Source organism: Rhyacophila brunnea, unplaced genomic scaffold (assembly GCF_057557595.1).
Source record: "Rhyacophila brunnea isolate RB1 unplaced genomic scaffold, BYU_Rbru_1.0 scaffold_19, whole genome shotgun sequence".
Lineage (NCBI taxonomy): Eukaryota > Metazoa > Arthropoda > Insecta > Trichoptera > Rhyacophilidae > Rhyacophila > Rhyacophila brunnea.
In genome coordinates, this window is record NW_028232848.1 from 21,417,051 (window position 1) to 21,705,408 (window position 288,358).

The 288,358-nt window shown below is 33.6% G+C and overlaps 3 protein-coding genes and 1 pseudogene across 5 annotated transcripts; 2 read left to right on the forward strand and 2 right to left on the reverse strand.

Moving 5' to 3' along the window:
* Window positions 1-1,753: 1,753 nt before the first annotated feature.
* Window positions 1,754-199,892, reverse strand: LOC147072842 (fibrillin-3-like). Of its 2 annotated transcripts, XM_085945757.1 has the most exons (54): window positions 199,568-199,892; window positions 172,492-172,681; window positions 64,716-64,801; window positions 63,406-63,519; window positions 62,265-62,369; window positions 60,302-60,397; window positions 51,561-51,755; window positions 50,537-50,697; window positions 49,125-49,212; window positions 48,866-49,021; window positions 47,882-48,176; window positions 46,777-47,234; window positions 46,440-46,658; window positions 45,587-45,957; window positions 44,021-44,249; window positions 42,544-42,713; window positions 41,479-41,614; window positions 40,792-40,953; window positions 40,276-40,458; window positions 39,278-39,403; window positions 38,911-39,162; window positions 37,447-37,528; window positions 36,568-36,734; window positions 36,220-36,413; window positions 35,494-35,660; window positions 33,673-33,818; window positions 33,442-33,546; window positions 31,773-31,916; window positions 30,614-30,834; window positions 26,965-27,217; window positions 25,401-25,559; window positions 23,077-23,236; window positions 21,504-21,650; window positions 20,615-20,880; window positions 20,094-20,239; window positions 18,501-18,772; window positions 17,888-17,997; window positions 17,029-17,196; window positions 15,187-15,314; window positions 14,619-14,751; window positions 14,336-14,433; window positions 13,514-13,664; window positions 12,910-13,122; window positions 12,511-12,741; window positions 11,954-12,088; window positions 10,786-10,899; window positions 9,317-9,415; window positions 8,467-8,627; window positions 7,957-8,056; window positions 6,928-7,073; window positions 4,913-5,165; window positions 3,393-3,532; window positions 2,896-3,156; window positions 1,823-2,442 (listed from the first exon to the last, which is right to left on the reverse strand). In XM_085945757.1, the coding sequence occupies exons 2-53, from the start codon at window positions 172,629-172,631 to the stop codon at window positions 2,923-2,925; spliced, it is 8,985 nt and encodes a 2,994-aa protein (XP_085801883.1). In that variant the 5' UTR covers window positions 172,632-172,681; window positions 199,568-199,892; the 3' UTR covers window positions 1,823-2,442; window positions 2,896-2,922. The 2 variants fall into 2 exon arrangements, with proteins under 2 accessions (XP_085801882.1, XP_085801883.1); XM_085945756.1 differs by having other exon boundaries at window positions 1,754-3,156.
* A 26,611-nt stretch (window positions 199,893-226,503) lies between these two features.
* Pbp49 (proximal sequence element A Pbp49) lies at window positions 226,504-239,952 on the reverse strand. The gene is made up of 6 exons (XM_085945753.1): window positions 239,616-239,952; window positions 235,581-235,797; window positions 234,470-234,556; window positions 233,587-233,751; window positions 232,421-232,612; window positions 226,504-228,630 (listed from the first exon to the last, which is right to left on the reverse strand). Exons 1-6 carry the CDS (start codon window positions 239,822-239,824, stop codon window positions 228,325-228,327), a joined length of 1,176 nt encoding a protein of 391 aa, XP_085801879.1. The 5' UTR covers window positions 239,825-239,952; the 3' UTR covers window positions 226,504-228,324.
* A 3,213-nt stretch (window positions 239,953-243,165) lies between these two features.
* On the forward strand, window positions 243,166-243,649 carry LOC147072844 (uncharacterized; annotated as a pseudogene).
* A 3,528-nt stretch (window positions 243,650-247,177) lies between these two features.
* Window positions 247,178-268,795, forward strand: Cog1 (conserved oligomeric Golgi complex subunit 1). 2 transcript variants are annotated; one of them, XM_085945911.1, is made up of 13 exons: window positions 247,178-247,402; window positions 247,504-247,671; window positions 250,053-250,198; window positions 251,500-251,654; window positions 255,663-255,897; window positions 256,869-257,001; window positions 257,089-257,261; window positions 257,426-257,731; window positions 259,184-259,463; window positions 260,779-261,145; window positions 261,766-262,206; window positions 263,995-264,195; window positions 268,571-268,795. In XM_085945911.1, the coding sequence occupies exons 1-13, from the start codon at window positions 247,266-247,268 to the stop codon at window positions 268,724-268,726; spliced, it is 2,898 nt and encodes a 965-aa protein (XP_085802037.1). In that variant the 5' UTR covers window positions 247,178-247,265; the 3' UTR covers window positions 268,727-268,795. The 2 variants fall into 2 exon arrangements, with proteins under 2 accessions (XP_085802037.1, XP_085802038.1); XM_085945912.1 differs by lacking the exon at window positions 268,571-268,795 and adding an exon at window positions 265,618-265,771.
* Window positions 268,796-288,358: the final 19,563 nt, after the last annotated feature.

The following is a 288,358-nucleotide window of genomic DNA, read 5'->3' on the forward strand; positions in this document are numbered from 1 at the left end:
TGCATAACACAACTCATATACTATTTAAACTAACAATTTTTATAAAAAGTAGCCTACCATTCATTTAAAAATGGCACAATACATATATAGGTATATATTTCACTAACTGTTTATTTCAATGTTTGACTGAGAATTGCAAACATTTTTGGCAGTGTTTACACTGTTTACAGTAAGTATGTTTTTATTATAAATCTAATATGGAAAATCAATAAATTATAGTGAAAAAATAAAAGAAATCATGAAATCTTATGTTTAGCTTTAAGCTATTTAAATACAGTACAATCTCGATTATTCAGGCTAATTAATGATGGGGCACGAAACAAAAGATATAAGTAGGTATATTTTCAAGTTAATAATTTTTATTATTATTATATTATATAAATTATATTATATATTAGTGTATTATTTAATAAAAAAATCTGTCATTTTTTATTGTTCTACTATGTTCAATCCTAAGAAGATCATATGGGCCTCCATATTTACAGAGTTTTGTTTTTACGATAAATGGATGTTAACCACTTGTCGAATCTATTAGGTCCATACTCCAAACTCTCCAGACTCCAAACACAAATTGTAAAACAACATGCGTATTTGCCAGATCCTACATAGGACCAACGACATTATAAGCAGACGCGATAATTTGCAAACCTGATAATCGAGAATTTACTGTATATGCAAATAAACTAATAATAGGTCTGCAATAAAACAATGTATTATATTACATGTGTGTAAAAATATAGTATTATAAAGGCAGTTTTGTGAATTACATCAAAATATTGTCTATTCTTAGTATGAAAATAATAATTTAATGGTATTTTAATAGATTCTGAATGGCAAGGAACTGAAAGTAATTAAAAAAAACATTTACAACTAAAGATAGAGTCCTTATATAGGTCAACCTAACTATTTTGAAATGTTTTGTGTGGCGGTGAGGAAAGAGATTGTTTACAATAATAATCCATTTTAAATAGCAACCTAATTGAAAAATACGACATGTTATCATAATAATAATAATTGAAACTTACTGTAAGTATGTTAAAGATTAATAAAACAAACTCTTAGTTACACTATCCTAGCAATACATAGGTATTATGATATATTATATTACAATCATATATATATATATATAGTTGCCATTATTCTAATAGATCTATCGAAGTGCCATAATATCAAGGCATTATCTAATTCATACAACAATATGTGAAGGATTATATACCATTGCCATACCTAACAGAAGAATTTGATTCACAGCAAAACGGTTATAAATATCATTATTATTATATGTTGCTTTTAACTTTCTAAAAAAACGTTGTACATTGGTAATCAAGCATTTAATATTTATATTTAATGACAATACAGGTAAATTATTACATCAATATCATGGTAAAATTCCAACATATTAGGTTTATGTGATTGTGATGGCGCCACAATCTATCTGAACTGTCAAAATTTGTATGCTAATTAATCCATAGTTCCAAATATTGCCACGGCTCAATAAATTATTATCATAACAATGGCACTTTTCTATGGCTGGAATATCGCACATCTACTTTATATCTCATTATTTATTATGGTTGTTGTTATTAGAATAATAATGTAAAAAATACGATCATTAAAAGTAGCATTAAAACATAGTTTATAATAGATATACATAATAATATAACTCTCCCGTCGAAACAATCTGACAACTAAATTAAATGACTTTCAATAAATGAATAAAATAAAAGATGGCGGTTACGATCAGTTACCATTCACACTAATATGCACCGTCATATTAAATAGGTATATATAAATAGTCTATTGAAATTTTATTTTTATCTTTGTACAGCGAGCACTGTTTATTTTGAATATATCATATTGAATGTATATGGCTGACTTCGGACGGTGCGCTTGATCCCTATGGATATCAAAATAATGGAAACTCAATAAGCATGAGTCTTCTGCATATTGCCACAGATCAGTCCATCAAAATGCAAAAATATTAACACATCATACAGTGCGGGGATCGCTAAACAAATATTCAATATGTTGCAGAATATAAGGCTTAATTTTGTTTGTGCGTTCTATATTATAATAATTATGCGAATGTGAACACACAACCAAAATTAGAACTTTACTGTTAGTCATAATAAGAATACAGCAATACTTTATTTCTTTACACATTATATTCAATAATTGATCTTTTCTTATACATTCAACATTACAATATAATATATCATAGAAAAATACAGTAAAAACATTCTGTCCTAAATGTTTGAAATAAAATAGAAAGATAAAAAATATATATTGACTGATGGTATTTTTTTGTTCATAAAAATTAAAATAATGTTACTTATATTCTTGGGTATGGAAGGAAACAAAATGTTCTGTATATTTTGTTATTTTTTTAATTTGTGATTTTTCCACAACAATGATGCAATTCCGTAGTTAGGTTCCGCAGTACTGTGAAGAAACAATAATTATTATTTTATTAAAAAAAATAACACGGCTCAACACAGTAAAGCAGCTCTGCCGTAGGTGGTTTGTTACTACTGAATTGAACAACATATTTTGTGTAAGCCCACATATAATTAGTAGGTAACAAAATTGAGAAACATCAGGCTGTATCCCTTGTGAAATACAAACTGTGTTACTTTGCAGGTTTTAATTAACATAGTGATGACATCGAAACTAAAGGAAAGAATTTTGAAGAAAATACTGATCGATAGATTTTTGACAGTTGTCGGCTGTTTAATTGTCGCCATTTTAAATTCCATTTTAGCCATAGTCCGGTGGTTCTCAATAAGTTAATCTACAATTTATTAACACTCATCACACTCCATCAAGCCTATCACATTTATACGCATTATTGCTCTATAATTTCAAAACACTAGACTGGTGAAAATAATTTATTACCTTAAATATAAAAGGCTCGCTCGTTCCCTATGAAGGGGTGGGCATTTGGGAGACTTCGATGTTGACAAACAGCTTGAGAGGTTTCTCGTAGGTGGCGTTTATCTGGTGACCCTTGGGCACTTTGCCTTCCACCTCCAGCTGGAAAGATCCGGGGGCTTTTAGTCTTCTGCGGAAGTGCAGCGCCCACACTCCGTGTTTCTTGATGAGACCAAACTTCTTGGTTTCGTTACCTTTGGTGATGCGGTACACGATTTCATTATTCTGAAAACACAAAGAAATTCCATTGCAGTGTTTCTATTTGTTAGCAGATTTCTATTTATTTAAACTGGCTATTTAACATTTTTCAAGTAGGTGTAGGTACACGTTTTGATATATTCCAGTAGGAAATTTAGTTGTAATACCGGACAAAAGCGGACCAAAAATATGTTAAAACCAACAATTATGGTTTTTTAAATTAATTTTATTTCCAATCACTTGAGTGACAGTGTTTTATTTACCTTCACTGATGGTCTTATTTTGATAATCTCACTTCTGTGTTTGGTTTGTGAGACATCGACGGTAACGTTCACATTTTCCGAATTCACATTTCGGGTCTTCTTCTTACCACCATTCTTCCGTCCCGCTTTTCCATTTTGGGCTGAAAATAACAAAAACAAAATAATGTTTATGCAGTAATTGAACAAAAAAAAATGTTTCAAAAGAGTTTTTTAATTGATGACAACTCCTTTTAATTTTTTGTCCATGTCCACTCATTAGTTGGAGCATATGGACATCATGAGGCGCCACGAAAATCCCTGTTTGTCTTACATAATGATTACAGAATCAAATTAATTAAAATGGTACAAATTAATGTCTATAATATGTCCATTTTTTATTTATTGCAAAATAATTTATCGGCTAATTAAATGGCCATATCGTCTCTGTTCTGGCAGAACACACTAACTAGAGAATACTAGTTTTGAGTAATTTGACTTTCAAGTTGTTAAAATGTTTGAAATGGTCTATCATGTGAGTTTATTAAGTAATCGTAAGGAGGATGACTTTAAAATAAAGACTGTTTATTTATTAAGAGGGTTTCCAGACGGTAAAGTTTGAAATAAGGAACATTTTGGTATAACTAACTCAATATGTCATTTTTTCGAATTAGTGTCTTCTGCCAGAACAGTGACGATATTATTCCACTTTTAAAATACCTACACTACGATGGAAAAAAAATTAACGTAAAACCACTCAATTATGCTTGAAACACAAAAATATTGAATTATGAATACCTATATCAAAATTTTCCAAAACATGTCAACATTCAAACATGGCGATATGCTAGTACTGCATTATAAGCATCTGCCAAACTATTATGGGAGTATCTTATCATTAATTGTTTTATTTCACGACCCAATAAACGATTCCTTTATTTGTGTCAGTTTATCTTTCAAATTTAGAATTTGCATTTACTTCTATGTTTTTTTCTTACCCTTTTTATTAATTAAACTGGTGTTTGCGTAGTAGAACACGATTATAATGGTTTTGAAACTAAGTTATTGTTGTTATTTCTACTTTAACTGAGTGTTTGTTGAGTTAAATGAACGTTGCTGTTTCAGGGTATAAATCCATCTTCAAAACGTTCAACTATAACTGACTGACCAAAGATGGGCTCAAAACAGCTGTCGATTTAAATGACTCAATTAAAGTAGAATTAACAAAAACAACTTTATTTTCAAACTATTTTTAATACGTCTTCTCCCTGTCTCGTTCTCTCCTACACATTTACATATATTTTCTCTCATGTGTTACAGACAGTCAGTTAGATAAATTAAGACAAATACATATTGTACATGCAGTTTTTGTCATTTTTTTTTATAATAATTCTTTCAAGATGCGAATCCGAATACCATAATATCGAGGTTTTTCAAAACTATGTATTTTTATTAATAGAGAATCTTGTGTATATTATATTCAGCATTCAATAGAAAATAAATTAATATATTTATTAGTATTTATCTATTATGTAAGTAGGTACCTTTCTTTCCTCCTCGTTTTCTTCCTTTTCCTTCCACATGCTCTCCTTCTTTGGCTTCATGCTCTTTAGCAATTCCTCGCTTCCTCAGCGCCCTCTCAATATAAGGAGGATATTTTTGGCTGGTCTCCGTATCATTTAATGACGTCCTCTTGTCGTCTTCTAACAATGACATTATATCATCAGACACCTCGGCTGGGCTTGTTACATTCTTGTGATGAATATGTTTGGAGTCTCTTCTGTGCCGACCATTTATCTAAAAAATAATAATATACATGGATATTGAAGAAAAACTTTCTTATATGCAGATGGAACTTTTATATATTAAAATTTAAAAAAAACGGTGTGTGTACTTATATACGCGCGTTAGAAGTTAAACTTCTTTGGTGTAACAAAACAAAACTTGTGATTCGACTAGCTCTTAATTATCTTGTTAAATTACATAATCAAGAAAAAGGACCTCTTATTGGAACGCCGCTGGTTTATTTCTAGACACTTTAACTTATATTAACTAAATTATATAATTATTTTTTTTTTTTTTTTTTTTTCGACCATGTCCGATCCTGATAGGATCATATGGGCCTCCACAGAGTGGAGGTTTGTATTGACAGATTTTGTTTTTTACGGTGGCCGCGCGGCATAAGCGTTGGACTACAAAGCCGTGGGTCCCAGGTTCGAATCCTGGGTCTGGCAAGTACAAAAATTGTTTTTCAATTTGTGTGTGTCAGGGTATGGACCTAATAGGTTGAGCAAGTGGCTGACATAATTATTTATCGTTGTTTTTATTTTTAAAGTAACAACAGCCACTATGACATTTAATAGTTTGTTTACGTAAGGAATTGCAAATGGTCGACAATATAATCGTCACGATTGCAGTATCATTCTGTGGCGTAATGGTTGTGCGTTTGGCTGATAATCGAACAATCGTTGATTCGAATCAAATCGAGTGTGTTTTTTTGTGTGAAAAAATAAATCATGTGTTACATGTCACACGCCAAAAATACACTCTGATTTGATTTCCCAAACGCGCCTAAAGAAGTATAACTTCAAAAATCTGATAAAACGTTCACTAAAGCTATCAATTTAATTATATAGATGCAAGCAATGATATAGAAAACTTTCTTTTATAGAGATGCCTAAAAACTGACCACTGGTCGACTGACTAAGTTAGCTACAAATGACTTCACATTGCAGGTTCATTTGAAAAGAACTTCACACTACTGCTATGACATTTATTTTCCAATTTGCAAGGTGTATAAAAAGACGATCCGTCACTATGATTAGATAAGCAGCCAGTAATAATAAATACACCTCGGCATTATTATTTAGTTGAAAAATCCTGTAAGATTTGTGTAAAACCATTATAACTGCACTCGAGTAAGTGATGATGAACATAAAAAATGGCCGTCATGTTAGTATTGTAGTGAAACAGTAATACAGTAGTAAAAGCGAAACGATCACATGTTAAACACCCAGGCTTTGAGAAAATACATAAATATATTGTGACCTCACCAGGCATCAAACACGGAGCACCCTGGTGAGAGCCCAGTAACTAATGCGCTGGACCACAAGGACAATTGTAGCAATCTTCATATTTTTATGCTATGCAGTTTACTTGCCAAAAATAACGCCTCGCATTAGTTACTAGCTTAAAAAACTTTCTAATATGATTAACCATCATTATTTAGATGAACAAACATATAAAAACGAAAATAAATATATTATGTAAGAAATTAACCAAAACAAAAGACGTTAATAGTAGGCTGAAATTTTTCAAATTTATTCCATTTATTATTATTAAAACCTATTCGATGCTACCAATACAAAGAATATTTACTTCTCTATAGTCTCCAGTGAAACTAAAATCTAAAAACTATTAAGAGTTCAATGGGCTCCCTCCTTATTAATCCAAACAAAGAGAGTTAATAGGTGAGTCGAAGAATTTGCCATTTTTATAAACTTTCTAGACTTAAGCTTGGCTTTTCAATCAATGCTTTCAATTTCTATTCTTACTGTACCTTGCAAGAGAAGCATCCTTCTGTTGATATAATCTTGGAATCACCTCGTCTATTCTGGTTCTCTATAATCGGGTAAGTCGGAACATTTCCAATGTCGTCATTTCCATATCCTCCGTCTATGGTGGAGAGGCAATGATATCCTTGACCTTAAATCAAAATAAACAATCGTCAATGATATTAACCATCAAGTGAGGGTAATTCTTCAGTCAATGCATCTATTTTCAAAAACTGGTAAGTCCATATTATAATATGATCAAAATCTAAGAGAAATTTACACATTCTATGTTATGGAATTTCGCATAATGTTACACCATGATGACACACTTCTAAAATTTACCAAAAATAATATACATAAAATATTGAAAAAAAAAAATATCTTAGATCTAACTGCAGCCTTCTGTGGTTTCCCTATAAAAAATCACTGAAATAAGTTCTAGTTTAATTGTTCGCAAAACAAAATGTAAGGTAATTGCTCATTTCAAAGTTTATATGAAAATTAGTGGTCCTCTTTTGCCTCATTTTTATATGTCATTTAGACTCCATCGCTATAGAAGAAGGTTTTTTTCAATATCTTTGTGTTGATATGTCCAATTTTATTTTGCTTATGTTTATTGCAAAAGACGGTTTATTTAATAAGTAAAAAGAATAGGCAAATTTTTACGATTTGATAATACAATATGATGGAAAAAATGAAACCAATGTTAAAACCCACCAGTTACCCTAGCTAGAGTCTAGAGTCTAAACACACACAAAGGTGATTTACCACAAATATTAAATTGCGGATTTATCGGCATTTGAAATTATATGCCTCAGTAACCAATTGAACCAAACCAAAAACATTCTGGAATCGTTGTCAAATGGTACATCAAAGAGTCCAACAGACTCTCCGTAATTCTTTGCTCAGAAGATATTTGTTTTTATTTGAATGCAGTCAACAAACAATCTAGTTTAGCAAATACACAACATAATTCTGAATTTTAATTTTAAAAATTAATTTTAATTTTGTTATTAAGGAAATTATCAACTCACCAACAGCATGATAGCCTTGTGGGCAGCCACAGCTGAATCCTCCGCTTCCCATTGCAGTGCATCCGAAGAAACAAGGACTTCCAGTACATCCAGACATGGCCTATACAAGAAAAAAATGTTATCAAAATATGAATAAATCATCACTTCCCCTCTAAGTTGATACCGGACATCCAACCAGGCATCTTGATAGATTTTTTTTGACGATTTCATGTAAATAATTATTGGTCCACACCTTGCATACAAATTCATATAATTATTTCAATGTACAGCATTTATGAATTAGTCACAAAATGTAATCTACGAACCACAGACCAAAATCATTCACAAACTGCCACTATAAATTTGAGTCAATTTTCATGATAATTTCTTCTCTCTCTGAAACTTCATGCGATTCATTTTCATTGAAACTGAGCCTTCAACAGCTCTGGTCATATTATGAATTGATGAACTTTTTCGAAGTAAAATGCTTTCTTACAACAGCATCCACCAGATGAAGATTAAAATACTTACAGGCATGCAGACTTGGTTGGCAGTATCAAATTGATATCTGTCAGGGCATCCACAGCGGTACGTTCCTTGTACGTTGAAGCAGTGGCCTAATCCTTCGCAAGGGTTCGATGCACACTCATTGTCATCGATGCATATCTTCTGGGTTGGATGTGGTACATAACCTACACAGATAATGTTATATTCGTTATGACATGTCCAGAAATTTCCATCCCTTATACTGCTGCCAGAACCTTCCTTAAATAGACTTTGACAACAAAATATTATGTCTAGTTATCTTTTATATTATAGAACCACTAGCACCCTTTTTGATGGTATAAAATCTTCCCTCAAACCACTCATAGGTCAAAACTGTGGCTACCATCCCTTTCACATAATACAACTTCATTTGCATTGCTACAGAACGAGACCACAAATCGCTGCCTGCCTACCAATTCTAATCACAGTTTTAAGACTGTTTACTAGTCGCGGAATGATAATACACCACCGAAACAAAATATGTAAGAATTTAGGAAATCATTACATCTCTAATGCTTCAAATACATTATGATGCACGTCACGTACTATCACGGTGACAAATTTAGTCATTCCGCAGAATATTTTGAACGATCACTATCTCAATAAATTCAATTATGGAGAGTACCAACTCTAATGTATTAATAGATTGAATTATTATTCATCATTCATGCTAATTTCAATTAATTATAGCAGTTTCTATGTGTGCGTATGTTAAAATTACTTCTTATACCGCATCCATAGATAATATTTTGAACAAAACCCAACCTGCAGCCCATAGATAATAAACAAAAACCCAAATAACATAATTACTGTAATACATAACTTAAAAAATTACCTTCTTGGCATCCACAGCGATATCCGCCAACAAGATTTAGGCAATTGGAATCACACTTAGTATCATCCAAACATTCGTCATGGTCTGTACAGAACGTTCCTGCAAAAGATCATCATTGTAACAATAAATTAATGAGATATATTCGTAACAAAAATAATATTATATTTATTCTTGCAAAGAATATTAATACTTCCACTCAACCGCTCCCGCCACTGTGGCGTCCTGTGTCAGTCAAACAAACATGGTATAGCATTGAGATAAAAATATGACCCATTTTTCGTGGAGTATTTCACAAGCACCCACTTGCTAACCTAATTTTGAATCATTCAGAATTCTGTATAAATTTTGATACAATACGATATTATTGTATTTCTAATTTACTTATGTACCTACCTACTGACACATACCTGTTGTCAACAGGCTTTTGTTGGTTTCCGTAAATATTAAATAAAAAAAACGGGCCGAACCGCAACCCTGATCTCTAAAAACAATTGAATAAAACACCTGATCTGGTTCCCTGCTCAACTACGTTAATATTTTATTTATGAGTAAAGGCCTTCGTCCGGTGCGTGAAAATCACTTACTGGGCGGAGGTGTAATTAAGATAGATTTTAAAGTATAAATGATGACGGATGAAAGAGATAATTTTAAGACTAAATATAATGTATAAAATATAAGTATTTAAATCTAATAAATTTTGCCGCGCATTGCGCAACGTAAAATCTCCGCCCGCCTGCGCCGAGGTGGTCCTCGTGATTCGTCAAATCAAAAAGGATCATGCGATCAGATTTGGCCAATCACGAGAGTCCTTTTTACTGGTCCGCGTGGGTACGAGGAATTGGAAAAGAAGAAAAAAAGTCAGTAAGCATCCCTTGTAAACTATGTACCTACGGACCTGCGAAACTTATTATAAAAACAAAATGTATGAAAGACTACAAAATAACGTTGTCTAACTAAATATTAAAATATATAACGCTAAGACCCGCACAAGAAAGACTTAGTGTTTTATTGAATTTAACAAACATAAATATCTCCTTTCTTTTTTTTTTTTTTTTGTGAATCCGGGGTTCGATGGACACCTGAGCTAGCCGCTGGAACCCTGGATATCTCACTACCATTGTATTCTGATGGTGTTTATTACGTAAACATGAATTTAATCTCAATGCTATACGGCCATCTATTTTTGATACAATGTGAACTGTGATACAGCAAACTGGCATTCCTACGTACAATTTTCCGGACCCCATATTGGACGATTACAATAATGTGATTGAAATATATACTAGGTTCAAAAGTTATGTAATTTTAAATTTTGCGATCGAAATTTGCAGATTTTTATGAAACATTGTCGGTATTTGGCGTACCTACCTACATGTGTGTAATTGTCGCAATAGGTTAAGTGTTAACATCTGAAAGTTCCCAAGTTAAATTTAATATTTTTGAGCATATTATGTGAAAAATTAACAAACCCGTTGAATCGACTTTATATCCTCGAGGGCAGACACACTTGAAGCTTCCCAAAGTATTAACGCACTTCCCTGGGTTAGTGCACAGTCCTGTTTCAGCAGCACATTCATTGACATCTGCAAGAGAAACAAAATAAACACTGAATATTGTAAAGCAATAATCCTTTGAGATTTTATTATTCCTGTGAGGCTGCTTAAGGCTATACTTCAGCTGGGGCACGGTCTAAAACGATCATGACTATGCGATGCGAAGATTGTGCAAATGGCGCGTGCAGAACAAAACATAATTTGTCATAAAAATTCAACATGCGTCCATTTAATGTTATGTTTATTGTTCTATTAGTAATAATAATAATAATATATTCATTGACATGTTTTCTTTTTCAAGTAAATGGGTAACGTTTTTTAGTCATCTTTACACGATTTAAGAATTAATTCCCCCGACGCCATCACAAAACAAATTGATGTGTTCACAGCTCGACTATCGCTCTCCGATTGGCAGCGATTCCGAAATTTCGTCGCACCTATAGTTGAAAATTATTTGCCGTTTCACTAAGTATGCTCTTAAAAATGACTTTAACATTGACTTTAATAATTCTTAATCGTCAGTTAGCATCCATCCTTCTTTTGTATGCCATATTATTAATAATTGTAAATAGAAGAAGCGTTTTCTTCAAGATAGAAACAAATTAATATCTACATAAGTATTGAATTTCTCAAATCTTGAATTATTCATTGAATATAAGAAATTTATTATTAATATGTATCTACATCTCTGGACACAAGATATAAAAATAATCAATGTATGTACTAATCGTATCTAAATTCCCACTAAAAAATCCCAAACCATGCCCATATATATTTCTCCCGGGCAATCTGACTGCGAAACCAACATTCAATAATGGAATTTAATCACAAACCAATAAACACCAATACTACGAGGCGATTCGCGTGCAAGTGAACCGTAACAAATATATAACCGTAGCAGTGTGTACGTGAATGACTTGGGAGTCAAAAATGCGGGAATTTCTGCTCACCTTCAACTCATTGTTAGTGTCCGGAGTTTCCCTCTCCACCCTACCCATCTGAACTACCAAATTACAGTCTATTATGTAGACTATAATGAACTGTAGATGGGTATTGAAAGAACTTATTAAATGAATTTACAAACCTATACAAGTATCGCCATGTTGTTTATATCCAATTTTGCAGCTGCATTCGTAAGATCCCTCGGTATTGATACACTCCTGGTGGCAAGTGTGGGTATTCAAAGCACACTCGTCAATATCCGTACAGGAAATTCCATCTAAAACAAATAAAATGTTTTACACTACTTCAATATTAGTTTCCACTGAAACGAAATTCTGGATAAATGCTGTCATAAAATGGTGTCCAAGAGTCACGAAGTGGTCACTCAAAAAAAAGGTGAACATGTTTCCTTAAGTCACCTGTCTGCGCCTTGTGTTGCGCCCAACTTTAAACTGGCTTACTCATTTGTGTGAAACAGCATAAAACAAAAAAGTCATAGTCAATTGAACAAAAAACAAATTATATATAATTCCAGACTTCAATTTGTAGTGGTATATATTTTCTAAAATCAAAAACAATGCCTAATAGATTGTCTATTAAAAAATTAAGTATCTTTTCAATGCACTCCCAACGAAAGAAGCGTTGGAAATCACCAGTCACCATTGATATTAATAAAGTTAATAAAATCCAATTTCTTACCAGCATTGAGACTGTAGCCAGTGGGGCATGAACATAGATAGGAACCTTCAGTGTTCTGACAGGAGAATTTGCAAGGAGAGGGTCTCTGAGCGCACTCGTTAATGTCCAGACAGTGAGTCCCACTCGAGTCCACCTTGAAGCCTCGGTTGCATGAGCATCTGTACGAGCCCATCTGGTTGATGCAGCGACCGTTCATGCACAGTTCCGACATCATATGGCACTCGTCAATATCTGAGGAAGGGAATATTACAATGTGAGTTTTAAAATTTTGCTATTATTGGTAACTTACAAAGATGACGCACTTATGTCTCTAAGCTGTATTTACAATCGTCAAGCTTTACCAGATTATTTCTGAACCATCATCATCAATAAATTCGCATCGTAATTAGTCAATCTCACCTGATCCATCGATGGTGAGTCCTTGGGACAGGCACATCTGTCGATATTGAGTGGAGTCAGGTTGAGGGCAACGCTCGCAGTGCTGGCCCCAAGCCTCTCCCATAGAGCAGCAACATGCAGCGCGAGTCGTCGGTGCTTGCGTGTGGTGGCTAAGTGATGGAACAACACACCGTCCTGCAGACAAATGGCGGAAGCAGATGCCGAGCCGTCTGTCTGTTGGTCAAGAAAACGATACATAAATTAATGAGTTTCTAATATGAGAAACAACAAAAGATGTCGAAGAAAAAGGAAAGACTCACCCGAATCTGTCGAATGTTTAGTTGCGTCGATCGGATATTACGACCTGGTTTCTACTGGAGGAAATTATTTATAGAGAGAGAAGGTCTTTTCTTATCTCAACTTGACTGAAGTAAGTAATAATAATAGAAATCATACTAGGTATCATACACAGTTTAGTGCATGGTATTCCCAACTAAAGGGTACACGTTGATTAAAAAACTTTTACAAATCACAAGAATAATTATTAAACTAAAAAACTTAAAAAAAAAACTAAACTTAAAAAAAAAAAAAATAATTAAAAATAAGTATTAAACGGGTATTTTACCAATGCAAGATTTCCCATCATAGCTTGGCTCGAATCCTGGACCACATTTGCAAATGAAGCTTCCTTCAGTGTTGACACAAGTTCCATCGGGGCACAATTCTGCATCCATAAGACACTCATCTACGTCCCTACATTCATCAGTTATGCCAACCTGAAAATATTTATTTTCAGATAAGTTTTATATTATCTATGACAGTAATTTTATTATTATATTCATTTATACATAAGGGAAACCGGAAAGAAATCCATTATTTATAACACTTCAGTTTGTGACCATATACAATGGAGTAAACATGTCCCAAAGATGTTTTTTGAGTCATGTTTACTCCATAAAGACGAAATGAAATCGCTATTATCACAAAAAGTACAAGAAGAAGGTAAAATAAATAAATCTAAATGGAACTGGAACTAAATTAAACTGGAATGGAGTATATCTTCATCACGACAATATATGCATTTTTGCAGTTATCAGTGAAAAAATTCAGTTGGGAAATTCTATCACACCGTCCACGTTCCTCGGATATCTCTCATTCGGATAAATTATCTATTCAGGTCTATTGAACACACATTAAGAGATAAGCTATTTAATAATGTGGACGATGTAAAGAAACACTTAATTTGGTATTTTTATTCGAAACACTGAAAATATTTTATAAAAATGAATTAAAAAGTTGAAAGAGACATGGGAAATAATTGTCAATAATGGTTATTTCATTTTAGATAGATTTTAAAAATATAGCTTTTATGCTGTTTTTCGAAATAATGGATCATTTTTCGTTCCCTCTATTATTATCAATTCAATTTATCAAGTCAACTACATACCTGCGTGAATCCTTCAGGACAGATGCACATAAACGATCCTACAAGGTTCTTGCATTGATATTTACAATTATTGGCGGGTGTCTGACATTCGTTGACATCTGTCAAAAACAAAAAGAACATTATAAATTAACAATATCCTCTGATAAAGATAATAAAACATATTCGGAATTGTGTTTTTATCGTCATCGAAGGAAAGAAGAAAATTGAATTACTGTTTTATAGATTATATTTACAGAAATTGTAGAACATAAATTAATTAAGTATAGATGTACAGTTCACGTACCTTGGCAATGAATGCCATCCGGAGCCAAAGCGTAGCCATATGGACAGGTGCATCTGAATGAGCCCGGAACATTGTGACAGCGGAAAGCGCAATGGTTTCCTAACTCTCGACACTCATTCACATCTTCACAGGTCTGAAACAAAATCAAAACAGAACATACAGTAAAGAGTATTATAAATGCTTCTTTAGACTTTCACGGTTCTGTGTATTAGTAAACAGTGATGCTTGGAGTATTTATAACCTTGTTTACTAGTGAGAATTGATTTTCACCAAGAGATATTTCAATAAGAGTTTCAACTTGTTACCATACTATGAATTAGTGAATCATAAATCAATAATTAATATAAGACAGTGGTGTCAGACAGGGATGCATACTTGCACCATTTCTCGATATTAATCTCTTTGACTTCAATCACAATCACAGGGTAATTCTGAAGTTGCCTAAGTTTGAATTTTACTACTTAAATTACAAGTCTACTACATTAATTAGGAAAATAGTAATTGTCAAATATGTTCACTTTATGTTTGGATTTGTTATTTATTGGATAAATTGGATCGATTTGCTTACCTGAAGAGGTCCAGGAGCATATCCGGTGCTGCATTGGCACTCAAATGAGCCTTCAACATTGCTGCAAGTTCCATTCCCGCAGACATTTCGATTCGATATACATTCGTTGTCATCTATGCAATTAGTGCCTGTAAAATATAATAATTCTTAATACCTCTTCCAAATGTAATGAAACATGTAATATTATAATGTCTTCTTCTTTTCTTGGCCACCTCAAAAAGACGTGTCACTTTTGCTCGGTGTTCTTCGTTCAGTTATCAAATCCCAGCGCTCGCAGGTTTTTCTGGAAGCCACCAAAATTGTAGTCTTCCCACACTTTGGGTTCACGAGTATGCATGCGTATTAGTGGTTTGGCTATTGCCTGGGTTTTGATGTCAAACTCACATAAATAGCATCATTGGTTACAAGAAAAATGCTGGATGTTACAAAAGTTTTGAACTTATCTAACATTAACACAATGCTTACGGGCCCTTTCAATTAATTTTGTAATTAACGTTGATACCAGATGAAAGTCTCCCACAAGAGACCACCTCAAAGGACGGACCGAACCATCAACTTTCCCATACACCACAGCCTAGGTCCACTCTTCGCGGTTATCGCAACCCTCGGCCGAGCGGAACCCGTCTCCTAGAAATTCGAATTCGTCAGAATCCCGCCAAACACAGACGCGGCCTGTCACAAACGGTCGCTCGCACCGCCACTAGTCAATTCAAAGTAAAACAGAGAGCGCGTTAATGCCGGCAATCTGACAGTGGGACGCGCGCGAAAAGCTCTCTCTCTCGTATCAGATGTCGACCAGCCAGGATCTCTTCTCTCTCGCCTCGGACGCGGAGCCACAAGCGTCGGCAGCCCAGCCAACATCCCCCGCCAAAAAAAGACTGCATCGCCACGCCACAAGCACTGACTCGCCTCGGATGCCAAGCATCAATCAGCCAGCCCAGCCGCGACACCACGTTTGCAGCCCGCCAAAGCGCCAATTACCAACCGACCGCCAATGACAATACCCTGTATCTGCGACAATATAAAATATACCAGCCTCGATACCCTACACCGTGCGTTTCTGTCTCCCACCCCCGCTTTGGCCTTGACGTTATCACGGCCTGCTATCTCTGCTTTACACGCAGAAGGCCGGTAGTAACGTGTTAATTTGCATTTGAAAAGTAATTAGCAAAAACACAATTTTGTGCGGCCCGTAAGCTATGGGTTAAAATATAACATCAATGAATGGATAATATAGAGTGGCATTCATAAAATAAAGAATTTGTTTATCAGCTACAACATTTTTTCACCAAATGGTCCACAAATCCATGGCTACAATGAATATTTTAAGGAATCGTTTAAGTTACAAAAAAACAAAAACCAATCATACTGATATATTAAGGCTAAACTTCAGCTGAGGCATGGACTAAAAAGATCGTGACAAAGATTGTGCAAACAACGCGTGCAGAAAAAAAAACATAATTTGTCATAAAAATTTAACATGCGTCCATTTAATATTATGTTTATTGTTATATTAGTGATAATAATAATATATTCATTGACATGTTTTCTTTTTCGAGTAAACGCGTAACGTTTTTAGTCATCTTTACACAATTTAAGAATATATTTCTCCGACGTCATCACAAAACAAATTGACATGCTTATAGCTCGACTATCGCTATCCGATTGGCAACGAGTCCGAAATGTCATCCCACCTATTATTGAAAATGATTTGCCGTTTCACTGAAGTATGCTCTTAAGCCAAACAGGCCAAGATAACATTATTGAGAACAAAATAGTTGGATAATGTCTATATTCTACATAGTAATTGTGTGTAGGTATATACTGTTCATTCTTACTGACCTGTGGAATCCAAGACAAATCCTTGTGGACACTCACAGCGGAAAGATCCATCAGTGTTAACACAAGATCCGCCGCCTCGACAGACTTCAGGATTAACGGCACACTCGTTGAGGTCCTCTCCCACGTTCACATGGCCAATTCCACCAGGGCAAAGTTTCTCGAATTCCTCTGCAAATTATTAGTATTATTGTAACATAAATAATATGCAAACCAAAGTTTTATAATAAATTTCATTCCATAGGTAGAGAAAACCATCTATATATTCTCTGTGAAAACTATTCATTTCCTTGCAAACCATCGTTTTCAAAGTGCCATGGAATAGAATAAAAATATTTCCTGATGTAGAATACGTCTTTGACATTGTTCCTATATCGGATGCCATCCTGGAGTTGGAATGTTACAAAATTAGTAGCAATTTTTAATAGCAATAACTCATCAACTAACCAGCAGATGGTAACGAGTACATTATATCCTGTTGAAGAGTCAAAGATCAAAAATTATCATCAGGATATAGCAGGCATGCACACAAAGTATTGGGTGCGCGGGGAGAGGGGGTAAGATACGCCCGAAACGTGTCAAGACGTATTCTACATTCAAACATGTCTGCCTCTGTGATACAGGCAATCGCCGATTTTTTGTAAAAGTGTCAATATTTTTTCCCCTTCGGAAATCGTGTTTTCGCCTGGATTGATCCAGTCAAGAATGAAAACTTGTCCAAGCTCCATCCATTCAGTTCGGTCCTGAGCATTTGACTTGATCAACTCATGAATCCAGTTGGATTTTATTGTGTAAATACTGTCAGTGAAGTAGGTAAATACACTAGTAGATATATAAAGAAATAAAGAAAAAGATAACTTACTGGACTCTTGTCTGGGACACTGTTGGCAATAGCGACCCCAGGCGACACCCTTCGAGCAACAACATTCCCGGGCTGTCAAACTCTTTGTGCGGGGATTTTTACAATGTCTCCTGAAAAATGCCAAGTAAATCATCATCACTTTTAAAGGCAAAGAATATATTATTATTATCTAAAAGGCTGTTTCAACCATCCATCGAATTCTGACCAATCTGTTTACCAATTTAGCCAACTGCACCAAACTTAATTACCATAAAATTAACTAACAGTCATGCAACGTGTGTTCAATAGAAAATATGACATTCTTAACCCTTGCAAATTTGAATAAAATAAAAAAATAGTCTGCTGATTTAATATATTTGGCTCATTCTATAATCATATGGCCTGGCGTATTCTGCCCTGAGAAAAGCGGAAAATCGAGAGGGATGGAAAGTCTCAGCCGAACGACAAAATTCAAAGGTGGTCACAATCCTCAGCCATAAGGGTACGACCAAGAAGAAGATAATCATATTATTATATATCTGAAGTTCACAAGTTTTAGTCGAAGCAACAAGTTATGCATGCTCGATTTCAAGAAAAAATATAACAAAAATAGAAAAAGTATAACTTTACATACCTGTCCAATTCGTCGTAGCAGTAATCCCGCCTCTGGTCGATGCAGTTCATGCCGTCGCGGCTGGTTATCCATCCGTCAGGACACGTGCAAGTGAAGCCTCCATCCACATTAGTGCACACTCCGTCTTCGCAGACGCCAGTTCTTTCGGAGCACTCATCGATGTCAATGCACTGCTTGAGAATGGGATCCAGAACGAATCCAGGAGGGCAGGAGCATGAGAAGCTTCCCATCGTGTTTTGGCACCTTCCAGGGCTCGGGCAAACTCCAGGAATCTATTTTAATCATAAAATTAAAGAACATTTAAAAAAAATGTATCAAAAGCCACGGGTTTGAATCGAACGGCTGGGTAAAATTCACAACCTGGTTTTTTCAATCAATATATCGCACACTGAGATCTATAGGGTCATAACTGCAAATAACATGATCCTGAGTGATTTGCAATTTAATTAATTGCAGTAGACTACTGAAATTTGTACCATGTTAAAATAATTTTGTGTACTTTATCCTACTATAGTTTAATATATAAATATATATTTTTCAATTTATATTGTAGACTTTTGCAGTTGCGGCCATATACTTTGAAAATTAACGCACAAACTTCCAACAAACTTGCAGATGCGACTTCATGGTTTTAATAAAAAAAAAAAGCAATTTTTTCATATAAAATTTTATTTTTATTTATTAAAATGTCGGACAATTAAAAAAAAAAATATGTGTGTATGTACTTACTCGACCAGAATGCAAATCATCTGCAAATACGGCGGTCTAGCACAATTAAATATCGTATCAGGGCCTCATGTAAGATAATGCTATATAGCTCTAAATTAAAATTTTAAATATGAAACAACCATATGGACACAATTGTGTAGGAGGTCACTGCTTCCAAGTATGTAGCAGTTAATGCCATATAGCATTAAAAATAGATTTTTTTTTTCTATCGAACTGCATTCATAAGTCATTTTTGGGTTTTTTTGCAGTTATGACCCTATAGAGACCTCAGCATGGCCCCCACATCCTGAAGCGGGCCCCTAGGCCAGGATCATTATCGGGCCCCCCTACCAATCGCTAGGCTCTACAGAAACGTTTCCCAAATGGTATTCCAGGTAAAATTAAGGATACTCTGTGTAACTTTAACGATTTTTTGTATTCTTCAATAAATTCATTTGTGTTATGAAGTTTTTGAATATCGACACACAGTATTCAAAATCTGCATCACACTATCACATATTTTAAAATGGTAATATTCTTAAAGTAAAATAGCGCCGCAGGCAATTTTTTTGCCATTAGAGCAAATTTGTGATGTGTGTTTATCTCACTTATAATGTAGACACGCCATGCGGGGCCCCCCAGAACCCGGGTCCTCAGGCTAGAGCCCTGTCAGCCCCCCCCCTTGTGGGGGCCATGGATCTCAGTGTGCGATATGTGTTTGAATCCAGCGCATGCATCTAGTAGAGAGTTATTACCTCCGTGCAGAAAATTGTTTTGTGCATTCTTGGACCTCAGGAAAGTTTATTTCCTTCTTGATGACCGATAGATTATTCACTGTTTCGGTGATATCACTGTAGCTATATCAGTGGGTTAAATGATATTTACCTCTTTGCATTCATCAATATCCCTGCAATGTTGGCCATCTTCAGCGATAACATAACCTGTAGCACATTCGCAGTAGAAAGCGCCAACTGTGTTACGACATCTTCCATTACGGCACAAGAACGGCATGACACGGCACTCATCCACGTCTGAAAGGTTTGTATATTGTTTATTCACATAACATTAGAACATAATATGTGGTGAAATGCCTACAACAAATTGTAGGGTAGTAAAAAGACCTAAGTTAGTCAGTTGGTCTATTAGTCGAATCATTTATTATTATCTATGGATTTTGCTGTGTAAAAATTGGCTAAGCTTTACGTCCGTGCTTTTAAAAAATTTAAAAGCACAAATTTACTATGAATCTAAAATAGGTCATTATATAAAAACACATCGCCCTTATAAAATCATACTGTTTTAGACACATTTTTTTTAATTAAGGGGAAAAACTACTTTTCCTGAAGCTGAATTTTTCTTTTAATGATCAGTTAGAAAAAATGGAAAAAAAAATATTAAGATCTCACCGCTGCAATCGTTATTAGGGCTGAGCTTAAATCCATCGTGACAGTTGCACTTGTAGCTACCGGGAGTGTTGACGCAGGTGCCGTTCTTGCAAACGTTCTGGTGTCTCTGACACTCGTTCAAATCCAAGCAGTTGTCTTTTTGAGGTGTGAGGAAGTAGCCCGGTTTGCAGATACACTGGAAGGAGCCTTGCAAGTTCCTACAGTCGCCGTTTAAGCAGACACCCGGCTGATCGGCACACTCATCCATATCAACGCAGTCGGTAAAACTAAAATCAAAACAGAAAGAGTGACTAATTATATGGACTGTATTATACATTAAAATAATATATATAAGCAGGACGGACATAATTAGCATAGACGCAAAGGCTTATTGTCACGGTATGTCGATCAACTTTCAATATTCATTAAATTTTATTCAATGAATGCCACCAGTAATGGAACTGAAGATACACAAATCAAGCAATTTCGCCAGAATTATTGCACCAAAAATTGACAATGTATACAATAACAACCGCAACATTACTGCAAGAGACATTATGCATGTAAATTGATGTCTGTAATTTTGTTTCTGTGCTTGTTTTTATTATGTATATTGCACCCAGCCACCATACGAAAAGAAAATGAATAAAAAGACTGCAATACAAACTTACAATATCCCAGTACTCCTTTGGTGAGACAGATTTTTCTGGTGTCCAACACTATTGGTGATGAATTAGGAGTCTTTTCTTATTATATTCTGAGCAGCAATTGAAAATTTTCCTTTCAAAGTTAAACTCGAAACACTTTATTAAGCTTTTCTAACCTGCCGTTCGAAAATTTTCTTTCCAAATTTAACGCTTTTTATATGGCAGTGGCGTATTGCTAATATAATTGAATATATATAGCTTACCTGGATCCAAGTGTATATCCATCTGGACATCTACATTCAAAGTATCCTGGCAGATTAATGCACTGAGCATTTCCTCGGCAAGGATTGGGGATTCGAAGGCACTCGTTGTCATCTCGGCACTGATGGGACTCGATATCATAAATGTACCTGTAATACAACAAAAACTAATTAAGTATAATCTACATTTTCTTAATAATATAATATCATTAAAAAAAATTGTATTATAATATTATGTTCATTTATATTGAATTGAAAAATAATATTGTTCCAACAACATAATGTGATAAAATTAAAATTTTACAGTAGAGACAAAAACACGCTTTAAGAGAACAAAAATGAATATAGGCTAAAGTAAGAGGGTTTGCTAAACTTCCTTGTCGAATATAAGCAAACAGAAAAATTACTTAATAGGTATATGAAGTGCCTAGTTTCAAAAGCCCCTAAAACGATTTTAGGTAGTTCTGAGAAAAATGAGAAAAACGATTTTAGGTAGTTTTGAGAAAAATGAAAAAAAATCATATCTAATAAATCTGTGAACTTTATGTATTTATTTTTTAATTCCTTACATTCTAAACAGTATTTTGGCTTTCCATTTTAGCGGTATTTGAAAATCACACCCAACCATTTTGGCGGGTTTTGAAATTTACCCTAATTTTTGATCATACGTATTGACGAATTTTGGATCTTTTTAAAGATCAATCTTATGCTATCATATAGGTCACAAAAATATCCATCTAACCACATATCTAACTCAAAAATTTTCAAAAACTGTTTTAGGGGCTTTTGAAACTAGGCGCTTTATATAGAAAAACATTTTGATAAAATTATCATTTCAGAGGTTTTAACAGCTCAATGACGATTTGTAGTTTGGTCTACTTTTATATTATAACTCTAAACAAAAATATTAAATATTATAAGTAATTTACACTATTCCCACATTTCCATATTTCAAATGGAACTAGAATATTACAATCTTGAAACAAATAGGTACGCATTACAAAAAGTATGTAAGCTGAACACCTCTTAGAAATTTTTTTGATAACTTTTTCTGTGCCATAAAAGCGTTAACTTCCTCTATATGACCCTGACTACAATGCCGAGAATATAAAATAAGCGCGTGTTCACGCTCAACTTTAAACTCAGTTTACTAGCCATGATCGAATGTTTTGGATTATATAGAATATTGAACACACAGACACATCTTTTGGAATGACGATGAAATACTAAGTCATGAAAATGAAAGATCACAAAAAATGTCAACATTACGGCAATTTGAATTGTAAGAGCTTTGTGAGGGATTGGAAATTTAAGGGATTCACAGACTGCGGCCATAGTAATAATTAGTAACCTTGTGACATAGAAAAGGTTTATAACTACTAAAATTTAATATCTACATGTAGGCACCTCCTAAAAATATTCAGCATGTGAATATTAATAATTACTAGTTTGTAACTTTTTTTATTAGAAAATTCGATTTTGAAATTAACACAATATTGGCTAAACTTTAAAATTACCAATGGCCTAATATCACCCCATTTTACAGTTCCTATTTAATTAAATCCATTAATAGTACCCTCTATTGCAGTGACACTCAAAACTACCGGGAGTGTCCACACAGGTTCCGTGTTTGCACATGGATCCCATCAAGGCGCATTCGTCGATCTCTTCAGTTTGATTGGTCATCGGGTTGATAATCTGACCTGGCTTGTTGCCGCACAGTATTGTGTACTCATCTGAAATTGATTGCATTTTAATAATTTGTAAAATACATTAAATATCCACTCTTATAAAACTACAAAGAATGTCTAGTTTTAAAAATTCATCTAGGTTCAAGAAAAATTTGGTAGGTATTGCCGTATAAAGTTTAGTAATGCTACAAGTATTATTTTCGACGATTTATGTAGAACATCTGTGAAAAGAGATATGATTTATTTTTCTTATCAATGTCTGGAGCGGCCACCATCTTGGATCCAGGCCATCTGCCATGATTTCAAGTAAAATACCCAGTAAGACATGATTCTAGAGTTTACAAGGAATGTATTTCAGGTGGTCATTCAATTTCTTCATTAAAAATCCAACGGGATAACATATTATTATATTCCCGACTATTAAGCATATATGTAGTATGTTAGATTCATTCATCTTACTTTAAAAAACAATAATTATCACATTTTCCAATATTTAAATAACTGTTCTAGGCATACAATAATATGTCAAAAAAACAATATTTTGACAGCACTAAAAGTGAAACAAAAGAAAACCGAATTGAATTTGAATCCAAAATGTTTTTTTCTATGGCACAAATTCAAATTTGGAAGGAACAACCAAACAAAAATATATGTTTATATTCTGTAGATAGAAAATGTCTGTGGAAGGTATTAACTAGTTCAACATATTCTCTCCACAGCGAAAACTTCATGCCTCTATGCTTGTAAAACATTTTCTGAGAAAATAAATGAAGCAAAATGGTATTGATTAAGGGGGGACATGCTCGTCGAAGGTCAAAATTGAGTTTTTATTGTATTTTCAAACCATGATCCTGGACACTCCTTAAACGTTGTAGATAATCTATTTATATAATTTTGAAGCCTTATTATCCTTTATAGTTATTTTAAACATTTGATGACTGCATAAAGTATTTTTGTTACATAAAATAGTATTCTTTTAAACCTCTCGCTCTAATGTTTTAGAATATAGTCATATTTCGGTACATAACTGTGCAGTGGTGTTAAGTTTTTTTAACATTTATTAATTTTTAAACGCATTTATAAAACTATTAGTATAATTTATTACGAGATAATTTTTGTAAAATATTCACGATAAAAAATTATATTGATAATCTCTGTGATCCCAAATTTGACAAGAATTAGGCATTTTATTATTCAAAAAATCGGCAAGATTAACGCATTTGAAGATGATTCTAAAGATACTTATTATAAGCTATGTCTTTGACCATTCAAATGTGATAAACATCTTATGAATAATGATTGCTTTATAATAATTATTGACCTAAAAATAAGGTAGTGTTTTTTTGAAATACGCCATTTCTTTTGTCATTCCCCAGTGGTTACGCTACAACATACGGCCGTAGCCATAAATTGACAAACTATAATTGAAGTAGGGAGTAAAATGATATTAACGCGCGTGTTTGAACATGTACCGTTTAAAAAAAAATAAAAAAAAAATCGGTTAAGTACATGTTCAAACACGCGCGTTAACATATATTTACTCCCTATTTTAATTATAGTTTGTCAATTTATGGCTACGGCCGTATGTTGTAGCTTAACCACTAGGGAATGACAAAAGAAATTACGTATTTCAAAAAAACACTACCTTATTCTTAGGTCAATAATTATTATAAAGCAATCATTATTCATAAAATGTTTATCACACTTGAATGGTCAAAGACATAGCTTATAATAAGTGTCTTTAGAATCATCTTCAAATGTGGTAATCTTGTCGATTTTTTGAATAATAAAATGCCTAATTCTTGTCAAATTTGGGATCACAGAGATTATCAATATAATTTTTATCGTGAATATTTTACAAAAATTATCTCGTAATAAATTATGCTAATAGTTTTATAAATGCTTTTAAAAATTAATAAACGTAAAAAATCTTAACACCACTGCACAGTTATGTACCGAAATATGACTATATTCTAAAACATTAGAGCGAGAGGTTTAAACGAATACTATTTTATGTAACAAAAATACTTTATGCAGTCATCAAATGTTTAAAATAACTATAAAGGATAATAAAGCTTCAAAATTATATAAATAGATTATCTACAACGTTTAAGGAGTGTCCAGGATCATGGTTTGAAAATACAATAAAAACTCAATTTTGACCTTCGACGAGCATGTCCCCCCTTAAACTGATAAATTTTGGACTCACGGGATGCGGAGTGTGGGCAAGGAGTGCAGGGGTTTCCCCAGGCTTTGCCCATGGAGCAGCAGCACAGCATTTGAGTCTGTTCGTGAGACATCGGAGCCGTGCACAGTCCTTGGGCATAGTTCAGATAGCATTGCTCCTTCCTCATGTCGATACATTCCTCTGCAAACAAAAGTATGGCACTATTACATTTAATACTGCAACTGGCTCCTATGAATTTGGTACAAACAAAGACGTTGAAGAGAAACCTCCCTATATGGAGATGTAGTTTTTATATTATTTGACAGTGAAACTGGTTACTATTGCTAATGATTGTTAATGTGCTACAAGCCGTTTTGCTTTGTGGATTTATTTATTTATTTATGAAAGCAGAACATTGTGGACATAACAAATCAAAATTCAGGACGTATACAACATGAGATTTACATTATAACAAAATTTGTTAGAGTAATATTTAATATTACTCTCACAAGAGAGAAGAAGAAAAAATAATAATAAAAAAAAAACAATTTTATACAATAAAATAAAGTTTCAAAACCAAAATGCAAAGTACATCATTGAAAATGTCTATGTATTTGGGGAGCACATTTACTAGTCTTGCACCCCTTGCTAATGGTGCCTGATAGGCTTGACTCGAGGAAACAGTTCTGATCCAGAAGAGGTCATGGCTGCGACCACGTAGGTAATCGACAGGCGTATATAAATTTTAATTCTTTAGGACGCCAGGATTGGAAACCATCAGAGAGTAGCAGAAGTGACCTACATGATTCAAGAGAGTGAAAAGTGAGCATGCCTTGTAGAAAAGCAGTCGAAATGTAATCATTTGATGAATAATTAAAAGGAAAATAGTTATATGTCTTAAAATAAAGACATCGAAGAAATTTCTTCTGGACGCGCTCTAGAATAAGCTTGTAGGAAACTTCATAAGGACTCCATATAACAGACCCATATTCAAGAATACTATGCACTAACGAGACGTAGAGTATACATATTATGACATTTGGATTCTTGAATGGTTTGGCTTGTCTCATGATGAATCCTAGAAGCTTACTTGCACATAGAGCTGTAGAAGTTATATACGAGTGAAAAGATAATGAAGAGTCAAAAATTATTCCAAGATCTTTCGCTTCAAATTGGCGCTTTGATGAACGTTTTGACATTATATAATCATATTTAATTGGGGATCTTGACACTTGTCAGTTTATTCTTTATTGACCAATTTTCCAATTGAACACATTTATTTATAGGAAACTTCACACTTATAAATATTTATTTGCCATGGCCGCACTGAGATAAAAACTTTGCACTAGTGTTTGCTACAACTCAAAAAGAAGATTAATTGAGCCATCATTTTTTTGGATGAATATTGAATAATGAAACCTCTAATAATAGTACCTAAATAGGTTAGTAACCACAGCAAAAATGTATTAAAAGCAATCTGCAATTTCATTTTATTGACACACAATGTACTCAGTGTTGCTAAGACAGAAAATATAAATTTTTCTGATGTTACCAATTTAACAATGTAAAAATGTCGAAACAGAAAGAATTAAACTATTTGACTCACTTCCGCTAGGCAGAGCCATGTATCCAGTGGGACAGATACAGACGTATTTCCCTTCTTCGTTGTGGCACACACCGGCCCCACAGAGATCATAATTCTCCTCACACTCGTTAATGTCGAGGCACTGAGTTCCTGAATCGTCAAGGCGGTAGCCCTCGTTGCAAGAGCACATGAAGGAGCCGAACGTGTTGGTGCAGTGGCCGTTCAAACACATGTTCGGGTGCTCTTCGCATTCGTTAATATCTTCCAGAACCACCTGGGGCAGACAAAAAAAAACACTTTCATCAAAGATGTCGAAGGAAAGCTTTCTTCTAAGTACATAATAATAAATTACCATACCTAAGCAGAGCATATGGACCACCACAGAATGTCTATCTAAGTCAATTCAGTTAAATTATGTAATAGACATTGAAAATCAACATGTATTTCTAGACCAGCCGCGGATCTTAATCTACTATCCATAGTTTGTATTTATACAAAGATGGCTACTTTATGAACTAGGCCATAATGATCATAATAGGTGATTACCTACATCTTCTAATATATAAAAATTAATATTTGTGTGTTTGTTTGTTCGTATTTAATGCGCAGCCATACCGTTCATCCGATTGCGATAAAACTTTGTAAACTTATTGCTTGCACTTGCGGGAAGAGTATAGGCTATACTAATATATAAAAATGAATGTCTGTCTGTCTGTATGTCTGTGTGTCTGTCCCTTATGCGTTCCTATACCATTCATCCGATTGCAATGAAATTTTGGTAAGTGGTTGTATGCACACCCATGAAGGTTTCTGAATTAGAAAAATCATCATCTTCTTCTTCTTCTTCATTATATTTTCTTTTATTCGTATGGTTCCTATACCATTCATCCGATTGCAATGAAATTTTGGTAAGTGGTTGTATGCACACCCATGAAGGTTTCTGAATTAGAAAAATCATCATCCTCTTCTTCTTCTTCATTCTATCGTCTTTAATTCGTATGGTCCCTATACCATTCATCCGATTGCAATGAAACCTTCGTCAGTTGTTGTGGTAACACCCGCAATGGTTTTTGAATTAATACAACCATCTTCTTCTTCTTCTTTTATTCTATATTCTTCTATTCGTATGCGTTCCTATTCCATTCATCCGATTGCAATAAAATTTTCGTCAGTAATTGTGCCAACACCCGCGAAGGTTTCTGAATTAGCACAACCATCTTCTTCTTCTTCTTCTTCTTCTTCATTTTATCTTCTTTTATTCGTATGGTCCCTATACCATTCATCCGATTGCGATGAAACCTTCGTCAGTTGTTGTGGTAACACCCGCAATGGTTTTTGAATTAGTACAACTATCTTCTTCTTCTTCTATTCTATATTCTTCTATTCGTATTCGTTTCTATTCTATTCATCCGATTGCAATAAAATTTTCATCAGTAATTGTGCCAACACCCGCGAAGGTTTCTGAATTAGTACAACCATCTTCTTCTTCTATTCTATCTTCTATTCGTATGCGTTCCTATACCATTCATCCGATTGCAATGAAATTTTGATCAAGTGTTGTGCTCACGCCGCAAAGGTTTCTGAATTGTTACAACTATTTTCTTTTTCTTCTATTCTATCTTCTTCTATTTGTATGCGTTCTTATACCATTCATCCGATTGCGATGAAACCTTCGTCAGTTGTTGTGGTAACACCCGCAATGGTTTTTGAATTAGTACAACTATCTTCTTCTTCTTCTATTCTATATTCTTCTATTCGTATTCGTTTCTATTCTATTCATCCGATTGCAATAACATTTTCATCAGTAATTGTGCCAACACCCGCGAAGGTTTCTGAATTAGTACAACCATCTTCTTCTTCTATTCTATCTTCTATTCGTATGCGTTCCTATACCATTCATCCGATTGCAATGAAATTTTGATCAAGTGTTGTGCTCACGCCGCAAAGGTTTCTGAATTGTTACAACTATTTTCTTTTTCTTCTATTCTATCTTCTTCTATTTGTATGCGTTCTTATACCATTCATCCGATTGCGATGAAATTTTGACCAGTTGTTGTGAGCACGCCCGCAAAGAGTTCTGAATTGATACAACCATTTTCTTCTTCTTTTTCTTCTATTCTATCTTCTTCTATTCGTATGAGTTCTTATACCATTCATCCAATTGCGATGAAATTTTGACCAGTTGTTGTGCGCAAGCCCGCGAAGGTTTCTAAATTAGTACAAACATCTTCTTCTTCTTCTATTCATATGCGTTCCTATACCATTCATCCAATTGCAATGAAACTTTGGTGAGTTGTTGTGCGCACGCCTGCGAAGGTTTCTGAATTAGTACAACCATCATCTTATTCTTCTATTCGAATGCGTTCTTATGCCATTCATCCGATTGTGATGAAATTTTGACCAGTTGTTGTGCGCACGCCCGCAAAGGTTTCTGAATTAGTACAACCATCTTTTTCTTCTTCTATTTGTATGCGTTCTTATGCCATTCATCCGATTGTGATGAAATTTTGACCAGTTGTTGTGCGCACGCCCGCAAAGGTTTTTGAATTAGTACAACCATCTTCTTCTTCTTCTATTCGTATGCGTTCCTATACCATTCATCCGATTGCAATGAAACTTTGGTGAGTTGTCATGCGCATGCCCACGAAGATTTCAGAATTAGAAAATCATCTTCTTCTACTATTCGTATGCGTTCCTATACCATTCATCCGATTGCGATGAAACTTTTGTCAGTTGTGTGCGCACACCTGCGAAGGTTTCTAAATTATTATTATATAACATACAAAGTTTGTTGTTTGTTTGTTCCATCCAATTTTGATTTTTTTTTTACTACATATTAATAACATTAATAACGTTTTCATATTTTGGATTCGATTTTAATTTAGTGTTCCTATGTTTGACCTTTACTCCTATTAGAATTATTTTCATATTGCCATATTGTATTACACAGATATTTTAATATTAAAAAAATAATTTCCTCTTATTATTTTTCAAATATCTAAGATAAATATAACCACGAAGCGACCCTGTGCGAAGCCGGGTACTTCAGCTAGTAATATATAAATATTGCACAAATATTGTATGTAAAGTTTTTACCGAAATTAAGTTATTGGAGCTTAATGCTGTAAAAATAATAAAAAAAAAGTCCAAATAGGGTATTTAAAAATATTATATTACTCCATGTAAATAGATTATATTATTATGTTCATTTCATATACAACGAGCTTTTTTTACTCACCATGGGGTTATTTGAATCTCTATCGTATACTAACGCTAATGCATTCGCATCCTTAGTGGAACGAGATTTGTACGGTGGTGACCGAGTCATCCCCTGATCAGCGGACAATAGACGCCACATCTTTCTTAATTTGTTCATAGGTATCACCGTAAAATAGAGTAATCATGTAATGTAAGTATATTATGTCCAATAATAAAAATATCTGATGTGTATTTTTGACTTGATATGAATGTGGGGATAATCCCTATGAAGCCTTAAAGTAGAGCCGCCCCTGGTATTATATATTGTGAAACACCAATGCTTTAACATCAAACCAATGTATTTCACATAATTACATGAAAAATACCAAACTATCCAAAACCAGTTTGCAAATTTGCAATGGAAGTTTGATGTAGTAATATTTAAGCAATCGAACGACTTTGCTGAACTCACCGTGTTAACGTTGGGTTTATATCCTGGTCCTCCGGGGCAGAGCACACGATATTCATCTGTATCCGGTTGAGGGCACTCCTGGCAGCGGGGTCCCCACGCTTTACCTATAGAGCAGCAGCATGAAGCGCGCGTCACATCATCAGACAGAGGATGTTGACAGCGAATTCTTCCCGTGCGGCGATCAAACACGTGATCCAGATAACAGAGGGAGTTACGCCGATCTAAGAAACAAAATGGGATAATATTAACCACAATTTCACTACATAAATTCAATTCAATATCTCTTTAAATTTTTAGCACTCTTATGAAAAAGTCGGTCGGAAAATGAAGGAGACTCAAAAATTCTTTTGAACCCTCTATGTTATAACACTCCTTAGCTAGAAGCAGACTTGAGAATGAGTTGCATCAGCTGAAGTACAGGCTTATGGTGGAGGGATCAGAAGAAATTTTTGAGACTGCTTTACTTTCAGCTGAATGGATATTATCCGTGGCTCTATCCGACTGACTTTCTCTTAGGTATGCTTATATACTGTAGTTTAACATTTAGAAAGAATCTTTATTTAGCTACATATTTTTTCTGACTTATACACGGCGTAAATGGAAACTCCGCCATTCTTGGTAGTATTGACTTGTGTGTATCTGATAATTATCTTAGAAATCGGAAGCAACCATTGTTTGTTCTCCCAAGGTGCATAACTAACCTGCCAATTGGGAGTGCAATAATATCACTTCAGATATTGATATATTCCACTTACGTAAGAGTGAGTTTAGGTGGACGTTGTTTTATAGGTTTTTAAGGTAGTGTCTACTTAGTTCATTCAGTGCGCTTTTTATTTTTATATTTTTATTATTTGCTCATATTACCCTGTATTTTTTTTTCAATATTGTACACTTTTTTTATGTCATGTTGTGAATGTTTCAATTTATAATTTGTCATGTTTGTTATATTATGTAAATTAAATAATTTGAATCTGAATTTGAATAAGACTGTACTTCAACTAATGCGGGGCTCAAACAATAGACCAAGGAATAATAAATGTAAGTTTTTATTCATATTGATGCGTTTAGTATCACAAAGGAATCGAGTACTCTCATGTATTTTAAAAATATGTATGATTTTATGGGTCGTATTTTGACAAAAAATGAGTTATATACTGACCGACACATGCGTTGCCCTCTGATACGAGTTCATAGTCGAGGGGACATTCACATTTGTAGCCTCCTTGGGTGTTGACACAAGTTCCATATAGGCAAGACTGTGGACTTTGACACTCGTCTATGTCTGTGCAGTTGCCACCACTTTCTGTAAATTAATAATTAATTAACAAGCTGATAATATAATGCCTGATTTGAAAATACATCATTCTGTCTCACGGTGGAAATTTTTCCGAGGAATTCAACCCTCATTATAAACCAAATTGGGAACCTCTGATTAGTGTTTTCACCACCACATACTTCAATAAAAAAATACTGTATACGACTATATCGATAGTTGCTGATATATCTATGTGTGAAAGGTGGTAGGAAAAGACAGAAGTCATTAAAATTTTAAAATGGAAAAATGAGTTTTATATGCCAAATTAATCACACTGCTTATTTGTGTAAATGGGGTAAACGACTAGTCGAAACATCACCTCTGATTAGTAAATTTCACATACAAGGTTGTCAAAAACTAATCAATCTTCAGTTTAATCGAATTTTATGAGTTTTGATTGATAGATTTGAATAAAAATAGAATATCGAAGTTACGTTAAATTTTAGCATTGAAAGTAATGCAAAAATATCAAAATTGAATGACAAATACAAAAATCTTAATTATTAGCAAGACAACACCTGCAATCCACAATTAAAACTGTGAACATTTTTCAAAATTTCAATTGCGCGTATTTTTATTTAATCGTGAATTAATTAATAGTTAACATAAACTTTAAATGATTTAATCCATATAAGTGATTAATTGAATAAACGGACGCATTGCGGATACAGTATACCTACAGTGTCTTCTTATGCATATATTTATTCACATTGGCGCCATCAGAATTTTGTGTAAGGTGGTGCATGTAAGAAAACTCAAATTCTTATTCCACCAATTGTTGGATATATGCAGCCACCCTATTGTCCCCTGTCCCTTCGACATTCATTTACTTAAACCTTACTATAACGGTACCGCTTAAGCGGCTAGTAATTCATATCTAAACTATAACAACCAAGAATATTTCGTTCATAATCATCACAGTCAGTACCTTTTACATTGACATGTAATACCTCCTGAAATAATTTGATTTTTTAACAAAATTATGCGCATTATTTTTCTACGTAGGTACGCATAGGCATCAGCAGCGTTGTTTACATACGGAGTATATGATGTAGGTATGTGTGTAAGTAATTATCAATGAAATGCTAAACTAAAATTAATATAATTATCTAAAAAAATTTGTACTAAAGGTGGTGCACTTGCACCACCTTGCACCATGCTGCCGGCACCCATGTTTATTCATTCACATGACAATCAAATTAGTATATTAATAAGCAAATCTTTTGTGTTTGCATAATACCTATATAATATTATCTACAGGTAAACAACATTAAAGACTATTTATTTAATTTCTGATTAAAATATGACAGCAGATATCCAGGTTATCCATTGTGTGCACATACCGCCATATACAATTTACGTGCGCACATCCATTTTCCATTAAACACTAAATACTAATTACCTGAAAAACGGCTAATAGGTATTTAATGATCAGTGACAGATCTCGGCCTAAGAATATGTAGACTAACACTTTTATTCTGCGCAATTCATTTAATGGAAGAGTAATATTTACCATCAATTTTGTAGCCATCATTGCACTGACACTTGAACATTCCAAAAACATTTTCACACCTTCCGTAGACGCACAAGTTGTTGAACATTTGACATTCATTGATATCTGAAAAGAAAAATTGTATATCACAATACAAAGTATAATTTCATACATCATATTATTATATTATTTTGATTGTGTAACATTGTATGCATTCTTACTATTGCAAATAAATTATAGGTATAATCTTACCAACGCAGGATTGATAGTTTTTCTCGTTGGGGTGCATGAAACCCATTTCGCAATCGCAGCTGAACGCTCCTGGGGAGTTTAAACAATGGCCGTTCTCGCATAAATTTGGGTCATTCGAACACTCATCAATATCTACGCAAGAATATCTGAAAAAATAAATATGAATTATTACTTTCGATTATTAAAACAACGCCATCTTACAGTTGGCCACCAAACCTAAGTACAGAGAATCGACCCAATCTCAACTCCAATAAAACTGGTTACACCATCTTGTACAGATGCGATTTTTTAAATGGTTAAATCAAACTGGATTGACCATATCCTGGTCATTAGATCATCTACCATACCTAGTTAATGTTAGGTTAGATTTTTAGTTTAATACTACCATATTTCTTCTTCTATTTCTTACACTTGTAGATTATTAGGTCTCTTTTATACAAATTTTCAAAGGGGAGCCAACAATGACGACAAGGGTCTTCCGTGCAGTGCATCATGTGTAGGATCCTAGTTTCATCCGTCGGTTCCACATGTGCATTCCATAATTTTCTTCATTTTCTTCCCTATCTTACCATATTCTCAACATTGCAAATTTCTCATGTCAGTTAATTTATTATGGGTTTAATTTACTATCAATAAATTTATATTCCTATAAATACTTCTTTGATTATTGTATTTTATTCTGTAATATTTTATTACTTCTTAATTATGTAGCGTAGGTAACCTTAAGACTTCTGTTTACCTTCACAGGGACGACAGAGGATCAAACGAGATTTCAATATGGGAAATTGGTGTATTTAAAAACGAAAGTTCCAACATGGTCACAATTTTTTTTATTCAATGAATTTACATTAGACATTAAATATTATGAATACAATTTCACACAGTTATTATAATACGTTGATACAAAATGAGTAAGGAGTTTGGATAATGCATCGAAGTCCCCGATGAAAAAATGTCATGGTTACATTGCCATAATAATTGTCAATTCTAGTTTAGTTACAGGCAGATAATAATATTACGGGTATGATGTGTGCCATCAGCATTTGACTCTGACTCTAGAAAAAACGGTTCTCCGATACTTGAGGAGAATCGCTACTCTGCAACTACGTAGGAATTTGTTGGTGATTTTTTTGAATCTTGTTTTTTCAAAATGGTGCAGCTTTTAACAAATAAAAGCAAAGCAAATGGAGTGGCGTTAGAGAGGACACATTCCATTATTATACTAAGGTTGTACTCCGAATGATACGAATGGTAAGATGCTTTATGAGTTTTATGAGCATAATATATGGAGTGGAGGCATATACACTCACCGAAATAAGACTCGAAGAATGTGAAGCTTTCGAAATGTGGCTGTACAGATACATGCTACATAGTCGTTGAGGCAACATGTTGAGGATGTAAAAGGCCAAAGAAGTAGAAACTAGTATGTTGGCAAACTTTCGCCGTATCATGTGGCATCACAAGAGATGTCAACTTCTGGTAACTTCGTCAAAGGTAAGTGAGGCTCTGGCAGAAGAAAAATATTCTGGCTTAAGAATCTTAGAGACCGGTTTGAGGTCAGTACTTCATTCTGTTTAGATCAGCATCCGATGGGGAAAAGATAGCTAACGTTCAATAACGTATATGGTACAAAAATAAAAAAAATAACTAAGCTATATTTTAAAACATAGACGAATATAGACTTATGTTTCTATTTTATCTACCACCTGCCAAGCTATATTTATCATGGCTCGAGAATCCAAATGTCTTACCGATGTAGCTTCCAGTAAAGAAGTCCCTATGAGGTTATTATGGGAACATTTGTGATGGATAGTTTCTTACCCGTTTCCTTTAAAACCCGTGTCACAAGCACATTTGAACGAGCCATCATTGTTGATACACTGTGCATCCGGATGACAACCGGCATTGTTAGTGAGGCACTCGTTAATGTCTAAGCAGTTGACGCCATTCCCTGTGAATCCGTCCTTACATCGGCACTGGAACGAACCCTGCAATAAACACATAATAAAATAGTCTTCATGACATTGTGTAAAATGTGTTTTTTTCTATTTTTGACAATAAAATAGACAAATAATATGCAAATGAAAATTTGCATTAATAATATTTTATTCAATACTGAATAGAATATATGTGTCGCTGAGTTTCAGAACCCGCTATAACACTTTTTTGAAATAATTAAAATATATATCGAGGGATTTGTTATTAAAATCTCTACATGAAAATTTTATCGCTTCTTTCAAAATCCGCTATGGTTAACTGTCATTTGTGAAACAAAATCAATGCGTCTATCAATACCCGCTATAACACTACTGAAACGTTCAAAAACCTTTTTAGTTCAAAAAGTTTTTATTGATTTTCTCAACATAATGAAAAAGTGTTATAGCGGGTTTTGAAACTCAGCGACACATATACAAGATTTAAGAATGTTATATTCTTTATTATAGAAAATACATAATTTTTAAAGATTTCTATTAGAAAAACAGTTGAACTGAGTGGGATTCAAGCACATGTCAATCATAAAATAATGAAGACATGATAATTACTCACTGGTAGATTGATGCAGTCAGCAAATTGGTCGCAATTGTGAGTTCCGAGGAAGCATTCGTCATCGTCACTGCATTCGGGACCTTCTTCAGGCTTGACAGAGTAGCCATCTTCACACCGGCAAACAAAACTTCCAACAGTGTTCGAGCAATCGCCATTACCGCAGATATCCACTTTCGTAGAACATTCATCCACATCTAGAAAGAGAGAGAGAAAAAGGCAAATATTAACATAATAAATTATTTTAAAACTCAGATACACATAAAATTGCTTTTATTTGCAGCTCACCCTAAATTTTACAATGCGTCAAAGATTACAATTCTAACTGAAGAAGAATAAAGGTTATTTTACCCAAGCAAGTGGTAGAGTCAACATTGGAAATCAGTCCTTCTCCGCACTGACAGGCGTGTCCTCCTTGCCTGTTAATGCAGCGGCCTCCTCCGCAGATACGTGGGCTATCTATGCACTCGTTAATGTCTACGCACGTGCGACCGTCCAGTTGAAGAGCGAAACCAGGGCTAGAAATTGAATGCATTATAAAATATTATTTAATCAATTGTTTGGTGATAGAATCAAATGATAAAATTATGACTCAGATGTGACAAGGTTGATTATTTTGTTTCTGCCTTGATCCAGAGATCATAGATGATCTTTAGCCTACTTGCCAGTGGTTGAAGTGTGTTGAGTTATTACAGCAAGGACATTATTTCGGTGTTTATGCATTAACTGCTAATCAAATTTAATAGTGTTCTTGACTATCAATAATTTCTTGTGGAAGGATATTATATTAATTTAAATAAAATTCAAAATAATTATGGTATGCACTTATTCCACATAATTTAATAACGGTTAGGACCGGTTTCGTCGACTTCAATAGGACATTCTCAACTGATACAAAATATACATTCCACGTTACATAAATCGTATCAATGGGAAAGCTGCTGCCATATTTACTTAAAAAGTGCTGTGAAATGAGAATTTTTTTTCTTTAGCAGTTATTTTTTCAGTTAAAAACGTGATGATGAGGAGGCATTTTTTTGGACATACTCTGCATCCTTCCACGCAATCGTGTGAATGCCCTATGCTCTGGACTATTACATTTTCAGTGATCAAACAATCTCATATTGTATACATATCTGTATCTAACGTATAATACATTTTATTGTGACGTGTCTTGGTCAATCAATTTTCTTCTGAAAAGTGTTTAAAAATTTATAAAATTATACCTACAGGCATGCACAAGAGTAACTTCCAGGAGTATTGATGCATTCGCCGTCACAATTGGTGTGGCTTTCTTCACATTCGTCAATATCTAAAAAATAGAGATATTATAAAATAGCACATGTATTTATAACCAAAATTAATAGATCGACCGTGTTTAGGAAAAAGGGCGTAACCCACACAGAACAAATTTTACAGGTGAGGCAAAAAACGTTTTTTGAATGATTTTGGTTTAATATTAATAAAAAAAAAAAGCACAGACATTGGGTGCATGATGATTGATGATTTGGTGTAATATCTTTTCGATCTACTAATAATTAAAGAAGTTATTACAGAAAATCATTAAAATTGAGGGTAAATGCTTTTTTCCTTAAATTAAAATTTAATTAAAGCTCAATTAAAACCTGAATTTAGATAATAAATCGGCATTTGCGGCTTACTTCCTTTTTACAGAACGTGTATTTAGTTGTATACATTGTTAATATCTAATAAAAGCACTTTTCGAAAAATCGAGGGTTACGCCCTTTTTCCTAAACACAGTCGAATATTATTAAGGATATTAGCCTCATTAAGTGTAATCATTAAAGCAATAATTACATGTTCAATGATTCAAATCTATTTTTATGCATAAAATATTATTATGTACACATCGTCGATGATACTTATGTAATCATAATAATTATAAAATGAAGGTAGACTACGGCAAGTTTAACGTGAAGCGAGGCCATTTCGAGAACTACAATACTGACGATCCTTTCATATATATCGGCCATGACACTTTAACATATAATTTTTGCACTATGGGGAAAATAGAATGATGTAAGTATCCACAATATATCTGTTGGTAAAAAACATTGGCATTTTGCCAGATGACAGTTCTAGATTTGGCAACACTGCTTTACAAGATGTGATGCTCTTTTGTTTCATTATTCAAAATCTTACTTTCATTTTTTTCATAATAATATTAGGTATATTGATTGTCTCTTGTCTTGTCACTGTTTCACAAATATACAGGAAACAAATTGTAATCTTGTGACCTCTAAAGCCTAATAAAGGCATATTGATCAGTAATAAACCTCAATAATATCATAGTCACCATATGTCCACAAATAATGTGAACAAAGCTAAACATTATTATGAAATACTTATATCATTTTTCCAACTGGCCACAGTTTAAATTAACAAGTTAGTATCCAATGTTGACTTTTAGTTGATGATTCAATTGTGATTCAATGATTCAATTAATAATTAGAAAGTGATTAAAAAATATATCGATATGCATATTGGAACCTCAATTTTATTCAACTCCTGCTAGATATTTGTAATGAAATTTGAAACATTCAAGTTACGAATTCAAATGAATTTTATTTGAACATGACATTTCTTAAATGAATCCCTGATGCATGTTGTATTCTTTTTATAGACTTTTTATATATAATACTTAATTAAATTACTTAGAATTAGTAATATTACCTTTGCAATGTGATTTGAAATCGGTTTGAGTATAGCCATCATCGCAAACGCATTGATAAGTCCCCATCATGTTCTCGCAGACTCCATTGGAACAGATGCCGCTAGTTCTGGAGCACTCATCGATGTCCTTGCAGGACTTCTGGTCGGGGGCCAGCTCGTGACCGGCAGGGCAGTTGCACTTGAAGGAGCCTTGTGTGTTCACACAGCGGCCCCCGTGGCACAGTCCGGGTGTATCCGTGCATTCATTTATATCTGGGAATGAAATGTAATTTTATGATTTTAAGAGGTAATGTTTATAAGACACATTAACATATGGCTCGGTTAAATCGTGATACCAATCTAAAAATATTTTTTTTTTATTACTTACCCATGCAAACTTTCATCATATTGTTGCTGGTGTAGCCGTCATGACAATCGCATTGGAAACTTCCTTCCGTGTTACGACAAGTTCCATTTCCACAAACTTCGTGCACGATTTCGCATTCATTTATGTCTGTGAATCATAAAATTGACATATACAAAATTATTATATTGATTGTAGAACCCCATCAAATATGACAAAGACTAAAACAAAAATAACCAGACACTGTCAATTCAAAGTCTTGAATAATATTATAATCTGCAATCAAATATGAATGACCTTCTAATAATCTCAAATTTGATTTAATTTTTCTATAGATGAATTGAATATGCATGTCTTTTTCAATTTTTTGTTAAATTAACTTCAAAAAATCTAGTAGGTACTCTTAAATAGGTACCTATAGCTGCAAAATACGCATCTGGAGTGTGGACATTGGATCTTAACACTTTTTTACATTGCCAACAGCTTAAAATTTCTCATAAAAACGCTAATACAACCAGATTTGCTTGAAAATCAACATACTAGCACTTTTGCATATTACATTCCCATAATAAAATAAATTTAATAGGTACCTACCCAAAAATGTAGTGTTATATTACGTGTGAGGTTGGTGGTGTGGCGTGGTGCGCGTGAGGTAACCGTAGTGTGGTTCTAATGCATTTTATTTGACACTATTTATTTCCAGCTCAAAATGTGACTACTAAATGCGACATGATGGGAGCATCTGTCTGATAACATTTTGAATATCAAGTAAAACAACATTGCACACTTTTTGCCGGTAGAGTGAATTATTTACCGTGAGCTCATGTGCATTCACATGACATGATTCTAATGTGTTTCTAGCATTAGCGTATTTTCTTCGGTTAATGACAGTAAAACTATAACTACTGTTTACAGAAGCAATAATACCTAAGTAAATATGAATTTCTTCATTTCACAATGATCTATTCATTGACTAAATTAATTACCATAAATCAACATTTCAACATGTAGTAGGTACTCACCAATGCATTTGAGTTTGTTTTCATCGAGTTCGTATCCTTTGTTACAGCGGCAGCTATAGCTTCCAACCGAGTTCTTGCAGCGGCCATTTTGACAGATTCCAGGGAATTCCGTGCACTCATTGATGTCTATCCTCTCAATGAAACCTTCGCCTTTCGGACACAGCTCCGCAAAAGATGTCGAGCCTATTGTAAACCAAATGGGTTGATTATGATATTAAAAAACGTACTTATTTAATTTTTTTTTAGTTCGTAATTTAAAATAATTTAATGTAATTGTTTGACTTAATCAGATAATTTCTGATGGATGATTACGATATCCATTTACATACATAGGAGCTAAGAGTAAACTAAACTAAAATTTTTGCTAGGTTTTTTCTAATAGGTATGTTTTTGAGGTCTTTCCTAGTTATGCATATTCCACTTTAATAAGAAAAGCACCAATTTGCTACGGGATAGCCCTTTCAAGAAAGCAGAAGTAATGTCAGATATCTTTATAATTTTTGATAAATGGCTTACCTGGTCTAGGGCATGCTTCACACTTATCTCCGCCCCACGCCTTGCCGACAGGTGAACAGCAACAGATGCCTTTACTGAAGACTCCTTCCACGGAATGTGTGCATTGTCCGTGCTTGTGGTCGGTGTAGCAAGCTTCACGTCGCATGTCCTGGCAGCGAGAACCTTTTAACAACGAATGTAGCAATTCAAGTTTACTTAACTTCACACTTTTTTTAAAAATTGATATCTTGCATAGTTTCAGTTCAAAGGTTCATAAAATCCCTATAGGTGTCAATACAGACGCATTTTGGCTGTCCCAAAAAAAACATTAGACCCTTCTCAGATCCGCTCTTGCAAAAACAAGATGTGTCTTGCCGATGTGTGTAATCTATATTATGTAAAATTACCACACCATTCTTTTTTTGCAAAGAAAAACGAAGTTGGTCAGAAGTTAGCCATGCGGTCAGGGAATCGATGTAAGAGGCACCCCCTCAAATGAAAACAGCTATAAATTATTCAATTATGACGTATTCAAGGAAACACTAGTCAATTTCATTAAATTCTATATAATTGGTTTTGTGTGCAAAATGTTTGAAAATGTTTTAGATCACATTCCGCTGAAGAAAAAAATCACAGAGCGTCGACTACATGCACTCGTACCCCACTATACCACTGTCTATTAGGCAATTAATGATTTGAAAAGTATACCAGTGGAATCCAGAGTCAATCCAGGCGGACAGGAGCAAGTGTAGCTGCCTTCAGTGTTAATGCAGGTGCCTCCTCCACGACAAATGTCAGGGTTCAGAGAGCATTCATTAATATCGGAGCATGCTTTCCCATCCAACTGTAACCAAAACAAAGAGTAATTAGTAATACTGATAATAAAATATCTTAACTAATAAAACGAAATTATATATGGGCTTCCACTATCTTATGTCTGCAGTGGAGTAGTGGCAGGACGCCTGCTGCCAAAGCCATGGATCATGGGCTCAAACCCAGTAGCTCAAAATCATATATTTTATTTTTCAATGTGTGTTTTGTACAAAGCAAGGACACAATGGGTTGAGTGAATGTCTAATAACAATTCCTCATAAAAATATTCTGTTAAGATACATTTCATAAGAATATGATCTGAACAACATCATCATCATCATCAGCCGGAGACGATCCACTACCGAATGAAGGTCCCCACACAACTTTTTCCACACTTCATGGTCCCTAATTCTTTGCTACCACAATCTGTTGTACTTGATGAGATTTAGTGGATTTTAAAGCAGCCCTGTGGTCGTTCAGTGCCCTTCCGGTAACACGGTACTTGTCCAGCCGTTGTTTACCCACGAAGCAGCATGTCCGGCCTATTGCCACTTCATCAGCTTGATGACTATAAACATGTATCTAATTATTAGTAATATTCACTCCGTGTAAATAAATAAATTTAAATTTGTTTCCTTTAGATTTGCCAATAATGCTGATAAACTTACCGATTACTTTTCAGTCTTTTAGTATGTCTGTCCATATGGTAAAAAACATTAATTTATCATATAGGAAAGGCTTTTAGCTAAATTTGAAGCACACACAATTTCTGACAGTTCATTAGACAATCGAAGTCGTTCATTGGTCGGCCTATCGGTATTATGTAGGATGCAACCATTTAGGTGTTGGTTGATTATAATAGTCGATTGTAAAGGTGTCTCCATGACGCCAGGACAAAAAATCAAATCTCATTGGTACACAACAATATTATTATAATGTAATATGCATGTGATAAAATACCTTGGCAAATCCCTTAGGACAGTCGCAGATTGATAGGTCGCAGGCTTTGCAGGGGGATCCCCAGGCCAGGCCAACCGTGCAGCAGCACTCTTGGCGAAGAACTAGTCTCGGGAGACTCGATTCACATTTGCCGTGTATGAGGCGTGTCCAGCATGAGCTTTTGCGATTATCTGCAAACAAAGATATCAACAAAGACCATTTATTATAAAACAAATTAATAATTGTTACATGGATTTTAGCTGGTCTTTCACTATGGACTCTTTATAGTAACCTGATGTTTCAGAATTACCCAAAGTTCCATGATTATCTGTTTATATGTTGGAATTTATGTGTTCTTTCTTCTCCTTTTATGAATGTGAATGGTGCTCAAAGAAATTTATTTCTCAGTCAAAAAATAAGTTGAGAACTGTTTTACCAGACTGCACATTGAATTTTACTAAATTTGCTAGATTTTACAAGACTACTAGAGAATGCTAATACTGAAACCGTGTGATGAAAAATTCTATCTAAGAAAGCAATCTCTGGTCCTGAATTCCTGAAACAATTGGTGGCCCTCGTAGTCCAATCGATTTCTCATAGCTGGGGTTCCGGGATCAATTCCCGGCTTAGTCATAATAAATCTGTGTAATTTTAACAACTCTGTATGTTTCCAGCATGTGTTTGACTACCTACTGTAATTGGTACCTCGTGGGCATGGACTATGGGTTGAAATGTTACAAATACAATGAATGTGTGTGGACAGAAGTGCAACTTTTTGTTTTGCTCTCCGTTTTCATAATCTTCAACATCGTCCTTGTCAATGTATGGCAATTGTGCACACGGAATTCTCATCATCACTATAATTCATCACATCTTCACTTCCACAGAGGTTCAGAGGGCATGCTTACTACCAAAAGAAATACTCATTAGTTTCATAATCTTCGTAACATGATATTTGTACATAAATTATTTTTTTCAGTATACTTGTAATTTGTATAATGTAAAAAACCAAACATCTAAAGGCTTGCCTTTGAGGCTTTACATAATGTATTAAATTTAAGTATCCATTGACGATGAGCCACACGAGTATCGAGCAATTTATATAGTTGGCCAGGCAATTAAGAATCAAAGCAATATACTGTATCCTACTAAACTTGTCAAGTAGTTTTGTGTACCTACCGAGTGTAAATATTATCATATTTATCATGGCCACAGTGATGGAATTGGTAGCATACTTGGCTATGAATCAAAAGATTGATGGTGGAGGTGATAATTTTTTATTACACATCAGCCGGATTCACCCTCCCGGCTAACTTACTGTAATGCATGCATTAGTTCCTTTTGGTAATCACCAATAGAAAATTAACAGTCTGATTTTTGGTCTGCTTCTTCACTCACCTACTATATTGCTGGACAGTCTCCGAATGGGCCATGAATACCTACATGGTAGAAGCACAGCAGCTGTTTATTCAGCATATTAATAAGATAAGATATTCACCTAAACAAACCCTTCCAGTGTTATCGAGTACGAAGCCGGGTTCGCAGTCGCATTCATACGAGCCGTGTGTATTGACGCACTGTCCGTTGATGCACGCGGCATCGAGGGTGTCGTCTTCACACTCGTCTACATCTTCGCAGGTCTGCAGGTCGGTATCGTGGATGGTGCCCGATGGGCAGATGCACTGGAAGCTCCCTGGTGTATTGCGGCATTGACCGCCAGCGCACAACTGAAATACCACAAAGCTGTTTGTAATCGACCAGTGCAATTGCGGCAGGCAAACCATTGCACAATGATCTCTACGGTTCTTTGATAATAGCAACATTGAAAAAGAATCAAAGATGTCGGTGATCAGCAATTGAAAATAATTTCAAAGCAGACAGAAAATTATCTAATATTGAAGTTATACTTCTTTAGGCGCGTTTGGGAAAACAGACCAGAGTGTATTTTTGGCGTGGGACGAAGTTGTGCGCGCAAATGTAACGCATTAATTTTGCGTGGGATGGAAGTTTTGCCCGCCGATGCAATAAAATTTACTTTGTGCGGCGACGTGCAGGTGTTCTAAATGCTGGAGGTTTGTAATTATTTTCAGCTGTGATATTGAGGGCTGTGGCTTGGGCCGGTTGGGTAAAGACTGAATGTTGCAACTTTTATTTATGAGTAAAATTATATATCAATAAATAAATAAATTTTGTGAATGTTGAGTTGGTAAATAATTGAAACAATGGTATGGTTGTAAATTTACAATATTTAGACACTTCATACACAAAAATACATATTTTTACAGCTTAGGATAATATTTGTCGTATATCCCATGTCAATTTATTTTTTAGCGGTTTATGATAATTGAAGACAATAATAATTTATTATGTTTCATCACAAAAGCCAATATGACGTTTCAGTTAAACCATTAAATTAATAGGCTATGTTTTACATACTTTTGATTTGCAATAAATTATTATTGTTAACGAAAATAGTTGTACAGTCATCTGTTTAAGCAAAGAAATAGCGTTTTGCTAAATTTTTCAAACACAGGTTTTGACATTTTTTTCTTCCAAAATAGGTACATTCTGCAATAATATTTTGTTTTGTTATTTTTTGTTTTGTGTGTACATAAGTACAGACACCGATTTTTTTATAAAATCCTACTTTACTAGGTAGAAAGCCAATCCAAGGACTCGTGAAAATAATCTATAATAATAATAAAATTGGGATGTATGTCCGTTTCTTCGGTTATAACTTTCTTAAAAACCATTTTAGTAAACTTTCATCTCGATTCATCTGGATATTTCAAATGAAACTTCTCAAAAATAACACAATTTCAACAACAAAATGAGATAAGACACTGATAAAGAAATAATAATATGAATCAGTACCTACCTATTTATAGCTAATAGTATTTAAATTTTAGCTGCCATCTTGGTATTTTATGGGGTTCCAATTAGAAAATATTAAGTTTCATTCACCACTATAAAATACATGTCTAATCTTGTCAATAGACATGAAAATGAAAAAAATATACCTAGTTTAACTAAAAATAAAAAATATGTGAATATATTGGCTAACCGATTCCTCCATTTCACACTCATTAATATCGGTGCAGATCTTTCCGGTGGCATCCACTTGGTATCCGGGATTACAAATGCACCGATGAGCCCCGATCAAGTTTTCACAAGCACCGTTTTTGCAAGCGTCCGGATTCTGGGTGCATTCATTGATATCGTTCCCGTTGTAGGTGAGGCCGGGCCCGTGAGGGCAGAGCTGGTTGAATTCATGCGTCCCGGGTGTGGGGCAGGCCTGGCAAGACGTGCCCCATCCCATAGGTTGGCCCGTGATCACCGTGCAACAACAGCAACTGGACTTGGTCACGGCCGTCTCCGTGGGGTTTAGGCACTGCCCGTCTTTGTATTGGGAGTAGCAGAGATCTCGTCTGTTATCTGGATAATAGGAATCCGGGTTATTCTTAACTGTTGTCAGTAATAATTAGACAGTATTTAAATTAGTGCTAATTAAAACATTTTATGGCAGTTCTGCAATATTTTAGTGTGGTTGAATTGGTAACAACAGAAAAATTAATATTCTGTGTGTTGGCACATTATAACACGGTGTCGATAAACTATCATTTATAACTGCCATCTTCGGGAAGCTGTTTTGACAATTTAGTATTACGTACATATGCACTACTGTGTCTCAGTGTTCTTGTACTCTTTTTAGTCTGGCTTTGAGAATGGTGCGAAATTCAAATTTATAAAATTAACCAAACATGTTTAGATCAAATTAAATCTCAATCACAATAATGCATCTATTTACAAGTTTTGCTGATGCATTTTAATAATGGTGACACCATCTATACGTTAAATGAGGATTGTCAGAACAAAACTCAATGCTCAAGTATATGATAATATGATGAAAATCTTACCCAAGCAAGATCTTCCATCAGGTCCGAGATTGAATCCCTGTGTACATTCGCACTTAAAGCTTCCTTGGGAGTTGACGCATTTTCCACTCTGGCAGGGACTGCTGAGACACTCGTCATTGTCGATGCAGTGTTTCCGATCAGGTCCAATCCTGTAGCCCGAGTCACATACGCACTGGAAGGAGCCTTCGATGTTTACGCATTTTCCATGATCGCACATTCCTGATTGCAAATACTTCAATGTTAGTAAGATTTAAATATAACACAGTGACTATTATTTCATCCATCGATTTCTGTTGATGAAAATATGTTATTCTACTATGAAGGATAGACTTCTCACCTGAATTCAAGCACTCATCAATATCAACGCAGAAAGCACCGTCTTCGGATTCGATGAAGCCGTTAATGCAGTGGCACTTGTAGTTGCCGGGAGTGTTCTCGCAGCGACCGTTCAGGCAGATCCTGGGATTCTCGTAGCATTCGTCTATGTCGATGCACGCTCGCCCCGTGGAGCTCAGCTTGAATCCGTTCTTGCACTGGCATTTGAAGCTGCCGTTCATGTTGATGCATTTCCCATTGGCGCACATTCCCGACAGGGCACACTCGTCCATGTCCGTGCAGCGTTTGCCATCGTTGGATACGTCGAAACCTGAAGGACAGATGCACTCGAAACTGTCAGGGAGATTCTTGCACTGACCGCCTTGGCAGTAGCCCTTGGCGCACTCATCAATGTCCAGGCACACCGGTCGCCCATCAATGTCGTCCAATTCGGCGCCCTTCGAACATTCACAGTCGTATCTGAAATATAATATTTGAGTTGCGATTACAAAAAATCAGACGATCGGCAGACAACAAACAGACAATAAGCACAGCAATCCGACAGGATTATACTAGTGGCGAAGACTCCTATATAACAATATAAAAGACTAGCAGAGACATCTATCAGGTTTTTATATACTAGAACACCACGTGCCAACTAGCGGAAATTATGAAAGCAGATCGGCAAACTGTTTAAAACAAAAGACTTTTGTATTTCAAGCCTTCAAACTAATTAAATTTTTTTTCTTACACCATTTTGTATAATTTTGTATAATTCTAAAAATTTTAATGTTTTTTATACCTTTTATATTTTTTTATGCAGGATTTAAGTGAATTTAAAAACTAACTAAATAATATGATCTTTTGGTTCAATTCTACGTCAAATAATCAAGACCAGTGGATATCACTGACTCTTGTCAATCAACTAGTCCGAAGACGAATAGCGATCCATAAGTATTGTTATCATTTTTTTTTTACTTAATTACATACAAGGACAAGATGTTTATGAGAAAAGTGTATAAAAATAATACTTTCAATGAATCACTGGTTTATATGTTTCTTTATACATTTTTTTAAATTATCACATTTTTTCATGTCGGTTCTGTGATCAGAAAAAAAAAACTTACCCGTCTTCAGCATCAATACACCTTCCAAAACCGCAAATATCCTTTCTGAAGAGACATTCGTTGACTTTGTAGGCTTCTATTGGTGGCTCTGTAGGGTTGTATGTGTTAGTGTCCGTGTCAAACCCGTTTCCGTTGCTGTGCCAGATATTCCCCCCACCCCCTATTGTCCCGCCGCCGTTGTGATGGATCCCTGGCCGATTCCCCTCGGGTCCACTTTTGGTATTGGTACCTCCTCCGACAACCTTTTTTCCTCCGCTGCCCATACTACTCCATATGCAGAGGATGCTGTGATCAGCTGGAACGATACAAAAAGTATAGTATAAGTTTTGCAACATCTCTTGCATTCTTCAAATATTTAAGAAGTATCCTCAAAATTTTTTGGACTGTCATGATGACTGTATGTTGACGTCCTCCAAGGAATACATAAATAAGAGAAGTGTGTTATGTTTTGGGTGTGGGTGTAAGAAGGTACAATTCTTGTGTGTGGAAAAATATTTACATCTATTATAATACTATGTAGGTATTAAAATTTGTCACGTAAATGAAACGCACATTCTACGTTGGTAATATTTGAGGACACTCAGACCTGACCATCATTAAGTCATAAACCAAATCTGATGTGAAACTCTTAGTCTATGGCAGCTGAATTTTGCATTTCTATTTCATTACTCCGTTCTGTGACGTCTTCAAACAAACAGGATAGAACTAGGAAGTTCTGCATACCATCAAAACTAGAAAACTACAGTACCTTATGCTACATTATGAGATAACAAGGATACTATTTTCGAGCTAATTTTGCAAGAAAAGATCAATGGTATACATAGCAGTGGAAGACACCACATTTTGGGGCTTAATAACATCCATGATTAGTACGAGTGCTGCTTCACCCAACTGTTCCAGGCAGCAGTTTTTTCTACATTTTCTTCAACATGTTAAATTTGTAATGTTCTCTCATGTTAGTATAAAGTAATAAATTTGAATTACGGTCTCCTGGCAGCGGGCAGGCGTCGCAGTAGTCTCCCCAGCCACGGCCCATGTTCTTTCCGCAGCAGCAGTCTCGGTTGGAGAGACGCATCGGCAGACTGTCCGAGCACTCGCCATCTTTCGATCGGTGGGTGAAACACGTTCCCAATCTGCCGTCTGGAATTTAAAAAAATACAAGTCTCGAAGAACATCTGTCTTCTACGGAGTACATTGAATATTCTCTGGATAAATTTAAAAATGAGTATGAGAAAATACCAACCGACACAAAACTTCTTATCAGGACTCTGTATAAAGTGTGGATTACAGAGGCAGTAATATGATCCTTCGGTGTTGACGCATTTCCCGTTCTGAAAATACAATAATCAAATTAAATAAAACAATACTTATTATCTGCGATTCTGTTTTAAGTGTATCCAAATAAGGCTTGGCTGGATTTAATATCTGAAGGCGACATTTCGGCGCCTTCACACTAGCCCGCAAATATTTACATATTTGTTTCCAGCTCAAACTTGTTATTGTTATTATTTAAAAATCAATTACAATTTATTATAATAATATATCCATTTTAGCAGACTTTTTTATTAAAGTAGCTTTGCTCCATATTTTTACTTCCATGATTTATTAAGACTATTGATGAAAAAGAAGCATTGCAGTAAAAATTTGTTATGTTTGATATATTTCTTTATTGTACGACAACATCTTCTTGGCTAAGTTTCTAGGCGCTACTGTCTACTAAATGGGAGGAGCTTCTTAAGTTTATAATGGGATTCCGGGTAAAAATGGGTGGAGCATGTTAGTTCACAGTATTAACACGTAGCCAAAAAGATGTTGTCATACAATACAGTAGATAATGGCAGATGCACAATTCAGTTGTGTATATATTTTGAATAATGGTAATCCTAAATTTTGAAAAACTGTCAAATAACATTTTTTTAAATAAAATATTAGAAATAATGCTTATATTCTATAATATATTACATATTGATCAGTAATGTTTTCATTCTGAATAGTTACGTAAAATAAATTTAGACAGTACTCATTAACTTGAAAAAAAGACACCAGAAGCCTACTTCTTCAAATAGTCTCTCAAAGTGCATACAGACCAGAATGGCAGAGAGTCATCAATAAAATCATCTTTTTGGACATTGAAGATTATTATGATAATGAAACAGTTGTCATGATCATTATGTTTCATTTTCTTCATTTGTGTTTGCAGAAAAATTCTAAATAATCACTGTGATAAATTTAAAAATTACAGTACCAATGATAACCGTGTTACTTGCATGTAATATCAAAAAACCACATTCTACCTATTATTGCTTCTTCTTTGTGTACCGTCTTCTAAAAAAATATTATAAATTTATTATCATCTCGTAGTGGATCATCGTGCCATTTAATTTGAAGATATTGCCCAAAAACAGCATTAGTGAGATATTGCTTTTTGTCCGTTCGGCTACCCAAAATTAATTGAATAATGGCATCAAAGAGATACAAAGTTATAAACAATACACAATTTTTCTTTACCGCACTTGCATGGAAGACGAGCCGGTTGATATTTTCCCGCCAGACTTCCAAAAAAGATGGAAACACAGTTGGAACTCGACTTATCAATAATCTGAAGAATACGAATAAAAGCAGACCGTAAAAGAAGATAACAATTTCACTTTTTACCTTGCAGATATTTTCATCTTCACATTCATTTTTGTCCTCGCAGTTATTCGTGTTGAGATTCCTCGTCTGACCGGGAGGACACTCACATGCGAATGATCCAATACTGTTGATGCACTTGCCTCCGAAACATAGACCAGGAATGGCCGCGCACTCGTCAATATCTGTTTATCAAAAGGTGCGAAGAATGTAAATGAATTCCCATCCATGTAATAAAGCTAAAGTCGATAGATTCAAAGAGTCATTATCAAACAGTACGTTATTTCTTGAGAATAGCCGAACAACCTCTCCAGCGCGCTTGTATTGCATTGCAGTAATAGAATCAGATTTTGAAGTGAATCAAAAAAACAAAAACGCTAAATCAATAATTAAATATTATCACAATCTAGCAGAACTAAACAAATAGACGATTCTCTCTTTTATTTCTTTGATTTTTCAACGTAAACTTTGGATATTTTGTTTTCCATGGCTTTGTAAGTCTCTGAAGATTTGATAAATAAAGATATACAAAAAAATATTGTACGTACATAACATTCACAAAAATAGTTAATTATGTCCCTCCTTTGATAGAATCATATTTTTTTAATTCATAAGATGCTTGTAATGAAAAATAATGTCTCGATACTATAATTTTTTGTGTTTCACTCACGTTTCCTTTTAAGCACATATTATGCTCCTTTTCCAAGCAGGTCCTCATTTGCAATGATTATTTATAAATTATTTATTATAATATTAGCATTAGCAGTAAAAAATAAAATGGTTTCCAATGATATCAAAATGAGTAACTCACCGTCTATCGGACATGTAGACACAACCATTAAAAACAACACATGTCTATTGCCTATCATTGTTCTCAGAATCAAACAAACAGATGTGTTCTCATGGAAAGCTATCGACGTACTGATCTTAAAATATTTCAACGGCAAAATATTACCAGTTTTCGCATGCATTAACTTTTATATTTATGAGAATAATACTACATCACTTGTGAGTCATGGGAGATAAGAAAACAAGTTGTCTATCTTACCTAGGCATTCTCCGGAGCTCAGGTTTCGCAGGAATCCGATTTCGCAGTCGAGATGGTCGGCACACTGCTCGCATGGGTGGCCCCAAGCCTTGCCGACTGTGGCGCAGCACAGGTTCTTGGTGCAGACCACTCCGTCCAGCTGGTTGGTGCACAAGCTGCCTCTGATGTCTGTGTAGCAGGGGCCCGTGCGTCTGTCTACCCATTAAAATGACAACTTGCTAACTTGGAAGAATTACAAAGCAATCCTTTTCTTTTCTTTTGACCCTGTCCGACCCTAATAGGATCATATTATGGGCCTCCTTTGAGTAGAGATTTGTATTAACAGATAATTGTGTTTACAAGAAATGTATATTAGCCACTGCCTGCGTACTATTCCGCGATGGCCGAGTAGCTTATGCGTCGGCTTATAATATTGTGGGTCACAGGTTCAAATCCCGGGTCTGGCAAATACACATTTTGTTTTTTAATTTGTGTTGAATCAGAGTATGGACCTACCAAAGCAATAGTAATTTTATTGAATAATGATTTCTGTCATCCCTGTCTTACTACGCCAGACTACTTTGACTTCTTTGAAACCGCTGCAAACCGTAGTTTGATAATAAAAAATAGGTCACATGTCGCAAAACATCAATTGAAACTATTGATTTCAGAGTCGGTTACAACTAGGGAATCCAATCCCGAGCCAAAATTCTGATCCCGGGATTTCGGGATTACAATTTGACAATCCCGGGATCCCGGGACTGGTCCCGGGATTGGCATTTTTTCCATTAATATAAAATTTTTATATTTACACATAACATTGATAAAATCGGTCAAAGATAAATCTAGTATAATTTATACTATTTAAGACATTTATTGTTAATATTGTATACATTCAATCTTGGAAATACATAAGTTTAATGGAGTAAATAATATTGTAATATAAATAATAATGTGAATTTAATATGACATTGCTGTTTCTGATAGTAAAGACTTAATGAATGGGTTAGCGAGATTTAAAATAATAAAGCAAATCACGGTGTACTTATGGCCTTTCCGCTTCATAAATCTAATTAGTCAGCCAAATATGAAACTGCCGTAAAACGTATGAGATCATGGTGGAATTACAATTTTAATAGTGCGAAGCATTGTTTTTTTCCAATCTTTCTCATTTTTAATAATTTATGTGAAAAAATAAAATGAATCGGCAACTTACACATGGATATAAATATAAATGAAACTTCATTCAAACTCAGTTTATTTCTAATGTAGTTATTTTTTATTAAAAGTATTTTTTCTGTTATATTTTCGCTTTTATTTTATGTTCCATGAAAATTGATAAAAAAAATCAATCCCGAAATCCCGGGATTATATTTATCAATCCCGGGATTCATAGGTAACGAAAATAGCTCGAGATCCCGGGATTGGAATCCCTAGTTACAACTTTATTAATAGCTCCTAATATTTTTCTCGATTATTTGTCCTGAATCTACTTTTTTATCGTACTTATGTGTCAGTGGCGAAGGGTGGAGGTAGGCTGGATCCAACATAAATAGTGTGCACTATTTTTGTCGGATCGCTCTTTTGATCGATCGATTTTGAAGGATTGCAATACCAGTATTTAAAAACCGGTATCCCAGTATTTTTCGATACCGAAATACCGGTTTTAAAAATCATACAATACCGTTATATTCGGTTACCTATTAAAAGTGGAAAGAAAATGTAATAATTTACATGGAATGTTTAAGAAGACTATTATTTTTGTCTAGTTACGTCGTTCGTTTGTATTATCAGCCCTAGTGGCGAATATTTCATGATTGAATAATAATTATACTCTATAATGGACTTGTCTGTGCCTAATTTTTGTATGTTTATCTACTAAAGAGTAGCTTATACAATAATGAAAAAATATAATTTTGTAAAAACAGTGAGCAACATTGTATTTAGTTTTACTTATTACGGGATAAAAGTAAAGAAATTGCAAGTTATCAGTGGTACACAATATACACGTCGAAGAACAGCTTTACACTTGGTATAGAGTTATTAAAAGATCATTCGAAGAAGAAAGTACCGATAGTTCAACTACTAGGTATTTGTAAACATCGGTATCTCTACCATATCTTACATTTACATAATTTTAACGGTTTAAATAATTATACGTATAATTTTGCTATACGATATTAAAATTTTAAAGAAATTTTTACAAGTACTTTATTTTTTTCATATATTTTACGAATACCGGTATTCAATAGGAAATACCGAAATACCGGGGAAAGGGAGGCGGTTTCAGCATATGTTCGCATTCAGCCATGCATGTTATTTCCTATCCCTGTAGAATATTAATTAGGAAAAAAATATATTATTACTGACAATACTTCCGTTTGTCATCTAAGGTTGTCGCTGGAGTTTTTTCTACATTGGAAAAAATATAATAAAATAAAGTGTGTTTTTCATACTCAAAGGTAAGATTTTCACTGCAGCTAATATTGTGATTTATGTTTTGTACTTGAGTTTCATATTTTGTTTTATTTATTCGATTAAGGTGACGCATCAGTGAAACGGCAAATAATTTTCAACTGTAGGCGCAACGAAATTTTGGACTCGCTCGCATTCAGTGAGAGAATGTCGAGCTAGAAACACGTCACTTTGCTTCGTGATGGCGACGGGTCAATTAATTCTTAAATCGTGTAAAGATGACTAAAAACGTTACCCATTTACTTTAAAAAGAAAACATGTCAATGAATATATTATTATTGTTACTGATAGAACAATAAACAGAACATAAAATGGACGTATGTTGGATTTATATGACAAATAATATTTCGTTTGACAGGCGTCATTTGCACCCGCGACCCACAATCCGCCCATCGCCTAGCAACGATCTTTTTAGACCGTGCCTCAACTGATTTACGGCCTTAAACAGAGTGTTAAAAACAAATACTTTTATATCATAAATTTAACTTCACCCTTTCACTGTTGGTATATAGACAACTTTAAAAAAAAATACAGTACGCGGGGCACATTCAGCCATAACACCCGGGGTACATTCAGCATGGGTGAATCTGCCCCTAAAAGGTGTTAACATTACTTTAATGTTGCTTCAGATGGTTAGAATGGGAAGAAAAGGAAATGCATCATGAAAAACATCTTTTCAAATACTTCTTCAAAGAATAAAAGACCTAAATATTCATCCTCCTCTAGTGATTCTGAATCTGACTTGATGCTTGAGTCAGATGATTCATTATGTCTAGCTAGTGCTGAAGAGGACGATATACTCTTGTGTGATAGGGGAATATTGGACGATGAATTGATCGAAAAAGAGGATAATTTGATAATCAAATTTTTGACGAAGTCTACGAGTGTTTACTATGTGGGAAAAGTGATTGAGAAAATGGATCCTGATTATGTGATCAAATTTTTACGCTGTAAGAGTGTAAGGGATCAACTGCGTACAAATTCTTATATCCATTAATAGAAGATATTGCATCTATAAATCGCAATGACGTTGTCGCGAAATTGCTGCAACCTGTACAGACAAATGGAACAGCACAAAAAATGCAATCATGCACATTTTTATGTATGATTTTTCTAATTTTAATATAAAATAATATCATACATATTATGTCCTATTTTATATTTTTCTATATTCCACAAATCATTTAAAATAAAGATTGACATTAATTTTATCTATTTTTTCAATTAACCTTACAATTTTACAGTGGCTGAATCTACCCCTCCCTGAAACATGAAATGGCTGAAAGTGCCCCGGCTATGGGGCACTTTCAGCAAGTTTCTCTTTTTTTTTCCAGAGCATATATTTTTATATTGAACTTAAATTTAAACTTTTTTCTTAGTTAGGTAAATGTATAAACTACTAGAGAAACTTATTTTTATGTGAAAATATTATATTCCCAGGCTGTGAAAAATAGTCTTGTGAAAAGTGGCTGAAGGCGCCCCCCTCTCCCCGGTATTTCAGTATTTCCTATTGAATACCGGTATTCGTGAAATATATGAATAGTATAGTATTTTCATTCGGTATTTCAATCCCTAATCGCTCATAGTATACCTAAGCTATTATTGTTTGGTTTAAGCAGGGTTTAATTGAATTTTGAAAACTAACCAGTACCATCTGCAAATTGTAGGTACATATTCTTTGTTCAATGAAAACAGATAAGTATGACTGACCAAGCTTAGTGTGTACTATTTATGTTGAATCAACAGCCTACCTCCACCTCTCATCACTGCTATGTGTAGTAAAATGGTATTAAACCAGAGGTTGATTGCATAAACATGGTTGTTTATTAATTTGAATGACTTTTAGGTTAGGTATTTAATTTTGCTTTTCGCTTTTTCTAATTATTTGCTAGGTACTAATATGTTTTTGCTTGACAATTTTTTGGCAATTATCTCATAGTCGTAGAATATGGAGATAATCTCTTTGAAACCAATAGCCTCAAGTGTCAGGAAGGAAAATTATATTGTAATTTCGTTTCTATTAAACATGCATTAAGGCGAATTCTTTGCCTCAATTTACGATCAAATGTGACTTCAACGCCATCTAAAGGCATATACAGGCATCTACCATGAATTTCTAAAAATGTGTTACTAAAAACTTTCGTTGATCGCAACCAGATGGCAATAAAATATAAAATAAAATATTGTGTGTCGCCACATATTAAAAATCATAAGCTTGATAAAAATGCATTTAAATTTATTATATATTTACTTACCTATGTAAAAATATTTACAATTAATATTCACCCCATAAAATATTTACAATTCTAACATGTATATTTGATTTGATTTAAAGTGTTTATGATTTTTACATTTTGTTTACCGTAGTTTTTTTTACAGTGGCAATAAAAGGGTATCCTGTCCAGTTAATGAACCAGATTTTTTTACGTTGTCAATACGAATTAATATAAATATTTTTCTACAGTAAAATTCATTTATAGTAGTAAATGAACATTTAAGTACAAATGTTTATGAGATTGAGTTTAATCTTGTACAATTGATAATTACATCGAATTTCTACTAGAGGTGGAATAAAAGAATGATATTAAATGAATAGCAAAACAAATGCCATTCGAATTATTATTAAACAAAATAAGGAATATACAGTTGTACTTGGTTATTACTAGGAAGGTTGGACCGGCTGAATTTGCTCGTTATAAGCGGTACTCGTTATATCAGAGAATAGGTATTTTTATTGTCGGCGAAAACAACAATTAGACACTTAACTAGTGTCATAAACGTAATCTGTCCCCGGCGGCATCCTGTCCGATCGGATTTTATTGCTTAGGGTCGAAATGTCTTTAAACGATCAACACATTACCAGTATTTTAGCTCGGTATATCCGATAAGTATCTCGTTATAACAGTGAATAAAAATGTATGGAGAAAATCATATACCAAATGTCAACGATTGTTTACAATCAACACATTACCAGTATTTTAGCTCGGTATATCCGATAAGTATCTCGTTATAACAGTGAATAAAAATGTTTTGAGAAAATCATATACCAAATGTCAACGATTGTTTCCTCATTACATCCGAGATCTCGCTATGTCCGAGATTGTAATAACCGAGTTCGACTGTAGTTATAATTATGACAATATAGTCGATATTATATAGACATCCCAATTCATTTCGTTTCAACCATGTACGATCCTAATGGGTTCATATGGGCCTCCACAGAGTGGACGGTTTGTATTAACTAACTAACTATATCTGAGATAAGAATAAAGTAAGACACGCAACGAATTGAATAAAAAAGAAGTTGGAGGTAAGAAAAAACGTAAATAAACATGCGAACAAATCTTGATAAGCAAACCCAAGGACAAAATAAGTGACAAATTAAAAAAAAAAATGTAAAACGTAAGAAAAAAATTTAGAATTTGAAGTAAGTGCACCACTGATTACATAATATTCTAAGAAAAAGACAGAACGTTATTTCTTTGAAAAAATCTAATGTCGATTTTAAAGAACAGTGCAAGATAAAATAAAAGATAGTTTTATTTATTTTACTTATAAATGTGTAAGTGAAATGGATTTGGAGATAGAAAAAGAAACCTTATTGGCCCAGTGGTTTCTAGGTGTGGACTTTTGTAATTCCCTGAAGATCTCGAATAAATAATTAAAAATTATCAACACCTATACCATATTCCTAGGCATCTACTATGATTGAAAAGTAGATCTTAATTTTTTGTATTTATGATTGCTTCATAAAAAAAACAATATTTACGACTTTATGATGTAGCAGATAAATGAGCAACTAAATAGTGATTCAAATATTATGAAAAGTTCAACTATCAAAGCATCACGGCATAAAATTAGTAATACCACGGTTATACACAATTTATTGTACCTACCTATTGTTATAATTTTCTTAGTTCATTTAATCGTTTTTAATTCAATTTATTTTCAAATTCACCTCTTATGTGTTCATTCACTGAATTGTTTAACCTATATTTTACGGAGACTAATAATAACTTCTATTTTCTACATACTAAATTATCAACCTCCACTTTTTGACAGGACGGCATACAGTTATATAGGCACGTAGATAATAATTTTAAGGCCGTAGACAGGAATGAACGTTTGATGGCCCAAATATAGTACAATAGTATGTATGTAATTAAAGTTAGGGTACAAGTCGGTTATCCTGGATACAGCGGCAAACACATTTTGAAAATAGCCTATATACTGGATTATTTGTTAGAATTACCTAATCTAACTTAAACTAACCCACACTAACAAATAATCCAGTATATCGGCTATTTTCAAAATGTGTTTGCCGCTGTATCCAGGATAAACATATAGAACAAAAGTTGTGAAAGAAAGAAGTGGAAGTTTGTCGAGGCTGTTTTGATCGGGTTAATTTGTCTTTGATTAATATTGTGACTAGAAATTTTAACAATTCTTATTATTTTTAACATTGTATATTGTTCATAATTTTCGCGACTACCACGTGAATAGACGAATTTTATTTACTTATAACATTTTAAACACTTAACATAAATAGGGAGAAATTGTACAGTCACTAGACAAAAATTAAATTTGATGTGTGTCATAAGTATGCTTTCTTTATATTATTATGAAACTATATTTATTTTAAAATCGCTTTATAAAAGGTAGGTACGTCAAAACAGTAATAAATATTTGAAATAATTTCACAACACTATTTCAAAAAGTGGAGGTTGATATATGATCGTCCATTGTGACATATTATGCTCCAATATCGCAAACCGAAAATGTTATTATGGACAGAGCAAAATTAACGGAGTGCTTGTCTTCATACCTGGCGACCCTTTATTTTCAATGTATGTGTGTGTGTGTATTTTTTAATCTATGCGAGTATTGTTTCAAAAATGGTACGATTTATTTCCGCTTTAGCAGCACATGTCGATAAAAGTCTTGTCATATATTAATTTTATTTACTATCGATTAGTTAATATACAAAAATACAAGATTAAATTTAAATAACTACCCTAAAAATTAATAAATGATATTTTTAATAGAAACGCTAACCGTTTTTTCTCAGTTATTGCGTACAAACCGAGTTTTTTCGATTTTAATTACATGCTTTCTAACCTCAAAATCGATGTTTTTTAAATTTGAAAAAAAAGATATAAGGATATAATAAATTCCAATTTCCGTTTAGCGTTTTCCTAGGTAATATATTTACGTATATTTTTATCGTAATTTTGATAATTAAACTTATGTCATTCATTCTTGCCACCCGATACAAATGTACCGAATTTGACACGTATTTTTGGAATATGGAACTCCATGATGACTTTAAATTTTTTTTTTTATTTTTCTCATTACTTTTGAATATATATTTACCGATTAATAAACTTTTCTAGCTATTTTTCGATAACAACTTTACATAGAGACATCACCTTAAGATTAAAATACTGTTTAGTCGGTGGTCCTTATATCCCTATGCATTAATTAAATAATAATATAATTACTCTAATTATTGACATTTCTTTATGTTAACATTAGGTATGATAGTGGAACAATTTAACATTAAACATGCGCAGATACTATTTCTTCTAGTGTGCAGCAATTAGGCTGGGCGAATGTATTATTGTTACGGTTGCTATTCTAAACTGGCGCTTACATCAAGCTCCGAATATGTATTATTTTCTGTTCATATAAAATTATGCAGTGTATGACCAGGTTGACAAAATTTAGCATGTTTGATAATAATGTCTAGGTTCATACTACTTGCTGAAATTTATGACCTTTGATATGTTGTGGATACATGAATTTTTTCCTTCTTTATGTTATATCAATGTTTATGTTTTCAACATACAATCTATTTCAGTATCACCTGAGTATTTAACAGGCATGTTTCTCTGCAAATTTACTACCTGGACACTGACGATAATTATAAGCAGTCAGTTCCAAGTATGGTTTCAATGAAAAAAAATATTCTATCCCAAAATTCGGTTCTATAAAAAAAAATGTTATAGGTTTTGATTCCAGTTTATAAAAAAAAATAACCCTATTTCAGCAGAAGAACTTACGAATGCAAAGATGCTGAATCTTCTTCCGGATGGAGCCTTCTGTTATTTCCCTATAAAATTGCTGAAGCAAGTTCCAAAACCAGCAATCCATGGCAACTTTTTATTAATTAGATTGTAAATTCTGGTAAAACTTTTGCAAACAGTCGTTGACCATAGTGGTTGGGAATAGAAAATATTGGTTTTAGTATGGACGATTAATAAAAGGTTAATATAATAAAGATTCACCTATTTCACATCGTTTTCCGCTGAGTCCATTGTAGCAAACACATCTATCCGGTGCAATACATCTGCCTCCGTGCAAACATGGTTCTGTGCAAATGGCTGAAAACAAAAAAAAAAAGATAAATACATGACTATGCTCAGGAAATACCTATAATTATATGTAGGGATCTCAGAAAAGTATCAATACTTTTAAAGATATGAAAATAATATTGGTCGAATATAATATATGAGGCGCCGAGTCGCTAAACTGGCTCCTGGCGATTTTTCGATAAAATGAGTTTTGAATGTACTAAGATGCTCTGTCGATAGATCTATCGACTTTTCCAGTTGAGAGTTTCAAATTCCTCCCAATTTCATCAAAAAATCAAAATGAATATTGACGTGAGTCGCCAAGCGCGCTCTTTGAAAAAATATGGAGTCGCTAAATTGTCTCTTCTTAACCGACCAATCAGACGCCGCCATTCAAATACTGATTTCAAACGTACGGTAAAATCTCTATACAACCGCGTCAAACCGTTCGCGTCTGTGCAGTGAGAAAGCCTTGATTTTGCTTCGTCTATTTGATTGTTTTTACTAATTAATAATGGATGTTTCATTAGTAAGTGTAACGGAATCTCTACCAGGAGAATCAAGGAAGCGTTTAAGAAATCCAGCTGGCTGGAAATGTAACGTGTTACGCCAAGAAAGGTATTTAAAAATTGACATTCCTAACATTAATTTTTGCTATAGATGTTTCAATAATCCAGTGGTGTTTCATAATATTATTTTTTGTTTCGTACGCTTTTTTTAAATTATGCCGTAGATACATAATATTGTATATTTAGCGTGATGTAATTATTATGAGATCTCTAAGTACAGATTTTTAACATATTTTGCTTGTTTCAAAAAATAATATTGGGACCTTTAATAATTGGACATTATTTTTTAATCACTTGATGACTTATAATAAATTGATTTAAGATAACCGCCATAAATCTCATTATATATATTTACATAATATCTAAGTATAGTCATTATTTTATACTTTTGTATATATATTTTATTAACCTCTATCTTTACTTTTTATTTTCAAAGTTATTAATTATTGTATTTTTCATAATTTGTTGCAGATATTCATCTAAAAAATTGCCCGAGTATCCTCAGTGTAATCATGACACTAAGAACTTCAAGGGCAGTTCATTAAATGGAACTGATATTAGACATTTCCATACTGCATTTTATGAAAAGGCAGTGAAACTTGCTCAAGATACATTTATAGTGAAGTATTGTAAAGGAGTTTCAGTGATGTCACACAGTGGGGCTGAAAGAAAAAAATCTTTTTAATTTTATAGTGACCTACCTACTTTTAATTCCTCTCTCCACCTTGGAACAACTAGATCATCAATGATTATGCTTTATATGTATGTGTTATTGTGACCATCACTTATTCACATATTTGGTATACTTGTGTAATTTCTTGCTCGCTTCTCATAAATAAACACGATTCTTTATTCTGAAAAAATGCTTTTTTTACATACATACATACCTACCGCTTTAAATGCTAAAAAGATGCAATGTAAAAAAGGAAACACTGCCCATAACAGTTTTTCGTGATATACTCAAAACTCAAAAAACCCCCAGGAGCCAGTTTAGCGACTCGGCGCCTCATATCTGATATTTTCTTTCATATTTTAAAAGTAATTTAAACAATCTGCGTTAAAAATACATAGATTGCCTGTACAATTCCAATATATCCATATTGACATCCAGCATTGACATACGACTATGACATGCAGTTTGCAATATTAACACCATGAAATATGTACCTATGAGGAAAATTTTGATCTTTACCATGTTAAAAAAATTTAAGCCAAAATTTCAAATCGAGTCCTGTACAAATAAAAAATTTGAAGGGCCTACGGAGGCCTTAAGTACGAGACATAAAAAACGTGTTTTCTATCATAATAAAATTCTAAATTGTACTTACGATCAGTGCAAAACTCTCCAGTCCACCCCGGAGGACATGTGCATGTGGCATTGACGCAGGATCCACCGTTCATGCATATTCTCTTGCAACCACCACGGTTTCTGTCTGAAAGATATTTCAACTTTTATTAATTTCAGTCAACTTAAAGTCAATCTGCATAAATACCTTCACATTCTAAAAATATTGTACATCCAAATGGGGTAGGAATTTGAAAAGATATTGTCTTATTCAAATAGGTACAATTTTGTCCAATTCGCTGTCAATTTTCTAACTGAACATACAACTGTGCAATAACCTGTCGATTGAGCAGTGGCGAAGACTGCCTGTTGGAAGAAGGTAATCGATAAGTAAACAAAATTAATAATGCACACATGGACAGTCATGTCTCAAATAAAAGTTTTTAATAATTTACTACTACTTCAGACTCCCATAATTTTGGCAAACAGATATACTGGAATAATAATATTCACTGTAAACCCTTCTTTTTCAAGTATAAGCATAAAGTTTTTTGGTCATGTTTTTGTTATTTTATTTGCTATCAAATATGTGAAAAAAATCAACACAGAATTTATTCATTGAAAATCATTGCCAATTTATAGGCCATTCATGGACTGGAACCACATGTGGTTTTTAATCGTGCACCATATTAAACTAACGATATCTGTTCATGGAAATATATTTTCACTAAGTATATAAGCGTCTAACCGTATCCGTTTATATACCGAATACATACCATATATTATGTCATATGGGTAGTGAAAATATGTGTATCTATGAATAGAAAGCATAAGTTTAGTTCAAAACGTGGTTCAAAACTACATGCAGTGTCATTTTATCGATGACTTCATAGACATCACAAAATTTAACCAGAGGAATATTCTCATCGTACATCACAGTAAATAGCCCGGACACAATTGTGATCATTAATACGTCAGCCATTTAATTTCTACGTAAGTCAAGAAACAAATTAGTTTCACTGATAATTCAATATGATTATGATATTAGGGTATACAAAATCTACAGAAAAACCACTTTCATTCGTTTCATGATTCAATGCAAATTTTGATATTTATTTTGTTGTATGCCACTGATTGCTGATGAAATGCTGAGACCCAGCGGTTTAAAATATTGGAATACTGACTCTGCATGTTGATATTGTGCTGGTTGCAGGAAGGTCCCTCATGGCCACCCTCACACCGACAAACGTTAGGACGAATACACTGACCGGGACCACCACAATTCCTCGAACATAGAGCTGAAAAGAAACAGAGCGTTAGACTTGTGATTACGTCTAACCTAAGTTCAAATCTATATCATTGTTCCCACTGCAAATGAAATATCTGCCAAACCTGTTCTTTTCAAAATCTTTTAATTCAACTTCAAATCTTCATGGAGGTTACCGACTTTGAAACTATTAGCCTCATATCGTCGGTGTTTTGTAAAAAGGGCGAATCAACCAAAATGCTGTTTTACAGGAGGAGGATTTTTAACTTTTGACATTTATTTGTTTATTACCTGTAGATGATTATAAATATCTAACAAGTTTATAATAAAGCTTAGAAAGAATACTGTCATTATAATAGGTATTATTATAAAATATTTTAAAAGGCCTAATATGTCACATTTACTTTTTATTTCATAATTTTAATTAATTTAATTTTTGTCGATTATCGTTCATCGAGTATCGAGATACAACAAAGCTAGTGGGGTACATATTGTATTTTCATTAAAATCTCGATTTCACCAAAATGGTTGATTCGCCCTTTTTACAAAACACTTACGATATGTACGCGGTATTCTTATGTCTTCCTCCTATTCACATCCCCCAGAGTGGAGTGAATGCACATACAACTAATTTAAATGATAATTATTGACTATAACCTGTATCCAATCACTTACTACAATGAATAGTATAATAAAATAAATTATTATTCAGTAAAAACTTTTAAACATTTTTAATGGATGTAGTAATATGCCTTCTAATAAATCAAAATACATTTAATATAAAAAAATGCTTTCATAAAACAAATAATTAAGTACATAAATAGATTTTCGTTTCGTTCCTAAAGTATAAATTTAATTAAAATTATAATATATACTTAATTTCTCTTTTAACTGGAAATACATTAGTGAGTTTCAGCAAATACTTAACAAATATCCTGAAAACATTATAGGTACTTATATAAATAAAATTTATAATGCCTCTAAATTGTTACATTTTATCGAAATTATTTTGGTTGACGATGATTTCAATAGTTTATGTAAAACACTGCCATCTATTATATCATAGCATTAACGTTATTGATGGTAACACCACAGACTCAAACCAATTTTCAATGTTACTGAAAAGATAATTTTATTATTATTAGTAACAATTAGAATCACAGTGCTAAGGGCACGGTGCAGAATTTTAGTTTTTTTGGCAGTATGGTCTTCAAGTAATTCACTTACGCACTACGCATAGTGATGTCCGTGGCTTCGTAGTCCACCCAGCACAGCATTGTGTTCGATTTGTTCGTGACATGCATATGTTTGGTCTGAAACAAACAAAAAAATACAATTACAATATTGCATAAAATATACTATAACATATCATTAGAGAGCAAAACAACTGTAAGATAGGCATGCAAATAAAAACAGGGCCTGGACCGCTCCCCAGAATTTTATAAATATACCCAAATATTTAATTACATGATAGTAAACAACACCAAAATCTCAACATCTATAATATTACAAGATTCTGTTTGGAAAAAAAAAATTATCAATGTCTGATAATGTCCCTACTGTTGGAGCGTATTGATTAACTACACGTTCACTTCACGAAGCGCTAATACAAAACAGCATTATGCATAAAATTATATTATATGCAATAAAATAAGACAAAAAATATTTTCATCGGTCACATTCTTAAGGCGAAGTGCATTGGTAGTGTTGATTCACTGGAGGCATCTAGCGGTAGAAAACAACAGATGCAGTTCAATAGATTGATAATACTCATAATTTACACATTTATAGAATTATAAGCAATATCTTGTAGGTAATCCATATCGTTGAACACTAATAATTCATCTTATTATTATCTTAATAATTATTTTACAGCTATATTATTTTGGATGTGTATGAGAGGTTGGTAATATAATTTGTAACCATACCAAAGTTTGATTCGTTATAAAACTTATAAGTAAATAAAAAGAATTTAAAAATTAACATAGGTAGTATTATTTTCTAGAAAAATTGATGTCATTTAAATTAAAAATATAATTCGTCCAAGAGAACTTATTAAACTACATTCCATAATATGGATATATTATATTATGATGAAAGTGTTGGACGCACATTTTATTGTAAAATATTAAATTATATCTTCAGTATTCAGCCACTAGATGCCATTAGTATAAGATTGGCGACATTTTCAATGAAATCATTTTCATAACTTACGTATCTCTGTTGAAAACTAACAAAAAAAGCGTTTTTTTTCTATTCATTTCATATTTTATTTTACAAAATGGATTAGTGGGTTGCAATCATGGAACCTGGAAATATATTATTTTTTAATATTTTGTTATTGCCATCTTTCCATACCGAAATAATGTAATGATTTCGAAGCTCAATATTGTGACCATTCCGAAATTAGATTCGATATAATATCTAAGTAAACAATAAAGATTTTTAAAATAAATATAAAATCCATTAATTTAAGCTATGAACTATTCTAAAATATTTTGTATTCATATGGAGAGAAATGTATTTTTTTTGCACGCCATCTTGCTATTTTGAGGGTTCCAACAGAAAAATGTCAAGCTTAATTTCGAATAAGTATTTAGTACCTATAACGTTATAATGTTGGACTATAACGCCGTGGGTCCCAGGTTCGAATCCTGGGTCTGGCAAGTACACAATATATTGTTTTTCAATTTGTATGTGAGTCAAGGATGGACCTAATAGGTTGAGTAAGTGGCTGACATCCATTTCTCGTAAAAAACAAAATCTGTTAATACAAACCTCTACTCTGTGGAGGCCCATATGATCCTATTAGGATCGGACATGGTCGAAACCTATATCTACCATACAATATTATGCCTAAACTGAAAATCAATCAAATCTTTACAAAAACTTTTGGCCGCAATCTGTATATCTGTATATGGGCTTCCAATTATATTGTAAAAAGTCGAGTTTAACTTCAAAATAGTATTTGGTCCCGTCCCATCAAATGCATATTTAAATAATTGAAAATAAATTTTGAAGCACCTCAATATCTTTAATACCTTTATGATATGCCTATTCATCATGCCAAAATTCATGCTTTTATACAAAAGTGCATAATAATTTTGCTATATTGGCGAATGGTGGAAGTAGGCTGCTAAGATCCGGCATAAATAGTGCATACTAAACTGTGTCGGTCAAACGTATTTGTTTTCATCAGCACTCGAAATGGAGAATTTTACGAACCGGAGCGCTCGGTAATTTTATGAAAATATTAACATAGTTAAGTATAAGTTAATAAAAAAATAAGTGTACGATTTTTTATTACAGTATGGCCATTCTAGCTCAAATGGTAAAATTATTTTTTCCATGAGACGGAACGACAATGTTGCCGATTTTACGACCCGGAACAGCGCTCTGGTGCGTTCCGGTCCATTTCGAGCCCTTGTTTTCATTGAACTAAGACTACAATGTATAGATAATGTTTGTCAGTTTTTTTTTAAATTCAATTAAACCCTGCCTAATCCAAGCCATAGTAGATAATCAAAAAATATTCGTTTATCTATAAAGTATCTAAAGTTAACATCGTTTTATATATTTATAGATACAAGAATATTTTTTATCGATTATGTTTTGATTAGGCAGGGTTTTATGAATTTAAAAAAAATATCCAACGCCGTCTGTTATAATATGTGTTCTTAATTCAATAAAAATAAATATGTATGACTGAAAAAATGTGCACTATTTTTGTCGGATCGCCCATAATATACTTAAATTAAATTATGGTTTGATTTAGGCAGGGTTTAATTGAATTTTAAAAACTAACCAGTACTCTGCAAATTGTATTCTTCGCTCAAAGAAAACTAATAAATATGACTGACAAAATTTAGTGTGTACTATTTATGTCGGATCTCCATAGCCTACCTCCACTCTTCGTCACTGCTACCTATATCTGGACAAACGTATTTTAATGAGATATACATACGCGTAAATTTTTTGAACACATTTTGTGCACACTCTGTACATAAACCTATTCATTTGTATTAATTTATTAGTGTTTACATGATGTTTACTTTTTGTAGATAACAAATTTGTAAAATGTAAACTCCTGTTCACACGGTGCAGTTAATTCTGACCTAGTTATGTGTAGTTACAAATTTTCTTTACCAATTTTGTTATCTTATTATGTTACACTGTTCTCTCATTTCCCTTATCTCTGTGTAATAATTACCTTGTTTGCAGATTCTTCCTAATACAACACCACTACTAACAGGTAAGAATGTGAAATACTAATAACAGACGTCTTATATCTATTAAGGGGGCAAAGTTCGCTATTTTTACGATATATTTATGTATTAAATTAAAAAAAATTAGACTCAAATAATAATATCTGTATATATATATTATTGATTGATATGCTCTTGAAGAAATTCAATTAGGTGCCCTTCTCAGATAATCGGAGCCAGGATTTTTTCTTCGAAGACAACAATATACAACGAAATACAGACAGATTCGATTCGAATATAATTTATTCGTCTATTATTTTTCAAATCTACGAGATGGACAACGGTTGGATGTATGCGCGCGACCCTCTACTAGACGTAAGTGGAACCTACTAGTTTAAATTATCGTAATTAAGTAGGAGGCCTGTAGCTTAGTTGGTTAAAGCATATTAGCGTGATACTAGTGGATATACGGCCCTATACGGGTAGGTAGTATTATATCTGAGATGTTTTCAAGTTATGTATACAGATCATAGGCGTACAAACTGTGACATCGTACCAACTGATTGAATTGATTAACACAGATATTATGTCTCAGTATAAAGGTATACAATATTAATTATTTTAGATTATTTTTATAACTTGAAAATTTAAAACCAAAGTCGCCAGAAACTATATATTATATTGAAAAACATATTACGACATCAGCGCTCAACCCACATCAGTTGTCCCATTGAAAATTGTATAATAACACGGATTTCCAATAGTAATAAAATAATTCCGACCAATTGGAAACTGGCGGAAAATTCGAAAACCGATCCGTTTTCCACATCCACGCAATCCCGAAAATAACGGTCAATTCCGGAAAACTACAAGACTTCATTTTATGACTTTGGATTAATTCGGAAGAGATTTTACTTCAGGTTCAATAGACTTCTTGGAGAGGTCTCACGCGCCATAATGATATTCATTGTGGGTCAAATGGAATTTCGGGAATTTGCCTTAAACATTGAATCGGCGTGACCTCTCCGTACCTTTTTTGGTACTAACAACGGCCTTATTGTAATATAAGTTCAGATAACTGACATTCAATGTAGCTTCTATGAATTTAGAGTCAGAAGGTTCGGTGTATTGGCCAGTGTATATTATTTTTCTTTCAGTTTATTACGTAATAGTTTCTTCTTCGGAATGTCTGCGACTTTGGCTGACTCCCAGTTGCTGTACTCGGTCAGAACTAAATGCCGTCTGTTCAACGATTGCATTGTGACGGTGCTACTTTACGGTAGCGAGTCTTGACACCTTGCGTAGCCTCAGCGTCAGTGACGTACTGTGTTTGCAACATATTTGAATGGGCCGCAAGGGTTACATGTAAATTGTAAGTAAAACAATTCACATTTACTCGAATAACAGATGGCAGAATAGCATCAAATCCACAACCTTCGATGTCTTCTCCAGCAGACCCGTGAGCCGAACAGTCCGTTGGCCTGCTACTTTGTGAATTATGAGAAGGATTTACTACATACTACGGAAGTAAATACCACGTGACTGAGGAATATCTGTTACCACCACAGTGAAGCTATGCGACCTGGAATACGCCGATGACGCTGTCCTATTCGACAACCCAATCAAGGACATTGAAAACTGCTAAATACTATCTATAGAGTGTATACGGCGGAGGTTGGGTTGACCTGGAACGAAGCAAGAAGACTGTGGAGCGACAGGGATTCTTGGAGTCGCCGCATGGTGTCCATATGCTCCAACTAAGGGGAGGATATGGCCGAAGAAGAAGAATAGCATTAAGTTTATTTATATAATTAAGTATTACTTTTATTCAACGAATAATTCAGAAGATTTAAGAATGTAACATTCATAATTTGAAAACACGTCAGAAAAATATATAACCACAATGAAAAACCTTTTTGAAAAAAAATCGATATCCAGCAGAATTCGAACTTGCGCCACCCAGAATTCGCGCCAATACACTTTGGCCACTAAGCTATAAATGCCCTATCTAATTGCGATAAAATTTACTAGTGGTACATATAATATTTCTTTGACGTGTTTTCAAATATTAAATAAATGTATGTAATACATTTCCATATATATTTTCGATATTAATTTAATTTACTTAAGTTATTATTGAAACTTTAAAATTATATAAGATATACAGATAAAGATGTTTTCAAAATACGCACAAATTGCGATAAAATTCTGACGAAGAATGTGTCATTCGGTCCCAGTGTTATTCTGCCATCTGTTATTTGAATAACATATCCACGGCCATAATGTAGGTATACTATACATACAAATGTTTACCTACAATTAACCAGACAACGGCTGTCGGCCAACGATGATTCTTGTAGCCACCGCGAGAAGACAAGAGGTGTCTTCTTCTTTCAGTGCCGTATTCTAGCGAAGTTTGGCGAACAGATAGCAGACATGTGCAGGTCGTATTAATTTCTCCAGCATCCTGAAGGTAGAAGGGAATGAGCGAATCTCTCTTTCATACACGCGCTGTGTAATACAGGCTATTGTTTTCGGTTTTAGATTAAACTATTGTGGAATTTCTACAGCAAACTGAAATGTCTCAAATGATTACGAGGGTCATAAATATTATGCCATATTATATTATATGCAGATATGTTTCTTAGCGCGCGAAGATAAGAGATCGTTCACACTGTTATTACAGGGTCGAAGTATGCGGGAACTAAATTGAATTAATTTTTTATCTTCAGATTTCATTAAAAAAATATATTTGGTTATTTTAGATAAACATGTAAATAGGCTAACAGCGGTATCTCTTAGGCAGACAGTCAAGTAGCGGAGGTGTGAAATTCGCCAGGGGTTTAGGAGACATTGCTCAACGTAGACAAAAAGCAGACGCTCGTCGCACTGTCTAGGGCAGTGATAGCGAACCTATGGCACGCGAGATGAATTTGCATGACACGCATTTGAAGAGAGAAAAAAAACCTTTAACAAACCTATACAAATGACAGAGTACAAAAAATAGCAGGCAAATAGGTACTCTTCAAGAATAAGCATTACGTCTAATGGAAATATATAATTACATAGGTCGGTCCTTAGACTTTATGCGTCATAATATATAATGTTATCGCTATTAACCTCATCAGGCGGCGGGGAATGCCGCGCCGCGAACATCTAATTTTGATCGATTTACAATGCTTGAGACCACTGTAGCGAGAGAATGCCTCATCTAATCGGAACAATTTGTGGGTAAACTAATTAATACATAAATAAACAATTACATTTATTTACAATAAAATGACTGCACTAAATACGAAACAAAAACTTGGTGAATTTAGTAGTAGTAATTTTATTCTGGTATACAGTTTCAAAATTGGTAGACCGAAATGTATGGCGTAACTGAAAAAAGTGATAAACCTTGTATACTATGTTCTGTGAGTGGTATCTAGAATATCATAATTTTTTAATAGAATTTTTAAAAACTATTTTCCCCCATAACTGCTCGACACGTCAGACAGTTGAAAAATAATATTTGAGAAATTTTAGCACGCGTACGTAAAAAGGTTCGCCAACCCTGGTCTAGTGATTGAAATACCGAATGATAATACCAATACCGATATTTGGGTATTTCCAATTGAATACCGGTATTGATACCCGGTATTCGTGAAATATATGAAAAACAGAAACCAATAAATTTAGATATAAAAATCTCTTTAAAATATTAATATTTTAAAGCAAAAATATCTACCTAAGTACCTACATATTATGTAACTTTTAAAATAGATGAAGGTTAGGTAACTAACTACTTACACTAAAAATAATTAATATCAATATTAATTAATGATTAACATAGGTGATAAATAAATTGTAAAATATAGCAACTACCGACAAAACTAAATAAATAAGATTAATTTTTACTCCAAAAACTACTACCAGCAGTGTACTAGTGGCAAAAAAGCACGTGCTTGGGTCCGATTTAAAATGCTGCGTCGGACTTAAAAATGCTCAATATAGTGTGTTCGCTGTAAGTAAGAATACAAATTTAATTGGCATCCACTCAATGCGGATCTGATGATATTATATTAGATACCTACGTAATCGTTGGGGCAATCTTACCTGTAAAGATAAGAATGAAAGTTTACTTTTATTATTAAGTATAATATTTACAAATTTACCAAAATTAGACTTGCTGTTACAATAATTAAGTACCTATTGTTTTAACCATATTTATTTTTATAATATAATATTATATTTGTATACTTTCTGGACGGTGTTGGAATTTTCACTATAGGGCGAATCCAATCGAATTATATCGAATCTTGGGTAGGAACTTATATTTACGAAACATGGCAGATTAATAAAAAATTCTATTAAGGGCGGTATAACCTACACCCTGGGTTCTGATTCTAGGTGAGTTAACCGGTAGGACATATAGGTACATACAGTGGTGGATTTAGGGACCTGGAGGGCCGAGGCGCTGGCTGATGTTAAAACCTCAGTGATAGCCAATAATTAAAAAAAAAATCAACTATCAACGTAGGTACATATCTCTTCCCTATCAAATTATGATTGTAGAAGACAGTGATACTGTTGATACATAATAATATTAGAGATATTTTGTTATACAAGTACGTATCTGTTTGAGTAGATATATTGTAGGCCCTTCCTCTGTTGAATGCGGGGATTTTGTTATGCTTTAGGTAATAATATGTTATACCCAATTTATGAGAAATACACATCATTTTAAGATTTTAGTAAACTTAATCTAACACATAATTGTATGACTGGTTTGGACTGTTTCGAGGTCCCCCTTTAAATCATGTAATAAATTACTCAAGTGAAATTTGATACTAAGAGGAAATACGTTGAATTCTCTATATACTTATATTATAATAAGGAGAAAAAAGTTAATTATAAGATTAAGCTTGCTTGTTATCGCCTGCATCTGTCAAAACCTATAAATATTTCGACATAATTTCAGATTCAATCAATTCCAATAAACTTTGTAACTTGAATTTGATTTAGTTAATAATTTAGAATTTAGATGAACGATCTGGTAAAATCTCAAAAAATATTATACTTACATAGATAATTTAGAACCAAACGTCGAAACAGGCAGCCATTGTATATTTTTTAGATTATATTTTGAGTTAAATAGTGTTGTTCAGTGTGTAGTGAAAATCTTGTAATTGTATAACGGTTGGGAATCACTGTCTTCGATAACTATTGCACCTTAAAATCTTTAAGTAAGAAAGCATTTCAAATAATTTTTAGTTATCCAAAGTATATTCGTGTGGTTTTAACTCAAGTCTAGATTCCAAGCTTACGTTTATGCTAAAATTTCATAAGCCCAATGCGAAAGGCGTTCCGTAATATAATTAAGGCTTTAATTACTTTCACTCTCTATAAAACATTTTCAATTGTACATTGGAGTACCGTTAAAAAGTTTCCGTGATACAATAGCCCGAAATTAAATCGCAATTTTCTCATTCTTCTAGTTAAAATCAAGCACTTCTAAGTATTTCTAAATATTTTATAAAGAGTCTCTTGAATAATTATAATAATATCAAAAAGCCCTTGAGATAAAGTTCGGAGCATTGTTTCGTAAAATATTTTCATGTGCTTGATTTTAAAGAACATTAGATTACTATTGATTCATCAAGTAAATTGTAGGAATCTGAAGGACTAATTTTAATCTAGAGTCTGAAAAGGGAAATTGTTTTATATTACTTCGCATATTGCGTTTTTATAGCGAGTTGGAATTTATCCAATACTTATTTCCAGTCAATAAGGCTGTAATCTGGTGTTTTTAAATTATTATTACAATGGGAAAATATTGATATTCTTTTGTTTTTATTATAATTAATGTCTCTAATTCAATAAATATTTTACCCGTAAATAATCACCATAAAAAGGAGGCTTTACATAGCATTAGTATACATTAAGTGCTATTCCGCCATCTTTGAAAACAGTGGCCGATTTAAAATAAATAAATAAAATAAATAAATTAATAAAAAAATTAAAAATGTGCAATATTTGCTCGGTAAATTAAAAAATGTCTTAACACAATCAATACTTCAATAAAATATTTTTTTTCATTTCTTCCTACTCTAAGAGCCTAGACAGGCCTAGAGAATAAGTAAGCCTGGCCACGAGGGTTAGACACCAATTGGACGATCTCCTTTACAATTTTGAATATTTCATATTTTCCTTTTTATCCATCCATTTAATAAAAATCCTGGAAGTAGAACACACGTAGTCTTTTGTCTATGATCGATAATATTATGTGACATACAACCGGCGCCCTGTGCCTGTCCTGTGGACTCCGTCATCACGATTGAACGTAGTGAATTATTTTAACATGTATATTAACATGAATATGTTTTACCGCTCATCGTGACTATTAAAATAAAATTCTGTGCACAAATTTCAAATGTAACGCAGAATGTTACCAACCAAGCGCCTGACGTTACTCGTCCGATCACTAAAGTTAAGCAACATTGCGCGTGGATACTTGTTGGATGGGTGGCCGCTTGTTTACGGTATAAACATTGACTGAGAACGTTCGAATCCCACAGCTGACAAATATTTTTATATTATATTTTATTGTTAATTAAATTATTAATTTATATTTTTAACCTTAGTATTACAACCATACTTAAGTGAATACGTATTGTAATATGCAAAATAACATTTTGACATTTTATTATTAATATTATGTTAATGATATAATTCGTCAAGACCTGCTTAGACTAAACAATTGACGATAAAAAATATTCTTCTATCTATAAAATATTTTAAATTGTGTATGGTTAATTGGCATTGCCATTAATGGCATAATTTTAGATATTTACCTAAAAGGTCGGCCACACGCTCATGCTTCACTACGGTGTTGCCTGCGCAAACCGGTTTGCGCAGGCAACACCAAGCGTGTGGACGGCAAAACTGTACACCGCGCAAACCAAAAAGTGCGGCCTGCGTAAAATTCAACTTGCTTGAAATTTTAACTGCGCAAACCGAGTTTTACAAGCCGCGCTCAGTTCGTCGAAGGTTATGGTCTTTTTTCATTCATACTTATTTGTTTTCGTTGGATTAAGAATACATAATATTAAACATATTATTGTTGGCACATTTTTTAAATTCATTAAACTCTGCCTAAACAAAATCAAAATAGATAAAAAAAATATTATATCTATAAAATATTCATATTTATGTATGATTTAATTGCATAATTTTAGATATTTTATAGATAGACTAGTATTTTTTGACTATTATCTATTATGGCTTGGTTTTCGCAGGGTTTAATTGAATTTTAAAAACTAACCAACACCATCTATAAATTGTAGTCTTATTTCAATGAAAACAAATACGTATGACTGACAAAGTTTAATGTGCACCATTTATGGCGGATCTTAACCGCGTACATCCACCCTTCGCCACTAGTATATATTATATTTAAGAAAAAAATGCTGATTTATATGCGAGTGTATGTTTCTTCTCAATAGCCATTGTTTGGTCCACTTGGATCTGGAGGATTTATTACTCTTTTATACTACCAATAAACAATAGAAAAACGCTTGTGACAAAAACAAATCGTCACTTGACACGACATTGCTGCGATTCCGAAAAACAGTGTATTCACGACGACGACTTCTGTTGTAACGTAATGAGGTTTGCGCAGTTTTACTTGTGCCGTGTGGCCATGCGAGAGTGTTCCGTCTTTTTTGCACAGGCAAAACCGCGCAGGCAAGTCTCTGCCGTGTAGCCGGCGCATAATAAATAAATGAATATTTTTTGACTATTATCTAATATGACTAGGATTTAGGGCTAAATTTAATTTTAAAAAGTAGCAAACACTATCTACATCAGTGGTCGGTAACCTTTTGAGAGACTGAGTAAAAAATATTGAATATTGAAAAAAATATTTGGTTAGTGGTTAAATGCTGAGTACCTCCGCTACATGGAAGTACATTGGAATGTATATGTGTCTTCAATCGCTCTCACACATATACTTGTACATCCGCATAGCGGACGTACTCAGCATCAGGCTACTGATGCATTTTTTTATATAAAATATTGTATTAAAAAATATTATATAATTTTAAGCATACATTATTTAGTATGTACCTACCTAATGATAATTACTGAATATCTCTAACCTAGTTCAAGAAAAGTGTAAGCGTTATTTGACCCACTTATTAATTGATAATACCATACAGACTTTCCTTATACACGACTACTTCTCAGAACATACAATATTATAGAGTTAAAAATTTCACAATTTGCGGTGAAATGCAGTTCTTCGTATTTTGAGAATAACGTAAACTTAGTGTAATCCTTTTAACCCTTGAAACATAAAAATGATTTTATCGTAAAAATGCCTTTGCATTACGTGGTTTCTGCTTCTTATACCCATCTCTAAATGTGTTGCAAGAGAGATGTACAATACACACAAATAATTACGTTGGTTACAACAAGTAGTCTGACATATTTTGGAGACACGACCCTTTCATAGAGATAAAGATTCTATTATGTTATTATTGTATCGACATGTTAAATCAATTACTTATACACGTATTATTTAAAAATTAACTTATACCTATATAAGAATTGCTAGAACATAAGTCCTTCAGATTAAAAATAATAAAAAAAATCAAAAGTCCAAAAATTTGAGGTAAGAATTTTTGACATAAGTCCTATTAATATTGCAACCGGTACATAGGTTATAACGGAGTATGAACAATGAAGTATTTTTTCGAATAAAAATACGAAAGCCTAATAGCGCCTGTACACGTGCATGAATTTACTTGCACCAATAGTTTGTATTTTAAACTATCGCGTTAATAAATGTTTATTCGTAAAAATTCTGACTGTCTCTCCAATCTCATATTTCAAGAGTAAGCGAGACGCGATGTTGTTATTGTATGGTACTATTTGACAGATCGAGAAAATCGGTTAACCTCAAAATGAGTCTTGTTAGTTCGTTTTTTACCGGCAGGTTCGCAACTATCGTTCTACTGCGCAGCCGCATATATCGCACATTCCAATTGTCGCGTGAAAACTCAGAAGCTTCTGAACTTTTTTGATCCACGCATGCAATCTTGCAATTTGCACGATAATATGTGTTTACACGTGCAATTTTATGTTATGGCCGCGATAATACGTACTCTCAGCAGTAAATCCATGCACGCGTAAACGGGGTACACCTCTACTAAGTATTTATTATAATTACGAAAGTACAATAAATGGATACACCTTTATTGCAGATTGCAGTGAGTGTACATGACGGAGATAGTAATGTTGTTAGTTATAGCTGTGGTATATTGTAATAAATATGACACATTATGACATTGCAAAGTTTAAAAATATATATATATATTACAGAAAGTAGGTACACAAATCTGACATTCAGTAAGTTTTTTCGAATGTCTACATTACAATATTATGACCTACGTCTATATTATTTATGTATACACTGTGATGTGTAAAAAACAGATATTTGCAAAAAAGAGCAGACACTTGAACTTTTAATTTTGGATTATAAAAAAACAACTAGACCGTTTCCAGACAGTCGTAACACCTAGCATAAGGAAACATATTTGATGCTTATTTTTGAATTGATATAATAATTCACGCAAGATGTAGGGTTGTCACTAGGTGAAGTTTTTTTTACAAAGTTTACCAAAGATCTATTCCAATCCATAAACATTGTGACAATCAATACGCTATGATATACGCTTATGACTATTCTAAACCTAGAGTAGTAATATAAAGAGAGTGGGTATTGTTTAGCAAAATGAAGCCCTGTTTCTTGCGTATAACGCACAGTAGAACCTCAATTTTATTATTATTAACTTAACTATGAAACGTTATACCATCATGTTGCTTCTCAGTACGGCTACCAAATTTAAACAACCATAATATTATGTTCTACTAAATTAACTAAAAATAATTACCTACCACTAACTTTATATTTAATATAAAAACAATACATTTCAGCAACGCGTGCTCGCGGTTTTTAAATGAGTACAGTCGTTCAAATTAATATTTACCGGCGACGTATAAAAAAAATATTTAATTCAGCCGTAAGAACTCTTAGAATCTTAATCTAACTTCTTTATAAGTAAGAATTCTATCTTAATCTAATATATTGCGGAGATATAAGCGTGCCGAATACTTTCTCACTCGCACTCGTGGTTCGTTTTTGTTCGGACCTTAATTCCAAGCGTTAAATATCTCGGGGTTATAATTTTCCTAAAACGTTTTCTTGTCGTAGTGCATAATTTCGTTATATGAGTTGTTTTGGGGAAAACATGTACTATCTATCATTAAATTTTAAATACTATCTATTTTTGAGTAGCTTTTAAATTTGCTGAAAAAAATGCACTTAATAATAAATATTATCGACGATTGCTAATCCAAAAGGGCGTAAGGCCATTATGATGAAAATTAGTTACTTATAGGATTAGAGTTTATAAAGTTCATCTTGAAAGTGCATCAGCAAGATTTATTGAGATGATGAAGATACGACTATATAGTTATATTGAGAATTGCCATCCGAAAAGAGCGTAAGGGACATTATGACGTAAATCAGTTAATTATGGGATTAGAATCAGCGTAACTTAAGTTACAACTATTTTTGGGAGTGTGATTTGTGAAAAACAAACGGATTGTCTTATGGATAGGTACTAATTAAAATATACCTATGGTATATTCATAAAATAATTAAGAAAAAAATTAAATACCTAATTACTTACCTAAGTATTTAATGTAATACGCATAATCAGGAACATAAGTTTATCTATAAACTATTGATTAACCAATCTCGTTAATAATGCATTAATAGATTCTATATTAATAATAATTTTGATATTGACACCATAAAAAGGGCAGAGTTTGTGTTTAGTTACAAATCGGGTTACACATAATAAAGTGTGCGCACTGGTATTCTTTATTTTTAATAAGAGTTGTGTGTAAGTAAATTTTGCTTTAACTGAAAATGTGTATTTTGTCTCTTGAATAGAGACTTGTCTTGTCTATAACAATTTATTGTAACTCAAGAAAAAATCTTTGTCAACCCTGGCGGGATGATATTATTGTCAAATGAAATAAACGATCCTAGGTTGTCTGTCGGTTGCTATATCGGGCGATGCTCAAATGTCCGCTCTAATTTTTAGCTAAAATTGGTTTTGCTAGAAACAATTTTCCGGTCTAACAAGATAATCATCTCTTCTAATTAGGTCAAATTGTTCTATAGATAGGTATTAGGTAGGTACCTAGTACCTACATTGCAGATTGGGGTATTTCGAAATTGTTACTATGTATTTTAAATTGTGTCATACATAGCGTGTATCGTAATGCCAAATGCAAACATGTAAAATAAACTAAATATTATAAATCATATGCTTAGTTGCTAGTTCATCAAAACAATAAATAACATGGCAACATGGCTTTTGGTGATCAAAAGGGCCGAAATTTTCAAAAGTACTAAAAATTTCTCGTTATTTAATAAGTACTTATAGATAAATTAATTATACATATTTTAGGGATTAAAATAAACATATGATATTATAATGGTTTATTTTTATGAGTGGTTTATTTCAGAGCGTTGCAGCGGAGCTCGTAGCAGGAGTACGGAGCAGTGGAGCAATGGGGTTTTACCCGGAGCACCGAAAATTTGTAGTGCTCCACTGCTCCGGATGTTCTTTTTATTATTTAATTTTCACCCTAAAATCAAATGAAAATATTATATTTGACACTTTGAAACACTGGAATTATTTGAAATACGACAACACTGCCGGAAGATGCAAATAATGAAAGACGATTTGCGGTTAGCGGATTTTGTTTAATAGAATTAATAATGAAAATAACGATTTTAAAACTATTTTTTTTAACATTTATATACATATAATACCATTTTTACCCGGAGCGGAGCAGATCCTGGAGCGGAGCTGGAGCGAGTATTAGGTCCCGGAGTGGAACTGGAGCGGAGCAACTCAAAAAAGCGTCCGCTCTAACGCTCTAGTTTATTTGAATAAAATACACGCAATGCGGATAGGTGCACAGTGTCCCTAGAATTTTGACGATACTACTTGAATTGCATGTATTGCCGCATTACGTCAGTGTACGCATACCAATCAAACTGGTTTCAATAGTTTGAATAATACAATAAGACATATTTTTTTAAATACTGGTAGTATTTCGTATATGGGTAGATAATCGGTACTCAATACAATTTTGCTTTTTTTGGAAACAACTGAACGACACTAACTTAATTTCTATTTACGGTGAAAATTTATTTGATAACTACTGTCACTTGATATTATACGTTATGTGTTTTATCCATAAAAAAACGGTGACGAAATGCATAAGTTCACTTAATTACAAGTATACCAGTATGACGAAGTAGAGGGTCTTTAAACTAGTTTTCTCACCTAATATGCATCAAGCTAAAATACATAGATAAAACGCGGAGAAATACCTACAATATAGGTATTCAATGTTTATACAATAAAATAAATATTTTTTGCTTAAGTCTTAGATATTTTTTTTAAACCATGTCCGGTCCTAATAGGATCATATGGGCCTCCACAGAGTAGAGGTTTGTAATAACAGATTTTGTTTTTACGAGAACTGGATGTCAGCCACTTGCTCAACCTATTGGGTCCATACCCTGACTCACACACAAATTTAAAAACAATATGTGCACTTGCCAGACCCAGGATTCGAACCTGGGACCCACGGCGTGATAGTCCAACGCTTAAGCCGCGCGGCCACCGTGGGTAAATTAGCATTTACAAACTACTACCGCCAGTGACTATTAGGTAAATTCTTCGTTTTTGGGATCAGTACATTATAAGGCTGCGGCAATTAAGGAAGGAATGCGAATAATACTTTTTACTACTTCAGTGGAAATGACAAAATGTCGCCTACGTTGATTGTTCATCTCTGGATAATAATATGTACTAGTATATCATAATTATAATGAATTTGTATGCATGCATTCATTGCAGAAATAATAACATCAAAAAAGGAAATGAAATAACATAAAACTTGATTCTGCACGTCAAAGTATGCGTAGCATCAAAGCTCTCAAAGATGGAACTTTGCATAGGTATGATTTGAGTTGTGAGTTGCCACATCTCCACCCGCCATGTATATGCAGCCGCGGTTTATGCACGGCCGCCTTCCATTACGCTGTAAACGTGTCAGAATGAAAAGATTTAGTGCCACACTTCCTTGTCCCGAAGTGATGCTGCACGGGACTGATGTAGCAACCATGCAATTTCATGCTTAAAGAAAAAGTTTTAGAAAATGAAAAGAATCTCGACTTGCTCTGCCGTCATTTATCTTTAAGGGTATACCTCAGTTGAGGCATGGTCTAAAGAGATCGTGGCTAGGCGATGCGCGGATTGCGGGTGTAAATGGCGCATGCCGAACGAAATATAATTTGTCATATAAATCCAACATGCGTCCATTTAATGTTCTGTTTATTGTTCTATTAGTAACAATAATAATATATTCATTGACATGTTTTCTTTTTAAAGTAAATGGGTAACGTTTTTAGTCATCTTTACACGATTTAAGAATTAATACCCCCGTCGCCATCACGAAACAAATTGACGTATTCACACCTCGACGTTCGCTCTCAGACTGCCAGCGAGTCCAAAATTTCGTCACGCCTATAGTTGAAAATTATTTGCCGTTTCACTGAAGTATCGCCTTAATGACATGAAGTGCCCTCTATTCCCGTGTACTGAAAGGATCGGAGGGATCGGAATTATTCCGTCCTTCATATTATGACGCAGCATTTTTTTCAAATGCCTCAAAGTTAGCCTTGGTTGATATAAAGTCGACGTGACCAGTCAGGTCCGTGTGTGGATGGACCCTGGCAAACAGCTCCGCTCGGTTGGATCCCATGAACGGGCAGTCCCATAGGACGTGTTCAGCGTCTTGATGGTCGTGCCCGCATGTGCATTCCGACCCATTTTATCCATGCAGGTACCCTGTACTGAGATTTTACAAAAGCATGGGTTCCGCCACCCAAAAAATCACGAGGTTATAGCAAAGTGAAGCCTTCATCCAGCGATAGGTTAAAACTGGTCGCGGTTTTAAAAAAAATGAAGTCTCTGGAACAAGTATAACAATATTGATGATGAATTTTTATCAATGTCACGTCAACACGAGCATCATTCGATCTAACAAAATACATAGCAGATAGGCATGAGGGTTACGGCGATTGTCCACGGGTAGTTTACTCTAAATGGCGGATAATTTTCTAGTTAAGGACGGCGGGCGCCACATGGCTTTTGCTAAATGACAAGAAATCGCGCTGACGGACAGTAGTGGCGAAGATACAGGGGTAAACTGGATTTATAATATCAACAACGTTTTTATTATTAAGTCTTATTTGAGATATAGCATATTAAAAAAAATGCGGGATATTGTACGCTTGCTACGAGGAATCAGATTTATAATGCCATCGGTGTAATTAACATGATATTTTATTAATCAATATAGCCCGGCTTTGCATAAAATATAGTCTCTGGACATGGTCATAAATCAAAACCAATGGCAGTGACGTCACGTGGCTAGCAGATATGAATGAAAAACCATCATAATCTACTCGGACATGCGGCCCATGTCGAGTGAAATTTGTTATGTCACACCGACGATATGTGCGCCAGTAGATTATGTTACATCCTTAGACTATAGACACACTGAATTAACTAAAAATATTTACCACTAACTTTATAGTTAATACAAAAATATGAATTTTAGCAACACACGCTCGCCGTTTATCGACACAAGCTATCAGCCAAACTAAAATTTCGTGGCTACGCCGACAACAAAATCTTATACACATCTCTTAACCTTTTATCTTACTCTAGCGCATGTCGCGGAGATTATAAGGGTGCCGAATACTTTCTCACTCGCACTTATGGTTCATTCTGTTCAGATCATTCAGATAACAAAATCACATCGATAAATTCGACGTGTTGCAGTAGTACGAGATTGAATGTGCAATCAGACTGATATTATAATATCTAGATGCATGAATGCTTGTAATATTCTCTCTTAGTTCTAAAAATTACTACCATACCTTACCCAATCACGATTTTTTTAATAAACACCTATTAAATTAGAAACATTGCAACAATTTCGCTGTCGTGGTACCTACATATATATTCTTGTAAGTAAATAACACTATAAGATCTGACAGCAGAATATCATGTCAATTACGTTATCTTATGAGTATTCTGACACCAGTAGGGACGACTGCCTGTTGGACGGAGGTAAACGATTATAGTAAACGGAAAGAATAACAATACACACCTAGACAGTAAATGAGTTATAATACTCTTATATCTACATATAGACATTCCAAGCAATGTTCGACAATGTGTTCTAGCCAATTAATAATGTCATTGGTTCTAGCATATTATATCATTCATGAATTTAAGAAATTTAATAGTTCAGTTCATTTTACAACGTTTTTATTAGCTCGTATTCTTATTTGTCCGGTACAAATCTTGCAATCGATTTTTAAGTAACTTCCCGACTAGCTAGACACTTGAAAGTTTTAGAATATATCAGAAAACGATGCCAATGCATTTTTAATATGTTTAGCCATTTTTAAGTAGAATTGAATTCATTTTCAGTTAATTCTGTTTTGTATGAAAAGTTATTTCGACACAATTATTGGTTGCTAGGGGCCTGGGGTCCCAGCAACTAAATTATTAATATATACGTGCTATGGAAATCAATATGACATTTCAGTATTATTTCTACAAGTACAAATTTTTTTGATCGTTTAAGCTAGTCAAGTCAAGTATAAATGTGTCACTACATTTCAAAATCAGCCAAGTCCACCTTTAGGTATTTTTGACTTTTTTATGAATTGCTGAAGAACTACTGCTTTCTAACATTTCTGCATTATTAAAATGTGGAATTTATTAATTTTAAATATTCTATACTCGAAGTAATATAAACTTTCACCCTTGTGACTGTGTATTTGAGAAAACAAAAAGCTGTTTTTCTCCTATTCATCTTTTATGGACTTAGCTGATTTTGAAATCTATCGACACAAATGATTCAACAGAAAATTTAAAAACGTTGTATATAAAAAGTTCTTTTTATCTTGCAATTATTTAATATTATTTTTGCAATTTTCGAATGTCCCAAAGTTCGACATCATTTATTTTTATACAAAAATATTACTATCAATTATTTATACACAATTGCTAGTTTCTGGCATTGTATTTTCGTAATATTTTTTTTTATCAATTATTGTAATAATACATCATTTTGGACTACTTGTGGATATTGTTTTAACTATATTTTTACACATGTACGTATAACTTATCTAAACCATGTTAAGTAATAATAAGTACTAAAAACAATTGAACGCTCTTGGAAATATTTGGAAGATACAAATTATTTTTCCTTATATTTGCGACCATTTAGGTTCGGCCCTGTGTACGCCCGCGTCTCACAAAGTGCGAATTATGTAAATATGGAAATTACCTCCGGAATGTCAATTTTTTTATTTTATTTCACGGTCACGGATTTATTCAGAATTTGACGTCAAAACAGGAACAACGGCTCCAAAAGGTTAAATAACCGTGGCTAACTTGACAATCTGTTTTATTAGTCCTAATATTTTTTTCAAACGGCTTATAATACCGATAAAATGCTTCTTCTTTCAATGAAATTACAGTACACGCCGAGCCTAGGTCTCTTCAATTTTCCTACAATACCGTACACAATTATTAAAATAGAATGTGAATGTACGTAGGTATAAGAAATACAATTTTAAATTGTCGTATCTCAAATAAATACTACCTTCTTATGGTCTCGGTCAATTTGTTTTTAGTACAAATGACGTAGGTAGCGAAGAATTCGAAAAAAGTATTAGGCATTTATAACACTAAAGAAATGTTGCAGGTATTGAACATGTCAATAGACAAATTATTCAGGAAAGAGGATTTTCGAAAAAAATAATTTTAGATTTTAAAATGAAAACGTAGTACCTAGGTGTCGTTAAAATGAATAAACAAGAACCATTCATAAACTTACTGCAGTCGACTATATTTTGTAGACATGATTGTATTTTATTTGCAATATATATTATCTCTAAGTAGTATAAGGATCAAACGAGGCTGCTCGCATTACATAAACTTAAATAATATAAATCCACATCTAAGTTAGAGTAGTAAGCCGAATATTTTATTGCTAAATGTCAGGCTTACCAGGCACCAATAGCGAAGGCTTTGCGGCTGGTCAATGCACTCCCTGGAGATGTAGATATTTTTAGCGATGCATTATATATTCTGTTTTTTAAATTCTTTTTTATTGTTTAATTTGTATTTTTTTTTTTTTTTGAATTACTGTTTTTTTATTTTATTTCTTTTCAATAAAATTATTTTTTGCTTTGTTTTTTTACTTGTAGATACTTTTTATTCTAAATGTCATGTTGTGATCGTCCTGAATTAATAATTTGTTATGTACTCAACGTGTATTTTTAAATAAATAAATATATATATAAAAATGTAGATACTTACCGCGTCTATTGTGTCAAGTCTGAAATGTGTATAATACTTTTTTATTTGACACCGTTTACCTCACAGTATGAATCAAACAAGGCTTTTTCCATCTGATATATTTTTGGTGACGTCAAATTTAGAGTTTCTTTTATGTTATAATAATATTTAAGGTAACTGTATTTTACATAGATTTTATATGTAATTAATATATATATATATAAGATACAAAAATAATACTTACTGAGGACGTGGGAGAGGAAAAATAAATTTCAATTAGTACATACTGGTTAAATACGTGTCCTAAATATCATTATAATATTATTAGTATGCGTGTCTTAAATGGACGGTATTTCAAAGGTAAAGGACCGCAAAATGCAGCCTCATCTGCATTTTACAACGTTTTTCTTAGCTCGTATTCTTATTTGTCCGGTGGTTCTTTGTCCGGTACAAATCTTGCAATCGATTTTTAACTAACTTCTCGACTAGCTAGACATTTGAAACTTTTAGAATACATCAGAACACGATGCCAATGCCTTTTACCATCTTTAAGTAGAATTGAATTCATTTTCAGTTAATTCTGTTTTGTATGAAAAGTTATTTCGACACCATTATTGGTTGCTAGGGGTCTGGGGTCCTAGCAACTAAATTATTAAATATATACGTGCGTTACTATGGAAATCAATATGACATTTCAGTATTATTTCTATCAAGCACAATTTTTTTTGATAGTTTAAGCTAGTTAAGTCAAGTTTATATGATTCAACAGAAAATTAAAAAACGTTGTATATAAAAAGCTCTTTTTATCTTGTAATTATTTATAGTAACTACAATAGTAGGTAATGCTAATAGTAGTCTGAATCAATCTCTCATGAAGACTATTGAAAAAATGAAACAGGGGTTTTTTGAGCGGCATGACATTCTTAATTTATATAATGTAATAATAATAATAGGTAATTGCGATATATTGCTAGAAAAATATTGTTTGTTATATACGTGGACGAAAGAGTTCGTTATCTTTATTAACATTGTTGGTACAAGTCTGTTTACTGGAAGCCAGGTGGGAACAGCGGCAATTTTCATAGTCGATTTTGGCAAAATTGATGATTTCAAGAATGATAACCTAACCTAAATTAACCTAACCTAAAGGGGCCCGTAAACGAGCATCAAAAATTGCAGATTGCCGATACAATTGTCAAAAAATGATGCAACTATTGCCCAGTTGCTGGGCAATGTACCTATGACCCGTCATCAGTGTCGGGCAAGTGAGGCTGATGTATTTTGTGCGTACACGTGACAATAACGGCCGGCAATGAAGTTTCTGCACCATATAAAATATAATCACATACCTAAACAAATTAATCCAAAATGAAAGAAGGATTTGGATCGGGTCCTACTTTTAAACAAACGTGAAACAATAAGTACCTAATATAAACCAGGAATTAGTTATTGATAATTATGTATTTATAAACTTTAAAAGAATGTCAAAATTTAACATTTAGTGAAATTTGACGTCTGTGCAGCTTTGTAGTTGGTCTTTTCATATTAGGATCATTATAGTTTGGATTCGATGTTCCATAGCTCCGGACGTAAATAAACTATATTAATAAGCTCCAATACCCTGTCGTTTGTCCATTTATTCATTTTCCATAGTGTGAATTGACGATTAGTAATAACACCATAATAATATTAATAACGACACAGCGAAAAATTATAATAATGTGTTGTCGAATCGGCTGTCACAAATGTTTTTATTGTTGCTAGGGGTGAGGTCTAACAGAGACGCACATATGGAGTAGAGCGAGAATGAAATAGATTTAACTAGGAATTATTGCCGTATTTTCGATATATCGACCAACTATGCTGCCAGAAAGCGAAGGCAATGGACGGAAAGTTTCGGCAACGTAGACTACTATTTTCGTATTTTGGGGAACTTTTAACAGCAACACAATTGCCGTATCAAATTGCCGTCAAAAGTTGCTCGTTTACGAGCCCCTTACAGATAATCCAGTATATCGGCTATTTTCAAAATTTGTTTGCCGCTGGCTTTACTAAATAGGCAAGAACCACATTGTTTATTTATTTTGCTTTATTTTAATTGATTCAAGTAAGTGGGTAGTTTGTTTCGACGAGTATTGATATTTAATAAAAATTGAATTGAATATGTACAGTTAACAATGTTATACGCCACATGTATTCTATTATGACTGTAGAGCGTTTGAAATAGACAATTTAACGAACCAGAACGCTCAATAATTTTTCGAAAATATTAACACACTTATCTAATTTTATATATATTTTATAAAAATAAGGTGTTGGATTATTTTGAAATGGCCCACCTAGCTCCGACGGTAAAATTATTTTTTCCACCACACGCAGTGATCATCTCGGAGTTCTCATGCGTTTTCGTACATTTCGAGACCTGATTCTCTGTACCTACATCGTACAATATATTATTCTTCTATCTATATTTTAATTTCATCGTAAAACTTCCAAATAACTTTAAATTTTGACATAATTATTGTATTCAGATGACATTTATTTCTCGTTTTATTTTTATTACGTAATTTAGGGTTGCATCATAAAAGGCCTCTTTAATCATATTATGTAACATGAAAAAACGGTTAAAAACAATTTACGACTCAAAAGTCTAATAAAATATGATTTGGTCCAACATCTCAATTTTAATTATCTTAAAACACTTTTTGACAAGTCAAGTTTATACCTCCACCACCAATCCACAGTCCACACCGATTACAAAAGCGCCCCTGAAAACTTGTGCTTGGACCGCAAACTAAAAATACTAGTTGGAAACGTCGGGTGTAGCAGATAGAGCTTCCGGTTCCCTTATACTAGTCTGCAGGACCGTAAATGAACTAGGTAGATACATTTATATCAATAATTATCTACCACCCACATCCTTGAATCGAAATAATGTCGAGTTTTCCAATGTTCGCCGTTAAGTAGGTATCCTATACCAGTGTTCTTCAACCCGTGGTCTGCAAGAATTTATTACCGGTCCGCGAAAGCTTTCACCATGCTATCAACCGACTATATCGCTACACCATTCGGGGAAATTAAGATCTACATAAAGGCGGATCCTCTAACTCTAACTTCTGGAATAATAATCCCTTTTTGGAAGATATTAAATCATTCGCACTTGATCCTCGTAAGAAATAAAAACTGATCGAGCTATCTTCTGATGTCACTCTGGTGTCCAGACATAAAATGCAATCATTGTTTCAATTTTCCGTGGAATATTTCTTCTATATTCACCGGGCCGCGGGTGTTAAAAGGTTGAATAACACTGCTCTATACGACGTTCTAGCGTGACAAGTCATAAAGTAAAAGGTACCGCATTTATTGAGGAATGATTGTCTAATATGTCATAACAATTAAGTGGTAACTGCAATTGGTTGGTTAGTATCTTTTCTCAGTAAACATTTTGTAAATAAGAAAACTAATTATTACGATATTGTATTAGCTTTAGATAAAAATGTATGCAAGTTTATGTACATAATCGTTTTGTCATCTTGTGAGTCAGATGAATTAAAATGTTCAACGCGTATAACTTTTTAGTTCACTATCCTTTTCAAACGTAAACCACAGCGCTTTTTAAACGATTCTGGTTATTCTGTATGTTATCGGCAGCCAGTGGCGTTCATAATACGGGAGGGATTAGTGTCAAAAGGGTGAATCACAACAAACGAGAGCCGCTTTGATACGAATATCGTCACAGCAATAACTTTTCTAGTCAAATAAATTTGGTAGGGTAAACTGTGGTTATTCCATGATACCTACTAAGGTTGTTTTTATAGGTTTTAAATGGAAACCATCTCACTTTTTGTAGGTACTTACACCTTTACGTGATAATCTTGATTCTATTATATACACAGATTAAAATAAAGATTAAATGTATATCATTACAGAGACTCGTGTTAAAAAATGAGCCTAGTCGTGATATGAGGTAACTCTGATAGTACGGCTAGGGTCGTCATATCGAGAGAAAAACACATTGAAAATTAGTATCGGTATCCGAGCATTGCAATTGCAGTTATCCGAGAGATGTTCTTTGATGTGAAGCTCTTCCAGTACAAAGACATCTGTATACCTGTGGGTTTATTCTATACATAAGGCGGCTTTCGGCGGCTGTCGACGGTAGTTTACCATATTTATGTATTTTTTTTAAATAACCATGCCCTTGCTTTTTTGTACAAGGTGTTTTTTTGGTAGAAGTCGGTTATGTGGAAGCCAGACGAGAACCGCGCTAATTGTCATAGCCGATTTTGGTAAAATTCATGAATTCATGAATTCAAGAATGAAAATCTAACCTAACTTAACCTAACCTAAGCTAACCCAACCTAACAAATAATTCAGTATATCAGCTATTTTCAAAATGTAAAAAATGCCCATAACCGACTTGTACCTACCGTTTTTTTAACAACAATTTACAATTTATGTATTGAGGTAAGTATTATAATTGTTATAATAATTTAGCCGTCAAAACTTTACTATCAAAACTGTCTATCTCGCTCTAAAAGTTAACACCGCCAAAAATGTTAAAACTGTTAAAACATAGCACTTTTTGAGAGTTAAGAGTTTAGACGGTTAACTAATTATAATAATTAACCGCCTCAATACACAAATATCATAAACTAATGTCGATAGCCGCCGATAGCCGCCTTGTGTATAGAATAGCTTGGCAGATAAGTATTTTTGATGAGAATTAATACATAAATTGTTGTTAAAAAAAACACCTTGTACGAAAAAGCAATGGCATGGTTATTTAAAAAAAATACATAAATATGATAAACTACCGTCGACAGCCGCCGATAGTCGCTTTGTGTATAAAATAAACCCACAAGTCGTCCATGGAAAACGTAACATACTCCGATAGTACCACATCGGATTCTCTGAAAGTTCAGGTTTTAAGACCGTACCTATAGGAAAATTAAAAAATATTAGCGTTTTAACCAGTATTTTTTACCCAGGTTTTTAGGACATTACAATTATAATTCCATATCTTGATGAGACGACTCATAACGTTCTTTGACATTTAATACCTAATCATAAAAAATATAACCTAGATAACAATGTGTCAAGAACCAGGCAAAGTAGTTAAGATAGAATTGATATAACACAATTAGCCTTCTAAAAGTTCTAACTAGTCATTCCATATTATGCCAGACACACCCCAATGGTTATTATTCTCTGATATGATAAACTTCTACGCCACTGCGACTAATCATCACGATTCTACAATTAGTAGACTTTATGGGTAATGAGATGAACGTAAACACGCTGTATGCTTCATACACTTTCTAATACTTACCACTTTTTAACGAGCCTTCTTTCATATCGGAATAAAAAAAGCTTGATAATTGATTTTTTATTATCTATCGGTAATGCAAGGTGCGCCCTGTTCATTCAATTAATATTTGATAACCCATCTCTCTTTCTTTCACCGCGTATATAACATTATGTGTGTTTATCCATGTATCATGGTTATGTACCTAAATTGAATTATTGTATGCGTTTTAAGAAATGTTTTTGATAAACTAAAATTCATCATTCTGTCCTCTTAAAATATATCGATGACCCAGTATTGAACGGTAAGAAGTCAAAAATTCGACATTTCGCGATATTGGTATCAAAATACTCGTAAAAATGAGCTCTTGTCGGTTTTATACAGAAATATTTTTTAAAAAAATAGATAAGTACCTTGAAAGCCAAAAAACCCAGATGAAATTTTGCAAACTTTTAAACAAAACCAGTTCTGCACAGATCCATTTCGAATTGCTTCCATTCAAAATTTAGAATAGATAAATTCTGACATGTATCCTTTTAAAACTTGTCAAATCTTGTGTATTGTAAAATATTTAAAATATTAAAACATGATTATCTCAAAACTACATTTTTGAGTTGTCACTGTGTGTGTTACTGGGTCATCGATATAACCTATACAAGGTCCCCACACCCTGAAGCATGCTCTTTGGATCCGATATTTGGCTGCCCCTCCAATCTGTCGCTAATGTTAAGGGCATGGCCCCCCACATCCTGAAGCGGGCTCCCAGGCCAGTATCGTTTTCGGACCCCTTACCTATTGCTATGGTTAAATGCAGTGTGACACTCTACAAAGGCGTTTTGCAAATGGTGTTCCAGGTAAAATTAAGGATATGCAGTGTATATTTGGCCTTTTTTGTATTTTTAAATAACTCCACTTGAATTATGCAGCTTTCGAATATCAACACACAATAAACAAAATTTGTATCACATATTTTAAAATTTTAATATTCTTTAAGTGTAATAGCGCCGCAGGCGACTTTCTACCAATGGCGCAAATTTGTGATTTATTTATCTTATCTATCTACCGACCCGTCACGCTGGACCCCCCAGACCCCGGGCCCCCAGGCTAGAGCCCTGTCAGTCCCCCCCCTTGTGAGGGCCATGGTTAAGAGCAGCGATACTCAACCTGCGGCCCTTTAAGCTTTTATGTGCGGCCCGAAACACATTTATTATCAGTAATTTCGTATATCTTGAGATTCGTTTCGACTTTGACGCACAGATAGTGACACCCGAAGAGGATTGTCATTATGGTCCACATCATATCTGGTATAAGAGCTTTGCTATCGCACACGATTAATTTAAAAAACACGCATAATTTTTAAAAACTCAAAAATGTTTTGTAAAAAAGGGGGGGGTTTCATGATTTTTTTCGTCACACCAGTAGTGATGCGGCCCGCGTTACTTTACAAATATATATATTTGGCCCGAAGAAAAAAAAGGTTGAGTATCATTACTATCATTGGTTAAGAGTATTATGATGGTTTACTCAGCATTTCCCAACTGATTCTCCGCAGACCGTCAAGGTTCTACGAGGTAATATTAAATGCATTCTATCTATTTTTAGCGATGTTATGTGTTTTTGAATAAATCGACTCGATTGAGTTGTCGTCACTAGGCGTTATATTATGAAACACTGGTTCCTAACCGTTTTCGTCTCGCGACCGTATATTGAAAAATCCAAGTAACCTATAACCCCCGCCACATTAGCATAACAATGCATTTCGACTTGATTGAGAAAACGCATTAAAAATTGAATTAGAATTAATTAGAATAAAAAATCCCATATAAAGACCTACAATTTCCCTTTTAGATCAAAACTACAGTAGTTTACAATTGTCGTGTTTTTCAGCATACAAGATTAACTAAAATAAAAGTTTAGATAAATATTATAATTTTAACCAATACAAAATTTAAATCAATTAGAATTTAAATTAAAATTCCATAAAGTGCCCTCGGTCGATAGTATGTATTAATAATATTCAAAATAAAAGTGGTTTATATATTATTATACACACCATAATCAAAAATACATAGTACCTACACTTCGCCTAACCAAATAATTTTAAATGTTAATCTACGCGAAATAAAATAGCTACCTGGCGTTCATGGCTAGCCATTCATGGAAAACATTCAATGTGTAGGTATAATAAATAAACCTACCATCTATTTGTATATTTAGTATTATCAGGTAAAACTCTAGTATTATCATAATGCATCGATTATAAGAGACATGTTTTCTACTATTTAATTGTGTCTGAATTTGTGTGTCTTACAATTGCTGTTAAAAATAATATTTTTAGGAGAAAACACAGACATCAACTTTACTATCTGAGTCAAAATGTGATTAATAAATAACGGAAATGGAAACTGAATAAGTTGCAGACTTTGATGATGATATTAATCGGGTAATTTTATAATATTTTTACAACGTTTTTCTTAGCTCGTATTCTTATTTGTCCGGTACAAATCTTGCAATCGGTTTTTAACTAACTTCCCGACTAGCTATACATTTGAAACTTTTAGAATATATCAGAACACGATGCCAATGCATTTTTTAATACTTTTAGCCATCTTTAAGTAGAATTAAATTCATTTTCAGTTAATTCTGTTTTGTATGAAAAGTTATTTCGACACTATTATCGGTTGCTAGGGGTCTGGGGTCCTAGCAACTAACTTATTAATATATACGTGCGTTACTATGGAAATCAATATGACATGCCAAGTACAAATTTTTTGATCGTTTAAGCTAGTCAAGTCAAGTTTATATGGTTCAACAGAATTTAAAAAAGTTGTATATTATAAAAAGTTCTTTTTATCTTGTAATTATTTTTATATGCGTTTAAATATAGCAGTGTATAATAATAGTAAAAAATAATCGCAGGTGAATTATTACGAATAAGTTACCTACAAATAAATTGGAAATTAAAGTTAGTGACATTTTAAATTGTATATATTGTTCCAAATTCTCACTAAATATCACTATTTTAGTTATGTATAATTATTATCATGTATGATTCGAAGAGAAAATTCAGAGAAAAAAAACAGTTTTTATGAAAGAACAAATTCAAGCATTTCATTCACTGCATGCGTAGATACATAGATTCAATATTTCAAGCCGTTATATTATTAGAAGTTTGTAATAATATATTCCGGCTTTATGCAACCTTTTAAATCATTCTTCCTTAGCTGGAGCATTATGGAGTCTAAACCGCAAGAATCGCTGAAGGTCTAAATATGTCATTTGAAATTATTTTGAACAAATAATGAAAATTCTGCGTTCCAATTTTAAATCGGATACTTTTTAGCATGTTCGTAGATGTCTCACAAAGATTTGGAATTCCGAAAACCTCTTATTCTATTAGCGAGTGAGTCTTTGACTTATCTGTCTAAACGTGATTGTGAACACGCGAGACAATAAAATTGTCGTTGCATTCCTTGTAACAATAATTGCATCCTCCGAGTTAATCTCTGAATACGGAGCCAACGCCTTTTACTTCTGTGAAATTAAACACTTAATTTATTTGGAGCAAGGCTAATAGAATTTATATGTCGTATTCAATGCGTGCACGCTTTATATCCTCGTGGGATGTTGAATAATGAAATTTCCAAAAATATCTAAACAAATATATCGATGGACATTAGATAGAGCATTTAGACCACAACAATCTTAGCAGTATGCATAGAATAACAAGGCATGAAATAATAATGAGATAGTTATAAATGACAGCCACTGGTAAAAAATAATAAAGGTCTAGTAAAGGGGAAGAATAAGGTCATTGTCGTGCTACGAGCGAAATCTAGAAACGAAGTTACGAAACAAGCAAAAACATACATTAATTTATTTAAAATGCACTGAAAAGGTGGTTTAATTAATCCATTCAAATACGTTTTGTATAACTCAATCACTGAATTGGGAATTACGATGGTAGTGCCAGTCATTGAGTATCTTAGAATGCAACGCGATGACAATCGCACCATGAGTGTAAAACCAAGGCATGTGCAAAATTTTCAATTTCGAGATTAAATGCGAAACAACTTGATAATGTAAAAGTAAAAGTAACTGAAAGAACATGCAATATAATGTATATAGGTATAAACGAAATATTATGTATTTTTTTTAGAATTTCTATTTGTCCTAACAAAACGAAGACTTCAAACCCTAATATCTCTAAAATATGTCTTTTGCAGATGTGTTGGTTTTACACTCACGGTGCGAATGTTCATAGTAGATGACAATTGTCAATATTTCGTTCAAATCAATTAATATAGGTATTACCATTTTACATCATCAACAAAGAACAGTTTACCACATTGCATTAAAAAAATAAGCAACAACGAACACCACGATCGAATTTCATAGCGTCATGCCCCAGCCTGAATATAGTCAGACTTGGGTACAGTTCAAAAAATTTAGGCCGCCTTAGTTGGCTGGACATAGGATGGACGAGTCAACCATGAAAAAAAACTGTCGTTCTAGAAGGTGGAAGGTTAACAAAGGCCTGGTCAACCTCGTATAGGATGGAATGGTAGTGTTAAGTTGAATTTAAAAACATTTGGGTTCCAAAAGTTTGAATATAAGTACCTGAATGGAGGTATATGCTGAAGGAGGTCAAAAGACCCACATAGGGTTGTAACGCCAGGAATAAGAGGACAGTTTTTCTTTAAATCTATGCCATTAAATCATACATAACAAGTTTTAAGTAAATGAATTTAAAAAAAACTAAAAAACACTATCTGCAGATTGAATGCTTTATGTTCAATGAAAACAATTAAGTGTGACTGACGAAGTTTGCACTAATTATGAGATCCCCATAACGTATTATCGCCTTCTAAAAGCCACTCTTCGTTGTGCCATGTGACATGTTTGCTTCACGAAAAGTAGGTAGCTACCATATTTAGTCTGGTGTCTGAGTTTCGAGACCTCTGCGAAAAGTCGTCCGCATCCTAACTTTCCATCGTCCAGACTGAACCTCACGTAAACTAACCAACTAAAATTATTGCACTATTTTCCTAAACGTAATTTTCTAAAACGTTCAGTTTAATCTTGTTTGACAATACATTTAAATGGGTCAGATTGTGAAATATTTTGTAATGCATTGTATTTTTTTTTTTTTGATAATATAATTAAAAAATTCAACATCAATTTTATAAAGTCCTAACTCGAAAATAATGCGCACCACTGGTTTAGTAAGTAACCTATTAGGTATACCAAAGCTTTTATCGCCAAAGCTCTTGGTCTGACAGAGTAGGTTTATCTAACAAACGGTTTTATTTGTCTTTTATTGTCTTAATAATAATTGCAATTGTTGTGGGATGTTATTGAGTGCAAACTCATTGTAAACTTCACATAAATTCAAATAAACACAGATTCGTTGATTGAAACAACATTTTTCTCGCGTATTTTGTGAAGCTAGTCTATAAGTTATGTAATTTCTTTATATTTATGTTATTCTTAATCTCTATCTTGTTAGGCTTAACTATAATATAGTTAATAATATTATTATAATGTATATATGGAAACTTTGCTGGTTGCAATAACTTTCCATTATTATATTTTAATTTTTTGTAATCAATATGTAACTGTTTGTTTCCTTAATAAATAAAAAAAAAAAAAAAAAAAAAAGTTATTTCAAATTGAATACGATTAACACCACCAAAAATATTATGTTTAGTTCCAAAACTTGTTATACGTAGTACTTAGGTACTATGGAATATATTTTTACAGAAGTATCTACAGTGTAGACTGTAGATTGATCTAATCACTCTGGTAATATATTATGTAGGTAGTGATTTTTACTAGATAAACGTAATTTTTCGTTTTTAATATTTTATTAAAACATAAAAACTTCTAACACTTCTAAAAATTAAGAGACTTAAATTAGACTTAAGAGAATTAACTAAAGACACTAGCTAGTTGCTAGTTTTCAAAACTTTTCCTGCGATGGAACACTTCGCAAATCCTGAAATTTTAACGGAACACCGTGTTTATTTAGTGAGGTAGGTAAATAATACATTGTTAATGAATTTAAAAATAAGAAAAAAACAATAATTATGTATTTAGTAATAGTTTTTAAAACATAACTCATAAAAATATAAGCGAATGAAAAATGCTTTGAATGATTTTGGGTCCTTTAACCTTTAATTGCAGATATTCTTGATAACAGGTATTAGAAATTACTATATACTTAACTAAGTATTAGAAAGTTGAATTCTTGTAGTGAAGATAGTGCACTATAAAAAAACGTGTACGGATTTTTTTACGTTTACTTTTGGCCGTATCACAGTATACATATAGCATATAGATGGCCGTATAGTATTGAGATCAAATTTCCTGTATGCTCATCTCTCCTACACAATTTAAAGATTGTTCAGATATAGCTTCCAAGATACATCAAATTAATAATATTCAACCTTTATACAACACACAGGCCCAAGGAATCACAACTTATAATAAATAAATAACTTTTTTGGTCGGTGAAACGATTCTATAGTGAAATTGTAATGTCTTTTAATGTTGATTTTATAAGCACCTATTTAAATTATCGAAGACTTTAATCTATGGAAATATATCAAATGAAGGATGCATATTGGTAGCGTGTTAAATGCGCAGGGCTAAATGTGTTTCTTTTTAATTAGAAGTCGCAAGTCATTTAAATATAGTTGATTTGAAACTGTCAAAATAAAAATGCTCGTAAATCTTCGGCTATATTTGGCATCGATGTGCAGAGTGGCTAGAAATAATATACCTACATACAAAACGAACCAAGTTAAATTCACTTATACCTACTTTTGTATGATACAACTACTAACTTATACATACACTTAACAAGGTACATATCTTTTTATACAGTACCTTATAATTATTTGAAGGCTTAGTCGATATGAAAAAAAAATGTAGACACTCCAAATATGCAATACAATCAAGTAGGAAATATAAATTTAGGTAAATTTATAAATGAAAAGTCTTTACGATTCTAACGGGGGTCGGCAAATAGTGACTCGTATCTCTTTCGTACGGTGCGTGCGGTTCTTCAGAAACATTGAATATAACAAAATATCGCTTAGAAAACAATGCCTCAATGGACGTTTAGAAGTTTGATGATAGCTATTTTAAGTATGAGGGAATCTGTTCTGTAAAGGTTTTTGGAATTCATGATTAGTGAACCGGTACTAGTTTTCGCTGCAAACTCCAATAATAAGCAATATTTTTTTTCACCAATTGATATTGACACGGGCACTATTTGCGGTACGAAGAATTAGTTATGTGGGCAACGATTTTCAACATGCCAATTCTTTCTCTTCTTATTTACGAGGTAAGCGAGTACCTACTCTCACTACACAGATACAGGGGCCCTATGTTAGAACTTGCGAGTGCAAGCCGCCCGGTCGACATGACGTCATATGACATCATCGTGACGTACTACCGGAGTGATAATAGCATTCGAGAAAATAACGCTGGTCAGACAGTGGCGTTATTCATTGTCACCATACACATATAGGTGTTTCATCATAATAATATCTATGGTGAGCACTGTGGGCTGGGCGGCATGCCTCGAGCGTGTATTGGCTGACGTCACAATTACGTCATGTCGTCGGCTGACACACGAGTCGATAGTTAGGAAATCGCGGTGCTGAAGCAGTGGTAAATGCTCAATACTAAGCGAGTACTGAACGTTTAGCTTAGCTCGTAAAAATAATTGACGTACGAGATTTTTTTAAACTCAATAAATACGAGCATCAGACAATTTCCATTAATCGAAAATATAGATTTTTTCATATCATCATTAACCAATGAAATTAAAACATGAGAGACTAAAAATAGACGTTTATATACTATGGAACTATTGGGTTGTTATCTAATATTTGTATGCATATTATAGAATATAGCTAATATTAGAATCGCACTTTGGAGAAGAAAAAAAGTTCCAGTATCTCTTAAATTTAAATCACAACCTTCGATGTCTTCTCCAGCAGAGCCATGAGCTGAACAGTCCGATGGCTTACTGCTTTCTGGATTATGAGAAGGCTATCGACAGTCCGCAAGTCTGCCATAATCAAAAGCCTGCACGAGAATAGCGAATGCTGTGTCAGAATTGGAGACACTGTCACGAAGTGGTTCGGGGTCACGACCGGAGTCAGACAAGGTTGTGTTATTGCACCGTTTCTCTTCATCATTCTCTTTGACTTCATACTACGGAAGTCATACCACCCGACCGAGGCATACCTGTTAACCCTACGGTGAAGCTATGCGACCTGGAATACGCCGATGATGCTGTCTTATTCGACAACTCAATCGAGGGCATTCAAGAGACAATCGACAAGTTGCATAACAACTTCTCTCGCGTTGGTTTGAAAATCAACACGAAGAAAACCAACGTCTTGTGTAATAGCACCTGTCCTGATCCAGATTGCCCTCTGATTAGAGATTACAAAACATCGAGAGCGTCGACAGCTTCAAGTACCTGGGGGTACACATCACGGAAGATGGCATTTTGCAGAAAGAGCTCGCTATCCGAATGGGAATGGCTGAAGCAACATTCAACTCGATGCGGAATGTCTGGGACTCACGATTGTACTCGGTCAAAACCAAATGCCGCCTATTCGACGCTTGCATTCTGACGGTGCTGCTTTACGGTAACGAATCATGGCACCTTACGAAAGCTCAGAGCAACCGTATACTGAGCTTCGAAAACAGATGTTTGCGACGAATACTGGATATGCGGTGGTATGACTTTAGGAGCTACAAGGAGATAAGAGAACGCACCAAGCAGCCTCTTATCACGCTGAAAGTGAAGATGCGACGTTGAACCTGGCTCAGCCACGTGCTGCGGATACCAGAAGAGAACCTCAACCTGGCTTGCCTGTTCTTCAAGCCGACCGGATTCCGGCGTCCTGGAAGGCCGCTAAATACTATATACAGAGTGTATATGGCGAAGCTACGGGATGCTGGTTTGACCTGGAACAAAGCAAGAAGACTGGCGAGCGACAGGGATACTTGGAGGCGCCGCGTGGCGTCCATATGCCCCAATTAAGGCCAAAGAAGAAAGACAAAGAAAGGATAAATAATTGTTTCCCTCCGTCCATCAGACAGTCTCCAAAACTGAACAGTATTCATCCCTCGGATGAACATGAAAGGAAGAACAATACTTTCAAAATAACAATCATAAGACACGCATTTCAGATGCAACATAACTCTTCTAAAATAGATTAATTTCTTATAGTTCAATGAATACGGTGCCAAGAATAATTAGATCATGTACATTATAGACTGCATCGAAAACATACCTAGCACGAATTATCGTAATACCAACAATGGTTATTTTGAAGACCCATTCTTTGAGTACAACAATCTTAATTAAAGACTAATTGACAACAATGTCATGTTAATGCACCCTCCGTTTTAAATGAATCATGCTTTTGAGTGAATTACTCAATTCTCTTACACAATTTTAATTGAGACATCTGTCGGTGGCTTAGTAAAACTTATGAACAGTAGGGGTCCTGAAACCCGTTGGGAGAATGTCAAAAGGTCACAAGGAGCTTTTAATATACTTTATCCTTATGTATAATAAATATGTTCTTAGAAATGATATTGTTTCTAATTAGGTTTGATTGATTGATATCATATTATAATATTTAGATTCAATTACCAACATATTTACTTAGCTTTCAATGAAGCTATATAAACTAAACCGAAATAAATTTGAATACAGAAATTAGATTTAACGTCTTGATAAATGCATTTGTTTTAATATTTGTATAAGTAGCAGTTAAAATATTTGGAATTTCTAAACGAATGAAAGGGGGACATGCTCAGCGTAGGTCAAAATGGAGCTTTTATTCTATTTTCAAAGCATGATCCTGGAAATTCCTTCAACGTTGTAGCTGATAATGTATTATATAATTTTCAATCCTTATTATCCTTTATATTTATTTTAAACATTTTATGACTTGTACTGAGTATCTTTAGAATTATCTTCAAATGTGTTAATCTTGCCCAAATAGAATAAAAGCTCCATTTTGACCCACGCTGAGCATGTCCGCCCTTAAATGTTATTATATTCTGTGGATTAATGTGGTGTTTTATTTTAATTTTTCTAATTGATTTCTACTAATAATTAACAAATATCTCCATTAAAGAAGAGAAAGTAATGTATGTGATACCCAGAGACGACGAAGCTGTCTATCAACGATGTTTGTAATGTACGTATGAATGTATGAATTTGAACAAGGATTCTACACAATTCCTTGACGCCATGTTGGTAAAGCAACTGAAATACACCTTATCAAACGCATGATGATAAAACAAGACCGCCTGGGCTACGACCAGCTAATCCCAGAAACTCCCAGGTAAAAACAAAACATCATTCTCTATTATGAAACTATGATAGGTACAAACAATATCACGACAGCTCTGGGTTGGGATGCGCTATTCTACGTTTATCTGGCACATCCCCAAGGATTGTATCGTCGTGACGAATCATATCAGTCTGTCACCCTGCAGCGATGTTAAAAAGAGCGATCTTTATGCTACAGATCTGACAAGAATGTCACGTGATCCTGGACTTTATGACCTTATGATACAATTGCTGGGTTGTGACAAAGAGAAATAAGTAAAAGTAAATACGTTATGATAGGGAAGAAGAAATAATATGTCGAAAAAAGTTCTTTACCGTTTATGTCTTACTAAATATATATATACTAATATATGTTTATATTATACTAAATTTCGTTCAAGAAAATCATTATGGCATCTGTAAGTATTAATAGGTTGTACCTACTTGATATGAAATGACATAACATTGTGGTTAATTTATAGTATTATTATTTACATTATTAAACTCTTTGTACATTCTAGAATCTAGTCCAATCCATGAAGTATTAACGCGTTAACATCGTATGATGATCTTACATGCGGTTGTAACGAATTATCAACACTTTAACATTTAACGATCTATAAATTTGATATCGCCTTCCATTTAAAATTACTGTCTTAAAGCAATCTCAACATAAATACATCTCAGCACTAGTCATCAAAGTGAGTATGTGTGAATATAATCGGTTACGCTTTCAATTTCACTTTTGTACACAGAAGCTTAATAAAAAGACACTGTAACTGTCACAAAAGTATACATAGTTTAATAATAATAATACAGCAGTTATCATTTTCGGTTAGCGTAAATATTATTATACTTAACTACCTTTAATAAACACAAACTTGGGTTTTTGACACTACCCTCGAATTGTTTTCATATTTATTAAAAAGCTTTTTATGGATCAATAGCATTTGCACGGCAAGTAGGTATATGTCATACACCGTGACTAGAGTTGGGTATTTCTCGAGAAAATCTCAAGATTCGGGATTTCCAGAAAAGAATTCTCCAGATATCAGGAAAATTTTCAAAAATCATGTAAAAATCCGAACATCAGTGTACAAACAGACAAATTCCAAAAATATATGATTTTTTTTTTGTTTATGTAAGAAGACAAACAGAATAGAAGTAGGGAAACAAAAATAATTCAAAGCATTACTTATTAATATAGAATTAAAAAAAAACAAATACTGTCAATCGCTGCGTCTGACAATCGCGTACGCTTTTGAAACACAAAATTCCCTGATGTTGCAAAAATTGCGCTCATTTTGAGTCGACGTTGGCTTAATTATTGTGTTAAATGCCTCGATCAGTATTTGAACGTTTTGTGTTTCTGTCCACTTTTTTCATATAGAATATCGTTTTTTCAATCAATATTTGATAATAAAGAAATCCCGAATCCCAAGAAAAGATTCTCGAGATCCGGGATTTCCCAAACTGTTAAAAATTTCAATTCTCGAGATTCGGGATGGAAAATCTTGAAAATTTCTCGAGAATTCCCGTCGGGAAATTCCCGAAACCCAACTTTAACCGTGACTAGAAGTAACGTCGAAGGACCAGCGAAGGGCAATGCCATCGATTCAAAGGCTTCGGCCACTTGGCCAACAGCTGTTTTACCAGGCCAATCTGCGGTAGGTGTAGAAATGACTACTCACAGTAGACTGTAAAAAATAAAACAAGGCAGACCCAAGTAAAAGCACTACACCAGGCTATATCGGGCTAACTGCAGAAGCTGCAAACTTGTACGATCGGCCTTCTCGAATATAGATAAGGCTCCAGCAGCAAAAACCAACTTAGCCTATCCCCACGAAAATTGGGTACAGTATAATACAATTAATACGTCTACGCCCATATCGACGAAATAAAAAAAAACACAGACAGGAATCGATCAAAATTGATACAACGATTCAAGATAAGAAACAAGCCTCAGAGATATAGCGAGGATATTTAAGGAAATAATTTCTCAATCAAATTAACTGCATATTTCTTAAGTCAAAAGTGAAAAGTCACATCCTAAAATCGCACATGTATTCATACTCAAAGACACAACTAGTGGATACCAAACAAAAGAAAGAAGAAATATTTTTAACCAACGCAGACCCCAGGAAGAGGAGGTTTGCTTTATACTACAAGTACAAGTAAGAGATACAGACAAATCAACCCCAAAACACCCTCTAATACACTAATACCATGAAATATATTGAGAATGGTACGGAATTTTAAGCATATATATAATTAATTATTGTAAATTTACCTATTTTAAAATGAAGTGCAAATGACCACGTAAATAACATTGATTAACCAATACTTTAAAGTATTTTGTGGAAGGAATCCAAGTTTTCACAGAAATCAACAATAACCAAATAAAATAATGCAGTAAATGACATCGAATTATTTTTAAGTATTACAAAGGTTGTAATACAATGCGTAATTCACTAGCATCTCATATCAGTGGTTCCTGAATTGATTCTCGGTAAGGTCGCAATAAATCTGTACGATTTTCTCAAGACTGTGACTTTGCAACACTGAAATTATTTAAAATACGGCAACACTGCCGAGTGATAAATAACCTTACCTTTTTATAGGAAAGGCAGATAATGAAAGACGATTTGCTGTCGGTTTTCCTTAACCTTATTTCGAAACTACTTATTTTTTGAATTTGAACATTTTTTGTATACATATAATACCTATTAAAACCTTTTACCCGGAGCGAAGTAAACCCTGGAGCGGAGCTGGAGCAAGTATTAGGTCCCGGAGCGGAACAACTCAAAAAAGGTTTCGCTCCAACCTCTGGTAAAAATTATTTGATTCCAACGATTTAACTTAAACTTGGTTAGAAAACTCTGCTTATTATTATTGTATTTTAAACATACATGCAATGATATTATATATTCCTTTAGAATAATATGCCTTCGATGTAAATTTTATTATTCGACAGGGGGTGCAGAAAACTAGACTGGACCAACGAGAGGACAGCCAAGACTAGATCTAGACATGAGGTGTATCTAACACAGCGCTAATTAGAATTTAAATATATATTTCGTAAATTCTTAGAGAACATAAGTTACAATATTTCTGAGATAGTCTGTACTATATTGTTGTGTACAATTTGAGGTTCTAAAAATGATTTACAGCTCGCGAAATAAGCGGATGAGTTTTTAGTGTCTATTGTTCGACCCATAGCCTGGATTCAAAACGTCTTGGGATGCAATAAAATAGTAACAAATTTTCACATTTCGCAGTCGGATATCGATGAACATTCGCAAACGCGGTAGAAATGTCGACTCAATACACGATAAATCAACAAAAGACTCTTTAGAAAAGCGATACTCATGTGATTGTTTCAACGTGATTGTCATAATAAAATAAATACTAAATTTGTCATTGTTCGGTAAAGGTATAGAAAATATTATATCTATCTACCTATATATACTATCTAAAATCCCAGTATTGATTTCAAGTCTATCTCTTCATTTAGATAATATCTGCAAAGTAACCCTACATTACCTCTGAAACGTAGTTTTAAAGTTAAACCAATCGACTGCTTAATCTCCTTTTGGGAAAATTGTTCAGAAAGGAAAAAAATAACTATAGAGCGGAATTTAGCAATTCCAAAAACAGTTGGATTTTTTTTTTACAAATAAGTTGCACTATGAATTAATACACTATTTTAGCTTACCTTTTATATGTATATAAAGGAAATATGTATAAAGAGTAGAGTTGTTTCATTTACGATATTGGAAATTTGGTACCTGCAGTTGGGTGTTTTGTGTGAAGAACGATAACGCATTTATTTATTGGTTTAGAAGTTTGAAATTTTGTGTGAGTATAAAAAACATGCTTTATAACAAAATGCAATCAAAATCTCATGTTTGGTGAAAAGTGCAGTTAGCTGGTTTACAGATTAAGTAGTCGCAATGTGTTCTTTCAGTAGAACTAGTTCTCCAGTAGTAGTCTACTAACGTATGAGAGTACACAGAGACAGATATGAAGAGATGCATGTTGGGCATAATAACTAGAGATCGAAAAAATAAATAAATGGGAGAGGGAAAAAAACAAAAGTGTTAATGGGCAGACACATTACTCGAAGAATAGCTTATGGTGGTTTTGAAACAAATGTCAATTTTACTGTAATTGAGTTATTTACGTTGACAGCTGTTTCGGGCTATAATAAAGTAGAATTAACAAAAATAACTTAGTTTCAAAAACATTATGATGGAGTTTTACCACATAAATACCAGTGCAATTAACAACTGATGGTAGCTACCCAAAAGGTATTGAAAGATCTAAAGGGTGGCAATGAGCAGGTTGGGTTGATTAAATAATTAAGTTAGAAGAAGCGAAAGTAGAGGAAGGAAAAATTCTTCTTACATTGTGGCCACGACGAAATCACTTTGTAATAGTGTTAGTGTCATTTAAAAGTAACGATACCAACACCTAAATGAGTCACCTGCACTGCCATAAGAATCTGACACTATTCTACCCGGCAACGAACGAGTAATAACCGAGAAGAGTGGAAACCGCACAAAGAGGTCTTCATTCAGCAGTGGATCGAGAACAGTAAATATAATATTTTGACTAACAAAAAATGTACAAAATATCGTTAATATGCCAGATCGATTCCAGTTCACAGGCCTGAATTTTCTATTTACGGAGGGACATGGTCAGCGTATGTCAAAATGGAGCTTTTATGCTATTTTCAAAGCATGGTCCTGGACATTCCTTAAACGTTGTAGATAATCTAAAAAATGATATTGATAATCTCTATGATCCCAAATTTGACAAGAATTAGGCATTTTTTTATTCTAAAAATGAGTAAGATTTACACATTTAAAGATAATTTTAAAGATACTGATTATAAGCTATATCTTTAACCATTCAAATGTGATAATCATTCTACGAATAATGTTTGCTTTATAATAATTATTGACCTAAGAATAAGGTAGTATTTTTTTGAAATACGCCATTTCTATTAGCATTTCCCAATGGCTAAGCTACAACATACGGCCGTAGCCATAAATTGACAAACGATAAATGAAGTAAGGAGTAAGATCATAGTAACGCGCGTGTTTGAACATGTACCTAACCGATATTTTTTTTAAACGGTACGCTGAGCATGTTAAATGGGACTAATTTGGTTAGACCCTGGGTCCGACATTCAGCAGTACCTTCTACTTAACTTGCCTACCTCAATGGCATGCCACTAATTACATAAATCTTTTATATTTTTGATGGTGCTACCTGATGCTACCTGCCAGGATGTCGACTTGTTTGATAGAATCCTGAAGCGAAAATTTTGCAATATTATCTTTAGCCGTATTATACCGTAAATTTACCAAATTAACAATAGGATCCCTAATCAGATACCACGACACAATGGCCGATTGATGGAAATTGAAACATAGTAATTCTGTAGAAAAACAGTAAATAATTGAGATATCAGAAGTCCTTGGTTTTCAGATTAACCGAGTGGGAGTCACTTGCAACCGTGGGATGCAGTCACTCTCCTAAATGCATGCGTTTATTTTTGATTAAATTCATGTAGGTATGCGTATGTGGATTTCATGTATCTTTAAAATCTAACAAGAATGTCACGCTAACTGCTTAATGCAATGATAATGCAAAATGGGTATATTATAAGTACGGTAACCATATTTTCTTAGTTAAAATATGGACATAATTAACCCTGTTCTCGTGTAACGAATAAGGTGACTAACAAATTAAAAATAGAGGAAAAACTATTCAAAGAATAAAAGATATGGATTCAGCTAGAAATACGACGAAAGATAGAATATCAAGAACTCAATTGCAATTTTTAAACTTTTTTTTCGCCATGAAAAACTGCTTGTCACGTCAGACAGCCGAAAAATATTATTTGGGAAATTTTGGTACGCGTACGTAAAAAGGTTCGCCAACTATGCAATGGATGGTATCTAATATTAAAAATACAATTGTAGTGTTTATTCATGGTTTTGAAATATTTGAAATTTGATCAGCGTTTGGAGCAAATAGTACTGTTCCAATTAGATTAACCCTAACCTAACCTAGTAAAGATATCTAATAAAATTCGCCACATGTTGTAGCATACGTACAAAATAAATATAGTCCACGGTGAAATATTCAACGAATAACTCGTCATTTGATTAAATGTTACACGAACTTATGTTTCACGTACTGCGGCGCACGAATAAGTGTCCTGCGGTGAACTGTTTACGTACAAATTTCCGGATACGAGATAAATTATATTCAAATTGAATCATAATATTACTTTATTCTGTATATTTATTTGTCTACTTTTTCTTTCTGTAATACAAGCGTAATACAAACGATGTATGTATTTCCAAATTATAGAACAAACATATTTTTAAACTGTCGTTAAAAATAAAGAACGAATGGGCACCGCAATAAAATTACAAGTGACTTTTATATTAATTGAAGATTAGTTGAAAAATAATTGTCATCATAGTAGATAGGGGCAATAAGAAAGTGTCACTAAACGAAATGTATCCTTTCTTTACAGAATAAAAATGTCAAGTCATCGACACCTGGCAATGTATTGGCTCTAAATCGTTCATTATTCATGGTCAATTAGGGATTAATTAATAGAGATCTGGATCTAATTATTAGAATTGTGTTTTACTATAATAGTCTACCAAATTGTTTTCTAGTTGATACTATTTCGGTGGCTAAACTATTACAAATAATTAGGACATTGGAGTATTGGAAGGCGCCCTCCTAGATGAAGGGTGGTATCAGAAAACTCGCTGTAGGATACTGAGTTGGATATAAGGCAGGACTGGATGGAATTAAATGAGATGGGATATGTTTATATCCAGCTAAACTAAATTAATAGCTAAAATTTCCTTGCTAAACTGTCAAAATTACTCACTTTATATTCACGTGTATTCTGTTTTTATCGTCATTAAAGTGATAATTTCTCACGACAGCTATAAAATATCACTATTCAAACACGACCAAGGAATGGTCTAATAAATCCATGTCATTTAATTATTATGATATTCAACTAAGTAGTCTCAACAAAAAACATAAATACATTGGTACCTACTTAAAACATTTATGGCTCATAAATCTGAAACGACTTTGATATTTTAGTAGTGAGCTTTTACAATGAATTCGATTTTACAAATCATAATCGTATCACTTACGTCTTATGATATATCTATGATTATATAGAGGAGATGGAGAGTGTCCAATTATTTATGCTAAGACTTTTTTAAAGATAATTAAAGACGCAGTTTATAAGATAAGCCTACCTACAGAATGATGTTACAGTCAAACGATTATATCTAACGGCGATGTCGATTAAAAATAATTCATCGATGAAAATAGTTGTTCGTAGTTATTATAATGTTTGTTTAAAGATGATCAAAATTTAATTTGTTATTTTTTTCATTGAATTAGACGTATCGGGCAATGAGTTTCATTATTTTAAAAGTACTATATCAGTAATAATATTAATTAAAAAATATATGAAATACATTTTCAAAAATCAGTAAATTTTGGATAAATTAAGTATAAAAACTACTAAAAACTTTTGCATACAAAAAAATAAAAAAGCTTAGTTCTGAGGGGGTTATTTTTTTGAGGGGGGGGACCATTTTCAAAACAAAAACTAGGAAAATGCTTAAAAGGCAACAAACAAAGTTTGAGAAGAAATTCGCACTTATTTTTGTATTAATCCGTTATATATGACGTAAGCGATGATTTTGCCTATTTTTTCTCACGAAGTTCAGAAAAAATAACTCAAAAAAGTCTCGACTTGAATTCTGAATAGGTACCTACGAAATATTTTTTAAACAAAAAGCATTTGGGCGAAGCTAAAAGCTTAAATTTAAAAAAAACTTGCACGCCACTCTACGTATTATTACAATAATTATTAATAAGTACTCTTTTAGTTATTTTTTGGCATAAACTACGCATAAATAGGTTCGCTACCCCTGCTATATACTATATAGTATATACTGTGAAGTATTCACGGGTTAGAATTCTAATACTTCCATAAAGAAATTCTGATATTGTTTTTTAAATATATACCATGTGATATAGGCAGGTATGAATTATTTATCCAATTGGTGGGCCTAATTCTAATCCCTATACGACGTTTTGTACCAAAATCAGTGGTCTTACTTGGTAGCTCTCAAATCAAAATGTACATAATTTTGATTGAAAATACTTATTTTCGTCAGATAGTTTGCCTATTTATCAGATACCTAGTACCTACGCATAAATAAATACCTACAATGAGACTATCTAAAAAAATATTTGATGCTCAAAACAAAAAATTAAAATTTTTGTGGAAGTTTTGAATAAAATTATTTTTTAAGACTTTCCGCGTTATGTCCAACATTAACCTTTTCATGGCATGTAACGGAAGTACATGCGAGCGAAAAACTAGGTTACGAGAAGGTTTTGTGGAGCTAAACAAAGCTTTCATCGAACAGTGGATCAACCTCGGCTGAGGAACATGATACCTACTAATTTTATAAATATTCAGAACTTACATAATATACGGATCTACTAGAAACGTAATAAGTGAAAAATAAGACATTTCAAGCGTTAAAGCGTAGGTAACGTAGGCACATTATCATTTAACATTAGAGGCGAAAAAAGCTTTAAAAGCTTTCGAGAACCTTCTTTACATTTATATAATTTATATTTATCTGACTAGTACCTACAATGTATTGTTTAATTAATTAATATTTACAAAGATTGTGTAGTACGGTTAGTCATTGTCCCTTTGTTATTTTTCTCATATTTAATTCGAAGCAAACATTTGCAGTAGTACCTAACTATAAAAAATACCTTTTAAGTTCTATAAGCTAACGAATGTATACAGGTTTATTATTCAACTTTGCACCTCTCCGCTTTTGATGGTCGGCAAATTTATTTGCTGATAAATACCATATTTTATGATATTTCTTGTTGCATAAATACTTTTTTCAATGTATGAAAGCTCAAAGCTCAATATTTGCATGGTATAAATATTGACTTTAATTAAAAGGTTCTACCTATACTTATGTATGAAAATGCGACTAAAACCTTATTTCATGGTTGTTTGCACGAATATTTCAATGAACTCATTGTTGATTTTATTATTATTTTTTCATCCACAGTTTAAATTTATAATTAATAATTTTATGAAATATATTAGGCTTAATTTTGAGACGATTAATAATATTTATGTTTGTTTAATTATCATCATCACCGTCAGCCTCGATATATCCGCGGCTGGACGAAGGCCTCCCCTAGCTCATTACACTATTCTCGGTCTCTATTTTGTTCCATGTTCTATTTTTTTTAGAAGGTATATATCTGAGGTGTTTTCAAGTATGTATGTTCAATATATGGAATGTTACATTCTCAAATTCATTGAATAAAAGAAATGGTTTATTAATATATTATTATTCTCACTGATTATCGATACCTATGTCTCATTACCCATTTCATATAAAGTTTCCAATACTTGTATGAATAGGGCAAAACTTGAATCAATTATTAGAATATTTGTTTTGAAAAAACGATTTCGAAATCACAGTAGGTAGTTTAGTATTTTTTAAAGGCAACCGGGAGGTGTTCGAGTGAAATTTATTGCCCACTTACTTCATAATCATATCAATAATAATATACACGTCATAAAATCAATTCATAAATCTGTTTACATTTCTTTTAGGGCTGGTTCGTAAACGAATTGAACACGTAAACGAGGTTCCTGTAATAAATTACTTTTACGAGCTTGTATGCACTTTATAAATCATCACAACTCGTGCGCCCCTAATAATCATAGGCACAGTGTAGTGCGTGGAGAGATAAAAAAGCAATTAGAAATAAGAATTTTATTAATTTCGTAATATTATTATATCTTTCACCAAATAACTTAGGTACCTATATATACCAAAAGTTACGTCACTATAATAAAGCGCTGCGCAATTTAAACCCATAAATAATCCATTTTATCCAAAATGTAACTTAACTTAGCATACCAAACGCGATATATTTTATTTAATTTAAAAGACAGTAATAAAAAAATACTGTATATCTGTAAAATACTATCTGTTATCTGTTAATATCTAAGTCTTCATTTATTACTGTTTAACAAGCTCTCTGCTCTATATATTATTATGTATCTGAAGTCTCTGTTTCACTATCAATTAGTGTTTATTCTAATGTTCACTATGTCATTAGTTTTATATATTTGTTATTGGTTAATAATTAATTCGTTTTCAATTAAGTTTTATTTAAAAAAAAAATACAAATCGGTTTCCATGTCTAGGCTAGATGATGTTTTGTTAAACTGTTTATAATGGTGCCAACCAAAAACATTAATATGGATGAAACATCTGGAAAAAAATGACACTCACTTTTTTGTCGGGTCTGCCGAATGGCATAATCTGTTCTAACGCCATTACAATAAAGGTGATATTGCTGTAAATTCTCGATGCTTTTTGTCGGGTCTGCCGAATGGTTCGGTTCGAACGGGTTCTCTCAAATGAAGATTGACACTAGAAACACTGTTCTAACGCCATTACAATAAAGGTAATACTGCTATAAATTCCCGATACGTTATATCACATAATGGAAATTGCGTGACGTCTACCTATACTTGTACAAATGTCGCTATGCGCGAATTTACTTGCTAGGTACTGTATTGAGTGCGTTGTCCATTAATAATGTCATTGGTGCCAACCAATGAAAACCAGTACCAAAATAGAAATATTGTGTTTTTCTACTTAATTTAAAACTGATATTCTCCTTAGGTATCTATGGTAAAAAATATAATGCATGCAATATTTTTAATGTCTCAATATTCTTGAATATGTGTATTTGACTTTCTGGTTTGCGAATACGCGTAAAACATATGTTTTCCAAAATAAGAATGGTACCGATTCGTAAGTTATTATAGTATTATTTATAAACGCAGCCCTAGTATGTTGGTAGTTTTCTACACCACTGTTATCATCTTTAACCGAATGCGTTTGAGGCGATAAAAAATAATGTAACGCATTATCAGATGCATCTCAATTTCAAGACATACTCCGACAGATTTTTAAATGTTTTAAAAATCCTATTTTCATAGCTGGAATTGGTTGTTATAGAATAACAACTGACAAAGGGACACAGAGAAAAGCATTCGGATGTTTAACTGAATGACATAGACTATAGATACATCCTGAATGATAATAATATTATTATAACATGGCACCCGTAATGGACGAGTGTCAGAATGTTCGTGTTTGAAGCCGTGGGCAGGATGGATTGGAACTCCGCACCTTGAAAAAATATATATTTTTCAATATGTGTTTGAATCCAGAGCATAGTTCCAATATATTGAGCCAGTGGTTATCAACCATTTCTCCTAAAACGCATCCTAAGAAATCTACTTGTGAGCTGGTTAAGATTACTCAATATTGGGGCCGATTAAAAAATATTTTAAAATATATAAGTTTTAAGGATGTAGGTACGTGGCAGCACGGAACTAAGGACCGAAAAGAGTATAGAAAATCTTTCTGGATATCATCAACCCGTACTGAACATTTTTTCCGGTCTACATATCGTGCTTGGTCATCTATGTGTCAAATATTGGTATCAGGTGACTGGCCAATCGCAGGCGTTTGATTTGATAAGTTTTAAATAAATGACGTCGGTTAAACTTAAAGCTCTATAACTGAGACCGTGCCAGGATATTTGTACGTATGCAGTTCGCCGTATCACACTTCATCGTGAAATGTTGTATCGGAAATATAAATGGTCGTATACCGTCCAACCTCTTTGGATTGTAGAGTACTGAGATAAAATTCATGTTTAAATAAAACACGGTTCTTGTCTGTTTACAGGAAGCACGCGGCAAACGAATTTTGAAAATAACTGATATACTGGATTATTTATTAGTTAAGGTTTTCATTCTTGAAATCATGAATTTTGCCAAAATCGACTATTAAAATTGCATTACGTTCATATTGAATCTAATAAAATTGGAAACCGTAACTTTCTGATAAGAAAGCTCATGGCGAACTGTGCTACGGTGTCATGCAATACGTACAATTTACATGTAACCAACTGAGACACGATTTGATTTCACACAAAGCCTACTATTATAATAGTCAGGCTGTGGCACGAAACTTCTTCGAAAAAATCTTCGTTTACTGCGAATAGATGACCAATTTGCAGTCGAAGATAATCAATAACTAGCACTACCTTCGTAATACGCAAATCAGTGTCGCGGCCTGACTATATATATGGACATGGCTTTCACGATGGGGTATTATCGTCGATGTTTATATCTTATGCAGAACGAGATTCTCCAACTCTGCATCCCAGCAATCTTTCATTGTATGGTATGGTTTAATTGTGATATCTGATATCGTATCAATCATCTCGCAGTTAAAAAACATGAAAAGCGTAATATGTAGTTAAGTGTAACAGTTAAAAAAATGATGCAAAAAGTATAGAAAATAAATACATAAGTACACATAACTTGAGAATTATTTTAGAAGTGTAAAATGCCAGTTCATTATGTAGGTAACTGCGTATAGAATCCAATGAGCAAAGAAAGTCTTCATTGATGATGATAAAAAATAACAACAATAGGTTTAATATTGGTTTAAAATGTATATATGGTGGTTAATGCAATCGTTCTCGTACATTATAATATATTCGATAAGAATAATCTTGTTTTAGAAACTTTTCACTTTGAAATTTCGTATCTCATGTAATTTTATTAATATGGAAACTTTTTGAATAATACTGTTATGAAATCGTGAACACATAATAATACATAGGTAGTAAATAGCATGTTCTCTCCTAAGTGGTGCATAATCCTCCATATGGTGGGGGTTGTATTAACAGAGTTGTTACAAGGAATTGTTCTTACCCATTCGTCCAACCCATCGGGACCTTGCACTGGATCATTTGATCCAGTGTATTTACACATAAAAAATACCACGCATTTTTCGGACTATGGCTTCGTATTTTTTTATAGAAATATGGCCGCTCTTCGCACTATGCCAAAGTGTGTACATAACTTAACAACAATGTTTAATAAAATAAAGTTTGCGTGTTGCCAGAATAGCAGGACTAGTCAAATATAGTACTTATCTACAAAATCAATAAAAAAGGTGATAAATATTATGTTATGTCGTATTCCAATAGTTATCTCGAGGTATGAACTGTAAGGCGTAACGTTTTTAATGCGTATTTTATTTAAGGCGAAGTCTTCACTGAGCCTTTTTTAAAGAGGCACCTAGCGGATAAATACGAAGCTTGCAATTTGAGACATTTTTTTGATAATTTACAATTTCAACTGTATTAATGAATAAATATGTATCTGAAAACATTAAAAATAAAAATATTTTTTATTTTAAGTCAAGACAAACTTACAATTGTAAAAAATGTAATAAAATGTGAATTTGTTCTATCGGTCCGCACCCTATTATTACATATATTTTATGGTCATATTTATTATTAAAATTTAGTTTAAGTTTTCTAAGCATCACCTAAGCGATTTTTGACAAATTCATAGTTTTAATATTTTTTATATCTATTTTAAAAAACATCGATTTTTATAAAAAATATAAATGTGTATAACTTGAAATCCTTTTTATTTATATCAAATCAATTATTTTTATAAATATTAATAAATTTTTATATTAATATAAATGAAAAGGATTTCAAGTTATACACATTTATATTTTTTATAAAAATCGATGTTTTTTAAAATAGATATAAAAAATATTAAAACTATGAATTTGTCAAAAATCGCTTAGGTGATGCTTAGAAAACTTAATAAACTAAATTTTAATAATAAATATGACCATAAAATATATGTAATAATAGGGTGCGGACCGATAGAACAAATTCACATTTTATTACATTTTTTACAATTGTAAGTTTGTCTTTGACTTAAAATAAAAAATATTTTTATTTTTAATGTTTTCAGATACATTTTTATTCATTAATACAGTTGAAATTGTAAATTATCAAAAAAATGTCTCAAATTGCAAGCTTCGTATTTATCCGCTAGGTGCCTCTTTAAAAAAGGCTCAGTGAAGACTTCGCCTTAATACCTCTATGGGGGACCCTAAGCGATGGTGCCCACAGAACGCGTCGGGCGCGCGAAGTCCGCGTATGCAGTGTTTCTTCATAACCATAATCACACGTCTCTCGCCGCGCATTACCCTTCACCTATGTAGTAAGCGGCCCAAGCAGCACAAAATAAATATTATTACAGCGCCTCTCATAACAAAGCAATAAAAATATTATATTATTTCGGGGCTTGTAATTAAAATTTACGACGACATTATTCAACCAGCGATAAACTGAACACGCAATAAAATAAAACAATGACTTCTCTGTAATTAAATAATTGCTTTCCGCCCGTCGATCGACGATGCCTCGCGCAGCGTGTTTTTGCTCGCTGTGTTCAATGAATGGACTCCATTGTATTTTCTTTCATTCGTATCGCCGAGAAGCGGTGATTCGCGAAAAAACGATGATTCATGCGGCGCGCGCGTATAATGCGTCGCCATATCCAGTGGGCGCTGGCGTATTTGATTACGTTGTATTTTCAATGATTTATGCGCCACTTGTAGAAATTTTGCGCGAGTGCGGCGCCCGACGCGTTCTGTGGGCACCATCGCTAACAGCCATGATAGCGCAGGATAAAGAGATGTAGTAGGTATAAGAACAATTTTTTATATTTCTAGTTGCGGCAATTTGTAAATAATTAAAAAAATATCGCTACACTGGCGCTACCGCACCGTGCGGCAAGTCATAGTTGTTGTATTACACGCCCGTAAGGTGTCAAAATGTCATTAATGACACGAAATATTTTCAACATATTATTACAAACGCGATATATAATACAATAATAAGTATGTAGGTACCTATACTATAACGCATAGGTACATCAGTCCAGTTGTTTTTTTAACCAAACGTCAATGTGAGATAATAAAATATGCCAGTGGCATGGCGCATAAGCAGTAAGTTCTAAGTGTTTATATAACTGCCTTATATACAGAATTGATTCAAGAGTTACCTGTATAATTTAGAATCAATAAAATAATAATGGAAATGTGTTATCGTGGTAGTTGGAATAGCGCTGCTGGGTTTAGAACGGAAAAATATATTTACACCGAATTTGTTTTATTTTTTTCGTAAATTTTGTAAATTTATTTATTATGAATACAATGGCGTTTGAAATAGCTAACTATGTTTGTATGAGTAAGTCCTACCTAGCTATATGATACATACATAGCGGCGTGGCGTTAGCGTTAATCGTTGGCATTTACACAGCGATAGTGATAAAGACGGTCTGTGTGCATTGCGCCTAATAAAACTATTGTCATTTATTTTTATATTTTTTATGGCTACCAGATTTCCACACACAAATGTCAACATAAACTCCTGATAGTGATTCGCACGAGGAGAGACTAATAAGGTCTACAAAATAAAACGCTTTTAGTCAAATTTAAGAATACTACACGTAAAAATCACTACACTTATACGTCATTTAATCTACTCCATATAAAAACATGTGACTGAGTACATTTTAGTATTTGATGAATTTCTGACTTTTCATTCGAATTATTAACGTTACAAAATCTCTATTAAATAAGGCTATTGGGTTCAAAGTCGGTAATCATTATTTTTACAACGTTTTTATTAGGTCGTATTCTTATTTGTCCGGTGGTTGTTTATCCAGTACAAATCTTGCAATCGATTTTTAACTAACTTCCCGACTAGCTAGGCATTTGAAACTTTTAGAATACATCAAAACACGATGCCAATGCATTCTTTTAATACTTTTAGCCATCTTTAAGTCGAATTGAATTCATTTTCAGTTAATTCTGTTTTGTATGAAAAGTTATTTCGGAAGAAATCCGTAATCCAATCCACTATTATTGGTTGCTAGGGGTCTGGGGTCCCAGTAACTAAATTATTAATATATACGTGCGTTACTATGGAAATGAATATGAAATGTCAAAATGACATTTCAGTATTATTTCTAAGTACAAAAGCTAGTCAACAGTCAAGTCAAGTTTATATGATTCAACAGAAAATTTAAAAACGTTGTATATAAAAAGTTCTTTTTGTCTTGTAATTATTATTAAATACTTTTTATGATAATTCATAAATTATCCAGCTAAATTTGTTGGTAAAATGGTATTATAATTTATTAGTTTATTACTCACCTTACATACGTAATTACTTGCTTTTCGCACAATGTGGGACAGTAAAACGGTATTACACCGGAGTTTTACAAAGTCGGTTATATTCATCAGCTGCCATTGTTTATATATATTTTTATACAACCTTTAATAACTTTTCTATTATTTTATTATTACTTAAGTACGCTATAACTAAAATTTGGAGTGATCCGGGTGTCGATTAGTAATTAGGGCACTTAATTGGTACCTTGAATTAAAACACAAAAACCGATAGCTAATATTAACTCAATTAAATAAGCATTTTATGTAAAAACTGCTGGTTAATTTCGTCGTAATTAAGTAGGACGTCCGTAGCTTAAATGGTAAAATACAGTGATTACAATTACAAGTGCAATTCCTATCGGCCATCGTATTTTTCTAGTATGGATGTATATATTGTAGGTATTTTCAAATTATGTATATTATTGCGATATCGTGAAAATTGTATTATTCAATTTCTCGGCATTGTAAAACATTAGATTATATCCAACGATTACGTTTTTTCATTGTCGAGCAATTCAGTAATGCTTTTTTCACGATCTTTTAATACATAAGCTGTAAATAACTGCAGTTTATCTTAATTGTATATTTACCACAGCTGAATGTACATACTAAGTGCCTGAAAATTCCTGGTTGGTCCATTTATGTTCCCATTCCACTCCTTATCTCCTCACCCACCTCCTAATCCAAAGTGTTATTGTCACCAGACAATCAATAAGCAATTACGGGTGATGAGAGACGGTGTTACAAAGAACATTCAGTTGCATCTCGACAGCGGACGTGTGCGGGCTTTTAATAGCTTTCCGTCGTTTAAGTGATTGACTCAATAGATACAGACTCATTCATAATCTATCATCATGATTCATACACCCTCACATATAATCCATAAAACTGTGTCACAAAGTACGGGAGTGTACGAACCGGGTGACCCAAAACAACAATACCGCTACTCGAGTGAAAGTTGAAACCAGACTACGGAGTCATTATACATCATCACAAAGGTCAGTGTCGCCCCCACCCCTAGATCCGACCTCCTCAGCTTCCCTTAAAATAATTACAGTCCACTTAAAAAGCTCAACCAATTCCGAAAGGTGAAACTGAAATAGTTCAATACCTAAATCAATTAGAATGTAGGCATACTTAGGTACTTTTGGCTAACGTCATAATATTCTCCTAACTATATTAAAAACTATTTCGTTTTTAGGCAGTTTTAGTCTGTTAACAAAATATAGCAAATAATATTAATGTTGTATCAATCGAATTCATATATTAAATATTAATTATTATAATACTACGGTAAAATATAATTCTGCACAGGGATTAATATTAATTACTTCACAAAAACATTGCTCAACCTATAAATGCATCATCGAATCTAAAATCGAAACTGGTTTTAGTACCCACTTATATGTAATCAGCAGAAAACATATTGAGAATAATTAGGCCTTTGAAAAAACATCTTCACAACTAAAACATACGTATATTAAATAATTCTAAGGGATTCAAGCTCTGTACTATTCCATTTACCTATCAAGTCAAGGGTTACAAAAATACAATAAACAAATTATGAATAGTTTGAATGTTTAAATTATGAATGATTGTCAGTGTGTGTTTACCTTTGGTGAGCGTATACGGCGCCTGGAGATGCCGAAAGGCGAAACCCGGATCGCAAAAAACGACTTAAATGGAATAGTACAGAGCTTGAATCCATTAGAATTTAAATTCAAATTCCATCAAGTACCTTCAGTCGATAGTATTAATATTATACGTATATTAGCCGATTCTCAAATTCTAACGAATAAGGCAGTGGGTTTTTCCCATCTGGGGTTCCGGATTCGGTTACCAGTGAGGTCATAATACATCGATGTGACTCTCTCACTACTGTAATTGGGCTCTCTTGCCTGTCGTGGTGTTAAAAAATTGATTCGTGATATTTTAATCAAACAATAATATTACACGTTAAAACTACTATGGTAATGTAAAATAGTGTGCTGTTTAAGAATTCTAAACGAAGGTTTGAAACTTAATACGCAAAGTTATAATAATAAGTTGGTCCGGTTACAGAGGAGTGTGAAAATGTTCTTCGAAATTCTGCCAAGACGCTTGGTTAACCAAGCACACTGTTTCTATTGAATCATTTTCGGTGTGAGTAACTTGAAAATATTTTTAGCAATTCCTGTTTGCAAAATGTATTTAAATCAGGTTCCACACTGAAAAATAAAAACATACTTTATTAGCACGGCGATGTGATGAACTATTTTTTATAATGATCTAGTCTTCGCCATAGCGATGGGTGGTTTAGTCGTATATTACAACATTTTTATTAGCTCGTATTCCTGTTTGTCCGGTGGTTGTTTGTCCAGTACAAATCTTGCAATCGATTTTTAACTAACTTCCCGACTAGCTAGACATTTGAAACTTTTAGAATATAATATATAAGGAAGCAGACAAGGGTTTGCGATGTAATAGAGTTCATTAAAAGCCTCAAATGGAGATGGGCTGGACACATAGCTCGAAGAAGAGATAATCGTTGGACAAATTTAGTCATCCAGTGGTATCCAAGAGGTAAAAATCGTCCGCAAGGTAGACCTAGAGGCCGCTGAATCGATGAAATGATAAAGTTCTGCGGAGTACGTGGCAACGCAACGCACAGGGCCGAGAGAAGTGGAAGCAGCTTGAAGAGGCCTTCATCCAGCAGTGGATAGATTCAGGCTGATGATGATAATTATGAGTATAGGTACTTCTGTTTAATCCCTTACTTATATAGGTATTTATGTTCCCTGTGCGTTATGCCTTACGCCCTACATGCATCGATGCATCTCTCCACACCGAGTTATGCACTCGCACCCATATGTTAGTACTGGAAAATTATATTAGGTGAACACATAAAAACGAATAGCTGAAAGTATATAAGTACTATTAATTGACCTATTTTTAAATAAAAGAACATTTAATTACATAACTAATTTCGACTATCCTGATTTCTAATCGTTCAACATCCTTATCCCGTTACGATCGTCGTGAGAGATAATCATGGCACCCCCGTTGTGTAAATGATTATATCGAATTAATAAAATGGAAATTTGAACGAAAACTAAAAATTACTTCACCTCCGAATGAAGATTTCTCCGCGTGATTTATTGAAACCTTGCACGAAATAAGCAAACAAAATAATATTATATAATAAGATGTTTACGTGTGAAATGCATTTCATACCAAAGATTATGTTAGGTTATAGGATAATATTATGAAGAAGAATTTAATTTGTACACGGCATGACAAGTGGTAGTAATATTTAATTAACCAAGCGAAAAATGTATTTGATTATTTCCGTGTGAAAATATTTGAAAGGTTCCAATTGACTGTTTTATAATATGGTAGGTAACTACTATTCACATAGTTAAGTTAATATTTATTTTTTAATTTACTTACTATATACGTCCTTGTGTATCATGTCCTATTTATTAACCTTTTGAGTATATTCATAACACCCGAATTTCTTAAACATATAAACCGCACGAAAACGATAGTATTAATGGTGTAACTTTTTTTATGCAACGATCGTAGGGATTGCAATATCGAATGAAAACATCAATGCATACCGGTATTTCCCATGGAAAACCGGTATTCGTAAATAAATATAATATATATCGACTGTGCTTAGGAAAAAAGGCGTAACCCTCGATTTTTCGAAAAGTGCTTTTATTAGATAATATTAACAATGTATACAACTAAATACACATTTTATAAAAAGGAAGTAAGCCGCAAATGCCGAATTATTATCTAAATTCAGGTTTTAATTGAGATTAATTAAGTTTTAATTTAAAGAAAAAAGCATTTACACTCAATTTTAATGATTTTTCTGTAATAACTTCTTTAATTATATTGGATTGAAAATATATTACACCAAATCATCAATCTGCACCCAATGTATGTGCCTATTTAAAAAAAATATTAAACTTAAGTCATTCAAAAAACGTTTTTCGCCCCTCCTGTAAAATTTGTTCTGTAGGGGTTACGCCCTTTTTTCTAAACACGGTTGATATGTAAAAATCTCTTTAAAATATTAATATTTATACCATGTGTTATTGGTAATCACCAAGGGCCACTGTTCAGACGGTTAACTTATTATAACAATTAACCGCCTCAATACATACATTTATTATAAACTACCCTCGATAGCCGCCGATTGCAGCCTTGTGTATAGAATAGATACGCAGGGGTTGAATGTTTTATACACATTGACTTTAAACAACTACCTACCTACTGTCAACTTATTAACTTCAAAATAGTCAATCGATGTATAATTGACGCTATATAATTATATTTATCTTTGAACAACCAGCAGGAAAATATTAAAACCAAAATGCTTTTTACAAACCTAATATTTCACTGAAAATAATGGCTAAAATATTGCAAATATGTTAATGCATTGTCATCGTCAATCAGCATTTAAATATTAAAACTATGGAAATGTATCGAATGGTTCTCTACCTACTGACAAAAAAGTAACTAAACCAAAGTATCAATATCTATTATATGCCGGCGCTCCATTGGCACGCAAGTCAGACGATTTACAGTCTTCGGACTTTTTTTTCGCGTGGAGCACCTCAGATCTGCGGACTTTTTAATCCGCAGACCAGGCTCGTTGGATTTCAAACATGTTTACTCTCCGAGTTGCCAGAATTCGTCCGTCAATCACTACGTAAATTCGATTTGTCATTAATACGCAATCATTCTGAACGAACAAAAAATGTTATTGTTTTAAATATTTTTATTGATTAATTTGTTAATTCACACATTAGAAAATGAGAGATTTATCAATTATTATTCTATTTATTTGTATTTATGAATTTCATAAAATAAAACATAAAATTTGTGTTGTTTTTACTGTTATAGTATTTTATGCAAGTCTACATATAAATAACACAAACTTTTAGGATTATCGGAAGACATTCCGATAATCGCAACTTTCAACTTTTGACAGCTCGACTTTTTTATTCGTTCGTTGATCAGTATCAGAGCATAGACAAATCGGACGACTTATTGTCCTCGGACTTTTGGCTCGCCAATGAAGCGCTGGCAATACGCCTCTCAAGTTCTTTCTCAATTCAAAAATGTCTGTCTGACTTGTACCTATCCTTTTGATAGTGTCCAGCTGTTCACTTTATATGTTGATCTGAGCCTGAAGAAATCTTATCAATGAAACACAACGTGTTTATTTAAATAATATACAAAATGTAGTATGTATAATAATATACCTAGGTGAATCGTACAGAGCTCTATGTTAGGTATTTTGTTTCACTTCGACCGCACACAAAGTTCACAATATGTTCGAGGCCGAACCGGGTTATCTGCTAATGTCAAAATTACTAAATTTGAATGGGAAGAAATCCCGCAATAATAAAATACACGAAGTCAGCGGCAGATAGATATACCATCCACGGAAGTCTCTCGGGCCTTGAATGATAACGAGCTATCAAAACTGTGTCAAACATAGCGAGAAACACCGCTCAGTTTGTGTCACGTACATGCTGGACATTGTTGGTACAAATAATTGAATTACTCTAAAACAAAATCAAATTCTTCGGGAATTTATTGATAACATATTCGTTAGTTTATTAGGTTTTAATTTGCAATATTTAGGCTTTAGAATTTAGATGATGGAATATCAAGCGTGTGAGGGTCCATTTCGAAAAAAAGATAATATTATCATTGCTTGTTAACGCGACGGAAGTGGGCGGGGTTAACAAAATCTAGCAGGTGCCAGTTACTTCCGTATTTACCCTGCATACTACTTATAGTATCTCGTCAATTAAATCTTGAACACCCCCCCCCCGTACTTTCCGGGTACATTCACCATTCCCAAACACACCGCATTTTGATTTTTAGCTATGAACACCAAGCCTGTAGCTATAACTACGCGTGTTCGTCTACGAGTTATTGCAAACTGTCGCATTCACATATTGACTAGAATAGGCTATGAGTAGAGTGAAACTAAAACTAAAAAAAATATTTAGTAATAACAGAAAAATAATCACAAACAACCAGGCTTTGATAAAATCACATAAATATTTTGTGATCTCACCGAGGTCGAAGTCGGCCTCCCCGGATGAAAGGCCAGCGCCTTATGCACTGGAGTACGAGGGCCTATTAGGATTGTTAATGTCCGTTTGTGTCGATCGCGCAGTCGTATATTTTAGACATGCCGCTTCAGAATATTAAAGCACAGGCCTTGTGTGTCGTAGAATGGCGAGATGAGCGTGGTCAACCTGTCATGAAGGTTTTTCGATAGCTAAATCATCCGGGCCGCGATCCACAGGCATGAGGTTTTGGGGAAGAAAAAGTAATATCATATTTACCTAAATAATTCGTATTTCGTACGGGGGCGGGGGACCCGAGCCGAAATTTAAATTAATTAAATCATTATTCTTGTATAAGACATTACATAAGATTTTAAGAATGTATTATTGAAAAATACATCATTTTGAAAACCTCACCGATTAACGATAAACTATGTGACAACTACATGCACATTTTTATTTGTTTTTTTAGAGATAGATAGAATAGATAGAAGTTGTCAACTCGAGTCAGGATAATTATTTGCTAATTAAAAAGGTTTAGGATGCCATTGTAAGTTTCTTGCACATTGTAAATACCTACCTTAACCCCACGGATTCCGTTGTCCGTGTCTATACTCCCTCATCATTCAGCTATAATACTACGATAACGATCTACATGGTGCACGATTAACATAGTAAGATGCTCTGGAAGTCAAGCTGAAGCTAGGGAAATGATGTTGGTTTACGGTTACCCTAAGCTTTGAAGGTCGTGTTAGGGTTACGTAAATAATTATGTATCTGCTTAAATCGAAAAGGACATTATTGTAACAGATAACGGTTGAATTTTTACGTATTACGTGCGTCGATTTAGCATTATCGTAATATTAACAATGATATGAATTACATATGATCAGAAATGTATTTTGTACTATTAATTGTAATTGACTGATAAATAACTTTTTATGTAAATTCGCATATGTTTTAATAAATCACGTAATGTGATGCATGTATACTATCATTTCTTCAAGAAAAGATAACGGTAATAATTGTATTGATAAAAAAAATGTTAATTTTTCAACATAAACAGTACGGCAATTTTGAATTAGCAACCATTTTGATAGTGATTTAAAAGTCAAGGTCATTTAATTTCACTCATGAATAAATAAATGCACTTCTGACCTAAAAATAAATTAAAAATATTTTTTAATTATCATTAGGTACATACATATTATAACTTGCAAATACGTTCTGTACCTAATATGATAAATAGGTACAACACAAACATAGACCTCACCTAACAAAATCGCCCCGCTCCACACCCGGGCTTAATCAGGCGTACCACGTGTAGTGCTTGTGTTTTTCCGGCATATTTAATTTCTTGGGATTTTGATTTCCCGAGAATTCGAAATTGGTTTCTTTGATTTCTCGAGAATTCCGAAATTCTCGAGAAATCAACATTATTACGAAATTATCTCTTCTCTTAGATTTTACGGACAATTTTTTTACCGGGAAATTTGAGACACCCAAGTTCGGAATGAAGTTAAGACCTTTTTTATTCGCTCTTCCGGTCAAAAAAAATATTGACAAATTTAAGAGATTCCGTTTAGAATGAAAAAAAATTAGCTCTTCCAGTGGAGGCCATTTTTTTTACCGATAAATCTATTTTTCTTGTGAAATTCGATTCGGTTGTTTGTTAATTTCGGGCACTTATCCTAGTGATAATTTCCCGATTTTTCGAGAAACAAGAATTCTCTAAATTTCGGAAATTTGATTTCTCTTACTTTTCTGATTATTTCTGGAGAAACATCAACAAATGTTTTCCTGGCAAAGTTTCAGGAACATATTATTATACCTAAGACTAGGGTCAGTACGCATTCAAGTGGGCTTTGACTAAGTTTACATGACAGGTACAGATAATAAACGAGACGAGTAGATATTTCCATGCCCTGGTAGTATTACTGCCAAACAAAAAAGGTTGGGAATCACCGGTTTATACAAACATTTTCATATAAAGTACCTAGAAATAATTTTAGAAAGCTATTTGACCTATATGCATAGTTCAATTATTGACTTACAATTTCGCTATATAAGTTGGATATACGAGTACCTAGTATACGATCTGCACAAGAGGTTACGTTTTGCAATTAATGAAATAGGTAGTACCTACATGTTTTATCATTTTCTTGAGGACACTCTACTTATATTTTATTTATTCATCCTTCAGGCACTACTTCAGCAGGATAACATTACGCGTGTACTGGGTGGTCTATCGCAACGTTTCCTCAACATTTCCGTGCTTATTTCTACAACATATAAAAGGCATAACCAAACCAACATTTAAATGGACTCATGAATCAATACTATAAAGTATCCATAATGATTCATAAACCAAAACAATGAAAGCAATAACATAGTTACCTAGAGTATTATTTTATAGGTGGAAAAATAGCATGGTCGTGCGGTCCATAGGTGCTGAAACATCCCCATAAATAAGCGACAAAGTACTAAGTATGTAGGTAAGTAATAAATTATTATGTATTTCTTTCTTTCGATCATGTCCGATCCTAATAGGATCATATGGGCCTCCACAGAGTAGAGATTTGTATTGACAGATTTTGTTTTTTACAAGAAATGGATGTCAGCCACTTCCTCAACCTATTAGGTCCATACCCTGACACCCACAAATTGAAAAACAATATGAGTACTTGCCAGACCCAGGATTCGAACCTGGGACCCACGGCGTTATAGTCCAACGCTTAAGCCGCGCGGCCACCTTGGGCCATATGTATTATTGTACAATATTAAATGTGTAAGAAATTTTGCCTAGTTACACGTCTTATTCTAAAGGTTCTATATAATTATTCTTCTTTTTGGTAGTTTCCACATCGCTGAGGATCGTCACCTTGAAATTACGTGATCTTCTGAGAGACAATTTCCACCCCATTGCTTATTTCAAGGCAGAGTGAAGACTGCCACCAGCAAGTTTCTTCACTTGATCGCTCTAGTGCGCCGACGCTTTTCATTTGCTTATCCTTCCCTTGAGGCAACCCAAAACCACCAGTATCTCCAAGTTATCCAGTCCGCACCGAACAATATATCAATAAAAATGCAGAATGCGTCTCAGAAATTAATATTGTCGAGATCCGTTCCTTTATATCTGTTGCATTCTGTTGCTGATTGCATTCGGGGCAAACAACACATTTTGATGGCATCAATTGCCTTCCGCCCCCTTGCCCTATATATAATTATTAATATTACGTAAATAGCATTAGAATATTGTAGAGCTACTACTTCGTTATACCATTATATCTTTTCAACTCCATCGATAAGATAAAAATAAAATAGTTACACAGGCAAATAGTAGGTAGATATTTCCATTTTTTTAAAAACAGCATCCCTACATGCAAAAGTCTTCTACTATGACCAATTAATTAATAGTTTTATATTTTATTAAACTACAAACGAAACAATAGGTGCTACTATTTCCATGTTTTAAAAACTGTAGGTAACTGCCGGACGGAGCACTACGGCAAGGATTTTGGTTAAAACTTCCTTTCCTTCTTCTAGAATTGTCACCTTGCCATGAATTGATGTTTTATTATGAGTATAAACGTATTAACGTAATAAATAAAGAGTTTCAATTTATGAATCAGGGAACTTTTTGACCCCCAAAAGTCAGGGCTTTCACCGCCATCAAATCAACCATTCATCACTTGCTGCTTACCATAAAATTAAGCATTTGTTTTAATTTTATAGTAACTTAAAAATGCAAGAAAATAATTACTATTCACTACAGTACCTAGTTTGAGAAAGAGTGTACTCTGCTTGAAATAAATACTGGCATATAATGTACCTATGATGGCACTTAAACGCTTGTTGGTCTCAATAAAATGGCACCATGATTACAAACTTATCAAGGATAATGTATTACAAGTGAGCTCTATTATTAAAAACTTTGTGCAATAGGCAATTAGGTAGTCTCCATAATCTTGGATAGTACATCTTCATAATATCGCTGTTATCCTTAATAGCAGTACGGACTAGCAGGCCCGCCTCGTTCATACGTGCGAAATGTGCATTGCACGAGTGCGGCTGTATTTAGGGGGTGGCCACAAAACCGTTTTTATATATATATTACAATTTTGTTTTGACACATAAACATATAAATTCAGTGATTTTCGGAAAAAATATACTTAGTGTAGTAATGATTAGAAATAAGAGAAATCATCAAAAGAATTAATAACAACCGAAAAAATAGGTAAAGCGCAGAATTGCTACAGATGAAAGGAGATTGTTGGTAACGTATGTATTTCTAACGACCACCATCCTCAGTAACGAAGAGATTAAATTTTAGCAACGGACAGACGCCCTTCACAAAGATATCCTCCCGAGAAAAGACTAATATAAAGCTACTATATAAAGGAATTCACCAAAAAATGTAAAAAATCAGCGCTGTGACGTAGAACGTAGAATGTTTGATATATAAGTTGGTCTATCTATAGGGAATATTATTTTCTGTTCTAGAATTTTTTATGTGTTTTCTTGAATGGCGGCGGAGGGGAGTGGCTTTTTTGATTTCGCACAGGGGCGACCGAGTCCCTCGGGGTGGTTCTGCGGACTAACTAACTGCTGAATTAATCATTATAAACAAGTTATTTCTATATTATTTCTAGTAGGTATCTGCTTGGTGCATGAATACTAACGAATACGTGACAATTTTATAGGTAATAGGTATTTCCAGAGTTGTGATACTACGCCTCAGTGCGGATAGGCATCGTCATTGGTGAGGCTCGGTTTCATTGTAACATATTCAATAAGTTATGGTATATTTGAAGACATGCTTACGCATCGATCGCGATCGCGGGATGGTTTTTGGCCGATTGCACCATAGACAATACCTACCTACAACGTTATAATTCGCTGTGCCAGGAGCTCCCAGTTGGGAATCAGTGCATTATAGAATACGGTTTGCAAATGAAACTATTTTAAAATACTAGAAAATTTCGTTGGTAACAAAGCATCAATCAGAATCCGCGTGTAATTAATAAATTTGCTTATATGAAAAAAAACACTTAAAACAATATATTTCAGATAAAAAAATGTTTGTTTAATGTGACGCAAATATTACTAGTTCAAGTTTTAGGTCAAATTTATGACTTTGTCTATTCGAGGAAAAGATAAAAGGCTATTATAATGTTTTGCCGAGTTGTGGAATACTATAATATTAGCAATAAATTTGTAATTGTCAGTTATTTTTCAAACAGTCCACGCTAGACGATAGGGTATATCGAATACGTATATTTTTAGACCAACTAGACTAGTCAACGTAATATGTAGTGTCAAAATAATATATCACTGTCAATATATAGCCATTAATTCGATTAAGTGTAGTAAAGTTTAACATAATGATAATATTATGGGAATTCAGTTTTGTAAGCAGATCCCAGTCTTGGTCTTAGGGCGATTGGACCGATTGGACCGATTGGCCCAATAGACCTCGCGCCCTAAGTGACGTAGGGCGTCGTAATAAAAAATGATATCTAAAGCTCATTTTTAATAAAATTGCTGTCAGATATTTGAGTAAATATAAAACATTTTGAATGCTAGGCCCCTGTGCCTCAGAAATATAGAATTCTCAGGAAAAATCGAAAACGACGTGTCTGTAATTAAGTTAACGAAGAACTCAATTGAAAAAATATATACAGTACCTAGGTCAGTGACGTCCCGTGGGGGTAGGCAGGTTGATCGTCGCTTGGGGGGCGGCAATTACTCGAAGGGCGGCAAATCGAGAAAAATCATTTGGAATATATAGAAATAGCTACCTAAACTTAGTAATAACGAAAATATGTTTCCATTAAAAAAATCAGCTCACTGCTTTTGTCGGGTTCGCGATATCTAGTTTACTTTCATTGCCCCTCGACGTCCTTGGTGACCAGAAACGACACGTGCAGAATTGCGAATATTTAGTCTGATATTTTGTTAGTAATGTATCCATACAACATATTTCTTAGATATTGGACTCATGAAAGGATGATAAAAATAATGTATAAACAAATAAGGGGGCATTTTGGCGCTGCCTATGGGCGGCATTTTATCTAGGGACCTCACTCACCTAGGTACAGAGCATTTTATTGTTAAGATGAATAAAAACGGTCAGTTAAGTAGGTATATGTCTTATAGTTTTATCTGTTAATATTACAAATTAAATTTTAAATCATTATGACTATTTTTCTGATAATAGTGATAATTATGGAAGATAAAATATATCACCTCGATTGTGTAATTAGTTTTGATAAACTATTTAATTTTTAGTAAATTATGTTAATATCAAGTAAAGTAGACTATTCTATTCATATTGATAAGAAACCCCCTCCGAACCGATTTTGGAGTGGAAAATAATAATATTCCAATCCCATACCTCTGCACCTCGCACTAGTTGGACCGGCCATACTAATTCACTAATCGATTATATGAAACTAACATATTAGTACGGGAGAATAATATTTATTTAAAAACCAGATTTAATTTAATTCTATGGCCTTGATTGAGGCCTTGATGCCTTACAAAGTTAGCGGGTAGGTAATAGGTATGTGACTCTTTTATGACAATTTTACAATTATATTGATATAATGATCATTCAATATGCCCATACTGTGTTCATAATTCAAATTAACTATAAAAATAGAACGTAAATAATATATCCTGACATTACTTTTGAAAAGACTACTGTGGAATGTATTATATTATGATATTATAATCTAGTGGCCAGTGGGGATTAGGGGACAATATCTATATTCTATACCAATTCGATTGTTTTTTAATGTATCCAGTTATAAACTAGCTCAAATTGACTATACATTGACAATATATTGATAAATTTGTCGTGTGGAAAGGAGCGGATATTCTGCAATGTTCTGCAAATTACAAATATAATAAGAAATTTTATCAACGGGAATCAAGCGTAAGCCGCTCTCAATATAATATTATGTAGGCACCGTACTATATTATAGTATATAAGTAAAAAAAAAAAAAAGTAGGTAAGTATACAAAATATATTGGAAATTCCAATACCAATACCAAAATAACCAGAAAAAATATCAAAGAACTTCTTTCCTAGCATCACATCATGTAACCAAAAATGATTATCATTTAAGATGTCAGCGATGACATTATAATGATATTAATGATTTTTTGTGCACATAAAGGATATCTGTTTGAGTGAGGTTGTTATGCTTTGTTTAAGTTTTAAACGTGATTTGTGAAAAATACCCATCGATTTAAAATCTTGATCATCATCATCAAGGGCGCGACAACCCGGTGTGGGTCCTGGCCACCTCCAACAGCTCCCTCCACCTGTCCCTATCCAGTATGGCCGCTTTCCAATTTGGTACCCCCAGAATACGGCAGAATCAGAGAAAATCTTGATAATATAGTTTAATAATTGTAGTTGGTTTGAAATGTTTTGATGACCCCTTTTAAATCTTTCGACGAATTGATCATCTCATCTGCGTCAAAGAACACAGGTGATTATCCAATTAACATATAATATTACTATAATACTAGTTATACGTCTTATAGTTAGTTGATGCTGTCCAAATTAAATAATTAAATCTATCAAAATATGTTAAAATTACTAGGAGATCTGGAATATCGATATATTATTATAGTCATATCTAATCTAGACTCTATATTTCGATTTTGGAACTACCGAACGTCAATTTTTTTTACATAATTTACGAATGAGGATATACGAGTAGATGCGTCTTGCACTATACCTACACATTTCGAGTTGATGGCGTATATATATAGTATAATTAATAATTATTATCGATAATACATAATACCTGGAAAAGTCCGCAGATTTTAATGTCAAACGCACCGTTACGGCCATTCTTTGTTTGGAGTGCAATCAATGCACACGCCAGAGGCTCATTGTTTTAGCCGCCATTAAAATTGTCCTCATCTAATCGACGAAATTAGCATATTGTAGACAACAAAGAGAACTAATATTGTTTTATCGATATAGAAGAGAATTGAAGGGAATGTGGGACAAGGCGAAGGAATTTGCTGGAAAAGGCGCGTATGGAAGAAGACGATATTATGCAAGTAGAGTCCGGATCATAGCGTGATTCGAGTGATAATAAAAAAATTGTAGATATTATTATTTACTTTTCAACAATCAAAATATATTTTTTTTTGTTTTAAATACAATAATATAATATTATTATTCTTTGTGTGTTGGTAGTATAACCAACTAACATCGATTATGAATGTTTACACTTTTTGGATTTGTTAGCTAATTTTCATTGCCATTTTAATAATATTAGTTTCATTTTTTTTGCGATTAGGGTTGCTCGAACAATAATTTATTACTTATATTATATTACCTATGTATCTTGTAATAGGTAAGAGTTATGTGCTATTCCTTAGAGATCAGTTGGTTAGAAATGGAATTGTGCAAAGTTTTATCAATTAGAATTTGAGAAAAAGATACATCTGGTCGATTGCATTATTGAAACAGTTTGGTTTATTTTTAACTCACGTGTACGTGGTGGAATTCTATTATAATGGTTTTGAAGAAAACTTTTTTGTTAATTATAAATTTTTATTTTGTAATGTTAATAGCAGTGGTTAACTTTCAAAACTTGACATGTCCCATAATATAACCTCATACACACTTTGTTGACTTTCAAAAATAGCCACAAAACACCAATTTCATATTGAAAAGAGGTTTCAAAAACTATGTTGACATTCAAATAGGGACACGTCCAACGTTGTTGACATTCAAAACGAGACATGTCACTTTCAGCTAATGGCGGGACTGTATTGAGTCACGTGACCAAGTATGTTGTCATACAATGTAACAGTTTGGTTTTTGTCGCGTGTTTTTATTTGAAAAGTTCATTTATTTCTGAGGAGTGAATAGTGGACATGTCCAGTTTTGAAAAATAACCACTGAGATGTATCAGGCTGCACAAGATTCTTTATAACACACGGATATATTTTTAATCTCTGATCACGTTTGCGTGTTGTCTGTGATAAGTAAGAGACGATTTTTCAGTGTGTACTAAGGCAATGCCGTAGTTATATGTCTTCTCAAAATTCTCTCATATAGCATGGATCGATATAATATATTATTATTGTTTAAATTTCTCTTATTTAAATTGAAGGTTTTACAGGCAGTCGCATAGGGAGGAAGATATAATTTTCGTCTGCGGTAACGCCTTCGAATGCAAAGAAAATATCGAGTCGAGTCGGACAAGAATAACAACTATTATATTTACATCTGTCCATATTATGAATGTCTCATATAATTTTATTATTGTGCATATTACGTAATCTTAAGACGAAAATTAATACTTTCGGATATAAAAAGCACACTATCTCAGCTTTCCTTAGAAAGTCACTTGCTTATAGTGACGAAGGTTGGAGGTAGGCTGATAAGATCTGACATAAATAATATGCACTAAACTTTATCAGTCGAACGTATTTGTTTTCATTGAACTAAGACTACAATTTGTAGATAGTGTTTGTTAGTTTTTATAATTCAATAAAACTCTGTATAATTCAAACATCTTAAATAAAAGTCCAAAAATATTCGTTTATCTATAAAATATCTAAAATTATGCCATTAAACAATAACATAATTTTAGACATTTTATTGATAGAAGAATACTTTCTTTCGAGTATGGTTCGGTTTAGGGAGAGCTTAATGAATTTAAAAAATAACCATTATATGTAATATGTATTATTAATTCACCGAAAACAAATAAGTAAGACAGAGAAAGTGCGCACAATTTTTATCGGATCGCCAATAACATACATAAACTACTATGGTTTGGTTTAGGCAGAGTTGAATTTAATTTTAAAAACTAATCAGCACCATCTGCAAATAATTGTATTCTTAGCTCAATGAAAAGAAATAAATAATGACTGACAAAGTTTAGGGTACACTATTTAAATCAAATCTTAACAGCCTACCTCCACCCCTCGCCACTGCTTGATTATGATGTATTTAACTGAACACCCGAAATAGATGAAACATTTAATGTGTGGGCGATAGGAATCAATAGGTGGAATGGATTCGATGGATTGTACTAAGATTGATTCCAATCGATAGATAGTAATGATACTAATTATTGGAGCGTGCAGTCCTCCAGGATAGCGCAGTCATACTTATAGCCAAGGTTAGTAGAAAACTGAGTATGGATAAACAGCAAACACTAGTTAAATAGTTTTTTTGGAACATGTTGTCATGTCATATTATATTGGGTACAACGCTTACATCAATAATTAGAATTTCAACACAAGTGTAGGTGTGTAGGTACTTAGGTACTATCACATTTTGCTTTGGCAAGATTACTATAATTTATCCTATCTTGTTATAAGTAAATATGCAAAGGCAGCCAATAACAAAAGTGGCAGATTGTAGATATTGGCTCGTTGAGACAAAATCGACATTGCCTCAGAGGCAGGATTTTTTTTTAAAGAAAGAATTATCTCCCATCGGCATTACTCGAGAATTCTGATACGAGAAAGTCTTGCTTAAGAATAATGTAGTTAGATTTTATTTCGGCAAATTATGGCTTGATCTGATTACTGTCATCGTACAATAAAAATAATTGCACATGGTCGTTAGTTGACATTTATCAGTATTAGAATATTATAGGATATTATTATTATTTTATAGGTCACATATGTTTGGCATTTAAAGTGTTTATGAAAAATGCAACTTTCCGCAATCATTGACCCTTCTATGTAAGCTTCTCAACTAGTGTCACACTAGATATTATTGTCTACGGTAAAATTTACGGATCCATACTCAACGTCATGTGATTCATTGCATTTAAGTTGATAATTTTAACCTTTTTTAGCATTAATTTTCATATACAATGCACGGTAGCTGTTTCAAGCATCGACCAAAACATATATAGCAGAGCGTTGGAGCGGAGCTCGGAGCAGGAGCACGGAGCAGGAGCACGGAGCACTGGAGCAATGGGATTTTACCCGGAGTAGGAGAAATATTATCTAGATATATTTTGACACTTAGCAACACTGGAATTATTTGAAATATGGCAACACTGTCGAGTGATAAATAACCTCACTGTTTTGACAAAGGGGGCAAATAATGAGAGACGATTTGCTGTCGGATTATGTTTAATAGAATTAATTATGAAAATGACGATTATTTTAAAGCTACTTATTTTCTTAACATAAGTACATAATATAATACTTATTAAGACTTTTTACCCGGAGCAGAGCAGACCCTGGAGCGGAGCCGGAGTAAATATTAGGTCCCGGAGCTGAGCTGGAACAGAGCAACTCAAAAAAGGGTCCGCTCCAACGCTCTCATATGTAGTATTTCATTTGAATAATTGATTACCAATCATTTCATTTAATAATGACGTTTAATGGCAGTCAAATAAAAAATATCTTCTCAAAATAAATAATGAATTTTCTTTAATTTTAAAATATAGGTATGTACTAATAATAAGCATTAGTATCCATCACAATACTCCACTAATTGTTATGTGCCCACGGTAACTAAGGTGGTAAAGCGGCCGTCTGTGAAGCCGTAGGTCACGGGTTCATTCCGACGACAGAACAAAAATTAAAAAAATCATGTTTTTTTTCAATCTGTTTGATACAGTGCAATTACGTAATGGGTTCAGCGAATGGCTAACAACGATACCTCATAAAAAAGGAAATCTATTAATATAGTTTTAATTATTTGGAGAGCCATGTGTTCCGCTAAGGAAGGTAAATTGTAATTTAAGTTTTTTTATGAGGATGTTAGTTTCAAAGTCAGTAGCCTCTATATTCCGCACTTTTTGAGACGATTGCAAAAAACTGTCAAGCATATTTAGGACAGAAAATCATGTATAAGTTAACTGGTAAAAAAGTGAAAATTGGGGTTACCTACATTGAAACTAATAACCTCTTATATATAATATACCTGCTGACATACATTTTTCATAGTGATATATAATTATATTGATTATATAGAATTTTTCAATTTCAATTTATTTCAATTTATATATTTTTTTAACATATTGTGGACATTACAAATTACAGTGGCGAAGGGTGGAGGTAGGCTGTTAAGATTCGCTATAAATAGTGCACACTAAACTTTGTTAGTCATATGTATTTGTTTTTATTGAACTAAGGCTACAATTTACAGATGGTGTTAGTTAGTTTTTGAAAATCAATTAAACCCTGCCCAAACGAAACCATAATAGTTTTGGCCTAATTTGGGCGATACGACAAAATTGTGCACACTTTTTCATTCATAGTTATTTGTTTTCGTTGGATTAAAAATACATATTACACATATTGTTGGTTCATTTTTTTATTTCATTAAGCCCTGCCTAAACCAAACTATAATAAATAAAAAATATTATTCTATCTATAAAATATTCAAAGTTATGTATGATTTAATTGCATAATTTTAGATATTTTATAGATAGACATGTATTTTTTGACTATTATCTAATATCGCTTGGTTTCTCAGGGTTTAATTTAATTTTAAAAACTAACCAACACTTTCTGTGAATTGTAGTCTTATTTCAATGAAAAAAAATATGTATGTCTGAAAAAGTTTAATGTGCACTATTTATGGCGGATTTTAACAGCCTACCTCCACCCTTCACCACTGACAAATTATAAGTTTAAGACGTTCACAACATGACATTTAGAAACAAAGATATATAAATATAACAGTATTACGTTAAAAAAAGAGATAGATGAGTAGATAAATTAGATAGGTACATGGAAGTACACCGGATAAGTTAAGCAGACCCTATTTTAAGAATTTATAAAACAACGTCCACCTAAACTCATTCTCGCGTAGGTGGAATATATCAACACCCGAAGCAATTTCGTTGAACATAGTTATCGCCCTCCCAATTGGCATTACCAGTAGCAGGTTGGCTTTGCACCTTGGGAGAATAAACAACTGAGCTGTTTATGGCAAAAACGTTTCTTACAAAGAATTACCTACATTCGGTTATTTTTTCTGGGTAATACGCAAAATAACTATGTTCACTTTCTATTTTGGGAAGAATGATAGATACTTACGTGGTATGTACGTATTATTCAGTGTGGCGCAAAAAAAATGTGTACCTATTTTGACCCATTGACTTCAATAAACAGTGTGCCATGACGCGAAATGGTTTAGGAATACTGCTGTACGCAACCATCTATGTACGCAACGGAATAAACTTGCATATTATGAATGATTCGTATTATTATAATGGGCACTTACAATGAATTGCCACAAAGCCACGAAGTGACGGAAAGAATTAATAAGGTACAAGAAATGCTACTACGGTTTACGTTTACAGAGATACTATATGAAAGCTTGCATAATGAGCTTTTTCAAAAAACATACAGAGATCTTGACGCGAAAGAGGCGCTCGCTTCGTCAGCATGTTCGCAGTTTCCACAAGCTGAAGTTTGTGTGTGTAAAAATCTAATGTAATTTAACACTCAATATCTTATAACTTATAACAAAAGGGATTCTTATCATGTCAGAATATTTGTGAAGAAATAAAAAAAAACAGATAAGTGCATTCGGCGACCTAAAAATAGAAGTTATCGTCGGTAAAACTCGAGAAATAATGAGAAATCAGTGCCCAAACTTATTTCTTTATTTTGGTTTTAGTCCAGAAAATCCAAAAGAAATCATGAAGAGGTTTTTGAAATTATGGTTCTAATATTAACCGTACAATAAAAAAAATCCAAAAAATAAAGAAAAGCTCTCTGATCTAATAATAAACAAAAAAACACATTCTTGAATTCTCGAGAATTCCTTATTTTGGCAGGTATATCAGCGCATCTATTCTATACACAAGACTGCTATCGGCGACTATCGAGGGTAGTTTTTCATATTTTTATATTGAAGTACTTATAATATTTATTACAATAAGTGCTATTATTTAACAGCACCAGCTCTCTTGGCTATGCTAAATTTTAGATCGAGATAGTTTTCACTGTTAAGATGGCAAACTTATTATAACAATTATAATACCTCAATACAAACATATGATAAACTACCCTCAATAGCCGCCGATAGCGGCCGATAGCAGTCTTGTTTATAGAATAGATGCGCTGATGTCCGTTGTTTTATTACAATATAGCACCATATATAAACATATTATTTTGTTAATGCGTACACCATACCTTTAATTGTATTAATATTTGACATTATATAGTAAAATATATTCTGTGAACTTTCTAGTGGTGATTGGAATTTGCAATTGAAATTAATTTTTGAAAAAAATTAACATTTTACGTTTTTTATTTATTATGATACGTGTATTTTTTAATACTTTGGTATCTATAATGTTTATTATCTCAATGTCCATTGTTCCTCATTCGATAAATACTAAATGATACTATATAATAATATACGTATACCTAATGCTATTATTACAGGCTAACGCCCACGGTGGCCGCGCGGCATAAGCGTTGGACTATAAAGCCGTGGGTCCCAGGTTCGAATCCTGGGTCTGGCAAGTACACATATTGTTTTTCAATTTGTGTGTGTCAGGGTATGGACCTAATAGGTTGAGCAAGTGGCTGACATCCATTTCTCGTAAAAAACAAAATCTGTCAATACAAATCTCCACTCTGTGGAGGCCCATATTACAGGCTAATTTACAGACATCAATATAAATTTAAATTGAATGATTTTGATATTTTTCTTATGTACATAAGTAATTAAAACCATTGGCGTATTTCTCTGCTTTGTGATACGCATGTTAGTTTCAACCATAGAGGTATTAAATAAAAGAGAGGCAAGTAATCGGCTTTCTCATACAACTGAATGAAGCAGGCCAGCAAAAGCCGACAATTTACGAGAAATAGCGACGCGATAAAAAAAAATGCATGGTATCATGGAGGATTTACTTTGGCCTTTTGACCGTCATTATAACGTACCTGTATAATATAATAATATTAACGTGGAAGTTTTGCCGCAACTTGATTACCAGCCTGCCTCACCATACTTTCATATAACCTGCCGCCCTTAGGTTTCAACATTCAAAAAGGAAGTCAGCAAATTTTTACCCTCACAACTTTAATATTTTATTTGACATACAAACTGCACAATATTAACACGCTGTTAACTAGGACGTATATGCAAGATTATGTAGCTTGCAAATTATATTCTAACATGTCTAGATTACATGCAGTTCTGACTTGCATAATATAAAATTGCTATTCAGTTGTCAATTACAATTAGGCCATTACATTCCGACGTAATTGTCATAGGACACCTCTCCAGGCGTTCGGAAGATTAGTCAACTTTATGCACTATGGTTATTAGAAAATTATACAAAGACAATAAATCTTAAGAAAGATTAATTTTATAACAAAGCCACTACTTTGTAACAAATCTGGTATCAAATTATTTCACAAAAATAAACAAAATATGCTTATATTATTATTATAACATACCATACACAGCTACATAATTACATGTATCTTACCGTTTAATGTTTAATCTGTAATCATTGATTATCAAATACTTTAATAATATATCAAGTGCCTATATAATATATTATTCAAATAATTTAAAACAATATAGAAAATCAAAAATATTTCTTTTCTCAGCTGAGACAATTTTTACTATCGTACGATTATGTCACTAAGTAAACGTAAGGGACATTACCATGTTTGATCCTAATCGGAGCATATGGGCCTCCACAGAGTGGAGGTTGTATTAAATGCTTTATGACAATAGTTGTTAGCCATTCCCTCAGCCCAGTAGATCCATGATGTGGATTAAATGCACATTGAAAAAACAACATGCATTTTTTACCAGGGTTTGAATTTGTATAACTCTACGCGGTAGGCTAACGTCGGTAAACCCATCTTCGTAAATGACTATTATTTCTTTCTTTAATGAATTAGTAACGACTAAATACGACATAAGATTTTCCGTTTAGATTTGACGTCCATTATCTCAGAAATTAAATCAAAAACACCTATTTTTTTACACTATTATATAGAAACTGACATTAAGTTGATGTAAGGTTGTGACATGTTTAATGAATTCAGAATGTATCATTATATACCAAATAACAGTTGGAAGCGGCCGCGCGGCTTAAGCGTCGGCCTATAGAGTCGTGGGCCTAGGGTCGAATCCTGTGTCTGGCAAGACACATATTTTTTTTCAATTTGTGTATGAGCCAGGGTATGGATCTAATGGGTTGAGCAAGTGGTTGATATCCATTTCTCGTAAAAACAAAATCAGTTAATACAAACCTCTACTCTGCGGAGGCCCATATGATCCTAGGATCAGACATGGTCGAAAGAGTTTGAGAAGAAATATATACGTGTTATATACATATTTTTAACTAATATAAAACTGGAGTTTACCTATATAATATTAAGTTTGGCAAGTAAATAAAATGTACCATTGTATGACTGCTCCTTATTATTATACGTGGATTATCAAACGTTAACTTCACAAATGTGTATAACCAAACAAATTCTTAAGAACATAGCAATCTAACCACTTCCTATCAAGACATCTAAAAAAATTTTTTTTGAGCGTGTAACGTTCGTCATTCATTCAACCGATCACAGGAGATAAAATCAGACAAACGGTGACAATGAAACACAACAATTTCTTGGGAAGTTAATACATGATACACTTTGGACCAAACAGAAACATCATTAACATTGCAACTAAAATTGCAAATAGTAACAACCCGAGACAATTGAAACTAATGCATATTTTGTGTGACAAGATTGTTAAATTAAATCTTTTGAATAATTCATTTTGATTTCACTATCGTCACTCCGCCCGAGGATGCAGCGAGGTAGGTACGCCCTCACGCAAATTAAATAATTTAATGGCGCACGCATGTGTTTCTACTCAACAATCTCAATTCGGATTACAGAAATACTTTGCAAAATATCTTCAATAAGATAGATTTTATGAGTTTTAACGTAATCACTAATCAGTTTTGATATCACAGATATGCGAGACGTAAAGCAGAATGTTCACGTTATCTATTTAATAAATTCCTATTATATTACTCGGCGACGAAACAAGGGATGTGCGATAGACCAGTTTGCCCCGAGCGTAAAACTAGAGCATCGTTGAATGTGCGACAAATGAAGTTGGATGGATTCTTGACTGGACTTCGCTGGCAGGCTCTTTGAGCATGGTCTTGTTACCCGTTTAATATGTCCATGTGGCGAAGAAATACAGGATGCTCTGGAAATGTCCTAAAATGTGTTCGGAAAAGGAAGAGCTGCTCAAGTCGGTTCAACCATCTGTTGGGTCTGTAGGACCGTCCGACCTGGTCGCGACAAAGGCCAATTTTACTGCATTTAGAAAATTTGCGGTGTCATACTACCAACGTGAAGATCTCTTCGCTTAGAATGTTCGGCAGTCTTGTGTTAGCTTTAATTTGTTACTTACTACAATTTTTAATATTGCATCTACGTTCTAATCTCTCTCATGGATACCTTAACTTAAAGTCATGAAATTTCATTCAAAGCACATTTGAGTGAATAGCGACCTTAGTCTTGGGAACTGCTCCTAAGACATTCCCAGTCATAAAAAAAATGATGCTTCACATCCAAACGTAGGGTTCCGTGATACGCCCAATTAAGACCAGGTGTGGTCTGGTCTGGTGGGGCTTCAATGGATCTAGTTTTCAAAACCACTGGTTTACGAAGCTGTTTCAGTAGATCGGATGAACGCTGCTTTAAGAAACGCTAGTTGTCTATCCAGTTGGGATTAATAAAAATTATATAACTAAGTTCAATTAGCATGATTAGTAGGATCTATATTCTATTAGTAACACACTTAAATTAAGAATATGTTCAAAATTAGACCAGGTCTTCCAAGTAAATACAACTAGCCTAATGGTTTCTGAACCTAGCCAACATATAGCAAAATATATAGTTATTTTATACCGGGTCTATAGTTGATAATAGTAAAACTAATTTACCTGACGAATGGTTCAAATTCCTTGAATAGAAAAAAAACATACCAATCAATCATCCAGAGAACCAAAATCAAGGAAGCACTGTCAACAACTTACTGTTGATTGCATTTTTTTATATCGTTCAATCAACAGAATACGCAGCATATACTCCAGCTCTCATAATATGACAGCTAGTGTTGTCAAAAAAGGTTAAAAATAACAATGAACTTAACTACAGATAAACAAAAATCTCGATTTTAATATGTAATTACTACTATCACAACAGCATTTTTTTAAATTGTAACGAACGCCAAAGAAAATTGCGCCACAGGCGCGTGTGATTTTTTCACTTTACAGTTAGTCGCAGTAATAGAACAATTTTATGAAAAGGTGTGATTTATGAATGATTTTTAATCAAATCCCGTGGCACACATGCTAATCGCACATCGCAGTGCACGGATTAAAAATTAAATCTGTAATTATTATTTTATTACTGAACAGATGGTTAAATTTATTGTTAATTATTGGTTATAACGACATAATGTATCGTATATATCGCAGCCTTCATTATTAAATGTAATTTATTAACTTGCAAAGTGTCAAAATCCATTAAATTGTAAATTGGTTAGTGAGCAATAGTTTTTTTTTATTATGGTTTGTAGTAATGTTTTTTTACAGATAAGATCGATTATTCTTCATTAATAATTTATTCAACTTGTACAATCTAGCTTAACAATTCCGTTCGATCTATATTTAAAATCCCACGTATATTATAAAACCGTAAATTAGATCTCCCAAAAATGGACCATTGTGTCGTTGACTCTATACTGCAGGTATTAATAAAAAACTAAATAACTTGTTGTTTATTGATCATGGCTATCTTAATAAATGTGTTCCGATAAGTAAATCAATATTAAACAGTATTTGCTACGACATTTGAAAGGAAAGAGCTACTTAAGTCGGCCCGACACTTAAATGGACCGGTCGGTCAATGCGAATTGGTGTCTAAGACGGAAAATTTCTCAGCTTACGGCGTATTCCGCGGGAGAATCTCTTGTCATCGAGGCTTCACCATAATATTATAATTATTATGTAATCAGTAATCACTAATCAGTAATCACTAATCAGAATAAGAATCACGCACACTCTTGTACAAATGCCAACCAATATCCAAGTAGATTTATCATAGAATACTTTGAGTTTTAGCACAACTTTGGAAGGCACCTAGCGTTCGTTACGTCACGCATATCATAATATCATGTAGCATTTTTATATGTGTGCCCTGAGATTCATTTTTCAATACATTTTGACACGTTTGTTAAAATTCCATTGCGGTACGAAAAAAAATATCGTCATATTAATTAAGGTACATTCCCCACATTGTTATGGTCTTTTTTTCTATCTACTGAATAATATAAAGACAACAATTATCTGACCATAAAATACTTAAATACTATTTTGGTGGGACCCTTTCATATTTTTAAATAATTCGAATTATAGCCAACTAAATCTTTGAAAGGAAGGGGATTTTTAACAATTTTACGATAAGTTCGAAAAGTCAAAACAAACATAAGACTGCGGTAGTATTACCATATTATACTCCTGTAGAATGACCAAAATATAGATAATTATTTTCTTCTTCGTATTTTATTAGCTTTACAACCCAATTTGGATCATGACCGACTCTTAAAGTTAATAAAGTTTTTTTACGAGAAATGGATACGTAGACGTTACCACTCGCCCATCACAGATGATCTTCAGAAGAATAGTATATTTTATAAAAATATCTTCACAATTAATTCAGTTTATATTCTCCGTTAAAATTGACTTTTTGAATTAATTTCCCATCAGAGAAATCATTTACATAATTTTTAATTTACAATTAATTTAAAAATGCAGCAACCCTGAAGTAAACAAGGAAATGGTTTAAATAACGTCGAAGTGCAAGCTATAACTAAACGGAAAACTCTATGTAAAACGTCACACTGGCAAGTTTAGTTGAATGATGGTGTTATTTTTCTGCTGGTATTAAAATGTTTTACCTATTTCCTAAGGAAAGGGCGAAAGAAAGAACGTTTTTGATAGTTTCTCGCTTTTGTGCCGTAGTTAGTACGTAAGATAAAATCTGTCGAATTTTCTAGTGTCTATTCGTAAACGCATTGTGAGTGGTTAAAAAGATTTTAATTGTTTTAAATTGTACGTATTACATTTCACCATATCATAGTTCAACGTGAGCTGTCGTACCGGAAAGAGATGGCCATATATAATTGAGATAATTGAGACAATAATGTTTCATTACAACGTTTTATTAGGTCGAATTCTTATTTGTCCGGTGGTTGTTTATCCAGTACAAATCTTGCAATCGATTTTTAACTAACTTTCCGACTAGCTAGACATTTTAAACTTTTAGAATATATCAGAACACGATGCCAATGCATTTTTTTAATACTTTTAGCCATCTTTAAGTAGAATTGAAATCATTTTCAGTTAATTCTGTTTTGTATGAAAAGTTATTTCGGAAGAAATCCGTAATTCTATCCACTATTATTGGTTGCTATGGGTCTGGGTTTCTAGCAACTAAATTATTAACATATACGTGCGTTGCTATGGAAATCAATATGAAATGTCAAAATGTCATTTCACTATTATTTCTATCAGTACAAATTTTTTTGATCGTTTAAGATAGTCAAGTCAAGTTTATATGATTCAACAGAAAATTTAAAAAGGTTGTACCTATATAAAAAGTTCTTTTTATCTTGTACTTATTTTTATTATATTCAATAAGAACACTAATTTGATACTGATTGTTATCAAATAGAAGATAATAAGGCTGTCATTATTATCATATATTTGATAGGTACGACTGGATAATTACGAGCACCTACCAGAGTATTATATAAATTATACGATATGATTTACTTAACTACACAATTTCTTCTCTTTCCCTTGTATTTCAGTAGTTAACTATTTATTACGTATTTTAAGTGTTTTATTTAAACTCATTTATTGTGTTTACTGTCAATTCATGGTGGAAATGCATTGTATTATTAATTTAATTTATTAAAATGCTAATTTTTATAGTACTTTCTTCCAGAGCGTTGGAGCGGAGCTTGGAGCAGGAGCGGAGCCGGAGCACTGAAAATTTGTAGTGCTCCACTGATCCGGATGTTTTTTTTTATTATTAAAGTTTCGTCCTAAAATCCAATGAAAATAGTATATGTTGACATTTTGCAACACTGGAATTATTTGAAATATGGCAACACTGCCTAATGATAAATAACCTCACGTTTTTGACAGAAGAGGCAAATAATGAGAATGTTGAATGTTGTTTAATAGAATTAATAATGAAAATGACGATTATACATATAATACTTATTAAAACTTTTTATCCGGAGCGGAGCAGACCCTGGAGAGAGTCGGAGTAAGTATTAGGTCCCGGAGCGCAACTGGAGCGGAGCAACTCATAAGAGGGTCCGCTCCAACGCTCTGCTTTCTTCCACTTTTATTAATTATAGCTGGATCGGTTTCGTCCACCTCAGAGGGATATTTGAGGGGTTGAAAAGGCGAACGAAACCAGTCAAGAAAAAGTACTATAAAAATTTGCGTTTTATTAAATTTTATTTAACATGGATTTGATATCGATACTATACAACCAGCTATTCCGATACTGTTGTGAACTGCAAATTACGATACGGAGAAATTTCCTGGCACGGTGATCAGTATATATTTGTGCGATCAATTTACCATGAACTGAATTCTTCGCACCGAGAGATATTATTGGGAATGTGTGTAAGATGAACCTGTCGTATATGCATGCATTCTGCTGACCCAATTGCGAAGACGTAATTGTTGTCATTTCGCGTCGCGCTTTTTCCACTTGTAACAATAATAATTGTGCTCATCATCAATTCACATCTCGCGAATACACGTTCCGTCGAACATTCGGAGAATAGTGGGCGGAATTCTCTCGTGCGGCGGTCACATATGATAATTATTATGAGTGTACTGGGCTAATTCCAGTTTCCGCATTACTGCTGTATTAATACAACGTGAACTCGAAAGGAAGGATGGGTTGACCAATCAGAGAAAAGCCAGTCCTGGGAAGGCCTTCATGTTTTACCTTTACATTCTTTACAGTATTAACTTTTAAATACATAGCTCAGTAGGTACATAATATAAAATAAACTAAAATTGTGTTCACACAGATTCAAATCTAGATCAATTATGGATGATACGAGGCTTTTATGTATTTTCAATAGAGGGTGCTAGATTGTGCAGAACGCGTAAACTGTATAGACGGACACATATTTCGAAAAAAATTATACATAATAATTTATTTTTGATTTTTTTATGCGGCTGCAGCGGCCGGGTTTAATAAAATCTACCCTGCTTTTTGATTCTAACAATGAACACCTGACCTACGGCTATAACTACGGATGCTCACCAACAAAATTCTATCGTAGTGCCGCATCCACACGTGGTTATATAATACGCGTGGCTTAACAGTCATAATTATTACGATCATCAGTGTCCGTTTGTGTCGTCGGCGCCATTTTGTCATTTAGTTTGTTGTGTTAATGAAATATTAAAGCAAGCATTGGATGCCTCAGATGGTTGCACCAATTTATGAGTGCCACGTACTATTTTAACTTCGTATATATTACATATATGTAAATTAATTAGAATCATTTATTTTTGTTGATTCTCCATGTTTCTCTCTCCCATTTTGATTAAATTATGTCTTCGTAAACTCAGTCAAAGCACACTTGAGTTCATGGCTACTTGAAGACTTGGGCATCTGCTCCTGAGATATTCCCGGGCGTAGTTGCTTCACACCAAACGTAGGGCCTCGTGATGCGCCGTGTGTGGTGCGGGTGGGTTGGTTTAGACTTTAGAGGGAACTATCAGGTAGTGTCTTTCACAGACACAAGACTTGTATATCGTTGAATGCCAAGTGGAGAGGGGTCAACCCGTTGAGAAAGCTGTTCGACAGCCAAATCCTCAGTCACGATCATCGTTCATCACGAAGGAGAAGAAGAAGTAACGCGCCTGTTCTATTGTGTTACGAAAACTTATCTATTACGTCTTATTCAATAAGGAATACTACGTTTTAAAATCATGTTTATTATTCATTTAACTACAAAAATTTCAATTTCAATTTATTTTTTAACATATTGTGGACATTAGAAATTATAAGTTTAAGACGTTCACAACATGACATGAAACATTATTATAAAAAAAGTAACGAACGCGATAAAAATTAAAATATAAAAAGAGAATATAATATTATAAACATACAAAAGCAGTGAAAATACAATTATAGGATCTATAGAAGTTCAAAGATGTACACCGAAGGAGACCCTATTTTAAGAATTTATAAAATAGCGCCCACCTAAACTCACCCTCACGTAAGTGGAATATATCAACACCCGAAGCAATTTGGTTGAACATAGTTATCGCTCTCCCAATTGGCATTACCAGTGGCAGGTTGGTTCTGCACCTTGGAAGAATAAACAACCGATGCTCTCTATTTCTACGATAGTTATCATGCCCGGTCCACACCGAAAACAAGTCGCGCGACAAATCGTTAAATTTTACGATAAGCATGATAATTATCGTAAAATTTCTTAAGCAATTATGATAATTATCGTAAAATTTAACGAGTTGTCGCGCGACTTGTTGCCGGTGTGGCCGCACTTTCAGGGACACACAGGTCAACACTGCCCAGAATGGCAGAGTTCTCATTTATACCTTGCATAAGTCGAAAAAAATACGTAGCTAAATAAAGATCTCTTCTAAATTGCAAACTGAAGTATGTGAGCATACCTAAGCGAAAGTCAGTTAAATTAATAGCAATGAACTTAGCGTGGATATTTAATACAATAAATAAAACAAAATGAACGCATTATTACACTTAATGATTATAATAATATCTACTACTTGTAATAGAATCGCATTTCATTAACTCGTTGCTCATGACAAGATACTCGTTCAATTCATTGTAACCACAAGCATATAATTAAATTTACTTCAATAAGTGAGTACAGAGTGGCCTGTGAAGTGAGTTTTTTAATGCCAGAGAGATGAAAGGCGGAGCGAGAGAGGCGCCAGAGCGGTACACTTTGAGCCTATCTACAATGGACCTCACTGTGCTAAAATGCACCTAGGAAATTTCACATTTTAACTCAACAGTAGTTATGTAGATGGTAAATAATATTATATTTAATTTGCTAAGAGTAGTTTCCTCTTGGATATGAATTGAACGAATGCCTGGCAACCACTCCTCAAGAATAATCTGTTATATTAGTATGTCAATCATAGCCCACACATCTGGAAGCGGGCCCCCAGACCAGAATGTTTGGTGGGCCCCTTACCTATCGCTAAGGTGAAGGGCAGTGTGATTTTTTAAGTTAGTGTTCCCTAAATGGTATTCCACGTAACCCAATGTTCTTTGAGGTCAAATTAAGGGTGTTTCGTGTATATTTAGCGATTTTCGTAATTTTAAATAAATAAGTTGTATGCACTCAGAATCATAAATTATAATACACTAATTGCTACCTCCTGTGTGATGGTTAAGTAACCCTTCGACATATTGGATAAACAGCCATTTTTATAGTCAGGAAACACTAAAAATAATTATAAAATAAAATTCTACACATGAATTATCATTTAACTTTATCAATCTTCATAATATCATATCAAATTTTATTTCATATTATGTAAATATTCTTTATATAATAGCGCCGCACGCGACTTTTTTACTATTAAAGCAAATTTTATATGTATGTATATCTCACTTAACTGGCCACGCCGGGCCCCCAGGCTAGAGCCCTGGCAGTCCCCCCTTTGTGGGGGCCATGATGTCAATTACTGGCAACAACTGGCAATTACAACTAGAGGTGCGGCGCTTTGGAGAACAAATACCTCGGAATACACTGTTAAAACTCATATCACGAGACTATCGTAAAGGCTGGTCAAGTTATGGTTAGAAATCGAATATTTTTCTAAAAATAAATATGCTACAATAGTAAGCAAATTTATGTCGTAAAAACACCACCATTCCGCATACCTCTTACCCTGTAGCAATGTTACAAGAGCGATTTACACTCTTCTGGATTGATGCGTTCTCATAATGCCTTTTTATGATCTTAATATGTTACTTAAGTTAGGTATAGGTATACTGTGTCGGTTGTCTATTTACCATACGTATTTATTTATGCCCACGAAGGCCGCGTAGCTTAACCGCTAGCCTATACCGTTGTGGGTCCCAGGTTCGAATCCTAGGTCTGGCAAGTACACATATTGTTTTTTCAATTTGTATATGAATCAGACTATGGACCTAATAGGTTGACCAAGTGGCTAACATCCATTTCTCTCATTTATCTCAACCTCAACTTTGTGGAGGCCCATATTATGACCCTCTCAGAATCGAACATGGTGAAGTAGTAGTAGTATTTATTAATATTTATAATGGTAGACAACGCCAAGATTGCAGAGTAAAACTGGCATGGAGAGCAACTGTGCGTCTGAAAGGTATCTTCAAAACTGACCTCCCATTGTGTCTTAAGTGTGAAGTGGTCTAACAATGTATGACACAGGGACTCACATATTATATGCAGGCGAAAGATGGACCCTTAATGTAAGAGAAATCTAAAAATTACGAGTAGCGCAACGTGGTATGTGAAGGTTGAGCATAACACGGAAATAATCCAATGGATAAAGCTGCAGACACGATGTGATAGAGGAGAGCAAGCAGGTGAAATGACCATGGGTTGGACACGTTTCTCGACGAGTGGACAAATGCTGTCATACAGTGGTATCCAAGGGGCACTAACCGAGTAAACAGACACACTAAGCTCGCTGGATTGACGAACTCATAAAGTTCGATGAATGTAGGTACGTGGCAGCAAAGAACTATAAGACCATACGAGTGGAAGGAGCTGGGAGAGCCTTCATCCAGCAGTGGATAGACCCCGCTTGATGATGATTATGATGTTAAATTTATACATATTTGAAACTTAACATTCTAAATGATATAATACCAGTAGCTCGAATACAATGAACTTTAGTAGAATGAAGTGAAAACACTATATGGAATGTAAATTATTTCGTGATGGTGATTCATATAAATAATCATAAATAACAGTAGAGTGGATGAATAAACTGTAGGAAAATTAATAGCGTTTGGGCATTAAATCTATCCATTTGTTTATTTATTTATTTGTACTATATCAGCTAGAATGCAGTATGCAGATTTTTTATTTGGTTATGTTATATTGAAACGGTGATGCATCTCGTTCAAGCGAGGTTGGCAACCGTTGGTTGATTTCTTTCAGTATCTTTAAATTAATTATGATCATTATCAGAACTTAGATAATGGTTAATTATTTAATACTAGAAAAATAATTGTTAACATTATTGGCAACATCTCAGTAGTCCAGTGCGTAGGTGCTAGCCTTTCATCAGGGGGCCCTGATTTCAACTCGGTGAGGTCACAATTTATTTATGTGATATTCTCAAAGCCTGGGTGTTTGTAATTGTTTCTCTTCTATTACTGAATACACTATTGTCATTAGGCCCGTGTAGAGTTAAAAAGACAAAAAAACCTGATGAAAATTGCTTGATAGTATGAACTGGATAATATCAAATTCACATTCAGGTATTTAATTTCTTTATTCGTCAGCGATTGATTGTTGAGTAAGTGGCTTTTTTTAAATTAATTATTATGTAATAGGCCAAGGCTACAGAATTCAATGAGTGTCGAACACCTAATCCCACTAAAACATATTATAATAATATGTAGAAGTCCATAATATAACAATTGATTGTTGTTTCTCGTTTCTTGAAAATTGCATCTTAGGTTTGCCCTTATTATATCTGGAATTCTAATATTGTTACATCTTTGCCATATTTTAATCTCGTCTTGGTCTCTAGGTCTTTTGAAAAGATTATATTATCTCGAACTAAAGAGAGAGTTGTTCTTTTTTTTAATTCTAAACTGTCAAATATTAATTTTTTTTACTCAGAATAAAAAAGTAAGAGTTATTTTCTAGTGTTTATATATACCTAATAATATGTATTATGTTATAAAACTATTTTTCTTTATACCTACTAAATAAATATGAAATGTAATTAATAGGATTTTACAAAAAAATGTGAGAAAGTAATTATTTTACGATAATTTTTTAATACTTGGTCGGTCCCCAAAGACGTTGGGTTCTAAAACGGTTCAAACTTCATAATAATAATAATAATAATATATTAATTTTACAATAAGCAGTAATTATTTTTAACATTTTGTTGTACCTACTTATGTGGAATAATTTAAAGATATCAATAGCAATATAAAATTATGTTAGGTATATGTCATTTATTTATTACATTAACACTGTATCCAGAGAGAAAAATATACAGTTTTTTTTTAAATTATTTATGTTGATAGAAACAGTGCCCAAAAAGGTTTCGGATCAATATAACAGATATATTGAGATGGTGTGATAATGCATTCCTCTCACAAACGGGAAGTAAGGTAATGAATACTTTGATAGCACGAGTGTTGAAATACATACACAACAAGAAATGTATATACTCACTACATCTACTCATAATATACTATTTTTACGTTTTGCCCTGTACTTCTCCAAATTCATCAATAATTGATATTTTTTTTCAACGGCAGATGATGAATCCTTCAATAATGCAATATGGACAGTTATGAAATATTAATGATCTATTTATATGTAAACGTAATATATGTGGGTACATTCCCCATACCCAGGCACTCCGAGATTTTCACGATTGATCGTCGTGTACGCGTAGCCCAACGGTCCTAATTATTAAGACCGTTTGTGTCCGTTTGTATTATCCGCGCTGGGCTGTCCCATCTTTTATACACACAGCATGGAAATTTTAAAGGCAAATATTACTTTCAATATCACCGCAGTAGGTGAGTAACATTCCGTTCACCTAAATAATTTATGTTTTTTTTTTGTTTCTGGGGGCGAGTCCAAACCCGACGATCCTCAACGTGTGTGCGCATCTTTTGTTGTGTATATGTATGTATATGATTATTTTTACTAAAAGGTACCAAAATAAAGTAACGAATCGTTTTCATATTGATATGAATTTTATTAATTAGATTTGACATTGAGGCAAGATTTTAATAATTATTTCACCATTTAATCGGTAAAATTTGGCGAGGTCAATCCTACACGTATTCGTGGATTGATTCAATATCATGTTATATTAGGTACTATTACTTGGTATATAATTTTATTATACATATTAATTGTGTTTGATTGCTCTTACTTAAGAAGTCAGATGGGTAAAGAAGTAGCATCAAAACGGCTGCCTCTAAAAGCTGTGGGTCGCGAGTTAGTCATAGTTGGCGAAAGATCATTTTTCAAATAATTATTGTTTTGTCTTACTCTGTGCTGATCAATTAAATGACCCACTTGGTTGAGAAAACCGTTAATAACCATTACTAGTTAAAGCAATACAGTCTATTAGCGGAAGGATAACCGCCACCAAATTGTAATTCATTTTAAATCCGAAGAACCTATTGGAAAATATCATGTAATAATGTGTCTAAAAAGACACTATTTTATATCCCCAAGTTTTAATACACAACCACCAAAAAATTCAACAATGATTAAAATAAAACAAATTAACAAAATGTGCATGCAAAATTTAGTATAACTAAAGCAGTCATAATTAAATAACATGAAGCACCGATTATTATATAATCAATTGTAAAATAGATAATACCATGAGACAATGATCAAAATAATTCAATCAATTATGTAATATGGAAGAAAACAAGTATGACAATAATTAACAACAAACGCGGGCTACCTAGCAGTTGCAATCTTTCAAATTTGGCAATAATCGGTTAATTCAACTTATGGTAGAGAGGCATTCGGTGTATGGCTACGGCCAGTTGCTTATGTACAAAATTTCCATGAACCCAAATCATACGTTCCGTATGCCGTGTGGCTTATAACCATATACGGTTTGTCGGTTTAACAGAGTCTTAGCCTGTAGCAAATTTGAGGAACACTGAGTCCCCAGAAAAATATCTTCTATTTTTCACAAAATTATTTTTTTTATTAATTTAATTAGAAGTATTTGCAGTCTTTGCGTTATAATAAATTAATGATAAAATTGCAAATTATATAAAAATGCCTACGTTTATTATTCAAAATCAATAAACGCTAAAACATTTTTATTTTTTAAATAACAATAGAAACTATCTATTTTGATGTCACAAGTGTTTGTTGTACAGAAGGGTGGGCCTTCAAAATGTCGATACATAAAGATCCGAATGGCATTATTCCGTCACTATAATATATAGATAATCATAGAAACTTATTAACAACAACAGAAACTTTATACAGACCTTGCACAATGCAAGGCTAAAACACGATGAGGAACAATATTAAGTAAATATTAATATATAGTTATTAGCTCGATGTGTTCAAGAGGAAGGTGCTGCGTAGGATAATATAATGATCCCATAATTTACATAAGGCAGTGGCAAAGACTCAAAGCTAGACGATTATTTAAAGCCTACTTATGAATGAAAATATTTTTTAATTGCCATAATACGTATTTAAACAATAACTTCATTATTTTATATTCTACAAGAAATATAATTTTATAATTTCCCAACGACATCTATATATAGGTATTGATACCAGATGGAAGTCTCCCACAGGAGACCACCTCAAAGGACGGACCGAACCATCAACTTTCTCTTACACCACAGCCTACGTCTACTCTTCGCGGTTCTCGCAACCCTCGGCCGATTAGAGCCCGTCTCAAAGAATCGGAAATTCAAATTCGTCAGCGCTCCCGCCAAAACAGACGCGCCGCCACTAGTCAATCCGTCGGTAAAACAGGGAGGTTCCCGACCGACGGACGAACATGACGCCGCCTGACAGTTGGACGCGCGCGAAAAATCTCTCTCTTACATCAGACGTTGACCAGCCAGCAGCTCTCTTACCCCTGACGCCGAACGAGCCAATCGACCGCCAAACCTCTCTTCAATCGGTCACCGGAGCCAGCATAGTCTCTGCTCGCCTCGGACGCGAAGCCAAGTCTCGAGAAACAACCAGCGAAGAAGTCCGCGTCGGCATCAAGCTAACCGCCTATACCCTGCAACTAACCCTGCATAGCGATATAATAAACTGCCAGCAACCTCAACGTGCGTTTCTCTCAATTCCACCCCGCTTCTGGCCTGCAAGTGAATCGGCCTTCACCATTCTCCTCGACGGAGAAAGGCCGGTATCAGTATGTATTATGAATTGATTGTCGACGTGGTCAATCACACGGCACGTAGCAACTCCACTAATACGTAATAAGCTTATAACCCAATCTAACAAAGGCTTCAACTAATTTTGTGCATTTCACGCATACAACACACACACACGATTACACACGTATAGGTATAAGCCTGACATGTTTACAATATCTATTCATTATTTTTTTCGCGCTGGACTCGATGCGAAACGGTTCCTTCGACAAAACGCTGAAGTACCAACGAGATAGTAGAATTTTCTAGCCTAAGTTCGAATCGTGGTTGGTCATTACGTTTTTATATGTATTTAAGTGCCTTTGAAATATATATTATAAAAAGGTAATATATAATATGTTTTGTTCAGTAAAATACTGAATATGTACAAAATTCAAGTCCTGTAAAATATGGCTGTCCTGGGACTTTATTTCAGTTACCTACCTATCACAGCCTATCTACCTTCAACATGCACTCATCGCCACCGGTAGGAGGAGAATAATGGAATATTCGGCATAACCTGGAGGTCTACAACCGTTTTAAGAAGAATGTATCTCCGCATTCGTTAAAATTGGTAGACTCAGATGGGCAGAGCATGTAGCAAGAATCGACAGTGTTGAGCCGCTGAGAGGAATCCTGGATACCAGACCGGATGGTCAGATGTCGACTAGCGGACCCAGACTCCGGTGGTTGGACGGTGTCAACAAAAATTCTAGAGCGGTCGACACAGACACCTGGAGAATACTGGTCCAGGATAGGGGGAGATGGAAGAAGTTCTTAAAGGAGGCTATGACCCGCACTGGGTTGTCGGGCCACGTATGATGATGATGATATTGTTATTTACAAATAATTATAATTATCACCTATTTAGACGCCTACGATGGCCGAGCAGTTACGCGTCAGGCTTATAATATCGAAGGTCCCGGGTCGGGAAAATTCACATGTTGTTTTTGAATGTGTGTTTGGACCCAGAGTATATACCTAATATGTTGAACAAATGGCTTATATCCGTTTCTCGTAAAAAAATCTGTTAATACAACCTCTAGTCTGTGCAGGCCCATATTATGATCTTCTTATGATCAAACATGATTAAAAAAATAGACGTGGTCAGAAGACATTTTTTTTTAGATTTATTAATAGCCATGTCGTTGCTTTTTCGTACAAGGTGGTTGTTAGTAATTTTGGACAATCACAAACACCCAAGCTTTGAAAAAAACACATAAATATTGTGTCCTCACTGGGAATCGAACCCAGAACTCTCGGGCGAAAGGCCAGCTTCCCACTTTCGCCAGCCTTACCCACTGCACCACGAGAGCCGCCTGGTCAGGAGACATTCATTATTATTGAACTCGGGTGTAGAGTAGTTTACAGCCAGCTAACAGAGAGGATTAGAAACATTTCTTGAAGCCATCTAACTAAACGATTCAGTGTGTTGTTGTAGTGCCAATGATTACAATTATTGATTAGCTTCCATATAAAATTCGAAGACGCTTGTACGTTTTTAATGAAAAATACTTTCTAATTAAAATTTACTCGTAATTATTTAGAAACACTGTCCGTTTGACAGCTGCATCTGCCTGCGGCTTCCGCGGGTCAATTTGTATCGAAAGTTGCACAACATTCGACCGACTGATTAATTTACTATCTCGGTAAAAAGTGAGCACTTAACTTTATATTGAATAAAGCTGTTACATGCAAGCTATAGTCGTGAGAAAAAAAATGTTTTTCGTATTTTAAACAAAAAATATATAGTTAACTAAATAACATAATGCTCAAAATAAGCTATATTATATTTCTAAGCAGGGTAACTAACAGTATATATCGGCCTAACTTTGATCACTCTAGTTTCAAATTGACTACTAGAATCTTTTCAACTTCTTATTTAGAACGACTAAAAGTAATTACGACAAAATGACAATATTATTTGTATCAATGTGTCAGATTCTACAGACATTATTGTCACTGTGAATATCACTACGAATGGATCAGTGCTTATGATAATTTTACATGCATAATAAGTATATAATATTATGTTTAAAACATTTTATAGAAATCCGACGTATAAATTGAAATTACAAGCATATGAGTTTATTTATGAAATTGTGTTTGGTAATTGTACCGCAGATGCCCGCATGAGATGAACTTTTATATTTTTTTTAACGAAAAAAGTTTATTCAATGTAGACAATTATTATATTATATACCTTTTTCTGTCAGCACAGATGCTTTTCGATACAATAATTGTTAATTTAAAATTTGAAATTTTCATATATTTTGATGCATCATTATCACAAACTAAGATTATATTGGTTGGGGTAGGTTAGGTTTAGTTAGGTTATGTTAGGTTAGGTTTGGTGTGGTCTAAAAAGAAAGTTATAAAATCTCATACGAGCATCTACGGCATATTAATGTTAGAATAATCTATTATAATCTTCAAAATAGCATTTATTTGTGTGTCTATCTATGTGCAATATATCGTTTCCAATGTTATGTACAATATTTCAATAAGTGAGTAGATCGCATATATTATTGTCGAGCGATAAGACAATAGTAAATAATATGTCTTGCGGTAAGAATGGAGAAAGAAAACAATGGCAGAATTTGGGTCGCATGTCTCGATTAAAAATGTCCGTTTTTCATCCTATTTTTAGAATCAAAAAAGTATTTTGAGATCAATTTTCATTATTGGACCTTTCTGCAGACAAGGGACGGTGTTGCGATAACAATACTTTTCGGTAAAACAGTTCAAACAGAGCACCATGCATTTGTTTACATACTAACAAAAATCGTCAATTTACCTCGACAACAGTTTGCAGTAAAAACATGAATAATGCCGCGCAGCACGTTCATAATACATGATTTTTGGCCAGGCGCACAGTACCTACCTATTTAAGCACACTTATCTTTATTATCTCAAAACGAAGTTTTAAGGATTACGATACTTTCCCGGAGAAGGGTTCAATTTTTAATTATAATAATTAATAATAATATAATTGAAATCTTCCTAAAACCTAAACGCGAAAATCCCTACCAGTGATGCTCATTAGCAAAGTTATCCCCTTACACAATTGGAAAGTGCCGCCCTTTAATTGGAGGCAGACCCCTACCATTAAATTAAAATTGAGTATAATTCATTACAACACTTTACTATTGTTTTTTTACACTACAACAGACCATGATGCCCAATGACAATAGTGTAGTAGAAATAGCAGTGAAATAAACACATAAACAGATATCACGTAATGTAGGTATAACCCGAAGATAGAAGTCTAACTTACAATATTGCAATCGGCGATCTAGTTTGAATGAAAAAATATGCAATATTCTTATTGCACCGCCTTAGTGGAAATAAGAAAAAACATGCAACGTGTACTTACGCTTATAAGAATAGTTTTAGTATTACGCTCCCAGACTTTGATAAAATTACATAAATGTATTTGGCCTCACCGGGAATCAATCTTAGAACCTTCGGATCAGAAGTCAGTGCATTACGCATCGGACTATCATAAGGGCCGCCTCTGTGAATATTCTAAATGTATGAATGCAATGAAAGTCTGTAATAGTATTCAGACTTACATATTTACAGACATATAATATACCGTTGACATGTCCCATTAAAACGGACAAAACCGATCCTAATTATTATTAAATTATTTGTGAATAAGTACTAGGTACCTACCATGGCCCCCACAAAGGGGGGGCTGACAGGGCTCTAGCCAGGGGGCCCGGGCTCAGGAAGGGCCTGGCCTGGCGAATCGACCAGATAAGGCGGTAAGCGATTTAAACACACATCACAAATTCTCTCAAATTAAAAATATTTATCTTCAATGCTATTTATCTTCAATGTTATTATTATTTAAACTTATGTGGTTGTACGATACAATTTTTAATTGTGTATCGATACTCGACAACTTCATAATTCAAATAGAGGAATTCAAATATACAAAAAAAACACTCAAACACATTAATTTTACCGCGTACACTATTTTTTGAAAAACGCTACTGTCGAGCGTCACACTGCCTTTATCTTTAGCGATAGGTAGGGGGGCCGTCAAAGATCCTAGCCTAGGGGCCCGCTTCATGATGTGGGGGCCATGGTACCTACATACACATTGTTTTTCTTTCAATACAATATCTTTCCATCAAAAATTGACATTTAACACTATTAAAGAAAAAAATGTATAAACAACATCCTTTGCCAGTGGCGTAGGGCTGTAGGCGAACAATTTGTCATATCCACGTATCTACTATGTGAGTTATATAATTGGCATTTTTTTTCGTTAATTTACTTCCAGTTCGAATCTATCGCTCCTAATCAATATAAATGACCTGTATATCCCCACGGGACGCCAGTAATCCCAACCGGGAATGTAAAAACATCTTGATATCTCTGATCAATCATGAAGCAGATTGAAAAAATAAATTATCTTGTACCCACTTAAATTTTGTGTATAGATAGATATATAATATCTTTATTACATGTCACAGAGATACAGTAAATTCAAATATTTATTGGTTTCTAAAATTAGATAGATTGCCTTTGTGTTTTTAGAATTAGCATATTTTGAGAAGCTAATCGTAATGTCAATGATTCATTGGGACTTCGAAAAAAAAACGGTAGGTGTAGGTTTGCCCATACAAAATAAACTAGTTTTGAATTATTAAGCACCACGTAAATACCTCAGATAAATTTAAATATTATGCAGTTTGCCGATCGCAAATGAGAACCAATGATTTTTTTGTTGATTTTTAGAGAGTAATTTACAATAGATGGTCGGTGACCTAATATTATTTAAATATAAGAGATAATAATTATTGCATAGTAATTTGCAATGGAATGATTAATAATATTTATGAACAAATAAGTTGGTAACACGGTTAATAAAAATACAGATTAAATTATTAACGAAATTTAAAATGGCGACGTTTTCTAATATTTGACTTTCTGAGGTGTTTTCAAATTATGTACCAAAAGAGATTAATCCAAGTATACCGTGAAGTCTACAAGACATGACAAATTGGCTGGTGGTGGAACGTGAAAATTCTCATTACTATTAGACGTAGGGCAATATTACTTATCTATGTTCCGCCAAATTAGTTCAAAAATCTATTTGATATATCTATTACTCCATTTACAGTTTACAGTGTTTACACTATGGTTAATGTAGGTAATAACAATATAAAAGTAGAATCATATTATCATATACTTATCATTAAGGGGGGACATGCTCGTCGAATGTCAAAATTGAGTTTTTATCGTAATTTCAAACCATGATCATGGACACTCCTTAAACGTTGTAGATAATCTATTTATATAATTTTGAAGCCTTATTATCCTTTATAGTTATTTTAAACATTTCATGACTGCATAAAGTATTTTTGTTACATAAAATAGTATTCTTTTAAACCTCTCGCTCTAATGTTTTAGAATATAGTCATATTTCGGTACATAACTGTGCAGTGGTGTTAAGATTTTTTACATTTATTAATTTTTAAACGCATTTATAAAACCATTAGTATAATTTATTACGAGATAATTTTTGTAAAATATTCACGATAAAAAATTATATTGATAATCTCTGTGATCCCAAATTTGACAAAAATTAGGCATTTTATTATTCAAAAAATCGGCAAGATTAACACATTTGAAGATAATTCTAAAGATATTTATTATAAGCTATGTCTTTGACCATTCAAGTGTGATAAACATCTTATGAATAATGATTGCTTTATAATAATTATTGACCTAAGAATAAGGTAGTATTTTTTTGAAATACGCCATTTCTTTTGTCATTCCCCAGTGGTTAAGCTACAACATACGGCCGTAGCCATAAATTGACAAACTATAATTGAAGTAGGGAGTAAAATAATATTGACGCGCGTGTTTGAACATGTACCGTTTAAAAAAAAATAAAAAAAAAATCGGTTAAGTACGTGTTCAAACACGTGCGTTAACATAATTTTACTCCCTACTTTAATTATAGTTTGTCAATTTATGGCTACGGCCGTATGTTGTAGCTTAACCACTAGGGAATGACAAAAGAAATGGCGTATTTTAAAAAAACACTACCTTATTCTTAGGTCAATAATTATTATAAAGCAATCATTATTCATAAGATGTTTATCACACTTGAATGGTCAAAGACATAGCTTATAATAAATATCTTTAGAATCATCTTCAAATGTGTTAATCTTGCCGATTTTTTGAATAATAAAATGCCTAATTCTTGTCAAATTTGGGATCACAGAGATTATCAATATAATTTTTTATCGTGAATATTTTACAAAAATTATCTCGTAATAAATTATACTAATGGTTTTATAAATGCGTTTAAAAATTAATAAATGTAAAAAATCTTAACACCACTGCACAGTTATGTACCGAAATATGACTATATTCTAAAACATTAGAGCGAGAGGTTTAAAAGAATAGTATTTTATGTAACAAAAATACTTTATACAGTCATCAAATGTTTAAAATAACTATAAAGGAAAATAAGGCTTCAAAATTATATAAATAGATTATCTACAACGTTTAAGGAGTGTCCAGGATCATGGTTTGAAAATACAATAAAAACTCAATTTTGACCTACGACGAGCACGTGGGCCGTTAATCTTTTATATATTATTATCCTAAGAGATTTTCGAAAACGCACCAACAGCTCATTTAAGCGACATTGTATTGTTATTTTTACATCTTCACTTCGATATGTGCGCTACCGAATTATTTACCGATTGAATTGACCAAATTTGAGAAATATCCGATGATTTTCCAGAAACGTGACGTTTATATCCGATATTTTCTCATATACCGTATACGATTCGCCATATTTCTTTTAACGCACAACAGAATGACGTCTTCGTCGCTTAAGACCTTCTAATCTTTTATTGACAAACGGAATCGATTATTTTTATTCAAATATCGTAATATAGGCATTGGCGCACTTTTTTCCGGTGAGAAAACCATAATCTTGGTACAATTCACTACGTAAATTATCTTCTGACAGCCGCGTCCGCCGCTGCTATAGTTTCATAGATAACGTGATATTCCAAATTTGATTTTTTTAAATATTTATTTGTGGCTGTTCACGCACTCTTTTTTTTTATTGAATAATTACCTAGGCTACTAATTTCCATAGATCATAATATATAATAATTAATTTGTCAACAAGTAAATAACGTTCACCTAGCCCACTCCACGCGCAAGCTTGTTAGATGTTATGCCCGGTCCACACTGGCAACATGTCGCGCGACAACCTCGTTAAATTTTACGATAAGTATGATAATTATCGTAAAATTTCTTAAGCAATTATCATAATTATCGTAAAATTTAACGAGGTTGTCGAGCGACATGTTGTCAGTGTGGACCCGGCATTAGACTCACAGATTGGGTAAAAATCTGAATGGAAATGTAACATAATAAACCCTTAGAGAAAATACATTTAAATACTATTGACAACTTTTTTGCTGAACTTATAATACTATCACATGCATGCAAGTAGGTCCAATTACTTCAGTATAGTTGCATACGCTACTGTAGTATAGTTAAATTTCTTTGAATCAGCACTTCTCGACATGTTGCTTGTAGCTCTAAGCGTTTAAGACACAGTTACCAAAAATTTGTTTAGCTCGCCACTGCCTTTTCAAAGATGACGTCTTCTTTGATTTTTCTGATTTTTTTAATGTTACCAAAGTTAGTTTGCATTAATTAATAAAACAACTGATATTGTAAAAAATACTTATCACATGCATTATACTCGTAGTTAACCAGTATGTCACACGTGAACTCACTAGATCGCTCACTATTATTAGTATTAATTTTAAAATAATAACTGTAATTGGAAGGAAGAGACTTTTATTGTGCTCCCAATTAGTCTAGAATCTAGATTAAGCTCTTTATTTTTGTCAACAGCATTCTCAAACCTCCAATGTCAACTATTTACAGTCAGTTCTACTCCACTGCTGGCGCAATTTTAATTATGAATTGTAGGTACTTACTGTTTAAATAAACGCAATCTAGTTTTTAGTGGATACTTCATACGTGTTTATTTTTTTTAATTAATCCAATAACCGGTTTAGCTTGTTAAGAGATTTTCAGAAGAAAAAAAAATGGAAAAATATAAAATGGTAAAAGTGCAGTGTTCACGTTTTATTTTATAGCATACGTTGAACTACCAATAATTCATATATGGGAATGGGTGTGAATAGGAATTTTGATTTTGTATATAAATTTTAATAATGAATACCACGCACCATTGACGTGCAAGGAAACAATAATTAATTGTCTATTGTGTAAATAAGACATTAAAATCTTACAATAAAGCCATTGGGTAATAAGCAAGTACCTAGTAATTAGCATTTTTAATAACAAAAATATTACACTAATACGAGGCAGCCATGTCAATAATACACTAAAATTCATTTTTGCAACATTTTTTTAATAATGTTTAAAAATATCTTTAACGTGGAAGTTTTTTTATTTATTTATTAGTATTTTTTGAAATGAAATAAAACATATTTTAATTATTTTAGATATCTAAATGGCACATATAGGGCAAATATGATGCTTGCCGTTTGAGACTAATTATTCATAATTTACACCTACTGTAATCAATAAATACGTAGGAACCTATCTGAAACATCGTTTGTAACTTGAACAAGGTTTGTAACTTGAAATGCATGTTATTTACATCAAATCGAGCTTCAATGGTGTGACTATGATGAAATTAGATTTGATACCAATAAAAAGAAGTTCACGTTATACATATTTGTTATATTTTTATATAAACTTAGGTATTGATTAGATAATTAAAACCATGACCCCACATCCTGAAGCGGGCCCCCGGGCTAGGATCTTTGGCGGCCCCCCCCTAACTATCGCTAAAGATAAAGGGAGTGTGACGCTCTACAGTAGCATTTTCCAAATGGTGTAAGCGGTAAAATTAATGTGTATTGTATATTAAGTGTGTTTTCGTATATTTTAATATCTACATCCATTTAAATTATAGAGTGTAAAAATTGTATTGTACAACCACATAATTTTAAATAATAATACCATTGAAGGAAAATAAGCAGGCGACTTTTTTTACAATTAAAGATAATTTGTGTCCATACCTATCACTTATCTGGTCGACTCGCCACGCCGGGCCCTTCCTGAGCCCGGGCCCCCAGGCTAGAGCCCTATCAGCCCTCCCTTTGTGGGGGCCATGATTAAAACACTTTAAAATTGTCTCAAATTTCACGCTTCTTTTTTGACAAGGTGCCTCTGATAGGCAGAGCATTCGCCTTTATCAATTTAAACATGTGATGGGGAGCATCAGAAGTCATGGTAGGTATTAGATCTGTGAATCGTTTAAATGTAAATGAAATCTGGTCGAATATATTGAACTCGTAATACATACTACATAGTCATATTCAATGAATTACTTAATATTATTATAAAGTATTTTTTGCAAACACAGAATCCGCAAACACAGAATCCGCAAATTATACGATTAAAAATTATACGTGCGAAGATCGTATGCATTGTAGGAAGATAAATTATTGGTAAATAGTTCACTATCTCCATGTCAATAAACTGACTGACTAGCTCATGCAAACATAAGTTTAATAAAGATCATTTAAAATAAATATGGTCACTATAATAATATACCCTTTAGAGCTTTATTTTATAAAGCCCCAATAAGTATAACGTCAAATTCGATACATTCGATTCAAACAATGACCCTCCCTGACAACAATTGTATGGTAATCAAGGAGAACAAAAAAAATCAATCCTAAGGTATATATATGTATTGTGAATTAAGTAGGTAAGACATAGAAAAATTAAATGTTGTATTAACAGGTAGGTATTTAGTATTATGATTCCAGTCCATGTTAAATCTAAATTAGGATGCACTTAAAATCTAAAACTTGTCGTGAATTTTATTTTGCTTGTCGTATCGTATTGGTAATAATTATTATGATATACAGTTATAGTATTCAGTTATATTTCAGATCGATATAACCATGTTGGTATATTTTGCATTGTCCCTAAATGTTGATAGAATGCATTGCTACTACATTAACAACGTATTTTTTTATATTACAAGTCAGTAAAAGATGTTAATGTTAACAGATATTGCATAATATAATACATTATGTTTCAGTTACACATTGTATAGCCTAAAATGGAGTTAATATTATAACACCTAAGTTTATGAAAAAAACTTTCATCTTATTACAATCAAAAAATGGTATACCTATAAGAGTATTTTAACTACCTGGTTATTTATTTTGAAAAGCTCGTTGAAAGTTGTATCTAAGCAATTTATTTTCTTCCGATATTTGTTATATAAAGTGCCCCTGTTTACAATATAAAGTGTCTTAGTTTATTCATACTGTAAAGAATAAAGTTTAAATTTGATTTGGATCGCGCTTTGTGAGAGAAATAAGAGCCTTATCAGATGCTGTTACAACTAGGTACCTACCTGCACCAGGCAATAATAAACCTGAGACTGAGCAAGGTTATTGTTCGATACTGAGTTAAGATTGTTCTCATATCTAACTAAGTTTCCGTTATTTTCTTATAAATTTGTAACTGATTAATGGAAGAAAATTGAGGCGTGTATTTTCAAAGTGAACTTATTCCACTTCAACAAACTTTTGGCAAAAGCCAAAAATCTGTTTATGATGTTGATGTTACATATGTTTTTTTTTATTGGAATAAGTTACTTTTGAAACTAACACCGATTTTGAAGTTGATTTTTCGACTGGATTGAATGCTATTAGGTTCTTCTATACAAAACATACTTATTCAAAAATGTATCCTTTCAATTCTGGCATTCATAACTCATTTTCGTCAAGTAGTGGAATAAGTTCACTTTGAAATTAAACCCCTCAATTATTAATGTAATCAATTCCACAATTCACCCCCATTTACCATTCGGTCTAAGAATAAATTTGTGCCTACGGCCTCTTAAGTATTTTAAGCTGCTACTTTGCTTCCTTGTTCAAGTACAAGCATGGATTTTATTAATAAAAATAATTATATTATGTGCATGCCATGTTACCACCATATTTCATATCAAGTCAATGAAAGAATGCAACATAGAATTAGTGACCGGATTTTATGGCGACCACTAACACTGTTAAATTCAGTCAATATAAAGTTCAATATTATTAATTTAGTAAGTGTAAAAAAACATACGATTGGCGCTTTCATTTCTTTGATAAGGAGTTCCAAACTTTCAAAATTTCATTTTACAATGACTAAACGAAAATTCGCGATAATATTTAGATAGGAATTAAATTTTAGATGGGTCATTATTTTGTGTTATTCATTAAATGCTTGCTACAAAAACTTTTAAGAGGAACACAACGCCGCATAGAAAGGTGCATGTTGGGCATAATGCACATGGACCGGAAAATGTAGATATAGACAGGTCTCATCGTCCAGTGGTAAGTAGTGTGGTTCAAAAGTTTAGTAGAAGTAGGTTTCTGGAAACGAAAGACTGAGAGAAAAATGAGTGAGATGGTAACACAAAAAAGGCGTGACCTGTAAATTGTACGTATACATAATGACCGTGAATATTTATTAAAATAACAGATGGCAGAGTAGCATTGAGATTGAACGGCACGTTCACCGTCCAGGAGTTCATCTAGCGGTAATTTGTATGTATTTAAAAAAAATCTGTACTTATCTGAAATACAATAATATCGTATATATTTATATAGTTTTAATATTGCTAATAAAGATGTTTTTAAAATGCGTACAAATTAACATTCGGCGAAATGCGTCTCAATACTATTCTGCCATCTGTTATTTTAATAAATTTCACGGCCATAATGTATACTTACTGTATACGTACAATTTATATAAATAAGTAACCCAAAAAAGGGTCCCGATATGCTGCGATTCTTTGTGTTACAGTATAGGTACTTTTAATTCAAATATGCGTTGCCGAATAAATTTATGTGGGTACTTAAACATGTCAATGATTGACGCGAGAGTATGGTAGGTAAATCTTACCCGCGATCGGATCACAATCCGGAGTGAATAATTATTATTGTCATTGTTCCGAAAAGTCACAAATTGATGACATGTCACAAGTGCCTCCGAGACAGACAGAACTGTCACTTTTAATTTTGACACCATATTTCAATGTCGAGTCTGGCGGCCAACGCACCGTATACCATTTCAAAATCAAAGAAGACTTGTTTTGGTTGAATTTTATCAGTACAATAATATGCAATAGTTACGAAGGTATTTTATTAATTATTCCATTTTCTACGGAATTATGAAGTGATTGGAATAATTTCATTATTGTTAGACTTTCGTGAAATTTTTCTGGCTACATCAGTGGCGAGTTTAGGTAGGTACTTGAATACTCGAGGCACTGATAGGGTTAGTGGCCCCTTACAAAATTCTGCCCGTGTAAACCACCTTTGAGTGTTAAAAATTTAACAGTACATTATAATGTATGGTTATTTTTTTTAAATGGTGGATTTAGGTGGAAATCTTGTGGCCTGAGACACTGACAGGTTTGGTGACTATCTTTCATAAACCTATTTTGGGTGAAAGCTGTTTCCTCATATCAGGCTCACCAGGCACCAATAGCGAGGGCTGTGCGGCTGGTCAATGCACTCCCTCGAGATGTAGATATATTTGGCGATCCATAATTATTCTGTTTTTTTAATTATTGTTGTTTTTTCTTTCGATAAAACTATTTTTGCTTTGTTTTTTTTTCTATACCTTGGTTTTTTTCTCTAACAGATTACTTTTTTCTTTCTCTTCTTTCTCTTCTTTCATTTTTATTCTAAATGTCATGTTGTGAACTTCCTGAATTAATAATTTGTTATGTACCTACTCAACGTGTCTTTTTCAAATAAATAAATAAATAAAATAAAATAAACTGCCATTTAATGTTAAAAAATCAGCAAACGTCATGTTGTCAGGATTTTTTACAATGTGTTTGTTTGTGCATTGATTGAATTTTGATCGGGGCTCGAAATGGACTGGAGCGCCGTTCCTGTTCGTGAAATTGGTAAAATTATCGCTCCGTCTCGTGGAAAAAATAATTTGACCATCTGAGCTAGATATGCCATATAATAGAAAATCTAACACACTTATTTTTATGAAATACACATAAAATTTGATAACTATGTCTTCTAACTATGATAATTATATATCGTTCATCAGAAAACTGTCGAGCGCTCCGGTTCGTAAACTTTTCCATTTCGAGCGCTGATTTTGACATTCAGATTGTGAAAGATACGCACTTTTTTAAAAGTGTAGTATTTTTTCACGAAGCGTCGGCCATACAGAAAAGGCTTTGTGAGTAAATATTTTTAAAACAAATCCTCCAAGCTAGGTGCACATTAAATATGAAGATTGCAGGAAAATCAAATTGATTATGAGGAAGCCCGCGAGAGTGAGAGAAAGATAAGCTGTGAATCACCACCGACTGAGGCGTAGTTTCATCATACATTCGCGCAGTATGAGAATAGTTAGACGATTAGTGCAACGAGTGCTTAAAATAAGACCAAAACTTAGCATTTTCACGACAAATAGGAGATTGAGTATTTCTTTGTGGTGGTGAAAAACAAGTGTTGTTCAATTTATAGCGCCTCAGTGTACTCAGACAAATATGACACGTTTGTTTAAGTTGAAGAATAACAATAGTAGAAGTTGTAGTAGATCACTACCAGTTTTGATACTGGATAGTCGATCATGTCCTACTTTGATGTTGGATATGCAAATACCATAACAATAATTAAGTTTGATCATTGGTTTATCAAATATGCAATGAGACAGTGGAAGATATTATAAAAACTTATATATTATGAAGGATAGCATGGATAAAAATAGATCCAAAATAATACCACATGCATTTAAAAAAAAAATATTATTTACTGTTACTATGCTTCGTAAGGCATAAGGAAGATACTTTTCTCTTTAAAATACATAATGGTTTGTCGAATTCGCATTCGATTTTAAAACGATTCGAATTTTTTAAATCCAATTTTCTAAAAAGATATTAAGCTTGACACAGCCTGCGATCTAACCACGCTAATAGCAGGTGACGTTAAAAGCTCCATTCGCCTAGTGTGGACGAATCTTCGGCTTAAAGCGTACAGATTAACGCCATCGTCGTAATAATAATACCCCGATGCAACTAACAGGCTGCAATGTCATCCGCCGTATTCATGTAACACGACGCATTCATCCTACCGATGTTATGTACCGACTGGGATTCAAACCACGTCACATGTCACATCTTAATTATTAAGAAACCAGTGACGTATAATAATTATTTAAAAATGCATACACAAAGTTTTAAATCTATGTTTTTTTGTGTTTGTGTCTGATTCGCTAATATGTTCTCACAATCCTTTTCAATGGCATGTATGTATAGACGCTAAACCAGGAGATACTACAGAGAGTTGACGCTTTCGAGATGAGGCTGTATAGACGGGAATGGGACAACTGGACGCCAGGACAATTGAACGCCGCACTGTCGTAGACACGCATACAGAACGTAGACGAGGAATTTTAATCAGTTTCTATCTACTACTTAGTAGTTTTAATTCATTTTATTCTTAACATAATGTTTTTTATTGCGGATTGAGAATTACCATGCCTAAGGCTTTATATAAACTTAAAAAACTCTTTTTTCGTAGGAACTTAAACATATGCACGATTAAATCATTATTTACGTGTGTATATTTAAATTGTCACCAACTATTAAATTATAATGTAATAATTTAAATACAAATAATAATATTAAATATTTTTTTAAAGTACCTATAAGTACCTAATGTCTATTTTTCAGGCGGCTCTCGTGGTGCAGTGCGTAAGGCGCTCGCCTTCCACCCGAGAGTTCCTGGGTTCGATTCCCGGTCAGGACACACAATATTTATGTGTTTTTCTCAAAGCCTGGGTGTTTGTGATTGTTCAAAATTACTAACAACCACCTTTTACGAAAAAGCAAGGACATGGTTATTAATAATTCAAAAAAAAAAAAAACGTCTATTTATTTTCAAATTACGTGGCGGCCAGTTGTCCCGGCGCCAAATCGTCCTAGACCCGTATTATAACTGATAAGGTGACAAAATAACTATTGATGTCCTCAAACATATGGGAAAGGATAGAAAAATTCTGCGTGGCATCAAAACCAGAAAACTATTATGAGATGACAAAAATACAGCATTCTCGTATTTGTTATCCAAGAAAAGGTCAACGGTAAGCTTAACATGATAACGACACAGTAATTCATGGCTTAATAACCTTCGTGATTCTTTTGGGTTGTAGATGATAGAGCGAAGATCGCTCTGATGGTAGCCTACCTCCAATGGTATAAGGAGAATAATATTTTTTAAACACTATTCATAGAAACCCCCGGGATCTGACAAAATCACGCAGATGTATTGCGAGTATTGTGACCCTACCGGGAATCGTAAGCAGAGCCTCTGGATATGAAGCCGTTGCCTTATACGTTTACGAGATGTTTCTTTCAATATTACTAGGTAGATAACCTTACGAATGTACTTATTCATGTTTAAACAACGTATAACATATTAGAAGTTTAATTAATATAATTTAACTTAAGGCTATACCTCAGTTGAAGCATGGTCTAAAAAGATCGTGGCTAGGCCATGCGCGGATTGCGGGTCGCGGGTGCAAATGACGCATCGTCGCTGTAGGATTGGTTTGTCAAATAGACCAAATACCAAATTTTCAGGAGACGAAATACAAATTTCATTATTCGATATTTAAATACATGGAAGAATTTAAATTGTTGTTTTTATAGCATATGAATGCTGTATTCATTACAATGTAATTTAAAGAAAATGATGGTTCTGGTCCATTTAGATACAAAAAATCATTCTGCATTAAAAGGTCGATTTCGACAAGAACGGATATTCGACAAACCAATCTGTAGCGACGGCATGTCGAACGAAATATAATTTGTCATATAAAACATGCGTCCATTTAATGTTCTGTTTATTATTCTATTAGTAACAATAATAATATATTCATTGACATGTTTTCTTTTTCATGTAAATCGGTAACGTTTTTAGTCATATGTACACGATTTAAGAATTAATACACCCTTCGCCATCACGAAACAAATTGACGTATTTACACCTCGACGTTCGCTCTCAGAATGGCAGCGAGTCCAAAATTTCGTCGCGCCTATAGTTGAAAATTATTTGCCGTTTCACTGATGTATCATCTTAATAATTAACCGGATAAAACAAAAAAATAATATAACCAATAGAAAGCAAAATTACGTTTATGAACTTTTAAAAAGTTTGTTTTAGTATAAGTGGACTAACTAGATGGACAGAAAAAAGCGGTAATAATAAAACTATAGACAGGTTGAGTAACCAACAATTATACAATTAAAACACCATTAAGGGATGTTGGAAAACAAATTATTTGAAAGAGAGTGAATTCACATTATTGAATAATAGTTTGACATAGGTATTGATAAAAAATAAACTTGAACATCACATTTTTTGGATGATGAACCTATAATAATAAGTAAGTATTATTTTTATTTAAATAATTGGATACACATAGGGTACTTCCTAATATATATAAAAAAAATAAACAACTGACCATTTTCAATGAGAGAAGTGCCTGATAAGTGATGTAATTTTATTATCGTTTAGTTATAAATTTAGTATAAAAACAGTAACAAATGTTTATCTATTCTATGTCATTGAGTACATACAATACATAGATAAATGTACATCTGATCTGAAGAAGACACTAGTAGGTACAAAATTCTTGTACTTATATTAAAGTGTTTCAAAGTTTACTAAGAAATATAATATACCTAGGTATATTATTGTTCGACGCCACTGAAAGACAGTTAGTTCCACGAAAATAAATTGAATTTATTTCACGTTTTCTTTTCATGGGCACGCTCCAAATAATGCGGCATGTAAAACATACTTTCTCATAATTGCGACTACAAGACTTCGAAGCTTTGTTTGTTTAAAAAGCTCCGCAGACCATTTGACAAAGCTTCGTTGCTTCATTTTTATGGTAACCGGACAAAACAGAACATGATAAAACTTAACATGAATAAACAGAACATGAAGAAACAGAACGGTGACAAAATAAAAACAGAACAGCCAGGGGAAAAATAAAACATTAATTTTTGTCGTATGCTTTTAGTAATTAAATACTTATAAAACTTAAGTTCATAAACGAAATATATATAAATATTTAATATATATAATCACTGCAATATGTTGGCCATTTGGCGTAAAAACCTCAATTTATCTGCTTGGTATTAATCATAATCATGCACAACTCCACAGAATTATTAAACTTATTATTTCGTTGTACTACCTAGTCACCCAAGCATTTTAAACGTATTAGATTGATTAAGACGAGATATATACCTAGCTTGCCGGCAAACACCTAGTTGACGCTTTCCAGCGATCAGGAATGCAGAAATTATATAATTTGATTTTACGGCATATTGAAAACCTGTGTTCTTAACAATCTATACAACATTATTTATAATATATATACGACAATTTCAATATGAAATGTTATATTTTTCCTGAAAGCTAAGAGTTATATTTATCGCTGTTCTGTTTTTATGTTATGTTTTGTCCATTATGGTTTTGTCACCGTTTTGTTTCTTCATGTTCTGTTTATTCATGGAACCATTTTTATTAGTGAAGTGACTTTACACAACAGCATTAAATAATGTGAACTTGGTACGTAACCAAGGAGATGAAAATAAACAAACCGATACAAAATGTCAGATCACAGACACGCACAGACACGTTATAATATAATGTCAACCGTTGATTAATCAGTCTGGTGCTACTTGTAACTAATAAGTCATAATATTATAATATTTATTATCCCTAGTATAGGTAGTGATAAATCGCCATGCCACAAACGAGGACCCATATTACGGACCTAATAGGTTGGACAAATGGCTCTTTTGGTCTAATATGATGATGACTGATGACAATATGGTGGTAACAATTTTTTATCGAATTTAATTCGCAATCATTCTCATATGGGTACAATAATCTTTTATAGCAAGTTTTCGCATGAAATTACTTGGGTAATTAATTACCTTATAACCTTTCAATGTTAATATTATTTGGGTAAACGCATTATTTATTGGACTCGTCTACAAAATATAGTACATACATACATAATATATGTATTCAGATTAAGTTAAAAAAAATGTAGAATGTTTTCTCTAAAACCTTACGCCGTGTACCGCGCCGGTATAATGGAACTAGATACTCGTACCTTGCAAAAGGTGTCGAGCGATAAAGTTAAAATATCTCCTATTACATTATTTCAGTCCTGTTGTTTCCCTATTATACCACCGGCTGTTTTGATTTGTAAATAGTATCTATTAAAATAAACCCGTTTTACAAAATGTCTTACACTTACGTAAGATTATAATAATAAATGGAGTATTATTTAATTTGTGTTTTCCCCAGATATCAGCAAATTATTTGTTATATTCATAATATCATATATGAAGGGGTTATTGCGATACAATGATATGCCACAGAAACATAGGTTGGAGATATGAGCAATTTAATGTACTTATTCGTTACAATAAACAGGAAAAATTACTATCCTTATTAAAATGATCGATATACATCACATCTCACATCTAATAATTATACTGCTTGGAGCAGAAGGCGTGGATGACTGACCGATATCAATTTTGACTGGCATGGCATATCATATTATTGTTATAACCATTTTTTTAAGCAAAATTTGAATTTGTAAGAACTACACATTGATCATAATTATTGAGGCATCAGTGTATTTTTTTTAAAGTGTCTTTAGTAAAACGTGAGTGTATGCCCTAGGAATTGGTTTTATTAAAAATCAACAAATTCATAATTATGTGGCATATCATTGTCTTGCAATAACCCCTCCATATATAAATTATTAAAATCTTTGAGGCAATCCAGACCCATAACTGTCCAAGAAATAAACCATGGTTATTAAATACTATAAATTTAATTTTACTGGTGGACTTACCCAATGTGGTGGTTATTAGGCAGATCATTGTCTCCTTCTTGGATGCTGGATCTTTTCGGCCACGGAGGAGGCGCTGGGTCGGCCATTGCAAGGCACATGAGCCCCGCGCACACCAGACCACACCACAACCACTGCGCCATGGCGCTAACTGACTAACTGTCCTGCTACAATCTCAACAGTATTCGAAAACCTGGAAAGAAAGACGAGCCATAAATAAAAATCAAAACGATACACATATCAAATTTATTTACTTATACTTATGTGAACAATCGTGATTTTTTTTTTTATTCAATTCTGAATATACACAAGATTTAAGAATGTTAAATTCTAGAACAGGGATTACCAATAGTGACCTGAGTACACCCAAGGACTCATTTCTGATTTTTTTAAAATTTCAAAACGATTAATAAAAAATAATTACAATTGAATTTTTGTGCTGGTTGAATTATATTAAATTTATCGTTTATATAAGTATGGTTAGACAAGCAACCTGGTGGATCAAAAAACTATCCCTCCCTAAAAAGTAGGGCATATTTATTATGAGATAAAATCATGGTTTGGTTCAATTAATTTAGGTACTTATACGAATCGATATTTTCAACATAATAAAATGACTGTTTAAGAATTGTAATATCCACATAATATATGAACTATAACTATAAAAAATTGATCGAATAAATCCTATGCTAAAGATCCTCATTTATTATTTTGTGTTTTATATTAATTTATTCATATGACGTTCATATAATATCGTCTTATTAATAAAAATCATATGTACCTATATATTTCTAATTACCTGCTCCATTATGATTATTAATGTTTTCAAATATTATTAAAAAGTTCAATACAAAGTTATTGACTAGAAATTGTTTAAAAAATGGAACTAATATTTAGGTTAAAATAAAATTGTGCCCGCCGTTCCATTTATAACTGTAAATGTGTTGCTAATGAAAATAAGGTTCGGAACCCCTGTTCTAGAGTATATAGACGCCATACATAAAATATATTAACGCCTAGTACCTACCGTCTAAAAATCGTGTACCTAAGTAATAATATAATTATCTCGATTTAGTTATAAAACCGGCTGCTTCACGTTGGCGAAAGTTGATACACATACAACCCCATAAGTATCAAAATAAATGTAATTCGCAGAGTCATAAGCGGACCGATAGCCAAGGGATGAGAGCAGTGGCTCGGTATGGTATGAAGATTGTTACAAATGAGTAAGTTTTTGTTCTGCTTCAATTTATTATATGCTCCGACAAAATAAAGAATGTTTTATTCAATGTATTTTGTTGGTAGGTATGCAATATTATCTCAACATTGTTTGCTAAAAAAATATCATCATTTTGTCAATACACTGAATGTTTTAGTCATTTTAGTGTAATAATGTATAATAATTATTGTTTATAATGAAATGGCGATCAAATCAGGAAATCCGGTCAAATGTCAATACACCCCCGCGAAATGTTGATAAAACATTGTGATGTGATATTACTGTATTTAATAAAAAATATACTCAATATTCATAGTCATAGTAAACTTGTTCATACTGCATACTGCATCATAGTAATTTATTAATATTCCTAAATCAGCATTCATGCTAACTTTAACAATTATTAATATCATTACAGCTATCGATTCATATGCTTACCTACATATTTAAATAATATATCTTTACTAAATAACACAAGCACCTTTTGGCGATTTCCGATGGCTATTTCCAAAGGCTTCTGAAAAGCAAAGCGCTGTCAAGGAAAACCGAATCAACGCTATATAGTACTTTCCCGCGCCCAGTATTAACGTATGGATCAGTATGCTGGGAAATTTGCAAATAGGAAGAGAGAAATATGGATATCTTTGACAGGAGAGTAACAGTATTGGGAAGAATCTTTGGGGCTGTCCAAGAAAAGGGTTGAATAATGAGGAGCTATACACACTTTATAGGGACGAAAAGATCACGTGGCATATGAAAATGCAGAGACTGCGCTGGACCGGCCACGAATATAGAATGCCAGAGAATACACCACCAAGGCGGGCTATGTACTTAACAGACGGCAGAACCTGAGATGACTGGACAGCGTCAGAGGAGATTTTAGAATGCGTTGGTGAATGCAACTGAAGAGTGTCAACGCTAGATTGTCCAGGATGGAGGAAGTCATCATCTAGGTCAGCGTTTCACAAACTTTTTCCGGTTATTTTTATACTTCTCCTTCGTGACCCAGTACAATTTTTATTGCTTTTACTGGTCAAGTATAGATATAAATAATGTGTACACAGATTACAAAAATATAAATAAATGACTTAAAATATAAACATAACTAGAAGTCAACATACATTCGTTGACCATTTTTTAAATTTTACTTTTATTTTTTTACGCAGTGTAATATGTAATTTACCCTCTCGTTGAAAATAAATGAATGGTCTTCAAAGAAACATTATTTGATAAAAATATATAAGTATGTCAAATATCTTTGATTGTCTATTACCAGCATAAGCCATACACTATGTAAATGTACAACAAGGGATATAATAATAATTGTATAACTAACTAACCTGGCGAGTGGATTTTACGAATGAGCCAACTGCTTTTTGCATAGGCCGATTGATGATATTGAGGATTTCGTTACATTTTGTAGATATATAACTATTTAAGGACCACTGACATTGAATGTAAAAAATAAATAGTTGTGGTTCAACGCCGCGAAGAACAATCGTTTTGTTGTTGTTTTGCAATCGGGATGCCTTTGTGGGGTCTCCCAGAACCCCGCTTCTCAAACCTTTCAATATGAAACTTTTCTAAGAACACACACCATTCGCACATGAGTCATTCGCTAGACTCGTGTTTCATTGGAATTAGAATTGTGGTAATGGAGCCGTCCAAAATTAAAGTGGCATAGATACAAAAAAACATTCTAAAATGAAAAATTAATATACACAATTCTGCAAATTCTATCATTTAAGTACTTACTTTTAGGAATTTAATCCTAGTTCACAAAAATTGTCTCTATCCAAAGCCTAGCATATGGCCCCCAACAGAGTCAAGGTTATAATGTAACTAATCTTTAAAATATTAACGATGGCATTCTTTCATAAAACAGCAACAAATATTAGGTAAATATTTAACTATTACGTACAAGAAAACTTAGTTATATGTTAAGATAATGTAATATATAAGTGTTTTCCCTTTTGATTAATGGCGACCACCTTGAAATGTTCAACATTTCTGGTTATCTACTTACTTCTTTAGTTAAGAGCGTACATATGTGAAACGGAAAATAATTTTCAACAGTATGTGGAACGAAATTTCGCAGAAGTCGCCAATCGGAGACTGACAGCAAGGTGTGAGCATGTCAATTTGTTTTGTGATGGCGTCGGAGGAATATATTCTTAAATCGTGTAAAGATGACTAAAAAACTTTACGTATGTACTTAAAAAAGAAAACATGTCAATAAGAATCCGACGCCATGACAAAACAAATCGACGTGCGGACACCTCGACTGTCGGTGTCTGATTGGCGACTAGTGAGAAATTTCGTCACACCTACTGTTAAAAATTATTTGCCGTTTCACTGAAGTACGCTCTAAGATTAAAATATTAAAATCTTTATTTTTTATTGAGAATCCGTGAGCAAGAAAAAGACCATTGATTGAAAGGCAAGCGACTTTTGACCCACGGTGGACCGAATCGATTCATTCATTCATTTTTTATTATTGTGGTCACAGAGCAGGTGAGTCTAGCTTTTAAATGCATGACGATTTGACTCCATAATAAAGATATGCGGCATCCAAATCAAATTCGTGACACGTTCAAATACTCAGGTTAAAGGTACAAACAGTATTATTATGAATATTCTATGGCCATTTTAATTCAGACTTAAAGACTCGATTATAGTACCACCAATAACCGAGTGTTGTGCATACATAATACATTAAAGGAAACATGAGTAGATATTATTTATCCAAAGATAGGTAGATACTTATGTACTTACTAAAATATTTGAAAATTTTAATTAAAAATAGTTGTCTTTCAGAAACATTTTCTTATATTCTATGTGTGAATGGAATTTTATTTTAAAACTTGCGGCTCTCTGTAGTTGACAAAGTGTGTGACAAAATAGTTATAGTTTATACTCACAGATGCCACTGTTAATTTATGATAAATAATATTAAACCTTCAATATGATCGATTAGGCAGGTAATAAATATGTGAATATATTAACTGTTGCCATCACGTATTGAAAAACTTGTCCGGAAATTTGTACGTATGCAGTTCGCCGTGTCACACTTCACCGTGAAATATTGTATCAGAAATATATGATCGTATATTAAAGACCGTCCAAACTCTTTGGGTAGTATAGTACTGTTAAGTATGAGAGATTCATGTCTGAATAAAACACGGTTCTTATTGGTTTACAGGAAGCCAGCGGCAAACAAATTTTGAAAACAGCCGATATACTGGATTATTTGTGAGGTTGTTAGGTTAAGTTAAGTGAGATTGGGTAAGGTTAGGTTGGGTTAGGTTGGGATCTAATAAAATTGGAACAATCTGCAATGCTCAATGAACAACGCGTAATTTTGAGATCACCGTATAGTATACAATCATCTCTTTCCGATAAGAAGCTCACGGCGAACTGTGCTACGGTGAAATGTAATACGCACAATTTTATTTACATGTAACCATTTTAAAAGGGTGGGAGATAGTAAGTTGTAGCATTAATTCTGATATATTTTTTGGATAAACAAACAAACGCAATTATTGTAATTCTTCGAATAACGTTTTAAGTCAAACGAGCGGTTCTGATTGCTATTAGCTTTAGCGGATTAAGTATATAATTATGATAATGGGATAACTGGACGCCAGGACAATTGGACACCGCACTGCCGTAGGCACGTATACAGAATGTAGACGAGGAATTTTAATCAGTTTCTATCTACTACTTAGTAGTTTTAATTCATTTTACTCTTAACATAATGTTTTTTTTATTGAGGATTGAGAATTACCATGCCTAAGGCTTTATATAAAATAAAAAAACTCTTTTTTCGCTGGAACTTAAACATATGCACGATTACATCATTATTGACGTGTGCATATTATATTCTCAATAACGATTAAATCATAATATAATAATTTATATATAAATAATACTATTAAATATTTTTTTTAAAGTACCTATAAGTAAGAGAATCGATGTCTCCGCAGAATCTTGGGGGTACATTGGTACGACCGCGTTACAAATATCCGAGTTCGTGAGCAGACACAACAGCCTTCGGTGATTGAAGTTATCACGAAGAGACGATTCACGTGGCTGGGACATGTATTCCGGATGCCGCCAAAGAGTGCGGCACTTCGTACCCTTGTGGCACAGCCTCAAGGGTTCCGTCGCCGTGGCCGGCCCTCCCTCACCCTGCAGCGATGCTACAAAAGCGACCTACGTGCTGCAGTTCTGACATGGCGGGAGGCACAGGAGTTGGCGATGGACCGAGGGAAGTGGCGCCAACTTGTGCTTGCCCTATGCCCCAATGTTGGGACGTGACAGGGTGAAAGAAGAAGAAGAAGATAAGTAACTAACGTCTAATTAATTTAGAATTGCGTGGCGTCCAGTTGTCCCGGCGCCAAATCGTCCTAGACCCATAATTATGTACTTATTCAATCGATGAGATAATTAAGTTTAATGGAAGTATGTGGCAATAGAAGTCTAAGGACTGAGAAGAGAGGTTTTCACCAAGCAGTGGATCAAGAGATGCTTAGATGATTATGATGAATATTTATAATATATATAGGTAAGCAGGTATTGTGCTTAATATATCGTCTCTGTTCTGGCACAACACACTAATTGGAGAATACTAGTTTTGAGTAATTTGACTTTGAAGTTGTTAAAATGTTTGAAATGGTCTATCATGTTAGTTTATTAAGTAATCGTAATAAGGATGACTTTAAAATAAAGACTGTTTATTTATTAAGAAGGTTTCCAGACGGTAAAGTTTGAAATAAGGAACATTTTGGTATAACTAACTCAATATGTCATTTTTTCAAATTAGTGTCTTCTGCCAGAACAGTGACGATATTACGAGTATGTTGTTTCTTATTTGCTACTCTGATTATTAAACAGTAATAGTTAATTTTATTGTTATTTTGTTTACAATCTATTTACTAAACAATTAACCATCTAGGTAACAGTGACGTCCCGTGGGAGTAAGCAGGTGCTTAGTGGCGGCGAATGAAGGAACAAATACAAATATTACAACTTTTGAGAACAGTGAAGGTTTTCCATGATGCAGACGACGCGGCAGCTTCGTTAGAATATATCGACACCTTAGTTTTAAAAATCCTGTCAAATAACGATTGTCGTATTGTAAGAGGTATTGTACTCATTGAAATAATATATATTGGCAGATTATTTATAGTAAAGGCGAAATTTTCACAAGGGTGCCTCTAAAGTTATCAGCGCTACAGACCTAAAACCACCTTTTTTGAGAGTAGGTTTTGTGGAATGTCAATTTAAAGATGTTGGATGTATTTGTCTATTTAAGATAACTTAAAATAAATAATACGAAAGGTAGAGTATATACGTTTTATAACTTTGCACTTTTGACTACACTGATGCGCCTCTTTCCCTGATTACCTCGCATAAAATTAGATCAAATAATTTTCACTTGTATTAACATAAATGTAGTAATAAGAAAATAAATAGATAATAAATATTTTTAGAATATATTACGTCATTTCCTAGAGCCGAAGTGCAAAATTATGAAGCATAATATACTCTAAAGTCTAAGTAGGTATCTAACGACTTTTCTGACAATAATTGGAAACTAAAATTGAAAGGGAACGGCGTTATAACTCTCCTTAAGGGCCGCAATTTTGCCTAGGGACATCATTGTGAGGTATCCTTTTATTTTATTTTAAATACGAACTTGAACTATGAAACATTTAACTAATGAGTATATATGGGTAAATTTATTTTCTACTGAAATGCAGTTTTTATCTATACATGTCAGTGTCACTTTACGTAGGTAATCTAAACATAACTAAATTCGCAGTAAGAAATTAGAGTCATGGGAATGACTCTTGTTTGTGAAAATACTTCCAAAGTCTGACAATACACGCATAGCAACAAAATGGCTCATTGAACTTACGATAAGGTAGATAATTATTTAACATATTATAAAAATGCGATAAAGAAAACAACGTGAATTTACTATCATCTCAAACTTCGTGATGACTAAATTCATGATCAATTATTGGACCAAGTTCTACATATTTTGTAAATCGGGCATTGGCAGAATCCGGGTGCCCACTGGGATTTATTCATAGCGGCTTTTGAAGAGTTAACTCTAGAATCTATATCATATTTATATCCAACAAGTCAACCCAACGTGCATACTTTCTTGCCACTAATATTATAACTAAACCTGCCTAGTTTGAAACAATTAAATGTTTATAATATTAATACTGTCGACTGAAGGTACTTGATGGAACTTGAATTTAAATTCTTTAAATGGAATAGTATAGAGCTTGAATCCATTAGAATTAAATGTTTCTTTGGTGTATACCTACATCAAGCCGAAACAGTTTATTGATAGTTTGATAAATACTTAGTTGAACGAGAAATTTAGATGTTATTTTCACTTTATAATTTAAACAAATGGTGTGGAAATAGTATGCTCATATACATATACTAAATATTGCGCTCTGGATAATAACTGGGAATATAGGTACCTTTGAAACAAAGCGTTTGAACTGAGCTCGGACTACGAGCGCGGAGCATTGGAGCAATATGGTTTTACCCGGAGCAGGATCGGAGGAGGAACACTAAGAAATTGAAGTGCTTCACTGCTCCGGATGTTATATTATTATTAACTTTTCATCTTAAAATCCAATGAAAATACTATATTTGACACTTTGAAACACTGAAATTATTTGAATTAATTATTCTAAGTAAGAAAAGGCATATAATGAAAGACCATTGCTGTTGAAAATTTTCTTTAATAGAATTAATAAAAAAATGACGAATAATAACCTTATTTTAAAACTACTATAAAAACTTTTTACCCAGAGCGGAGCAGACCTCGGAGCGGAAGCAAGTATTAGATCCCGGAGCGGAGCTGGAGCTGGAGCAGAGCAACTCAAAAAGGGTTCGCTGCAACCCTCTGCTTTGAAATACGATAGCCAGGAATGTTTTTACTTGACTTAAAAATATACTGTGTAATCATGGCCTAAACCTAAGAATTAGAACGAGAATGTTGTTTAGGCCCTAATGTGTGGAACACACTCACGATGGTCTTGTAGTAACGTGTCGGCTTATAATGTTGTAGGTGCCTGGTTTGAATTCCGGTTAAATATGGCAAATTCACATGATCTTTTAAGTGTGTTTGGAAACAAAGTATGGACCTAATATGATTAGTAAGTGACTAACATTCATTGGTCGTAAAAACAATATCAATGAATACCCATATGATCAAACTTGTTGAAAACGTAGTAGTAATGACGTGTGGAAAGGGGGTGTGGACACTCACGGAAGCAACTCTCTGAAGCTTTCGAAATATGAGTATAGGTGGGACAAAGTATTGCAAGTCGACGCATTAAAAAAATCAAATACATACTAAAATAAGTCAAAACTATAAATTAAATACTTATAGGCAATTTGGCCACTTCATGCAATATTCCAAAAGGTGTCGATCTGTGTTTTCACATTCAAGAGAACGTTTCCGATAAGATAAGTGAGGTCCTGCCCTGTATAAAACGACTTTTGATGCATAAATACCAATGACATTAATATGGACGAAGCATCTAGAAAATAAAATGACACTCACTTTGTGTCGGGTCTGCCGGATGGCGAAATTCATATTTTAATATCAGTATCCTACGCCCAAATGAACATTCTGCTTGCAAGCGGTCTGGCGACACCACTGGGTCTGCCCATACAAAATTTCTGACTGTCAGGTTTCGACTCCACCGTTATTATTGTGTTACAAAATGCCAATGTGCCTAGTAAAAAATTGTAAAAAAAAATACTAAACACTCCAAGAAAGATGGGATATCACTTTTCATGTGTTAGTATTATTTATTATTTATAAAATGCCATTTTAAGATATTGATGAATGTTTATTCAATGCAATTGAATGACAGGAACCATTGGACAGTCAGTCGCCTGTGATTCGCTAGGCTCACTTGCGTCTAATCTCCGAGAAGTCGTAAGTAACCGAGAATCTGTTTCTAACGCAAAGAGTTATGACACTAATACGCCATTACAATAAAGGTTATATTACTATAAATTCTCGAAGCTTGTATCGCATAATGGAAACGGATACGTCATATGGTCACGTGACATCTACCTATACATCTGTGAATGACTTTCATGCACAATTTCTCGTGCGCGCCGGGTATGAAGTGAGTTGTCCATTTAATATGTCATTGATAAATACTAATAAAAGGAAACATGAAATAATAATACGGTACTGTTCGGTTATACGGAATACAGCGGAAAACGCATTTTGAAAATAGACGATAAACTGGATTATTTGTTAGGTTAACCTTACCAAACCTAACCTAGCCCAACCTAACCTAACCTAACCTAAACTAACCCAAACTAACAAATAGTCCAGTTTATCGGCTATTTTCAAAATGCGTTTTCCGCTGTATTCCGTATAACCGAACAGTACCAAAATATTAATTTTAATCGCGAGGTTACACCAGACATGCCCAAACCGCGGCCCAAGGCACAATTGAAGTATTTAGCTTTCTATATTTTGCATTTTGATATTCATAAAATAAAAAAAATCTCGTAAATTTACCACATTTGTATTATATTTTGTAAAATTAAAACTTTTTTGTTGTGCTACGTGCTAGAGTACATGTTTGTATGCTTATGCCGGCTCCACACACTCCGTACTTAATACCTAGTGACCGTAAAGGTGTTTTAAAATATTCTCATGAAGTCACAAAATTAGAATTCGATACCAGGAAATGTTCAAAATATTCTTAATTCCATTTTCCGTGGAGGTGGAAACAGCGCCTCCAAATTTACAAATGGAGTTAATAGAACTGCAATCAAGCATAGAGTTAAAGTGCATGTTCGAATGGCATAAGTTTAAGTTTTATCAGAAATAATTGTATACTCGAAGATAAATTTCCAAAATTAAAACGACTGGCAATGTGCATTACAGCAGCATTTGGGACTACATCGCTGCTTTTCGAAATTAAATATAGTAAAAACGATGTGTCGCAGCAGATTGCTCGATGAAAACACGACCAATCAACTGCGATGCGCGTTGGCTAAATTACCATATGAAAAAGATATCAAACATTATACAAAAACAAGTGTCACGTTAATTATAAGGTAATAAAATATTTTGAATAAGTTCGTTGTTATTTTTATATGTGTGGCCCACCTAAGCTCAGTAATATTTTTTTTTGGCCCATCAAACGATTTGGGCTGGGCACCCCTGGGTTAAACGGATGATAGCATCGTGAAACATCACATCCATCGGGCTATGGGTAGCATGAAACTTAAGTATGGCTTACAAGTGATATTGGTGAGAGCATGAAAATTAATCTGATGTCGGACAGTTTTCACTCGTTAGGTCGTCGTTGACACTGTGGGAACAGAATTTAAACCGACCTAGCGGTTAGATATATACACAGATTTGCGTATGCATTAAGCGTTAGAAAATAGTCCACAAAGCTATATGAATAAAATTTAACTGATACCATTTAAGTACACCATAATATCCATTGATCGTATATTACATGATAAATAGAAAACAAGAGTTAAGTATTCGATTATTTCATTCCACGAAATATGATTCTGTGCCAAGAGTATGTAGGTACGTTAGATTAATAATTATTGTCTGTTGTTTTCTACCAGTTATACCTACATAAATACGTACAGCCATATTAGTAAGTAAGTTATCTCGTGCCAATTATTTAAGAAGATCAGTCCACTGAATTCACAACTGGCGCATCAAGCAATTAACAATTTTTTATTAGTTAATGCTTCGTGCCTTGCAGCTTGTCTTTGTCTGCAATCAAATAAAATGCGGTATATGAAGCCACCCCACAACTACGAATTAAACGAAATATTTGAAAATCCCAATATTATCCAGTTCATCATGATCACACGGCTAAGATGGGAAGGTCATATTTAACGTATGGATTGAATAAGCTTTCGCCATATGGGACTAATCGATAACTATTTTGACGCCAATTACATGAAGGTTGACTGCCATAACAGAACATACAATATGTACCATAGAATAGCCAATAGGATATTAGTGAAATCAATTACTAGTAGGTACATCTTCGTGTTACTCCTACTGCAGATACGAATATTTACTTCGTTTTGGATATTACTTATCCAGAATTTATTCCACCAGTTCTTCTTCATCATTCAATATTTTATACAATTTAACTTGCAGCACTATAATATTATGTTTGTACTGCTGACCAGAATCTTTCAATTAGTATATTATCGTCATACCTGGATTGAATCATCTCGTGTTTTAAAAATGTCTTAGATAACAGATTGCCACTACTTTCACTACGAATTTCAGTCAAAAATACTTCCAACAACAAAATTGATTGATATTATTCAAGTACTTATATAATATATCATTTGTCAAGACACTTAATATAATCAAATCTGTTATGTTTTCGGCATAAAACAAACAAAAAGGGGCGTGGTAAGGTATAGAACTTGAGAAGGCTTACGTGGCATAGGTAAAATACACATACATAAAACGAGACGTACACCACATTTCCCGGTATAGTAAATTTTTGCCTTTAATTATCTCGTAAATTAAATCGACGATATACTTTTTACATTTATATAGGAAACCGACCACAACGGTTTTCTTGGTGAAGGTTTTAGATCTATTGGCGTGAGTGACTCCTCTCCTCTTACGTTAAAAAAAACCCCTAGAGGTGACAAACTGAGTAACCTATGCGCCCCTTCTGCCTCATCACAATCGATGGGCTCTGCAGTATTGCATTTTGATTGAGTGGTCGCTCCGCTTGCAAAATTGAAACCCGCGCAGTTGACATTCCACCCTGTGTGAGTTTTCCTATGCAAATATGGAAGCAACAAAGGCGAAGAATGAAAAATGGTTTTTGGTTACGCAGTCTCCAAAGTTACTTCCATATTCCTAATTTTGGTGACTAATATGACTAAAAACCATGGAATCTGATCACCAACCTTAGAATCAGTTCAACGGTTGACAAAAATAGCGACGTGTAAAAAATAATACGAATGCCATATTATAGAGCAGGGTTGGCGAACCTTTTTAGGTTCGCGTGCCAAAATTTGTCTGGCATGCCGAGCAGTTATAGCGAAAAAATAGTTTTTAAAAATTCTATTTAAAAAATGAGGATGTTCTAGATACCACTGACAGAACATAGCACACATATAGATTCATAACTTTTTTCAAATACGCCATATATTTCGGTCCACCAATTTGGAAACTGTCTGTCAGATTTACTACTACCAGCTTCACCAAAGTTTTTTTCCAATAAATGAAATTGTTTTTTAATGTATTAAATAGTTTGGTTCTTTACGCACAAATTGGCACCAGAATCGCTCCAATCAGATGAGTCATTCTCTCGCCACAGTGGTCTCAAGCATTGTACATCGATCAAATTTAGAGGTACTAGTATATGTGACGCATAAAGTCTAAGGACTGACCTATGCAATTATATATTTACACTTAAGGTGACGCATCAGTGAAACGGCAAATAATTTTCAACTGTAGGCGCGACGAAATTTTGGACTCGCTCGCATTCACTGAGAGAACGTCGAGCTAGAAACATGTCACTTTGCTTCGTGATGGCAACGGGCCAATTAATTCTTAAATCGTGTAAAGATGACTAAAAACGTTACCCATTTGCTTTAAAAAGAAAACATGTCAATGAATATATTATTATTGTTACTAATAGAACAAGTTAAAGTGCCCACCACCACCCGTCATTATATGCACAACCGTGGATATGCACGGCCGCTTTATATGACGCTTTAAACGTGTATAAACAGAACATAAAATGGTCGTATATTGGATTTATATGACAAATAATATTTCGTTTGACAGGCGTCATTTGCACCCGCGACCCGCAATCCGCGCATCGCCTAGCAACGATCTTTTTAGACCGTGCCTCAACTGATGTACGGCCTTAACGCAATGCTAATTTTTAAAGGTTATTTGCCTGCTATTTTTTGTCGGGGAATGGGACGACTGGCCTCCGGACAATTGGACGCCGCACTGTCGTAGACACGTGTAGACGAGGTATTTTAATCAGTTTCTATCTACTACTTAGTAGTTTAAATTCATTTTACTCTTAACATAATGTATTCTTTATCGCGGATTGAGAATTACCATGCCTAAGGCTTTATATAAAATAAAAAAACTCTTTTTTCGTTGGAACTTAAACATATGCACGATTAAATCATTGTTTACGTCTGCATATTTACGTTCTCACCAACTATTAAATCATAATATAATCATTGAAATATAAATAATAATATTGAATATTTTTTTTAAAGTACCTATAAGTATCTAACGTCTATTTATTTTCGAATTCCGTGGCGTCCAGTTGTCCGGTGCCAAATCGTCCTAGACTCTTTTTGTCGTCCTGTCATTTATTATTATTATAGGTATTTTTTCCCTTCAAAGCGTGCCATGCAAAATCATCTCGCGTGCCATTTCTGTTATATAGTGTAAGTACGAGTATCATATTTCGTGTTATTTTATGAACAAACAATTAATGATTTGTTGTTAAAACTGAGGACCTACATATAGGTACTGTATGTAGATACAAAGCTCACTTCTAATTAAAGTGGATCATTAATTTGTTTAGGCACTTAGTTTTAATCAAGTGTTATAGCTGATGCGAAACTTTACGTACAAAATGAACGACAAACCGGGATCTTGGTGGATTTATATTTCAGGATTAAAACATATTATTTAATTTACAGGTAATATTACCTTGTTCTGTAAGTTTTGTTTTAATTAATACGTAGGTACCCAAGCTACAGTAATTATTTTACTTAACTTCACAACAATAAAGAGTGATTACTTTGCTGCGAGATTTAGGTTCCATTTTAAAACTCTTTAACGATGTTAACTGACATTTCTTTTTCAAAAGACATTATATTAATATTTCCCAGCTTTTCGTGTTTCTTCAAGTTTAATTATCTGCTTCAGATTTGTTTTCTAATCCAGATTCAGTGACGTCCCGTGGGGGTAGGCAGATTGAGCGTCGCTTGGGGGCGGCAGTTACCCCCGTTTCAGACGGGACACCGGTATCGCGCTCGTATATAATAAGGATGCCTTTGTATTCGAAAAAAGGGACCTTTTTATTATGTTTATGAACGAACAGAGCTAATGAGTCAACGCATAATTTCGCGATGTAAATTAGAACATAAAACTGGCTGCGGTCATAAAAACATGTGTATCGGCGGCTTGAGAATGTAGCGGCCGACGGAAAAGTGTACCACACACGCTTTGACTCATTAGCTCGAGGCGATCATAAACATAATACAAATACCCTTTTATTCGAATACAAAGGCCTCCTTATTAAATACGAGCGCGACAACGGTGTCCCGTCTGAAACCAGCCTTACTCAAAGGGCGGCAAATAGAGGAGAATCTTTTTAGTAATAACGGAAATATCTTTCCATTAAAAAAATCAACTCACTAGTTGGAAACAAAATATATTGATTAGGTAAGTAATATAAAATCATCAACAAGACTTCATTTTTTTTGTCGGGTTCGCGATGTCTAGTTTACTTCCGTTGTCCTTGGACGTCACGTTCTTCACAGTCACTTGCAAGTTATGGAAGTTGTCAGGTGTATTTTTAAATGTACCTACCTACCTATCTGAAATCATAGACTCGCAATATTGTCTATTAAAGCAGAGATGGCATTTATATTAGATTTAGTAGTATACCTATATCTTGTTAGTAATGTATCCATTCTACACTCTTCTTAGATATTGGAGTCATGAAAGGATATAAAAAGTACTGTATAAAAAAATGTGGCGGCATTTTGGGACTGCCTGGGGGCGGCATTTTGTCTAGGGACGTCATTGTCCAGATTACGTATCTCAAAACACATTTTTAAATTGTCTGAAAGTGTATCAAACCAAGTAAAAATAATTAGAAGATAAAAAGAACTTTTTATATACAACGTTTTTAAATTTTTTGAATCATATAAACTTGACTTGACTAGCTTAAACGATCAAAAAAAATTGTACTTGATAGAAATAATACTGAAATGTCATATTGATTTCCATAGTAACGCACGTATATATTAATAATTTAGTTGCTAGGACCCCAGACCAATAGCAACCAATAATGGTATCGAAATAAATTTTCATACAAAATAGAATTAACTGAAAATGAATTGAATGAATGAAAATGAAGATGGCTAAAAGTATTAAAAAAATGCATTGGCATCGTGTTCTGATATATTCTAAAAGTTTCAAATGTCTAGCTAGTCGGGAAGTTAGTTAAAAATCGATTGCAAGATTTGTACTGAATAAATAACCACCGGACAAACAAGAATACGAGCTAAGAAAAAAGTGGTAATATCAAAATAGTGACATTAGTTAGTTGAAAAAAATGCGTAGGTACTTTGGCAAGTGCATTGACAGTTTTTTTGCAATTAAGTAATTGTAATTGCAAGATATCTTACATTCATACACCCACGGTGGCCGCGCGGCTTAAGCGTTGGACTATAAAGCCGTGGGACCCAGGTTCGAATCCTGGGTCTGGCAAGTACACAAATTGTTTTTCAATTTGTGTGTGTCAGGGTATGGACCTAATAAGTTGAGCAAGTGGCTGACATCCATTTCTCGTAAAAAACAAAATCTGTCAATACAAACCTCCACTCTGTGGAGACCATATGATCCTATCAAGATCGGACATGGTCGGGAAAAAAAATTGCAAGATATATCATATGATAATTAATTAATCTGGTATTCAAGTGAAAATATAATTCAAGAGTCAATATTAGTATAATGGCTATGCGCTACGTAAATCAACCGACAGAAGTGACGGAAAACTATTGACAAGCGAAGCGTCACGTGACCTATCACCCAGATGCAGTGATGCATTCCGCGCAACGGCTCCCTAAATCATTCATCAATACACTTCGTTAACCGTAACAAATTATCTAATTCATTATGAAACACGTGTATTTTAAAATATTATTTTTAAATGATAGGTGATGATTCCACCATGCTTAAAGCTTTCACCGTCGTCTATTATTCAGCTGCTTCCGGATTTTTATTCGGTTATTTACTGTATTTTAACTCAATAAATAATACAAAATATTTAAGAATGCAACATTCTTAATTGAATATATACTATAACCTTAATTTTTATATATGTATCTTCTTATTATTTACTGAATAAAAAGATAATTAAAATATCAAGTGTATAGAATAAAAATTTTGAGAGATTGTCTAGGAATCAAAGATAGTATTATTAATAAATACATTGATTCACAATTATAAATGATGGTCGCTTATATATTAAACGAATTTTCCAAAGGGTATCTGTAGCTTAATCGGTAAAGCTCCCCGTTCAGACAGGGATGGGTTTGAGTAGCCTATGCGCTACAACTTTTTCTACGTTTTTTTTATTGCATATATTTCTCACATTGTTCGAAATCATGCATATCATATGTGGCTTTATGGGTAAGCGAATAAACTACAGTATTTTTAAATTTAAATTCAAATCAATTTTTTTAAAAACTTAAGAAAATTTAAGACGTTCACAACATGACATGAAACATTATTATAAAGAAGAAGAAAAAATTAATAAAAACGATAAAAAGTTAAATATAAAAAGAGAACATAATATAAACATACAAAAGCAGTGAAAATACAATTATACATCTATAGAAGTTCAAAGAAGTACCTACACCGAGTTTGCTAAAGAGACCCTATTTTAAGAATTTATAAAATAGCGTCCACCTAAACTCACCTCACGCAAGTGGAATATTTCAACACCCGAAGCAATTTGGTTTAACATAGTTATCGCCCTTCCAAATTGGCATTACCACTGGCAGGTTGGTTATGCACCTTGGGAGAATAAACAACTGATGCTCTCTATTTCTAAAATAGTTATCAGGGACACACAGGGACATAAATGGACCAATACAATTTATTTTCATTACAGCAGTTACTAGCGATTCAAGAACGTTTTTAGTATGGCTGAGTTAGAAGGAAGAGAAAAAAATATTTTTTCTTAATTGGCAATATTGCATCTATTTTGTCCAAAAAAGAAAACGGACACCGCAAAAAAGAAAATAATAAAGGGCGGACATGCTCAACGTTGGTCAAAATGGTACTGCATAAAGTACTGCATAAAGTATTTTTATTACAAAAAATAGTACTTATTATTTTAAACCTCTCGATCTAATATTTTAGAATATAGTCATATTACAGTACATCCATGTGCAGTGGTGTTAAGTTTTTTTAAATTTATTAATTTTTAAAAGGATAATAAGGCTTCAAAATTATATAAATAGATTATCTACAACGTTTAAGGAATGTCCAGTATCATGCTTTTAAAATGCAATAAAAGCTCAATTTTGACCTACGCTGAGCATGTCCCCCCTTAAGTAGATAGGTGCTTAAATTTGTTATTTTTTCACCTATTTTTCATTATAACTAAAATAAATTATTACTTAATTTAAAATAAAACACAATGATATATTATGATTACACTTATTGAATACAATGTATTGGAATTGTCAGTTTACACCAGTGATGTGTAGCCCACGTGCGTGTATGCAACTCACGGAATGAACTTTGCAGCCTAGCAAGAATTTTGTAGAATGTCGGAGACCTATAAGATTTTATTATTTTTTTTACAAAAAAAGATTTACGATGAATGGAAATGTATCCGCTTATTAAATCGTGGGTCTCGGGTTCGAATCTCTAGTCTGGCAAATTCACATGTCGTTTTTTAAATGTGCCTTTGGATCCAGGTCATAAATCTAATGTATTAAGGGGGGACATGCTCGTCGTAGGTCAAAATTTAGTTTTTATTGTATTTTCAAACCATGATCCTGGACACTCCTTAAACGTTGTAGATAATCTATTTATATAATTTTGAAGCCTTATTATCCTTTATATTTATTTTAAATATTTGATGACTGCATAAAGTATTTTTGTTACATAAAATAGTATTCTTTTAAACCTCTCGCTCTAATGTTTTAGAATATAGTCATATTTCGGTACATGAATGTGCAGTGGTGTTAAGATTTTTTACGTTTATTAATTTTTAAACGCATTTATAAAACCATTAGTATAATTTATGACGAGATAATTTTAGTAAAATATTTACGATAAAAAAATATATTGATAATCTCTGTTATCCCAAATTTGACAAGAATTAGGCATTTTATTATTAAAAAATGGGCAAGATTAACACATTTGAAGATAATTCTAAAGATACTTATTATAAGCTATGTCTTTGACCATTCAAGTGTGATAAACATCCTACGAATAATGATTGCTTTATAATAATTATTGACCTAAGTATAAGGTAGAGATTTTTTGAAATACGCCATTTCTTTTGGCATTCCCCAGTGGTTAAGCTACAACATACGGCCGTAGCCATAAATTGATAAAACTTAGCAAGTTCGTCAATTTGGAACGATTTAAATATTAATTATTATTTATTATTATTATATTATTAGATAAACAATTTAGAACGAATTTAGCGACAAGAATTAGCGACGCGATAAAAAAAATGCAGGACATCACGGAGGATTTACGTTGGTCATTATAACGTACTCATATAATACAAAGTTAACGTGGAAATTTTGCCGCAAATTGATTACCAGCCTGCCTCACCATACTTTTTCACCATACTTGCCTGCTTCACCATACTTTCATATAACCTGCCGCCCCTAGATTAAAACATATAAATGCAACGAAAAAAGTTTGTTGTATTTAATTTAGCTGTCCTGAAATTAAGACTAGGTATACAACAGTTTGTTTTTTCGTCCACATTTTGACTAATTAAACGAGACATCAAGAATAGATTACACAATGTTTCATTGTACAGAATGTTTGATTTATAACGTCAGATTTAATATAAAAATAGTAAAATTATAATTTTGTCATACAACTTATACAAGTGACAAAATTTTACTGTTTGATATCATATTATGAGCTCTGGTAATCATCGTAATGTTACACAATGTGTTTGTAGTTTTTCTTTAGATAAAAGCCTTAGCAACTCGGAGAAAAATGAAAAACTATTTTGAAATCGAGATAAGGAAAAAAACAAACACAAAAACGTCTTAAAAACATGAAGATTCTTTAAATTCTTTGTGAGGAAATCTAATTTTATCGTTAGATTTCGGTCATGTGATGAGAAAACAATTTTCGCCAGTCCAAAACTCTCGGGAAAACGCTTTTTCAAAAAAGATTTTTCGTATCCTTAATGTCAGTGTACTTATAGCTTCGTTATTTTAAGATTTTCTGACATCTTTTATATATAAACTAAATATATAAATTGGCTCTGAAAAATAATACTTTAGGTACCTACCTACACAATCTGTAATTAATCTGTAATTTTCTGAAAAAGCATGGGTAGACTCATTAATTGTAAAATTGGATTTATGATACTATGTCTCTGATTTACAGATATTTTACTCGATATCATAATACAGATACTATTATGATCTATGAATAGAAACATATCCAATCCTAATTACATTCATGATAGATCGCGTGACAATATAGAATACTTTATTATTATGATTTCTTTTTAACGAAGATGGAGGGCCACAGATTTCCGCTTTTACCTCGTCGCTTTCAGCTCACACCCTCGAATTTTCCGGGTATATTCCCCTTGCCCAGACACTCCGATTAAGCAATGATGGTATGCTCATACGTGCGTTACAGTGACTGTCGTACTCGTATGTAATTATCATGTATGCGTGGCCTATTGGTTCTAATTATTAAGACCGTTTATGTCATCCGCGCCTCGCTTTCCTATTTTTTAGACAATGCGACATGACAATATTAAACGTAAGCAAAATCGCAATGCGAAAATTAACCCAAGACAAGTCTTAAAAGTGTGTAATGTATAGAACGGTAATCTGGTGCATGACCAAAAACATAGAAAGATTGTAGGGCTCATTCGAGTGGAGCATACTGCGTAGTATCTTCGGACCCATTAATGAGACACGGTTGGGGCAGAGATGATTCAATTGAAAGTTGTATGTTTTATATGGGGACCCGCACATCATACATACAGTCCATCAAATTTCTTCACATAAGGCTGGGCCATGTACATATGATGGACGAGTCACACATGACAAAGAAACCGACATTCTCAAAGCCAGAATGCAAACGCAGACCTGGTCGGCATCGTACAAGATGGAGGGGTAGTATCGAGTTGGATTTATAGACCTTGGGCGTTCTAAACTGGAAGGAAGCAGCATTGAAAAAGTCTGGCCAAGACCCACATAATGGTTGTAGCGCCAGGAAGATGTCTTATTTTTTTTTAAATTAGTGTAATATGCCAAAATAATGCACATATTATGTGTAAACTAGAAAAAGGATGAGTCAAATCAACGTCCCTGCTTATCTGGATTAGTAAATTTCGCATAAAAAACATGAAAGTTCACTTACAAAATACACCAAAGTTCAATATTTTGCAGGCTCTGCTGAAAAATTGTGGACTCCCCTTTTATTTCGTACACAGTTGGTACCTATACATATATTTTTCTTAATTTCTACATTCCTTTGCGTACCTATGTTGTAATCATTATCAAGAATTCACATCTAGTGTGAAATAATCTATCCATGCCAGCACGAGTAGGTATAACATGACATGTTACAATATGATACAGTTGACACCCTTTTTAGGCAGTTCTTGCGGTTACCGAAGCATGTGTTTCGATATATTACCGACCGCACACATTATTATCCAGAAACACAGGTATGATCTACAACAGAGTTGGCGAAACTTTTTACGTACGCGTGCCAAAATATCCCAAATATTATTTTTTGACTGTCTCACGTGCCGAGCAGTTTTTCATAGGGAAAAATAGTTATAAGAATTTTATAAAAAAAAGTTATAATTATTGAGTTTTTAAGTATTATGGTATTACTTAGTTTGGTAATTAAGGCATTCTCTAGCTACGGTGGTCTCAAGCATTGTAAAATGATTGCAAATCTTACATAATCAGAGATTCGTGGCGTAGCTTCCCCCGCCGCCTGATGAGGTCAGTCCAATAATATTACATCTGACGCATAAAACCTAAGGACCGATCTATACAATTTAAATTAAGAAACGTAATGCTTATTCTTGAAGAGTATCTGCCTGCTATTTTTTATACAATGTGATCAGTCGTTTAAGCATAAATTTCGTCGTTTCCGTTTGCGCATCGATTGATAAACATTACTGCTAAAACGATTATTAAAAACTGAAGAAAATACGCTTGGTTATGTCGTCATTATTTTTAATATTATATTACAATATAATATATATTTATTTGTAAAACATTCGCGTGCCATAGGTTCGCCTTCACTGATCTAAAGCCTCCTATATTTATTCCTAATTGAAATCGCGGCTTAAATTTGCAATAGAAATAAAGCTTATTCTGTATTGCATTATATGAGAAATCTAATAGACACACTAAAGACAATGCGAAATATTTTTATATAATAAGCACAGGGTGTTTCGGCAGAATAGTAAATATTTTAGGAGGTGGTTGTTATATTTATTAATTATTTAACGATATAAAACACAGAAATAATTTACAATAGTTCAAAAATCCCACCACCGAGTTCGATACACTTTTGCGGTGTTGGAAATAGTGCGGGTAGCTCTTCTCATGTCGTCTTGGTGTTGTATTTGTCTATATTACCACGTCTTAAAATATGTAATATTCATTCCAAAACAACCTGTACCTATCTATAACCTCTTTTTTCATGCTAAATATTCCAATTTTGAAATACCTACATTATTTCTACTTCATAATTTGAATGATAGAAGTTCTTCAAAACAAATGAATGTAGTATTAGCTTGCGTGTGGTGTGAATAATTTTATTAAAGTCTCATTTAAAAAATAGTTGTTAATAATGTTAGATGATAATAATATTCCACCTCTATGTAATATTAATTTCACTACCAAATAACAAGTCCCACGCCACATTTACTCTGATGAGGAGCAATACATACCAGGCAGCTAGTACGAAATATTAAATGACATAATAATAACAATGGAATATTATTTACATTTTTAAAATTATAAATATTATAATGGTAGTTGCTATAAATAGTCAACATAATACTATGGAGTACCTACCATACTCCAACACCGTTTATGAGTCTAGGACAATTCGGCGCCGGGACAACCGGGCGCCACGCAATTGAGTGAAATTCGAAAATAAATAGACATTCGTGAATTATAGGTACTTTTAAAATATATATTTATATTTAAATTATTCTTTAATACTTGGTAAGAATTCAAATATGCACACTTATATAATGGTTTAATTGTCAATAGGCCGCCACAGACGTACAGTTTTCGTAACAGGTTGAACATGCCAGTTAATACGTAATGGCGACCATACAGCTATCTTTGGTAGATAATCTGCTGCGCCCATAGACGGACAGTTTTAGACCTGCCAGATGTGTGCCAAGTTCAAACTGCCAGCGACCCCCACTCCCGTGTTTTTGTAAAACTGTTGGAATTTCGACTCGCCGAAAGTTCTCGGGTGACGTTAGATGTTGGTAACGTTAAGTAGAATATACCGCGCGATACAACTGCGGCTGGTGTTGCTTGTTATAAAATACAAATTCATTTATTATTAATAATGTAATAATATTATGTACGCGGAGATCGTAAGTATTATATTTTATTTATTTTTACGAGGGTAAAACAAAGTTATAATTATTTATGTAAACATATTATTTTATACAATATAATATAAATGTTAAAATTTTAGAGAGCGTTATAAATATTAAGTTATTGTGAAAATATAGACTAATAACTCAGTATTCAAATTTTATTTATTGTATGTAGTGAATATTATAAATAATTTAAGACGTTCACAACATAAATTAATATAGGTACCTAATTGTGAATGACAATGTCGGTAAATCTAAATAAAATTTATGTATATATTTTAATAATACCATAGTAATTAATTATTATACTGATGACTGATCTAAATATAATTTTGTGGCATGCTTAAATTTATGGTATACCTATAATATCAATACCTATATAAATATTACCGTATTCTAAAAATATGACCAAATAGATAAATACTGACTCATATGTCGATTAAAGGGAATAATTTATTCAAAAGAAAACATTATAGTTCATATTTTATATTTACACAAATGTGTATAATATTGTTTCGGTGAATCGATAAAATACACAATCCACTAGCGAAATCATGATTTATTTTACCAACGTCATTGGTGTGTATTTTATGTCAATTTGTTTCTAATAAAAACAATTATAATCATAATAAATTCAAAGTAAAATTATTCGTGTACCTATCAATATTGTTCAAGTATACCCTACTTAAAACTAATTTAACACTACCCCTGTGTATTATCTCCGCGAACTTAACCTCTATAGTTTTTGACACTTGCTCTGCCACAGACGATAACTGTACGTATATGGACACATCTGTTGACAGTTCGACAGATTTAAATGGGGTAGTTAAACTGATCTGTGGTGTCCCCACTAACGTACAGTTATTGAACAGTTATTGTTTGTGCCATGTTCAACCTGCTACTCAAACTGCACGTGTATGGGAAGCTAATATGTTTAAATTCCAACGAGAAGTCTGTTCTTTTAGCTTTATATAAAGCCTTAGGCATAATAATTCTCAATCCGCAATAAAAAGCATTATGTTAATAGTAAAATGAATTAAAACTATTAAAGTAAATACAAACTGATTAAAATCCTTCATCTACTATAAAATCGTAACGAACGTCTACTTATTTCTTTCGACAGTGCGGCGCCCAGTTGTCCCATTCTCCACTATTATCATACATAAATTAGTACCTAAAATTAAAATTTATGAAAAATAGTTAATCACTACACATTAGTAATATATACCAATTCGCCAGTTCGATATAATACGAAATAATTTCAGAATCAGGAAAAACAGATTCACAATTTTTGCTGGCAATCTTTATTCGGTACATCACAAGTTCTCAATTTTCACAAAACTCAGAACATCACGATAATAATTATTTATAAATCTCATGTACCTATTTCAACGTGTTATTAATGCACAATTCACAAGACAGTGACATCGATAGGTGTAAAAGATTCTAATCATGTTGGACTTACTGCTCAAGTAAACGAATGGTTGTTTAATTCAATTCGATTCTTATAATATAATGTATTATATGCATTACGAATTACTATTTAAAACATTTACAATACGATATATATTATACTTGTTTTCAAGTTATAAAAGTAAATAGAAAGTTGATATCAATATAGAGTGAACATTAAAAACACAGAGAAAAGTAAGGAGGTGTCTGCCTAGAAGTTTAAACGGAACCTATTTTAATAAATTGTAAAACATTATTCATCTAAATCCACCCTCACATAAAATAATATATGGATTTTCGAAAACACAAGAATTGTCTACTCTTCCAAATGATAGGATTGATTCTAAACTTTGGAAGAAAAAACAATACAACCGAAGCTCCCGATTTTTTATTTTACCAAGGACACGCAGATCATTTATTGTATATGTAAATATTTTGAGTAAATGTAATACATTATACATCCACAGCGTTTTTAATTAATATTCCACATTTATATCGTGAATATCACGCTAAAATTTCAAAATTATTCGTATTTTATCAACTTGTGAGGCGTCAATATCATTTTTTTTTTACCCAAGTAGAAAGGAGTGGCAATTCGTACTTTTCTTGGCGAGTTTTTGCAACGGAACCCACAGTTTCGCATAACTCTGTTTGGGAACCATTGATAACCACAATCACCAAATGAATCCTCGGCGATAATATCAATGACTTTAAATGCATAATAAGATGTTTAATTAAATAATTGTTATTAATTAAAATTGAAAATGGGCACAAATCGAGTCAATGCGATTCGGTCCAATAACAGCAAAACACTGATAAGTTTGATAACTTTGCGCTAAAAACTATCGGGAATTATTTACAAAATAAATTAATAATAATGTCAGTATATTGAATATTAAGTCAAATGACATTGGAGACTGATATAAGAATCATCTTGAAATTGCGGATATTCATGTATGAACGACTCCTACTCAAAATATGATAATTTAGTGCTGAATAATTCATCTTGATTTCAAATAATTTAATAGTAAAGGATAAATTACGAGAAACAAACAGATGTTTTACGTATGAAGAAAAATAAGATAGGTAAATAATATAGCAAGGCTAAACGTTCGTACCTATATTCCTTAAAAAAATAGGTAAGTATTAAAGTTCACATAACAATCAGGAATTTTTTTGGAGAGAAGATTTTTAATCGCATATTAGCACAATCAAAATTTGATTCTATAGATATATATTTTAATTAGTGTTATAATACATATTTAAATTGGTGAAATTTGAAATGAACATTAATAAGTATAATATGTATTATGGCATATAACAAGAATGTCACAATTTCGCCAGTCAAGTCTTCAACTCAAATATGATAATCTTAAACACACAAAAATATTTGGAGAGAGGCTTGAATTAAGTATTTAGGTACCATTGATTTAAGTACTTAAAGGTAATCATTTATGGGAGGATGAGTTGTTATAACTCGATTTTTGATAATTGTACGCTAAGTAGACAAAAAAATATACAAAACACTACATTGGTAGATATTACCAGTAGGTATACAGGTAGATAAAATGCCTTAGATGTACTTGGATAACGTTTGCAAAATATAATGAGTAGAAAATTACTTTTAACTTAATTTTTACTCTGTTGGAAAAATGCTTTTTGGACCTTACTCATAACTCCTCGTCTCCTCCCATCATTTCTATACATATCGGTACTAATTTGGTACAATATTAATGAGGAAAATCGCTGAAAATAGATATCTACAATAATTGGGTAGGTCATTATTAAGAGAGTGTACAGACCTAACATGATCATTGTTTAAAATTAATAATAACAAAAAATATATTTGGTTTATTTTCAACATTTCAAAAATGAAAAGAAGCCCTTTTTCTTCTTACCTACTCAATTATTGTAATACGCCTTCCGATTTTAATTCAGTCAATAGCTATTTCATATTTTACACGACGAAAATTCTAAATAGTTATCTTGTAAACTTTAATCAAATTGTAGATAAATGAATCAAATTTAGATAAATAGGTGTCTACAAAATTATTGGAGTATTACAATAATCTGTGTGAAATCTAAATAGTAAATTTAATATACAATAAAAATTTAAGAAATATAGTCTTAAAGGGGGTAAACCGCAACCGCAGACTTTATACGAGGATTGGTTGTTAGCGATTCGTTCAGCCCATTGGGTTCATACTCTAACCTGCACACATTGATTAATAAAAAAACAATAAACCTATTTTTTTATATTTGACCTAGCCACGGGATTCGAGGTAGCGATAAGCGCATACGTTTATATTCTCTACCCCACGGCGAGCGCTGGATGTGGAACTCCTGATGAAGGTATACATTCAATATAAAGGCAGTATTGCTGAGAAGATTGAATATGGCAAAAAAGGAACCACGGGTCACCCCGTGATATATTACAATAAGGAACTGTTCAAATTATGAACACATTTGAATATAGTTATCTTATCTCGATTTGAATGATCACGCGAAGTCATGTAACACTAAAAAGTCATGTTATTAAATGAATATTAATTTTTAAGTGTATTAGTTTTGAAATTATCGAAGGAACTGAATGTTAAGAATTATGCAATACTTGAATACGTCATTAAAATGTATAATTTAGAATAGAATAATGGCGTGTAGAAATATTAAGTATGTAGAGTTATTCAAATATTTAAAATAAGAATACAATGGAAATTCTGAATAGCATGTGGAATATTATACTTACAGTATTCGCCAAAACTTTTCCGGGGGCGCTGACTGTCGTAGAAAACGCGCTAAAATCGAATAGTTACTACAAACTAAAGTTTTTTTACCACTCGAAATCAACAGATTCGTATTAAAAACGGCAGTCGTTAAACCGAGGCCTTTTGGATTGATGCATGATTGACAAAAATTGTGATATCTCTATCAACCGGAGCTCGACAGAAAAAAAAACTAACGATAAAATTAATTTTACTGAACCGAGTCTGTTATCTCAAAGCGCGACAGGCAGATAATAAGCCCGGGGTTTTGGAAACGATCCGCACTGAATGGTGTCCGCCGCTCGACTGGCGCGAAGAGGGAACCAGAGTGAATACTCCGCTGGAACCAGAGAGTACAAAAAAGTTGGATCGCGAACGGATCGGAGTGTACTACAAAGTTTACGTCGGCGCTTTTGGAACGTCCCGAAACGCGGCGCAGCTTCCGCCGAACGCTATGGTTTTTGTATGTCCGAAGAGGCTCGCTTGGCATGTCAAACTGTGGTGCGGGAAATTAATTATTATTGTTTTTATTAAATCTCTTAAACACCCTCCAGACGTTCCGATTTGGTTCACCAACATAATATTGTATATTTTAGTCTATGGCCATCTCAACCAAATCTCGTGTTGCTTTTAGACGTTTCAATTTTGACGAGTTGATTCTTGTTTCTTGATCAGAACCATGCCTCCAATTTTCATCCAAATCTGCAATTTTTACATCGACATAATGACATAAACATAAACGCCCACGATAGTCGAGCGGCTTATACGCCAGCTTATAGTGTTGTGGGATTCAGGATCGAATCCTGGGTCTGTCAAATACACACATTGTTTTTCAATTTGTGTTTGGAGTCAGAGTATGTACCTAATAGGTTGAGCAAATGTCTAAGATCCATTTCTCGAACACAGAGCACCCGGATTTTGCCCAAAACCTTATTTACTGCGGGGGATTCAAGCCATCGCCGATCGGCTTTAAGACCAGCTAGTCCACCGTGGATTGAAAACGTATTCGTATAGTGACTAATTAATATCTTTATTTTTCTGATGCTATAATACAATAATATACAAGATAGAAATTGGATGCATTAGTTTACGTAATGAATAGATATAAGTACCAATACAGTATTAATTTTATAAAAAAAAACAATTCACTAAAGAAATGGTTGAAAATATCTAAATCTAAATCTTGGTTCCAATTTATGGCACTAGTGTGCGTTGATTGTATTTCATCATCCCCTGTATTCTCAAATCATCATCAATATAACGACTAATAACAGATCCTCGTAGGCAGTAGTATTACGAAATGTCAACTAACAGTGGCCTGAGACAAGTTAGTTATAAAAATGGATGTCAAACAAAATTAAGCAGGAATGTCCTACTATAGCCACAATCTACAATCAAGCCAACTACAATAATTATTCTCAAAAGTTATATTACTAGGTACCCATACCAATTAATACATGCATTGATTATTATTTATTTTCCATGTTTAGGGAAAGAGATAGATAGACAAGAAATAATACGATTTTGGTGTGTTTAGAAATTTAGATGGATTGTAAACCTAAGTAAAATAAATAAGTAACATAAGTTTTCAATCACACTGTAATAGCTCCACTAAATGCAACCGACCATTTTGGATAAACAAAGAATAATATTAAGTATTAATTTTTATTAATTAATTTAGATTTTTTTTTACTTTTCATGAAAACATATTTTATACAAACATAAAATAATATATTTTTGAGAAACCCTGTCAGATTTAAATGGCCGCACGTTTTGGACAATGTTGGTACGATACGATATACACGATCTCTAAATAATCTAAATGCCGAGCGATTTACGTGATTGTTTACTTGAGCAGCTTACTCCTCAATCATCATCATGAGATCTCCCGCACCAACTATATCTTCGCATTTACATCCTGATTATGAGAACTTTTCGCTCATAACCGAGATCTAAACGTCATGTAAACTAAACCATCGGTTTTGAACTAATTATACACGGGCCCGCTTCTGAGTTGCAATTATTTATGTGGACAAGCCTTATTACCGTCCAACTAAAATGTTACCCCTACCAATGGGAGTTGGCTTCAGATTTTCTTAAAAAAAATAATGAAATTCAACAATACAACATGCAAATTATTTGTTTTTAGGGACCCTACTATTAAGCCACTAAACCCTTAGTGAAAGTAAAATTATTGGAACTTGCAGTAAATCCTCTATTTAAATATTATGTACCTACAAAGAAATATAGCTCTACGTTCATTTACACCCACGATGGTCGCACGGCTTAAGCGTTCGTCTATTTTTAAGCGTTGGTTCGAATCCTGGGTTTGGCAAGAACACAATATTGTTTTCAGTAATTTGTATGCGAGTCTGGACCTAATAGGTTGAGCAAGTGGCTGACATCCGTTTCTCGTAAATACAAAATCTGCCAATACAAACCTCCACTCTGTGGAGGTCCATATGATCTTATTAGGATCGGACATGGTCGAAAGAAAGAAGAAGACGTTAACTTAAAACAATTTTAATTTGAGCATTATAATATCAGCTGTAGTAAGATGGCAAAACATGTATATTATTATATCTGTTTTTTTCGCAAATTGTATGTATATCTTCAGACTCGTCTCAGTGAGATCTACAAGATCTCAAAATATGGTATGTCTATATGTAATAGGTTGGGAGAAATAAACTGTGTTTATATATTGTGATTTGAAGTTTAAAATTGCTCTCCTGAACAATTTAGAAAAACGGACATATCGAGTTTTGACATCATACTACAGATATACAAATTGGAGAAAATATGAAACATTGGACTCCGTGAATCCGTTTCTTTAGTGTGGAGAAATCCAAACTACCGAGCACTTCGTTGAGGGTTTGGGAGAGGTTTCTGCCACCCACCAAGTTAATGAAAATGTTCTGGATAGAAAATTCACACAACGTGGCGGGTACTCTGTTACTAGAATGTGTATTTTTTGCAATAAGGAGCTCATAATACATACCTACTTTACACCACACACATTATATATTTAATATGTAATTCACGCCAACTATTAAAATTATACTGATAAGTTTACTTAGAACTATTATGATTTTTAGGTGACTGGTAAATCATTAGTTATAATCATGTTTGGTAAACAATAATTATTATAACGTTATTATAATAAGGTTAAAAATATACATATTATATACTAACGTCTCTTTCTGGAACACAATTCCTTAGGAATAGACAAATCGTTTATTTTTATAGTCTTGTTGATAACGGTGTCATAATCGAAATAGGTATCGAACAGAATATATATATATATATATAGTAATACTTATATACCTATTCACCTTTTTTAAATGGATTCTATCAATTAAATCCTTGAAAGAAATTATTAGCAGATATAAGCATTCATAATGAAAGATTGCGTAAATACATGACTCTATACTTCACGAAGTAAAATATTTTATTTTATAAAATTATTTCCATTTGAATATTTATAGTTGATGTCTGTCCCCTTGGCTACCTTCAGCATCCCAGCCCACCCCCCCCGCCCCCATCCACTATCGGACCACCCGATTCCCCACCAGAGCCTCTACGCAATCTTCGCTACACGCGTAAAACAACGACGCGCACTAATGCAATGTTTAAATTATATTATCCCGAAAATTAGGATAACATCCAATTAATGTACTTTTAACTTTTTAAAACCACTTGAAAATCCACGAGGAATCTATTAGTGAAGGTTTCAGACCGATAGCATCATTTAGAAATGGTCGTTTTTATAATAATAAATTATTAGGAGTACGAGATTGCCTCCAAATTTAAATAACATATATTTTCACCGTATTAGTATGTGTGTACCGAATTACAAGTCTTTGGGTATACGGAATGTAGACGAAAATTGGGCACGATAGAAAAAAAATATGGTAAATGTGCCACAGAGGTGGACATGAGATTTTACAACTTTCTTTTTAGACCAAACCAAACCTACCCTAACCTAACCTAACCTAACCTAATTTAACCTACCCCAACCTAATATTACCTCATATAAGCTTAGTTTGTGATAATAGTGTATATAAAAATTTCAAATTTTCAATTAACGATTATTGTATCGAAAAGCCGATGCGCCGACAGAAAAGGGTATTTATTATAATTGTCTACATGGAATAAACTGATTTCGTCAAAAAAAATATATAAAAACTCGTGTCCAGCTCTGCGGCACAATTACCAAAAATAGATTTCAGAGTCAATTTATGTTTTTAAATAATAATATGAAGTATGGTAAACCTACTCATATTTAGTTATATGTGAAAACTAGGCAAAAGTACTCGTAGATTAGCTGTGTCCGTAATTTTCCATAATAATAAATTCTGTCAAAATGCCAGTGAGTGCCATGTGCCTCTGTGTTGAGGGTCGCTGATCGAGGCTGACTTGGATATCCGCATATTTCAGGATCTATGGCAAGTTCATTCGCCAGAATTGCAACTGTTATTATCCCATCTCGGGAATTAATTTTACTAGACCTTGTATCAATTGAAACTTGTTTATTGTTTGAAATCCTGGCTTACTACTATGTATTCAACCAATAAAGAAAAGCTTATTCCATGATAATATATGCGGTAAATTATTATGATTCCGTAAAACATTATAGAACTCAGAACAAGGTCTTGACTATGATAAATATATTTTTTTGTATAATTTACTATATAATATATACTTGAACGATCGTTTTTTCTAGGGATTACAATTCGGTAAGCGCATAGTCTTAACAATAAAAGATTTTTTATGTAGTTGTGAAGCAATAGGAGTCGCATACAGGTTAAGGCAGTATTCTGTGAGGACCAAAGTCGTTTGTTCAACGCGTGAGTGCTTCCTGTGCTCCTGTATGGTTGCGAGACATGGCATCTTACTAAGCTTCAAAGGAGTCCGACACTTCGTGAGGCTGTGCCACAAGGGTTGCGTCGCCGTGGCCGGCCCTCCCTCACGGCAGCGGTGCTACAAGAGTGATCTACGCGCTGCAGGTTTGGCACGGTCGGAGGTGCTAGAGTTGGCGATGAACCGAGGGAAGTGGCGCGAACTTGTGCTTGCCCTATGCCTCAATGCTGGGTCGTACCAGGGTGAAAGAAGAAGAAGCAATTCAAACATTACCGAAAGTGCTAATTAGTCAATAATTTATCTTATAGTTGTAGGGTAACAACAACATAGAAATAACCAAAGAAACGAAATAACAATACGAACTCGGGAACAAATCTATTTGAAAATAATTACAAGATAAAAAGAACTTTTTATATACAACGTTTTTAAATTTTCTGTTGAACCATAATATAAACTTGACTTGACTAGCTTAAACGATCAAAAAAATTTCTACTTGACATGTCATATTGATTTCCATAGTAACGCACGTATATATTAACTCATTCGCTGCTGACTATATAATGAGATTTTAATTAGCACCTTTAAAATGCACGTTAATTACATCGATCGGCCGCCTGGTCATTACGCGCATGTGCGTCTTCAGCGTCCAAAGTATTAATAATTTAGTTGCTAAGACCCCAGACCCCTGGCAACCAATAATGGTGTCGAAATAACATTTCATACAAAACAGAATTAACTGAAAATGAATTCAATTCTACTTAAAGATGGCTAAAAGTATTAAAAAAATGCGTTGCCACCGTGTTCTGATGTTTCCAAAAGTTTCAAATATCTAGCTAGTCGGGAAGTTAGTTAAAAACCGATTACAAGATTTGTACCGGACAAATAAGAATACGAGCTAAGAAAAACGTTGTAAAATATAGATGCCGGCCGGGACTCGCACTCGTATCCATGCGTCTTTTTTACTTAAATTCATCCAATAACTATGCGTCCGAGATATTTATCGATTTCGTTAATAATAGGTATTTACTTACCTCAATTCCTAAACGACGTCAGGATCACTCCAAATTTTAGTTTTAACGTAGATTTGCTAATATTTTGTTTCATTCAACGAATAATTTACAAGAATGTAACATTTTTTATGTTCCTAAGTTATATGTGTTCAATAAAGAATCTTAAATAAGTATCTACATAATTTGAAAATAACTGAAAAAAACATCAAGCAACATGCGCTTCTGAAATGTCGTTAATATTGGCAATCAGCTTTTATTCAAAAGGTTTTCTGGTAGGTACATATGTTTCTAAGGTGTTTTCAAATAACGTATGTTCAATAAAGAATGTTACATTCTCAAATCTTGTGAACTTTTCGCTGAATAAAAAAAATATTGAACACAAAATCATAAGGTCAAGAAATAGTTACCTATCAAAAATTGTATGGATATTTGTCATAAACTATATAGAGATATACTTGGACATACAGACTACAAAAAACACAACTCAACCACTGACCACCAAACCAACTCACCTCATACATTTAGATGTAAAGCATCAGCAGTTTGTTACGCCTGAGAATGTCTCAGGAGCAGTTACCCAAGACTAAAGTTGCTACGCATTCAAGTATGCATTGACTTATTTAATAAATATCCCCATGGCAGAGAGGAGCACGAAGAACTAACATAGTATATATCAGACGGTTCAAACGCCATGAAGTAGATAGTATTATATCATTCTCTCATTCATCCACTCATGTACTACCATGGATGCCAAAATTCAGGCCATGACCGAACTACACCCGGTTAATCGATGGTTTGATGTAACCGTGAACTCGAAAATAAAGCATCTCCATCTGTCTGATTATATTATTATGATATAATATTATTTTCATTGTTAGCGTGCCACTATGGATGAATGTTAACCACGATTGTTCCGTGGAAACAACTTACTTCTAATCATGAGCAAGCACATTTTTTGTTATACAAATTCTAAGACACTAGACTTTCTTTTTGAACCATAGATTTCCTATACATAGATACCTAATATGATGGATAATAAACGGTTTTGACAATGTTGATAATTGAAGCAATCGACATCAAAAATACACGTAAAAATTTTTGAAGAATCAGAACTCAGAAATAATGGGTACTGAAATACATAACGGGTAAGGCGTTAGCAGGTAACCGACTCGAGTAAGGAAGAACCGGGTTAAACTTACACACGTGTCAAGAATACGTTTTACGTCGAATACTGAAAACTGCTCTCGGTTTATGCATTTACGCTCATTTAATGTTGGTGTATTACACACACTATTGCACGTGCATAATCCGTGCTTCATTTTTCGTAGGACACTCACACATTCAAAACACTGCATCAACATGCGGCGTATTGAATATAGCCTATCGGTATTCTATTTATTATCTGTTCTGTGGTTCTGAGAGACCAGAAAAATTTAGCTACGAGTATCATTAATCTTTGTATTTAATTAATATTAACAATATCTTTAAAGTCCCGGGTGCTGAGTATCTTTGCAAGTTTACCATAAATAATATGTAGGTTTTCTTCACCTCAAATACATAATACCTATATAAATTTAATACCATAAAAGAATATTATTATAAACGTCGTCATGTTAAAATTAAGATTTCAGCCATAATATTTGATACATACATCAATGTCCATGGCTATATTACTTTTTAAAATTATTATTTTTTCAACTCGTGCGACAATCTTCAATTTCCATCTAATTTAATATTATAAATATACCTACAGCGAGACATGGAGAGGTGTATGTTGGGCATCACGTGAAAGGACCGTAAGAGAAACGAGTGGGTTAGGAAGCAGACAGGAGTACCTGATGTAATAGACGTTGCCAAACAGCTGAAATGGAGATGGGCGGGGCACATTGCTCGCCGAAAGGACGGCCGCTGGACAAATGCCGTCATCCAGTGGTACCCAAGGAGCACGAAACGGCCACAGGGTCTCCCTAAAAGCCGCTGGATTGACAAACTGGTGATTGAGAAAGCTGGAAGAATCTTGGGGAGGCCTTCATCCAGAAGTGGATTGACACCGGCTGATGATGATGATGATGGTACCTAGTACAATTTATTCGGCAAAATTTTCAATGAGTTTGTAATTGACTCGTAATTTTGAAGAAATTGCAACATTCGCGTTTCGTATTTGACACAAAAATTGCCACATTGATTTCCAGTGGTAGAAGTTTTATACGATTCTACAAATTATTATTTTAGATGCCAACAGAATTTCCTGACGTGCCACAATTGTGCACGTGTGCCATAAGTTCGCATCCCTCCCTTAGGTAACTGTATTTTTAGTAAATACTGGAAAACTGACGAGTAAAGACATACGGGCGCGCACATAAGGGGTGGGGGGGGGGGTTCTTAACCTGACCTCTCCTCCCCAGAAACGAAAAATACAAACTATTTATGTAAATGGAATATTACTTCTTCTTCTTCTTCGTCAGGATCTCATGACTGAAAATCTGACCTGGATTATTTCCCTGTCGACTTCTGAACAGGTTAGTCCCACTCCTCTCGGCATTCTACGATACGCAAGGCTTATGGCAACTATCTGGATTCTTTAGCATCTAATGTTACAAAATATATTTTATTATGGCCATTATGCCTCGCGCATCCGATAACCACTCGTGGTTGCGACAGCTCGCAATACCTGCAGGCCAGGTGTTAATTGAAAGACTCAAAATGCGGAGCGTCTGGGTATGGATAATGTACCCGTATAAGTTCGTTATTCCGCGATTGAAGCGACGAGAAGCTCCCGCCGCCCCCACCAAACCATTTCTCTGCGTGTGGAATTTGTAGACAAACAATATTTTTATTCACTTCAACTAATATTATAATATCGCTACCCATTTATCTAACCTCTATAATACTACCCGTAAAAATCAATGCTTGTATAGTTTAAAAAATAAATCTATCTCTGCGCGGAGCTCTCAATCAAAAATGTGTGTTATCAATATAATATAATGTGACCATCCTCGATGTCTCTCTCGAATCCCCAAGATACCAGGACCTGAACAGAATCATCACACGTGAGTTCATCGTCTTCCCTCGGTATTATGTGGCGCCCAATTAAGGACACTTTGTATAAGTATGTAGCTGACATACCTACTTCATGAATATTAGGTATAAGAGTATTAATCTAGAAACTATACTCAAAAGTTAGAAATTAATTCGTGTTTTAATGGACATGATGTATTATATTGTATAGGAGCTGCATTATGAAGCTATCATCGGAATAATATTATCTAAATCGTAATCCGAATTGCTGACACATTTAAATTTAATGGCTCATTGTGTAATAGTTGCACATATTTATAAACGGGTGCATCATCTATTTAGTGCAGGGGTGTCAGGAACATATATAATAATATATCGTCACCTTACTATTAAAACCTCGTAAGTCTGTTTGATAAGAATGTTGAGGGGAAGAGAAAAAACGTAATAAAAACAATATTTTAAACACCTCTCTAATCGATGAATCTGCTAACACTGGTTGTGGAATACGAGGTTTTAATTTCATGTTTGAAACCTCGAGACTTGCGAGTTTTTTAAATTTGTCGATAGATGGACAGCATACTAGTCTAGATAACCAAGGTTTTTATATGATTCCAAAATTTTCATCACAGAATTACATATTTTAAAATATCCATTAGAACAAATTTGTGATGTGTGTTTATCTCACTTATAAAGTAGACGTGCCACGCCCCCCCCCCCATTGCCATATCAGCCCCCCCCTGTGGGGGCCAGGCTTCATTACCTACATATATTAATAATTAATCGCCCCCTTTCTTACGGGTACGATTTGTTATATTTGATAAATTTACTTAAAATAGAATTTATAAAAGGTAGCACACAAATACGTCAATTAGAGAAAATTGAATTTAGTGGATTCTTGATGCATAAGATAAAAAAAATAATAAGTAATCTCCTAGCTAAATCACTTGAAAATATTTATTTGTGACCAGATAGAAATGGCTGATGATTTTATTTACTGACAAGATAATCTTGTTTTTTTTTTATTTTTATATTGGCATTATTTTTAGCTGACTGAATTTTTTATATAATTTATCAAAATTACGCATTTAAAAAAATGTTAACCCTGGCTAACTATGCCCATCCATAGAGTATAAAGTATGTATTGACACTCCTCCGGAATAGCTGAAATTTCTTCACGCGCGAACGAACGAACCTCGCATCTTTTTTGCGGAAGTAGACTCATCCCAATATACAATTTTGTCACAACATAAACATTGTTTTTCTTAATAGCAAGTTCTGACTACTTTATGCAGTCTTCTGTTGCATAAATATTTTTATAATCGACAGTAGGTCAAACGGTTTTCTTCTGTGTTTTGCCCCATCATCATGTTCGCCCCTTTCAAAGATAATAATATTATATAGCTTTCTCCAATCTTCTATGATATCCATGATGCCCAGCACTCCGATATTCATGAACCTGGTGAGGGTATTGTAGAGATTTACCTTAGTGTTGGTTGAACATGAGCCTTCATTTGAAGTGACTCTGTAAACCGTAGTTGGATATTTAGAGTAATAATTATGATATTGACTATTAAATAGTTAAATTTTAACTCGCGTCTTTTAAGGTTTTCTTAGTAGATACCTACGGTGATACCTGACACCCACGGTGGCCGCACGGCTTAAGCGTTGGACTATCACGCCGTGGGTCTCAGGTTCGAATCCTGAGTCTGGCAAGTACACATATTGTTTTTCAATTTGTGTGTGAGTCAGGGTATGGACCTAATAGGTTGAGCAAGTGGCTGATATCTATTTATTGTAAAAACAAAACTTGTTAATACAAACCTCCACTCTGTGGAGGCCCCATATTATGATCGGAAATCGTCCGAAAATATATGTATATATATACGTAATATTAATTGATTTTGTATCTACTTAATCCTATTAGGATCGGACATGGTCGGAAAAAAAAGTAGATACCTATAGGTAGTAGGTACCATGCAATTAGGTTTGGATACGTAACGTAATATAATATCTATATAAGTATATATAATTAACTATTTTTTTTATTCAACGAATAATTCACAAGATTTAAGGATGTAACATTCTTTTTATTGAATATAAGTTAGTACATAATTTTGAAAACACTTTATTACTTTATTAAACACTTTATTACACTAAATTTGGAAAGCGCTTCAGAGAGTATTGTAAGAGCCATCAGTTAAAATTTGTCGCAATTAGATAGGATACATATTATAACATTGTGGTCAATGTGCGTGGGCGCGAAACCCGAGAGACGCAGGTTCGATACCTGCTGTTTGTCGTATTTTTTTTGAAAAAAGATTTTTTCTATTGGTTATAATATATTTTTTGTTCTATATCTATATATATATATATATATATATATAGTATGAATGTTCAATTTGAATATGAATTTTTATTTATACTATGGGTGTTATGGATTACAACTGACATCTTTAGAGTGAAGAAGGGAGGCTTTTAAATGACCGAAAAGAGTACTGTGTACCAACCCTTGTAATTATTATAGTGATAATGATAATGTCTTTTTGGTCCTGGTACAACAGTACAACAGTACAACAGGTGTAGACTGGAAAAAATGAAGATTTTGATATGTATCTACCTAAATTACTGACCAAGTTCCGTATCAGCTGGAAATACATAGTTGAAATAAATAGACAAGGATATAGTAGAATGAACAAGCCTAGAAAACTAGAAAGCTACTAACCAGCATATTTGGCGACATAATAATATGATGAGACTGAATTGAAATTATCCCGAACCATTTAATATCGAATCGTACCTACGAGTGCTACGACTAACTGTGTCGATGTGTTAATAATATGGAATATAGGAATTTATATTTGTTTTAATGTTTTGTAAAAATCTGATTTAAGAGATTCCACTTGATTAAAAATGAACCTATTATTATGTATGTACATAATATTGGAGTGGGACAATTTAGTCGTAGAATATAAATTTTCCCGCGCAAACGTTAAATTTCGTGTTGTATATGATAAATAAAATTGGTATGTTATATTAATTATTATTAACAGTTTCAGAAGCTAAATAATAATAAAAATATCCAAAATACAAACAAATCCATTCATAATAAATTAATATGTGTTTCTGTAACGTTTCTTTATTCAGTTTATAAAGGCGATTTACAAAAACATACTTTAAATTTGAATGAAATCTTTCTATACAAAATTAAATGGCCCATATTCGAGTTGACATACTCGTAATACAGTTCACGTGTAGTTTTACACATGATTGGTTACATCACAAAAATACATTGTTTTTTCTATACAAACTATACGTACACATCAATGGAAATTTGGTCCATGAATAGGTTGGTATGAAACGTTTAATGTAGTATTGTGATCAGCTGTTAACACACAGAGACAATACTTTTTTGTGGTCAATAGAATTATAAATAAATATAAAGCAGAAAGTTTGAACCTAATCAAACTAAGTACCATGAAAAGTCAATAGTATGCAATAATAAATGGAGCCTTTTAACTATAGCGATTCTATAATGTTTTCAGTAAGGTTTAATTGGCAATTGACGTACATGTATACTACAGACGAGTTAATATTAAATTTAATTTATTGGTGACACTGAATATGTTACAACGAATGCGTGAAATTGTGTATTACATGAAATCGGCAAAATTTTGCCTATTTTATGAAAATGCAAGTCCGTTGCCTTATTCATGAATTAGCCAAAATATATGCCGAGTGCGTGAATTCATGTGGGTTTCATGTAATACGCAATTTCCCACATTCGGTGAAACAAATACATTGTTTGTATTTAAAATTAAAATGGCAGCCTGTGAATTACGGCCATTTTGGTCACTAACGTATGTAGGTATGTACTCCTATATTGTCTATGTTAAGTGATTTTTCAACTAAATTAAATAATTATAATGATTCATTTTATAAAAAATAAACTTCTGCTAGGCTTATATTATGTAACATGTGATACAGTTTAAATCTCGGAATACAGGTGCAAAATTTACCATAGATGAATCTGCAATGCGAAATCCCTGGTAGTAATTACCGAGAGTAACTTTATTATTAGCTACATTTTTAGCATATTTTAAGCATAATTATTATAAAACTAGACAAATTTACTAGATGGTAGTGCCACTTGTCAACATTCTTATGCCGGGTCCACACTGGCAACATGTGGCGCGACAACCTCGTTAAATTTTACGATAAGTATGATAACTATCGTAAAATTTAACGAGGTTGTAGCGCGACATGTTGCCAGTGTGGACCCGGCATTAGATGTGGCTTAGTTCTGCAACAGAAAGTACTTAAAATTTCAAAATTATTAATTAATACCGTTTAATACTTTCTATATAATATACGGTATACTAGTAATGCACTGTAAGCATGTCACACTATTACGAGAGAATCCTATCAATTGTTTTCTTCCACGACCCGATTAAAATAAACGATTCCTTTATTTGCGTGTCAGTTTATTTTTCAAATTTAGGATTTGCCTTTACGTGTAAATTTTTTCTCATCTTACCCCATTTCATACGTCTTCTCCTACACATTTACATACGTTACGGTCAAACGTATAGATAATAAATCAAAACAAATATAAAAAATAATAATAAATATTCGTAAGATAGATGCTCCACATTCAAATTAAATTCATAAACACTTTTCCTGATGAAAAATGTTCGTGTCAACTTAGAGATATATTATAATCATTAGACACCTAAGTCTACAATAAAACAATGATTTCGCTTTTTCACGAAATTATAACAATTATTACCATAATGATAGAATTACCCTGAATCTAGATGCAAAAATGATTGCTAATTTTTCCAACAGTAATTTAGATTAACGCCTGTAAAGTTTATTGTCTATAATTACCGGGTGTAGATATAAATGTAAAGTACTACATATTTTAAAAAAATGGGATGCACGTCATAATATTATGGCAATGTGATTGCGATGTTACATAATATTGCGATATTATAATCCAGTGCTCCGCAACCTTTTCTCACCCACGGCACACCAAAGGTCTCCAGAATTTTCCGGCACACCACACGTAAAACAATGTATACACCAAAACATGGACCCTACATCCTGAAATGGGACCCCAGGCCAGGATCTTTGACAGGCCCCCCGACCTATCGCTAAAGTTAAAGACAGTGTGATACTCTAAAAAAGCGTTTTTCAAATGGTATTCGAGATAAAATTAATGGTATTGATTGTATGTGTAGCGATTTTTTGTATTTATTAATATATCCACTCGAATTATGGTTCGTTGTCGGGTTAAGAATAATTATTTGTCGAGCATTAACATAATAATAATGAATTGTATACTACAATCGCATGTTTTAAAATATTGGTACCAGTGTCGTAAAATAGCGCCTTTTTTTACTGTTAGAGCTAATTTGTAATTTGTGTTTATCTCACTTATCTGGTTGACCTGTCACGCCGCCCGCCCTTCCTAAGCCTGGGCCCCCAGGCTAGATTCCTCTCAGGTCCCCCCTTGTCATATATTTTTCATTGCATTTTCTTTAAAAAAAATAATATTTTTTGCTTTCGAGTTGGTAGTTGTTGAGAATTATTACTGTTTGTATTTTTTTATTTTCAGGCGCAACAAACTGGACTTCAATGTTGAAAAATGCAACATTTTATCGTTTACCAGAGCCTCGCGAGTATTATTTTTCCAATATTCGATGCATGACAGAGTTCTTTCGCGAATACCATCTGTTAGGGATCTTGGCATTACGTTTGACAGTAAGCTGTCATTTAGTGGCCATATAGCTATCATTTGTAAAAAGGCGCTGTTGGGACGTACTTCCCGGATGTTACTCTATTAAAAATTCTTTATAATTCCTTAGTTAGAAGCCGGTTTGAGAGTGGGTCGATTGTTTGGGACCCGCATCAGATGAAATATGACCTTATGGTGGAGCGAGTTCAAAAGAAATTTTTGAGACTCCTTTATCTGAGGTTATGTGGATACTATCCGTGGCTTTTTATAATTTTATTTTTATAATTTTTGTACTTTTTACTTTACTTTTCATACTGTTTTTGTGATGCTGCATATATTTATTTTTTACACTGTTTCTTGTTTTTAAATGTCATGTTGTGAACGTCTTAAATTTATAATTTGTAATTTTCACGGTAGGTATGTAAAAATAAATAAATTTTAATAAATTTTAATTACAAAAACGGATACAGTATAAGTACTAACCACAGCATCGGGTGGTAACTACATGCCGTGGACCACATTTTACATACTTGTAGGGACAATTTCATTTCTTAAATCTAGCCAGAACCTTAAACCTGCATATTTCCACTTCCCATTCACTTTATTAACCGGACACCATGTCCAATTACAGTAGTATAGTAATCAAAGTGAAACAACCACAGAAATAGCTAGGAATTGAGAAAATCAAATAAAGGTATTGTGATCTCACCGGTAATTGAATCCTGATACCCCGGATGGAAAGCCAGCGCCTTCCGTATCAGACTACGGGGCCTCCATATTTTCACTTGGCTTTATTAGTTTAGTTTAGAGAACCTTAATATTTATACAGAATATATGAATGAATATATGAAAACATACTTTCACAAGACCCGAAAGACCTCCAAGGTAGAATGCAAGAACTCGCGGATGTCAGTCAAACGGTCGGCCTAAAGATAAACGTCTCAAAGATAAAAGTGATGAGGAACTGTTTTTCGGACCCTGCGATTATCTGTATTAATGGCAACCTACTCGAGCAAGTCAGCAGCTACGTCTATCTCGGACAGCAGGTGTCCATAGACGGAAGCATGCACGATGAAATTGCTCGAAGAACAAAGCTGGGATGGAGTGCTTTCGGACGTCTGAATAGTATCTTCAAGAGTGACCTACCATTGTGTCTTAAGCGTTGGGTGTTCGACCAATGTGTGCTACCCGTGCTCACGTATGGCTGCGAGACGTGGATCCTCAACACGAGAGATGTCCAAAGGCTAAGAGTAGCACAGCGAGGCATGGAGAGGTGTATGATGGGCATCACGCGAAAGGACCGTAAGAGAAACGAATGGGTTAGGAAGCAGACAGGAGTACGCGATGTAATAGACGTTGCCAAACAGCTGAAATGGAGATGGGCAGGGCACATTGCTTGCCGAAAGGACGGCCGCTGGACAAATGCCGTCATCCAGTGGTACCCAAGGGGCACGAAACGGCCACAGGGTCGCCCTAAAAGCCGCTGGATTGACGAACTGGTAAAGTTCGGCGGAAATACGTGGCAGCGAACGACACAGGACCGAGAGAGTTGGAAGAAGCTTGGGGAGGCCTTCATCCAGCAGTGGATTGACCCCGGCTGATGATGATGATGATATGAAAACATGCCTCTCTTCAAAATGTATTAAAATAGTTTTTAGTTTTAGTAAGTATGTACTTTATGGAATATATCTAGTGATTTTAATTTGTTGATTTCTAGCGATGACTAACCAAAGACTAAAACACGGAACTAGCGTGGATTAATGTGTAAACATTAAAGGCTATCAAAAGATAATAAACATTTGACATGCAAGATATGTATTTGTGGACACTTCATTATTTTGAAGTATGAGATTATCAAAATAAAACATTATTAACAAAACAAATTTTCCGAACCCACCTACTGACCACTATAAGATTAATTTTAATTACTTTTTAGAACCTTGTTTCATAATTATTTACCTGCTTCACACGTTACGTTAACTTCTGAGTCATCCAGGCATATTATATGAATACCTATTGACGTTAATTTTATAAAGATAATAAAGAACAAAGCTTTTGTGTCAGTTCTAGCCATATAAGAATAAATTACGATGCAATTAAAGTAATGTTTTTGTAAGTCTGATCTAGTGATCTCATTCAGCTGTTTTTGTATCTATGTAGGTACATAAGTGTATATTATATTTTCTGCATATTTCATAGGTATTATGAATTATGAATAGGTATAGGTACTTACCACTTTAAACATACTAAATTAGCATGAGGTTTGATAGTTTTGATATAAAACAATATAGGAAATAGAAATAGGAAGCGATGCAATAGTCTTGATGTAAATAATTGTAAATGCTAGTCGGAAAACAAAAATGCATATTATACCTACATTAAATGGCGGGACTGAAATTAATTACCTAATCAATAAGTAGCAGATTCTTCAGGCATTACGGCCACGATGAAATCACTTTGAAAGTAACTAGGTATACCAACACCCGAATGAGTCTCCTGCACTGCCACAAGAATCTGACACCATAATTTTATTATTTGTTAAATGTTTTCCGTTTATTATTATAGTTTTTTTTTTTCAATAAATTATATTACGATTGTACATAAGTATGTATCTATTTTTTTATTTCGTTTTAAAATTATCGATTTAGCGGAGCGTTGAGCGGCTCGCGAAACTTAAACGTATAACCAAAAAAGGACATTGCCTACGAACCTTTTCACACACGCTTATACGTTTGAGTTGCGCATGACGCTAAACGCTCCGCCGAACGCGCATACCCTGGACCTTAATGGGACGGTTCCACCACAACTTTGAAGTACACTTCTATTTCGCTACACCACGGCATGTGTCTGCAATTGTATGGCTATGTGATGGATAGTGGAGGGAAAATACATTATATTATCATTTTATATCCTCGTAAAATATTTTTTAAAAATAAGAAAACGCATCATTGCGAGAATGGCGTAAGTGCATCTATGCTTATAATACGAATATCGGTAAGATAATAATAAACATACTAAAAAAATCGAATATATTGTAATGACAGTTGAATGCGTGACAGTAATCGTATTGACTGAATACTGAATATAGTAATAAATGACAAATCGACTTTATTCTAGATGCATTTACGAATAATCAGGTTATTCGGTCAAATCAGTCCATTTTATCAGACCGACCCTATTGTGGAAGATGATCTCGTAATATGAAGACATTTATCAGCTCTCATAGACAAAAACAATATACTTATCCTGCAATGTAGTTCACCGCAATATTAGGTACGAGTATATTGCCTTATTATTATAATCTTATTGATAATATATAGATATAGTGTTTCAGACAACGCTCGAAATGGAAAATTTTACGAACCGGAGCGCTCGATGATTTTACGAAAATATTAACATTGTTATCTAAATTTATGAGTATTTTATAAAATTAAGTGTTAGGTTTTTTTTTGTTTTATGGCCGATCTAGCTCAGACAGTCAAATTATTTTCCTACGAGATTTTATTAATCGGAACGGAGCTCCGGTGCGCTCCGGTCCATTTCAAGCCCTGGTTTCAGAAACATACCAAACACATGATTGAGTATCAGTCAATATTATAGCAGATTGATAGAACCGGTTGAACAGCGAAGTCATTCGAGGATAATAACCGTTCAAACTATACTGCGTGATGTTGGTTCTGGGGTAGGGCAGCACCTTGTATCTAAGGCAGTAGAATAGGTATAATACATCAGCTTGTTTCAATACCTAGCAGATGTTCACAGGTGTGTAGCAGTAACGGTACGGATGTAAAACTGAAACTTGTTGCAATACAGGATTTACCAAACTTTTTCTGCAATGGAACACTTCGCAAACCTGGAAATTTTAACGGAATACTTAGCTTATTTTTTAGGTTGGGTAATTCCTACTGGTAAAAATTAAAAAAAAATGTTATTTAAAACACATTATTTATTTTGTAATTATTTTTAAATATAAAACTATAATATAAACATGAAAATATGAATAAATAATGCACTTGATGATTTTGAGTCCTTGAATTGCCTATCTTCTTGATATCAGGCACACTATTGTTAAGTTGCATTCTAATATCTGGTTTGGCGTCGAACCTGTTCCTGCACTTTGACTTCGTTGGAGCATAAAAAGAAAATCTCGCTTCGCATAAATAGGTTGTAGAAAATGGAAGTAAAACAATAATAGCTTGTTTTGAAAAATTGGAGTACTCTTCTGACAAACTCCCCCAGAAATCATTTAAACGCTGATCTATGTATTTTTGTTTCAAATCAGAGTCACTAATTAAATCAATTAGATTTTCATAGTCATAAACCTACTGGTTTAGCTGTCACGGAAAATGGATTCCGAATCCAGGAATCATACTTAAAAGTTTTCGGAAAATATTGCAAAAGATTTGTTTTCAAGTTGTGTACCTATGTGTTCTAAAAATACCTTGGAAACTTCTTCATCTACTCGCCTTTCAATATAAAGTAGATTCTTTACTTATTTTACTTCTACTTAGTAGAAGATCTTTAAATGTGTTGCAGTGTATAAAACCTTTCCAAATTGTCGCGGAACACCTATTCAGGTTCGGCGGAACACTAGTATTCCGCGGAACATAGTTTGGGAAACCCTGGTATGATGAATGAAACCTCTGCTTATATAAGATACGAGGGTCATTATTGGACAGGTATACGGTATGAATCAAATACTTACAATAATATCACAAGTACGTAGTTACTTTAGAAAGACTATTAGGTATAACAGTACAACCAACGTCCACTTCAAAAATATATCCATAATACTTTAAATCATTATTTACAGTAAGGACATATTTATAATATGTTAATTTATTTTTGATTATTATAATATGGCTTTAACATCAAATCCACATCTGGCCGATTCAATTAACAGTCGCCTTTGTCCCGCCTAGTACCTACTCGTCGCATCCACCGAAGACACTTGCACTTTCCCAGATATATTTCCCGTACTCAGACACTCCATGATTTAATTCCAGTGCCAGCCTATAGCTATATATTATAACTACTGGTGGGATGCTCAGCTATGTGTCGCTGTTACCAGTCGCACCCACAAGTGGTTATCGTCTGCACGTAGCCGAATGATCCTTATTATTATTAGGACCGTTAATGTCCGTTTGTGTCGTTCGCTCCGCGTATTAAAATAGTGTATTTATTTTCTTTATCAGTGCGGTAAGTAGGTATGCAATAATTATCTGAAAAGAGTTCAAATAAAATTAAACACTGTAGTTTTTATCAATGCCTATGCATTTTTTTCCCACCTCCATAAAAAATCACATTAACATAATAATACATTTTATAGAAATTATACGTATAAACGAGAAATGAAACATTTTTATTGATTTTACAAAAATGGAAACTGCCGTTTTTATTTCCAGGTCCCTCCTTTATTATGTTAGAAAATGTGACTATTATATTTTTAAAATAGTATGTAGGTACATAAATAGCATCTATTTACAATGCAGCCATTTATTGCAACAGTGTGTTGTCGATGTGTGAACTAAGCGGCCATTATACGTTAAGTCATAAATGCAATAGTACATAGACAATAAAAAAGGACTCCATACGTAATTAACCATGACACCACTAAGTATAATTTGGTAATGCATTGAAGGGGGTGACCATAATGATACGCCGATTCTCGTAATAAGACCTATTAGTTTTATTATTTATAATGACCGCATAATATTACCAGTTTTTTAGTTAAGTAGGTATTATAATATCTTTTTATGCATGCAGATTTATCAATGGTGTCAAGTGTCGCTAGATTTCAAAACCAGCCAAGTCCACCTTTAGGTATTTTTGACTTTTTGTGAATTGCTGAAGAACTACTGCTTTCTAACATTTCTGCATTATCGAAATGTGGAACTTATTGATTTTAAATATTCTATAATCGAAATAATATATACTTTCACCCTCGTGACTGTGTACTTGAGAAAACAAAAAGCTGTTTTTCTCCTATTCATCTATTATGGAGTTGGCTGATTTTGAAATCTAGCGTCAAAATTGAATAAGTATTTTAAATTTTGAACAAAATGTGGCCTTTGAAAAATTGCCAACTTGTCAAACATTAATATTTTGATCAAATCAAAAACAAAATGAGCTTCTAAACATAATATGGAATAGGTACCTATTTCTAGGGGTGAATTTAACTATTGTACGACAACATCTTCTTGGCTACGTGAAGGAGGGCGCTGTTGTCGACTAAATGGGAGGAGCTTGTTACTTTATAATGGAAGTGTGGTTAAAAATGGGAGGAGCATGTTAGTTCACAGTTTTAACACGTAGCCAAGAAGATGTTGTCATAGAGTAGTTGGACTTATTAGTATAAATATCTAATATATTAATATTATTATTGAGGCTGCCCACAGAAAAAAATATACCTACTTAACAACGGTAAATACTTATAGCTGCCACGGTTGCCGACGATGGTGGTAGTTCCAGTAAACTTGGAATCCTCATGGGTATGGCGGGTCTGCATTCAGCCATCTTGGAGTCGCATGGAGATCTAGGCTGTATTCATTGAGGACAAATGTCGTTTGTTCAACGCGTGCGTGCTACCTGTGGTCCTGTATGGCTGTGAGACATGCCATCTTACTAAACTTCAAAGGTCTCGGCTTTCGAGCTTTGAGAATCGATGTCTCCGCTCAATCTTAGGGGTACATTGGTACAACCGCGTTACAAACATTTGAGTCCGTGATAGGACAAAGCAGCCTCGGTGAGTGAGGACTTGAGGTAATTACGAAGAGACGCTTTACGTGGCTGGGACATGTGTTCCGGATGCCGCCAGAGAGTGCGACACTTCGTACCCTTGTGGCACAGCCTTAACGGTTCCGTCGCCGCGGCCGGCCCTCCCTCACCCTGCAACGGTGCTACAAAAGTGAACTATGCGCTGCAGGTCTGGCATTGCGGGAGGCGCGAGAGTTGTCGATGGACTGAGAGAAGTGGCCTCAACTTGCGCTTACCCTATGCCCCAATGCTGGGGCGTGACAGGGTGAAAGAAGAAAAGAAAAATGGTGAATGATATGAAATAAATCATTTCTCTAAAAGGGTTTATTTTTTCCCCTAGTTACTATAATTGGGGGGGGGGGGGGGGGGCAAATATAACTTAAAAAAGAGACCAGGCCAAAAGGAGATTGAGAAACTAGATACTTACCTACTCTAGAGAATGCCGACTTGAGACAATAAAGATTGGTTTTTTTCATATACGCAGTTTTTGATTTAATTTATTTAAGAAAAAAAACATTGTGAACATAACAAATCAAAATTCAAGACGTTCACAACATGAGATACTTTTACATTATAACAAATATTACTCTCACAAGAGAGAAGAAAAAAAAATCTTAATAAAAAAAAAACATAAACAAACAACAAAATAAAGTTTCAAAAACAAAATACTTGTGCTTGCTAAAAATTGCTGTGCGAAAACTTGGCTACGCTTCTAGGCGCTGTTGTTTACTAAACGGGAGAAGCTTGTTAGTTTATAATGGAAGTGCGGTTAAAAATGGGCGGAGCATGTTAGTTCACAGTTTTAACACGCAGCCAAGAAGATGTTTTCGTACTATAAGTACCTACATCATTGAAAATGTCTTTAGGGAGCACATTTACTAGTCTTGCACCCCTCGACTACCCCGTATGCCAAAACACCTTGCTACGCCCCTGATGAAGGGTGAACACATTAATTGTGTGTTACTTGCTTTAAAACTCAGCAAGTATTAAAAAAATATAACTTGATAGTTTATAATATGGCTTGTTTTTTTAAATTGTAAATCAGAGTAGTAAAGTTGGTCACTCAATCCTGGAATACTTTTGTAATGGTAGGTACCTACTTTATTAATAAAGAAGACCAGTCAATTGTACACAATTTTGAAATGCCGCAGTAATGCCATCTGCCCACTTTTCAACTGCAAGGCCAAATATTTGCCATTTCGTGGTCATCGCAAACAATCTACCGTCAAGTCTACTCGAAAAAAAAAACAGATTACTTACGGAATCTGCTGTAATTTTATAATAGTGCATTTCTGTAAGAATTGTCTTAATCCGCAACTTCCGCGATGATCCAAGTTCACACGAATAATAATAGGTAATTTAGGTAGGTAATACAGTGTTGCCATGTCAATCAAAATCAATTACTTTTCCCCCCCGAGTGTCTCAGAAAATTAACAGGTCCTCGCATTTTGATTGACATGGTTTTGTAAAACTTTTGGCATATACAAACTGTCTCGTAATTGAAAATTATACGGTTTTGGCAACGTACTAAATTAGCAGTTACCTACCTAAGTATGGTGCTATCATTCAAGGTCAAGGCGTTTTCACGAATCTCTTTATCAGCAACTTCGGTTTATATGGACCTATTTTAACTTTGACTCTACAATCCATTGTGGATTTGAATCACCTCCGGAGGAGATACTTAAATGGTTTTTGGCCATTTCTTCAACATATCAATATTTAGGTCTCTTCTTTATTGAAAGGCAATAGGTATGTAATTTTGATAGCATTTACGCGGGATTCGAATCTTGTCGAATCGAGTAATTGCTATAGGCTATTATGGGTATGATTTTGTTTTTGAAGCTAAGAAAATTTTAATTAAAAGTTACTTTATTTTCCAATATCACATTATAATCAAAATTAATATATTTTGGAGGGGGGCGTCGTAAAATGTACGAATATTTCTTTCCAAATGTCTCCATATAATATGTAGGTACCTATTATTTCTGTGTATACTAACCCATAACCCATACTAACGCTCACGGAGGCCGCGCGGCTTAAGCGTTGGACTATAACGCTGTGGGTCCCAGGCTCGAATCCTGGGTCTGGCAAGACGTACACATATTGTTTTTCAATTTGTGTGTGAGTCAGGGTATGGACCTAATAGGTTGAGCAAGTGGCTGACATCCATTTCTCGTAAAAAACAAAATCTGTTAATACAATACTCTACTCTGTGGAGGCCCATATGATCCTACGAGGATCGGACATGGTCGAACAAAAATACTATCCAATTGGAGACCGAGTGAATTTTTGAGGATCAGTTAAAAGGGCACACTGATTACTAAAATTGATATCACTCATTATTATTCATTTAATTCAAATAAATCCTTTAAATATTTATAGGTATTGAATTATTCATTATTTATTTATATGTTAAGTTAATTTTGTGTATCAGTGGAATCAAGTAAACATGTCAAATATAGGTTTTTGTGTTTTTTTAGCCTTTTTTATGCAAAATGACAAAGGTAAAAATTCTACCATAGAAGTAAATGATAAAATAAATATATTCTAACACTGGAGCTATAATTATTATTAAACTGGCGCTAGGGGCCGTTCAGGTCCATGGCCGACTGCACAACGTTTTTCCAGGCATCTCTGTCCAGCGCTCTCTCTTCCCAGTTGACTATCCCCAGCCTTTCCGCATCCCTTTGAATGTTGTCCGCCCATCTCCGTCGAGGGCGGCCAAGAGGTCGAGTGCCAGCTGGTGTGCCTTTGTAAATCCTATAGAGAGTTCTAGATCGTTCAGATCGTACAACGTGGCCCGCCCATCTGAGCCTTCTTGACCTCAGAATATTAGTGATTCTAGGTTGGTATCGGTCGAAGAGCTCAGCGTTTGTGCGGATGCGCCACCGGTGGTTCTCATTGACGGGTCCAAGTATTCTCCGGAGGATTCTGTTTTCAAACACTTGGAGCGCCTTTTCTTGTTTTTCTGTTAAACCCCACGTTTCACATCCATACATGACGATTGGCTTGATGACCACGTTATACACCCGGAATTTCGTTTTGATGGACAGCATTTTGGACCTGAACAGACGACTCAGCGCGAAGTACGCTGCATTTCCACTTCTCAGTCGGTCAGAGAGCTCTAGGGACATTTCATTTTTAGAGGTAATGTTGGAGCCCAAGTACTTGAAGAGAGAGGTTCTCTCGAACGAGGAGTTTCTTATTCCAATGTTTCAATGGAGCTATAATAATCTTCAAAATATTTAGAAGACGGAGGGTTATTATATGTTTTTTACTCACTCAAACACCTTATACCTACCAACCAAACTATTTTGACAAATTTAAATAAAAATAGATTTTATATACCAAATAATTTAAAAAAAATATATTGGACTCTATCTAACTAACACCATAACGTGATAGCTACATCTGTTATTAAATAACTTAAAATCAAAATATGTTTAAAAATATATTTTGATTTTCACCATGTCCCGCAGCCTGTAACAGCGGCGCCAAATTGGCGTATATATCTGTTTGAAATAAATTTAAATACCTATAATATTACAAACGTATTTAATTTATGTCAATAGTGTTAATAGATTTTTTTTTATAAGGAATATCTGTTTACCCAACCCATTGGCTTCTTACACTGGATCAAACACACATTGAAGCATTTCGTATTTATACAAAGACGGCCGCTCTACCTAGGTACTAGATAAGTATTAATATTGTGAATATACATTTTTTTAAATTATCCTATATTTTGTGATGTTACATTTCTACAACCATCCCTTCCATCACCTTCGTCTCAAATCATCACAATAAATCCGATCCCTCCTTTTAGGGCATCGCGTCCAGGGCCGTATCTAGGAGCTGGTGAATAGGGCGATGGCCCTGGGCGCCGAGGCGCTGCAGGAGCATAGGGGGTGCCAAAATGATGCCAGCAATTATTTAAAGAAAACTCGGTCACTAAATTGTTGTAAATGATAAATTAAAAATATTAACAAATTCAGTTACTTATTTAACTTGCAACACCTATTGGTATTAAGGTAGGATTTCCTAATTAACGACAACAAAAAGTACCACGTATGGTCTGTGTCCTATGAAATGGATGAAGACGAAAGTCATCTCATTACACCTGAAAGTAGCTTCAGTAAAGATTGTTGTTCGGACTATGATAACATTTTATCACAAATGAAATTTCAATTTGAAAAGCTGTATGAAGTCTCTATTAATTTAAATTTTTTGACTGGTTCCTCGCTGAAGCCTTAAAAAACGAACAATTACAAACATGTGTAATGAATCTGTCCAACATAATTATACCAATATGATTTGGATAAAATTTAATTTGCCAGCGAATAGCGAGCTTTAAATATCAAGCAAATTCACTTGTCAGATTTAACCACCGCATCCCAGATGGAACCTTTACAATTAATCTATACATACTGTCTTCAAGATGCTCACCCAAATTGTGAAATCGTTCTTCGAATCTTTTTACCATACCAGTTACTGACGCTTCATGTGAACGAAGTTTAGCAAGTTAAATATTATATAAATTTATATTCATTCCTCCAATGGGCAAGAGCGTTTATCTGGCTTAGCAATTATCTTCATAGAGAAAGAACGCCATAACCGAAACACTGAGCTATGAGCGTATTAATTAATTAATTTGCTTCATGAAAATTATAATTCCATATATTTAGTTGAAATGATTTAAATGAATAAATAAATAATTATGAATTGCTTCTTGTTAAAAAGTTTTTAATAAAACCACTGGCCAGACCATGGTGATCTTGACTGTGTTATGTCTGAGGGCCATAGCAAGGTCTTTGTTTTGGTGGGGTTGTGGGGGTGCAAAGTCTACCTTGCCCTGGGCAACAAAAGACCTTGCTACGGCCCTGTTGCCATCATAAGTATATGGATGAACCCTTACACCGCCATCTTTAGATTAATAGAGCCTGAGCATAACTTTTTGCACAAGCAACGAGTGGTCCACTTCTCAGCTGTAAAAATCAGATACCAGATTGCTTGACATATTGATTCGCCCTTTCTCGTTTCAAATTGAATTTCATCATCATCAGCTTTGTCCTTCACACAAAAACCAGTGGTAACTAATATCGATTTCCAAAAAATATGTAGCATTGATATATGCATTACATTTGTAGAAGGTGTGTTAATGCTAGTGTATTATTTATCATGTAACTCATCTATCCAAATCAAACCATACCCTGTGTGAACACGACAGACGCGTCAGTATTAGAACAATGGCAGGTCATCCATAGACAACAACGGGAGGGGCGGAAAAAGTAAGACCAGTTGTTGTGAATGTATCGGCTTTCTACTTGAGTCGGCAATAACCCTTACCAATAAATTTTAAGTGTTGAAATTTACATAGAACGCATAATTCATTAAATTTACACCTAGAATAAAATAAATCTTGAATTATTAACTAAATTTAAGTCTATCCAAGTTAGTAGGATGTCAGAATCTGGTTCCGGCCTACTCCACAAAAGAGGTGTCAATCTGGTATTAAGAAAAAGAACCAATAATTTTTTTTAATAAAAATATTTATTCTTTTAAAGAAATTGTGTGTACATAGTGCCATTGTATTATGGTTTTTTAATACAGGTACATGAAATTCTAAAATACATAAAAATCACGAAGCACTGTTACCTATTACTAACAGCAAAAAAAAAACAACCATCAAATGATGTCCATGGTTCATTACACATTGCAGAGCTGTCCGCTTAAAAAAATTACTACCAACTTCCTCATCCCAGGTCATACATACATGCCTGTGGATTCAGTACACACAACCATAGAATGGAACTTGCGTAGAACTATGGTTTGGGGTCCCCGAGTGGTACACAGTTATGTAAAATGTTTCGGCACACTCCTAAACCATACAACGTGATTGAGATGAATCACGATGAGTTCCAAGACTGGAAATTAGTCCAAGAAAAAATATTCCTATACTGCAAGAGTATTTCATTCGTAGAGAATTTTTAAATTTTCAAAAGGTAGTCATGAAATTAAAATATACTCATTTAAGGGGGATGCTTATACTAGCAGAGGCACTTAGCGGAAAAATATGAAACTTGCAATTTCAGACATTTTTTCGATAATTTACAATTTCAACTGTATTAATTAATAAATATGTATCTGAAAACAAGCTTACAATTGTGTTGATGGATATCAAACGCCGTAAAGTCCACATATTGAAAAAAAATACTTTTGATATACGTTTAATAGAGTGTGCAAATCTGCACATTATGGTATACTGCAAACCCCCAGAAGTCCACTGTTTACGTATGAAATCACGTTTCGAAAGATCAATATTTTTTCAAACCACCTTAAGTCCACAAGCGTATTTTATCTAAGCCCATAAAGTCCCTACGAGCCAATCACTGACAAGCTAGCGCCCTGTCATGGCCGCCATTCTTCTACTTTCAAGCTAAAGGTGAACGATGGCACCTATCATTTTCCTTAATTTCTAAACAATTATAACATAAAATGGATGTAGAAGTGGATTTTTTGGATCCAGACAAAGCCAGAAAGAGGTCGAGCACCGAAGCTAAGAAGAAAAATGCCACCAAGACACAAAAATTTTGAGTTTACTTGATACTGAGTTCAGTTTTTGACGTTACAGTATGTTATAACTTGTGAGACAGGGCCGTCTATTTAGTTATAGTATTCTGAACATTCACTTTATCCACTACACAGCTTTTTCGAGAGTTGTAAAAATACTTACCAAGCACAGTTTTTCATTTCTAAGAAACGCAGTCTTAAATATACCTAAATATCGAGGGTATACTGACAGAACGCATTATTTCAGTTTTTGCTGTTTTTCTGTTTTAAATGCCAAAATGTATACAATTTTACGCTCTACGTCCTGGTAAAACGCACAAAGGCATAGGATATAATGGTGAGAAAATAGAAACATTATTAAATCATATTGATATTTTTTTATTCTGATAGAAAGTATGATAATGACCTAATGCGTTCTGCGTATACAAAATACAGGACTTGTAACATGTCGTATATTGTGTTTGCCATAAAGGTTAGTCTTTATAATGTAGAAAAAATGTTTTTAAATCAAAAAAAATTCTACGTGGGAGAACGCTTTGAAAAAAAAATTAAAGTCCTTTTTGCGATTATCTCAGAACTTGTTTTAATGAGTTAATGCTTTCTGTCAGTATACCCTCGATATTATATTCTGACCTCTGTTTTGAGAGCCTCCCTTACCGTTAACTCCAAAGCAAGGTTAAGGAGCAAGGGCAATACAAAATGTTTCATTTAAAACAGAAACCTTGAGAACCCCTTTTTGGAACATTTATTGTATAAATGAGCATACTTTATAAAATATGAAAAAAAAAAATTACACTACATTCATTCTGTCATAGTACGGGTAAGCTTCAAAAGATCCAATTTTTTTATTGTCAATGTAATTGTAAGAACGAAAACAGATATCACAAAAGAATGCGGGATCGTGTGGCACCCTGTTGCTTTGTGTCACAAGCCATTTGGCAATAAACTTTCCGCATATAATGCAAGAGCGAGCCTTTCTTTGGGCGACTGCCTTGTACAAAGGATAGCGAGACTTGTAACAGCAATCCGAAGGTTGCAAGATTTCTACGTCCGAAAAGACAAATACATGTTCGCAACTTCCTTGATGTTGGTACACCTGAAAACAATCAGAACAATATGATCATCCAATGATAAGTAAAATATTTATACTGAAGCAAGGACTGATTTTCTCTGTAGCTTAATTAATAGAAAATAGCTTTAACATTATTAGCTTATCACTAGCATTCGTGAATTAATAATTTTCTCTATTATAAATAAACGACATTTCGTGTTAAGTCAACACACAGGATCATGAAATATTAATTTTCGAGAAATGTTGTAGCAAAATTATTTTTACTTCCATACTGACTTCCCTTAACCCAGTGGTCGGCAAACTCATTAGTCAATAGAGCCAAATATCAACAGTACAACGATTGAGATTTCTTTTGAGAGCCAAATTTCTTAAACTTAAATTATATACGTAGGTAGTAGGTATACTGTTTATTTACTTAATAAACTTTAGTTAAAGTTTTAAGTCTTAATTAAACTATACGTAGGTACACTGAATAAAACTGAATATCATACGTAATAATGATCTTATTTATCAATAAAAATTAAATTATAAGTTAGGTATCCATAAAATTGAATCATGACAATGACTGACAAACACTCAATGTAAATCCCTTTGCATCTCCTTGGAAAGTTTGGGTGAGTCAGGTTCGTATGTTGTTTTTAATTTTAAGCAGGATGCCAGGTTCTCATCAATCAATCGATTTCTCAATTTACTCTTGATTTCCTCTCATGGAAATCTTTTTACTAACCACAAAACTTGCAATATTAAAATTATTGAAAGATTGTATTCAGTACCTAATCAAATACAAAACTTCATTTTTCTGAACTCTTCTCCTCAATTGCTTTCTACCTTGCATCATCGACAGAATATTTAGTGCGAAATGACGCGTGTTTAGTTGTAGTGTCTCTCTAAATCTGAATGCGCCAATTTTTCTCGACACATCCTAATACAGGTCGGAAAGCCATTTAAATTTTGAATAAACGCGAAAGTCTCGGTCCATTCAACTTTACATTTACGGTTATCCTCTTCCATTTTCTTTGTTTCTTCTTTGTAGCCATGTCAAATACGGCAGAGAACATTTGTGGCAGAGCCGCACTCAAGAAGCCAAAGAGCCGCATGTGGCTCGCGAGCCGCTGTTTGCCGACCACTGCCTTAACCAGATTGAAGAGTAAACTGATTTTGACTGAACTACACAAGAGTCAAAATATTTCAACATACCTACATACCAATATTTTATTTAATTTAAGTATTACCATTTTAAAATAATAAAATAATCAATTTTATTGTTTTTAGTTTTTTGCAGGCACGTTACATACGACATTGCTAAATTTGGTACTAAAAATTATTTCGATGCTGTAGAGTAAAATATAACAAAGCCATAATTCATATCTGTAATTGAGCCCATATCTGGAAAACAAGCGTTATCACGATAACCCTGTTTTTTGGTAAATCGGTTTAAATTACACGGCATACAACGAAACTACTACTACTACATACTAAAAACTAATTATTATGTCAAAATTATAAAACTTTTAAAGGAAAGATGTATATTAGTCTATGTTAGTTTCCCAAACTGTCGACATCTGTGTACCCCTTAAATAATTTTCGTAACACTAACTACCCCTCATCAAAAAAAATTGCACATACTTTACAATCAAAATATAATTATTTTTTCCTTTTTTACTACCTACATAAAAAAATTAAATTCATTCATAATAAAATATAAATAAAATTTATATTATAAATAACATTCAAAACAGTACTCTCTCAGTAATCCGCCGCTCGATTATCCGACATCTACTATAATCCGCCGTTATTTTTACTAGTTAATATCACAAAATCAAGCTCTATAATAATTCGTCGGTATTCGTATGTAAAATTAAGTAGTCCGCCGCGTGCCTATATCAGCTGTCCGCCGTCGACGAGACATGGAACAACTTACCGGGGCCAGCAATAATTTAACCGTGAAAAAAGCTATGGCCCTCAATGAAACAAGATGATGAAAACTGGGAACTGGAAGACTTAGTACTATTAGAAGAATTGATTCAGAGGGCGACTGAAAACTCAGAGCTAATGCAAAATGTTTTACAAGAATGGATAGCAGAAAAGTCTGAGGAGTATGCACCACTTCCGACTGAAGACGAGCTCATAAATACATCGAGAGGCTTGGATCTGAGGATGAAGGCCATAATTATAATGTTAACCGACCGCAAGCTCATACAGTCAAATCAGAAATGCACTAGCTGGGACTGACGCGTTACCATTAAATGGGCAGAGGATAATAATGTTACCGTCCACACATTCATCATGTTGCATAAATTACGAGATGTCACAGTCTTCCAATATTCAGAAAAAAAACAAATAACACTGAACAGGTGGTTACATACATATAATTTAATACATGATTGATTTTGATCATAAAAAAACCGTAAGTTCCTAGTACATATTTCTCAATAAAAACTATTTTTACGAAATACCTGTCTTAACTTTTACAATATTTTGTGTTTATGCACTATAATCCGCCGTTTTCACTAATTGGACACTTTTGGGGTGGCATTACTGAGAGAGTACTGTATAATTAATGAGAAGGATGAAATTGTTTATGTTGAGACAGATTATCATAATTTGGTTCCGTTGTTGTTAATTTTAATCCGAGATGCGGTTCCACATCCAAAAGTCTGTTCCTTTTTTTGACTTAATGTCTACAAATGCTGAAAAAGCAACTTCACATAGATATAAAGTTGGAAAAGGCAAGATGTATTTCGGGACTTTCTCTGTTAAAACTGGATACACATGTTGCATTTGCAACCAGAATGATGTTGAAGTACACTCCTTATATTTATTTTTCAAGAATCCGTCTGAAGCTAATTCCAACAATTGCTCTTCTTCCGCATGCGATAAATCTTCTAGCATCAATGTTCTATTGATGTCGTATTAATGCTTTTTGCACCAGGCGCAGCCAAAACCCAGTGCAGCGCGTACCCCCACCAAACTCTTCCCGTACCCCAGGGGGTACACGTACCACACTTTGGGAAAGATTATCAAGAAAATATACTTTGATGTATGTGGGTAAGTGCTGTCAGAAGTTGTGCATTACATTTTTTTCAGCCGTTGAACAAAATAATTTATATTCCAAGTTTTGGCAAATAAAATCCAACGGGATGATGCAAAGTAAATGGAAGACATTTTGTCTTATTTGCCTTTTATGAAGCCAACAAAGTGCTGATTGGTTAAAAAATATATTGGAATTTATCTCAATATATGTTGGAAATGGACCTCCTGATGAAGACATCACTTCAAGTGACTCACTTAAAAACTTAGGGTAAAGGATAAAGGATGACGTTACCATCAAAATCAGATTTGTACGATTATTTTACGTTATATGGAAAAACAGCATTAAATTTGTTACCGTATATTTTATTATAAGCATGGTGGTTTATCCAATAAAGTGTTTTGTTTACTAATGCTCGTTTTCCGGATATGGGCTCAATTGCTGTCCACTCGGACCAATATGATATCATACTTTGTAATTGGAGCACGATATTCAGCAACTCACACGTGGCAAAAATGATTATCATGGTTACAGTTATTTTATAATAGTTGTGGGTTAATTTTAAGTAAACTAAATATATTGTCATGGTGCAAATGATTTGAATGAAGATAAAGTACAAGGTGCATATTATTGTCTCTGCTATTGACAATATGGGCATATCAGTTGATGGTTTGCCTTTCAATATGCATTTCATTTATGCTAAAAAATTCGCGGCCTCTCACTTGCCGCCATACAAAACCTTCCGGCACAGATCAGGTTAACGAGCATATAACAATTCCATACCTGCGGATATCCCAGCCGGAATTTTAATGCATTAAATCGTGTCGTCTCCATTATATCAGTTTTAAAAGGACCAATGTCAGGTCTCTTGCTAGCCCATTCTGTTATAGTATGACTGTAATCTATATTGTTCACATCTCTACGATCGTTATAGAATGTATCTTCAATGTATAAAAACCCAGATTTTAGGATATCCTGCAACAAACGTAATGAAATTATTATATTTATTAAAAACAGATTAAAATTCATCATTAATTTATCATTTGATTAAGATGCATAACAGAAACACTTGTACAACCAAGGAATCTCTAGGCGCTATATAAACATCCCGAATAATATATGTATGTAAACATTCATGCAACATCCAGTGTAACGCATAAGCCGTCTCACAGGTTTCCATTAGGAATTTTTTATAATATTACTATTGTAATTAAGTTAATTAAAATAATCTTCAAAAAATCGGAATTTTAAAAATAGCATAGCATTCATCGATAGTTAGATTTACACAACATTAACATTCTATGCATCAGCAGGCCGATTCTAACATATCACTTAATTATAATTGTATTAATTATTTAACTTAATCAATCTAATTAAAATTGAGATGCAAATCCGACTGTTTTGAAATATGATTACGTCATGGCCGCCGTCTTAATTTATAGTTCCCCGCGAGCTGTCAAATATAGAGTGGCTAGTAGTAACATAATATTTGTCTTACTGCAATCGTAATGACATGACTAATAAAATTGTAGGTTATATTATGTCTAACATGTCAATATAAAATTTTTGTGTTCGGCTCATTACCGATTAGGTGGCGCTGGTTCGGTTTTATCTGCTTGCAGTCTTATCTGCTTGGGTTCGGCCCTAACTGGTAGCAAGAATATATCCGAATTTGACCGACAACTACTACCAAACACAGTCAACGACAGTCTACCAACCAAAATTTTCGCCATAATACGAATTGGAGATTGCAGCCAATAAATAATTATTGTTTTGTGTATGGAATGCCTTCCATGTTAATTTGGACCGATGAAAATAACGGAAACGTGCTAAAGCGATAACCTTTAAGAATAGACCTGCCGGCCTTAGGTTTATGCCAGTAATCGTTATGAATGCTTTGCTTGTGTTTGGATCAACATATCTTAAATCTTGATACCTCTACTGCATACCTTGGAAAAGATGCTGAATTCATTGTCTGGATTTTCACTCATATCATATTTTAGGCCGAGATCATTCGGGCAGATGATTTTGTCCCTGAGGAGTTCCAGTGTTTGCGAGCCTAACACGATGAGATCTTGGTGGAATGCTGGGTTTCTTCTTGATTTTATGCCATTCTGTGGGAAATAATGCGACATACAGTTTATTTACATTAATTGAATAAACTATCTTATGAGAATTTCGTCAGTGTATCTTGTAAATCAAATAAATCAAAGGATTTTTTCAAAGATGACAATATATTTTGAGTGTATCTTGTGTTTATAAATGTTTAGGAAAATACATAATTCAAACTATTTGCTCAATTTTATACCATCAGTGAGCTTTTGAAATTTCATTGATTTAGTGTACCTATTCATCAGTAGTAATGTCGGATTATCTTCATATTTCCCGTAAATATATCTGACAAGTGTGCTTTCTCCACAGCCTACCTCTTTCCAAAAGTCACCCTTCACCACTGGTAGGTATATTATACTCATAGTGACGTGCGCCTCATCTGGCTAGTCAACGACATTCCAGCTGCCTCAAAGGCGAGGAGTCTCATCAGAGGCTGTCTCTATATTGAGCGCTTTCATTATTCCATATTGAATTATTTTCGTATTTTACAACATACGTTTAGAAAATATCTTCCCAGCACTGACAAAAATATCCAATCAAATAAATTTAAGTATAGGTGGGTACATAAATAATGTGAAAAAACGGTTTGCTACAACTTCTTGTGTTAACTATTTTTCGCTTGGAAACCACCAAAAGACAGCCTTTAGACAATAAAATGAATATAACCAAACAAATGACAATCGTAATGAAATCCAAATAATTTAACTATAGAAAAATTACCTTGTATTCAAAGGGGTGGTAGATTCTAATCCTGATAAGCAGTTCATGTCCCGGATGTAAGTCTTGTGGTGTATCTGGTTTTTCAAACTAAAAAAGAAATAAAAACAATAAAATAAATACCAACACAATAATAATCATTGTATCAGATTCTCTGGACACAGTATTAATTTGGTATAAAAGTCTGGGACTTACAACTCTACTCGGTTAAAACCAAATGCCGCCTATTCAACGCTTGCATTCTGACGGTGCTGTTTTGACACACACTATGGCATGTCTATAATGTGTGGTTCATTATCGTAGGACACTCACACATTCAAAACCCTGCAATAACAATATACCTAGTGTATCGGGGTATAGCGCAATTATATTTATTAATCTGTTCTATGGTGTGTTGCAACCTTAACCAAAACCAACGAAATACGTATTTATTATTTTGTGAATAAAATATTCCATGAGAAGATTATAGGTAGGTACCTACTGAAATTATTGATCATCCTCAAAAAGATTTTGTGACGAAGGTCGTTATGTATTTCTACATTGATGATTATACTTCACCATGTTCAATCCTAAGAGGATCATATATGGGCCTCCAGTGTAAATTGATTTAACAGATTTTGTTTTTACGAGAAATGGACGTAAGTCACTTGGTCAACATATTAGGTCCATACTCTGGGTCCAAAAACACGTTGAAAATCGATGGCTCAGTTCCATAGTAGGATAAGTCAAAAATTTCATGTTTTGACTTATGTTAGCCATTATATTCGTATATTATTTTTCTTCGGTTCCACAAAATTACTATGTAGTTGTCCTCGTCGGGCCGATGCTTTTGTCACTTTTCTACAAGTCAGTATGGGTGAGTCAAAACTTTAACCAGCCATTACTCAAAATTAGGGATTGCAATACCGGTATTTTAAAACTGGTATTCAATTATTTATCAGATACCAAAATACCGGTTTCAAAAATCCAATATACCGATATTTTTGGTATTATGAAAGCATACACATAAATTTTTTCGAAAATGGATTTAATGTTATTTTTCATTACTTACTACTATATTCTATATTAAATTCTATTCTTCTTACAGAAGATAATCTTCCATACAGTTACTTACACATTCATCTGGGCATAGATCACTTTTGTATTTTAAATTTGTGGTATAATTTCGTTTTGAAATTAATGATATCCGCTCTTTCAATTTGGAAACAGTTTTTAATTTGAGGGCATCTGGTGTTATTTCCATAGGTTTGTAACCCATTTTTGTTGGACCAGTCATAGAACTGTCTCTTAAATAGATATAATTGCTGTCAATGTCCATCAGCTGTCCTATACTGTAAAATATTAAAAAGCCATTGAATTACAAAGAACATTTTCAATTATAGTAATACGTTGAAATTATGTCATAAGTCAAGGGTGACAAATCTATCTATCCTTAGGTGCCAAAGAACTAAAGAAATATTTTTAATAATGTAATTTGTAGTAATGTGCACGCTCCCACCACGTGGCGAAGGGTGGAGGTAGGCTGTTACGACTTGACGTAAATAGTGCACACCAAACATTGTCAGTCATACTCATTTGTTTTCATTGAACTATGCATATAATTTTCAGATGGTGTTAGTTAGTTTTCAAAAATCAATTAAACCCTGCCTAACCAAACCATAATAGTTTAGGTATGCTATGAGCAATCCGACAAAAATAATGGACACTTTTTCAGTGATACTTATTTGTTTTCGTTGAATTAAGAATACATAATATTATTACAGGTGATGGTTACTTTTATTTTAAATTCATTAAACCCTGCCTAGACCAAACCATAATCGATAGAAGATATTTGGTACAATTCGGTTATGGGGAATACAGCGGCAAACACATTTTGAAAATAGCCGATATACTGGATTATTCGTTAGGTTAACCCAGTGGTCGGCAAACCACGGCTCGCGAGCCACACGTGGCTCTTTGGCCCCTTGAGTGTGGCTCTACCACAAATGACCACGTACGGACTAAAACAGTGAAAGATAAAACAGTCAAAATGTCTTCGAATATAACCAACCAGCAAATCGAAGATCTTAAATTGACGAGTTTTGTGACATAAATGATACAGGACAAATTCGTACGATTTATTTCATCTACAGGTAATACAGAAGAACTTTTAGGATTATTGCCACTCAAAGGTCAAACAGGTGGAGAGGATATTGCAAATGCTGTAATTGAGTGCCAATTTAAATTTAAACAGGTAGGGCGAAAAGTATGACCGGTGTAGGAAAAGGGTTTGTTACCATTTTGAACGAAAAAAATAAGCACATTGCATCATTTTGCTATTGCATCATTGACACTTCCAAAAGAAATTTGCAAAGTTAGCTCTTAATCATTTTTAGTTAGTTTAGTACGCAGATCTTCTGCTGCATAACAGGGTACGTTGGTTATCACAAGGAAACGTTTTAAAACGTTTTGCTTCCTTATTAACAGAATTAAAGCATTTCTCCTTGAGAAGGGTGTTCACTATCCAGAAATAGGTAACGGACAATCGGTTTATCCAAAAAAAATATTTCATGGAAGATGTTACGTCTCATCTAAATCAGCTTAATCGTAAACTGCAGGGGGAAGAAAACACATTTTTTTCGATGTTAGAAGAAGTTATTTCATTCGAAAACAAATTATCCCTTTTTGCTTAAGATTTCGAAAGAGAATCTTCGATTCACTTTCAAAGCCTGCTGAAACATCGCTACGAAAATAATTCTGATATTGACATTTGTTATTTCAAAACAACAATTTTCATTATGAGGGAAGCTTTTCTCAACAGGTTTCAGGAATTCAGAAACAGCAAAGCGACGTTAGTCTTTGTTAAAAAAACCTATTAATGCTAGGGTAACAGAATTATTTTTTTCTCCCTTTAATGTTGACATTGGCAACTTTGAAATTTTGAAATGCAATTGCTGGATTTAAAAAATTAAGAATTATGGAGCTCTAAATTTCAACATCTCTGTGTTGATATGGACATATAGGAGAAAAACAAATATGAATATGGTTCATAACACATCAATAGTCTACTTTGAAAGACCTGAAGAAGGAAGACATGATAATTTTTAACACCTGGAATAGTATTCTTGACTCATAATTGTTATGATCAATTGAAAAAACTAGCGTTTGCTGTTCTTTCCCTTTCCGGTTCTACATATTCATGCGAACAATCTTTTGCAAGCATGAACCTTATCAAGAGTAAATTGAGAAGTCGTCTTATTGATGAAAACCTGGAATCGTGCCTAAAATTAAAAACAACATACAATCCTGACTTACCCAAACTACTAAAGATAGAAGGCGATTGTTAATTTAAAGTGAATTGATGTAATTTATATCCCTATAGACTTTTATACACTTTATTGATTTAATTTTATGGATACCTTACTTACAATTTAATATTTATCAATAAATAATATCATTATTAAGTAAGACATCAAGTTTTTTTCAGTGTATAGGTAAATCGTTTTACAGAGGCACCATGGGTACGGCAAATGCGGCTTGCAGTTGTAGTGGTATTGTTTGCTAGCATTGAAACAGGCATTGTCGCAAGCAATTCAATACACGTGCGAATCGCCTATGGTGTCACTGTAGAATGATTTACCTATACCTACCTATAGTTGAATTAAGACTTAAAAGTTTAATTAAAGTTTATTAAGTTAATAATCAGTGTACCTACATAATATATAGTTTTGAGTTCAAGAAATTTGGCTCTTCAAAGAAATTGCAATCGTTGTACTGTTGATATTTGGCTCTCTTGACTAATGAGTTTGCCGACCACTGGGTTAACCTAACCTAACCTAACTTAACCTAGTCTAAACTAACCCAAACTAACAAATAATTCAGTATATCGGCTATTTTCAAAATTTGTTTGCTGCTGTATTCCCCATAACCGACATTCTTCTATCTATAAAATATCTAAAATTTATATGGTTCAGTGGTAATACTCATACATTTACATCATTTTAGATATTATATAGGTACCTAGGAAGAAGAATATTTTTTATCGATTATGGTTTGATTTAGGCCTGTTTCAGACGGGACACCGGTGTCGCGCTCGTATATAATATAGGAGGCCTTTGTATTCGAATAAAGGGCCCTTTGAATTATGTTGATGAAAGCCCCAGAGCTTATGAGTCATCACATAATTTCGCGTTATAAATTAGAACATAAAACTGGCTGCGGTAATAAAAACAAGTGTATCGGCGGCTTGAGAATGTAGCGGCCGACGAAAAGGTATCCGGACACGCGTAGACTCATAAACATAATACAAAGGCCACTTTATTCAAATACAAAGGTCTCCTGTGATATACGAGCGCGACACCGGTGACTTGTCTGAAACGGGCCTTAGGCAGTGTTTAATGAATTTTAAAAAACTAACCATCACCATCTGTAATATTATGTATTCTTAATTCAACGAAAACAAAAAACAAGTATTATTCGTCAATTACATTGAGCTACTTTACGAGCTGTTTGTTGGCGAATTTACAACCTGCCTGTAAAGTCGCCCAGTGTAATCATTGAACAAGCTAACAAGCAGATTGTAAACTATCTACAGAGAAAAGTTGAAAGCTGGTCAACTTTACACGCTACACGTCGGCGTGTGGTCCTACTGCGTCTGCGCAGTAGAGCGAAGTAGCAACCTCCCGGTAAAAAAACGAACTACGTTCTGTCAAAATAGTCGCTGGCTTGTGGCTTCTCAGCGAATAGAAAGTTTTGTGTGTCATCATCACAATCGCAGTAGCTGAATCGCCCGCTTTTAAATTCGCCAACAAACAGCTCGTAAAGTAGCTCAATGTAATTGACGCTTTAGGTGCTGAAAAAGTGTGCACTATCTTTGTTGGATTATGGTCTGGTTAGGCAGGGTTTAATGGAATTTTAAAAACTAACCGGCACCATCCGAAAATTGTATTCTAAGCCATTGGTATATTGTGTTAATTTCCAAATGTCAATATAAGATGTGTCAGTAATGTACAAATACCAATTTCTAACTAAGCTGCTTGCTTGAGTTAACCCATTTCATGGTGATAGAAGGACATGCTATAAGACAAATAGTAAGAATTAGTAGGTATACTGTCGTGTACAAAATGTGCGTCAGTGCGAAATAAGATTGAATTGTATGCATTTCGTTTACCCACAATCGAAGGCAAGTTTGTCATATTCTTTATCGGGCAGGTCGCAGCCCATTAAGTTTATGATTTCCGTTTTACGAGATTCATCAAATTCGTCATCACAATATGGCTTTTCGGGTAAAATCGCCGATTCTAAGTAATTTTTGGCAAAAGTATCCGTATCTAATAGTTCAGATGTTACAAATTTAACAGGCATGTGCACATTATACATGGTAAAGCAAGTTTTAGTCTCTTTCTAAGCTTAGTTATTTTACAATGTAAACACGGAGGTTTTCTTTGTTTTCGGATGTTTTCATTGTTTTCGTTGTCTTCTAATTTTTGAAAGATACAGCCATAGACAACAGAAAGTATATTAGTCTATGGACAACAGTAATCAGTATGCATTTCATAAACAAACGAGATTTGAGTTTACAATGTTGCCAAGAAGCCACCTAAAATCAAAACTTAGAAGAGGGTTTATCAAAGAGGTTAGACCAAGGATTCCCTAATCTAACCGTTAGATGGTGCTCTCTTGAGTTTTTATCTATATATTATATATAAAAGTCGGGTTAGTTACACCATTTATAACTCAAAAACGGCTGGACCGATTTTTACAATCTTTGATTTGTTGGATTTGTCTCAGCTCCGAATAGCAGAATAACTATATTTTTTTTCCTATATGCCTTTATGGATACCTCGCATTTACTATCGAGGTTTCTTAAGGACTTTGGCACGCAAACTACTCTACTTGATGCTAGTCAAATGAAAATTGTGCCGGCTGAGAGAATATGCCTTATTGAAAACTATTCTTCTACCCGCATCGGGTATTGTTAATTTGAATTCGGCCAGTGCCTATGAAACCGCCTTGCAAAAACCCTGGAAAATTCTTTGTAGCGCAAGGCGGTGGTGATTCTGATGAATATTTTGTCGTATTCATTGGGAACTGAGGACTACGATTTATAGGCGAGTTTTTTCCCGTGGTAAAAGAAATGTCGCATAGGACTGATATTCTGAGCATATACTTATCCTATCTTATATGGTTGCAGTCACTGGATCTGAAAGGCATGAATCATCGTTACATGTCACCATTTATTATTTTTATCCTTTTTATTACATCAATACAGAAATTAAAAAGTGTATCTCTTCCGGCCTCGTTTGTCATGGTCCCTGGAAGGTCTCGAAAGTCCGCATCTGCCACCTGTAATAAAAAGTTCAGGTTGTGCCGCTCCTTGCTAAAGATTTGACAATCTATGGTAGGACGTCCTGGTCGCTTCCGTCGTCGCATGGACACTTTCCATCAGATGTTATTTTAAACCGGTGCATGTATGCTCGCATGACTCCGTGACATGTAAGAATCTGAGACATCTCAAAACACAGCCCCTTATGCACCCTGACATCTCGTGCTGCTGAAATCGAAGGTAAAAACTTTCGGGTCAACAGCAGAATAACTATTAAAATATAGGAAAAAATTAAGTATGAAAAAAATTAATTTTCTCATACATTTTGTATGGAACGGCTTTTGAATGATTTCGATGAATTTGAACGATGAACCTCGTGCATTCAAAAAGTAAGAAAATCACAAAAAAAAAAAATCCGTATACAACGCCATCTCTGATACATGACAGAAAGAATAAACAAGAAACAAACAAACAATAGAAAGAGTGAACATGGCGTTGTGTGCATTATCCTTTGAGAGTTGATTTAGTAAAGCCTCAGATAATCCCGAAAGACGTTCGTAGTATATAGTAGTAATTGTAGATCCCGGCGAATTTTCGAGGAAGTAGTCCTGCCTGAATCTCCTTTGCTTTTCCGACTGCGCCTATCAAATTAATCAAACGAATGCAAACATCCCAAAATTTTCGTTCGATTAAATTTAACGCCAGGGATAAAATTATATGATCTCATCGCTGGTATTACTCATTATTTACCTACGAATTTCAAAATCCGTCCTTCGGACTTCATTCGACAATCGATTTCCGTGAATAATCATTACCAGCTAGGTGCACAAATAGCTATTTCTATCGTGATTTTCAAACGGTAAGTTGCCTTCGAAGATGTTCACTTTGTGAGGTTTTCATATTTGTGATTGTGCGCGCATCGATAATTGCTTCATTATGTAATTATGAATTGTGTGATTAATTTTCCAGTGTTATTTACAATGCCGCGAGCCAGAAGATCTAATCTTTGGATCCAACCCAATCCAATCCAACTTATTGGATTGTCTGATCGATTTTTGAAGCTATTCAGGAGTTATTTTAGGAACCGTCAACAATACGTATCGTACGGCCTTTATCAGTCACAGACCTTTTACACATTTTCTGGTGTCCCTCAGGGCTCAAACTTAGGGCCGTTGCTGTTCACGATTTTTATAAATGACATAGCATTGGTAATAAAAAATGTTATGTTTTTGTTGTTCGCTGATGACTTGAAACTCTTTTTGGAAGTTGTCACCTTGGACGATTGTCGTCAGCTCCGACTTGATATAGATAATATATTAGATTGGGGCAGGCGTAACAAACTAGAATTCAATATTGATAAATGCAATATTTTGTCGTTTATCAGAGCCTCAAAAGTGTTGTTTTTCCAATACTCGATGCATGTCAGAGTTCTGTCACGAATATCATCTGTAAGGGATCTTGGCATTACGTTTGAGAGTAAACTGAAATTTATTAGCCATTCAGTTACCATTTGTAACAAGGCGCTTAAAATGTTGAGCTTCTTCATGTGTACTTCCCGGGTCTTTTCGGATGTTACGGTATTAAAACTTTTATTTAATTCTTTAGTTCGAAGCAGAATTGAGAGTGGGTCTATTGTTTGGGCACCGCATCAGTTGAAGTATGGCCTTATGGTGGAGAGGGTTCAGAAGAAATTCTTGAGACTCCTTTATTTGAGGTTGTACGGATACTATCCGTGGCTTTATCCAGCTGACTTTTTCTTAGGCATGCTTACATACTGCAGTTTGCAATTTAGAAGAAATCTTTATTTAGCTACGTATTTTTTTCGACTGATACGAGGTATAAATGAGAACTCTGCCATTCTGGGCAGTGTTGACCTGTGTGTCCCTGATAATTATCTTAGAAATAGAGAACATCAGTTGTTTATTCTCCCAAGGTGCAGAACCAATCTGCCACTGGTAATGCCAATTGGGAGGGCGATAACTATGTTCAACAAAATTGCTTCGGGTGTTGATATATTCCACATACGTGAGGATAAGTATAGGTGGACGTTATTTTATAAATTTTTAAAATAGGGTCTGCTTAACTCATCCGGTGTACTTCCATGTACCTATCTAATTAATATTAATATTTTTGTATGTAAGTACATATTCCTACTGTTTAATAACATACTATCTATCTCTTTTTATGTAATACTGTTTTATATTTCTTTGTTTATAAATGTCATGTTGTGAACGTCTTAAACTTATAATTTGTAATTTCCACAATATGTTAAAAAAAAAAAATTGAAATTGAAAATCTTTCACAACGAAACCGTAATGCAATTAGACTTCGGAATATTGCTTATCAATCCACTGCAGATGAACAAGAAATCGCACGAGAAGAGCGCCGCGTTAATATGGCCCGACTTCGTGATTCACAAACTCAAGAACAAAGATAGGTAGTACGTCAAACGACTCAGTTTGCAATGAGAAATCGTCGAGATTATCGCATAGATCAACAACGTGATAATCTTCGACGCGCAAGAAGAAATGCTTCAAGTGTTGATTTGAATCGAGTAGCGTTTCAATACGATTGCACAATTGATTATAGCTCGCATGCTTTCGTTCGAATTGGCCCAATGGAGGTTGTGTGTGACCATTGCGGAGCATTGAAGTTTGGTGGAGAAACGCCTGGATTGTGCTGTCTCAGTGGCAAGGTGAAATTGTCATTATTGCCTCCGCCACCTGAGCCATTGCATTCATTGCTTCGTGGCGAAACACCAGAATCACGAAATTTTCTATCGAACACTCAAAGATATAACTGATGTTTCCAAATGACTTCATTTGGAGGAAGACATTATCGAAGAACGCGGATTCAATCCATGGCGGCCACGTTGCTAGAAGGATGCGGAACGGCTCATTCAGTGTTGAAATTGGCGTTAAACCTTCAAACGACTGAAAAACCGACATGCAACATTGCTAAACACTCAGCAATGGCCAAAGTTTTGGTAGCAAGTAAAATCATCACCTGGAATGAATGCACAATGGCGCACAAACACGCGTTGGAAGCACTCAAACGAACTATGAAAGATCTGCGCAATGACTCAAGATGTTTTGGAGGCGCAATGATTCTACCTACTATCTGGCGATTTCCGCCAAACACTACCTACCAGTCATTCCAAGATCGACCGCTGCCGATGAAATAAACGCTTGCCTCAAATCATCGACTCTGTGGCGCTATGTGAAGAAACTTCAGCTGACGATAAACATGCGAGTTGCATTGCTAAACGATCCATCTGCCGAAGATTTCTCAAAGCAATTGCTGACTATCGGTAACGGCCTTGTTCCTGTCGACGAATCAAACGGATTGATTTCTTTTGTGCTGAATTTTTGCAATTTCGTCTCAACGAAGGACGACCTCATCGACAAAGTGTTCCCGGACATCATTGCTAACCACAAAAATTAGAATTGGTTGAGTGAACGAGCAATTCTTGCGGCAACGAACATATAATTATGTGGATCACTAAAACTTCACAATTCAAAATCAAATCGTTGGTCCACTGCACTCCTTTAAATCTATCGACTGTGTAACAAACGAAGACGAAGCAACCAACTATCCAACTGAATTTTTAAACTCATTGGATCTGCCTGGCTTACCACCGCACAATTTACAACTGAAGGTTGGTTTGGTAGTCATCATGCTTCGAAATCCGTACCAACCAAAACTATGTAATGGAACGCGTTTGGTGCTGAGAAATCTCATGGGTAATGTGATTCACGCGACGATAATCAAAGGAATGTTCAAAGGTGAAGAAGTTCTCATTCCGAGAATTCCGATGATCACATCCGATATGCCATTCGAGTTTAAACGAATTCATTTTCCGATTCATGTTGCATTCGCCATGACGATCAACAAATCACAAAGCCAATCCTTGAGTGTTTGTGGCATGAATCTAGAAAATGAATGTTTCTCTCACGGTCAATTATTGTACGTAGCATGTTCACGTGTCTGTAAACCATCCGCTTTGTTCGTTCTCGCACCCTGGGCGGGTATGTTAGAACTTGCGAGTCGTATGGTCGAAAACCGTGTGGTATGACAAGTTAGTATCGCCCGTTTCATACCGTATACGATAACACCTATTTTTGAAGCCACTCGCTACGGACTATTTTAATTCGCGAGTGACTAGTTGGCAACATCGCCAAAACCGAGAAAATCGGTGTCTATGGTACAAGATGAAACGTCAAAAATGAAATGTCAAACGAAATCATTATTTTTGTTGGTTATGTTTGTGTATAATTTCTACAATATTCGATTGATTTAGTATAATATGATATAGATATATGTACGTAGAATATAACCTTACATAAATGCGAAACCATATAATATTATTACACTGTAAAACAAGATTTAACAAAATAAACACAGTGTCTTCAATAACATTTATTTTTTATGTAGGTATTTATTCATTACACACCATTATAAAACATTAACATAATTAATTGAACTCAAGATAACAGAGTATTAAGTAACATTGTGAATAGGTAATATAATAATTCGGCATCTTTATTGTTTATAAATTGGTAATGCCGTGTTCTTTCCGTCAGCGAACTCATTCATTTTGACGTTTTGATTTTCAAGGTCACTGTCACATACGAAACGAAATATCAAAATAAACATGGAAATCGGGTAATAGGTACATGAATTCACGTCCTTCGTCGTGCAAAAGTAGCAAAAGAATGGAGAGGTTTCAATTAAGTGATCTTAATTGAAATGAGGTAGGTGAGGTTATGTCCGTCTCAACATTATACCTACCTACGACTTTCTAATTCTCCATGGATATAATATTATAAACGTAATAATGTGTCAAAATATAACATACATCTTCTATGTCTTTGATTAATTTTAATCTATACAACCATATTCATTTTTTCGCATTGTAAACTCTTCACGCTTGTAGGTAGGTAGTAACATTAAACTTAAGATACCTAATAAACCTATATGGCGTGAGAATTTGTAAAATATATCTCACAAGCTCTTTGTTTAATCGAAAATTACGTATAAATAGTGCATCACTGAGTGAAAAAGCATTTTGACACAAGTTAACATAATTATTTGATCTGTTTCGCGGATGATTACGTGATCCTAAAAGTACCGCAAAAGTAACTATTTATGGGATTGACATATTTTACAATAATTGGGTGAACGATACAAATCTATAGCAATGCTTTGGCGAAATATAAAATAATAATATGTAGGTAATTATTCTCGCGAGCCCAATAATAAAATACTATCTTTTCGCAGCCTAACCTTTCACTTTTATGTGACAGTTGAAAACTAAACTGCGTTATCGGCGCGAGACATCAGTGCGCATGCTCACATACTCAACTCGTATGGGGGACTATGGTCACGAGTGCCCTTTGGTATGGGTAATATTGTCGACACAGATTATGACTAATTCAGGTAGTGATAAGTTTCGACATGCCTTATTTCGATAACCTACGTCACTTTCGCGAATGACTACGATGTTTCACACGACTCGCAAGTTCTAACATAAGGCCCCACTGACAACAAAACGAAAAATGTTGTATATCACAAGGTGCTTCAATGAAGGGAATCGACTCGAGTGCAACCCATCCAGCAAATAGTTTAACAGAAAGTAGTCCAACAATGCTACGCGAATCATTTCGATTAGCTTCAATAAAGCAAATGCCTTGCTGCCACGTGAATTACATTCATTTCAATGTAATTAAAATACTTTTCATTTTGATTTGATTTTTGCACATTTATTGAACTCAATTCATTTTGAGTATTATTCATTTTAACTTACTAAAAAACTGAATTTAATTCAGCTAATAAGTTAACACAAGATTTATTTGATTCTGAGGCGGTACGAAGTTTGCCGGGTCAGCTAGAATATAAAATTTAATATATTTTAAGTATCCCGTACAATAAGTAATCCCTAATCTAAATATTGCTTTAAAATTTGTCTATGACTACGTTGCCATTCAGTGTTGCCATGTCTACTGAAATTTCAGTAGATCAACTGATATTTTTTGCCAATATACTGAATTTTTGATTTTTTTTCGAAATTCAAGAAATCTACTGATATTTGTGTTTCTCCATAATTGTAAATTAACTGATGATTATTTTGATAATTAACTTGAAATGATTTACGCATGACCTTTTTTGATGTTATACACTTCTAAATTGACATAAAAAGCATTGTAACTCTACCCAAGAGCGCCATTTTACCCATTAATATCATCATTGTTTACAATAAATTAATATTATTAGTTACTGTTATTCTTATAGTTTTAAATCATTTCTAATAAACCACATTTTTCAAAATCTACTGATATTTTATGAAATCTACTGAATTTTTTGTCAAAATCTACTGAAATTTTAGATTTTGACTTGGCAACACTGTTGCCATTGTTGTCTACGGTGACTATGTGTCAAATTTTAACTGTCATTTGTATTAATATTGTGTGTTAAAGTCTAAAAACAATCCTGACAATGCCCGCCAAAAGCTTATTAAACATCGATCCTGATGTTCTGTTTCAAGAACATTCTGTCAATGAAATAGATGACACCCAAAAGAAATTACTCCATGAGATCGAGCGGAAAAAGGAAGAATTGAGGGTGATGGTTGGGTGGGCAATAGAATTTCATACATATTATTTCAATGAACACGACGAAAATTATAACTATTACAATAATAAATGTGTCATGTATTTACATTGTTGGATTTCAGGGAAAGATACAGAGATCTAATAGAGGCCGCTGATACAATTGGTGATATGAAGTCGACTGCTAGTAATTGCATAAAACACATTGAAAATATGACAGTCACTTGCCGAAATCTACACGATTCATATTTAATTGGTTTTAAAAGTGAAGCTGTCAATAGCGGTGTTGAAAAGTATGTTTTTACTTGGTGATATAGAATTTTATATTATCCAGTGTGACAAGCTATCAAATTCTTTGGACAATTCAATAGTATGTTCTTATGTATGTTAGGGAACGGCTTCGGTAATTGTGCCGCAGAGGTGGACACGAGCATTTATATATATTTTTTTACGAAAACAGTTTATTCCATGTAGACCAGTGGTTCCCAAAGTTGACTGAGGTCCGACCCATCTAACAAAAATTTCCAATCTTGGGACCCACCTCTTAGCTGTCTTAAAGAAAAGAGGGCATAAATATTGGTAATGCTCATATTCCCTAGTGGCTATCCCCTACTTAATGCTGTCTTATTTGTTCTATTTGAAATAAAAAAAATATTTTTTATATAAGTGTTACCAACATGAATGACAGACTGTTGAAATAAAAAACACAACTTAAAAAAAAAATATTACTTAAATACCTACACCTGCAAGGTTTTTTTTACAAAGTTATTTCAATGGCAAGGATGTATTTGTTTCTTATTTTTCTTCATTACAGTTTTAGCATCAACTTCAACTTTAGTTACTTTTAATCGCAGTGAGTTTGATATATCCAATTTATTTCGGTATTTAGTTTTAATGTTAACCATAGCCGAAAATCCGACATTACACAGATATGAGGTAGTAAAGAGGAGGAGGACTTTCATAGCTTCATCGAACAGGAACAACCGAGAGCCAGAATTTCGTTAATTATTTACGATTGAAACTATTTTTCAGTGACGTATCTTCTGATAAATCAATGAGTTCTTCACTTGCTTTTGTTGACATACTAGTTGGTAAGTCGTCTTGAAATGGGCTACAATTCCAACGCAACGAATCAAACTTTTTCATCTCTTCCCCAAAATAGTCGTCAAAGTAATCTATTAACAGTGATAAATGACTGGAAATTTTAGACAGTACGTTCATCTTAAGCTGCACTTGATTTTCAATAATAAAAGTTTCAAGTGTTTCAAAACAATCATACTTGCCATTCTCAATACAACTTTTCCACAACATAAGCTTTTTTATGAACACTCGAATTTTATCGTGAACTGCAAAAATCCGCGACTGTGCTGCCTGCCATCTGTAGTGCATTGGCAATTCAAATTATTATTATTTTATCACAATATTTTCTGTAACTTAAGTTTATTTCAATTTTTAGGAATTATAAATAGCTGAATGAAATATCAAATGTATCACTTATTTATATCTATTTTTCCCTATTTTCCTATTTTCACCTATTTTTTTAAATTCATGTATACAGTGGCGAGGGCCCACTCAATATTCGCTCGCGACCCATAGTTTGGGAAACCATGATGTAGACAATTATAATAAATACCTTTTTCTCTCGGCGCATCGGCTTTTCAATCCAATAATCGTTAATTGAAAATGTGAAATTTTCATACATTTTGATACACAATTATCACAAACTAAGATTATATGAAGTAATATTAGGTTGGTGTAGGTTAGATTAGGTTTGGTTTGGTTTAAAAAGAAAGTTGTAAAATCTCATGTCCACCTCTGCGGCACATTTACCACGCCTTCTTTGGGATGCCTTAACCCAACACGGCAACGCAAAGGTGGAGAAAGCGCTGCTTGCCAACTTTTTTTTTTGATCATGTATGATCCTAATAAGATCATATGGGCCTCCAAAGAGTGGAGGTTTGTGATTAACAGATTTTTGTTTTTACGCGAAATGGATGTTAGCCACTTGCTCAACCTATTAGGTCGATACTCTGACTCAAACACAAATTGAAAAACAATATGTATATATGGCAGACCCAGGATTTGAACCTGGGACCCACAATATTATAAGCTGACGCGTCAGCCATCGTGGATGTAAGCATGGCAACTACCACGATAATAATGAACTCGCAATCACACGGTTTCATATTATTTAATCGGAGTTGTTTTAACATCATTTACAATCGATAGTTTTAATTAGATATTTAATTATACGGCATTATAGAAATCGTCAATCATCACGAGAGCTCCAGTAGACACACGGTCCACCTTCACCACCTGGATCTCAAGTCCCAAACGAAGGGCTTACAACTTATTTATATTTTTCGCTACATTTTATGAGAGCCTTACTGGCTGGAGGCGCAGCCTTTATTAATTATTAATATTATATAATTGTACACATTACTTAATTGGTATTGATAATAATATTTCATGACAGTATTTTCTATTGAGAAGTACCTACTGTGCAATATAATAAGTCCATATCCAACATAGCCAAAATTTTACCCTAGACGTATCTGGAGTGGCGAATCGGTATTGTTTATATATGTTTATATATGAAAAGAAAAGAAAGTAAAGACTACGTAAGATTGTAAGACAATTATAGATTTCAAAAAGAAAACCCCGTATATTTCAGACCTGCCCTTAATAGAAGTGTCCACGGAATAGCGATCCAAATAAAAATATTGATGACAATTCCGGAACAAATTTGGAGCAGCGTTGATGTGGAAGATTTTCTAACAGCTACACAACTGTATTTATTTGCCAGACATATTTTTACAGGTAAGCACAATTAGGCACCTATCTATTGTTACAGCGGTGGTTATCCACGGTCACTTTGTCAGAGAGTACCAGAATCTTCAAAAGATGCCTATTTTTCACAATTGGATTGTAATCAATTTCGGTTTAAAATGTTAGCATACTTTGGTCATATTATGCGGCATTCCGAGGGACGCTTGTCTATGAAAAGGGCATTTATTCTTTATCCAGGCGTGCACACAAGGGGGGGGGGTTTCGGGTCTGGACCCCCCCTCCTGGGAACGAAAAAATACAAATTATTAAGGTAAATTGAACTATTACTTCTTCTTCATCAGGATTTCATGACTGGATCTTGACCCAAGTGATCTGGCTACCGAACGGCATGTCTAAAAGATAAAAAAGCGCGGACGATACAAACAGACTCTAACTAACTAACAATTATTATGAATGTAAGGCCATGCGCATTGGATAACTACTTGTGAATGCGACAGCTCACAATAACTTGTTGTTGAGCACTTTTAGTTATAGCTGCGTCTAGATGTTTATCGTTGGACTCAAAGGGCGGAGTGTCTGGGGATGAAGAATGTACCCGAAAAATGCGGGTGTCAGTGGTGAAGCGATACATACGAACATACGCTTCAAACCGGAACTGAACCAAAAACTTTAATGCCCTGCTTAGAATACCTTTCATTTTCAGTTTAAAATTTACTGAAAACATGTCGGAAACCTAATTTTATTATTTACTCTCGGCTACTTAAAACAGCCAAGTACACCAAAAATCTTTAAATTGACATACTATCCATTGAGAATGAAAGCATTTTCCACGAAATCCACTCTCAAACAGTGATGGTTTTAGGTACGGTATGTAATGCAAACAGGTTTAGAGACACCGCCATTATGCATTAATGTACTACGGGTGTTACAATACAACAATAGTTATGTTGTCAGGATTTTTTATACTTTGATTATTTTTTAATGAAGCATAACCTACTTTCTAATTAAGCGACCTCGTCATCTTTTCATGGAAAACTGCCACAACTCTCAAAAGTTGTAATATTTGTATTCGTTTCTTTATTCACCGCCCTTTATAATGTGCCACCCCTATGCAGTGCATGACCTGCCTACCCCTGCGGAACATCACTAGCACTATGGCCGGGATTTGGCTCGAAATCTGACTCGATAAAATATTGACAGTTAGTGGCAAATAAAGACACATCAAAAAATTTTGACCCAATGGAACAGGAGAGAAAATGGCATCCATTAAAACTTAGAAAACCATTATGAATTGTCATTATATGATGGGTGCTTATTGTGTTCTTTTTCAGGTCTTAAATTGGAGACTGGTAGTCACAGCGGAAATAAAAACATTATGGCCCTCATGCCCGTGGTACACAAGCAGTGGAATTCTTTGAGCAATTTTAATCAGCTATTGACTGAGGCCTGTCAAAATCAACTCGGGAATGCTGATTTAAAATCTGAAGTAAGCCAAATATTCAATAATGCCAAGTCACTAGAAGCAATATAGAGTTATTTAATTACTTATTGAACACAAAGAAACAATATTTATATTATACAGCATATTGGAGATAAAAAAAGCGTATGTCTGTGTGGCGAACATTTCAGGTGAATTTTTTTATTTTGTCTCGATCAGAGTCATCTATGTAGGACAACTACGCATAGAATTACAGAAAAATAGAACCATCCCATCTTCACTTCCATTAGGGTTGATTGCTTCACAATGTTACTCATTTATGTAGTACCTAGCTACATAATATGGATTATACTTTGTCTTCGAATGCATGATGCACTAAATTGAAGTGTCAAAAATTTGATACATGTTTTGTCGAGTGATTTACGCTATTGGCCAATCGGTTCGAAATCAAAGTAATCTATTTTGTCTAACTTTATCCACCTTGTCAAGTAGTGTTCGCAAAAAAATAATATTTGCCACGGCCTCGATGATACACTTACTAGCGTGATTAACTGTCAATCGTAAGGTCAGTGATTTGGCTGACTAAGGTCCACATAGGGCTTTTTGTTTATTGATTTTTGAATCGGCTATGACAGGGTTTCTTTACACAATAGCCAGATTCACTCTACCAGCGAAAGTGCTATAAGCAGAGGGTTGAAGCGGAGCTTTTTTTGAGTTGCTCCGCTCCAGAATCTAATACTTGCTCCAGCTCTGCTCCAGGGTCTGTTCCGCTCCAAGCAAAAAGTTTTAATAGGTATTATATGTATACAAATGTTAAAAATGAAGTAGTTTTGAAATAAGATTTATTATTCGTCCTTTTTAATTATTAATTCTATTATACAAAATTTTCGAGAGCAAGTCGTCTTTCATTACCTGGCTCTTCTGTCAAAAAAGTGAGGTTATTTATCACTCGGCAGTGTTGCCGTATTTCAAATAATTCCAGTGTTACAAAGTGTGAAATATAATATTTTCATTAAGGCCATTGGACCCGTTTTTTCCTGTCTTCTCAGAATCGTGGAAATGGCAAGGACGTTTAACACGAATTGACACATAATAAACACTTTATTTATTTAAAATCTAATAAATAATATTCAAATAACACTTTTTGTGTCATTAAAATTTTCTGATTCGCTTTACTTTTTAAAATAAATGACAAATAGTCGGTCCTGTTTTCGAAATTGGCCAAAACGACTGTCACGCCACAGTGAATTTTTGAACTTAATAATAGTTTTGCAGGTATATATTGTATGAAAGAAATGGGTAAAACAATACATTTCATTGATTAACTCACGTACTTTTTTTAATTTCAGAAAAATAAAGATTTTAAAGCCATTTTAGTTTGAGTATACATCAGCCAATTTTGAATGATTTTTTCTCACAAAATAATATATACTGCACAATAAAAATATTTTTTTATTATAATATAACATTTCCGTAATACTATAAATAATAATTAACAATGAAAAAATAAATAAAACCCTATAAATTCGGTACAATTAGTGACGCTATATTACCAAAACACGTCGTACGTTTTCATGTATTTATCCTATTTTCAGACAATTTAGATATATAATTATTTTGCAAAATTAACAAAAAGAGACCATTTGATCGATTAATCCATATAGTTTTTCTAATTTCTCATTTCTATCCTTAGTAGGCTTGTGAATTTCAACGGGTGAGGACGTCTTTTTTTTCCAAAATTTTATCCGTCGCGAACAGTATTTTAACTCATAGAAAAATGACCTTTACTCGCATTGCAGTAACAATCAAATTGGCAAGACCACATAACGTAGACCAGGTGTTATAATTTGTGTTGACAAATCAAACATCATAAAATACCAGTGAATGTCAAACTGAGAAAAATGTAGTTATATTATATTATTTATTATCTTGTAATACAAATGGTTGCAGCATGTGAGATATTGTAAGATAATTGAATCTTATAACCACGATGGCTACAAAGAAGTCCTAAAGGTATTCGTTCGGTGCAACATTTATAAAAAAAAATATTTTGGACTTGAGCAGTTTAGATAAAATATAGGTGGACTTTAATTATTTTGATAAATACCTACTTGGTTGGGCTTAATACAGTTTTTATGTACCTGGGTCGCCATGTTTTGTTATTTTCAAAGGGACGTATCCAGGAGTATGTTTATTGGCATTATCAATAGAAACAAAATAATATTATTTTTCAAGGTCTATTTATTATCGATCTTAAGTGGTTTATGTCACAAATAGTAAATTTGTAGAAAATTTAAAGTAAAATACGTTTTCGAATGCTGTCATAGTAATGGCCACTGAAACATGTGTCATAATTTTCCTAATCGTCAAAATAATAATAAAATAAGTGTTTTGGGGTACAAAATCACGTATATGTTTTATGATGTATGTATTTTTCAGATGGTTTGTGGTAAAATCTTTTTTTTTCATACTGCCACAATTCAACTATTCATAATTAATTGTTTGTTAAATTTTTCATTGTGCACTTTGACTTAATAGGTAGGTGATAAAGTTTTTACCTTACTTTATTGTATTAATTTATTGTTAAGTGAGAATTAGCTGCTTTCGTTGTCAGTGTATATTTGAGGAGTGCGCATCCTGACGATGTCGAAAGGCGAAACCAGGATCGCATAAAACGACTCAAATGAAATAGTACAAAACTTTTAGAATTTAATATATTTAATGCCGAGTTGAATTGAATGGAATCACCTTAGGCATTTATTAGTAATTATTTAACTCAAGTAAAACATATATTGAGGTAAGAACCTATTTCATTGAATAATAAAAACAATATTACTCTTCACATCACAAGTGACAAGATTTATATGAATTGTGTATTGCCTGAACTCGTTGATCAGACTAACACGGTCGATGGATATAAGAAACCCTCAATATAATAATTATCAAGTTAACAATTAATATCTATCAATATAATAATATCAATTATCAATTAATAGCTATCAATAGAAAAGAAAATAAAATTATAAAAAAAAACAATTTATAATAGTTATTCTAATACATTGCATACCGTTAAACCAATACACTAATTAAGGAACCAATTATAAATTTTCTATACACTAATGTTCCGAAATCCTCCGCGGCGACCAAAACGTACAGACGTCAAATACATGCTATTATAATAATTGTTTCTTAAATCATAATTGTTGTGTACTAAATTTAAAAAAAAAAACGTTCCTCGACAAATATTCATTGAATTGCTTTCTTTTATGAGTCATTTTTTTATAATTTAATAAAAACGCAATAATAACAGAAATCTTTCATGCCATCTTGTGAATGTTTTAAACTTATAATTTGTAATGTTAGCTTATGAAAATGAATAAAATTATATTTGTTTACACTTTCGTGTTTTTTAGTATTAGATTTTTTTTTGAAAAATATTTGCACTGAATTTGAACCTAAATATGATAGGTTCAAGAAAAGGTGTCACTTCACAAATTCAGCATATCAATAATATGAGGTTCTTATTTAGAGGTCTACTATTTTTATTCTTATAATTTATTCTACCGACTACAAAAATGTTTATAAAATTTGTTAGGAAAAAAATATTATTAATTCAACACTTTTAAAACCTCTGATTTCGTATCTGCTATGGGAGAAGCTTTGTTTAAATTAATAAGTAAAAAAAAACATCCGGAGCAGTGGAGCATTACAATTTTTTGGTGCTCTGGGTAAAACCCCATTGCTCCGTGCTCCTGCTCCGAGTTCCGGTCTAACGCTTTGGGTAGCAAGGTAGGCAAGTACTCGAAAACATGACGAAAATGAATTTAAAAAAACACTGAACATGTCTGTATATCCAGGCAGTGGATTATGAGCCGTACAACTTTTCCAATTGGTGTCTTATGGGCTCGACGCAAAAGATTCGTTTTGGAAGTGAAAAAAGGTAATGTCATTAGTTGCCAGATAATTATTGGGAAGTAGTATAATATGTTAATCTAGGAAATATTTATAAGCCTGGCGATAAAATAATCTCATTGCTACAACTTATTTGTATTTTAGGTGGCTGCCTCATGCTTGGCTAGCTTATTCTTACTTGACAATAAGAAAAGTTTGATTGAATTGATGAACACCTTCATTATGTTGCATAGTACCAACAGTTTGTCAGAGATTCTAACGGCAGATATTGATTCAAATGTTGCACAAGGAAATGTGAAAGAGGATATAAAGAAAAGGGTCGCCTCCAGCGTTAAAGTTATAGTTAAAACTGTTGAACTTCTACACAGCTGCTTTGTTGGTAAGTTAATATTTTAAAAAATATTTTTTAATTAATATTTTATGAGGTTGCGAAAACCCACTTTAGTCAGGCTTCGGCCCGAAACTGTGAATATCGATGGTAGTATTAGCTATTGCTTATACACTAATACAATAGGGGAATGGCAAAGAGTACCTGTTAGAAGGAAGGTAGGTTGTGGTAGGTAACAGAAAAAGTCTTTTTTTACCATGTTCGATCATAAGAAGATCATAAATTGGCCACCACAGAGCGGAGGTTGAATTAACAGATTTTTTTGTTGATCTTTCCAAGAAATCGATATAAGCAACTTGCTTAATCTATTAGGTCCATACTCTGGGTCTAAACACATATTGAAAACCGACATGTAATTTTTTGTCAGACCCGAGATTCGAACTCGGGACCCACGACCTTATCCGCTCGGTATTGAATTTTGAATATTTCTAATGTAAATTGCTGGAAATAAAAATATAAAACCGGGTATTAAATGTATGTACTAAAATAAAACGAGACTACAGAAACTACATGAAAATAGCGGGAAAATGTTATGGAACAAAAAATATTATATTTTACCTTATTATAATAGATATTTCACGGAAGAAAGGAGGCACTATAATAGATATAAAAAAAAAATGCTCATAATTGTGATTAAAACTCGGGCTAAACAATTCTGTCTGTAGTTCAGTGTTTTGTTAAAGGGACTGTTTTCCATCAAATGCAATGGGAAAAAGATTAATAAATATGTATTCAAATTCCCTGTAAACATGTACCTATAGTCTCAAGTTGTGACATTGAGCGTGTGTGCGTATAAATGTGTGTAATCATCTGTATGTGTTGTTTACGTGAAATGTACCAAATTAGTTAAAGCCTTTGTTTGATTTTGTTTGTTACTGCTCGTTCCGCCTGGTTGACCAAGTCGACAAATTTAATTTTATTTATTTCGTTAAAAATTAATATATTGATTTCTTTTTTAATAGAAAATGGAGAAGGACTGATTGTACATAACCTCAATAAACTGTTTCGTAAAAATGCACCTCCTTTGATAACTTTGGTACAGTTTCACGATCCTCTCGGGTTGAAATTTATACCATCAATTGTTGCTGATTACAAGTAAGATGAAATCGCTACTAAAATTAAAATGTCTTAATTTATATTGACGTAAATATTTTTTATTGATATCTATTTTTTCTTCTATAGGTTAACACCTCCAGCACCTTTACAACCCATAAGTAAATCTGAACTCTCCGATTGCATCGGGTCATGGATGTCTTGGGTGAATAAGTTTTCAGCCGAAAGAGTAGAATCATTATTGAAATACATCAATAATGCCAAGTCACTTCACAGCATACGAGAAGAAGCAACAAGCATTGGTTTGTATAGTTTTATGCCATTTATTGTATACAACTTTAGAGCAGTGATGAGGACCCGTGACCCCTGGAATAAAAGATATGTTTTTCAAAATTATGTATTTTCAAGTTTGTAAGTTTATGTTATCAATAGAAATTAATATTATCTTTACGCCTTCTCTTGTCAGAAACTCCATCCAATTGGACGGAAATTTGTGCAGCTCTTTCGATAGATCATCACAACTCCAACGTGTGGTCGTCTCAGTTCCAGCCGTTGCTCACCAAAAGGCTAAGAGACATCATCGCCGTTAAATGGTCGACCATTTCAACTAGCCTGATAAAAAGTATTGAGAAAATGTTGGAGACAGTCAGTAAATACGGTTGCCGTGAAAAAGAAGTCAATCTCAATTGGTTCGTGTGGAACGATTTGATTGGACAATCATATATCGACTCCAAAGAGGACATTATTAGCTCCATCAATCATCTGATGAAAGGTATTGCAATAAAAATTCCCAATATGTATAAAAAATTTGTTAAAATAATTGCATATAATTTTGCCTCAAAAAGATTGTTTAATTAAAGAATTTGAACTACGGGTATTCCTCCTAAATTACGACTTACTAACTGAAAAATAATACTTTTTGACTAAATTATTTCTTATTAATCGATTTCTGTATATGAAAATGGTCAGAAAGTGAAGGACTTCGCTTGTAATCTAATATTTTGAATGAAACTAGACTAACAACTAACTCAACTTACTATCAAAATGTAGGCACGGTAAAATCAGCTTGCTGTTGTAGTTATTGGAAATACTCTTGAGATAGACCTAAATATATAAATGTCATCTGAAATGGTTACATATTAAGGTTAATGTTTACACTACCTACTTAGTCATTTCGCATTGCAAATTTATCTGTGATAAAATCACACTTGTGTTCTGAGATTTATTTGTTAGGGTGGCATGCTTCAAAAACACCTTCCTATAGTGTTGGAAGCTTAAAACAACCTTTTTTATACAATTTATCATTATTTGGAATACTTAGATGAACAATCACACAAAATTGTAAATGAAAGCACATCATATGTTCAGTTAACAGGCCAGCATATTCTTTGTGCTGAAATGTGTCACTCTGCTGAGGCATAGAATATTTATTTTTCTGTGTTTCTCAATTATGCAACTACACTAAAATACATCTGGAATCGCCATCAACTGTTAGCCGGCTCTCACATCAAAACTCGTCTCGTCTGAAACGTGTCGAATACGTCTATGTGATGTCATCTTTATTCATAATACACACGTTGCAAATGGAGCTTCACAGATTGGTTGAATGCGACTTTTGACTTTGAAAAAAACATCTAATGCTGCTATCAGCAAATCGCATGCATCTCAGGCTGCGAGTCGAAGACGCCAGAACGCATCCACATACCTACGAATTGGTCATTTCTATACTGGCTCGCCGGTTGCGGCATCCAAATATCTATACATTTCGAGAGGTTACGTGCGACTGTCGCTACGTGGACACGGTCATATGCAACATTAGATCGATTTTCCCAGAAGGTTTGATTTATGGCTGTGCGGCAGACGAGGCGAGTTTAGATGTGACAGCCGGCTTATAGTACGTAATGTTTATATTGATCACCCAGTGAATTCAATCCTTTTCATTTTAGAAGATTATGAGACAAGCATATTAAAATGACAAAGCAAGTCATTGCATATTTTAGCAATTTTAAAATGTTTTTCTCTGTCAGTGACATGGATTGCGTGAGTAAGGCGCCGTATGCTCCACCTCAGGAGTAGATATAATCAAAAAAGAAATCTATCAAGCATACTTTTCAGATTTATTTTCTTAATGTTCAAATAAATCAATTTTATATTGATTCTGAGCTAACTACGTACAAGTTTTTATATGAAATTTTAATTCAATGTTATATCTGAATATTTTTAGGCATGACAATGCAAGACAGAGGATTCACTCCGAACCTTGAGAAGCTTTGTGAAGACTTTGACCAGAGTCTTCTCTCACTGCTAGATGACTTAAGTATCTACTTGTACGGCGCCTCAAAGAAAGAGTCAAACAGCTCTGCAGTGTCCAATGTTTCTTTGGACGAAGATATAAAAAGCTATATGGATAAATTAGATAACCGAGACCAATCCAATGGAAAACATTCAGACCGTGTTGCCATCGAAGTCTACATGAAGAATTGTTCAAAGGAAAATATAACTAAGTATACTTAATTCTATTTGAATATATTTTTTCACTACAATCCTTGGCGGGTCTTGGCCTCTTTCAAAAACTCCATCCTGGGACGATCCAGTGCCGACACTCTTCAGTTGCTTTGACTGAGCATTTTAAAATCTCCCGTGGCGCACTCCAGCCATCTCAATTTCGGCCATCCAGGTATTCTCTTACCATCGGGGGTTGCGTACATAGCCCTCCTCGCCGGTATATCCTCTGGCGTTCTATGCACGTCGCCGATCCAGCGCAGTCTCTGCATTTTCATATGCCGCGTGATCTTTTCGCCCCCATAAAGTGTATGTGAAGATATATTTTTTAGGTTATTGTAAAAGTAAGTCTTTGTCATGAATTCTTTTACATAAAAAAATTGTGCTTTCTTTCAATGGCAGCTTTTCTTTCAAATACATTCATAGTTTTCTATGGTCTTCTAGGATGACAGACTGGTAATTCCACTAAGTACATATTTGCAAGAAGGGTGAGGGGAAAGATAATTAGGCTTTCATGTCACATCCATGGGACTTGTAAATATGTACCAGTTTCACCATCCTATTCTAAATTATAACATTATAAGAAGCTGCATGCACTGCTCTGCTAAGACTAGTCTGAATAAAATCAAACCATTATATCCCAGGTATTAAAAACAAGTATTGTTTGTTCGAATGTTTGAAATCTAGTACAGGCAGCCCTCGACTTTTGAACGTTCTACTTTCGCAGAATTTGCTATTTCGTACATTTCTTAAAATTTAGAATTTTGTTGATGCAAAAACTGTGCGCTTCCATGCAGTCGCTCCTCTTTTCTCCGCTCCCCGTCACCTTCTCAAATACATAAAAGGGTGGTATTCAACTATAATTTCTTGACAAGTTAATAAAGAAAACACCTGATTGCTAATATGCCTCGTTAACTTTATTATATTGATAAATAAATATTTTAAAGTAGGTACACCTTTTGATGTTTTGTTTTTACATCCCTCTACTTTCGAACATTCAACATTCGAACACATCTTCAGGAACCAATTACGTGCGAATGTCGAGGGCTGCCTGTATAGCAAAATCTTGTTTGAAAAGATACTTAAATTATATTATAATATATAGTTACACCTTATATTATATTTTCATTGGTGAAGAATGCATTCAGTTATTTTTAACTCTTAAAGAAGCTATGAGAGCGACTGCTATTAGTATAATGGTATGTAGTGTGTGATCTCAATGGGAATCATCCTCGGACCCCCCAGATGAGAATTTAGTGCCTTATCCGTTGGACTATGAAGACTGCCTATTTCATTGTTTGTATTTGCCTTTTTCAGTATCATAGAACACATTCACAAAGAGTGCATTGAGAAACTAACACAGGACAAGAACATCTCCGAGCTACACCAAAAGTCCGCTGCCATTTTAACAGCGAGATTCTTCCAGGCGGTTCCCCAACTAGTGCCGAACCTGCGCACCTGCTTTGTACCCCCTCGGATGCAGCATTCTAACGTATATGATGATTACCAGGCTGTGGACCCTGGCGCAACAGAGTCATGGGATGAAGCGTGTAAACTGCTCAACCAAAACTGTCATGTCTGCTGGACTAATTGGATCAAGATTATGATGAAAAGGATTGATGAACTCCTGCTTGATATGCCTCGGGAGTTTACAATTGTGGCTAATATGGATTATTTGCTCATTGTAAGTATTTGACGGATAATCATTAATGGAAATTAACTGAATCAACACAATTTCAACTCAAAAAAGATAACAATATTGCTTGCCGATCTCACACAAAGACGTGATTTATACCATAGTGTCAAAATTTAACTGTCAATTGTCCGTAATCGAACAAAATGTCACTAGACGAAGAAACCAGGACTTCAAACCGTTATTTTTTTCATTTCGGTTTTCGTTCCGGTTCATGTTTTTTTCAGTTTGGTGCATGTTCAAACACAACATGATCTTACCCCTCACTTCAGTTTTCGTTCAGTTGTCGTGACGCATCTCGACATAATTCTCATAATTTTATAATATACTATTTTAAATTTTTATGGCTACGGCTGTACAGTGCAGTATAAAAAAAAATCTTTTTAATGTTTACAGATACATATTTATTAATTAGTACAGTTGAAATTGTAAATTATCAAAAAGAATTCTCGAATTGCAAGCTTCGTATTTTTCCGCTAGGTTCTCTGTTGGCATATAGAATCCCCCTTAAAGTTTAACTTTTCAAGCCCCCCTTTGAACTAGTACGCATCTCCACTGTATTAGGTACATATCTAGCAAATGGTCTCATCAAATTTATGTCTATTTTTCAGCAATGGGATTCAATTACGATTGAAGAAAAAGATGACGAAGATCAGCCAATCACGTCGACGATAAAAATCCCTGCCGGTCCTTCAATGAAACTTCAACAGTTCCTTTATTCTACAAGTCGCATTCTAGATGAAGTCATACCGCATACGTTACCGAAGAAAATTCATATTACATATATCGAATCCGTTGCCAATAAAGCTCTCGAGTACTTTATGAAAGTGGTCAAAGAGAAGTCGGAAGAGATCAATCAGAAATGTGCTCTGCAACTGTTGATGGATGTCAGGCATTTGACTTTGCTGTTAGTGATGCGAGACAATAAGAAAGGTCTTGCGGATAGTCACGAGGTTTGCGATCTCTTGCGGCAGAGGATCGATCCCTTTGACTATGATGTATTTTACCCCCGTCTTCAAACTAATGCAAAGAGATCGGTGCAAAGAGTCCAGGTATGTAATCGTAATTGGATAGTTTTATAGAATTACAGTTCAAGCAATGTTTTCGATAAACTGATATAATAATTACTCCAATTGAGCGTAGTTATGCACAAAGCAGCCAAGCCACAATTTTGAAAAAAATGAGTTATTGTGATTTCCATAATCTCACACGTTTGTTTTACGTTCTGCACAAATCAGCCAAGCTGCTGTCATACAAACATCTCATATAAATGCGTTTTAAAGATTTTGCAAGTCGCAGAATATGACATTTTCAATTTGCATAAAGCAACCAAGCTGCTGTCATACAAGAATGTCATATAAATGCGTTCTAAAAATATGCAATATTCGTTCTGCAAAAAGCAGCCAAATGATAATATTATGTACTTACGTAAATTTTTAAAATCGTGACTAAGGTTTGTTTTTCTACATTCAATTAATAAACATTATTTTCTCAATTATATTATATGTTTTTCATTTTATTATATATAATATAATATACAGATTTTTCATATAAAAAATAGTGCCAGGCAGCTAAATATTGATGTATAATTTACAAGTTTTTCGAATTATTTTCAGAATTTTGAAATTCCCATAATAATTTAGTAACTTAGAAGGCTATTTTAAAGAAAATAATCAAAAATAAAGACATTTCTTACAAAAATAAGAGATGGCTGCATTCTGCAGAATGCACATTCTAAAAAAAATCATTTTACTCAAAACACCTGGACTGCTAAAACACTAAAATTTCATAAATTATATGCTTTTATCTCTTCAAAAGTTATACAAAATCATATATATATATAATATGTATCATTCAAAAAGTATACACAGTATACAGAGGCTTTGTTGATTTAAAGAAACACAATTTACATAAAAGTGCTTCTATCTCTGTTTGAGGTTTGTGTGGCTCGGCTGCTTTGTGCATAACTACGCTCAATTGTCCAACACGTATCCCTCGCGATTAATACCTGTATTTTCATGTATAATAAATAAATAGGTATTTATATTCTACAACATATTACAGACAGCCCTCGATTTTCGCACGTAATTGGTACCTGAAAATGTGTTCGAATCACAAAACAAATAATAAATAGAATTCTGATAGGTTATATACCAATACAGTAAATTTTATTGAAATTTATTTAAAAAACAATATAACAAAAACAACAAAACAACAAATTTATTTGAATTTATTTAAAAAAAAAACAGGGTTCTGAATGTGTGTGTGTCCTACGAAATTGAACCACGCATTATAGACATGCAATAGTGTGTGTAATACACCAATATTAAATGAGCGTCAATGCATAAACCAAGAGCAGTGTTGTCAGTATTCGATGTATGATGTATTCTTAACACGTGTTTAAATCTATCCCATGTTCTTCCTTACTCAAGATCGGTTGCCTGCTTCTTCTTACCCGTTAGGTATTTCAGTTCCCATTATTTCTGACTTCCCTGGTTCGATTGTTGAATGTTCAAAAGTAGAGGGTACTTTAAATTATTTATTTATCAATATAATAAAGTTATCAAGGCAATTAGCAATCAGGTGTTTTCTTTATAAACTTGTCAAGAGATAGTTGAATACCATCCTTTTACATATTTGAGAAGGTGACAGGGAGCGGAGGAGAGAGCTGGTGCGACTGCATGTAAGCGCACAGTGTTTGCATTATCAACAAAAATGTAAATTTTATGAAATGTACGAAATAGCGAATTGTGTGAAAGTAGAATGTTCGAAAGTCAAGGGCAGCCTGTACTTATTAATATAGACATTTTCAGATTATATATAATAAATAAAAATTTCAGACATTGCTTGGCAGTCTAATTCCAAACCACGACCAGCTCAACTCCATTCTGGGCTCAAAGCCATTGACGTCTGGCGGAACAGCTGACAAGGATCCGAATGCTTATATACTGGCCAGCCAAGGAAACACTTCCGTCGCCTGGTTTCCTTTGCTTCCAGTCACTGCTCCACTTTCTTCAACCAAAAAACAAACCGATAAACAGGTAAAATCTTTATCTTTTTATTTATTATTAGAAGAATTGTTTTTTGTTTAATTTTAATCATAACACAGCCAGCAGCATATTTGTCTTTCTGTATAATTTGTTTCATAAAAACCTTCATTTTTACTCTACATAATATTATGGTCATCATGTTGAAATGAAGAGAATGAAATAGATGTCATCTTGTCATCAATTTAAATTATATTATGTTCTTCATAGTTGACAAAGATAATTTGAATAGGGCATTCAATTGTCATCGAAACTCTGCATCTTATCCAGTGTGTTATGTAGGAAGGAGATGCGATTAAAATGTTTGTGCCATTCCAACGAACAATTATTTCGATGTTTGCATCAAGTAGTGCAGTATTAAACTAACAATCGAAAGAGATGACAGATATCTATTTAAAGTTAAAGGATAAAGCCTCATTTCACTCAGAAGTCATCCAGATATTTGGCAACTTGACAATTCATTTTTTTTGGTATTGATCATTTACAGTTATTAATAATTTATATTTTATTTAACCGGTTCTATGCCTTCAGCGAGTAATCTCGCTCTATGAGGCCGTGATCGACAGGCCACACATACAAATTTCGCGAGTTATCTTGTTCAATTTTAAACTCAAATTACTAGCCACTGTCGATTGATTTGCATAATCTAAAAAATTAAAGACACAGTGACATCTGTTTGAATAATTATGAAATACTAAGCCACAAATTATCGGTATTACAGTGATTGTAGTTCGCTCTACATTCAATGTGTGTCATTAAAAATCTGCAACCTGTCAGATACTGCCATAGTAATATTATGAGGCATAGAAAAGGTTAAAGATTAAATAAGTTCTCACTGTTTTGTTATTATTATTTTTGTATAAGGTCAAATTCCGTCCCGGTCATCACAATATTATGGCAAATATTATTCATGGCATCAAGAGAAATTTTAAATAATTTTGAATTGTGGAGAAGGCCTTCATCTATGTCCTATGACTGCAAACATTGCTTCATTGTCAAGTAAAAACATTATTTGGAAATATAACCAAATAGATACATACATGGCAGTCACCGTAGTTCAATATCTAAGCTCTGGCTTCTTACCTGTGGGGTTCTGGGTTTCGATTCCCAGTGACGTGACAAGACATAATATATGTGATTGTTACACCACAGTTTCACTAAGACTATGCTACTATCATTGGCTATCAATAGGGGTGTTAAAAAGTATTTAAAATAATAAAGATATCAAAGTTAATGCGTAAAATTAATAATTTTATTGCCATATTGTAGATCACTTTATTGATATTATTTATGTAAAACCTTTAGCATGTATCTATGGCCTGAAAATAAGTGAACTGTATTACTTATATTAAAAAACGTGGGTATTAAGAGTTTAGTCATTTCTTTGAATCAATGGTTTTTGCTTTTAAATTACAGTGGTTTGGAGAGGATACATTTAAAATATATTAAAGTAATGTATTGAGTTGAATTGCATGATAATTTTTGTGGAGTGTTGTGTTAATTTTTTCTGGATTTTAATAATACATACTTGGAGATTATGTCCATATATGCATTTGTTTTCTAAATTGGCAATGTACAGGGCTGCCTCTGCAGTATCTATCTGTATTTTATCGATACTTGAAATTATACATGACAGCAACCAGAACAGTCGAAAACTTACATTTTGATAGCATCAGTTTGAGGTTTGGTTCCAAAATAAAATTTGTAACCACGTTTCCGTCCTGAAATACCTACTTCGGTGGAGCAACTTTTGAATTTGATTTAAAAAATTACATCCCAAGTGTTATGCATCTAAATCGAAGGATGGAGGTACGCTGATCCGCCATAAATAGTTCACAGTAAACTTTGTCAGTAATATGTAGATATTTGTTTTCATTGAAATAAGAGTAAAATTTACAGATGGCGTTGGTTAGTTTTTAAAATTCAATTTAACCCTGCGAAAGCCAAGCCATAATAGATAATAGTCAAAAAATTCTTGTCTATCTATAAAATATCTAAAATTATGCAATTAAATCATGCATAACTTTGAATATTTTATGGATAGAATAATATGTAATATTTTTTATCTATTATAGTTTGGTTAGGCAGGGCTTAAATAAATTTAAAAAAATAAACCAACAATATGTGTAATATGTATTCCTAATCCAACGAAATCAAATAAGTATGAGTGCAAAAGTGTGCACAATTTTGTCATATCGCCCAAAGTATACCAAAATTATTATGGTTTGGTTAGGCAGGTTTTAATTGATTTGTAAAAACTAACCAACACCATCTGTAAATTGTAGTCTTATTTCAATAAAAATGAATACATATGACTAACAAAGTTTAATGTTCACTATTTATGCCTGATCTAAACAGCCTACCTCCACCCTTCGCTACTGCTATTACATATGGCTTCTGTTTTATGTCCGGTATTTTAATGTGGGTTCACAATGCTCAGGGTTCTCTGTGTTCTGTTTTAGTGCTGTTTCAGTACAGCTTTGATAGTAAACCCAAAAGACTTGTGGTTGCCAATTTATAATCTGACTGCTATAATAAATGTTGTTAACCAAACTTACAACATTTGCAATATTGCCGTATTAACCCGAACATAATGCAGCCTTGAATATAACAAGACTGTATATTTTGGACGATGCTTTAGGGCCCACATGCGCCACGTAGGTCAAAATGGAGATTTTATGGCATTTTCAGAGTATAAGCCTGGACATTCCTTAAACGTTGTAGATAATCTATTCATATAATTTTGAAGCCTAATTATCCTTTATATTTATTTTAAACATTTGATAAGGATGAAGCATTTTTATTACATAAAATAGTATTATTTTAAACCTCTCGATCTAATGTTTTAGAATACAGTCATATTTCAGTACACCCATGTGCAGTGGTGTTGAGATTTTTTAGATTTAATAATTTTTAAATGCATTTATAAAACCATTAGTAAAATTGTTGTAATATTACATAATGTGTGTTGTGATCTTATATTTACTGTCACAATTGAGCGGAATGTTGTCTCAATTAAGCCATATAAATTACTGTTAGTTTTTTGGTTTAGTTTCCGTTCCTTGAGATTTGGCTCAAAAACGCGGCTGCCCCAATTAACTGATGGTCCAATTAAGCAGAGTCGTCCGTATATAAAAAAATATTTAATATTGACAAAGAAAATCTTTTATAAAGTCATGTTTTTATTATCATATGTTGTGTCGCGTGAATCAATTTTGCTCCATGCTTCATTTTCCTCTTCCTATAAAATATGATCCTAACTCACATCTTTTAGAAATGGAACATTTTTTAAAAGCTTTTTTTTGACAAACGGCACAGAATAACAATAAAATCCAATGACAACAAAAATGCAACTGTTAGCCGTTATTTCACCCAAATGGACACTTTGAGGGTAGAAACATATACTTACATATCAGCGTTGAAGAGTGCCAGTTTGAGAGAGGTGGGGCTTTGGGTAAATGAAAAACGTGATAGGAAAGTCATACTTAGGGACTTCAAGTTGAATTTTGTTTCATCAATATTTTACTTACTGAATATGATATATTTTACTATTTAAAAATAGATATTTTATAAAAAAAAAATGAACAGCCTCAGAATCGAACCATAGACAGCTTAGCTTGCAAAATGTGCATAAAAAATAAATATTCAAACAAGATAAAATGCTTCTCAAAAATGCTTCCATTTCGCTCATACAATCTGGAATATTCACTTTATTCCCTGGGAATATTATTTGTGACGTCATTGGCATATTTACATCCATTTGAATGGATAGAAAGGCTACGATAATCGAGATATCGAGTTAATAAATTCTCATAGTTATATGATTTGTTTACGAATCAAGGTCAACATTAAATGTTAAATAAGCATTTGATATCAAGCCTACGCTATTATACATTAATAATCATGATTTATTTTTATTAAGGTAGGCTCTAAACCAATCGCCTTGACTACTGGTACCAAATGATTTTCATTAACGCTCGAATATAACACAAATATTTTAGGTTAAAAACATCGCATTATATTCAGGTTAATCCAGTATTCATTACTAAATTATGCTGATTTGAAATTGTATTTAACTAATACATAATGTGTTACATTTTATATTATAAATCATTGTAATTGTTACATTATACCATCCACATGTTGAAATTGTCTTTTTTTAATGATACATGCTGTTTTTTGTTATGTGCTTAATAATACATCCAATAGACGATATCTTTGCTCTTATTATCTCTAAATTACTAATACTTTTTAAGTATTAAATTGCTGTCCCTAAAAATATTTCCTTCTAACAAATGTGCATCAGTTTGGATTATCGAATCGTGAAAGGACGACTGTTTTGAAAATACTAATGCAAATTATTTTACAGCGCAAGAAACAAGTACAATCCATCAGTCCTTCAAGTCAAGTAAAGAGTAGTCCAGAACCGTCACCATCAGGAAATACGGCCGGTGCTTCCAACATCGTCAGATCAGGTGCTGCTGCTTTCTTCGGGTCTATGACATCCGATTGGTTCGGGAGTTAAATTGAGTAAATCATCATGTTATAATATTAATATTTTACTAAAGTGTACATAATTTAATTGATAATAATATATAATTTTATAAACATTACAAAAACTGTTTTTTAATATCGATTGAAAGTGATTTTTCAAATCCCAATCAGAAATTACTATTTAATATAAATAAATATGATGTATTAATTATACAATAAATTACAAATTTACTTAATTTTCAAAATTAATTAGTTCTATATTATTATTAATATTACATAGATACTTTTAGAATATCCCAAAGCTGCCACTTTGCAATATCACGCACCACTACTGTCCGAAAACAAGATCTCATGGATAACCGCTGTAGTTGTATATGGAAGACTTCTCAGTGACTTACCTATCATGGCGGCAACGCGTGTTTAAATAATGTATCAGCTCTCTTTTTAGATGTGACTCATTTTCTTCTTCGGAATAAACCAAAATTTTACTAATAATGATTATTTTAATATCACTCGTTTTATATATTTTATTTTTATTATTAAAAGCATCAAATTACATAAATTGATAGATCCATACTCCACAGAAGCGTAAAATGTAATGGTAAATTTATGGGCGTTCCTCATCTGAAACGGAAGTGCAATTAACTGCAAAGGAGGGGCTTGTTAATTCACTGTTTTAACACGTGGCGTGACAAGAAGTTCTTGTTCGACAATACTTCATCAGCCGTCCATCAAGATTCAATTAGTTACAAATTCATACTACATAATAATATGTATATTTGATTTTTTTTTTGAACAGTATCGCCATAAGCAAAAGTCATTGCACACTACTGATAACAATGTAATACTTCCTTTCCATCGACGACGAATCATACCGTTAAGCATACTTGTTGATGCTTGGAATTTCTCCTAGTTGCCTGAGCAGTGGCTACCAAATTTTTTCAGTTCACGGACACCGTTGGTGCAACAAACTTTTTCCAAGGCACCCTAAACCGAAGACAACGGAGAAGAATTTGCAGGTGAATTTTACTAGTGTGATATGGTTTGGTAATTGTTGTGTTTCCTTGCGGATTCTCTTCTGAGCAATGAGATGGACTGTGACATTGTCCAATGACCATCTGGCCAACAAGATTGCCGATATGTAGCAATATAATAGTTATGCCATTGTCCCCTAAAATTTTTAATGTCTCTTGATATTTGAACCATTCATTCTGATTTATTTATTGTAAGGTTTATTGCTGGCATAACTTTGGACCTGAGAAAATCTAGCTCTAATTCATAAAGAATTATATTGGAATATTGTGTCACCTGTTTGTTCGTGTAAAGCTCTTTACGGTATTATATTCTCCAAGTTTCCACACCCTTGTCAAATTCAGTATGCATGTAACAACATTTCTTTCCTTGTCCTCTATCATGAATTTTTTTGGTTTTGTTATATTCGATTGATTGCCGAGTATCTTAATTAACATGTATCAAATCCATCTTAAATATGTAATACAATATTGGAATATTTTGCGGTGCATACTTTGGTATCCTCTGAGTTAGTGGCTGTTCAGTATCTTTTGAGTACCAGTGTATGATGGCATTTGTCCAGCAGCTGCAGTCATCCATTCGCAGAGCGATACATCTAGACCAGGCATGTCCTACATATCGATTGCAACATGGATTTTGTTTGATCCACTACTGGATGAAGGTAGCTAGCTCCTAGTCCTAGTTCCCTCCGCTCTACTCTGTCCTTACTTCTTAGCTGCCACGTACATCCACTGATCTTTATGAGTTCATCTATTCAGTGGGTTTAGGGTGTCTCTGAGGACGTTTAGTGCCCCTTAGATACTGCTGTATGATGGCATTAATTGTCTAACGGTTGTCTACTCACCGAGTGACATGTCCAGCCCATTGCCATTTCATCTGCTCAGCGACCTCTATCACATTGCATACTTTTGTCTTCTTTCTTATAGACTGGCTTCTTTTGTGATTTTTCCACGTTATGCCCAACATGCACATTTCCATGTCACATTTTTTAATAAATTTTATGTAATTTTTGGATTTCTCTTACATTAAGGCGTAAAACCCACTTAACGGAGCGAGTGGGGCTCTCGCGCAAAATTTCACAAGTGGCGTGTAAATCATCGAAAATACAACGTAATCAAATACGCCAGCGCACACTGAATTTGACGACGCTTTGTGCCCGCCTGCCCCATGAGTCACCGTTGTGTGGCTTTTCAGCCGGACGAATTAACAAAAATACAACGTAGTCCATTCATTGAACAGGGCGATCAAAATCACGCTCTGGAAGCGTCGTCGATAGACGGGCGAGAAACCATTATTTAATAACAGAGAACTCATTGTTTAGTTATTGCGTAATTACAAGCCCCGAGAAATAATATAATATTTTTATTGCTTTGTTATGAGAGACGCTGATAATAATAATTATTTTGTGCTTCTTGGGCCCCTTATTACATAGGTGAAGAGTAATGCGCGGGTGGGAGGGGGCCTACTCAGTAGTGAGCGCACCAAACGCTTTTTTGGTGGGCTTTATGCCTAAGAGTCCATGTTTCACACGCATACGTGTGTGTTGGTATCACACATTGGTTGAACACTTAAAGTTTAAGAGACAATGGGAGGTCACTTTTGAAGATACTATTCAGGCGCCCAAATGCACTCCATGCCAGTTTGATTCTGCGAGCAATCCCATCATATATACCACTGTCAATTGACATTTTTGTTGTCTGAGATACAATATAAAAATGTGTATTATCAGTTGTAATATAATATGATTTTATTGAGAGTTTGAAGGGGAAACTTTAACCAGTCCTATATTTATTTCCTTAACCAGCTTAAGTAAAATGAGGAAGCTCGCTAGACCTCATCGTGTCATTTGATTCAGATTGCATCACTCACAGCTACCGCAGGAGTGAGAGAGACAATATCTGAATCCCTACGCTTTAAACTGAGGCGTAGTTTACTCTTATTGTTGCGCAGTAGATAGGCTTTTTGCACAGTAGGAGAATAGTTTCAATCTCTGTGTAAGGAAAATGTCAATAATTTTATACATGTTATTTTATTAATAAGTGTGCATGTGTGTGTCATACTTTTAATGCAATTGGTATGGCTATTGGCTATGGAAATTTGTTATAAGTTGTACCTAGTTATAACGAACTTTTCAGAATTAATTGTGGAAGCAGTTATCATTTATTTATTATTGTTGCCATAAGCTCGGCCAAATATGATATTATAATATTTGTCTATGTTGAAGATTGACAATAATTTGGGAGTGCGAGTAGATGATAGATTATAGCTTACCTACTTGAAGTTAAACATGCCAGTGGGTCTATTCTATACACAAGTTCTATCGGCGGCTATCGATGATAGTAAAGTTTATCATATTTATGTATTGAGGTATTATAATTGTTACAATAAGTTAGCTGTCAAAACTATCTATCTCACTCTAAAAGTTAACACAGCGAAGAGAGGTGCTGTTAAAACATAGTATTTTTTGACAGTTTAGACGGTTAACTTATTGTAACAATTATAATATCTCAACACATAAATATGATAAACTACCGTCGATAGCCGCCGATAGCTGACTTGTGTATAGAATAGATCCACTGAACTAGCTAGGCTAGACTTTTGCTATTTCATCAGTTTGGTAAAATCTATAATTATTATACATAAGTAATAAAAGTATTCAAAAACTTATTATCAATATTATATACCTAACGAAAAACCTGTAAATAAGAATATATTTTGTAAATAAAACCGATTCAGTTAATTTTATGTTTTTGTTTTATTGTTGGGGTATGCAATAGTTTAATTACAGCATACAATATACAATTGATATAAAAAATTCAGTATACTTATATATTAATGTACAATATAAATAATTATTTTATGTCCACACTCAATGACTGAACACTAAATATTTAAAATTGATAATAAATAGATTTATAAACTTTTACTAAATAAATAAATAAATGAATGGATGAATTTAATGGGGTGATTTTTATGATCTTATGGAAACGTTGAATGTTGTGAACATTTCTTTCATCTTGTATCGATTTGATATATTTGGAGGTAACATCGTTTAAAGATTATTTAAATCATTAATTTTTAGTATTTTATAACTATGAGTGAGAAGTTTTTGGTATTATTCAATTATCACTAGAATAATTCGCACAGGTTTTGTATATATTTTTAAATCATGAAATGAATATGTATATATATCGCACTTTTCTCAGTTCAATGAATGATAATAGATCTTCAGTTCTTTTAACAGTCTTGTTAGGTCGAATTAGTTGCTTTCGACAACGACCTTTTCGCTTTTCGCTGAGGCGGCTCCGGTGGAACGTCCAGCATTTCTTCCATAACCGCCGTAGTTGTCATAATCATCATAATTGTCAGAGTTGTCATATCCGCCGTGCCCTCCGTATCCTCCTCCATATCCCCCATAACCTCCTCCATATCCTCCATAGCCGCCGTATCCTCCCTGTCCTCCATATCCGCCGTATCCTCCCTGTCCTCCATATCCGCCGTATCCGCCACCGATGCCCAATCCTAAGCCTCCCAATCCTAAGCCGCCCCCTCCGATTCCTCCGTATCCCCCGTTTCCACCATATCCTCCGTATCCACCATATCCTCCATAGCCGCCATAGCCGGGTCTGCCGTGGAATGGACGCTTATGTGGTCTATATCCTCCGTATCCTGTAATGACAAATATAGGTGAGATTCTGGGTATCATCAGAATATTAGTGATGTCATTATTGTCAATTTTCCATTACCAAAAAAGAAAACAGTATGTACCTACCAGAATTAGCACATACCTAATAATATTACAACTAAGAATGGAAAGGTTTTGGTTAACATTTTTAAAGAAACAAAATGTATCATAATACTTTCACTTGGAAGCAGAGCTGTTAAAACCCACAATTTTTTAAATGATTTGGTTCTAGGTTAGGTTCCAGTGGAAAAATCATATAGATAATTTAATAACAATTTTACCTTGAAAATGCGCAGATGCGATTTTTTTTGTTGCGCAGCAATTGGGCAGGGCAAATGTGATTATCATTATTGTTACTATCGTTGATTGTATTTATCCAAACAATATTGAATCATTTCTTCTCACGTATCTATTCTATCTATCTATTTACTGTCTAGTTTTCTGTCAAAAATTATCGCACCTCACACGAATGCGGTATTTTTATATCAATCTTAATTATGAAAAATATTTTATTATAATTAAGATAGATAATATAAACACTGTGACAATACTACTTTTAAAAATATCTTTACAGGTGGAGCATTCAACTCTACCAGTATAAAACATTATGTTAAAATGTATAATATTCTGTTTTCTTTTAAAACAGCACAAATAAATGATGTCAAGGAAATTTTAAAAATATTTAAATTCTGTGGTTCAGTTCTGGTTCCATTTTCAGCTCTGTTTATAACTACATAGTATTGAAATTATTATATTACTTATATTAGGGTATTACATAGGTTTATATTTTTTTGTGCAAACCAATATTTGTCCACTACTGGTTATTTCTATATAACATTACTGATTGACTTATAATAGGTGTGTGATAATAACCCCATACAGTAAGTGCAGAATACCAATGTTAATATACTTTGAACATAATACCGTTATTAAAGGTTATTAGTGTGATATTGAATGTCATGTAGTGAAACTGAATATTATTTAGTAGCTTTTATATTCATGTTGCACATTTAAATGGAGTGTTAATTGGAGAATGCTGAACAACATTCTGTAATATAATATTGTAACCAAGATTTTTTCAACTGTTTTTCTGGTTCTACTGAGGTGCCATTGTAATAGGTTTAACCACACACCAAAGATCTTAATTATTAATTTTTATCAAACTGACATAGGTAGTTGTAAATTGTCAGTGTCATAAAATATTGTTGGAATGACAAACATTATAAAAATATGAATGTATTGTATTGTATTTCATTTCAGTTTCATAATATTAGTTGTCTGCGGCTTTGGTGTGGGGTTTCACTAAGGGGGTTGAGGGGGTGGGGTTATGGTTACAATATCTTGAATGTGAGAGAAAATCCAGTAATATTAATTTACCTGGTCGGTAATAACCGCCATAATAACCTGGTCTGTATCCAGAATAGTACGGGTCATAGCCTGTAATTGTCAACAAATCTCAGTTATTTCTAAATTTAAAATTAATTAAGTGAAGATTCGAACCTAATATAAATTGGCTATCACAATAATAATTATTGAAAGTGGATAACAATTTCAGCAACAGATTTCTGTAATGATTTATTATTTATTTTAGTTTGGCATCAGAAACACAGATGAACTTTAACTATATTTTTATAAATTTAATAATGATGGTGAAAACACAATAATATAATTTATTTTACATGAACAATGATAATAATAATAGAAGTGAAAACTTGTTATACAAAGCTTGAAAAATATATAAGGTATTATTTTTATTGTATGAAAATCATGCTAAAATACATAAGTAGTAGGTATAAATTATAATTAGTAGGTAGCTTTAAGCCTACCTGCTAAATTGGTAATATAGAAGAAGAAAAATATGGGTTTATTTATATTTTAACTAATAGAAATTATAACAGTGATGTAATTAAAATTAAAAAATATATTTTTATTAATGATGATACATGCATTCAACTCTCATTACAACTATTTTTATATAGTTAATATTATGTCTTATCTATATTTTGTATAAAATTAAATCTCTTTAGATATCATGGATGAACATGAAATGAATCTATGCTCAATTTCAGGGGTTGTCAACTCTTTTGTAATAGCGTCACAGAAAATTATTTGATAATATTTCACGACACAGAAGAGTTCAGATTGGGTGGTCTATCTGTATAGGACTTGCTTTCGTTAGGTGCCTACCTACTTACATATTATTTAACTTTTCTTATTATGAAATGATGTAGTGGCAACATTGAAAAGATAATTTTCTATCACTGAAGTCTTATCTAAGTACCTACATTACGAGTACCTACATACAAAATAATTAATATATATTATACAACATCAATGACTCTGGTACCTATTAATTCTGTCCTTTTGGAAAAATATCTCATCTCCCTACTTTAATTATTGTTTAAATCACAATGAAAAAATGTACCTGACAATATTAAATTTTAGTACCAGCATCACGATATAATAATTATTAATTAGATTATAAATCAAATAGTACCTACTTACCTACAATTATTAATTGATATCGTGAAAAACTATTGTATTCAAAGATGTTAAAGATAAACCCTTTATGGATAAACCTTTTATATAATATGAAAATAAAGTTTATTAGTAATAAGGGTATTAAGGCTAACGGTTAAATTAGCTGCAGTTCATTTCTATTTGCAGACTCATCTGCGGTAAAAATAATACTTGTATTTGGAGATTTATTTTCTAGAGCTGCACTGAGATAAAAATGACTTGTATTAATGTAACAAGCACACCAGATTTTTTTATATAAAATTAACCATCATTACTTAGAGTCTAAGTAGAGTCCCAATCTTTTTTGGTTGGTAGAACCTTTGAAACATTTTGTAAAATCTCGAGGAACTCCTTCCTATCTGGCTCCTTCTATTTTTCGCATATAATGAGAATTCTCGCGGAACTCCTGAGATGGCTCGCATAATCTTGGTTGCAAATCACTGACTAACTGACAAACAATCATTTAATTCCGCAAAAAATATTAGTGCCATTTTATTTAAAATAACTTGTCTATTTATAGTCAACCACTCTATAAACGTTCAAGTAATCAAGTCCATCAAGTAATGTAGGTGAAAAACTCGTTGATTGAATCATAATAGTTATTATTTACTATATTTTAGAGATCATTTTTAAAAAGTCTCATTTTCACATACCTCCTCCATATCCCCCGTATCCTCCCCCATTTCCTCCCCCATAACCGCCGCCGTATCCTCCTCCATAGCCTCCATATCCGCCGCCGTAACCCCCATATCCTCCGCCTAGCGGCTTGTAGAGGCCAAGACCAAAGCTCCTGGCGCCGACTCCGCTACGGGTAGAGTCATTGTCGTTGGTATCGTCTACGGCAGCTGCGAGAGCTACGCAGAAGACTGCGCACGATATCTGTGGAGAATAATCAGATTATTTTGAAATAGATTCACAATAGAAGGCAAGTAGGGGAGTTTAAGAGGCTCCACCCCCAAATGTTTGTAGCAATTAATGGTGTTTTTCAAATAGGTAGTTGTAAAAAATTCTCTTGCTAATTACCTATAGGTACAAATATATTTTAACTACGTATCGCTTTCTCATAAGTATGACATTAACAAAAACATTAAGTAGGTAGGTAATGTTTTAAAGTTAAATATAAATTCTGTATCTAAAACACAGTGTATCCGTATCGTATGTCCGAAAAGAACACTTCCGGAAAAAACGCAATTTAAGATTTTTCTGCAGCATGTCTGGAGTTTTTTTATGAGTTTCAGGTTTCTGTTATGAATCGATTTAAATAATGAATTGGCTCATAAATATATGATACCTACTTTAGATACAAAATCTTTACTTAATTTACTGTTTTTTCTGGAAAATCGTTCATACAACACACTGGCTATGAGGTACAGAATTATTATTTATAATGTAAAATTGATATTTATTGCTTTCCTAATGCTCTATCTACAGCAATCAATTATGGTTGGCAATATTAATATGGACGAAGCATCTGGAAAAAAATGACACTCACTTTTTTGTCGGCTCTGCCGAATGGCATAATCTGTTCTAACGCCATTACAATAAAGGTGATATTGCTATAAATTCCCGATAATTTTTGTCGGGTCTGCCGAATGGCATAATTCATATTTTAATATAAATTACGCTCGCTCAAATGAACATTGACACTAGAAAAACTGTTCTAACGACATTACAATAAAGGTGATATTGCTATAAATTCCCGATGCGTGATATCGCATAATGGAAATTGCGAAATTTTGTCACGTGACGTCTACCTATACATGTGTGAATGTCGCGATTCGTCGAATTTACTTGCTAGCTACTGTACTGAGTGCGTTGTCCATTAATAATGTTAATAATGTCATTGACAGCAATACATACTGCTATAAAGTAAATGTTAAAATAAGATCTGGAAATGTTTTTTTTATATTATGGGATAGAATAATGAAAAATATTCAATTTAGTAAAATACAATACTCCAGAACTGTTGATTATGTAATAATTTCGTATAAATTATAAATTATACTCCAGGAAAACTTTCAAAGCTCGATTTTGACTAATTAAGTTTACATTCACTTCAGTATGATATACTAAACCTAAACCCATCATCAGGAATATAGGTATATATATATATATATATAAATAAATACTTGCAGCTTAAAATAATGTTTTTAACAATATTTTTAAGCTATATAATGTAAAAAAATATGAAAAAAAAAATATTGCTTCCATTTTTTGTTTTATATTTAGGCAGGTATACAGTAGTAGTGAAGATTGCTTATTCAACGAAGGTAAACGATTATTATAAACGAAAAAAAATACAATACACACTTAGACAGTGACGAACGTATTATAATATAATTAATCTAGAGTAGAAAGTATTGCAATAAACTGAATATTATTATGTTAATTTTATTTTGATTATTATTTTTCTGTAGAAACTTCTGAAATTTTTCTATTTGTTGTTTTCATAAAAAAAATAGTCAGAATTACGGACCAATAATTTCCTATTTATAATATTAATTTAGTTGTCTCTCTCACGTTGTAATTTCATTACTCACGTGTAAAATAATAAATTAATTTACAAAATTTTGTGTTGGAAAATTCTCGTACTCAGATGACGTTATCATACAATCGTTTAGTATCGAGTCTTTGCCGATTATTATATTATAGGTAGTTACTATATTTTCACTTGAATATAATATTGTTGTTTTATTAAATTAAAACAACAATACAATGCAGTTCCACCATGAATTAACAGTTAACAAAATAAAAGAAATTGAATATAATATGTTATTCAAAGTAACTACCTAGGTACCTGTAGTAAAATAGAGTCCCGTTATATGTTTTAATATTCCATTTTAATTAAGATACTTTTAATAACCATTGAGTTATGTATTAAAAATGATTTGAATATTCATAAAAGAAATTTAATATGTATTAATTGTATTTACAAAAAAAAAAACGTAGCACTTATTAATTTAAAAATAATCAAACACTTTTACGTACCAATTTGAACATTGCGTCCAAAATAATAGTCCTATAAACACTTTAAAAACGTTTCCAAACTTGTTTTTTGAAATTGAAAACACTTGCCACTTGGAAGTATATTCCAATACCGAATCTCTGAGACGATTGTTCTCAGATTTAGTTTGACGGACACTTATATACGGGCAGCGAAACCTGATCGCCTTCCCCGATTTCCGAATTTACCTCCGCCATTTGCATAAACGTTTCGAGGTTTTTTTTTATTTCCCGCCTATAGTGGACAATGTACCTTCCCTCTGAGTGACCGGTCCACCGACACGTGACTTAAGGAATACACACAAATCAAAAATATACAGCAGGTATAGGTAATAATTAAAATATTGTATGATTTGATTAAAATCTGTTTTTGAGAAAGCTAGACTATAGTCGCTTCAATTATGAGGTCCTTACGAAAAATAATTACAAGATAAAAATAACTTTTTGTATATAACGTTTTTAAATTTTCTGTTGAATTATTATGTTCAATATGGTCAAACTTGTACTTGATATGAAGTAAATAAAAAACAAACAAATATAGAATACTGAATACATTAATTTGATATTTCATTTTGACATTTCATTTTGATTTCCATATTTTTTTTTCCCCGACCATGTCCGATCTTAATAGGATCATATGGGCCTCCACAGAGTAGGAGTTTGTATTAACAGATTTTGTTTTTTATGAAAAATGGACACTTGCTCAACCTATTAGCTCCATTCCCTGACTCACACACAAATTGAAAAACAATATGTGTACTTGCCAGACCCATGATTCAAACCTGGGACCCACGGCGTGATAGTCCAACGCTTAAGCCGCGCGGCCACCGTGGGTGCATAGTGACGTACGTATATATTAATAATTTAGTTTCTAGGATAACCCCCTTAGCAACCAATAATAGTCTTTTACTTTTTACGGATTTTTCTGAAATAACTTTCCATACATAACAGAATTAACTGGAAATGAATTCAATTCTGCTTAAAGATGGCTAAAAGTATTAAAAGAATGCATTTGCATCGTGTTCTGATATATCCTAAAAGTTTCAAATGTGTAGATAATCGGGAAGTTAGTTAAAAATCGATTGCAAGATTTATACTGGACAAACAACCACCGAACGAACAAGAATACGAGCTAATAAAAACGTTGTAATAATAAAATAGGAATAGTATTATAGCTCAAAGCAAACAAACTTCTCATGGATTACTTACTATAAATGTATATTATTATGTTTTCTCAAAGAGTATATTATTATATAGTTAATATAGTTAGTAGATATAATGTTAGAAAAAAATGATTACCTATTTAAAATCGTAATTTTCTTTCTTTCAATGCGTGATGGGCGAAAATGGTTATGCACTCTCCTATTTTTTTAATATACATAAGTGATGTTAATAGTTTAATTTACTAATTGAAAATATCCGTTAGGATGAAACCGGTGTAATATACTTATAATCATGGCCTCCACAAGGGGGGGGACTGACAGGGTTCTAGCCTGGGGGCCCGGCGTATCGCGTCTTCCTTATAAGTGAGATAAACACACATCACAAATGTTCACTAATGGTAAAAAAGTTGCCTGCGGCGCTATTTTACTCGAGTTTAAAAATATCTATGTGGTTGTGTGATGCAATTTTCGACAACTCAATAATTTTATAATAGTATATAATTTAATAATAGAAAATGCGGTACAGTTCGGTTATGAGGAATACAGCGGAAAACACGTTTTGAAAATACCCGATATACTGGATTATTTGTTAGTTTGGGTGAGTTTAGGTTAGGTTAGGTTGGGTTAGGTTAGGTTAGGTTTGGTTGGGTTAATCTGACAAATAATCCAGTATACCGGGTATTATTTAGAGAAAGAACCGTGTTTTATTTAGACATGAATGTTATGTTAGTACTATACAACCCACAGAGGTTGGACGGTCTTTAATATACGGCCATATATTTCCGATACAACATTTCACGGTGAAGTGTGATACTGCGAACTGCATACGTACAAGTTTCCGGACACGATTGTAGGAGTTTATAAAAAATGAACACCTAGATATCCTCAATTCTTTTAAGAGATTCAACGTTTAGGTTCTGATCATTCGAATTCATCAATATTAACGCAATGTTCACCAAACATAAAATATGTTACGACACGTGTTTCGCTCCCATAGTAGGCTTCATCACTTATGATAAAATATTTTTATATACTTAATACAAAATTGATGCTCAATACAAAGTGAAATACATTTTATTAATGGCCGACGATGGCCGAGCAGTAATATGTCGTGAGTCTCAGGCTCAAACCCTAGGTATGGTAATCACATGTTGTTTTTATGTATGTGTTTCAGCTTAATAGGTCGAGCAAGTGGCTAACATACATTTCCCGTGGAAACAAAAGTCTATTAAAATCACCTCCACTCTGTGAAAGCCCATACTATGATCCTCTTAGGATCGAACATAGTATTCTAATACTCTAATTAATTATAATTATTTTATATAACGACATGTTATTAGAAATAACAAACACTTCAATTATATATTATAACCATGGCCCCCACATCCTAAAGCGGGCCCCCAGACCAGGATATTTGGCGTCCCCTCCTACCTATCGCAGGGTTAAATGCAGTGTGACGCTCTTGAGAAGCATTTTCGGTACAGTTATGTTTTTTTTATTTTTGGTTATCTTTATACATCAAATATATCTGTACATTAGAGCTGAAAGTGCGGAAGTCACATTTTTATCGTTTTTGAGATGCGTATACAGATCTAAATGTGTATTCACTTTCTGTTAATGCTGAAAATTTGGAAGTCCAATGTCACATGGTTTTTAAAATACTGACTTCTAAAACGATGGTAGTCCAATTATACTTAAGAGCTGAAAGAGTGGACGTCCAATCTAAGTCATTTTTGATTTAAACTATAGTAAAGCGATTAATTATTGCAAAAGTGCGACATACGGAGTTATAGTCCGAACGCGAGTGAGTATTTAACTATATTAACAACACTGAAGTTACACTCGGACTGTGTTTTTGGCTGTCCTGGCTTGTTGAATGTTTCAGTGTGCTTAAGGTTTAACAATTAAACTACAGTCAAATATTATTTGGCTTGGTTTACGCAGGTTTTAATTATTTTTTAAAACTAATTATCACTATCCGCCTATTAATTAATTGTAGTCTTGGTTCAATGAAAACAAATACGTATGACTAGCGATGTTTAATGTGCACTATTTATATCGGATACAGCCTACCTCCACCCTTTGGTAGTGTCAAATACTATGTTTTCAAGAAGAGCATGCGTTATTCGGGAAGTGATAGAAAAACTTAACAAAGGTAAGTTATTGCCCAAAATACATTTTCAACCATTCGTTTATTGACAATAACTCATAGATTGGATTGTAGTTATGTATGTTCTTAACGTTTGTTTACAGATAACGCTAATACTAATAAGAGTAATAACTAATAGCCAACCTAATAAAAACGGTGCAACAGGTACGTCATGAACAAATCAATGAGGATGCTTTATTATCTTATGAAAGATCGATTAATCAAGGTTTGATGTTGTATATCATACAAGTTTCTATTGTATTTTTAATAGTAGTGAATAACTACGTATCTATATGTTTATTTTATACCTGACTATTATAAACGATAGTCTGCGAAATTTAATTATTTGTCAGAAAATCGGTCATAGTTTATCAAATATTAATATTCAATTTATAAATCATATTACATTAATTAATAATAAAAAATATTATTAATTTAGCAGATCGACAACCTTGACTGAGGTGTGGTTTGACACCTGTATGCTCCAATTGACGCATGCAAGATCACGAAATTATATAACCACTTCACAAAAACGTACCAACTGACTTCACTACGTGCAGTTGAATTATGTGCGAGTACATAATATCTACTTTAATTCGTGTAATAAGCAACGTGGCTTATTATGTAATTTCACATTACGAAGTAAGAAAGGTCACATGCTCTTAATAAAATAGGGCAGTAGATATTATACTTATTTATATGATATTGTTACGTGTATTGGTATATCGATGAACCGTAAAATGTTTGACGCACAGAACAGATTAATAAATATAATTCAGATAGGCTATACCCCAATACACTACATTACTGTGAAAATTAATCACACATTAAAGACGTGCAATAGTGTGTGTTGCAACCTTCAAATACACAAATATCGAATGAGCGTCAGTGTATAAGCCGAGAGCAGTTGTCAGAACGAAGGACGAACGTATTCTTGACACGTGTTTAAGTTTATCCCATATTCTTTCACACTCAAGATCGGTTGCCTGTTACTTTACACCCGTTAGGTAGTATTTCAGTTCACATTAATTCTGTGTTCCCTGGTTTGACCAATATGTACTAGCATTGCCTTCAACATGTTTCCGTTGGAAGTAAGTGTGATTTTCTTTGACGTAGTTAACGCAATTGATTCATATTTTTTTTTAAAAGAGGCCTCGAGACACTTCAAACTAGTCATACAATTATCAAATTATACCAGAGTATCTAGGTATAAAATATTACAAAATTACTGTAACTAACGCCAAACGGGTCCATAACATAACCACTTACAACAGATACGTAACTTATACACACAAAATAAACTGCTAACATTATATGTGACATCCTTGCCATTTTTATAATAATTATTTTATGATTTGTGCTTTTTTAACAGTTATCAATAAGAGTGCAACGTAGTAAGAAAAAATGCATGTTGGGTATATCGCCGAAAGACCATAAAATCGCCACAAAAATATGAGTTTTTTTATGTCAAAACATTAGAGTCATTAATATCTAAATTATTCTTCTTAGATCATGTCCGCTTGGATCTTGGAGCAAGTTGACGTCATACAGCGCCTCCAAGGATATTTGGCATATGCCGGTTTCCCGTAATTCCCTGTGGATGGTATTCAGCGGTCTTCCCGGATGCCGGCTTCAGTTGGCTTTAAGAATAGAAAAGCAAGGTGGTTGAGACTTTCTTGAAACATCCGTAGCACTTTACCGAGCCAAATCCAACGTCGCTTCTTCACTTGCAATGTGAACAGAGACTGCATGGTCCGATCTGTTGCCTCCCCGTTACGCTTAAAGTCATACCACTGCATAATGAGTATCCGCTGCAAGTTCTGTTCTACCGCTACAGTACAGTTAGTTAGTTGGTCCTATACATTCGGAATTGAGTTGAATGCTGTTCCAGTCATTCTTAGTCAGAGGTCGAAATGATCCGGAGCGGACCTGAGTGTAGTTCCTGTTTATAAAATCCTTGAAACTATCGTTTTAATGTAAACACAATGTTACTCATTAGCGAGTCGTAACTGTAATCGTTCCAGAATTATAACCAACTCTAGATGCGAACTAATTATTTATTATGCTTCCGAACTAATTATTTGGCGTCCATACTGTCTAGATACCGTATCTGCAACGTTCACAGTTACGGCTCGCTAGTGAGTACCAGGCTTTAGATATCTGCATGCTCCAATTTATTCTTATTATTTAATATGGAGTAGATACAGGTTTTTATTTCGTTTTGAAAGAACGTTGTTTTATTTGTGTAAGATTACAGTCTCATCAAGCTGATGATGAGACTCGCGCAAATGCACCAATCTCTTTTAGCGTTATGAATGAAATTCAATAATACTAAGGTATTTTTTCACAATGGCGATCCTTGAGACGTGCATTCGGCCGCCAGTGTTTTTTCTCATACAAATATTTCGCAATTTCCTGCGAATCGCAATCGTTTCCTTGCGAACGCTTGATTAAATTTCGTAAGAAATAATAATATTTTTCGCTCAAAAGACTCGTATTTTTAAAATTATAATAAACATAGATAGGTATACAATTTAAAACATTTATGAATAAAGACATAATTTTACCTATCCACCTAAACATTCAATAATAATATGTAAGTAAATCTTTATTTTATTTCCGTTGTTGACTTCCAATGTCATCGATTACCGCCGTAACCTAACCTAACTATCTTTTTTTTAATAAATAATAGTAGAAAGCAGTGATGTGCGATGACTTTTGCATACAGGGATATTGTTGAAAAATACATATTATATGCATACTATTTGCTACATATTATCTACTTAAGCTTTTTAAAACTAATTGGATCTTTGTGTGCGGCCGACGAAGTAGTATGGTGTGTGGTATTGTAGCCTTGTAGCTCTAATATATATTTTTAATAAATTAATATGCAACATTTAGAAGTAAAAATAAGTAAAATTTACCATGTGATTGCGCGATAAACATATACATTATATCATTAGATAATACGGTACAAGTCGGTTATGGGGAAGCCAGCGGCAAACACATTTACACGATATACTGGATTATTTGTTAGGTTGGGTTAGTTTAGGTTAAGTTATGTTTTCATTCTTGAATTCATGAATTTTGCCATAATCGGCTATGGCAATTAGCGCGGTTCCCGTCTGGCTTCCCCATAACTGACTTGTACCGATAATACTATATCGATTATTGCTGGAGATGCGGATTATCTATGAACCGCACGCCACTGATATATAGTCAATCTACTACGGTTAGTCAGTAAATATACATATGAATATTTTAACTCTATTGAACTGATAGGTTATGTTAAGGTATGTATCTGCGTTTGACTGAGACACAAGCGCTGAAGAAAATTCTCATGAAAATTCAGAGGAAACGACGGATGATGAGAAAGCAGTCGCTGGGAAATGATACTTGGAAAATCATCAATGGAAAATACTGGAAGGTATGCAGGTGTTTGAAATAAACCTGTGAAGTAAACCGAGGTGCGATTTGACATCTCATATTAAAGGTTGGAGATTATTGTAGTCGTTTTTACTCCTGCACCCTCGAGTTCCAGACAATGAATGCATCGAAGTGTATTAACTTGGCAAGTTAACTTACTATAACTGGCTACCCGCATAGTGATTTACGTACGGACAAGTTTTGCCGAGCTTCGATGCGAAACTATAAAAACGACTTTATATTAGTTTTTCACACCGGATTTTTACCAGTTTTATATCAGATAACTATTAATAAGTAACTAATTAAGAAATATATTGTATTATTACGTTTCAACGAAAACGCCTTTAAAATTTCCCAATTAAATTATATATTACATTACGAATAATCATAGTAGGTATTATTATATAACACTAATCTTGGTGGCCTTGGTGTGCATTGGTACGCATGAAGGGATAACAACAAGGAACCAACAAAGTCATGATTTAGGTACCTAATGTATTTTTCAATAGTGATCAATGAACTTTACATAAGAATATTTTATAATAATGAGTAATCATTTATCGATTGAATATACAATAATTAATAAAACATTATTGATAAGGTGAAGATGACATTATTGCGTATAATAATAATATGTAATCTTACAATAATTATATTTTTTTCCAACCAGTGACAAAATAAAATAAAAACTAAAAAAATAGGATTTATTTATTGAATGAAAAATAAACACTAATTGAAATTAGAAAACAATAATAATAAAATGATGAATGGTCTAAAATCAGACACTAATCGTTTGATTTTGATCATTCATAAAATCGAAAATGTTATCATCAATCAGATGTTTTCAAACTTATATTTTACACTGTCTGACAATGACTGACAAACAATGACAAAATTGCAAACAATTATTCATGTGATACGACATATTGTGATGTCATATATAAAATTTAATTATCTTGGCTAAATAGGTATATACACTTAATATAGTTTTTTTATATATACAATAGATTACGTTTTACGGTTCAAATTATCGATCTCTAGCGTCGGAAAATATATACTAGAGAAAGAATTTGAACAATAAACAGAAGGACCCTAATACGTTATTATTTCTGTTATGATATTTGAAATTATTTAGCAACCACCTGAAGAATGGTTAAGTTGATAAACTGCACCGATATGAACATCGCTTAGTTGCCATTCCAATTTTCTTATTCGCACAATATAATGGCCATTTTTTATGTTCATTGTGATTAGTTTTACTCGAGTGAAGTTATAAACGGTTTTACATTTTTTTTTGATTCCTCAACTAAATAATAATGTAGTATTATGGGCTGCTTATTTATACATATAGTGACGGATTGTCTTTTTATACGTGCTGAAATTTCCAAAATTTTATGTGCACTACGATTACTTAAATCGCTGGAGTTTTAATTTCATATGCCAAATGTTAACAATAATTATTAGTCAGAGATTAAGTCAGAAGAGATTTTGTAATCATTAAAAAAAGGTACTGAACCACCCACGGCCCCCACATCCAGAAACGGGTCCCCAGGCTAGGATGTTTGGCGGCCCCCCTACATATCGCTAATGGTAAAGGCTGGTTGATGCGCTGCAGTAGCGTTTTTCCAAACGGTGTACGCAGTAAAATTAAGGTGTATTTTTAGCGATTTTTTTTTATTTTTAATAATATGTACATTCATTTAAATTATGCAGTTGTCGAGTATTGGTATACAGTTAAAAATTACATCGTACCAAAGAGATTGAAAGACTGATTATCAATTATTAATATCATTGAAGTGAAATAACGCCGCAGGCAACTTTTTTTACAATTAGAGCAAATTTTTTGTGATCTGTGTTTATCTCACTTATCTGGTCGACTCTTCACGCCGGGTCCTTTCTGAGCCCGGGCCCCCAGGCTAGAGCCCAGTCAGCCCCCCCCTTGTGGGTTATAAGGTTGGTTAAAGTGTTTGGCAATTTTTTAGACCACAGAGGCAATCAGCGTTAGATATACTAACTAGTTGCATTTTGATATAAGATAATAAATTCTCACCGAAATTCTTAATACATTCACTATGCAAAACGCGTTGGATATCAAAGAGGCATAATCTCAAGGCGATGTGAATCAATGGGAAAACCCTTTATATTATTGTGAATTTCTTGCAATCGCAACCGTGACCCAAATTGACTTCCCTTCATTTTTAATTATTATTATTGTGTTTCTATATCGTAATAATCTTTTAACATTTGGTTCATTTTTTATACTTATATTATATATTGCAGTGAGCTAAGCAGTAGCAAGGATACGAAAGCATCAACCGTGGAAAAAAGTGATCACAGGCAGGGTTGCTAAATATTACAAAAAGGATACGCGGAATATTATTATATTAATTCATTATCGGCATTACAACCGTATCACAGTTCACCGTGGGTATCGTACCGGAAAGAGACTGCTGTATAGTATTGAGATAAAAAAGACACGTTGTTTGTGGAGCATTGCAGATCGTAATGTTCCAATTTTATTAGATTCAATTTTCTTGAGAGGAGTCTTCATATTGAAGTATCTCTATAAATTGTAGTTGGATTTGTGTTTGCTAGAGTTATTCTTCAATGTAGAACTCGCTGATTGGGCCCAAGATCTTTTGAAAGATTCAAGCTTCTGGGAATCACTGACAGAATGTTATCATT

Bases quoted from the DNA above. Each gene is read 5' to 3' on its own strand.
- LOC147072842 (XM_085945756.1), bottom strand. From the start codon at position 172,631: ATGGCGCAGTGGTTGTGGTGTGGTCTGGTGTGCGCGGGGCTCATGTGC. The intron at 40,954-41,478 runs GTATACTTTTCA...CGTTGTTAAAAG, and splicing joins ATTGACTCTGGATTCCACTG to GTTCTCGCTGCCAGGACATG. The intron at 35,661-36,219 runs GTGAGTAATTAT...TGTTTATTGCAG, and splicing joins CTGACTGCATCAATCTACCA to GGTTCGTTCCAGTGCCGATG.
- Pbp49 (XM_085945753.1), bottom strand. From the start codon at position 239,824: ATGTATAATGTGCACATGCCTGTTAAATTTGTAACATCTGAACTATTA. The intron at 234,557-235,580 runs GTAAGTAACTGT...TTTCTTTTTTAG, and splicing joins ATCTATGCCCAGATGAATGT to TTTGAAAAACCAGATACACC. The intron at 233,752-234,469 runs GTAATTTTTCTA...TATTTCCCACAG, and splicing joins ACCACCCCTTTGAATACAAG to AATGGCATAAAATCAAGAAG.
- Cog1 (XM_085945911.1), top strand. From the start codon at position 247,266: ATGCCCGCCAAAAGCTTATTAAACATCGATCCTGATGTTCTGTTTCAA. The intron at 251,655-255,662 runs GTAAGCCAAATA...TTTGTATTTTAG, and splicing joins ATGCTGATTTAAAATCTGAA to GTGGCTGCCTCATGCTTGGC. The intron at 261,146-261,765 runs GTAAGTATTTGA...TCTATTTTTCAG, and splicing joins ATATGGATTATTTGCTCATT to CAATGGGATTCAATTACGAT.